Source organism: Balaenoptera ricei, chromosome 13 (assembly GCF_028023285.1).
Source record: "Balaenoptera ricei isolate mBalRic1 chromosome 13, mBalRic1.hap2, whole genome shotgun sequence".
In the NCBI taxonomy this organism is placed as follows: domain Eukaryota; kingdom Metazoa; phylum Chordata; class Mammalia; order Artiodactyla; family Balaenopteridae; genus Balaenoptera; species Balaenoptera ricei.
The window spans coordinates 12,403,395-12,610,670 of record NC_082651.1 but is presented as its reverse complement, the minus strand read 5'-3'; the positions used below and the strand labels follow the sequence as shown (position 1 = coordinate 12,610,670).

The window sequence follows — 207,276 nt, the reverse complement described above, 5'->3', positions numbered from 1 at the left end:
AACAGGAAGAGGATACAATATAGCAACAGCAGTAAAATTAATATGCGTCACACTTAGTGGTTGTTTCATTGAAAGGGCTCCAGAGAGGACAGGTACAGGATCCTTTGTCCACCCTTCTGGAAGACATGTGGCTGGATGCACTTCCTATCTTGGATCAGGAATCACCTGGAATACCTCAGAACCAGGGAGCCCAAGATAGAGGCGTAGCTGGAGATTTTTATGTTTCATGGGTCCCCTTGGCATATTCCTGAGGCATAACCAGCTTCAATAGCAGAGCCCTCTAGGGGGTCTCACTGAGACCACATACAAATCCTCTGTCTCACTGGTTTTTGTTTAGTTTGCTTTGCTTTGTTTTATTTTTTAAATTTATTTTTAATGAAGTATAATTTACAAATTATTAAATAATTATTAAATAATTTTAATAATTATTAAATAATTTTCAAGTATACAGCAAAGTGATTCAGTTATACATATATATGTGTGTGTATATATATATATATTTTTTTTAAATTCTTTTTCAGATTCTTTTCCATTATAGGTCATCACAAGATATTGAGTATAGTTCCTTGTGCTATACAGTAGGTCCTTGTATCTCACTGTTTTCAATAAACAGCACTGATGAGCTGGGACAAGTCTCCCTGAACCTCCTCGAACCCACAAAGCAACATTACTAATCAGTATGCTTCATGCCCTGACCAGGAGCCAGGGCCATGCAGGAACTTTAGCAAAATAGCTCAGGCTAATTCCAGGCCCTCCCAGCACAATGGCTTCCACAGTCATTGCAAAATGGTACAAGTAAAATTTCCATTCAGCACAGTGAACATGATGGTGGAATAAAAGTGTTTCCTTTTGTAGTTTTGGGGACACTTTAGCATGAAAATCCGTTCCATAGGCAAAAAAAACAAAAACAAAAACAAAAAAACAACTTACTGAAAGTAAAATTGTCAGGCTCAGAAAAAGGATGGTGCTGATTAAAGATGCCCCTCCATGGATACAAGGACAGTTGTTGGGCTTTTGTAGTTTGTTGGGGAAAAGTGACATTGTCCATGTTAGAGAAACCATAAGGTGTCCTGGAAAAAGTAAGAGAAGCTCAAATATCTAAGTGTTACAACTTTATAATAATGAGATGGTATATGTATGTTTTCATCATGCTAAAAAACACACCGGAAGTTCCATTGTCTGGCTCTTGTAAGTTGTGTTGGGGCTGAGAGAGCTCTGGTGGACACTGCATTCAGCCAGCACACTGAACTACATACTAGAGGCCGGGTGCCCAGTTCTTGAATTTGTTGGCAGGTGATTATGGAACATGTAAAACACCTCATTCCATGTGCTGAACAGTAGATTGAAGATTATCCAGCTCATGTATCTGCAGTGGGTGTGTGTATGTGTGTGGGAAGAGGGGATTCAGATTGTGTGTGTAAAATGCTCAAATCGCCACGGTCAGCAACGTATGGGAAGTATAAGTGACCCCCGAACAACTCGGGGATTAAAGGCACCGACCACCCCTCTCAGTTGAAAATCCGCATATAACTTTTGACTCCCCCCAAACTTAACTACTAATAGCCTACTGTTGATTGGAAGCCTCACCAATAACATAAACAGTCGATTACCACATAATTTGGATGTTATATATATTAAATACCATATTATATACTATAATAAAATGAAGCTAAAGAAAACATGTTATTAAGAAAGTCTTAGGGAAGAGAAAATACATTTCCAGTACCATACTGTATTCACTGTAAGTTTACATCAAATGTTTACAGGCTGCATTGTCCCTCTGTCAATACCCACATCAATATTAAACAGTCTTATATGATACAAAACACTGTAGATGCTATACATACGACTATATTAGACATCTAACGTGAATAGATAATGTGAAAAAGAAATACATACTTACATACAGGTACCATATTTATTGAGAAAAATCTGAGTGTAAGTGGACCCTCGAAGTTCAAACCTGTGTTGTTTAAGGGTCAACTGTGCTAGTATTGGAGCATGTAAGAGACTGTGTTTGGAGGGGTAAATGACAAACTGGAGGGACCAGTGTCTAGCCCTTGCAGCTTTTGGATACCCTTCACCATGCCAAACATCTGGGATGTGCAAATATCTAGACAGAGTTCCCCGAGGCACTGAGATGGTGCTTAGCAGAGTCTCAAATCAGCATAAAACTCTACTGGAAGTGTGTGTTCAACACCTGAAGATTGGGGGAGATTGAGATGGCGGATGTAGGAATCTCTATTCAGCTGCTAAAGAACATACCAGAAGTACAGAGATCTAGATTTTGTAATTTAATGTGAAACTGAACTAATGCTTGCAAGCAACTCCATTTAGCTTCTGAAACAAAAATACTAATAGTATAAATGTTTTAGGGACTTCCCTGGTGAAGCAGTGGTTAAGAATCTGCCTGCCAATGCGGGGGACATGGGTTCGAGCCCTGGTCTGGGAAGATCCCACATGCCGTGGAGCAACTAAGCCCGTGCGCCACAACTACTGAGCCTGTGCACCACAACTACTGAGCCCGCGTGCCACGACTACTGAAACCTGCGCGCCTAGAGCCTGTGCTTCGCAACAAGAGAAGCCACCGCAATGAGAAGCCAGCGCACCCCAACGAAGAGTAGCCCCTGCTCGCTGCAACTATAGAAAGCCCGCGCGCAGCAACGAAGACCCAGTGCAGCCAAAAATTAAATTAAATTAAAAAAAATATATCCTTTAAATGTTTTGCCTTTGTAGTTCTAGGGGAGTTAAGACGGTACATATAAAGAACTCCACTTTTCTTCCCCAAACCATTCTGGAAATAAGATGTTTCTAGTTCTTATAGTTTGGTGGGGGAGTGGAGATGGTAAATATGAGATTCCATTTGCTGAACAGCTTTCTGAAATTACAGAGGTCTGGTTCTCGAAGGTTCTTGGTAATGGCTGACTATCTGGTGATCTGCCAGGTGGTAGATAATGGAAAATCTGATAGATAATAATTTTTAATTGTCTCTTCGTATTGGGTACTCTGTTAGCTCCTGGCATTCTCTATGCTGTTTGGCTTGTTTGCTTGCCTCTAGAGGTGCAATTCTGTGAAAAATATTGTGGTGTGTGTGTGTTTGCTGGAACTGCTGAGCTGGTGAGTTTCTGAGTCCTGTATTTCCTTTTGACCAATAGCTGAAGTTGTAAAACCTAAGCTTGTAGTTCTTTTGTATGTGTGAAAATTTAGAGAGGGAAAAAAAGCCTTCTCTCTTCCTCACAAAAGCAAGATACAGTAACTCATCTTTTACAATCGCTTGTTTGTCTATAACTTTTTCTGTGTCCTTCTGTCTCTCAATCTGAGGGGACAGATAGATCATAAAAGCTTATTATTATATGTTTCAACTAGCAAAATCTAGTGCAGGCACACAGATCTTTCTGGTTCCTTTGGTAAGGGGAGAAAATGTATACAAAGACTGATGGAAACATTTTAAACTGGTTTTATATATTGATAACAAATGGATCGACACTTTTAAGAGGGTCTTACTTGGTTTGGATAACTGAATGAAGGAGCTGGAGTATGTGATGGTCAGGGAATGATTGTTTCTGGATTTTTTTCGAGTTTCTGATCCTTCTGAGAAATCTAGAGTTTGGAGAACATGGCTTTCTCTCTCTTTTCTCCTCCACAAAATTAGGGAGGTCCCCCAAATATTAATATGAATCAGTTCAAGATGTGAGGGAGAGCTCCATGTGCAACAATAAAGTGTGATTAAGTCTGAAAAGTTATGCCCCTAACTAGCCGCAATCTGCCTGAACAAGTACTACATACAACAAAGGGCACATAACAAAATAGCTGGAGTTAATCCAACTATTACCTCCTCTTAAGGGTCCTAGCTTGCCCGAGAGTAATTGGTCTTCTAGAAGAAACATCAAATGAGCTGCAGTTGAGGACTGCACCATAGATCCAGGCTTTCCAGAATAAACTGACATTGCCAACTGCTGTCAACCTGTACTTAAGGACTGAGGTAGGATTGCAGACACTTTGGTCCAGAAGCAGACAAATGCATGAAAGTGCGCTGCTTAATTCAGGAGCCATACAAACCTACTTTGATTTAATTATGGATAATATTCTATTTCTGATGAGTATATCAAATAGGTTTTTTTTTCTTTATCTCTAGCCATCAGTTTTACTGCTAAACTTGTTCAAACTGTAATGAGACATTTCAAAAATAGTTATCTTGTACCAGCTGACCCCTCAGAATTCAGAAAAAGCAATCCCATAAAAGACTGTAATATAGATTATAAGTTAATAAGTAAAGGAAAACATAATAATGATTCTGTTATGATTAGTGATATATATTGATTACTCTTATCTACAAAACCACTCAGAACAATGGTAACATTGGTTAAATATTATACAAAATGTCTTACCGAGTTCTCTTTTTTCATAATCATAAAATTTTTTTGCATAGTTTCAATTAGAATCTGTTCTTTTTACTGGGTAATAATTGGATAAATCAGTTTATAACCGTGATTATGACCGTCTCATTTAAGTATGACAAGAGTTTTTTTAAGGAACAAGGTTGTTTGTTTTCTTTATTTGGGTGTTGAGAATTCTTTATATATTCTGAATAAAACCCTGTTGCCAGTAATGTGATTTGTAATATTTTCTCCCAGTCTGTGACTTGTCTTCTTTTTTTCTTAATGGTGTTTTTAGCGGAACAAAAAGTGTTAATTTTGATAAAGTCCAATTCACTATTTTTTTTCCTTTTTTGGATTGTACTTTTGGTATCTTATCTAAGAACTTAAAAAAAACAATTTTATTCAGATATATTTCACATTGCATAAAGTATAGCATAAGACTATGCATAAAACATAGCATGAAACTCCGTTTTTAAGTATACAATTCAGCAGTTTTTACTGCACAAGTGAATCACACACTTGTGCAAGAAACACCACTATCTAATTTTAAAGCATTTTCATCACCCCAAAAAGAAACCCTGTACCTACTAGCAGTCACTTCCTGTTTTCCCCACCTCTACTTCTATCCCAACCTCTAGCCCCTGGCAACCACTGATCTACTTTCTGTCTCTATGGATTTGCCTATTCCACACATTTCATATAAATGCAATTACACAGCGTGGCCTTTTGTGACTGGCTTCTTTCATTAGGCATAATATTTTCAAGGTTCATCCATGTTGTAGCATGTATCAGTGCTTCATTCCCTTTGATGGGTGACTAATATTCCATTGTATGCATATACCACATTTTGTTTATCTGTTCACCAGGTGATGGGCATTTGGGTTGCTTCCACTTCTTGACCATTATGAATAATGTTGCCACGAACAGTCATGTAAAAGTGTTTGTGTTAACATATGTTTTCAGTTCTCTTAGTTATCTACTTAGGAGTAGAATTACTGGGTAGTATGGCAACTCTAGGTTTAATTGTTTTGAGGGTCTGTCAAACTGTTTTACCAAGTGGCTGCACCATTTTGCATTCTCACAAGTAGCATAGGAGGGTTCCAATATTTCCACATCCTCATCAACATTTGTTATTATACATCTTTTGGATTATAGCCATTTTAGTGGGTGTGAAGTAGTGTCTCAATGTGGGTTTTTTTTTATTTTTTATTTTTCGCTGCTTTGGGTCTTCATTGCTGCATGTGGGCTTTCTCTAGTTGCGGCGAGCAGGGGCTACTCTTCATTGTGGTGCACGGGCTTCTCACTGCGGTGGCTTCTCTTGTTGTGGAGCACAGGCTCTAGGTGTGTGGACTTCAGTAGTTGCGGCACGCGGGCTCAGTAGTTGTGGCGCACGGGCTTAGTTGCTCTGCGGCATGTGGGATCTTCCCAAACCAGAGCTCGAACGCGTGTCCCCTGCATTGGCAGGCGGATTCTTAACCATTGCACCACCAGGGAAGTCCCTCATTGTGGTTTTGGTTTGCATTTCCCTAATGACTAATGATGTTGATTATCTTTTCATGTGTCTTGTGTCCATTTGTTTATTTTCTTTGGAGAAATGTCTATTCAAATCCTTTGCCCATTTTTTTATTATGTAAGTTTCAGGTGTACAGAATTATAATTCAACGTCTGTATATACTACAAAGTGATCACCAACACAAATCTAATTACAATCCATCACCATACAATTGACCCTCTTCACCCATGTGTCTCACTCCCAAACCCCTTCTTCTCTGGTAACCACTAACCTGATCTCTGTGTCTATTTTTGTTTTATTTTGTTTGTATGTTTGTTTGTTTTTTATATTCCACACATAAGTGAAATCATAGAGTTTGTCTTTGTCTGAATAATTTCACTTAGCATAATACCTTCAAGGTCCATCCATGTTGTTGCAAATAGCAAGAGTTCATTCTGTTTTTAGGGCTGAGTAGTATTCCACTGTGTATATAGACCACATCTTCTTTATTCAGTAATCCATTGATGGACACTTAGGTTGTTTCTGTATCTTGGCTACTGTAAGTAATGCTGCGATGAACATAGGGATGCAGATATTTTTTTGAATTAGTGTTTTCATGTGCTTGTACCCATTTTTTAATTGGGGTGTCTTTTTATATTGAGTTGTGGGAGTTCTTTATATATTCTGGATAACAGAGTTGTCAGATACATGACTTGCAAACATTTCCTCCTATTCTATGGATTGTCTTTGCACTTTCTTAATAGTATCCTTTGAAGCACAAAATCCTTAGGTTTTTAAAAATTCCCATTTATCAATTGGACTTTATCATTTTTTCTTTGGTTGCTTGAGCTTTAGGTGCCATATCTAAGATATCATTGCCTAATCCAAAGTAACAAAAATTTACATCTATCTCTTCTTCTAAGTGTTTCATAGTTTTAGTCTTACATTTAGGTCTTTGACCCATTTTGAGTTAATAGTATGAGGTAGAGATCAAGATTCTTTTCTTCTTTTTTGCATATGAATATTCAATTCTTCCAGCACTAAGTGTCCAGAGACTATCTTTCCTCCATTGAATTGCTTTTGCAACTTTGTAAAACAAAACAAATCAATTGGCCCAACTCCTTAAATGAGGGCTGCACATACTGCCTTCCTTCCAAAGAGTACAGTATGGAAATGGGGGAAAAGTAACTTTAGAGAAACCTTGCAAACATCACCTTAGCTACATGACCAAACTAGCATCAACCCTGGTAAGTCATGTGATTGATATGTACCCTTAATACGATGTGATGAAAATGGCACTTTATCACTACAGTTTTCCTCCTCAAATCCATATCCCCAGTCTAATCATGAGGAAAACATCAGACATATTTCATTTGAGGAATATTCTACAAAATACCTGACCAGTATTGCTCAAAACTGTCAAGGTTATCAAAAATAACAAGAGTACTGGAGATGTAATGTATAACCTGATAAATATAATGAACACGGCTGTATGTTATCTAATGAAAGTTGTCAAGAGAGTAAATCCTAAGAGTTCTCATCACACAGATATTTTTTCCAATTTCTTTAATTTTATATCTATAGGAGATGAGGGATGTTCACTAAACTTATTGCGGTCATCATTTTATGATGTGTGTAAGTCAAGTCATTATGCCATATGCCTTAAATTTACAGTACTGTTTGTCAATTATATCTCAATAAAACTGGAAGAGAAAAATAATAAATAATTCACCATTTCTGTCACCAAAAAAAAAATCTTGTTAAACTAATTTTTTAAATATTTTAGTTGTTTAAATATTTTGTTGTTTGCCAACCAATGTAAATGAGGATGACAAGAGTTAAAAGTTACAATCAACTATCTGACCGTATATTGAGTTAAGAGATATAAGAACTTCTGAAACAGTCCCTTTTCTTTCTTAATTTTTTAAAAAATGTATTTATTTACTTATTTAGTTTTGGCAGCGTTGGGTCTTCCTTGCTGCTCATGGGCTTTCTCTAGTTGCAGCGAGCGGTGGCTACTCTTCATTGCAGTGCGCAGGCTTCTCATTGCGGTGGCTTCTCTTGTTGCGGAGCTTGGGCTCTAGGCGCCCGGGCTTCAGTAGTTGCGGCACGTGGGCTCAGTAGTTGTGGCTCGCAGGCTTTAGAGCGTAGGCTCAGTAGTTGTGCCGCACGGGCTTAGTTGTTCCGTGCCATATGGGATCTTCCTGGACCAGGGATCGAACGCCTATCCCCTGCATTGGCAGGCGGATTCTTAACCACTGCACCACCAGGGAAGTCCCCCTTTTCTTAAAATGAATTTGCTATCTGGCTGGAGAGGTAAGATATATGCTTGAAACAATTAGAGGACAAAAGAAGAGTAAGCCAACTGTCATTGTATTCTGATAAAACCAAGTGCTAACTATTGCACTATTTGAGACCAGGATAGTATAGTGTAGTGAGTAATAGTAGTGTGTGGCACAAACAGTAGGTGTAAAATGAGTTAAAGATAGAAATTAATGTGTGTTGGCCATCATCAAAAAGTCTACAAATAATAAATGCTAGACAGGGTGTAAAGAAAAGGGAACCCTCCTTCACTGTTGGTGGGAATGTAAATTGGTGCAGCCACTATGGAGAACAGTATAGAGGTTCCTTAAAAAACTAAAACTACAGTTAGTATATGATCCTGCAGTCCCACTCCTGGGCATGTATCTGGAAAAAACGAAAACACTAATTCAAAAAAAGATACGTGCACCCCAATGTTCATTGCAGCACTATTTATAATAGCCTGGACATGGAAGCAACCTAAATGTCCATTGACAAATGAAAGGATAAAGAAGATGTGGTGTGTGTGTGGGTGTGTGTGTGTGTGTGTGTGTGTGTGTGTGTGTGTGTATATATATATATATATTTATATATTTATATATATTTATATATAAATAAATATATATATTTATATATATATACAATGGACTATTACTCAACCATAAAAAACAATGCAATAATGCCATTTGCAGCAACATGGATGGCGTAGAGATGATCATACTAAGTGAAGTAAGTCAGACAAAGACAAATATCGTATGATATCACTTATATGTGGAATAAAAAATTATACAAATGAACTTATTTACAAAATAGAAATAGACTCACAGATATAGAAAACAACTTATGGTTACTAAAGAGGGAAGGGGGGGAAGGATAAATGAAGAGTTGGTATTAACAGATGCACATACCTATATATAAAATAGAAAACCAGCAAGGACCTACAGTATAGCACAGGGAACTATACTCAATATTTTGTAATAACCTATAAGGGAAAAGAATCTGAAAAAAAAATATGTATAACTGAATCACTTTGCTATACACCTGAAACTAACACAACATTGTAAATCAACTATACTTCAATTTGAAGAAATACAAAAGAAAAAAAGGAAAAAAAAGAAATTGATGTGAGTGGCAGGAAAGCTACTGCAGGGAGAAAGCAGCATTCAAAAGCAGAGACGTCATTTCTAAGTGTGCGAGGGAGGGAAACACAATGTGTTAGAGGACTTTAGAGAGATTGCCTCACCTGGGGCAGAGGGGCAGAGAGGAGAAATGTGATAGAAACATTGACAGAAATATACATCCAGACAGAGAATTTGATGTTCAAAGAAAGTGGATTAGGGGAGTGGGAGAAGAAAGATCAAATTCATTTTTCGGAAGAATAAAACTGTACACTCTTCGCGGAACATAAAGGAAGAGGGAAAGATTGGGTAGGAAGACCTTTTAGGAAGGTAGGAAATACGAAATATGAGTGCCTGTGGAAACAGTCTAAAAAATGGCCAATGTCCTGTAAAAGGAAAGGTCCCCTGCTTCCTCCTAACCTTCAGAAGTTCTGAACCCAGAGGCCAAGAAGGAAATGAATAAGTAGGACAAAGTGAGTGGAGTAGTACTTAAGGTGCTAATATAAATATTTTATGATCTTTTTTTTTTTTTTGGCCACACCATGCGGCTTATGGGATACTAGTTCCCCGACCAGGGATTGAACCTGTGCCCCCTGCAGTGGAAGCGCAGAGTCCTAACCACTGGACCACCAGGGAAGCCCCTAATATAAATATTTTAAAACCCAAGGGTGATGGCAACGGGAATGATTTGTAAGGGAGAAATCCAAAAGAAATTTCAAAAAGAGGGTTAAATTACAGAGAAGGATGAGAATTTGGTAGGTTCCAAAACAAAGAAGCAAAAAACAAACAAATTCCCCCCCTTCCCCTGGTAAAAAACAAGAAGAGCTTAAGGAACCAAGATGACTTAAGGGACATTAAGTTAAAATTAATGAAATCTAAATAAAGTATGGATTTCAATTACTATTAATGTATTGATATTGGTTGATTAATTTTAACAAATGTACCATATTCAGTATTATAAAACATTAATAATAGAGAAAATTGGGTGTGGGGTATATAGAAATTCTGAACTGTCTTTGCAATTTTTCCGTTAAACAGTTTCAAAAAACAAAGTTTATTTAAAACTATCAATTGGCTCTATTTGTGTGTATCTGTTTCTCAGCTCTGTTCCATGAATCTGTGTGTTTATCCTTTCTCCCTTAGCCCACTCTTTTTCAGCTTTACTGACATATAATTGACAAATACAATTGTAATGTATTTAAAGTGTACAACTTGTTGATTTGATATAAGTATACATTGTGAAAGGATCCTCTCCATTAAGTTAATAAACACGTCCATCACCTCAAAGATTTTCCTTTTTTGTGTATGTGTGGTGAGAACACGCAAGTTGTACTTGACAAATTTCAATTATTCAATACAGTATCATTGGGCTTCCCTGGTGGCGCAGTGGTTAAGAATCCGCCTGCCAATGCAGGGGACACGGGTTCGAGCCCTGGTCTGGGAAGATCCCATGTGCCGCAGAGCAACTAAGCCCGTGCGCCACAACTACTGAGCTTGCGCTCTAGAGCCTGCGTGGCACAACTAATGAGCCCGCATGCCACAACTACTGAAGTCCGTGTGCCTAGAGCCCATGCTCCGCAACAAGAGAAGCCACTGCAGTGAGAAGCTCGCAGGAAGAGCAGCCCCGGCTCGCAGCAATGAAGACTCAACACAGCCGCAAAAAAAAGAAATACAGTATCGTCAACTATAGTCCCCAAGTTACACATTAGGTCCTCAGATCTTTGCCAAACTCTTCTTATTTTCCCCACCCCTGAGCCCCGGGAAACTACTATTCTACGCTCTGTTTCTATGAGTTCAACTTTTTTTCAAGCGTCCTTACATAAGTGATACTGTGCAGCATGGCATTCTGAGTTTGCAGACTCTTATGTGGTGGCTTATGAGAGTACGTAAAATGGGAGCAGCATAGCATTTTTTGATCTAGCCTCAGAAATCAGGCAGGATTACTTCCACTGCATTCTATTGGTTAAAAGCAAGATACCAAAGCTGGCTCAGATTGAAGGGGACATGAATGAGACCCACATTTCAATAACAGTACAGTCATTTTATTTATTTATTTAAAAAATTTTTAATTTTTGGCTGCACCGCAGAAGCATGCAGGATCTTAGTTCCCCGACCAGGGATTGAACCTGTGACCCCTGCAGAGGAAGCGTGGAGTCTTAACCACTGGGCCGCCAGGGAAGTCCCGGTATAGTCATTTTAAAAGCCACCACACTATATTTAAGAGTAGAGGATTAAAAGGCTGATTGGAAACTCTGGATAGACTTGTTGACATTGAGAGTTTCTCGTTTGGGAATTCCTGACAGCAATGCCTTTAGATTTTTTCCTTTGACATAGGCAGATTCTGCAGGGAAGACCCCCGTTCTCCCGACTGAAGGGAAGAGACCAGCTGCTGGATTCTGGGTGAGTATAGGAAGGGACTGAAGTGGAGGTTGGCGTGGATGTGTGCATGCCAACACCCAGTGTGCCACATGTCCCTATTTTCACCTTAGCCTCACCACCTTTCACTGTGCTTAGCGTTCCCCAACCAGAGACTCTCTGTTCATCCTCTCCAGGTTTTTTTCTTGTGGGAGGGACAGTTATTTAACTGTGTTGGCTATGAGTGGGGAAGATTGGACTCTTTTTATTTTTAAATTTATTATTTTATTAATTTATTTTTGGCTGTGTTGGGTCTTTGTTGCTGCGTGCGGGCTTTCTTCTAGTTGCAGTGAGTGGGGGCTACTCTTCCTTGCAGAGTGTAGGCTTCTCACTGCAGTGGCTTCTCTTGTTGTGGAGCATGGGCTCTAGGCGAGTGGGCTTCAGTAGTTGTGGAGCACGGGCTTAGTTGCTCCACGACATGTGGGATCTTCCCGGACCAGGGCTCAAACCCATGTCCCCTGCATTGGCAGGCAGATTCTTAACCACTGGGCAACCAGGGAAGCCCTTTAATCCATTTTGAGTTTATTTTTGTGTATGGTGTTAAGGAGTGTTCTAATTTCATTCTTTTACATGTAGCTGTCCAGTTTTCCCAGCACCACTTATTGAAGAGGCTGTCTTTTCTCCACTGTATATTCTTGCCTCCTTTATCAAAGATAAGGTGACCGTATGTGCGTGGGTTTATCTCTTGGCTTTCTATCTTGTTCCATTGATCTATATTTCTGTTTTTGTGCCAGTACCATACTGTCTTGATTACTGTAGCTTTGTAGTATAGTCTGAAGTCAGGGAACCTGATTCCTCCAGCTCCGTTTTTCTTCCTCAAGTTTGCTTTGCCTATTCGGGGTCCTTTGTGTTTCCATACAAATTGTGAAATTTTTTGTTCTAGTTCTGTGAAAAATGGCACTGGTAGTTTGATAGGGATTACATTGAATCTGTAGATTGCTTTGGGTAGTATAGTCATTTTCACAATATTGATTCTTCCAATCCAAGAACATGGTATATCTCTCCATCTGTTTGTATCATCTTGAATTTCTTTCATCAGTGTCTTATAGTTTTCTGCATACAGGTCTTTTGTCTCCTTAGGTAGATTTATTCCTAGGTATTTTATTCTTTTTGTTGCAATGGTAAATGGGAGTGTTTCTTTAATTTCTCTTTCAGATTTTTCATCACTAGTGTATAGGAATGCAAGAGATTTCTGTGCATTAATTTTGTATCCTGCTACTTTACCAAATTCATTGATTAGCTCTAGTAGTTTTCTGGTAGCATCTTCAGGATTCTCTATGTATAGTATCATGTCATCTGCAAACAGTGACAGTTTTACTTCTTCTTTTCCGATTTGGATTCCTTTTATTTCTTTTTCTTCTCTGACTGCTGTTGTTAAAACTTCCAAAACTATGATGAATAATAGTGGTGAGAGTGGGCAACATTGTCTTGTTCCTGATCTTAGAGGAAATATTTTCAGTTTTTCACCATTGAGAATGATGTAGGCTGTGGGTTTGTCAAATATGACCTTTATTATGTTGAGGTAAGTTCCCTCTATGCCTACTTTCAGCAGGGTTTTTATCATAAATCGGTGTTGAATTGTGTCAAAAGCTTTTCCTGCATCTATTGAGATGATCATAGGTTTTTATCCTTCAGTTTGTTAATATGGTGTATCACATTGATTGATTTGCATATATTGAAGAATCCTTGCATTCCTGGGATAAACCCCACTTGATCATGGTGTATGATCCTCTTAATATGCTGTTGGATTCTGTTTGCTAGTATTTTGTTGAGGATTTTTGCATCTTCGTTCATCAGTGACATTGGCCTGTTTTCTTTTTTTGTGACATCTCTGTCTGGTTTTGGTATTAGTGTGATGGTGGCCTTGTAGAATGAGTTTGGAAGTGTTCCTCCCTCTGCTATATTTTCGAAGAGTTTGAGAAGGGTAGGTCTTAGCTCTTCTCTAAGTGTTTGATAGAATTCGTCTGTGAAGCCATCTGGTCCTGGGCTTTTGTTTGTTGGAAGATTTTTAATCACAGTTTCAATTTCAGTGCTTGTGATTGGTCTGTTTATATTTTCTATTTCTTCCTGGTTCAGTCTCAGAAGGTTCTGCTTTTCTGAGAATTTGTCCATTTCTTCCAGGTTGTCCATTTTATTGGCATATAGTTGCTTGTAGTAATCTCTCATGATCCTTTGTATTTCTGCAGTGTCAGTTGTTACTTATCCTTTTTCATTTCTAATTCTGTTGATTTGAGTCTTTTGCCTTTTTTTCCTGATGAGTCTGGCTAATGTCTTATCAATTTTGTTTATCTTTTCACAGAACCAGTTTTTAGTTTTGTTGATCTTTGCTATTGTGTCCTTCATTTCTTTTTCATTTATTTCTGATCTGATTTTTATGATTTCTTTCCTTCTGCTAACTTTGGGGGTTTTTTTGTTCTTCTGTCTCTAATTGTTTTAGGTGTAAGGTTAGGTTATTTATTTGAGATTTTTCTTGTTTCTTGAGGTAGGATTGTATTGCTATAAACTTCCCTCTTAGAACTGCTTTTGCTGCATCCCATAGGTTTTGGGTCATCATATTTCACTGTCATTTGTTTCTAGGAATTTTTTGATTTCCTCTTTGATTTCCTCAGTGATCTCTTGGTTATTTAGTAGTGTATTGTTTAGCCTCCATGTGTTTGTATTTTTTACAGTTTTTTTTCTGTAATTGATATCTAGTCTCATAGCATTGTGATCTGAAAAGATATTTGATACAATTTCAATTTTCTTACATTTACCAAGGCTTGATTTGTGACCCAAGATATGATCTATCCTGGAGAATGTTCCATGAGCACTTGAGAAGAAAGTGTATTCTGTTGTTTTTGGATGGAATGTCCTATAAATATCAATTAAGTCCATCTTGTTTAATGTGTCATTTAAAGCTTGTGTTTCCTTATTTATTTTCGTTTTGGATGATCTGTGCATTGGTGAAAGTGGGGTGTTAAAATCCCCTACTGTGATTGTGTTACTGTCATTTCCCCTTTTATGGCTGTTAGCATTTGCCTTATGTATTGAGGTGCTCCTATGTTGGGTGCTTAAATATTTACAATTGTTATATCTTCTTTTTGGATTGATCCCTTGATCATTATGTAGTGTCCTTCTTTGTCTCTTGTAATAGTCTTTGTTTTAAAGTCTATTTTTTTCTGATATGAGAATTGCTACTGCAGCTTTCTTTTGATTTCCATTTGAATGGAATATCTTTTTCCATCCCCTCACTTTCAGTCTGTCTGTGTCCCTAGGTCTGAAGTGGGTCTCTTGTAGACGGCATATATATGGGTCTTGTTTTTGTATCCATTCAGCCTGTCTATGTCTGTTGTTTGGAGCATTTAATCCATTTACATTTAAGGTAATTATCGATATGTATGTTCCTATTACCATTTTCTTAATTGTTTTGGGTTTGTTATTGCAGGTCTTTTCCTTCTCTTGTGTTTCCTGCCTAGAGAAGTTCCTTTAGCATTTGTTGTAAAGCTGGTTTGGTGGTGCTGAATTCTTTTAACTTTTGCTTATCTGTAAAGATTTTAACCTCTATCAAATCTGAATGAGATCCTTGCTGGGTAGAGAAATCTTTGTTGTAGGTTTTTCCCCTTCATCACTTTAAATATGTCCTGCCACTCCCTTCTTGCTTGCAGAGTTTCTGCTGAAAGATCAGCTGTTAACCTTATGGGGATTCCCTTGTGTGTTATTTGTTGCATTTCCCTTGCTGCTTTTAATATTGTTTTCTTTGTACTTAATTTTTGATAGTTTGATTACTGTGTCTCAGCATGTTTCTCCTTGGATTTATCCTGTATGGGACTCTCTGCACTTCCTGGACTTGATTGACTATTTCCTTTCCCATATTAGGGAAGTTTTCAACTATAATCTCTTCAAATATTTTCTCAGTCCCTTTCTTTTTCTCTTTTTCTGGGACGCCTATAATTCGAAGGTTGGTGTGTTTAATGTTGTCCCAGAGGTCTCTGAGACTGTCCTCATTTCTTTTCATTCTTTTTTCTTTATTCTGTTCTGTGGTAGTTATTTCCCCTATTTTATCTTTTCAGGTCACTTATCCGTTCTTCTGCCTCAGTTATTCTGCTATTGATTCCTTCTAGAGAATTTTTAATTTCATTTATTGTGTTGTTCATCATTGTTTATTTGCTCTTTAGTTTTTCTAGGTCCTTGTTAAATGTTTCTTGTATTTTCCCCATTCTTTTTCCAAGATTTTGGATCATCTTTACTATCATTACTCTGAATTCTTTTTCAGGTAGACTGCCTATTTCCTCTTCATTTGTTTAGTCTGGTGGGTTTTTACTTTGCTCCTTCATCTGCTGTGTACTTCTCTGTCTTCTCCTTTTTCTTAACTTACTGTGTTTGGGATCTCCTTTTCGCAGGCTGCAGGTTTGTAGTTCCTGTTGTTTTTGGTGACTGTCCCCAGTGGGTAAGGTTGGTTCAGTGGGTTGTGTAGGCTTCCTGGTGGAGGGGACTGGTGCCTGTGTTCTGGTGGGAGGGGCTGGATCTTGTCTTTCTGGTGGTGTGTTTTGCGGTGTCTGTGAACCGCATCCAGTGGTGTGTTTTGGGGTGTCTGTGAACTTATGATTTTAGGCAGCCTCTCTGTTAATGGGTGGGGTTGTGTTCCTGTCTTGCTAGTTGTTTGGCATGGGGTGTCCAGCACTGGAGCTTGCTGGTCATTGAGTGGAGCTGGGTCTTAGCGTTGAGACGGAGATCTCTGGGAGAGCTCTCACCGATTGATATTACGTAGGGCTGGGAGGTCTCTCATGGTCCAGTGTCCTGAACTCGGCTCTCTTGTCTCAGAGTCTCAGGTCTGACACCCGGCCGGAGCACGAAGACCCTTCTGGGAAGTCTGAGGTCTTCTGCCAGTGTTCAGTAGGTGTTCTGTGGAGCTGTTCCACATGTAGATGTGTTTTTGATGTATTTGTGGGGAGGAAGGTGATCTCCACCTCTTACTCTTCTGCCATCTTGAAGGTCCTCCCGGCAGGCGGATTCTTAACTACTGCACCACCAGGGAAGCCCTGGACTCGTTTTTAAATGGACTCTCAACCCAACCTCCTCATCTTAACACTCTGCCATTTCTTTATTCACACTAGGGATACCTGATACCACCAATTCCTAAGACTTTTGTGGTTTTATGGTATAATTTGGCCTGGTTCTTACTCTTCCCCTATTTTTGCTTACTATCCAGTTTTTGTTTATTTTTTTGGCCTTGCCACACGGCTTTCGGGATCTTAGTTCCCCGACCAGGGATTGAACCTGGGCCTTCTGCAGTGGAAGCGTGGAGTCCTAACCACTGGACCGCTGGGGAACTCCTACTATTCAGTTTTCTTAAATGACTTATGTAATTTATCACTCTTTTGCTTTACAGCTTCCAAAACATTTAAGCTATTGTCTCCTTTCCCATGCACCACATCCTCCTGAGTTTATAACTTAGAAGAAAATCCTTTATTGATTTTTAATTAACCCTTGGGGAAGGAGCACTCTGTTTAATCTGTCTTTTTTACCTAGAAGTCCCCTCTTGTTGGTTGTTTCCATTTTTCCTCCTATGATGAAAGCAGTCTAGCAGTCTGGTCTACTTATCTTTACTCTCCTTTCTGTCTCCCAGAGATATTCCCCATCATTTACACGCTCACTCTCTGTGCCTGAGAGTGCTCGTTACTCCCACCTTCACCAATATCTGGCTTCGTTATTCATTCATTCACTCATTAATGTATATATTGCTCATCCTCTATGCACGTGGCTGAGTGGTAGGTGCTTGCCACCATCATGAGTAGGATGGAGCTTGTATTCTAGAGAGAGAGTTAAGAAACACATACTTTTAAAAAAGTAGAGTTACAGTTTGTGAAAAGTTTTCTAAAGGGAGTAAACTGGATCGTAGAGGGGGACTTGGGGTACCAGTTTCGAGATGGTGGTTGGAAAAGTCCTCTCTGAAAAGGTAGCGTTTGTTTATTTATTATTTTCTTTTTAAAAGTATTTACTGTGAGAGATTTTAAACATAGGCAAAAGTGATTCCACTTCCACTAATGAACTCTCATATTTATCACAAAGTATCAACCATTATGAACGTTTTGCCAGTCTAGTTTCATGTATTCCTTCCCCCCCATCTTTTTTGGCTTCAGTTCTTTAAAACAAATCCCAGACACATTATGGTACCCTTAAATTAATCTGCATCTCAAACTGATAGGGATTTTTTTGAACTTAATCACCATTATCACATTTAACAAAATTAATAATTCTTTCACATCATCTGATGCTCAGTACATATTCAAATTTCCCTGGTTGAGTCCAAGATGTCACTTAATAGTTGGCTTGTTCAGGTCAAGAGATCCAAAAAAAAAGTCCTCACATTGCATTTTGGCATGTCTCTTAAGTCCTTTATCTGAGAACAGTGAATTTCTAATACTTTCAATAATTCTCTTTACTACCTGGGATTCTTCTATAAAAAAAACTTTCTCTCACCAGCTCACTGATTATTCTTTTTTAAAAAAATTATTATTGGAGTATAGCTGATTTACAATGTTGTGTTAGTTTCTGCTGCACAGCAAAGTGAATCAATCATATATATACATAGACTCACTCTTTTTTAGATTCTTTTCCCATATAGGTTATCATAGAATATTGGGTAGATTTCCCTGTGCTATACAGTAGGTCCTGATTAGTAATCTATTTAATTTAATTTAATTAATTAATTAATTTATAATTTTTTTTGGCCATGCCATGTGGCTTGTGGGATCTTAGTTCCCCGACCTGGGATTGAACCTGGGCCCTCAGCAGTGAAAGCGCCGAGTCCTAACCACTGGACTGCTAGGGAATTCCCAGTTATCTATTTTATGTATAGTAGTGTGTATATGTCATTCCCAATCTCCCAATTTGTCCCTCCCCCCTCATTGATTATTCTTGAAATGCGGAGATCACAGAGGAAGGACTGGATAAGTGCTGGATACTTTCACTTTAATTATCAAATTTCAGAGAAACAAGTTGGTGCACTAGTAACCTCCACTGTTAATCAAGAAGGTCTTGTTTGTTTGTTTAGCATCATTATGAATGCACATTTTTACATATCTAATGTGTTTTAATCCATTAAGATCATTATTCTTTTTTTTTTTTTTTTTTGCCACACCATGCAACATGCAGGATCTTAGTTCCCCCACCAGGGATCAAACCCGTGCCCCCTGCATTGGAAGTGCAGAGTCGTAACCACTGGACCGCCAGGGAAGTCCCCAAGATCATTATTCTTTATGATACTCAAATTATTCCTTTAGGCAGTGGCACCCCTTGGAGTTGGCTTCTTTGTCCTTTTGAGGTGGTCCATAGATAATTCTTGAATAAGCATCCTGGCTTGCTAGTTCTCTTTCTGCACATACTCCTGGATTTATTTTCTCTACTCCTAAACTTCTTGGGGTATTTGCAAACCAGTCATAAACTTTGTCATCTCCAAGCCTTTTCCTGGGCCGATTTCTTTGCCTAAAATGATTTTTCCTATTTACGCCTCCCAACTGATTTCAAGACTCAGTGCCAAATGTTGGCTACAGTCTGGTGAGACCCTAATCATAGGAGCCACTTAAGCTGTGCCTGATTCTTGACTATAGGATTTGGGAGATAAATGTGCATTGCCACTAGGTTTGTGGTAATATCGTTACACAGCAAGAGATGACTAATACACAACCTTTATGAAATTAGGTCCTGTGTCTTTTTTTTTTTAATATTTATTTACTTATTTATTTAGGCTGCACCAGGTCTTAGTTGGGGCACGCAGGATCTTTTTTTTTTTTTCATTGCGGCATGCATGCAGGATCTAGTTCCTGGACCAGGGATCGAACCCGGGCCCTCTGCATTGGACCAGGGATTGAACCTGGGCCCTCTGCATTGGGAGCATGGACTCTTACCCCCTGGACCACCAGGGAAGTCCCAGGTCCTGTGTCTTTTAGTTTGCTTGTACAGAAGAAACTTTGATATTAGATAGGGGTGCTAGTTAATAATAAAGTTTCATTAAAATGAAAGTTATACTTTGCCACGTTGGGAGACAGTTCTCCATGGGTCTTCCACTTTTCCGCTTGTTGCTTGGGGGGCACTGTCTGCCCTCGTTCCTTTGTGTAGGAAACAGCCTTGGAAGATAGAGATAGCGTCTACTTCTGGAGCAAAGGGCAGGTTTGCTCACAGCCTTAGAAGATGGAGATCGTGTCTCCCTTGGAGCCAAGGGCAGACATTCTTACTACCCATTATTAAAGATTTGGGTTTCCTAAGCTCACTGTTCTTTCCTGTGATGCAACCCAGGGTGCATGTAGATGTCATCCAGCCTTCACATCACTCTGTGGGAATTTGGACTCAGGGAACTGGCACAAAAATGCTGATGCTCTGCTGTAAGTAACAAATTATTCTTCATCTTTGACCCGGCAGTTTTCTGGCTTCTACGAGCATTTATGGTGCTGTGGCAGGCAGAGAAGGTAAAAATCTCAAACCGCTCAGAGTTCTTAAAAAGCTATAGAAATGATGTACAGCACATAGTCACTTGTGGAAATTGGAAAGCCCCCCCCTTTTTTTTCAGCGGTGGGAATATAAATACTGTACAAAGTTACCTCTGAACCTATTAACTAGTCAAGTGAGAATCCAAGCCTTGTAATTCTTCTCTCTCAGTGTATGGTGTCCCTCTTTCTCTACCAACTTCAACTACCCACACTTACCTGGTAAAGTCTCACAATGGCTAAGAATACCTTTATTGGGACTTCCCTGGTGGTGCAGTGGTTAAGAATCCGCCTGCCAATGCAGGGGACACGGGTTCGAGCCCTGGTCCAGGAAGATCCCACATGCCGCGGAGCAACTAAGCCTGTGCACCACAACTACTGAGCCTGTGTGCCACAACTACTGAAGCCCACGTGCCTAGAGCCTGTGCTCTGCAACAAGAGAAGCCACTGCAATGAGAAGCCCCCGCACCTCAACAAAGAGTAGCCCCCGCTCGCCACAACTAGAGAAAGCCCGCACGCAGCATTGAAGACCCATCGTAGCCAAAAATAAATAAATAAATAAATTTATAAAATAATAAAAATAAAAAAGGCTACCTTTATCATGGAGGGATTTTAGAAAGTATTTCCTTAGTTGTTGCTGGTTACATTACCATCCAGGGAATGACTGCTTGGTGCCATTTGTAGCTAATGCCCCCATTCAGTATCATATACTAACATATTCACTGTGCTATGAAAAAGTCCATTACAGTCGCTATTTCAAGTCTTGCTGCCGACTAATTTAGCATTTATAGCCAAGAGATCCAGAGGCTTAAAGTAGTAAAATATTGCTGGATAAAGTCAGAATTGGGAAGCAAGAACTTAATACAAAAGGTACTAAGCAAATTAACCTCAGAGTTACCTCTGTAAAACAGAGAGTTGAATCCAGTTGAGTTTCCACATGGCACCTACTCTCAATTTAACCTCTAATTACAGTTCTCTAAAATTGTTGTGTTTTTCTAGGGCAAAGTAGGTTACTGAGATTTGAAAAGGTAGCATTTACATTGTGGACTCAAAATATTGTAAACCGTCTCTTTGAGAAGGGAAAATTTAAAACTGGAAAAGTAAATTCCCCTTTAAGATGGGACAAGCTTTGATTAAACGAATAAAACCTCTAATTTCCTAGATGTTTAGACTTCCTGTTTGTTCAATGCAGTGCTGTAAATTGCCCCGATGTTGAAACTGTTTTTACAAATACTGGTGAGACATATTTGGGCCAGCCAGGCTAGCCAGAAGTTTGAATAGAGAAAACATTGTGTTTTATACGCTGCGGGATTCATTACCCAAGATCCCAGAAGGTAAGGTTTTGCTCCAATGCATGTGAAACCTGCCTCTTATGACTGCAAATTAGGGTGACCAGTGGTCCCAGCTTGCTTGGGATGTCTGGTTTTAAAATGGAAAGTTCTGTGTTTCAGGGAACCCCAGTCCTGGGAAAACATCATAGGCGGAGGCCACGGAGAGGCATCTTGAGAGAATTTATGGGCAGACAAGGGAACATCCAGGAGGAAGAGCTGTGCGAACCCTTTCAGTAACTCTATTCACAGACTGGACACACTTTGTGGACTGTGTTCTTGAAAACACAGAGCTGGAGGCAAATTTGATGAGTGCTGAGGCTTTAGCCCACGATAGAGAGAATGAAGGCAAGGGGAGGATGAGAAGCACTGCATTGGCCACTGCCAAAAACTCAGCTGACTGCTTGGCAGGCGTGCCCACTCAGCCACAGAGGATGTCTGGCAGGCTGTGCAAAGAAACCATGCTGTAGAACAGTCCACCAGAGGGAAAAGAAAAGCGAATTTATGTCTCTGACTCCTTCCTGCCTTGCTCCTCTTGAACAAAATTTGCCTTGATCTAAATTTGCTCCCTACACTTTTGGGTTTCTATCAGCTTGCACACCCCCTGGGGAGGCATTCCCTCCAAGCCAGTGCCCCAGTGACTGTGACAATGGCCTGATGGCACAGCAAAGCCAGGCCAGAGGGCCTCGTTCTCTGTGGCAAGTGGCTGGTCGTGGGGCTGACAGGGCTGGTGGAACCAGCCTATGGTGTCCCTTTCTCTAGGAGGGCCCACGTATGGTCAGGCCATGGTGGTGGCTGAGGTGGGGCAAGAGGTGGAGGGTGGCCCTCAGAGACTCTGAGAGGCAACTGGGATATGTCCTGATGCTGTTTCTCCCAGAAAGACCAGGTCATGGAGAAACAGGACTTAAAGGGGGAGTGGCTGAGGGGGGACCCTGTAGGAGGAAATAAGTAAAAGATAAAGGCAGAGCATGAGGGATGTGATTGTTAATTTGACCTCACGTGTACCCTCAGGGCAGGGATGTCTGGGGATATTTTGGTCTCAAAGTCTAAGAAAGACTAAGTTCTATCTTGATCCATTTGGGCTGCTATACCATAAACTTATGAACAACAAACATTTATTCTTTACAGTTCTAGAGGCTGGAAAGTCCAAGATCATGGTGCTGGCAGATTCAGTGTTTGCTGAGGTTGTGCTTCCTGGTTCATTGACAGCTGTCTTTTTGCTGTGTCCTCATTTGGTGGAAGGGGCCAGGGAGCTCTGTGAGGTCTCTTTCATAAGGGCACTAATCCCTTTCACGGGGGCTCCACCCTCATGACCTAAGCACCTCCTAAGGCTCCCACCTCCTAGTATCATCACATAGACCATTAGGTTTCAACATAGGAATTTGGGGAGGGGACACAAATATTCAGTCCTTAGCAGGCTCCTTCCTGTTGGAGTAAAGTCTTCTGAAAAGAGGCCATTTGAGCTAAACCCTGAAGGTTGACATTTCAAATAAAGTGATGAGAATGAGCCAAGATACCAAGATACCACGAAGTGCAAGGTGTGTTTGGAGACCCTAAGGAGATAATTTTAGTGAAGACATAAAGTTTCAGGCAACTTTATATTTCTGGATAAAGAATTTGAACTTTATTTCTCAGGGAATAGGACTCCTATCAATCCTTTTAACATAGCGACACCACGCAATGGAAGATTAGAGCTCAAGAGAGTTATACATTTTGCACAAGTGTGATATTGTACAGTTGAATCCACAGACAGGGAGGGAGGGGTAAAGCTGGGGTGCTTAACCTGGATCTATGAATTCCTAGGGGAAGTCTCTGTGAAGCTCAGATTATTACACGCAACGTTTTTATGAGGACCTCTGTACCTTTCATCAACTTTTCAAAAGGTCCGGACCCCCAAAAGGTTAAAGTGCACTGGTAAAGAGAGAAAATCAGTAGAGTCCCCACCGTCCCCCAAGCCTGGAGGCACGTACCTCCCATTTGGGGGTCAGGAGGCGAGAGCGAAGTTGGCCAGAAAACCTTCTAATTCATAGTTAGGAGGCAGTTCAGGCTCGTACTGACATGATCTGGACGCCAGGAAGATCCTATCCCAGTATAGGCTGAAGGTATAAATAAATACCCAGCAAATTCTTCCTCGCGCTTCCTTCGTGCAACTGCGGAGGCGCTAGGACCGCGGGAACGCCGCTCGCTCCCGGCGAAGCCCCGCCTCGGCGCGAGGCAGGACGGGAAAGTCAACATGGACGCGTCCATTTGAACATCTCGCCTGAGTGGTTCTCCCGCACGCTTGCTTGTTAGCAGTCGTGTCCGCAGCTGCTGCCCAGTCTTCCTCCGGAACAGGGGAGGGAGAGGGAATGAGAAGCTGCAGCGGCCGAGGAGTCACCGTGACCGTCCCCGCCGCCACCCTCGGGCCCCCTCGGCCCCCGCGCCTCCGGGGAGCAGCCGGGGCTCGCCGCGCCTGACGCGTCCCGAGTCACACAGGTATGGGCCCGGCCCCGCAGCGCCTGGTGGTTCATCGCCTGTCCGCTAGCCCTCTCACCCGCCCCAAGGCCTACCCGCGCGCGGTGACCCGGAGGGCTGGGAGCCCGGGGCGGGCCCTGAGCGGGCCGCAGAGCCAAGGGGACCCCAGCTGGCGGGCTGGGCTTTACGGGCTGCACCTTCCTGCTCCACTCTGCGCCGGCTTCCTTCCTGCACTAAGCGCGGTGTCCCGTGTGGGCCTCAGCTTCTAGATCAGCCCCTTGCCGCTCTGATACGATGTTCTGAGACCCAGGCTCTTAGACTTGTTTGTTTCACCTGACCCTAAAGAGGCCGGGGAAGCTCTGCCTTTTTGCGGCGTCTCAACTCAGGGTGTCTTCTGTGTGCATTTGGATTTACTCTTGAAGCAACTGTGTGGTTACCTCTGGCGGGGTAGTTTTTGTTCCTAGTAAGCAATGCTGATATCTTGTTTTATAGCATATCAATTTAATACAGTACTTTCATCTGTAGCTCTTTATGTTGTCCCCTAATAAGTAAAAGCACATAAAAATTTGGGGTATTGCAAAAGCGTTAAATGTGTCACCTTAATTAGTACAAAAAGATATTGTACTGTGAAAATAACTATAATTAATACTTTTGTAATTTTCTCTCAAAGTTTTAATAGAATAGCATTTCAAAATTGCACAGCTGAAGTCGGATGAACTCGCAAGTTTTTTAATGTTGGTTATCCTGTTGACTAGAATATAGGAAGACCAGCTGAATTTTATTTTTTTCTTGTAAGCTTTATAAGGTACTGTTTTAGTTATATCTCAAGTTCAGGTCTTCTCAATTCTGAATTTTAGCGGGAGGAAAATAAAAATGTTTTGATTGTGGCATATGGTTATGTCAGGAATAGCATTTAATTCATAGCAAAATAACTTTGACCCTAGAGGAGCTGCATAGGAACTACAGGGGCTTTGAGATATTGCAGGAAAAAAAACCCTACTGATGCCAAAAAGACCTCAGATAAGAAATGTAAGTCAAATTTAGTTAAACTTTTAATTGTGAGTGCCGTTTCAAACCCTTTAAAGTTGTCTATGGTGCTGTGGTCAAATGTTGGTTTTGATCTGTGTTTGAGGATCGTAGCTTAAATGTGATGCCACCAAATCCATTTTTAATGTAGGTGTTTTCTTGGAGAGAGAACTGGCATCCACCTTATGTGCCACATTATACAGTGAATTTTACTAGCTGTCAACTACTGTATGTAGAAATGTTTTGGAAGTGAAGGGGCATAGTTCCACCCACAGCTGAGCCACATCTTTATAGTGATAAGCTGTACTGTAATAGGTTGTGTTAATTAAGAGCTAGCACTCATAAATTTGCTGCAAGTGTGGCTGTCCCATGGCCAGCGTCCTTCATGCCTTGGTTTCCTGTGTTTGGACCCCAGATTGGAATTGATTGTAGTCATATGTTTAGGTGGACTGGGGTGTCAAAACTACTGGTGACATTTGACAGTTTATTAGGTCTTTTGTGGATTGGTCAGCTGAAACAAGTAGTTCAACTTGTGATGAATTAGAAGTGATATGTGTTTTTTTTGGTGGGTTTTTTTTTTTTGTTTCATTCCAATATGCCAGTGGTCCTTGAGGTGTGCTTTTCAAATGAGTTTCCAACAGCTGAACAGAAATGACCTTAAATGTTGGGAAGCCGGGCAGTCATGGGACTATAAAGTACAACTTGTCTAAATACTTCATATGTGAAGTGTGGAAAAACTAGCATATAGTAGTAGGAAACATAGGATAGGTGTTGTGGGATGTAAGTGCTTGTCTCAACCCAGTGGTTTCCTTCAGTGGTAACCGTCTGTTGGTCAGTTTCCAACTAAAATGTGGTGATAACTAATCACCTGAGAGTCAGATCTGGCATGACCTTTGATGTTATAATTACTTGTACACCTACAGTGTAATAGGATTGACACTCATCCAAGGATTAATGACTCTTCTGTAAACTTTTATGATATTTTATTCTGGTTTTAACTCTAGAAGCTGACCAGAGTGTGTTTGAATTCATACAGAAATAATGTTGATATTTGGAACCCATGTCGAACTTCTATGAAGAAAGGGCAACAATGATTGCAGCCGGGGATTTGCAGGAATTTGTTCCTTTTGGTCGAGACCACTGCAAGCACCACCCTAATGCTTTGAACCTTCAGCTTCGCCAGCTGCAGCCAGCGTCGGAGTTATGGTCTTCTGATGGTGCTGCTGGCCTGGTGGGATCCCTTCAGGAGGTTACGATCCACGAGAAACAGAAGGTTCCGTTAAGTTTCCCATTGTATTTTTGAAACATAGAATGTTGTGATCTACCTGTAATTTAAGGCTACCTGCAACTGAGAAATGAGTATAATGCTACTTCTAGGGTAGTGGTTAAGATTTGGTAATTTCAGTCGAGACTAAAATAATGACTTCATTGTATTATGGTGTCATAACCGTTTATTTAGACATATAACTCATGGTTTTATAATAAGTACTATGATTATGGTCCATTCTAAACCTCTTTCTCTTCCCTTAGTATGTGGGGACCAGATTTCATGTTGTTTGATTATTAGATGGTAGAGTTAGAAATGGTCCCTGCTGCAAAAAGACTTACATATTTCTTGAGGACAAGAAAAATGCCACATAAGTAGATAGAGTACTAGTTCTTAAATAGGAGAATGAGATGTTAGCGTGTGTCAGAAAATCAGTCTTTCCCACTTTATTCCACTTTCATTCCATTTGGGATACCAAAATCTCAGGGAGAGGAAGTCTATGTAGTTAGAAATCTGAACCTTTCTCTCTCCCATTTATTTTGATGAGTGGGACAAGGGAAGGAAGGTGAATGTATATTTAGTAGTGAAGCAGGGAAATCTACCCTGTGAATAAACTCCAGCAGTGATTCCCAAGTGCACCTTCCTGCCCCCTCTCCATCATTTCCCCATGCACCTAATATACCATTTTAGTTTCCCTAGCATGTTGGTTTCATTTTTGGATCTATAGATATGGTATAATTTTTGTTTGTTTATATTTTGGGCAAATAATATAGTAGTATAATATAAAACATCCTGTAAGGTATATAATACACATATGCACACACCCCACTTTGTTAATCAGTGGCACTAAGCTGCTAAGAATTGGGCTTAGATTGAGTCTTTCTCCCCAGGCAAAGAGAGAGTAGGAGACTTGTGTCTGAATGATTATTGATTTAATTAATAAATCCTGCTCCATACTTTGGAAAAAAGTGCTTGAATATGTCCTGCATGTGTTAATTTTTAAGGAGAGCTGGCAGTTAAGGAAAGGCGTAAGTGAAATTGGAGAAGAAGTAGATTACGATGAGGAACTCTATGTGGCTGGAAATATGGTTATCTGGAGCAAAGGAAGTAAAAGCCAGGCATTGGCTGTTTATAAAGCGTTTACAGTTGACAGTCCTGTTCAACAGGTGAGTTGATTTGAATTTTAGCGTTTGATTGACTACTTAACACTTAAAAAAGTTTTTGTCCTAAAATTTAACAGAAATAATAAAAACTGTGTAATGGTCCCAGCAGCTGGGTGTCCATTTTAAAAATTTCATTTGTTTTCTGTATCATCACTTTTTTTTACACCATCCTTTGTCAATTTAATGATAGCCTTTAAACACTGTTCTTGAGTAATTCAATTTGTTATTCTCAATAAAAATTTCTAAGACATTGAGGGTACAAAGAATACTGTAACACATGATGATTATAACTGATTGCAGAGTATTCAATAAATAAAAATCTGGTTCCTAGTGATAATCAGAAAGAGAAAGAAAAAAACTAACTTGTTATCATTGCAGTTGGCAATTACACCTAACTCTATTATGAAAATCGGTAATTAAAGGGAAGGAATTAAGCATTTGCCCTGCCTTTCTAGGAAGACGTGCAGTTCATCTCGAGTTAATGAAGGAACACCCTTATTTATGGACGAATGCCAGCTAATAAATATAGAAAGAAGGGTAGAGTTAAAAAATCACCACTTTGTAACCTCCAATGTAGTAATGGATTCAGAAAAGGATTGTTAATGGATATTAACACTCTTGGGTGAAAGGATATTACCATGGCACTAAGGTATTACCCTGTGAATTACTTGCTAAAATGGACTGGACATCAGGTGCTAGAAGAAAATTACATTATTTTTCCTCAGGTGGGATGACGGTTTTGTGGTTATATAGGAGTACATCTTTAGTTTTAGGAAATGCACGATGAAGTGTTTAGGGGTAAAGTGTCATGATGTGTGCAATTTTCAAATAGCCCCCGCCCCCTGCAATTCCACATGTACTCAAATACCCTTAAACAAGTATGGCAAAATTCAGGTGAGACAGATGTTCACTGTACTGTTTCATCTTTTCTTACTGAAAGTTTTTAGAATATCAAGTTGGGGGAGAAATGAAAACATTTATGTTGGTTGCATTAATTGTTAGGTTACTGACAGGAGGTTTTAGAAGCTTTTTACTCATGTGAAGTTCCCCATTTGTAGACACTGAAATCGTACCTCGACACTGCTTATTTTTTTTTTTTTTCCATGAACTATTTCCTGATGAGTGTTGTATTCTTCTAACAATTTATTAGGAAGGGTAAACTGAATTATTCCCAAATTTGAGAGCATGTGTGAAAGCATTTCCATCCAGGAGAGTTGAAGCCAGTGCTCTTCTTGATGATAATTTCCCCCTCATGTAGCATTGTGAATGTATTTAATACCACTGAAAAATGGTTAAAATGGTAAATTTTATGTTATGTATATTTTAGCACAATTAAAAAGACACATAAAAATGCCATTAAAATTTCAATAAGTGATTGTCAAGCATACCAGTTGAAGTTTAACGGTTTTTCCTAGTTTGTATATATATTTTTAAGATGGGCCCTTAAGAAAAGGAAATGTTTTTCTAAATATTCTTTCTGGCGAGTCAAAGAATGATAAGATTAGGTAAATCTGGAGATTATAAAATAGCTTGGCAATTTTCAACTCTTCTGATAATCTTTAGCTTTGTATAGGATATAGGGTTTAATACAGGTTGAACCACTATTTGAATTCACTTTTGCTGCAAAGCTTCTATCTAGTAGGTTTCTTGATTTTGTTTTCCCTTTTCTTTTATTTGCAAGCATAGTTTATCTTTCCTTAAGATAGTTATCATTAATCAGTCTAATTTTATCTTATTTTTCTTCGTTCCCATGGTATATGTGTTGAGCTGATGAGGAGGGACCGTTACATAGGTGACACTATTATTTAGATACCCTTAGTTAATAGGTTATTATTTAGATGTAATTTTCTTAGGTAAGCATTTTGTTTTGATTTTAGGCATTGTGGTGTGACTTCATTATATCACAGGATAAGTCTGAAAAGGACTACAGTAAGTTTCTTTTTGAAATTTTATTTGATCTTATGATGATTCCAAATGTTTATCTCATTTTTTTTTCATTCAAAATAAGTAAGCCAGTAATAATGGTGGATTAGCGCAAGCATTTTTATATTTTGCATTAAAGAATTTGTGCTGTTGGGAATTGCAATTTATTTATTTTTTTAAAATTTATTTATTTATTTATTTTTGGCTGTGTTGGGTCTCCGTTGTTGCATGTGGGCTTTCTCTAGTTGTGGTGAGCAGGGGCTATTCTTCGTTGCGGTGCGTGGGCTTCTCATTGCGGTGGCTTCTCTTGTTGCGGAGCATGGGCTGTAGGCGCTTGGGCTTCAGTAGTTGTGGTGCACGGGCTCAGTAGTTATGGCTCTCGGGCTCTAGAGCGTAGGCTCAGTAGTTGTGCTGCACAGGCTTAGTTGCTCTGTGGCTTGTGCGATCTTCCCGGACCAGGGCTTGAACCCGTGCCCCCTGCATTGGCAGGCGGATTCTTAACCACTGTGCCACCAGGGAAGTCCCGGGAATTGCAATTTATGATTATTGGGATTTTTTTTTTGAAAACAATGCATATATCTTGTTGTACTCTCTCTTTTCAGGTAGTGATGAAGTAGAAAAATGCATATGTATATTGCAAAGCTCATGTGTTAACATGCATAGCATAGAAGGAAAGGATTACATAGCTTCTTTACCTTTTCAGGTAAACTTGAGTGTTTCAATGTTTTTGTGTTTTATTGGAGAATATTCTTGAATTAATTGGTTTCAGAAGTATTGCTACTCTCATGTCTTGTAATCAAAAATGTTATTTTTACTGAAATAAAATTGTAGTGGCTTACCATTTCCATCCTTTGTCTTAAAAATAAATTATTTAGTGAAGTGAATTATGAAGTCTTTTCTGAGAGGTTTCTTTTCAGTTTAAGTGACATATAAGAAATCATTTTGGTTTTATTCAAGCACTTGAGCAATATTAATCTTTCTCCTATTTCTCATTATCTTTTTCATGCCCTAATGCTGTTGTTACACTTTAATTACATTGTCATTTTGGTACTGATATTAGCTACTGGCAGGAATTTCAGGTCGAACTTCTCTTCCTTAGATTTGATTTTGTCTTAGATTTACTTGTTGGAATTACTTAAAAAAAATTATAGTTAATGATTGTTACTTTGCAAAACCCTTGTTAAATTGGAAGAAAATCTAATGTTCTGTAATGTTTCGTAAAAACATGTTATAAAGAATAGTTTCTTTTACTTCTGTTTTTTTCCTCACCCTTTTACCCAATAGGTTGCAAATGTTTGGCCCACGAAGTATGGCTTGTTGTTCGAACGAAGCAGCTCTTCACATGAGCTTCCTCCAGGCCCACCCAGGTATGCAGGTCAGAATATGATTCCTTGGGCTTTTTTTGGTTGGTTCTAAGGTAAAATTGTTTACCCAAAAGTTTGGGATGATGATAATTTCCATGCTGTCAGCACAGATAGATGCCTTTTTCTCTCATCTCAGCATTGTACCCTTATGAGTTCTACTTCTCACTTGGCGCTTAATTATCTACAGCTTTTTTCCCCAAGTAGTAAAATTGAGCAAACACGTGGCTTAAAGGTAACAAAACTCAATTCTTAGCTCTGCCATTTTTTCCATGATGTTACTTTGGGCAAATCATTAGCTTTGGCTTTAGTTTCCTTATCTGTTACAGGAAGAATACTGTCATTTATTTCTTAGGATTTATGCAGTGATTTAACAAGCTAATGTATATAATCTCTGACATAGGGCTTCATATGTCTTAGGTGCATAATAAATTATAGTGTGTTTACTTTGTCTCCCTAATCAGCTGTGAGCTCGTTGAAGGGCAGGAACATAAAGTACCTGTCACAGTGTGGTGTAAGTAGTAGACACTGAGTTTTAAGAAAATTGCTTATAGATTTTAATCTCTTTCTGTGTTTAAATAGAAGGTCTATTTTTTCCTCTTTTTTCAGTCACTCCTTAAGAAAATGCAGCCATTTTATTTACTTGAAGTGTTTCTTCTTTTTTTTTTTTTTTTTAAATACTCTCCTTTGTAAATAGGTCTAGAAGACTAAATTTCTTTCCTAGCTGTTGGAGACACACTGCCACTAAGAGAGGTTTTAAAAAAAAAATGACTACCTTATGCCCATTACTCTGTTTGTTCTGTAAGGTGTTGACTGCTGCTCACAGATACTCCCTGGGCTACACTGAGTTTGGTGTGTGTGTGTGTGCAAATTTACCCTGCATAAGAGGAGAGATTTCTAGGAATAAAATAGAAGATACTGTGAAAAACAGTAGGTCAGAAGTTTTTAGAGGGTTGCTTTTTGAGATGGTAGGTTTCTAGTTGCAAGTGTAATCTGCAGAAGACATTTCTTTGCAAGGAAAGTACAGAATTTGTGCACAAATGGAGTCATCTTGTGTTGGTGATTGTTTATTTGTTCTTTACTAGAGAACCTTTACCCACTATGTTCAGCATGCTGCATCCACTAGATGAAATTACACCTCTTGTTTGTAAATCTGGAAGTAAGTGTATTTTTATAAATTCTTTTATGTAGGCTCTCTTTTGAGTTTGGGGCTGGGGAGGAAATAAAGGAGCTTATGAAAATTAGATTTGTTTTATAAAAAGAATATAATTTAAGCATTTAAAAATAACTCTAATGAAAATAATTCATATTAATTAATTCATTGAATACCCTGGTATTAACTGTTTTAACAGCTATTCTTTTAGTAAAAATAGAGCCTATACATCAACCAGAAATACTGATATATTTTCTAACTTACCTGTAGATGACTCTGGACTTTGTTCCTTAGTAATTAGTAAGTAAATGAACAACACTCAGATAAACTAAAATCGTTTCCTTTTTTTGGAAAAAAGAAATGTAGAGCCTTAGACCTTTACTTTGGAAATTTTTAATATTTCATTTTCCCTGCTCATAATAACATAATTTGCTGGGACTCAGACTTTTAATAGTTCCTAGAGGTATTTCTAGATGCTTGTTTTAAAATTTTAAATGTGACCAAACATAGGCTATTATGAATAATGAGGACTTGAAGGCTAAAAAAATATATTTATATTCTTTGACCAATTTTACTTTAAGGACTTTATCCCAAGTATATATTCTGAAATACCACTGAGGTTTTTATCTTCTATATCAGGGCTTGGCAAACTACAGCCTGGGGGCTAAATCCAGTTTATTTTTCTAAGGCTTAAGAGCCAAGAGTGGCTTTTACCTTTTTAAAAGGTTGTAGAAAACAAAAATAATTATGCTACAGAGTCAGTATGTCTGCAAAGCCTAAACTATTTACTCTTCGGCCTTTTACAGAAAAAGTTTATTGATAATTCTATATTATACTGCTAACAACTACAAACAACCTAAAAAAACATGTCAGTGTGTGATTGAATGGTATGCAGCCATTATTGATCATGTTTTTGAATAATATTTAATGACCTCAGGAATTGCTTATTCATAATGTTAAGTAAGGTACAAAACTAACTGCAATATCATCCTAATTTTGTAAAAACATAAAAAAATATGTCTGTATAGGAAAAAAAAAAACTCAGAGGAGTGCTCCCAAATATATTAGTAGAGGTTATTTTGAGTGAAATTATGAATGATTTTTATTTCTTTCTTTATAAAGTACTCCTTTTATAAAATAATTCTTTTAAAAATTTTCAATATTTTAACTGAGAGGGAAGCATTTAGGAAACAGTCAAATAAGGATATAGAAACCAGTTTATGGTACTGTAGATGTAAAAGCTGGACTCACTAGGAAAAAACTTATTTTGCATGTGTACCCAGTAAAGCAGAAACAGTAGTGTACTGTTCAGCACTGTTTGAGTAGTTATAGTAGAGAACAGATTTCTTAGAGAAGAAAAGAACTAGTAAGGAAGTCAAACTTGGCTGAATGGTTGAGTGCAATTTAAGAATAAATCAGTTTTTAAAGGAGTCATGGACCTTTTACCTGTGGCTGATGAATTTAATGGTTTAGTCAGCACAAATCTTCAACATTTAGTTGCATGTGTGTGAGATCAAAACTCGTAACGTTCTCATCTTTAATATATTTTAAAGGAATTGATGCCCAAAGTAAATTTATTAAAAATTGAGGGGTAATTACGTAATATATTAATAGATTTTTGTGCCTTAATTGCCTTGATTTCTCTTTATCTTTAGGAATTGCAAGAAGTCACTTCATAAACAACAGTCTTGTAAAAGTCCATTGTTCTATACCTGATCATTTCTGTTCTGTCTTTAAGGTCTTTTTGGTTCATCACGGGTACAATATGTTGTAGATCATGCAATGAAAATTGTTTTTCTCAACACTGATCCCTCCGTTGTAATGACCTATGACACCGTTCAAGGTTTGCATTCTGTGTGGGCTCTCCGGAGAGTCAAAACAGAGGTAAGGGTAAAGGCAGATCACTTCTTAATAGAAAAGGATAGTTAATACTAAAAACTTTGCAGATTTTTAGAAGAATCACTTGTGAAATAGGTTGAGTGCCTTAGGTAAAAAGATATATCTTTAATAACTGGCCACTACCCTGCATTCTCACAAGGAAATTGCCCTTTTAATCTAATTATTTTCTGCCCCCTCCCCCTTTTCATTTTGACTTAAGGAAGAGAATGTTGTTTTAAAGTTCTCTGAACAGGGGGGCACCCCACAGAACGTGGCCACCAGCAGCTCGCTCACAGCACACCTCAGAAGCCTCTCCAAGGGAGACTCCCCCGTGGCTTCCCCCTTCCAGAACTACTCCTCCATCCACAGCCAGAGTCGCTCAACCTCCTCACCCAGCCTACACTCCCGCTCACCTTCCATTTCCAACATGGCAGCTCTCAGGTGGGAATTAAGTGTGGAAGCATTTCCTTGTTTTAAACAAGACATCCCAAGAAAAAGATACCTTCTTTTAAAACTTTCTCTTGTGATTTGAAGGATTTAAAATTTCTGTTGACAGCTCCTGAGTATCTTTTAGAGAAAACAGCACTATTCCAGTTGTGCTATTTTTACTAAGACTTCCGGGCCTCCTGGGTCACTTTTTCACTGAGTCATACTTAGAAGCTGCCGGTGCTTGTTGTAAGAGTGCCGCATTTTTACCACTAAGTGGCAGCAGTTTGGTGAATATTAATTACAGAAATTTTTTGGTGCTGTTTTCTTTTGTCTTAGTTTGCATTAGCTTTTCTTTTGTTTTTGTTAATATCTGTCTGGTGCAATAGGGACATAGTTTTGTTGGTGTGTATATGTTTGAACGTATAGGAACATAGTTTAAACTTTTTTGAATGATATTGATATAAATTGATTTTCTGAGGCAGAAAATGAACTGATTTTCAGTTAAAAAAAAGAATTCTAATAGGAATTCTAAATCTTTAGAATATAATAAAGCATGTTGACAAACCGTTTAAGTAGCTACTCCTTTTTAAAAAAATTGTATTTCTGACTGGGTTTATGTTATGAATACTCTCCGTACATAGAATTTGGAAAGCTTTATTAGAAAGTGTGTTATATCAGCCTGCGTTATTAATTGTGGTGCACTCTCTTCTCTTTATTTTGCAGTCGTGCTCATTCTCCAGCCTTAGGAGTGCACTCTTTTTCAGGGGTGCAAAGGTTCAACCTTTCAAGCCATAATCAATCTCCGAAGAGACACAGTATTTCTCATTCTCCAAATAGTAATTCTAACGGCTCCTTTCTTGCACCAGAAACAGAGCCAATTGTTCCTGAACTTTGTATGGACCACTTATGGACAGAAACGATTACTAATATAAGGTTTGGAGTATATATTTTTATATTCAAAGAAAAATGATACTAAAAGTTTTAGAAAATACTTGGTATTTTGTGTAAAGCTTCCTTTGAGTATAAGCAGTTATTAATATTTCTAAAATACATAGAGATATGTATTAAAGGCTACCTCAGTTTCAGTAGAGGATGTTAGTGATATTAAGGTGATCATAAAAATATTCTTTTGTCATTTGCTCTTTCTTCCTTAACTTAGTAATCTCTCAGATTTGAGGTGTTTGATGTTTTAGGGAGAGACAACTAATTTCTGTAGATTAGGAAACTTGGGAATTTATAGCATTTTTCTTAAGTTTTGTCTTTATGTTAATTGAGTATCAGGTGTTTTTCTGGGAAACACAACTCAGACCTCTGTTCCATGTGACCTTCCTCCTTTTATGTTCTCTTTAATCATTCACTCGGTCAATGCCGGTGTGTGTGCTAGTGGCTGTGGTTTATCAGCAAATAAGTTGCTGTCCCTGTCCTCAGAAAGAGACAGCTGGAGGATGGTGGCACTGCTCATCTGCTGGTAGGGCTTTGGAAAGATGACTAGGTATTTCCTGGGTGGGTAAGCGGGGCAGTACACAGTAGTTAGAGGGGATCAGAAGAAAAGTTCAGAAGGTGAATGTGTGGTTTGTTCAGGGAATTAAAAATACTCTCAATTTGTTTGTGCAGGAGGAGGGGAAAGGGCTGCAAAAGAGGAGGTGGAGAGAGATGACCCTTTGGGCTGTTCTGTTTGATGAGAGCTGTAAGAAGGTGCTTTATATGTGGGTCATAAACTCAGGGGAAGAGCAGTCACCTATCAGTGGTGATTGAGGCAAGACAGGTGGATTGGAGTTTACGGAGTGTGTAGAGGTTGGGTTCCTGGAGGGCCTGTGGATGAGCTTGCAGTTGCAGGGGTTCTGGTAACCCTCTGGAATCACAGATAGTAATCATGGGTATGTGTGGTGTATAGGCCTTTTCTTTAGGAGAGGGTAACATTCATTAGATTCTCAGAGTCTGTGACCTCCGAATAATTAAAACCAGGCTGTGTAGAATCAGAAGAGGGCTAGTGACTAAAGTCTTGGAAACTTAAGATTTGGCGGGGGTGAAAAGAGATAAAGCTGCTGCAGAGAGACAGAGCAAGAGAGGTCATGTGGGGGAAGCAGCAGGACATGTCATGGAACACAAGAAAAGTGTCTTTTGAGAAGAAGGTGCCAATGTTGCCAGGTGCTGGTGAAGTGTGGCACTCTTAGGTGAGCTCAGAGAGGCAATACCTGGATGGCAAGGTCACTGGTGACCTTGGCCAGAGCACCTGGGGGTGGGGGTCTAGGGTGGAGTGGAATGGGGTGGAAAAAGTAAATGGGGACCGAGGAGGTGAACATAGATATACAGACTGTCCAAGGAGTTTGCCTTTGAATGGGAATGAGGATACAAAACTAGCTGAGGGTGTCTCAGGGTCAAGGGAGAATTTTGTTTTTCCTGAACTATGTTAGAGACAATTAGTCTTCATTTTTGCCCTTAAATACCTAAGTGTGTTTCTCTAAAAAGTAAGGGCATTTCCTTACCTAACCATGCTACCATTTTTACATCCAGCCAAATTAACAGTAAGTCCTTTATATAATCTAATATTTAGTCCATCTTTGTATTTAAAGACTCATTTTAATATGAGAGAGTAGGCTATGTAAAGACTATATACCCAGAACAGGGAAAGCACTGAAAATACAGCTGGCTCTACGGCCTTAAGCTATCCACATCCGAGTAGAAAGACAAGCGCATGTTCTTAGGCTGGCAGGTCAGGGATAGGCAGTTGGAGGAAAGGAAAGATGTGAGTACAGTGTTGAAGTATGTTCTATTTTTATATGTATAAAATAAAAATTCCTTATAAAATAAAAATTTTATATATAGAATAAAAATTCCCTGTATTTAAAAATCATTTGTCTTTAAATACCGTATTGCTAAGTTGGATATATTGCAGATCCTTATTGTATAGAGTTACAAAGAAATTTTTGAGAATAGAGAATTTTTGAGTATGGGTTAAAAAAAAAGGGCTGAAGTGGAGTCTAATCTGAGAGAGAGTGGGGATAGATTGGAGAGGTCATGTTATAAAATGTCTGACCCCTTAGACCCTGTAAGAGGTCTAAGATCTCTTCAAGTTTGCATTACTTTAGCAGTAGGCAGCGTGCATAATGTGGAATTAAAAAGTCTGTGGGTAGTGATTACATTTATTGTAATTTTTCCCCAAAAAAGCTGTGTAGTGGACTCAGAGTCAAAGAGCTGAAAGGAATCTTAGAGATCACGAAGTTCAATTCTTAGAAGTGCTTTTGTGTCTTCAAGGTTATTGCTTGGCCCAAGTAGTATTTCCTGTAGAATATTTTCAAAGACTTTTAGTAATTACTGTGGTAGATTTTTAAGTGAGTGCCAACAGTTTATTAATAAATCTATTACAGGGAGAAAAATTCACAGGCCTCAAAAGTCTTTATTACATCTGACCTATGTGGGCAAAAGTTCTTGTGCTTTTTAGTAGAGTCCCAGCTCCAGTTACGGTAAGTGCGTTTATGTATCTCACTGATTTGGTATAAATAAACTTAGGACTATTTTTTCTTTTCCTTTTTCTCTCTCTCTCTTTTTTTTTTTTTGGCTTAAGTAGCTTTATTGAAATAATTTACATACCATAAAATTAACATGTTTTAAGTGTATCGTTTAATGATTTTTAGTAAATTTACAGTTATGCAGCATCACCACAATCCAGCTTTAAAAATTTCTATCACTTTAAAAAGATCTCTTGTGCTTGACTTGCATTCAGTCTCTGTTCCCATTCCCAACCTCAGGCAACCAGTATATAGGCTTTCTGCCTCTGCAGATTTGCCTTTTCTGGATATGTTATGTAAATAGAATCATACAATATATAGTTTTTTTGTGTCCACCTTCTTTCACTTAGCATGATTCTTAGGGCCTACCATGTTGTAACATGTATAAATATTTTATTCCTCTTGCTGTGTAGTATTGTATAAATATACCACATTTTGTTTATCTAGTCATTAGTTGATGGGCATTTGGTTTGTTTCCACTTTTTTGACCGTTGTGAATTATGGCACTATGTACATTGGAGCCAAAGCCTTTGTGTGGACATACATGATTTCATGTAGATAGATAGGTAGATAACTAGGAGTGGATCAAATGATAAATTCATTATAAACTTTTAAAGAAATTGCTAAATTTGTCTTCCAAATAAGCTGTACCATTTTACATTCCCACCAGTAATGTCTGACTGTTCCAATTTCTTCATCCTTGACAAGATTTTTTTTTTTTAATTTTTGAATTTTATTTAATTTATTTTTTTATACAGCAGGTTATTATTAGTCATCAATTTTATACACATCAGTGTACACATGTCAATCCCATTCACCCAGTTCATCACAACACCACCCCCACCCCCCTGCGGCTTTCCCCCCTTGGTGTCCATACGTTTGTTCTCTACATCTGTGTCTCAACTTCTGCCCTGCAAACTGGTTCATCTGTACCATTTTTCTAGGTTCCACATACATGCGTTAATATACGATATTTGTTTTTCTCTTTCTTACTTACTTCACTCTGTATGACAGTCTCTAGATCCATCCCTGTCTCAACAAATGACCCAATTTCGTTACTTTTTATGGCTGAGTAATATTCCATTGTATATATGTACCATGACTTCTTTATTCATTCGTCTGTCGATGGGCATTTAGGTTGCTTCCATGACCTGGCTATTGTAAATAGTGCTGCAATGAACATTGGGGTGCATGTGTCTTTTTGAATTATAGTTTTCTCTGGGTATATGCCCAGTAGTGGGATTGCTGGATCATATGGTAATTCTGTTTTTAGTTTTTTAAGGAACCCCCATACTGTTCTCCATAGTGGCTGTATCAATTTACAATCCCACCAACAGTGCAAGAGGGTTCCCTTTTCTCCACACCCTCTCCAGCATTTGTTTGTAGATTTTCTGATGATGCCCATTCTAAGTGGTGTGAGGTGTTACCTCATTGTAGTTTTGATTTGCATTTCTCTAGTAATTAGTGATGTTGAGCAGCTTTTCATGTGCTTCTTGGCCATTTTTATCTCTTCTTTGGAGAAATGTCTATTTAGGTCTTCTGCCCATTTTTGGATTGGGGTGTTTGTTTTTTTGATATTGAGCTGCATGAGCTGTTTATATATTTTGGAGATTAACCCTTTGTCCGTTGATTCGTTTGCAGATATTTTCTCCCATTCTGAGGGTTGTCTTTTCGTCTTGTTTATGGTTTCCTTTGCTGTGCAAAAGCTTTGAAGTTTCATTAGGTCCCATTTGTTTATTTTTGTTTTTATTTCCATTACTCTAGGAGGTGGATCAAAAAAGATCTTGCTGTGGTTTATGTCAGAGTGTTCTTCCTATGTTTTCCTCTAAGAGTTTTATAGTGTCCGGTCTTACACTTAGGTCTCGAATCCATTTTGAGTTTATTTTTGTGTATGGTGTTAGGGAGTGTTCTAATTTCATTCTTTTACATGTAGCTGTCCAGTTTTCCCAGCACCACTTATTGAAGAGACTGTCTTTTCTCCATTGTATATCCTTGCCTCCTTTGTCATAGATTAGTTGACCATAGGTGCGTGAGTTTATCTCTGGGCTTTCTATCCTGTTCCATGATCTATATTTCTGTTTTTGTGCCAGTACCATATTGTCTTGATTACTGTAGCTTTGTAGTATAGTCTGAAGTCAGGGAGTCTGAGTCCTCCCGCTCTGTTTTTCTCCCTCAAGACTGCTTTGGCTATTCGGGGTCTTTTGTGTCTCCATACAAATTTTAAGATTTTTTTTTTCTAGTTCCATAAAAAATGCCACTGGTAATTTGATAGGGATTGCATTGAATCTGTAGATTGCTTTAGGTAGTATAGTCATTTTCACACTATTGTTTCTTCCCATCCAAGAACATGGTATACCTCTCCATCTGTTGGTATCATCTTTAATTTCTTTGATCAGTGTCTTATAGTTTTCTGCGTACAGGTCTTTTGTCTCCCTAGGTAGGTTTATTCCTAGGTATTTTATTGTTTTTGTTGCAGTGGTAAATGGGAGTGTTTCCTTACTTTCTCTTTCAGATTTTTCATCATTAGTGTATAGGAATGCAAGAGATTTCTGTGCATTAATTTTGTATCCTGCAACTTTACCAAATTCATTGATTAGCTCTAGTAGTTGTCTGGTGGCATTTTTAGGATTCTCTATGTATAGTGTCATGTCATCTGCAAACAGTGCCAGTTTTACTTCTTCTTTTCCAATTTGTATTCCTTTCATTTCTTTTTCTTCTCTGATTGCCATGGCTAGGACTTCCAAAACTATGTTGAATAATAGTGGTGAGAGTGGACATCCTTGTCTCGTTCCTGATCTTACAGGAAATGCTTTCAGTTTTTCACCATTGAGAATGATGTTTGCTGTGGGTTTGTCGTATATGGCCTTTATTATGTTGAGGTAGGTTCCCTCTGTGCCCACTTTCTGGAGAGTTTTTATCATAAATCGGTGTTGAATTTGGTCAAAAGCTTTTTCTGCATCTATTGAGATGATCATATGGTTTTTATTCTTCAATTTGTTAATATGGTGTATCACATTGATTGATTTGTGTATATTGAAGAATCCTTGCATCACTGGGATAAATCCCACTTGATCATGGTGTATGATCCTTTTAATGTGTTGTTGGACTCTGTTTGCTAGTATTTTGTTGAGGATTTTTGCATCTATATTCATCAGTGATATTGGTCTGTAATTTTCTTTTTTTGTGGTATCTTTGTCTGGTTTTGGTATCAGGGTGATGGTGGCCTCATAGAATGAGTTTGGGAGTGTTCCTTGCTCTGCAATTCTTTGGAAAATTTTGAGAAGAATGTGTGTTAGCTCTTCTCTAAGTGTTTGATAGAATCACCTGTGAAGCCATCTGGTCCTGGACTTTTGTTTGTTGGAAGATTTTTAATCACAGTTTCAATTTCATTACTTGTGATTGGTCTGTTCATATGTTCTATTTCTTCCTGGTTTAGTCTTGGAAGGTTATACCTTTCTAAGAATTTGTCCATTTCTTCCAGGTTGTCCATTTTATTGGCACAGAGTTGCTTGTAGTAGTCTGTTAGGATGCTTTGTGTTTCTGCGGTGTCTGTTGTAACTTCTCCTTTTTCATTTCTAATTGTATTGATTTGAGTCCTCTCCCTCTTTTTCTTGATAAGTCTGGCTTATGGATTTTCAATTTTGTTTATCTTCTCAAAGATCCAGCTTTTAGTTTTATTGATCTTTGCTATTGTTTTCTTTGTTTCTATTTCATTTATTTCTGCTCTGATCTTTATGATTTCTTTCCTTCTGCTAACTTTGGGTTTTGTTTGTTCTTCTTTCTCTAGTTCCTTTAGGTGTAAGTTTAGATTGTTTATTTGAGATTTTTCTTGTTTCTTGAGGTAGGCTTGTATAGCTAATAAACTTCCCTCTTAGAAGTGCTTTTGCTGCATATCATAGGTTTTGGATCGTCGTGTTTTCATTGTCATTTGTCTCTAGTTATTTTTTGATTTCCTCTTTGATTTCTTCAGTGATCTCTTGGTTATTTAGTAACGTATTGTTTAGCCTCCATGTGTTTGTGTTTTTTACGTTTTTTTTCCCTGTAATTCATTTCTAATCTCATAGCGTGGTGGTCAGAAAAGATGCTTGATATGATTTCAGTTTTCTTAAATTTACTGAGGCTTGATTTGTGACCCAAGATGTGATCTATCCTGGAGAATGTTCCATGCGCACTTGAGAAGAAAGTGTAATCTGCTGTTTTTGGATGGAATGTCCTATAAATATCAATTAAATCTATCTGGTCTATTGTGTCATTTAAAGCTTCTGTTTCCTTATTTATTTTCATTTTGGATGATCTGTCCATTGCTGTAAGTGAGGTGTTAAAGTCCCCTACTATTATTGTGTTACTGTCGATTTCCTCTTTTATAGCTGTTAGCAGTTGCCTTATGTATTGAGGTGCTCCTTTGTTGGGTGCATATATATTTATAATTGTTGTATCTTCTTCTTGGATTGATCCCTTGATCATTATGTAGTGTCCTTCCTTGTCTCTTGTAACATTCTTTATTTTAAAGTCTGTTTTATCTGATATGAGTATTGCTACTCCAGCTTTCTTTTGATTTCCATTTGCATGGAATATCTTTTTCCATCCCCTCACTTTCAGTCTGTATGTGTCCCTAGGTCTGAAGTGGGTCTCTTGTAGACAGCATGTATATGGGTCTTGTTTTTGTATCCATTCAGCCAGCCTGTGTCTTTTGGTTGGAGCATTTAATCCATTCACGTTTAAGGTAATTATCGATATGTATGTTCCTATGACCATTTTCTTAATTGTTTTGGGTTTGTTTTTGTAGGTCCTATTCTTCTCTTGTGTTTCCTGCCTAGAGAAGTTCCTTTAGCATTTGTTGTAGAGCTGGTTTGGTGGTGCTGCATTCTCTTAGCTTTTGCTTGTCTGTAAAGCTTTTGATTTCTCCATCGAATCTGAATGAGATCCTTGCTGGGTAGAGTAATCTTGGTTGTAGGTTCTTCCCTTTCACCACTTTTAGTATATCATGCCACTCCCTTCTGGCTTGTAGAGTTTCTGCTGAGAAATCAGCTGTTAACCTTATGGGAATTCCCTTGTGTGTTATTTGTCATTTTTCCCTTGATGCTTTCAATAATTTTTCTTTGTCTTTAATTTTTGCCAATTTGATTACTATGTGTGTTGGTGTGTTTCTTCTTGGGTTTATCCTGTATGGGACTCGCTGCGCCTCCTGGACTTGGGTGGCTATTTCCTTTCCCATGTTTGGGAAGTTTTCGACTATAATCTCTTCAAATATTTTCTCTGGTCCTTTCTCTCTGTCTTCTCCTTCTGGGACCCCTATAATGCGAATGTTGTTGTGTTTAGTATTGTCCCAGAGGTCTCTTTGGCTTTCATCATTTCTTTTCATTGTTTTTTATTTTGTTCCGCATCAGTGAATTCCACCATTCTGTCTTCCAGGTCACTTATCCATTCTTCTGCCTCAGTTATTCTGCTATTGATTCCTTCTAGTGTAGTTTTCATTTCAGTTATTGTATTGTTCATCTCTGTTTGTTTGTCCTTTAATTCTTCTAGGTCTTTGTTAAACATTTCTTACATCTTCTCGATCTTTGCCTCCATTCTTTTTCCGAGGTCCTGGATCATCTTCACTATCATTATTCTGAATTCTTTTTCTGGAAGGTTGCCTATCTCCACTTCATTTAGTTGTTTTTCTGGGATTTTATCTTGTTCCTTCATCTGGTACATAGCCCTCTGCCTTTTCATCTTGTCTGTCTTTCTTTGAATGTGGGGTTTGTTCCACAGGCTGCAGGATTGTAGTTCTTGCTTCTGCTGTCTGCCCTCTGGTGGATGAGGCTGTCTAAGAGGCTTGTGTAAGTTTCCTGATGGGAGTGATTGGTGGTGGTTAGAGCTGACTGTTGCTCTGGTGGGCAGAGCTCAGTAAAGCTTTAATCCACTTGACTGCTGATGGGTGGGGCTGGGTTCCCTCCCTGTTGGTTGTTTGGCCTGAGGCAAACCAACACTGGAGCCTACCTGGGCTCTTTGGTGGGGCTAATGGCAGACTCTGGGAGGGCTTACGCCAAGGAGTACTTCCCAGAACTTCTGCTGCCAGTGTCCTTGTCCCCATGGTGAGCCCCAGCTATCCCCCGCCTCTGCAGGAGACCCTCCAACACTAGCAGGTAGGTCTGGTTCAGTCTCCCCTGGGGTCACTGCTCCTTCCCCTGGGTCCCGATGCACACACTACTTTGTGTGTGCCCTCCAAGAGTGGAATCTCTGTTTCCCCCAGTCCTGTCGAAGTCCTGCAATCGAATCCCACTAGGCTTCAAAGTTTGATTCTCTAGGAATTCCTCCTCCCGTTGCCGGACGCCCAGGTTGGGAAACTTGATGTGGGGCTCAGAACCTTCACTCCAGTGGGTGGACTTCTGTGGTATAAGTGTTCGCCAGTCTGTGAGTCACCCACCCAGCAGTTATGGGACTTGATTTTACTGATTGCGCCCCTCCTACCGTCTCATTGTGGCTTCTCCTTTGTCTTTGGATGTGGGGTATCTTTTTTGGTGAGTTCCAGTGTCTTCCTGTTGATGATTGTCCAGCAGCTAGTTGTGATTCTGGTATTCTCACAAGAGGGAGTGAGAGCACGCCTTCTACTCCGCCATCTTGGTTCCTTTCGACAAGATTTGATATTGTCGTTTTCTTTGATTGTAGCCATTCTGGTGCGTGTGAAGTGGTTTTTTAAAATTTTATTTATTTATTTACTTTTTGGGTGCGTTGGGTGTTCGTTGCTGCGCGTGGGCTTTCTCTAGTTGCGGTGAGCAGGGGGGCTACTCTTCTTGCGGTGCGCGGGCTTCTCACTGTGGTGGCTTCTCTTGTTGCAGAGCACGGGCTCTAGGCGCGCAGGCTTCAGTAGCTGTGGAGAGCAGGCTTCAGTAGTTGTGGCACGCGGGCTCTAGAGCGCAGACTCAGCTGTTGTGGCGCACAGGCTTAGTTGCTCCATGGCATGTGGGATCTTCCTGGACCAGGGATCGAACCTGTGTCCCCTGCATTGGCAGGCGGATTCTTAACCTCTGTGCCACCAGAGAAGCCCCTGAAGTGGTTTTAATTTGCATTTCCCTAATGACTTATGATGTTGAGCATCTTCTCATGTGCTTATTAGCCATTCATGTATCTTCTTAGGTAAAATGTGTATTTATATATTTACCAATTTATTGACCTTTAATTTTGAAATTATTATAGATCACAGGATGTTGTAAAGTATTAGAGGTCCTGTGTAGCCTGCACTTTTTCCCCCAGAGGTAACATCTTACATATCTATAGTGCATTGTTAAAAGAAGGAAATTGACATCAGTACGATTAATGGGCCTCATTCAAACTTCATCAGTTTTACGTGTACTCATTTGTGTGTGTATATGATTCCATGAAATTTTATCACGTGTAGATTTGTGCAAACACCCCAATCAAGGTTGAGAACTTCTTTATCACCTCACAGATCTTCCTCATGCTACCCACTTTAGAGTCACATACACCACACCCATCTACCACAGTCCCCAATCCCTGGCAACCACTAATCTGTTCTCCATCTCTATAATTTTGTCATTTGAAAATGTTTTATAAGTGGAATCATACAGTAAGTAACCTTTTGAAATTGGCTTTTTACAGTTAGTATAATACCCTTGAGATCAGTAGAGGTTGTTGCATATATCAATAGTGTATTTCTTTTTTAATTTGAATATTTAGATGTGTAAAGTTTCAAGAGAGTAATGATAAAACCCAGCTCATCTTTGGCTCCGTCACCAACATACACGCAAAGGATGCAGCTCCAGTGGAGGTAAATGCAGGCACATTTCTTGAGAAGTTGAAAATCATTGTGCTTTAAAATTTGCACAGATTGGAAAATAAAATTTTTGCCTTTTTTTTTTTTTTTTTTTAGAAGATAGACACTATGCTGGTCCTGGAAGGCAGTGGAAACCTGGTGCTGTACACAGGAGTGGTTCGGGTAAGTAATAAATAGCATTTCATGCTTTTAGTAGGACTACTTCCTTAATTATTATTTTTTAATGTTACTTTAGTTTGATATTTAAAATGTGTTACCTCCTGTCTATAGAATTTGGCAGAAGATTCTTGTAAGAGTTGACAATGAAGTCTTCAATTTAGGTTGGGCCTTATTTGGAGGTCTAGGACTCACTGTCATTAGATGGATTGGCACTATGAAAACAGGGCAGTTGGGGAAACTTTAATGAATATAGATAATTTAAAAAAAAAGAAAAAAGTTAATTGAAGTTTTATAAAGAATATAGTTTTGAAATTGATTTATGGGTAGCTTTCTTAAGTCTCAAAATTTTAGTAAAGTTTCACTGTATTAAATGTATAATATATATGTTGTCTGTGTCTTTTTAAACAGTTGTGAACTTTACGTACGGAATAATGTAAATTTTACAAATTTAAATTATGAAATTTAAATACACATAGTTTGAAGGATAATGAAGTGAACATTCATATAACCACTACCCAGGTTAAGAAATAGGATGTTGCCATATATTTACAGTCTCTTGGATTTTCTTTTCTCATTGTATCCTCATCCCCCAGAGATCCTTACTTGGAATAAATCAGTCCCTTGTTTTTATTACTAGTTTTTGCAGTTATCTATGTATCACTGACGAGTAAATTGTTTAGTTTTCCTTGTTTTTGAATTTTCATATAAAGAAAACATACCACATACTCTTCTCTGACTTATTTTGCTCAACATTATATTATTTTTAGATTTATTTGTGTTGACGTGTAGCTGTTGTTGACGCACGCACTGTTACCTAGTTTTCCATTGTATGATTATACGAGAACTTTACCAGCCACTAGGGTTGTTTTGCTGTTTCCTCTAATAAACAATGCTTAAAAAGTTTTTAAAAAATATATATCTCCTAGCCTTTAGAATATATGCATATTCAACTTAGCCACATGGTGACACATTGTTTTCCAAAGTGTAGGTTGCATCAAGGAGAGCTCTCGAAGTTTCTTTACAATCTTGCTAACCCAAGGTACTGTTAGCTTTTTGTTTTTGTTTTTCCCAGATTGGTGCCTCATTACAGCCAGGTGATAATGGAAGTCCAGGCTTCCACTTGGCCTTTGTTCACAGGGCCGAGGGGTGGGGTGCAGTATTTTCCTATCGTGTTTGTCTGGAGTAGGTTGGTCATTGTCTAAAAGTTTTCTAGCTATTCCTTTCCTGATTGGGTCTTTTTTCCTGTCTGCTCCCGTAATGAGATTGTGGTCTGCCTCAACTTCCACATTACCTAGAGGGCAGTTTGAGAACCGAATGGTGTTACAGATCATTGTTCTCAGATCTTTTACTGTGTCATTGTTGGTCAGTTTCACACATGGGTCACTCATTGTTGGTCAGTTTCACAAAAACTTTATATATACTAGTTCTGTCATTTTTGTTTTTTAATCCTAAGGATTTTATTTGGGCAACTTCTGTAATTTTATTAGCTTTCGGGTAGTATATTGACATAAATATGTATATTGTCAAAATTCCACTTTAGTTCTGAGTATCTCCTTTTAGTCTTATCAAGAGTTTTCAGCCTGTGTGGGTGTGAATTTCTGTTGTGTTTTTCCTGAGAACCCTGTGGGTAGCTAAAAGGAAGGAGTGGTTAGCATGGATTGTTGGCTCATTCTTTTAAGTTCAATGTAGAGTTGATGTAAATTTTTTTTGAGGAAGAGGTATTTGAAAGTTTATGACAGAAGACAGATTGTGAGCTAGAGAGTACGGTTTGAATTAGGTTGGATTTAATTTCTTGAGTATCGCTTCAGCCTAAATTTTTTGGCTCCCAAGAAGTAATTGATGTCTTTCTCTCTGCCAGGAAAATACTTAACAAGATCGATGCTTATAGCCTCTGAAAGCTTAGTGTCTCTGCTGCCTTTACCACCAATGAGGTAGAAAAATGCATAGTATACGTGAATTTTGTATAGTGTCTGACTATATTAACATTCCGCCTGTTTCCTGCCCCCAGAAAAGTCCTTAGTTATGAAAAGAAGGAATCAGACTAAGAATTTATGCCAGACTAAGAATTTATGTAGTTGATAGGTAGAGTTTGATACATTATTAAAATTTTAATTCTCTTTGTTTTTTAGTTGTGTTTGGTGATCATAGACTTTGAAATATCTAAAGAAATATATGCTTACATGCCTTAACGTTTCATTTAAGAACATGATACAGTAGGGAATTCCCTGGTGGTCCAGTAGTTAGGACTCTGAGCTTCCACTGCAGGGTTCAATCCCTGGTCGGGGAACTAAGATCCTATAAGCCGTGTGGCGTGGCCAAAACAACAACAACAACAACAAAAACATTAAAGCTAATTTTTTTCCACATTTTTTTATTGCTTAAAGGTGGGAAAGGTTTTTATTCCTGGGCTGCCAGCTCCCTCCCTGACAATGTCGAACACGATGCCTCGGCCCAGCACCCCGCTTGACAGCGTTAGTACTCCTAACCCTCTGAGTAAGCTGCTTGGATCCCTGGATGAGGTAAGACAGGGAGTAGGTGTTGTCAAAAATTAATAGTGTTTTAAAGAAGTTTGGTCAAATATTAGTTCTTTCCATGGTTAACTTTTTTCTGTTTTAACGGTGACAGAATTGGAAGTTTGGCTAATGCTTGTAGAATGTGTATATTTTGAAACACAAATGATTCAGTAAACATACATTGACTTCCCTTCTGATGTGTAAGGTACTTTTTGAAGGTGCTGCAGTGAGGAAAGTGATGCATTCTTTTTCATCTAGGGATCTCACAATTTACTTGGGTGGAACAGATGTACTGTCTGTTTTAAGAGATTATAATTTAAGATAGGTAGACTATTAAGACTTAAGAGGAACAGAGAGTACCATAGGAGATTCACTGATAGGAAGATACATTCTGATGGGATGATGTGGTGGAATCAAAGGCTCCTCTTCCAGAGACGTGTCTACCTTGGTTTGGACCTGGAGGGTAAGTAGGATGTCTGTAGATGGAAGGGGGCTTTGGGGTAAGTGGAATTGCATGGGTGTGCATGTGGAGGCAGGACAGTGCAGAACATTTTAACTCATAGTTGTATCTCCATCTCCCAGCATACAAGTGAAGACTCAGCAAGTCTGTGGAATGAATGAATGCTTATAAAAGTACACGTAGTCTCTTGGGTGAGGCAGGGCAGGGGGTGGGATAATAATAACCTGTTTTCTAGTGTTATCTATGTACTAGGCACTGTTCTGAGTGTTTTATATGTATTAACTCATTTAATCCCTTAAAACAACTTTATTAGGAAAATATTAATCCTTGTTTTACAAATGGGCACATAGAGAGGTACAAGGAGGTTACTGGTCTAACAACATACAGCTAATAAGTGGTAGAGCTAGGATTTACACTGTCTTCCTAACATGCTCTTGAAAAAGAAAGGATGAAAAGGTTTTTATTCCAAATGCAGTCTCCAGGGTATTATAGGTTTTTGAGCATGGAGTTAAGAATGTTAGGGTTTGTGTTTTAGATAGGTTTATCTTGGGATTGCAGATAGACCAATTAGATCCCAAGTGCTGTAAGACTCTGGGGCTACCTCCTTCCGATTCCTTTCTTCCTCTCCTGATCTTGGTCCCTCAAGTCCAGGTAGTCTCCACAGCTTTGTAGTGCTGTCCATCAGATGTGCTATTTTTATCGACTTTTTCTAGTTGCTTTTGGTGAGGACCTTGGTCTGCTACAAGGTACTTAGTCATGTTTAGAGCAGAATGGTTTTAAATCATTATGTACAATTGCTAGGCCATATGCAAAAAAGATACATAGTTTCTTTAACCTTAATTTCTCAAAACATGCTTCACATGGGTTGTATTTATGACTTTTTCCAGGCTGTTCTGTTGTCCCCAGTTCCAGAACTAAGGGATTCTTCAAAGCTTCATGATTCTCTCTATAATGAGGATTGTACTTTCCAACAGCTTGGAACTTACATTCATTCTATAAGAGACCCTGTCCATAACAGGGTAACGCTAGTAAGTATGCATATTTATTTTTAAAAGGTTAGGCAACTTTCCAAGAATTGTGACTGTTATTTAAAGTTTGCAGAACGCAGAATTTTGTGAAAAATGGAAACAAATGTTTCTTGTGATTTTTAAAATCTCTTGTTATGTGTCATTTTTTTGCCCTATTTTACTTTAAAGAAGCTCCGCCCAACTTTTCTGAAGTTCATGTATTATGAAAAAATGTATTGAAAACAAAGCTTGTTCAATCAGTTGAATTTTATACGGGCATGGTTTTTGCCTTTCTATTAAAAGTGAGCCTCTTTTTCTTGGTGATGGTGACTCAAGTGTCTATATGAAAATTAGACACTTTATTAAAGACAAGAATTTTTGTAAATGTTTTACAAATAAGTACATTGATTGTTTCTAAAACTTCGAAGTATTCAGTTCTGTTTGAAAAATATTGCTTGTTTTTCATTTATTTTATTGCATTTTTGTTTGACAGTCTTGTAAAGCATCAGCTATTTTTAAGACATTCAGAGACTTAGAATGCACAGATTCTATTTACTCGCTCTTATTTGTTTCCATTCTTTTCCCTAGGAACTGAGTAATGGCTCCATGGTTAGGATCACTATTCCTGAAATTGCCACCTCTGAATTAGGTACGATTAAGAATCAAACCTCACTTTTGTGTGTTCTTAGTTTGATTTAAAAGATTTGGAGTAATTGCTGATTTACATGAATAATTGGGGTTTTAAAATTTTTTGCTGTTTTTGAAGCCATGAGATGGAGTTTTTTACTGTGCTGAGAAGCTATAAAAAAGAGCTGGGGGGCATTTTGTGCTGTCTGCTCCATGTGTGCTCTAAGGCTGGGGGAACCCGTGAAGTGTGTGCTAGTTCTGCTTCTGTGAGATTTCTTATGAAAAAGAAGCCATGCAGTGAGATTACAGCGTATGGACATGCCTCTTGCAAGAAAATCTCAAAAACAAGGAAGCCCAAGCAACTAAAATAGTTTTCGGCATATTGATGGTTTTTAATCCAAAAATATATCTCTCAATTGTTAGATAAATTGAAAATTAACATAATTGCCTTTAACTGAATAAAACTTAACATTATAGTAAAAATACACTCAGGAGTATTTTGATAAAATTGGAGTCTGCTTGAAGTATTACTGAAATGCAATTTGGAAAGTACTAGGTGAAGAATATTTTGAACATAGAATAGTAAAGAAAACTGTGGAATTGAAAAGATTTGCCAACAAATGTAAATTAAGAAAAGAAAGCTTGTATGATATAAGAAAATTCAGGACATCTATTAGTTTCAAAGTCTAACTGCCAGAGCAGAGCGTTGGCAGATTGTGTGAATTCTGGAATTTGGTAAGTGGGCTAGAATGACTTTTGCGTTTTAGGAAGTATCTTTCATTGGTGTAGTAAATGATATTCTGAGTTCGTATGGAGATGCCTTGCTTTTCTGAAAGGTATTTAGCCAGTGATCTCAAGAAGTATAAGCCTAACCAAAGTACATAAAAACAAATAACAGGTTAATTAAAAAAAAAAAAAATCTTACTCTCTCACGAGCAAATAGATGTCACATAGTTCATGCACGTAAGTTTTTGTACTTTACTTATAAAGCTTTCCTCAGCCCCTCAGGCAGTATCTGGTTTACACTTATTTTGGATTCAATCATGACAAACTTGACTATTAGGTTTTCTGACATTGGTTTCATTTGATTCCAACCTTTGCTGTGTATGCACACACATAGCAAATTGATGAGAAAAAGCATATGCTGCTGAGGATGGGCCCCGGTGACAGTGCCAGTGGGAAGGGAAGAAAAGAATCCTCTAAAGAGATTATGGGAGGATACGAAAGCATTGCAGTTTGGGGCCATTTCCTACTAAAAGCAGACCCAGGCCTCTTTATAGCAGTAGCCCTTGCCACCCTGAGGGGGTCGCTGTATGACAGTGTAGCACTGTAAGTGATAGTCATACTAATGATATTGAGTCATTAAGAAAGTTATAGTTTACATGGTATTGATTGATCAGAGAGCATGTAAAACATTTTAGAAACAATGCTGTCAGAAATAATGAAAAGTTATAAAGCTTTGGTTAACCAGAATGTTCAATCATTCAGAACATATTTTAATGCTAGGTAAGCATTGCTATTTGAGGAGGTATATATTGATTATTACATATTTACTGAAGTATTGAAGCAATATTTTATATGAATTTATTAATGTGGAAATTGTGTGTTTTTGTTAGAATGGCCTTTAACTTATTGTCCAAACTAGGACATTTTTGAGAGTGAAATGGGGAACAGTTAATAACTGTCAGGGCCATGGATGTCAATCAGTTCTGTCTTAGGTAATCTCAGCTCTTTGGTTACTCTATTTCTGATCCAAAATTAATGATCAGAAAGCTGCCCTGAGACCTCTCGCAAGCCCTGTTAAATTCAGTGTCAGTTGATTGGCTAGGTCAGATTTGCATCCCATTGGCTCTTTAATGGCAGTTCTTTTTTCATAGTACTTGGCCTTTATATAGTAGTAATTAAAAAATGTTCTTAGTAAAAGGGGAAAATAAATGCATGCATAAGAAGCATACTAAAATTAATCTTTGCTTTCAATAGTACAAACTTGTTTGCAAGCAATTAAATTTATCCTGCCAAAAGAAGTAGCTGTTCAGATGCTTGTCAAGTGGTACAGTGTCCACAGTGCTCCGGGAGGACCCAGTTATCACTCAGAGTGGAACTTATTTGTGACTTGTCTCATGAACATGATGGGTTATAACACAGACCGCTTAGCATGGACAAGGAATGTAAGTACAGATAATGGTTTTTCCTCCTGAGATATTCTGTTATCTAAAATGTTGTTATATAAAATGTAATGTTTGCATAATTTTTTTTTAACATCTTTATTGGAGTATAATTGCTTTACAATGGTGTGTTAGTTTCTGCTTTATAACAAAGTGAATCAGTTATACATATATCCCCATAGCTCTTCCCTCTTGCGTCTCCCTCCCTCCCACCTTCCCTATCCCACCCCTCTAGGTGGTCACAAAGCACTGAGCTGATCTCCCTGTGTTATGCAGCTGCTTCTCACTAGCTATCTGTTTTACATTTGGTAGTGTATATATGTCCATGCCACTCTCTCATTTTGTCCCAGCTTACCCTTCCCCCTCCCCATATCCTCAAGTCCATTCTCTAGTCGGTCTGTGTGTTTATTCCCGTCTTGCCCCTAGGTTCTTCATGACCATTGTTTTTTTTTAGATTCCATATATATGTGTTAGCATATGGTATTTGTTTTTCTGACTTACTTCACTCTGTATGACAGACTCTAGGTCCATCCACCTCACTACAAATAACTCAATTTTGTTTCTTTTTATGGCTGAGTAATATTCCATTGTGTGTGTGTGCCATATCTTCTTTATCCATTCATCTGTCGATGGACACTTAGGTTGCTTCTATGTCCTAGCTATTGTAAATAGAGCTGCAATGAACATTGTGGTACATGACTCTTTCTGAATTATGGTTTTCTCAGGGTATATGCCCAGTAGTGGGATTGCTGGGTCATATGGTAGTTCTATTTTTAGTTTTTTAAGGAACCTCCATACTGTTCTCCATAGTGGCTGTATCAATTTACATTCCCACCAACAGTGCAAGAGGATTCCCTTTTCTCCACACCGTCTCCAGCATTTATTGTTTGTAGATTTTTTTGGTGATGGCCATTCTGACCGGTGTGAGATGATATCTCATTGTAGTTTTGATTTGCATTTCTCTAGTAATTAGTGATGTTGAGCATTCTTTCATGTGTTTGTTGGCAATCTGTATATCTTCTTTGGAGAAATGTCTATTTAGGTCTTCTGCCCATTTTTGGATTGGGTTGTTCGTTTTTTTGATATTGAGCTGCATGAGCTGCTTGTAAATTTTGGAGATTAATCCTCTGTCAGTTGCTTCATTTGCAAATATTTTCTCCCATTCTGAAGGTTGTCTTTTTGTCTTGTTTATGGTTTCCTTTGCTGTGCAAAAGCTTTTAAGTTTCATTAGGTCCCATTTGTTTGTTTTTATTTCCATTTCTCTAGGAGGTGGGTCAAAAAGGATCTTGCTGTGATTTATGTCATGGAGTGTTCTGCCTATGTTTTCCTCTAAGAGTTTTATAGTGTCCGGTCTTACATTTAGGTCTTGAATCCATTTTGAGTTTATTTTTGTGTATGGTGTTAGGGAGTGTTCTAATTTCATTCTTTTACATGCAACTGTCCAGTTTTCCTAGCGCCACATATTGAAGAGGCTGTCTTTTCTCCACTGTATATTCTTGCCTCCTTTATCAAAGATAAGGTGACCACATGTGCGTGGGTTTATCTCTGGGCTTTCTATCCTGTTCCATTGATCTATATTTCTGTTTTTGTGCCAGTACCATACTGTCTTGATTACTGTAGCTTTGTAATATCGTCTGAAGTCAGGGAGCCTGATTACTCCAGCTCTGTTTTTCTTTCTCAAGATTGCTTTGGCTATTCGTGGTCTTTTGTGTTTCCATACAAATTGTGAGATTTTTTGTTCTAGTTCTGTGAAAAATGCCAGTGGTAGTTTGATAGGGATTGCATTGAATCTGTAGATTGCTTTGGGTAGTAGAGTCATTTTCACACTATTGATTCTTCCAATCCAAGAACATGGTATATCTCTCCATCTATTTGTATCATCTTTAATTTCTTTCATCAGTGTCTTATAATTTTCTGCATACAGGTCTTTTGTCTCCTTTGGTAGGTTTATTCCGTGATATTTTATTCTTTTTGTTGCAGTGGTAAATGGGAGTGTTTTCTTAATTTCACTTTCAGATTTTTCATCATTAGTGTATAGGAATGCAAGAGATTTCTGTGCATTAATTTTGTATCCTGCTACTTTACCAAATTCATTGATTAGCTCTAGTAGTTTTCTGGTAGCATCTTTAGGATTCTCTATGTATAGTATCATGTCATCTGCAAACAGTGACAGCTTTACTTCTTCTTTCCAGTTTGGATTCCTTTTTTTTTCCTTCTCTGCTTGCCATGTCTAAAACTTCCAAAACTATGTTGAATAATAGTGGTGAGAGTGGGCAACCTTGTCTTGTTCCTGATCTTAGTGGAAATGGTTTCAGTTTTTCACCATTGAGGATGATGTTGGCTGTGGGTTTGTCAAATATGGCCTTTATTATGTTGAGGTAAGTTCCCTCTATGCCTCCTTTCTGGAGGGATTTTGTTATAAGTGGGTGTTGAATTTTGTCTAAAGCTTTCTCTGCATCTATTGAGATGATCATATGGTTTTTCTCCTTCAATTTGTTAATGTGGTGTATCACATTGATTGATTTGCGTATATTGAAGAATCCTTGCATTCCTGGGATAAAACCCACTTGATCATGGTGTATGATCCTCTTAACGTGCTGCTGGATTCTGTTTGCTAGTATCTTGTTGAGGATTTTTGCATCTATATTCATCAGTGATACTGGCCTGTAGTTTTCTTTCTTTGTAACATCTTTGTCTGGTTTTGGTATCAGTGTGATGGTGGCCTTGTAGAATGAGTTTGGGAGTGTTCCTCCCTCTGTTATATTTTGGAAGAGTTTGAGAAGGATAGGTGTTAGCTCTTCTCTAACTGTTCGATAGAATTCGCCTGTGAAGCCATCTGGTCCTGGGCTTTTGTTTGTTGGAAGATTTTTAATCACAGTTTCAATTTCATTACTTGTGATTGGTCTGTTCATATTTTCTATTTCTTCCTGGTTCAGTCTTGAAAGGTTGTGCATTTCTAAGAATTTGTCCATTTCTTCCAGGTTGTCCATTTTATTGGCATATAGTTGCTTGTAGTAATCGCTCATGATCCTTTGTATTCCTGCAGTGTCAGTAGTTACTTCTCCTTTTTCATTTCTAATTCTATTGATTTGAGTCTTCTCTCTTTTTTTCTAGATGAGTCTGGCTAATGGTTTATCAATTTTATCTTCTCAAAGAACCAGCTTTTAGTTTTATTGATCTTTGCTATTGTTTCCTTCATTCCTTTTTTATTTATTTCTGATCTGATCTTTATGATTTCTTTCCTTCTGCTAACTTTGGGGGTTTTTTTGTTCTTGTTTCTCTAATTGCTTTAGGTGTAAGGTTAGGTTGTTTATTTGAGATGTTTCTTGTTTCTTAAGGTAGGATTGTATTGCTGTAAACCTCCCTCTTAGAACTGCTTTTGCTGCATCCCATAGGTTTTGGGTCATCGTGTGTTCATTGTCATTTGTTTCTAGGTATTTTTTGATTTCCTCTTTGATTTCTTCAGTTACCTCTTGGTCAATAAGTAGTGCATTGTTTAACCTCCATGTGTTTGTATTTTTTACAGATTTTTTCCCTGTAATTGATATCTAGTCTCATAGCATTGTGGTCGGAAAAGATACTTGATACGATTTTAATTTTCTTAAAGATACCAAAGCTTGATTTGTGACCCAAGATATGATCTATCCTGGAGAATGTTCCATGAGCACTTGAGAAGAAAGTGTATTCTGTTGTTTTTGGATGGAATGTCCTATAAATATCAATTAAGTCCATCTTGTTTAATGTATCATTTAAAGCTTTTGTTTCCTTATTTATTTTCATTTTGGATGATCTGTCCATTGGTGAAAGTGGGGTGTTAAAGTCCCCTACTATGATTGTGTTACTGTCATTTCCCCTTTTATGGCTGTTAGCATTGGCCTTATGTATTGAGGTGCTCCTATGTTGGGTGCATAAATATTTACAGTTGTTATATCTTCTTCTTGGATTGATCCCTTGATCATTATGTAGTGTCCTTCTTTGTCTCTTGTATAGTCTTTGTTTTAAAGTCTATTTTGTCTGATATGAGAATTGCTACTCCAGCTTTCTTTTGATTTCCATTTAAATGGAATATCTTTTTCCGTCCCCTAACTTTCAGTCTGTATGTGTCCCTAGGTCTGAAGTGGGTCTGTTGTAGACAGCATATATATGGGTCTTGTTTTTGTATCCATTCAGCCAGTCTGTGTCTTCTGTTTGGAGCATTTAATCCATTTACATTTAAGGTAATTATTGATATGTATGTTCCTATTACCATTTTCTTAATTGTTTTGGGTTTGTTATTGCAGGTCTTTTCCTTCTCTTGTGTTTCCTGCCTAGAGAAGTTCCTTTAGCATTTGTTGCAGAGCTGGTTTGGTGGTGCTGAATTCTCTTAGCTTCTGCTTGTCTGTAAAGGTTTTAATTTCTCCGTCAAATCTGAATGACATCCTTTCTGGGTAAAGTAATCTTGGTTGTAGGTTTTTCCCCTTCATCACTTTAAATATGTCCTGCCACTCCCTTCTTGCTTGCAGAGTTTCTGCTGAACGATCAACTGTTAACCTTATGGGGATTCCCTTGTATGTTATTTGTTGTTTTTCCCTTGCTGCTTTTATTATTTTTTGTTTGTATTTAATTTTTGATAGTTTGATTAATGTATGTCTTGGCACGTTTCTCCTTGGATTTATCCTGTATGGTACTCTCTGTGCTTCCTGGACTTGATTAACTACTTCCTTTCCCATATTAGGGAAGTTTTCAACTATAATCTCTTCAAATATTTTCTCAGTCCCTTTCTTTTTCTCTTCTTATTCTGGGACCCCTGTAATTCTAATGTTGGTGCGTTTAATGTTCTCCCAGAGGTCTCTGAGCCTGTCCTCAATTCTTTTCATTTTTTTTTCTTTATCCTGCTCTGCTGTAGTTATTTCCACTATTTTATCTTCCAGGTCACTTATCCGTTCTTCTGCCTCAGTTATTCTGCTGTTGATACCCTCTAGAGAATTTTTAATTTCATTTATTGTGTTGTTCATCACTGTTTGTTTGCTCTTTAGTTCTTCTAGGTCCTTGTTAAACATTTCTTGTATTTTCTCCATTCTATTTCCAAGATTTTGGATCATCTTTACTATCATTATTCTGAATTCTTTTTCAGGTAGACTGCCTATTTCCTCTTCATTTGTTACGTCTGGTGGGTTTTTACCTTGCTCCTTCATCTGCTGTGTGTTTCTCTGTCTTCTCATTTTGGTTAACTTACTGTGTTTGGGGTCTCCTTTCCAGAGGCTGCAGGTTCGTAGTTCCCGTTGTTTTTGGTGTCTGCCCCCAGTGGCTACGGTTGGTTCAGTGGGTTGTGTAGGCTTCCTGGTGGAGGGGAGTAGTGCCTGTGTTCTGGTGGATGAGGCTGGATCTTGTCTTTCTGATGGGCAGGTCCATGTCTGGTGGTGTGTTTCGGGGTGTCTGTGACCTTATTATGATTTTAGGCAGCCTCTCTGCTAATGGGTGGGTTTGTGTTCCTGTCTTGCTAGCTGTTTGGCATAGGGTGTACAGCATTGTAGCTTGCTGGTCGTTGAGTGAAGCTGGGTCTTGGCATTGAGATGGAGATCTCTGGGAGATTTTCGCCGTTTGATATTACATGGAGCTGGGAGGTCTTTTGTGGGCCAACGTCCTGAACTTGGCTCTCCCACTTCAGAGGCACAGCCCTGATGCCTGGCTGGAGCACCAAGAGCCTGTCATCCACATGGCTCAGAATAAAAGGGAGAAAAAGAAGAAAGAAAGAAAGAAAGAAGAAGATAAAATAAAATAAAATAATTAAAATAAAAAATAAAAAATAATTATTAAAAAATTTTTTTAAATGTAATAAAAAATAAAGAAAGGAAGAAAGAAGAGAGCAACCAAACCAAAAAACAAATCCACCAATGATGTTTGCATAATTGGTTGTGCAGAATTCAGAGTATACAACATACCAGTTTACTAATGGGCATACCTCATTCAACAAAATGGAATAATGCTAAGGCTTATTGTATCTATACATTTTAAGTCAAATATCATTACTATTTAATAACATTTTACTAGTAATTAGAATTATTGCATTTTCATAATATGGTAAAGCACTTTGGCTATTATTTCTCATTTCATCTTTGTAAAATGGCTATAAGTTATGCTCGGATTAGTAGTAATAGTCTTGATTTTATTGATGAAGAAACTGAATTACGAAGAAATCACAGACTAGAGATTTGCTCAAAACTGGGCCTGCATTGTATCTTCTGACTCATGACAATGTTCTTTTCTGAAGCTCAGACTGTCTTTTCACACACAATTGCTTGGTCTGTGAGGAGGAAGGTTTGGTTTGAAGGAGGTTTAAAGTGCTTTAGCCTAAGTATCTAGTCTGCTAATGATACAAAGCTGCATTCCTCATCTCCCTCCCTAGAAACTTTCTTCCAGGCCCTTAATAGGTTATTTATAAAATCAGGGTAGCGTCTTCAGTATTGGTGATTTCCTTTTGCCTCTGGAGATCACTCCCAGGGCAACCTTGCCTGGGTCACTCTGAAGAAATCACTGTAGAACACACTTACCTTTCTCCAGGTAACTCGGCTGTACTTGTCTATACATTTTAGTTTCCTACCAGCAAATCCATTAAAAAAAATCATTTGTTTTTCTTTATTATGAAAGTATACATGCTTACTGAGGAGAATTTGGAAAATGGAGGAATTAAGAGGAAAATAATACTACTCAGAGACAACCACTCTAAACATTTTGCTGTTGCTTTATAGATAAATATGATATCAATGAAAATTTCCCATATCATTAAAAATTCTTCAAAAAACCTCCTTCATTTTATAGGCTACCATGTGGTTTTATCGTGATTAATAGCTAATAACTGAACATTGTTGAACCAGTTTTTTTCTTATGAGTAATTTGCAAACATTCTTTTATACGTAAATCTGTACATCTCTAGTCATTTCCCAAGAATTGAACCCTAAAAGAGGGATTACTAGGTCAAGTAATGTTCAAAAAGGGTTGTGCAGTCAACATTTTCACCAGCATCATTTAAAGGTGCCCATTTCACCACATTGATTATTTGAGTGGGGTGAACCTTTGCCAACTCAGAACTATTATGTCATTTCTGTGTAAGTAAATGGGAATGACTTTAAAATTCTCATTGGTCATTTATAGTTTTTATTTTTTGACTTGCATTTCATGGCTTACCTGTTTCATTCTCCTCTCCACCTAGCAGCAAAAGTAATCCTGTCCAATAAAATCAGATCAAGCCACTCCTCTGCTCAGAACCCTCCAGTGCCTTCCCATCCTACTCAGTAAAAGCCAAAGGCCTGCAAGACACCACGTGACCCAGCTTCTCTTACGTCTGGTTTTACTGCTTACTCATCCCTGCCTTGCTCACATTGTCCCCACCACACTGGTTTCCATTGTTTCCCCTGAACACACCAAGCATGTTCCTGCCTCAGGGTCTTTGCACTTGCTGTTACCCCTGGAGAAAATGACTTCCCTCAGACAAGACAAGCTGAGGCCTTTTCCAGATGTCACCTCAGTGCAACCTGCCCTGTCCATTCTGTGTAGAATTGTACCTACGCTCCATGCCCCCCTTATTATCCCCTTTACCTTTTTTTTCTCTTAGCACTAATTAAATGTAATATGCTGTATATTTTATTTATTTTGTTTGTGTGTCTCTTCTCCTCCCACAGGAAGGTAAATTCTGTGTGGGCAGGGATTTTTGTTTGGTTTTGTTCACTACTCTATCTCTAGGACCTACAGTAGTGCCTGGCATAGATGGGTGCTTAGTGAACATTTGTTGAATGAATGCCCTTTTCCACCTGAATGAAGTATTATTTTTAACATTTTGTGTCTGTTGCATCATATGAAAGAATCGCCCTCTGCAATTTCCTTGGGAAAAATTTTCCTGGGAAAATAGGGACAATTTTCTTATTCCAAACAATTGCATGAATGCTACTACATTCCAGATTTTTCCATTTTTTATTAAATATGAAAAAATTGTGCATTATAGAAACCAAGGATTTCTACAATATGAATAAGTCCATCCACTTCAGCTTCTTGTAGTTTTTGTATGTTACTGTCCTGTGGAACTTGTTGAGGAATACAGATCACTGGGCCCCATTCTCTAGCAGAGAGCCAGTGCCCCCTCGTGTTTCCACGTTGTGGTTAGGACTGAGCACCCACAGTTTTTTTCTTTTGTAAAGAGGAACATGATTCTTTGATTTACTTATTGCATGATAGCCCTAAAGGAAGGAACGAGGAAATCAGCTCTGACGTTTATTTGTAGGACTGCATAGTTAAACCCTGCTGTCTTTTGTCCTCACTGTCAAAGCTCAGGATGAAATGGTCCTCAGTGGCAAATGGTTTTTATTTTGCTTTGTCCAGATATATCTCTTTTTTATTTTCATTTAAGTGATAGGGTGGAGGGTAGAGTACCGAATTTCTGCCAATGACTAGCTCTGTGATTTTGGCATTTCTTTGGGCCTTCCTTAATTTACTAATTAGTTAAATGAGAGGACTGGGCCAGATGTTTCTTTCTGGTTCTTACATTCTGTGAGTGGTTGCATCTAGGGTTAACTGTTCTGTCCTTTGGGATACTCATATTTTCATTAGATAGATATTGAGTCCCTGATGTAGGCCAGGCATGAAGCCAGGCTTTTCAGATACGCATTAGGGAAGACAGATAGTTCCTCTCATGGAATTGACTGTCCTAGGGGAAGGCAGATAAATGAATATTTTATATCCAGGTTATGATAGATCAAGGTCAGGGATCCACAGAATTATATAACAGGATTGGCTAACCTGTGACATATTAAAATAATGAAAATAAGACAGAGCCATATATGTCACAAAGAGGTATCTGTATCAGACAATCTCCACTGTCCTTTCCCATAACTCCAGGTCTTAATGAATCTGATAACCATAGCTGGGACATTCTTTCTGACTGTGGGACTTAGAGTATGTGTGTGTGTGTGCGTGTGCACACACGTACGCTATATTTGGTTGAAGTTTTAGGTAAGATAGCTATCATTTCATCTGTTGCTTTGATTTTGCTCTTGTTATTTTTGTTTTTTGATAATATTGTGTGTAAGTTGGGCTGTGTTTTATTTAAATGCTTCACAAGAAAACCTGTTCTCTTGATCAGTTTTAAAAATTACTTTATTCAGTTTAAAAAAGTACTTTATGCGGTTTTATATTTAAACATTCAGTTTTAAAAATTATTGCTATCTATGTTTAGTTTTTATATAGAAATCAACTTTCAGATGAATGAGATTAATTGATAAATATGTAAGTTTTTATAGCGTAGGAAAATAGCTATTGCTATTTATAGGGTTATGGTTGATTAGTTGGTAGTTCAGTGTCTGTGTAAAGTAGCAGGTGGCAAAGGTTATGCCAGAGGGAATTGAATAAGACTGAACTTTTAGAAAATTGCTTTTATGTAACTGCATTAGGATAGGCTAACTATTATAACAGAAAGCTCTCAAAAGATATAATGGCTCACACACAATAAAAATGTGTATCTTGTTCATATAACAGTATTTAGCAGGTTATTAGGGACCCAGGCTGATGGAGCATCTGTCTTCTTCAATGTGAGGCTTCAAAGGTAGCCTTAGAGTTGACGCTAGATACAAGGGAAAGAGCCTAGGGGAGCATGAATGGGAGGTTTTCATGAACTGGGCCTGGCAGTGGTGACATCTACTTTCATTCATAATCACACTGTCAGAGGGCCACACCTGACTGTGAGTGGGCAGGGGTACGTAGCCTGGCTGTGGGTCCAGGAGAAAGAGGAGAACACAGATTTTGGAGAGTAGCTACCCCTCTCTGCCATAGAATTGTTAGACTGTCACTGTAGACAGACTCTAAATAAATGTCTGCTAAGTTCTGACATTTGGCTAACACTGGGTTGATTCTTTGAGACTTGGCGTGTTTTGGGTATAGCTAATGGTCCTTGTTCTTTCTACCAGTGGAGTGAAGATCTGTGTCATCAGAGAAGTAGGGGAGGAAAGGAAGCTACCGTTGCAGTACCTGTGAGCCCAGGCACTGGACTAGGTGCTTTACATAGATGATTTCATTTAATCTTCACAATGACCCTAGAAGAAAGGTTTTCATACCATGTTTTTCCAGATGAGAAAATGAGTTTTGGTGATATTCCTCAGTTTCCATAATTGGTAGAACTGATTTCAGAATCATTTAAGTTGATCAGTTGTCAGTGATAAATTTACATGATTTTGTCTTCTCTTTTGGGTTTATCTTCCAGTTTGACTTTGAAGGATCACTTTCCCCAGTCATTGCACCCAAAAAAGCAAGACCTTCTGAGACGGGATCTGATGATGTAAGCATTGTTTTTTCTTGCTAATAAAAATTAATCTGTGAGTATTATACTGGTCCCCCACATTTGTAGTGTTCCTGTTGATTTGCGTGTATTTCTAACACCTTTTACTTATTTTAATACTGAATGACAGCTATTTTGAAGGGCAAGACCTGTTACATTTTCTGTGGCTATTTATTCACTTTTGTCTTTAATGATCATCTAAAAATTACTAAACATACATAATGCTGTGTGATTTAAATTTGGGTTTATAGATGTTTTACTGCCAATTGATCACCTAAAGTGACAGCATTTGCCTTTTCAGGCAGTGTTTCTTTAATTTAGGTTTTCAAACGTATCAGATTCCATGGGTGTATTCTTGTTGTTTCAAAACATTCTTTTAAAACTGAGGTTTAATTTACATAAATGAAATGCTCAGATCTTAAATATGCAGTTTGATCAATTTTGACAACTGCACACTCGTGTAACCCACACTCCTCTGAAGAACAAAACATTTCCATCATTCCATAAAGCTCTCTTGTGCCATTTTAAATCATTTTTTTCTTCTCAAAGCGTCCACTGATTTGAATTCTGTCATATGTTAGCTTTGCCAGCTCTAGAACTTCATATAAATGAAGGAATATAGTATGTAATCTTTGGCGTAAGGTTTCTTTCATTCAGCATAATGCTTTTGAGATTCATCCATGTTGTTGCAGATATCAGTAGTTTGTGCCTTTTTATTGGTGGGTAGTATGAATATACCATAGTTTGTTTATTCATTCTTCCGCTGATGGATATCTAGCCCATTTCCGTTATTTGACTGTTACGTGTAAAGCTGCTGCCAGCGTTCAGTAATAAGTCTTTGTGGACACATATTTTCATTTCTCTTGGCTAAATACCTAGCAGTGAACTTGTTGGGTCATTGCTGGTTCTCAGACTGGTTATACCATGTTAACACTGACGAGTAATATATGAGTTGGCCAGTATTTGCTGTTAGTCTTTTTCCTTTTAACCATTTGGATGTGTGGAAAGCAGTTTCTCTAAGAGGTTTTAATTTGCCTTTCCCTAATGACTAATGATGTTAGACACTGTTTCATATGCTTATTAGCTACTTACATATGTTTGTGTGAAGTTTCTGTTCAGGTGTTTTACGTATTTTTAAATTGGATTTAAAAAAATATTTATTAAGCTGTAGAAGTTCTTTATATATTTTAGATATGACATTCTTTGTCATATGTGTATTTTTGGAATATTTTCTCCCAGTATGTGGCTTAACAGTGTCTTTTGGTGAGCAGAATTTTTTATTTTGGTTGTCTAACTTATAAATTTTTTACTTTTATGGTTGGTTCTATATCTGTTCCAAGAGTTTTTAAGTTAGAATAACACACTGTATTAAGCCTGACAAAAGCACCAGTAAATTCCAAGTTGTGACAAAACCATAGACCACATTGTCTCAACACAATACAATAAATCACAAGTAGAAACTAAAACACACTTAATACTTGTAAAGTGTAGCACAGTTTGAATATAAAATTCAGTTGACTATTAGGCACATTACTAGCGTCGTCATCTTATAAACATTGAAAGATACATATACCAGCTGGTTACAAGTAGACGTCTCCTCTTACTAAAACCCAAATCAATGTAGTGGTCCTTATACCTGCCTGTCTACACTTCCCACCTTTCCTTCTTTACTTTTGGCTCATAAGACATTGCCTAAGATAATCTTAAATTTTTCTCTCTCAATCTCTACCTAGGTAGTAGGATTTTTCTTCCAAAGTCTCTTCCCTAAAAGGGTGTGACTACATTTTTTCAAGTGGTTTTTAAAGGTGGCTTGTCTTAATATTTACTGCTGGCACCTGGAAACTGCTTCACTATTTTAAGTGTTGGTTCTAATTTTTCAGCATTGTGATTTTTCATATTATTAACAACTTAATGTGAAAATGGAACTTGAATTGTTTTAAGTGAATTTGATTTTCTTTTTTAATAATGACATTACAAGGAGGGATTATTTAAAAAGTTAATATCCTTTTTATTCTTCTCAGGACTGGGAATATTTACTAAATTCAGACTACCACCAGAATGTTGAGTCTCATCTTTTGAATAGATCTTTATGTTTGAGTCCTTTGGAAGTTTCACAGATGAAGGATGAGGATTTGTCACAGAATCTCAGTTTGGACTCTTCTACACTTCTTTTCACTCACATACCTGCAATTTTTTTTGTTCTTCACCTGGTCTATGAGGAGCTTAAGTTGAACACTCTAATGGGAGAAGGAATTCGTTCACTTGTTGAACTTCTCGTTCAGTTGGCAAGGTAAATGTTGTTTGTAGATTAGAAACTTCAAGAGGTCGTTAGCTGACTTGATCTTAGCCATGAATATCATATAGGAAGCTTGTGAATAAATTTCTGAAATCTACCGTCTCAACAAACCACAGCATTTTCTATAAACCACAGAATTGTTTGGAGGTATCCACTATGTAAGGGCCTGTGGGTCATGCTGGGGTTGCTGGTCTTTGTCCTAAGATGAGGGGGAAGACACCAGAGTGTGTTACACGGTGAGGATGACCTGCTCAGCTTTCATTTTGACACGATGACTGTGGTGAAAGGTCTGTAATGACACCTGCTGTTTTCGTAGTAATGCCTATGTTCAGATAGTGTTTACAGCGAACAAAATCGTAATTTACATGTAGGAATTGTCAAAGTAGGTATTACAATCCCTGTTTCAGCGATGAGGAAACTTGCTCAAGTTTGTTTCTAAGAACAGGTGTCGTCTGCTAGTTGTGGGCTGTCTTTGCTGTTCTTTTGTTGTCTCAGTCTGTGGTCTTCCCCGTCTTTCAGGCTCTCGTAGTGGATCCATAATAAGATTGTTCTGATAATATTTTTAAAAGCCTTTCTAGCACCTTGTGTTTGGCACTGAACTGGGAAGGTCATACTTAGGTGTTATTTGAGCCTTTGTGACCCTTGGTGATAAAGAAAGTTAACTTTGAATCAAAATGCCAACCTCTGCCTTAAGGTTGTAGTATGTTTTCTAATTTCTGTTATCTTCCTTGAGATACTGAAATTCTTTTCTGAGACATGGCAGTTTTAATTGATGGTCAGTTTCTCTTAATGACAAATCATTACTATGATGAAAATACTTTTGTAATGAAATGATTTTCAAACCCTAATCATGGCTCTCTGAAACAGGTAACATTTGTAAAATGTTTTACATTTTGTAAAGTATTTCTCACACATATTATCTTATTTAATCTTAAAAACTTGAGAGTGAGTTAACTGGTGTTTCTCCATTTTCTAGAAGAAAAAATACTGAGATTCATAGAGTTGACTTGCTGACGATCACACAGCTAATAAATTAAAACAGGAGAAAATGGACCACAGTGTTTTCACAGTAGTTTTATCCACAAAATTGATCTAGCAAAAGGAGTTTGGGTTCCATTTGTCATTCTGGGCACTTTAAAGTCCAGAAATAGAATACAGAGGCTCTAGATCTGGTTGTCTTCTTTCTCATAAGTAAATTTTTTTAATTGAAAAGTTCAACTGATGAGTCCTTCTAACTCTTGGGAGGAAAATGCTATAATACCTTCCTTGTTATTTCTTTTTTATATGTTCTTATTGTTTTAGGGACTTAAAATTGGAGGCTTATGTAGATCATTACTATAGAGATTACCCAACACTTGTCAGAACTACTGGACAAGTGTGTACAATTGATCAAGGTAAGTGTGCTGTTCAAGGTTTTCTGAACAATGTAGTGACATTTGCTTGTATTTTTCTTGGTGAATAGCAGAGGATATATTTCTTACCATTAGCCTCTAAATCAGGGGCAGTGTCTTTCCACTAGGCAGATTTTAGTTTGTAGTGTTTGATCTCTGACTTGTAGTAAGCCATAATTTCTTCAGTGTAGGGGGAAAATGTTACTCGTCCCTAAGTTTCTGCCCTGCAAAAGCTTCGAGCTTCCGGTGCCAAGGGTGCTTTGCTGCCCTGCGCTGCCCAATTAGTAGCCACCTGCCATGTGCTATTTAAGTTAATTATGTTACAAATGCAGTTCCTCAGTTGCACCGGCCACGTTTCAAGTGCTCAGTAGCCACATGGGGCTAGTGGTTGCCATATTGGACAGTACAGATACAGAACATTTCCATAACCACCGTACTGTCTTAGACCCTGAGTTAAAGCGACTCAGGATTGGGGCCCAGTTGTTAAAACAGAGCACAATCCTGGGTGTCTTGTCTGTTTTCTCATCTTTAGGGTTAGGGCAGAAATTTTTGGTTAGATTCTTTATATGCCTTGAACACAAGGATTTTCTACATTTCCTTCCAAGATTGGATAAAATATTAGTCAATTAAATTCCACATATTATAATATGGTCAGTTACTTACTGTGGCAGAAAACATGAAGCATTTTGGAGACTATGGAAAAAGGTTATTCTGATTGTTTTCAAATGATAGGTATTGTTGATTATTTTTCCTTTAGAATAAAATAGTATTGTATTAATGTATCTTTATAAAATTTATCTGATTTTAAAGGACAAACAGGATTTATGCATCATCCATCATTTTTTACTTCTGAGCCACCAAGTATTTATCAGTGGGTGAGTTCTTGTCTGAAGGGTGAAGGAATGCCACCCTATCCTTACCTCCCCGTCATCTGTGAAAGAAGCAGACTTGTAGTCTTGGTATGTATTCAAAGTGTTGCTGAACTTGTTTGTTTTTTTTCTTTTTCTCTTTGAGTATAATTTTTTAAATTATCATACAGTTAAATTAACTTTTTTTTTTCATTTTGTGTATAGCTCTGAGGATTTCAACAAATGTAGAGTTCATGTAATCACCACCATAATTAGGATTCAGAACAGTTCCATCACCCCCCTCAGAAAATTCCCTCATGCTTTTGAGATTCATCCAAGTGTTGCTGTATCAGCAGTTCGTTGCACTTAATTGCTGAGTGCCAGCTATACATTGTGTGGATATATCACATTGGTTTATCCATTCATCCATTGAAGATATTTGGGTTGACTCTAGTTGTTAGCAATTATGAATACAATTGCTGTAAACATTCATGTCCAGGTTTTTTGTATGAACAAAAGTTTTCATTTCTCTAGGGTAGGTACCCAGAGGTGTGATTGATGGCCATATAGTAGGTATATATTTAAGATTAATATATTTATATTTAGGAAACTGTAAACTGTTTTTCAGAGTATATGTACCATTTTACATTTCCACCATCAATGTGTGAGAGTTCTAATTTCCCTGTATCCTGCTCAGTGTTTGGTATTGTCATGATTTGTAATTTTTGTCATTCTGATAGATGTGTAGTGATATCTCATTGTGGTTTTAATTTGCATTTTCTTAATGGCTAGTGATATTTTGAGTATTCCTAGATATGAGGTTTTGTCAGATATATGGATTTCAAGTATTCTCTCCTGTAGTTTGTCATGTTCCGTTGTTCTCTTAATGTTTCCTTTGTGAAGCAAAAATGTTTAATTTTGATGAAGCCAGTTTATCCAGTTTTTTCTTTTATGGATCGTGCTTTTGGTGTCATGTCTATAAATTCATTGTTTAGGTCACAAGGATTTTCTCCAGTTTTCTTCTAGAAGTTTTACAGTTTTATGTTTTACATTTAGATCTATGATCCATTTTGTTAATTTTTATAAGATGTGAGGTTTACGTTGAGATTTTTATTCCATTTGGATGGTCAGTTCTTTTAACAGCATTTGTTGAAAGCACTATTCTTTCTCTTTTGCACTTTTGTTACAAATCAGTTGACCACATTCTTGTGGGTCTGTTTCTAGACTTTTTATTCTGGTCCATTGATCTATGTTGTGGTCTACACACTCTTGATTACTGTAGCTTTATAGTAAGTCTTAAAATTGGTTAGTATGACTTTTCCTTCCATTACTTTTCTTTTTCAAAATTGTTTTAGCTATTTAAATTCCTTTGCCTTTTCATTTAAACTTTATAATCAGCTTGTCCATAGCTACAAAAAATCCTACTTGAATTTTTAAAAATAAAATAATTTTTATTTTTAAAAATTAATTCATTTTGTTAATACATAGTTAATCCAAGATCAGACCTTCAAATAGAACCAGAGGGTGTTGGCAAAGGTGAGTTCCTTCACAGTCCTTTCTCTTGGTCCCCCTACTGGAGTAGCCTGCCTACAGGTCTTTTGTGGACCTTTCTGGAGATGGAGTCTTCCCAGCCTTAGAGGAGAACCAGATCTTTTGTCTCCTCTCCCAAATGTCACTGGAGTATATGAATGTCCTTGCTCCCCACCCATCTTTTCCTTTACTCTGCATTCTGTTTTGCTTCATGTTGAGAAAGGCTTCAGAACCCCCTGTGGCTCTGAAATTGATACGCAGAATGGTAATTCTGCTTTTTTTTAAAAAAATGCTGATAAAATATACATAATATTTATTATTTTAACTATTTTTAAGTGTACAATTCAGTGGCGTTAAATACATTCACAGTGTATTAAGAGCAGCTTAATTCCAGAACTTTTTCATTCCTTGCTGCTTGTGTGGAAACATTCAGGTGAAATCACCAAATATATTGGTCCTGTCCAACTCTGCTGAAATGGGTTAGACTCAGTGTTATATCTACCCAAAAAGGAGTTAGAGAAATATGGATAAGCCAGAGTTGTTCAGCCTCCAACTTAAATAACAGTAGTCAATTTGTAGATATTCATATTATATCTTTGTTAGATATGATGTCAGCTAGCTTTAGGAATATATCATTTGCAGTGCTTGTATTGGTTTAGAATGTAGGACTTGAAGATCCTCCAGCATTGTGCTGAAATTTTAATAAGATCATGCTGCTACTTTGTTTCAGAAAAAAAAAAAAAAAGCTGCAGGGTAGATCTTAGTGGTAGTAGCAAGTATTCAAACGAGAACTTTGAAGGCTGAAGCAAAGAAGAGTTAGGCCTAGAGGGTTAGAGAGTTAGGGTGTACCTCACCAAAAATGACCCAAATGTCAATCAGTGTATAAGTAGATAAACAAAGGTTGGTGAATCTGTATGATGGAATACTCGTCAGCAGTAAAAAGAAACAAACTACTGATACATGCAGTAACGTGGATGAATCTCAAAAGAGTGCTGAGTTAAAGAAGTAGGGCAAAGACTACATGTTCTATGACTCCATTTGCATGACATTGTAGAGTAGGCAGAATTTAGGGAGAGAAAAAAGATGCGTTGTTTCCACTGCTCGGTGTAGGGGAGGGAGTGGATTGACTCCAAGGGGCACCAGGGAACTTTTTGGTGTGATGCAGGCATTCTGTATCATGACTGTGGTAGTGGTTATACGATTGTATAACATTTGTCAAAACACAGAGCTGTACATTTCAAGTGGGTGAATTTTCCTATATGTAATTATGCCCCGATAGTTTAAAAAATAATGTTAACTTTCTCCTTATGCAGAGTATTGCACTCTACATACTTGGTGATGAAAGTTCTGTTTCTGATGAATCCTCACAGTATTTATCCAGAATAAGTATAGGTAAGTCAGTCTAATGTTAAGCTTCCCCAAACAAATTTTTATAGATGTTGATATCAGAGTTGAAATAAAAAAAATTAAAAATCTTCTAAGTGTACTTTAGAGGCCATGTCTTGCTTCATTTTAGAGGTGACATAATTGCACCGTTTTAGTCTGGAGTCCACATCTGGCTTTTAGAGACCAAGTTTGCTTAAAATCTAACAAATTTTACATTTTCAGTGTGCCTAAAAAGGACTGTTTTAGCCCCAGGGAAATGATTATACTTTCCAGCCTGCCAGAGTACTGCTTATTATTTTTTAGCAGTTGTTTATTAATGAATTTTTATTTGCAAATGTTTTCTACATGTTATGTGTTTTCTTTACCAGGATAACTATCAAAATAAAGTTTCGTTTTGTTTTAGCCCCACAGAAGTCACAAGCAGAACAAGAGGAGAACAGGTGACTTTTATTCAGATTGTGCTTTTACACAGTCTGTTTAATAACTTCATGTTTAATAACTTCATGTTTGTTCTTTTATAGGTTTAGTTTCAGGCATTCTACATCAGTTTCTAGTCTAGCTGAGAGATTAGTCGTCTGGATGACTAATGTAGGTAAGGTGGTCTTTGTTACTTTTCACGTGTCTTTGAAATCCTTTCCCTGGACTCTCCTTCCTAAGTAGGCCCGGCGTCCTCAGAGCTCACTAGAGCTGGAAGGCGTGAGAAGGGAGGGCCTCTCGCTCTACAGAAGGATCCCACAGGATCGAGATCATGGCCCGTCAAGCCACCCTTCCTTTCCCTGACAGTCTCACAGCTTCCCTATACTAATATCTGGGCTATCAGAAATGAGTATTTCTGGCAAATCTAAAAGTAATGTGTAAATATTTCAGGGTATGCTTTTGAATGATACAGGCCAGGGATTTTATGCACCAAGAGGCAGATTCACCTGGGACAAGGGAAAGGAAGGAAAAGAGTTTATTCTCTCTTCCTAAGCCTGTGCCTTTAGGTTTTAAGCTGAGTAAAATACTAAAATTTCCTATAAAAATGAACTAAAATTTTTTAAAAAATTACTGATATGAAAATGTAAAAAATGAGAATGTTATAGAGTAGTATGTTAGAAAGTAATGCTTTAATGAATATTACAGGATGTTTCTGAATTCTTATTTAAAGAATGTTCTAAATGACTTAGTTTTCCACTGTTCTTTTTTGCATGCTTCCTTGACAATTCCAATAATTGTCATATAGTATTACAGATGAGATACTTATGCTGAAAAATATGAGTTCTATTCATTTGTATATTACATAGTATTTAATAAAAGTGTTATTCTCAAATAAGGTAACATTTTTACCTCAATAATTAATCAACTTTCTATATTAATAAATAATGTATAATATTATAAAATTTAGAAAATTATTACAGAAGAAATTAATTAACCTGAGGATTTGAAGTTTTTTTTAAATGAAATACGGTATACATACGAGAGTGTATAAAATGTATTTAGAGAATAATAATAAAATGAACGTTGATGTCCTGGTGACCCACCATTAGAAATAAAACGTGGCCAGTGTGGTAGAAAGCCCTGTGGCTCTGCTCCTGCATGACATCCTTTTTTCATACACCCATCGCTAGAGGTAAAGTACCTGTACAGTACCCTGCCTAAATTTTGTATTACCTTCTATCAATTTTTTTTGAGTTTTATCACTTCATATATCGCTTAGTGTTGTATGTTTTTTAACTTTATGTAAATAGATATAAATATAAACATGTTTTTTTACTATCTTATTTTCTTCACTCAATATTATTATTTAAAGATTCATCCATGTTGACTCATGTAGCAGAAGATCATTCATTTTCACTGCTGTATGATCTACTGCTTGACTATATCACAACTTATTTATCCATTCTATTGATGGTAGCAATTGGGCTCTTTCCTCCCTTCCCTTTTTTGCCATAATGAAACATTACTAATGAATATTTTAATGCTTATGTCCTGGTGCCATGTGCACAACTTTCTGTATGTCTGTTGATGGGGGTGGACCTAACTCTACAGGCTGAATGTTTTCCAAAGTGGTTGGACCCGTATACACCACCACTGGCTGTGGAAGAGAATTACTGTTGCTCTACATGGTTACCAACGCTTGGTATCGATTGACTTTAATATGTGTCTGTCAAATGAGTGTGAAATTTTATTTTCTAGTGGTTTTCATTTGCATTTCCCTGATCACTCATTGGGTAGAGCATCTTTTCATATGTTTATCGACCATTTGTGTTTCCTCTCAGGGAAATGTCTTTTTGTCCTTTGTGTTTTTCCTATTGGATTGTTTGTCTTTTTCTTAAAGTTTTTAGGAATTTTTTGTTTAAAACAAAACTTTTATACTAATCCCTGAGGTCAAGACACTGGTCTGGTAGTAAGATGAATAAAATCAGTTTCTTGCTTATTTGTTAGGATAGAGTTTACTAACTTCACTCAGAGAATAATTGGGACAGTGGTAAGTCTAAGTGAAAAATTTTCTCCCTCGCTTTCACCACAAGGTTTCGCTTTAAGAGACTTGGAAACTCTTCCCTTTGGAGTTGCTCTTCCCATCAGAGATGCGATTTATCACTGTCGGGAGCAGCCCGCTTCAGACTGGCCAGAAGCTGTTTGCCTCTTGATTGGGCGTCAGGATCTTTCCAAGCAGGCCTGTGAAGGAAACTTGCCCAAAGGGAAATCTGTGAGTATCAGTATGGAAAGTCCATATTCAGATTTAGCCTCAATAAAATCAGAGTAGAAATGTTCTCCATTTTCCTTGAAGTCTTTTTGCAAGTGTATATATCAGATTATCTTTTATATTAGATGCTAGATACGGTTTAAAATTGGACAAATCTTATTAATTGTAAATCGAACATGGGAACAGATTTTGTGAGTGCTCTGTTTTGCCTGGACCTTTCTGTGCCTTGAGTCGGGACAAGTGCCGAGTCAGTAGAGCCACTACCATGACTGATTCCCTACTTGTCCCATGTTAGTAATTAACTACTTTGTAATTATTATGTGGAAATAGGGAGAGCACATAATGTCCTGAATTTGAATAAATTATAACTATTTTCTCCTTCATACCTTTTTGATGTGTTACATTTCTTAAATTTAACCTTTTACATAGGTGTAAATATATCTTTAATCACATAAAACTGAAGCCCCGGGAAAAAGATTTTTTTGCAGGGGGGCACTAAAGTTGTTTAGAAGCTGTCTTAATGTTATCCCTCCTCAAACAGTGCCCTCCATCAATGTTCAAATCTGTTTTTTTAAGAATGGGTTCTAAGACCCTACAAATAGAAAGTGAAATATATCGTTATCCTCCTTTTTTAAAAAAATCAGCCTCTTTTAAAACTTAAAAATGGAACTTTTAAAACTTCTTCTAGAACTCCAGTTAACTTAAAAAAAAAAAATGGTAGCACTGCATTTACTCTAAGGATCAAGGAGGATTCAGGGATGGTTATTCCACCCCTGGTGACTTTGGTCCTTTATGTCTCTGAGAAAACAGTGCAGATTTGGCTCATCTCTTATTAACCTTTGAACCAACACATAATAATCAATACACTGTAACTGTTCATAATCCACATTAGATCTTAGGCTATTAACGCTTCTTCAGGGACTGTTACCAAAATTTATTCCCAACATCAGAGTTTTATAATGAATCTGTGACAGAAGCAGTTTCCATGGGGGATCCCATCTCCAGCAGGGTTGTACCAGCACATCTGTCTTTTAATCTGCACTGAAATAACAACTCTTAGTTGAATTAGCATTTGTCTTGTTTTAAACAGAAAACCAAATTTTTTTTGCTAATAATATGGTTATCTTTACCTTGACCAAGATAAGTCTTTAGCATTTAGACCTCTTTTCTTACTGTGAATGAGAACATCATTAGCACTAAAGCCAAATGGTATTGATAATTATTCATCTATATTTATAAGTCATTTTAAGTAATTCTGGCTAAATTCAATTTGTTCAGTTATTTGAGGTTACATTTTATAACTCGTCTCAAATTTATCAGCTATTTGGGTCTATATCTTACTGCTAACTCACCTATTAGAATGTAGTTTCTTTTAAAATTAGGTATTTCATAGGAATTATAATAAATTTTTATCAACTAAAGTCAGACTGATTATCTAGTCATATCTACCTTTATTCTTTTTTCAGGCTAATGTCGCTTCCACATTAAATGTTGCAAAACTTCAGCATTTCACCTAGGAGTTAATCTTTTGTGAAAGGAGTTGAAACTCTGAGAGAAAATGAGATTTCTGCTATTAACATCTATCTTAAAGTCTGACTGAATTATTTGGACTGGGAAGGCTCACAGTAAAGTACATGCTGAGCTTATGAGGACAGAATGATAAGCAAGGAATTAACTCTCCTCACTTGTTTTGCTTCATTTAATCCCTTTCTTTTAAGAAATATAGTTGGAACATACTTAGGAAAAAAAAAAGTGAAAACCAACCATGATTTATTCTATTTAAAGTACGGAAGTGAGAAAGTGTTGTCTGACCTCCTCCAGCCCTTGGTTTATATCCTTCCAGGTTGTTTTCTTCTGCTTCTATTAACTAAAGACAGTATTTAAATTGGTGTTGGTTCTTTAGTGCGTGGGGTTAATATTCTGTTTGCAGTAATTTGTGTCCTTTTCGGAATATTTAGGATATAGTTAGATTTTTACAATTTATTTAGAATATATCTTTCAATGGAATCAGCCTTCCGACTGTTGTCGTAAGTTGAAAGCTTTCCCCTTGGCTCAGTAAAGAATGTTTCCAAGTGGGCAATATAATTATACTTAAAAAAAAAAAAGATTTTGGGGCTTCCCTGGTGGCGCAGTGGTTGAGAATCTGCCTGCCAATGCAGGGGACATGGGTTCAAGCCCTGGTCTGGGAAGATCCCACATGCTGCGGAGCAACTAGGCCCGTGAGCCACAACTACTGAGCCTGTGCGTCTGGAGCCTGTGCTCCGCGACAAGAGAGGCTGTGATAGTGAGAGGCCCGCGCACCGCGCTGAAGAGTGGCCCCCGCTTGCCGCAACTAGAGAAAGCCCTCGCACAGAAACGAAGACCCAACACAGCCAAAAATAAATAAATAAATAAATAAAAATTAATCAATTAAAAAAAACAAAGATTTTTAGGTTAGAGTCCCAGTATGTATTGGGAACCCAATCCAGCCCTGCTTTGGAATATATTTTTTCTCTGCACTGATGTAAACTTGGTACCTCATCCTGTGTATCCTCATGTTCAGTAAGTGTGTGTTGGCTGGTTTTTAAATTAGTTTTACAACCTAGTCTGTTACTCAGGTGCTCTCATCAGATGTTCCTTCAGGAACAGAAACTGAGGAGGAAGATGATGGCATGAATGACATGAATCAGGAGGTGATGTCGCTAATATGGAGTGAAGACTTAAGGGTGCAGGATGTGCGAAGGCTTCTTCAGAGTGCGCATCCTGTCCGCGTCAATGTGGTGCAGTACCCAGAACTCAGTGACCACGAGTTCATTGAGGAAAAGGAGAACAGGTAAAGGAAAACATTAACTGCTGTAATTTAAGTAAAAATTTAAATAAAAAATTAAGTACTGCCTCATTTTGTTCAACTGTAAGAATAGGCATGACTGTAGCATTCACACCTCACAGAGTTTCTCTGGGAATCAAGTGGGTCATTTCTACACGGTGCTTAGAACACTGCCCGGTACATAGTAAAGCTCAATGCAGCTAGCGATTATTATCAGAGTTCATTGATTCTATGATGCTGATTTTTTTTTTTTGTACCTTTTACTGTTTCTGAAATCAGATTATGTCTTTCAGTCTGTAGGTGTTTGTAGGTGTTATGGTTTAAATGGCAGTGTTTTTTCTTTTTTAGTACCTCCTGAAATAGTGCTGCATCTTAAAATCAGTGGCATCTTAAATGGAAGGGGGGGATATACTGTTTTTGTTTTCACTATTATAATTTTGTGGATTATGTATAATGTTTCTGCTAAACATGTTATGGAATGTAGTCTGCTGGCCTGATTCTAAATTTGCCTGATTTTAAATTAATGTGGGGCAGTGTTCCCAAAGAATCTTAGGACAGCAAAATTTTCCTCACCAATGAACTAGAAAAGCAGCTATATATATTTACAGTTAGGGAGAGAGGGTGCTTGTGAATAACTTTGTCTGCAGAGAGAATTTCAGCCTCTAGTTAGCCTCAGAAGGAGGAGGGATATTTCTGTGTCTTCAGATATAACTTGTGTTAAGTGTTTCCTGGTTATGAATGCCCCTACTTCCACAGTTTCTGTTTGATGCCATTTATTTTAACGTAGAAACAAATTAAAAAGTAGTATATTAGTTTCAAAGTATAGCCTGTAGAAGCCATTTTAACCTTGAACATAGTTGACATATAGTACTATTAGTCCTATAAGTCCTCACCATCAAGTAAATGAAACTCCTTCTGTGTTCCCTGGAGACACCATGAAATCCACTGACCTCCAAAATAGGGACTTCCTTTTTTTACCTTGTGTGCAGGCCATGGAGGTGGCACTTGGGCTGTATTCACAAAAAGGATGAGAGGAGGATCCCAGCTAAACTGATAACAGCACAATGAGGAAACCCAACAAATACAATATTTTCCTCCGAGAGGGTTAGCATCGTTTAGAGTAGAATTATAGGTTTTACTTTTTGAATACTTAAGGAGAGTTGGCTTGGTTTATAGAACAGCTGGTTTTAATTCAAAGCAAATATGAAACAGAAGAAAGAAATGTGTCTCCCCTTTAGAGTTTCTGATGGGAGTAAGAGTATTACAATGAGAACAACCGTGTTTAGATGACTCACTCACGACTTTGTATGGATTTACTTTGATGTGGCTTCATCTTGCACAGCACTGCTGCTTTTGAAATACTTGCCTACAGATTACATTCCAGTTTTTTTTGTTTAAAATTTTTTCACATGTTGGTTTTAATTTTAATTATAGATTGCTCCAGTTGTGTCAGCGAACTATGGCTCTTCCAGTAGGACGGGGAATGTTTACCTTGTTTTCATACCATCCTGTTCCAACGGAGCCATTGCCTATCCCTAAGTTGAATTTGACTGGTATGTTAAATTCTGGGCTCAATGAGAAAGGAAAATGGGTATATGTTTAGTGGAGTTCTTTAGAATCATTGTAGTTAAAACCAAAGAAATGCTCTATCCCCCGTGATTTTAAATATTGTTAATAGCTACTGTAGTGATTATTGTTAATAGCTACTGTAATGGTTATCAAAGCTCAAATAGCAAATCAAATTAAACATTGAGGGAAGTAGAATATAGCCCATTACTAAATTTTGTTTTTAATGAGGCCATTTCAAGATATAAAAAGGCACTTGGGGAGGTTTAGAAAGATACTATTGAATGGTGAGATTATTGAACTTTAAATAATCTTAAAGTCAATATGTAAAAATATTTAGTCTTAAAATATCTTGTTATGTCTTAGTATGAATAGATGATGCTTGTACAAAAACAAGAAAATATACTAAGCAAAAAGAAAAAATGGTCACTCATAGTAGTCCCAACTTGTTAAGAGTTCACTAGTGTTAAATAACACTTTGGTTTATTTGTTTCCCAATTTTATTTCTCCATTTTATAATTTTATATTTGTTTATCAGAAAATTTAAACCTGTTTTAGAAATTGTTTTAAAAAATTTACTGTATAGTGAGTGAGCATCCTTTTATATCTAGCATATTTATGTGTACAATTACGTATATGTACTTTATACACATTTTTAATCAACAACTTCATTTTTATTTGCTCCAGAATATTTCGCTTAATGGAATATAGTTTATATAAACCACCTGGTATTTTTGGAAATTATTGTTTTTTGCCATTACAAAGGTATTGTTGGGTTATATTTATCTTATTTATTTAGGATAATTGCTTAGATAGAACTCCTAGGGCAGCAAGATTTTAAGACTGATGTAACATTTTGTCAAATTTCCTTTCTGGTTGGTTACATGAGTTTTTACTTCTGCCAGATATAAGGGTACTTATTTCCCAGCGTTACTGATTATAATGGGTTTTATAGTGCACGTCCACCTGATCTGATTTGAATGTATACTAAATGTGACAGTTGTATACAGTTGAAATTGTTATTGAAAATCCCTTAAAGTATATAGTATATGTGACCCGTACAAAACGTATGTATGATACATACAGTAGTGTATAGGATATAGTATATGCAAATACCATTCCACCATATTTTGTTACATAATTAAAAAACCCAGGGTCCCACTGAGATTTGTAAAGAGCTTGTGTTTTTAGCAGCATGCAGAAAATGAGATCGGCTAGTGAAGAACACATTCCCGTATCCTATATCACACCTTTTCTGGAGCCATAATCTCACTGACAGACAAGCAAACAGAGTTACCTTCAGTATTTTAATTGTTCTCTCTCTTAGAGATAAAACAGCGATGGCAGAATCAGAACAATTAGTGAATCTTGATGGAGGGTGCTGTGTATAGGTGTTCATTTTATTAGTCTTTTAACTGAGTGTTTTCATATAAAAGGTTTGGGTTAAAAAGAAAATCTCATGCAAAATTGGCAAATGTTAAAATGTATTAAATCTGGGCGGTAACGCTTGGGTGGATGTTAAAAAAGTAAATGCATGAATCATTGTCTATTTTTTTTCTGAATGCGTTGAAATTTGCATGATTTAAAATGTATTTATGACATTGATGCAAAGTTTTATTCTTTTAGTCATTCTGGTAGGACGCCCTCCCAGACCAGCACCCCCCCCTCCAAAAAAAAGATGATCTTGTTTTAATAATAAATTCATTTAGGAAAAAAATGTTCACTTGAAATAGTTCCTTAACTGACACTGGTTTGGCCTGTTGTGCTTTTGTATGTAATTATTCTTATTGAAGAAAATTTGCTTTACCCTTTGCCTTTTATTTTCTCTTGTGTATAAATATTATGTCTTATGCATATGTTGAATTGTTGTTTTAGAAATTTTACTTGCTTTTTCATTATTAATCTCTCTGCCCTTTTTGAGAAAGTAAAAGTATAACTCATGAACTTGTCACCAGTGTGGTGCTATCACAGACCAGCATTTGAGTTAGCTCTTAGGTACAAAAAGCAAGTGGTAAATACAAATATATTTTATTTTATGCTTGTGTCTGTGTATGTGTGTGTATGTGTATATAGACTACAAACAAGACACTGTGCATCTAATTAAAATTTACATAACTTTCAGAACTCCTTTAAAACCATATTTTCAAACCTCTAGCAAACTGTATAACTTTATGCAATACAGTAAGTCCCCTACATATGAACGAGTTCAGCTCCGAGAACACGTTCATAAGTCCAATTTGTTCGTAAGTCCAACAGAGTTAGCCTAGGTACCCAACTAACACAATTGGCTACACTGTACCAGCTACATCACCGCTGCTTTTATGCTTGCTTCTGGACATCCTGGGCTTGAAATAAAGATAATGTACTACTGTACTCTACACAGTACCGTACAGTAAAGTACACAGAAGCACAACCACTTGTAGAGGATGCACACATGTGACAGCGTACACCAGACGCGTGAACTAACTTACGTGATTGGACACGCAAACGCACATTTGCATCTTTGAAAGTTAGCAATTTGAAGGTTCGTATGTAAGGGATTTACTGTATTTAGAATATTTATTTTAAATATTCATCCATGACTTGAGCTAATACAGAATATTAAAAATATAGAGATAATTCAGTATTTGCAGGTACACCGTGTAGTCAAAACACTCAAGAAAAGGCATTCAAAGAGAACATAGCATCATGAACATTTGATTTATACTGTTCTTAAATAAGTTGACCACAAATTTAAATTTAGTGAATACTCTTTTATGGTTCACTGGGTAACTCAAGTGTATAAAATGTTTTTTATATAGGTATCTTTGAATGCAGTTTGGCATTTTTACCAATAGCTTGTAGTTAGATTTCTATATCATATAGAGAGATGTATAGATAAGAGATGGAGCAAATTTATAAAGCTCCTTGTCTTTTTTAAAAATATCATTTTTCCGTAACGTCCAGAGAAAAAGATGGGATGGCACATTTGAAATTAACATCATTGTTGTCAATCACATGTTGGAATTATTATTCATGTAGTTTGTGATGTTAATTTTCATTTTATTTTTCAGTGAGCTTCCTGCTGTTTGAAAGAAAGATTTCAAAGCAGTGGGTATCCTAATCAGATCTGTACACAGTTAAATTGGTATCAGTTATCTTATTATAGTCCCATATATTTTAGCAGAAAGGACAGTGAATTATTTTATACAGTTAAGGTTTTTCCACCTTGCATCAAGTTTGACTCACATGTATAAAACTTTAAGTATGCGTAGTAACCTAACATCATTCCAGGTATTATGGGGTTAAGGGTATTGAATGTAGAAAAGTGATCTCTGTTCTCAGAGAATCTAAATGTAACAATTTTGGTTTCTGAATTTTTGTTCTCTCAGTTTTAAATTTTGTTTGCCTGAATAGGGCGGGCACCCCCTCGGAACACAACGGTAGACCTGAACAGTGGCAACATCGATGTGCCTCCCAACATGACCAGCTGGGCCAGCTTCCATAACGGCGTGGCTGCCGGCCTGAAGATAGCCCCTGCCTCCCAGATCGACTCAGCCTGGATTGTCTACAATAAGCCCAAGCACGCCGAGTTAGCCAATGAGTATGCTGGCTTCCTCATGGCCCTGGGTCTGAACGGGCACCTTACCAAGCTGGCTACTCTCAACATCCATGACTACCTGACCAAGGTGAGAACTCGTGCTGCCAGCTGCTGGCATTGTGCCTCCCCTGGGCTATTACAGCAGCTCCTAGTTGTTCTGTTTGCTCTTCTTCAATCTTGTACCTCTAAGTGCATTCTTCTCATAGCAGGCAGAGAAATCTTTCTAAAGTGTAAATCGGAATATATCCCTTCCCTGGTCAAACTGTTCAGTGATCTTCCATTGCTCTTAATGTACATTCTAGGAGCCTGTGTGATCCTACTCACTTGCCCAGCCTTACTTTGTGCTTCTCTTTTCCTTACTCCCTATGCTCCAGCCATAGAGACTGATTGTATTAGCTCCTTGGCAGACCAAACTCTTTCTCTTGGCATAAACTTTTCCACTTCTATGCCAAAGAAGTTCACCCATACGAAGTACACAATTCAGTGGTTTTGATTATATTCACGGAGTTGTGCATCCATTACCACTGTTAATTTTAGAACATCTTCATCACCCCATGAAGGAACCCCCTACCTCGTAGCAGTCGCTCTCTGTTCCCCTTTCCCTCCAGCCCCTGGCAAACTGCTAATCTACTTGCTGTCTCTATGGATTTGCCTACTATGGACATTTCATATAAATGGAACCAAACAATATATGGTCTTTTATGACTGGCTTCTTTTGCTTACTGTAATGTTTTCAAGGTTTGTCTATGTTGTACCATGTATTAGCACTTCATTCCTTTTCATTGCTGAATAGATATTCATTGTATGGATATACCGTATTTTATTTTTCCATTCATCAGTTGATGGATACTTGAGTTATTACTACTTTTTGACTATTATGAATAATGCTACTATGAACATTTATATACACATTTTTGTGTGGATGAATGTTTTCATTTCTCTTGGGTATATTCCTAGGAGTGGAATTGCTGTGTCATATGGTATCTCTTTGTTTTAAAGTTTGAAGAACTACCAAATTGTTTTCCAGAGTGGCTGCACCATTTTGTAATCCCACCAGCAATACATAAGGGTTCCAATTTCTCTGCACTCTTGCCAACACTTGTTATTATCTGTCTTTTTAATTATAGTCATCCTAGTAGGTGTGAAGTAATATCTCAGTGTGATTTTGATTTGCATTTATTTCCCTGATGGCTAATGATATTGAACATCTTTACATGTGCTCATTGGTCATTTGTATGTCATCTTTGGAGAAATGTCTATTCACATCCTTTGATTATTTTCTAATTGGCTGTCTTTGTTGTTGAGTTGTAAGAGTTCCTTATGTAATCTGAATACCAGTCCGTTAACAGATACATGATTTGCAGAAATTTTCTGCCATTGTGTTGTCTTTTGACTTTCTGATGGTGTCTTTGAAGCACAAAAGTTTTAAATTTTGATGAAGTCCAGTTCATCTACTTTTTCTTTAGTTACTGTGCATTTGATGTCATATCTAAGAAGTTACTGCCTAGCCCAAGATCACTTGGATTTATATCTATTACATAGATTTACACCTATGTTTTCTTCTAAGAGTTCTTTTTTTGCTTTTAGTTACATCTTACTTGAAGTTAATTTTTATGTATGATGTCAGGAAGGGGTCCAATTTCATTCTTTTGCAAGTGGCTGTATAGTTATCACAGCATCATTTTTTGAAAAAACTTCTTTTCCCATTGAATTGTCTTGGCACCCTTGTAGTCAATTGAATATCAATGTGAGGGTTTTTTAAAAATCATCTCAGCGTCATTTACATGTTTTTCCATCACCTGTCATCATTCTCTCTCACTTTCTAAATTTGAGTGCCCTCCCTTCTTGCCACTTTGCCTGGCTAATTTGTACTCATTCTATTGTAAATTTTACTTTTTAAAGATTCTAAATAATTCTCCAGTCCCTTCTAATCTAAAGTAGGCTCTGTTAAAATACTCTTTCATAATCTTTATACTTTTTCATTTGATGAGTTTTCAATAATATATATATTTTTAGTTTAACACTTTCCCTTCCCCAAGGGCACTAACTTCATCAGTACAAGGACCCTGCCTGTTTAGTTTGCTTGTGTATTCTCGGAGCTTCTCACCGTGCCTGTCACAGTACTGGCAGGCAGTATTTTATTTAAAACTACATATTTGTTTTGGTAGTGACTTAAGTCTCATTCTGTTTTCTGTCTTAGGGTCATGAGATGACAAGCATTGGACTGCTCCTTGGTGTTTCTGCTGCTAAGCTAGGCACCATGGATATGTCGATTACACGGCTTCTTAGCATCCACATTCCCGCTCTCCTGCCGCCAACGTCCACAGAGCTTGATGTTCCTCACAACGTCCAAGTGGCTGCAGTGGTTGGCATCGGCCTTGTTTATCAAGGGACAGCTCATAGGCATACCGCAGAAGTCTTGTTGGCTGAAATAGGTATGGCATTAATAGTGCTGTGGTTTCGTAAGTGTATTTTTACCATTCCACAGGAACCAAAGTAAAAATGAAAGTAATAGTAAGATTATAAAAGTTAAGGAAAAAATAGTAGCTTTTGTGAGCATAGAATGAGCTATACTAATAAAGAAAACAACTACAAAGTAATGTTTTCCAAGGCTGCTGTTACTATGCAGGTTATTGGTCTGCATACTTCTTGGCCAGCCCATTATTGAGCTCCAGCGGTCCCATTTAACAAGGTAGCCTAAGGTCTTAAGCACATGTGAGCATGTTGCTTATCCTGCTCTGTCTTTGCCAGGCAATGTCTAGCAATGGTGTACACTTAAAATTCAGAGTTGATTGTTTTGATCCCTAAGAGCACAATGTTTATTCTGTTGGACAACAACACTTCTAACAGAATGGAAGTGATTGACTCCGGCTTTCCTCTATATGCTGGTGGGTATGTTCATGATAAAAGGCATTTTTTATGTTTTCTCCTAAGTCTACATCTTTTGGAAACGTGTCTTACGTGTTGTCATCTTTTTCAGAGAAATGGAAATGCTATTAGCATTATTGGTGCGTTCAGTAATTTAGATACATACTTGCATGTCTTGTTCTATCCTATTCAGGATCTTTCTACATATATTTCAGGATAGCCACAAAATTTGCCCAGGCATCTCTGCTTCAGGCTGTAGATCTGTGGGTCTGCTGCTCAGACTCTGCTCCAAATGCCTTATTCTGGGACCCAGGCTTCTTTTATGGTGATGACAGAAGGGCAAGAGGGAGAACCAAATAATGGAAGTGCATTTCAGGCCTTTGCTTACATTGTGCCAGCCAGGATCCTAGTTCAAAGCCAGTCGCACATTCAGGTACAGAGGAAACTCTGTCAGGAGTGTGGATGTGTATATAACTGGCACTGTAGGGCAGTGAAGAATTGGAGTCAACAATGTAGTCAACTACAGTGATGAAATAAATTATTCACAGAACTAAAATTTTCCTGTCAGCAAAATATGTAATAGCATAAGTGATTGGTCTGAGAAACACTTATTCAGAAGATACTCAGGATTGGCTTTTAAAGCCTGTTCATCTGCAAGGTGTAATTAACATTCTTTGGCTATATCATAATGATATCTAATGGTGCCAACATTATACATATCTCACAGCCATAGTACACCTCTTTCATATTGTATACAGAAGATTTCATCTGGATTCATATGCATATGCTCTTTTGTATAATTACAGTCAGAATGTACATACTGTTTTTGTACTGCCCTTTTCATATATCATTGTCATAAATGGCTTTTAAAATTAATTTTATATTGTGGAATAGCTCATTGAGTTGGTTTTCTATAAATTTCCTAGTCATTGTCTTATTTTCAGGACTTTTAGGTGGTTTTTAATTCTTTGCTAATTAAGCAATAAACATTACACTGATTACTTGTTTATAATTTTTCTTTCTTTTTAAAAAAATTTTTTTCCTGGGGATGAAATTCCAGGAATGTGAACTTTTTTTTGGTGGAAGGGGTCTTTTATATATAATACATTTTGCTGCCCTAAAAGGGGTGGAGTTAGAATTAGGGGGTACTTTTTAAAGTATGAATTTTGCATCCAGTCAAACTTAGAGCATCAATACAGAGAAATTCTATCATAGTAAGGCTCAGTATTATATAGATTCAAAATAAATGTCTGGATGCATAATATTTAGCATTCTTAAAAACTTAAAGGAAGTGTCCTTCCTGTTCCTTATCAGTATTTGAACATGTTTTCACCACATCTAATGAATAGATTTGAAGCTAACAAAATAAGAACAAAAGGAAAGAATTACAAATTGAAGCTTTTTTGAGCATCCCTCCCCTTTAAAAAATTTTTCCCCCTTTTTAGTAATTTTTTTTTTTTTTTATTATAAAACTCAAGGTTTGACAGTATTTTAAAGTGATTGCTTTCAAATTGGCAAATTAGAAGAACCATGTTTGGGGTTTATTTTGTGGTAAACTGATAGTTGTGGACACCATTTGTGATAACATCAGATCTTTCTGAGTGGGGTTATATTGAATATATAGTTCTTATGCAACTTACTAGAAAGTTAACTCTAAAACTTTTACGAGTTAGGATTTTAAGAGGCCAGTTTGAACTGTGTTACTTTCTGTTTTATAGGACGACCCCCTGGTCCTGAAATGGAATACTGCACGGACAGAGAGTCTTACTCTTTGGCTGCTGGCTTGGCTCTGGGCATGGTTTGCTTGGGGGTAAGCAGAGTCTGTGCCTGCAGATGCTTCAGTTACAAATTCTGCTTCTTGAGACAAGTAGCCTTTGACACTTTACTCTGAATACCACTCTGCCTTACTGTGACTTAACTTACTGTGATTCTCAGCTCTTTCTTCTTTCTGGATATTTTTCAAAATGCCAGATTTGGGAACGGAGGGAAATTGTAGTGAAGAATGGGGCTTTAAGGTTTCTTCCCCCCTGGCTTAGATATAAGTGTTTATGAATGAACTAAGGGAATGAAGTTTCTCGAAAAGTGTTCAAGACATAAGATGAAGAAATGACAGTTCACTCAGTAAGAAAACAGAAAAAAGTGAAAATGGGTGTATGATGGGGAGCCTTAAGAGTCTGTAGGACTAGAGATAAACCAGAACTCTCTTCTGGTGCCCTGGTGTTCACTAGGTATCCCAGAACGTTGCCACAATAGCAGCTGCTTCGTGACAGAATGCAGTATCATTCTGACTCCCCGTCTTTAACCCCATCCAGTAGACGTAGTGTAGGGTTACCAGAAACATTAAATGACTATGTCAGCTGGAATGTGGGTCCTTTGAAGAACCACCAATACAGTATTATACTGAAACTGAATTATATAAAGAAAGTCGACCGTCGTTTAGGCTTTTGACTCTTCACGTTTGACACATGAACTAAAGAGGCAGATAAAACAATGGAAAAGCATCATACTGGGAATTGGGACGTGAATTCTGGTCCTGACCAGTGAGTCCTGACATCATTTAACTACAGTATTTTCTAGTAGTTAAGCAGCTCGATAGACTGGAACCAGACTGCCTTGTTTTATATCCACTGCTGCTCCTTACTAGCTATGTAACCTTGGGCGTAATCTCTTTGTGCCTCCCTTTCCTCACCTGTAAAATAGTAGCTATTTGATCGAATTGTCATATTAAGTAAGTTAATCCATGTTAAACATGCAGAATCATGCCTGGAAGAGCGTTAAGCGTTCAGTAAGTTATTATTATGGTTATTATTGCTGGAATAGTTCATAGGTACAATGATGAAAGGATTCAGGTGTTCATAGTTCAGGTTTCATTTACCTACCTAATATTTTCTTTAACTGTTAAATGCAGTTAATGCAGTTAACTGTATTTTGAAGCCTTTATGTATTTTATGAAATGAAAGTATTAACTTGCCCGTGTATGTATTATAATTTTTAATGTGAATTATTAATAGACTGAGTATTAACTCATGAGATTTTAATTGATAAAAAACCCAGAAGACTGGCTTTGAAGTTAGTTTATTGTTTTCTTTGTTATGGGTATGTGTTATGGATCTTATTCTGTAAAATTTCCTTTCACTTGTCTGTTACTTCGTTTACAGCACGGCAGTAATTTGATAGGCATGTCTGATCTCAATGTGCCCGAGCAGCTTTATCAGTACATGGTTGGAGGCCATAGGCGCTTTCAAGCAGGGATGCACAGGGAGAAACATAAATCTCCAAGTTATCAAATCAAAGTAAGTCCAAATCAAGCAACAGATCAAACTTCTGGAAGCTAAGAAGTTAATTTGAAAATAGTAGTTTTCATACCAACATTTGTAAATATGTTAATTTTAAGCATAGGCTAGTATTCAGAAGAATTTTATAATAATTCAAAGCTCGTTTACACAAACTTTTCTTTTGATAGGAAGGAGATACCATAAATGTGGATGTAACTTGTCCAGGTGCCACTCTCGCTTTGGCCATGATCTACTTAAAAACCAACAACAGGTACCGCATCTCCCCACCCCATCCCTTGCCATGACCATGTGACTTCCTTTCTGACCTCAGTAGTAAAACTAAATTATCTTACTGTGTTTACCTCTCCTGTGCTAGATCAGCCTGATTTTAGTGCTCTTAGATACTACAAGTTATATAGAGTTTTATCTAGAAATAATACATTTGGTTATTTTAATGATATTTGATAATACAGTTGCCAGTTTCTATTCACTTTTATTTTATAGTTGATGTCACTGACAATCAAACAATGTCTAAATTCCTTTTCATTAATTTTGCTTGTTGTTATGAGGCCTGGGTAAATCAGAAGTACTTAGCATTATTATATTCCTGGTTACCATTCATGAAAATGGTTTCTGCTTAGTTCGAGAGCTTTCTTTTTTTTTTTTTTTTTTTTTTTTTTTTTTTTTTTATAAATTTATTTATTTTATTTATTTATTTTTGGCTGTGTTGGGTCTTCGTTGCTGTGTGCGGGCTTTCTCTAGTTGCGGCGAGCGGGGGCTACTCTTCATTGCGGTGCGCAGGCTTCTCATTGTGGTGGCTTCTCTTGTTGTGGAGCACGGGCTCTAGGCGCATGGGCTTCAGTAGTTGTGGCACTTGGGCTCAGTAGTTGTGGCTCACGGGCTCTAGAGCGCAGGCTCAGTAGCTGTGGCGCACGAGCTTAGTTGCTCTGCGGCATGTGGGATCTTCCCGGACCAGGGCTCGAACCCGTGTCCCCTGCATTGGCAGGCGGATTCTTAACCACTGCGCCACCAGGGAAGCCCTCGAGAGCTTTCTTAATAGCTATTCCTTCTGCCTCCCCAAGCCCTAGTGCTGACACTTGAAAGTAGATGTTTGGTGTTTATTCTTTTACATTTTGTATAGAAGAGTAAGTTGGGTTTTAAGTCTTTTAATTAAAAAACATTTTAAGATTAAAGAAATGTTTCAATGTTGTAAATTCCTTTTTTAGACAAAGTGAAAATTAACAAAGTGGTTAAAAACAGGTTTATTCATCTACTTTTTGGATGAAAGTATATGACATTGATTTCTTGGCACTGGAGATGTTTCATTTAACAAAAGAAAGCTAAAAATATCTGCCCTTAGGAAACTTATAGTAAGACATACATACATACTAAATATTACGTTGGAGGAGGTGAAGTACTATGGGAAAAAATAGGACAGTGGTTGGAGTGGAAAGAAAATTCTTGAAATCTGTCTTGTGATCTTGATGATCTTATTCTCTACTTGAGCAATAACGCTTACTGGTATCCACCACCAACAGATCCATTGCAGATTGGCTCCGAGCTCCCGACACCATGTATTTGCTGGACTTCGTGAAGCCAGAATTTCTCTTACTTAGGGTATGGTACTTGGCAATTTTTAATTTTTGTTAACATGAGGTGTCTATAAAATGTCTCCACAAGGGAGCTTTACTGTTAATCCATCATGTATATATATAATTGGTAGTGTTCTTTTGAAATTTCCCAAATATAACTGTAGGAATTGCCAGGAAAGGCAACCACCTTGCTATATAATACTTGGAGTGACATTTTAACGTTTCACATTATTATTCAAAACTTCCTAATAAGTAACAAGACACTGGGGCTTCATTACTACTTTATTTTACATTCTTTCATTATTATTAAGAATGCAATAATACTATTAAGGGTATAATTAGTTACAGTAACTGTTTGACATAAATTCGATTAAGATTTTCCCTTTTCTACAATGTTTATGCTTTTAGCATATGAAAGGCTTTAAATTATGTAGACAGATCTATGTATGATTCTTTTTGTTATGATTTTTCTTCCATGGAGCAAGTTTTAAAAACTTCTCTCCAAATGATCAAGTCAATTTGAGATTTTTTGAGATAAATGTAAATCTTCAGTTTATTTTAATGAGTGGCTTAGGTTGATACTATATACTTTGTTTTTCAAAATTTTCATCAGTTGGGAACTAATTCTTAAATGTTCTATTAACAGTATTATCATTGTTACAAAATCTATGAACTTTGCCTGCTGTAATTAATTTTTCTGTATTGCATTTTTTAAGACGCTTGCTCGATGCCTGATTTTGTGGGATGATATTTTACCAAATTCCAAGTGGGTTGATAGCAACGTTCCTCAAGTACGTATGTATAATAAATATTATTATATCTTTAATCACATAAAATTATGATTTCCTGTGGGATTTTCTAAAACCCTATAAAATACTTTTTCTTTTGAAGGCAATAGTGATGGTTATGATTACTATATTTCTTGAGAACATAAGAACTTTCATTTAAGATTGTATGCTGAGCACAGACCACAGCCTTCCTTTTTCGGTTACAGAGCACTAGAAATGGTGATTTTTAAAAATTAAATGTATCAAAGAACTCTAAAAAAGTATTTTTGACATTTTTATCCTAAATAAGGATACATTTATCTAAAATACTGTTGTACTTTGTGACAGTTTTTTATCTTGTATGTAAGAAGTTGTTTTAATTACTTTATGGCATATTTACGCAATAAGCCAAATAGTTAAAAATAAGCAGACTCTTTTGTAAAAACTCCAAATCAGATATTGTAAGTATTGTAACTAAATATTGCCCTTTAATTAATTGTCCATGTCCTCACTACCTTTTTTGTTTGTTTGTTTGTTTAATTATTTATTTATTTATTTGGCTGTGTTGGGTCTTCATTTCTGTGCGAGGGCTTTCTCTAGTTGCGGCAAGTGGGGGCCACTCTTCATCGCGGTGCGTGGGCCTCTCACTATCGTGGCCTCTCTTGTTGCGGAGCACAGGCTCCAGATGCACAGGCTCAGTAATTGTGGCTCACGGGCCCAGTTGCTCCACAGCATGTGGGATCCTCCCAGACCAGGGCTCGAACCCGTGTCCCCTGCATTGGCAGGCAGACTCTCAACCACTGCGCCACCAGGGAAGCCCCCTCAGTACCTTTTTATTTAGAAAATAAATCTGTTTATCCTTCAGAATGCTAGAGTGCTCCCTCCAATGTTTTAATAAGAAAATTTCAAAATAAAGGCTGAAAGAACTTTATACAAACACCCATACAACCAATTATATTTTACAATTAATATTTTACTGTATAAACTTGTTTAATCACATATCTATCCATTTATCTCTTCCTCTATCCAGCCCATTATTTTTTGATGAATTTCAAAGTTAGTTACAGATAGTCATACACTTTTCCCTAAGTACTTCAGCATGTGTATTATTAACTAGAATTCAGTATTTACCTCTTTAGTTTTCCTTTTAAGGTAAAATTTGTATATAATGAACTGCACAAATTTTAATTATACTATTTGATACGATTCAACTAATGCATAAGTTCATGGAAACAAACCTTTATCCAAATGGTCAGAAGTTCCCTTCCCACTCAGTCTGTGCACTCACTCCCCACCCCCAAGACAACCAATTTTCTGATTTTTTTCTCCAAAATATATTAGTTTGCCCGATATAGAACTTTATATTAATGGAATCACAATGTATACCCTTTTGTATAAGACTTCTTTCACTCAGCATGATTTTGAGACACCATTGAGCATATCAGTAGTTCAACCTTTTTATTGTTAAGTAGTATCCCATTGTATGAATATACCACAGTTTCTTTTTTCATTCTCTTTTTTGTTGGATGCCTGGACTCGTTCCAGGTTTTGGTACCGTAAATATTCGTATGCAAATATACATGTGGATTTATGTTTTAGTTTCTCTTGAGTAAATACTTAGGATTGGAATTACTGAGGCATAGAGTAGCGGTATGTTTAGTTTTTTAAGGACTGGTAAACGTTTTTCCGAAGACGTTGCACCATTTAACTCTTGGACCAACAGTGTACGAGAATGCTGGCCGTTGCCTGTCCTGCAGCTGCTGCACATCCTGCCAGTATTTGGTGCTGTTAGTCTTTTTAATTTTAGCTCTGCTGGTCAGTATGTAATGATACCTTATTGTAGTTTCAGTTTGCATGTTGAGAACATTCTCATTTGCTTATTGCTTCTTCATATATCTTTTTTTAATGAAATGTCTATTTATATCTTTTGCCCATTAAAACAATTTTTGTATTGTTTATCTTTTTATTACTGAGATGTTAGAATTTTTTATATATTCTGGAAACCTATCCTTTGTCAGATAAATGTTTTGCAAATGTCCCTTCTAATCTGACTTGCCCATTCATTTTCTTAGTACTGTTTTTGATGAGTAGAAAATTTTTAAAATGTGATAATGTCTAATTTATCAACTTTTAATTTTATGGTTGTTTTTTGTGTCCTCTGGAAAAAATATTTGCCTAGCCTGAAGATTTATTTTTTTCTAAAAGCCCTGATGTTTTACCTTTTATGTATAATTACGTAATTCATCTCAAAGTAATTTTGTTTACGAGGATAAGGGTTAAGGTTTTCATTTAAAAAAATACAGATATTTAGTTGTGCCAACACTGTTTGTTGAAAACACCTTCTCCTTATTGTATTCCCGTGCCTCCTTTGTCAAAAATTAGATGACTGGTCTTTTTTTTTTTTTTTAACATCTTTATTGGAGTATAACTGCTTTACAGTGGTGTGTTAGTTTCTGCTTTATAACAAAGTGAATCAGTTATACATATACATATATCCCCATATCTCCTCCCTCTTGCGTCTCCCTCCCACCCTCCCTATCCCACCCCTCTAGGTGGTCACAGAGCACCGAGCTGATCTCCCTGTGCTATGTGGCTGCTTCCCACTAGCTATCTATTTTACATTTGGTAGTGTATATATAAGATGACTGGTCTTTTATTCTTTTTCTGTCTTTTCTACAGATTGCATAGTTTCTATTGATTTATCTTTCTGTTCATTCACTCTTACTTCAGGCATTTTATTTTCCTTTTAAGTACATGAAGTGAATTTTAAAATTACATTTACTGTACTTTTTAGTTGTTTTTTCTTTTTTTTTAATAATTTCTACTTTTTTTGATGAGATTTTCTGTGTTTTCACTAATTATGGGCATACTGTCCTTCTAGTTAGAAGAGCTGCTTTAAAATCCTTCTCTTCTAATGCCAACAGTGTGGTCATTTCAGGATTGTTTTCCATGGTCTTTTCTCCTGAGAATATGTTGCATTTCTTGTTCTTATGTTAAGTAATTTTGATTTGTATCTGGGACATTGTGCATGTTGTTTTTTGAAGACTCTAGTTTCTGTTGTATTCCTCTAAAGAGTGTTGATACATATGTACAGACATACATATCTCTGTGTGTGTATTTGTGTACACACACACACACACACACACATATACACACACACACAAATACATTTTGTTTTAAAGCAGGCAGTTAATTTACTTGTAATCAAATGTCAAACCCTGTCTCTTGTCTGCCGGTTCTAATTTTAGTTCAGTTCTTTTATCCTCTGGAGGCTGAGTCTGCCCTGATCACACATGGTTCATGGGTCAGGCAGACATTTAACTCCCAGCACATTTAGATGTCAGAGATATCAGTTTCTTTTGGAAAGTAAATGTACATTGTAGGATGAAAACATACTTTTTCTTCATTCAGCATATGTTTGTTGAACCTTTGCAAATGCAAGTCACCATACTAAATTCTATGGTGCATTTAAGATGCATCTGACATGTAGACTGCCTTCGAGAAAACTTTATTTTACTAAATTTATTAAATTTGGTTTACAAAGTGAAGTTAAACATGTACACAAGTAACTGTATTCTCAAATGGAAGGTGAAAATTCTTGTCAGTTCTTTTTTTAAACTTTTGTGGAAACGTAGTCTTTGGACTTCTTTTAAAAAAAATATTTATTTATTTGGCTGTGCTGGGTCTTAGTCGTGGAACGTGGGATCTTTGTTGCAGCATGTGGAATCTTTAGTTGTGGCATGTGGTCTCTTACTTGCGGTATGCAGGCTCTTAGTTGTGGCATGTGGGATCTAGTTCCCTGACCAGGGATTGAACCGGGGACCCCTGCATTTGGAGCATGGAGTCTTAACCACTGGACCACCAGGGAAGTCTCTTGGACTTTTAATACAAAGTTATCTCTCTGATATTTATTTTACTTCAGACTTAATAATTTTAAATTTGGTCTTTATTACATCAGGGATACACAATAGGACATATAATAAATTCACAGTTCTGTTGGTTGATATTGCCTGTCACTCTCCACTTTCTCCTAGTTTTCGCCCACTCATCTCATTGATTCTGTAGCAGGGTCCCTTGTAGGGAGCAATTTAGCATCAAAGGTGGGATTAAAAAGGTCACTTTGTAAACTGCTTATTTGTTTGAATTTAAGGCATGTGTCAAATACAATAACTAGCATCTTCATAGGACTTTTTCCTTCATAAAAAGCTTTCCTCTACAGCCTAATGTTTTTCTTTTTTGCAGTGTTGTGCTATAAATTGTTCAAGTATCGCCCCCATTGTATGGGTGGGAATGATGTACTATTTTTTTTTTTTTAAATTATTTATTTTATTTATTTATTTATTTTGGCTGCGGTGGGTCTTTGTTGCTGCGCACAGGCTTTCTCTAGTTGTGGCGAGCGGGGGCTACTCTTCATTGCGGTGCGCGGGCTTCTCATTGCGGTGGCTTCTCTTGTTGCAGAGCATGGGCTCTAGGCATGCGGGCTTCCGTAGTTGTGGCTCATGGGCTCTAGAACACAGGCTCAGTAGTTGTGGCGCACGGGCTTAGTTGCTCTGTGGCATGTGGGATCTTCCCGGACCAGGGCTCGAACCCGTGTCCCCTGCGTTGGCAGGCGGATTCTTAGCCACTGCGCCACCAGGGAAGCCCCTGATGTACTACTTTTGATTATCTGTTTGTGTATGTGTTAGACCATGAACTTCTCAAGGCCAGCTACCGTGTCTTTTCCATCTTTCATTCCTAGCGACTCGCACACAGTAGCTAGAGTTCAGTATATCACTGTTACGTTGAAAGAGGACAGACTGGTCCAAAACCATCCAACTAGTAAGAGGTGGGGCAAAACTGAAACTAGCTGTTAGGACTTCAGAGCTTGAGATTTCTGTATTAGACTCTGTACAAGACAGGGCAGTTTGGTGGTATTTTCTTGTTCATTTCCTGTGTGCCTCAACCTGCCTTTAAGTGATTACATGTTTCCCTTTCATTACTTCTTATATTTCTTGCTATTTTTTAAACTTTAGGAGACCATGGAAAAGGTTACAAGGACTGGGTTGAAGTGTGCTCCCCACCCCCACAGTTGTGTACTTATTTAAAACGGGATTATTTTATGACATAATTGGACTGCATGCTTTCTTCTTTTATATATATATTTATTAAAAAAATTTTTTTTGGCTGCGTTGGGTCTTCATTGCTGTGCATGGGCTTTCTGTAGTTGCGGCAAGCAGGGGGCTACTCTTTTTTTTTTAAACATCTTTATTGGAGTATAACTGCTTTACAATGGTGTGTTAGTTTCTGCTGTATAACAAAGTGAATCAGCTATACATGTACATATATCCCCATATCTCCTCCCTCTTGCGTCTCCCTCCCACCCTCCCTATCCCACCCCTCTCATTGCGGTGCGCAGACTTCTCATTGCGGTGGCTTCTCTTGTGGCGGAGCACGGGTCTAGGCTCACAGGCTTCAGTAGTTGTGGCACGCAGGCTCAGTAGTTGTGGCTTGTGGGCTCTAGAGCGCAGGCTCAGTAGTTGTGGCTCACGGGCTTAGTTGCTCCGTGGCATGTGGGATCTTCCCGGACCAGGGCTTGAACCCGTGTCCACTGCATTAGCAGGCGGATTCTTAACCACTGCGCCACCAGGGAAGTCCCCCCACAGTTATTTATAACCCAAGTTTTTAGCAATGTTTTAAAGTGGTTATGATCAAATGTGGTCTTGTGATAGCAATGGTACAGATCTATAATAATGATAATAATGGAGCTACCACTTGCAAAACATATGTGCCAAGCATTAATTTTAAGAGCTTTGTGTCGGTTAAGTCCTCTAATTCTCACAGACGCCTAGAAGGTAGGAAGTTTATTTTTGCTCATTTTTACAGATATGGTCCCAGGGCTAGTGTGTGGCCCTGCTGGGATTAGAACCTAGGCCTTCAAGCTCCAGGCTACATGCTCTTTTGAATACAAAAAGGAGCTTATAAATGTCTGCTGTCAAAATAGAAATATTCCATTCCTGTACGATATTGCTAATTTATATGAATGGTATAATCAGGTTATCCATGAATATATTAATTACTCACTTTGGAGTTACATCAGTTTTTCAGAATGTCGCTCAATTTCTGAGTAAATACATCCAAAATTAAAAATAAAGACAAGAGGAAGGAAGAAAGATGGAAGTAGTTATCAGCCTATATTACACAGCCAACATAGTTGCTTACCTCATTGAGATTATCAAGGAGAAAAGGTATTTCAAGTTTTTTGATCTGGTGATATTCAGTACATAGGAAGATTGTATCATAAGCGACTTCTGAATACTTATTGATTTATTATGGAAAACATCCTGAAATATTACTCCCCTGAACAGTCTTCTAAGAAGAACTATAGGAATAAATCTTCAGAGTTTTACATCTATGTACTTGCATTCATAAATTTAGAGAATATATAGCTTTATCTTTTTTATTTGTATTTAAGTGAAGAGAATCAAATCAGTTCTTGGTTGTTAAAGTTAGATATTGTCTATTTTTAAAAAAAATAAATTCTTGTTCACTACTTATACTAAAAGGAAAGGGATGTGTTTCTAAACAATAGTTACAGATTAACATTTTGACAGTTTAGTTTAGCTTGTGTAATTAATCTGGTGACTAACCTCACCTTTGGTAGGTAGGTAGGCTTAATACTAGAAACATTCACGAGTAAGAAATATATGTCTCTGGTTAGGATTCTCTGCAACTGCTTTTTTCCACTTTCCCTGCTGCTTCCCCTCACTTCTGCCCCAGCTCTGCTCTGTGGCCATCATCTTGGCATTTCAGTTCACTTGCATGAAACATTATTACTCTGTTGTTGATTCAGAATATACTTAAGTCCTCCAGTTTGTATTCGTTCAGTACTGTTCAGTTATTTGGCCCATTTTAGATTTGAAATTGGATTGCATTCAATGTGATTAAAATATAGGCCTTTGAATGAGATGGTTTGGTAAAGCTTATTTTGTATAAATATGGCCATAAGCAATATGTTACTCTTCAAATTATTAACTTGTAACTTGAATGTTAATGTCCAAGTGTTCTTGCTTTCTCCCTTGACAGATTATAAGAGAAAATAGTATCTCTCTCAGTGAAATCGAATTGCCGTGTTCAGAGGATTTGAATTTGGAAACTTTGTCGTAAGTCCTAAAACATGTAATACAAATCAGCTACTCTAGCATCTGTCAGATAAATGAATTGGAATATACTGTGTAGGAGCAATACTGTCCTTGATTTGAGTAATTCTGAATCCCCCATGTTTCTAACCATTATTTACCAGATGTTCACAAGTTTGTTTTTCGTTTGGCTCTCTGAAGTATAGAGTTCTTACCCTCAAAAAACGGTGTCTGAGTTTTAACTTGTACATATTCCTCTTTTATCCTTTCCATTAAAAAAAATTGGCAGTGATTGTTAAAAATTATCTCTTTTGCTGCATATGAAACAGTGCAGACAAGAGACCAACTTTATCAGCAAGAGCCGCATGGTGCTTCCACTGAAGAAAACCGGACGGAAATCTGTCCAGTTGATTGAGTAGAGGCACAGTTGAGCATTCCCAGAAGAATATAAACTATTGATAATTTAGAGAACAGGAATTGCTTTCTATATTGCATTCTATTGCATTCTATATAATAATGAATTTTAAAGCAAGACAAGGACAGTATTTAAATTTCTTGTGATCTGTTTTCAGGCAGGCACATGTCTACATAATTGCAGGAGCTTGTTTGTCTCTGGGTTTTCGATTTGCTGGCTCAGAAAACTTATCAGCATTTAACTGTTTGGTAAGAAATATCTTCGTTTACTTTGTTCTGTTTTTTACAGAGTCTTAGTATGCTTCTTTTAACCTTAAATTTTTTCTTTTGTTTTTCCAGCATAAATTTGCAAAAGATTTTATGACTTATTTGTCTGCACCTAATGCTTCTGTAGTAAGTCTTTTTATGATGATTCTTCTTGGGAATAAAATTAAACTTGAAGAAAATTCACTGTTAATTCGATTACTTATGTGTTGCCAAATATATGCACAGTTTTTGAATTTAGAATGGGAGATTTGAAGCTTTGGCTTATCTTTGTATTTTAGTTCTTGGATATTAGGTGAGAATGTGACTATGCTTGAAGGTATCTAATTCTTGTGACAAGAAAATAAATAAGAAAAGCCATAACCTTCATAGATTGTCATACCTTGTGCCATGCTCAGTACTGAATCATGGTAACTGCTTGTTGAAAAAATTAGTACTTAGTAAAAATGCAGTTGCTTTTGAGGATTGCTGCTCTGATGATAGTAAGACTGCAAGATTTTATTTCCTGGTTAAAAAAACAACAACACATTTAATCAACATTATTTATATTAGAAAATTGGAAACATCAAAAAATCTAAAAGTAGTCAAAAAATGGACTGTGGTGTATCTACACTGTTATCTAGAGGAGCTATCAAAATCATGTTCTGTAAGATTTTTTTATGAGTGACGATTGCTCATAATAAAATACATTAAAAAGCTTACAAATACTGTGTATAGTAATATCTCAGTTTCATTAAAAGCAAAATAGATACAGGGAAAGATTTGGAGAAAAAGCCAAAATGTTTACAGCTGTTAGTATTCCAAGTGATTGTTATTTCCTTTTGATACTTTATTTTCTGAATTTTCGACATGGAACTTAAATTTCATAATCAGGGAAAATATTTGTTTTGTCAGAGTTTTGAAAGTTGTGAACATTTGTAGTCTAATGCTGGCCGCTTTAGTTTTGATAATAAAGAAAAGGTAGCACAGCGGTTATAGTATGTCATCTTCTGCGTCTCCAGACAGGTCCTTACAACCTGGAGACTTGCCTGAGTGTGGTGCTGCTGTCTCTCGCCATGGTGATGGCTGGCTCGGGGAACCTGAAGGTTTTGCAGCTTTGTCGCTTCTTGCACATGAAAACAGGTGGTGAAATGAACTATGGTTTCCACTTAGCCCATCACATGGCCCTTGGACTTCTGTTTTTGGGAGGAGGAAGGTAAATGAATATATATATTTTTTCCTCAGTGAAAAGATCTCATGAGCAAGATCTCACAGAGTGACTTATTTTGATTTTGAAGATGCATGAAAATTTTCAATTCTGACTAGGTACTAGCTTATCTCAGGGCATTATTACATTTAAAAAGGGCTTTTTCATAGTATAACCACCAATTGATGCCCCACTTAGTAGAGTTACCATCCTCTCTCTAACACACTTGGCATCACTGCATTTCTCAGAAGAGTCTGTACTCAGTACTTCATTGCATCACCTCTTGTTCCCACTCATTAATGATTTTACTCTTCTACTAAATTGCTTTCTCATAATGGTCATGAACACTTTCAGTCACCAAATCCTATGAGATTGCCTTAGTTTTCAACTTTCTTGCTCTCTTTCCAGCATCTATCATTCCTGACCACCTCATCCCTTTATAAGACTTCCTTGGCTTTTAATGATCTGTTTTGAATAAAAATACATACACAGAGAAGTGTGCAAATCGTAGGAGCATGACTCAGTGAGCTACCTACGGTATGAAAATCTGTTTGATTTTATGTAGATCAAGATGTAACCGAGACAACCCATCTCCCACCCTGCTCTGTCCCTCCCAATTCACTGTTACTTTACTTCTGCCCAAAGATGACCGCTACGTAGCTTCCTAACACTGTTGACTGGTTTTGCCTGTTTTGGAAATTCAGATGAAAGCATACGCTGTGAATCCTTTTGCTCTTTCTTTTGCTCAGCATTATGTTTGAGACTCATCCATGTTGCGTGCAGCATCGGTTTATTCATGTTTCAGTGAAAACTGTGTGTTTCAAGGAATAGTTGTTTATCCATTCACTGTAAATTTTTAATGGTAGCTTTTGCCTGTTTTATTTAGTCTAGCATTCTAAGGAAATGCTTATGCTTTACAGAAAGGAAAACAATGTTTGAGATACCCAGTAAAGAAACCTTGTATGTTTAGAAGAAAGGTTCGTATTTCTATAAATAGGTATATATAAAACTGGAGAAGGTAGCATACTTTACACTTGACTTTTTCAGTATCTATAATCTCTAGAATTGCACTCATGGTCCTCACTAGTATTCTCTTTTAGGTTAAAACTTTGCTTACTAATTCAAGTTTTAAAATTTAATATTTGTGAAAAGTCACTCCTGCTTTAAATAGTAGATGGTGTGGAAGTGGCTTAAGGACTGACCGTAAAGTCAAGTGTTCACAGCGTTGACGCATTTGTATTGATCAAGGGTTAGCTTCATCAGTGTGCCTTGCCACACTACCCGAATTTCCTGATTCTCGAGAATGCCGTAAAAGTTTGCACAGTATGATTAACAGCGTCTGTCCCTCCCGAATTTGTTTTGCAGGTACTCTTTGAGCACATCAAACTCTTCCATTGCCGCTCTCCTCTGTGCCCTTTACCCGCACTTCCCAGCTCACAGCACTGACAACCGGTGAGTCTAGTGATTTTCCTCACGTGATCTTTCTTAAGTTCTCTAAGGGGGTAAGTTGATTGTGTTTTGGCTCCATGGACTTGTTTCCAAATTAGCTTTATTCTGTTCTTCAACTTAGTTATCTCCCTGGGTAAATCTTTTAAAAAGTTTTTCTCACAAAATATTAAGCCAGAAGAGAACTTTGGGCATCTGATGACTGACCAGTCTTCTCCCATTCTCCAGTCAATAGAACTGCTCTAAACCCAGAAGTAGGCCAGACAGGGTTATCTTTAGGGAAAAACTCATCATGCAAAAGAGAGCAGCTAAGAGAAGATGAATATGTTTTGGCAGAATTGTTTAGTTCCAAGAGAGGAATTTGTCTGATTTAGTGGCAATGTCTATATGAATTCTGTTTTTTCTCTCTTTTACATGAATGCTGTGAAGTTTTGTACAGTTGACAAAGAAGGGACAGAAAAGCAAAATGCAACAAAGAATTAGACAATTTAGAAGTGGAAGTGAGCAGTAGAACCTCAGACATGTAGAAGCAGTCTGATAATACAAAAGCTCTGCATATGTTAAAGTTTTCGATATGTTTAAAAAAAAGGGAATTCCTTGGCAGTCTAGTGGTTAGAACTTGATGCTTTCACTGCTGGGGCTTGGGTTCAATCCCTGGTTGGGGAACTAAGATCCTGCAAGCTGCGCAGCATGGCAAAAGAAAAAAGAAAAAAAAATTCTTTCCTTTATGGCCAAATAATATCCCATTATATGGATAGACCCCATTTTGTTAATCCGCCAGCCCCTGGCTCGAGCATTATGGGGAGCCGGGAGCCCAAAACGGCCGAATCTGCAGCCCCTCGGGGCCTCTTCGCCCTTGGAAAAAGCCTCTCGGCAGGTCCTGGCCATGGTCCTGGAAGATGTCGTGGCTGCCCACGTGGTCCCCCTGGTGCCCCAGGAGGAGATCTCCAGCCCACGGCCCCGCAGCAACCGTCAGGATTCTGTCCACAGCCAGCCACCTGCCTTGCCACCCAGACAGGCCACGTGGTCCCCACAGGCCAGGCCTTCCTTCCCACTGCACTTATGCCAAGAGCCCTTGAGCCGTGTCCGTCGGCCCTCTTCCACCCTGAGGCGGCAATCAAGGACAACACCTGGCCCAGAGGAGGGCCCTTCACAAAAGGTAGACCAGGCCCCCCAGCCCACTCGGGTGGTGATGCTAGAGGACATTGCCAGCTCCAGACCCCCAGCTGTGGGCTTTGCCAGTGAGACTCCCAGCTTCATCGTCCCAGCAAGAAGAGCTGGGTTCACCAGCCAAAGCCTCTGCCCAGGGACCTGCAACCCCCATTCCAGCCATCTGCCCTGTCTGCAAACCCTCCGGAGAGCCCACCACCAGCCCCAGATCCTCTTCTGGAGCCCTCATCGACCCCACCGCCATCCGGCCTTTTACGCCTCTGCCTCAGTCCCTGGGGCTGGGCCCCGCCTTCCATTCCGTTCACTCCAAGCAGGAGGGCTTTGCTGACATCTTCCTCACGCCCAGCAAAGACCCCCTCCCCCATCACCCCCCATGAAGTTGGAGTTGAAGATTGTCATGTCAGAGGCCGAGCAGTCCGGGGCTGCTGAGGGCACTGCATCTATCGGTCCCCGGCCCGCTATCTGCCAGTGGCGGGCTCAAGACCAGAATTCCCCCAGCACCTCTCCCTAAGCCCTCTCTGGGCCGATGCCACTCCTGCCCTGGTCAGGGCCCCCTGGCCCACCGCACCCAAGCCAGCCACGGCCTCGGCGGCGCACTGTGGGTGGCGGAGAGATGGCCTGAGCCCCACCACCCCCTTGGCCCTGTCTCTGGAAAGAGGTCTTCCCTCTTGGAGGAGGGGGAGATCTCCTCCCCTCATCACATCTTGCTCGTCTATTGCGTCCACTTTTTCCTTCTTTGAACCTGCAGAACCCAAGTTGAGCTCAAGAGGAAGGAGCCAAGGGCCTCAGAAGACCAGGTGCTTTCAGACCCCAAGACCAAGACCATGGGAAAGGCTTGCAGAAAGAACCACCAACACTTCCGTTTCCCTATGAGTTTCAGGCCTAGCCAATCTCTGTTTGTGGAGGAAGGGAAGAAAATAGCTCCTTATATCCCAGTGACATCCAAGGTGCTCCATGAGCTGAACTGAAGGCACCCCCAGTGGTCTGCCCAGAGGAGGATCAAGAGAGGGAGCACTCATTGCAGCAGTAACTAAGCCGTCGTTTAAAACTGCAGCGTAATGTCGAGACCGTAATGACAGACGGGTAGCTGTTTTATAAAAGTAGCCTGATCTGAAGTCCTACTTTAGTGATAGGTGGTGCATGAGTAGATTTATAGGAGTGGGTAGATTTGGGTGGGAAGAGGGGGGGGTATTGATATAACTAAAATTAAAGAAAAGTAAATTTGAAGTCTCGTTTTATCCTTCTTTTATGGGATCTTAAAATGTAATAACTTTATATGTGTTTAAATTCTAAAATATAAATTTTAAAGTTAAAAAAAACTTTTTTTGAAAACTCAGAAAAGCACACACACAGCAAGAAAAATGTTACCCATTAATGTCACCCATTAATTTTTGGTGTACTGTGTTCTGGGTGTGTGTATGTATTTGTGTATAGGGATGTATATGTAGAAGAGCTTTGCTGTCTGAGGAAAACTGTCATCCTTTCTTTCCCCCTTTTCCCTACCAAGTCTTAAGAAAAAAAAAGAAAGCAGGAAGTAGGTCCCATAGAAGGTAAAAGGAGATGCCTGTGTTGAGCAGAAAAGGATTTGAAAACTAACATTATAAGTGATCAACTTATTACTAAATATTTTCATGTTTAGATAATTTTTACTTCCCTATAAAACCTCTTAACTGTGAAGACTCAAAGAATTCTTGGGTCAAGGGTCACGTGTCTCTAATTTTTTAAAGAGAATTTCTCCATTACTTTTTTTTTAAACATCTTTTCTCCATTACTTTTTAATTGAACCTCATCATCTTCCTTTAGGATTGCTGTCCTGAGAAGGTATCACTTGGCTCTGACTTGGTTTAACTCATAGACCACAGCAGATTGTAGAGCTCATGTGCCATCACCTGTTTTTTTACCACCTTTCTGTGTTTTCTCTGAGCAGGTATCACCTCCAGGCTCTCCGGCACCTGTATGTGCTGGCTGCAGAACCGAGACTTCTCGTGCCCGTGGATGTGGACACAAACACGCCCTGCTATGCCCTCTTAGAAGTGACCTATAAGGTAACTCTCTCCCCCTGTTGTTGATGTGTAATTTTATTGCCACTCATCCATCTTTGCAAATCAAAATATTTTGAAAGTGTTGTCCTTTAAAAGATGACAATGGTGAGTTGAACTCTTGTAAGAATTGAAGCTTCCAAAGTTCTTGTACGTTCTGCCAGTCCGTTCAGGCTCATTTGTAGTCTATGGGTGTAATATTTTAGAGACCATCAGCTGCTCTTTTATCTTTAGAGCTTGTAGTTTGAAAACGTCCGTGTTAACTTTACACAGCTGATAGTGGTGTTCTAAAGAACGAATTCTATTAGAATGATTCTTAGATTTGTTAGCAGAGTGCTTTAAAGCCCAAGGTTGTGTATGTGATGAGAGATCTTTGATTTAGATGTACAGGTAGATTACAAGTCATATATCCTTCCTTCAGAAAATTGTTAGGTACCTTCTGTATATCAAAACTGTGCTAGGCTCTGGGGTACAAAGTTGAGAAGACATAGTCATTTTCCTTAAGGAACTTCTGTCACTGGGAGTCAGGCACGGATGCAGTAAGAATAGCGTGTGATAATTGGAGGTTTGTGTGCGATGCAGGGGGAGCGGAGACGTGCTCCCATCCAGCGTCTCTGGGGGTTGGAAGGCCGTCATAGTAGACACGGTGTCTGGGCTGAGATTTGCCAGCCAAGCCGGGCACGCTCCCAGCAGAGGAGACAACATGCAGAAATCCAGAGGGCTCTCAGGTGCAGAGCTTCAGTACTGCTGGCAGGTGAAGTGCAGGGCTCGGAGTGCTGGAAGGTGGTGCTAGCTCTGCAAAGGATTGTAGACAGTAGCCCTTCCAGACTTGAGTATCAGAGAGGATTTTGCGCCGTTTGACAATCTGTCTACAAACTGCAGGGAAGGGGAAGTGTAGAGTGATGTCTCTTTTTGTGCTTTTCCCTGACTATATAGTGAACTGTGACTCTTCTTTTACATTTGTAAAGGGCACTCAGTGGTATGAGCAAACCAAAGAAGAACTGATGGCTCCTACCCTTCTTCCAGAACTCCACCTTTTAAAGCAGGTAAGTAGGATGTGAATAGGGAGATTTATCCAAGGGGTAAATTCAACCAGAACAGCAGAGCATTTAAAGATAGCTAAATAAAAGCCTGTGCTTTCTCAGTGTTGTATAAGAAATAGGAAAGCAGCACAGGAGGAGTACTCCTGAGGAATAGAGAAGGTCTTTACTGGGGCCTCTTTACTGATGGCCGAGATGGCCTGAGAACATGATTCACTTACATGTTCGTCTGGAAATGGGGCTTGTTAACCTCTCAGTGCCTCTTTCTAGCCCATTTTATTTTTATTTCCTCTGAGAAGCATGGGTTTCATTTTATCAAACTAGCACTTTCCCAGCATTGGATTGACTGTTTACATTTATCTTGGCAGATTAAAGTTAAAGGCCCACGATACTGGGAACTGCTCATAGATTTAAGCAAGGGAACCCAACACTTGAAGTAAGTATATAGAATTTCTCAGGTGTGTCTGTGAAGGGAATAGAAATATATGGGAAGGTATAAATTATAGATTATTATGTAGAATGCTCCTTGTCACCCTTTAATGTCATCCAAGACAATATGTAGTGTTGAATAAAGTGGTCTGTATCTTTTTTTTTTTTTTTTTTAAATCTTGAATCAGATGCGTATGTTTTATTTATTTATTTATTTATTTATTTTGGCTGTGTTGGGTCTTCGTTTCTGTGCGAGGGCTTTCTCTAGTTGTGGCAAGCGGGGGCCACTCTTCATCGCGATGCGCGGGCCTCTCACTATCGCGGCCTCTCTTGTTGCGGAGCACAGGCTCCAGACGCGCAGGCTCAGTAGTTGTGGCTCACGGGCCTAGTTGCTCTGCGGCCTGTGGGATCTTCCCAGGCCAGGGCTCGAACCCGTGTCCCCTGCATTAGCAGGCAGATTCTCAACCACTGCGCCACCAGGGAAGCCTGAAAGTGGTCTGTATCTTTGAAACAGTTTGTATTAGAAAGTAAAATTTTAAATTTAGAAGTCAAATCCTATTTATATTAATTCATTGAGAAACTTGAAGTGACTTAAATTGGGACAGTAATGGAATTGTCTTTTGGAGCAATAATGAAAGATTTAGTTTAAGAAAATGAGGCTGATTTATATATGTCTACAGAGGGAACTTTGTAACAGTTGGTGTTTGTCAGACCACATCTTCTGTTGCATCTCTTTACCATTCTCTTGTTATATTGCTCTCATAAAATTGAGGTTATGGTAGATTGCTTTTGGTTGGAAATAGTCATATGCAAGTAATTACTTTGAAGAACAGAAAGTGTTAATAATTTTACACTTCAGTTAGTGTGTAAATTAAGTCTTTAAATTCCTAGAAAGTTTAACAAGCTTGTAACAGTTTTTAAAGTATAGTCCTCATTTCTGTTTCTCCCAGACTATCTATATAGTAGCTGTTTTCTGTATTGTTCTGTCTTAGATTTGCAGCATCCTTTTCTTTTTGCTATAAACCAATCAATAGATATTTAAGGGAATATGAAGACATGTTAGATAAAATACCTCCTTTGAAGTCCACACTTGAGCAGATAGTCAGAATGACTTCTTATTTACCAGGTCCCGTGAATCTAGATGGCAGAGAAAAGCAGAACCTGATTATGACTTTCTTGTAGGGACTGATTGAGTTTAGACACAGTAAATAATCATATACCTTAGTGGAAAGTGGTGAAGACTTCACCTCATGTGAAGTCTTGTTTAAGACTTCACTTGTTTCCCAATACTATTATTGGGAAACACTACGTTTCCAGCCAACAACTGCCAGTAATACCTCATATTAAATTAATTCTTGTTTTCTTTCAGGTCAATTCTTTCTAAGGACGGGGTTTTATATGTTAAGCTCAGAGCGGGTCAGCTCTCTTACAAGGAAGATCCAATGGGGTGGCAAAGTTTGTTGGCCCAGACTGTTGCTAACAGGAACTCTGAAGCTCGGGCTTTCAAGGTAGTAATTGGTAAAAACTGAGGGATATTCTCATCTCAAGAAAAAAATATTTATAACTGTGTGTGATGACGGATGTTACCTAGATTTATTGTGGTGATCATTTCTCAATATATACATATATTGAATCATTATGTTGTATACCTGAAACTAATAAACTGTTATATGTCAATTATATCTCAATTTAAAAAACCCCCCAAAATGGAATGATGAAAGGGAATAAGTTCAAATCTCACTAGTCCACCCAAAGCATGTACTTCTATTATGACATTTATGGTACCGTTTAGGTAGATCTGCTCTCTCTCATCATTGCAGATTATAAAGGATGAATGACCTTGGGCCTGTTGGCTGTTTTCTGTGACAATCATTATAAAATATGGGCCACCTGCCAGGACTCTAAGGATGATTTACATTTAGTGGCAGGGACAGTCAGAATATATCTTAACACTAAAGAAAATTTAGCTTAATAATTAATCCTCAAATCCATTAAGATTTACTTAAGACATGGCCCAAATAAAAGATTTTTGCAAGGTAGCACTTATTAGTTCTTATGACTGAGCCTTTATAATAGTTTCCAGAGAATAAATACATACAGTTGACATCAGTGAATTTTGTTTGTCAGTATTCAATAGGTTCTCTATGAAATACATTTTTTTTAAAGATTATTTTGGTGTGGACCATTTTTTTTTTTAAAGTCTTTATTGAATTTGTTACAATATTGTTTCTGTTTTATGTTTTGGTTTCTTGGCCAGGAGGCATGTGGGATCTTAGTTCCCTGACCAGGGATTGAACCCACACCCCCTGCATTGGAAGGCGAAGTCTTAGTCACTGGACTGCCAGGGAAGTCCCTATGAAATACTTTTGAAGGATTTTTGGGCAAAGTTTAACTTGAATTAGCACTGTTGCTTTGATTTATAAAATAGGGCCCATCTCAAAGATCCTAATCCAATTTATAAAGAAAATAGATAAGTTTAGACTTGAGTTTGAATGGGGTAAATTTATAAAAATTAAAAGACATCTCCATTTCCTGCCTGCTGGGAGTTCAGTAGTAAACTATAACTCTCGGTGGAAAATGGTAATACCTTCATATTCCATTTTCAGTCTTGAAACTTGAGTGATAGTCCTCCTCACCCTTCCTTCCAATTTTTTTATTGTGGTAAAATACGCATAACATAAAATACACTGGCTTAACCCTTTTAAGTGTATAGTTCATTGGTACTAAGTACATTCATAATGTTGTGGTGCCACTACCACCATCCATCTCCATGACTCTTTTCATCTAGCAAAACTGAAACTGTGTCCCCATTAAACACTAACTCCCCATTCCCCCTCTGCCCAGCCCCTGGCAGCCACCATTCTGCTTTCTCTCTCTATGACTTTGATGACTCTAATGACCTATGACAGCATTTGTCTTTTTGTGAGTGGCTTATTAGAGTGATAATCTTTTTTCCTTACCTTTTCAGTAACAATTCTAGTTTCTAGTTTGGCTTTCAGTTCGTTAAGGAAGGAGGGGGAAAGCCTTTTTTGGGTGAGTTGTGTAAGAAGCACCTGTTTTGATAAATCAGTAGCTCACGGTAGCTTGTGTAAAAACTTTCTTAAAACTTCTCAGCAGAACAGGTTGACGAAGCTCTAGCAAGTTTTACCTTGGGTTTTGTGGGAGCATTGTGTGAAAAAAATAAGGTAGGTTACAGGTGCATGCATTACAGTTTGAGTAGTAATGAAAAAAATCTTTATTATCTCACTTATGCTTGTTTGTTTGTTTATTTTTTAGCCTGAAACGATTTCAGCATTCACTTCTGATCCAGCACTTCTGTCGTTTGCTGAATATTTCTGCAAACCAACTGTGAACATGGGTCAGGTATATATTATGTGGTTTGCTAGACTTTGTTGTTTCTATCTGTGGACCACCAAAAAAACCTAAAATATCCATATCTAGCTTTGATATTGGTAACATACCTCAGGCACATTGGATGATTTTTGTTTGGCAAGTATAGATTTTTCATAGTCTAAAAGTATTAAATTCAGTAACTTCCTACCTTGATAGAAGAAAACAACTTAAAATTCCTAAGACGTTAGTTTTGATAGGTGATACTTTATATCCATTCTTGTACTAATTCATGTTTTCAATGTTTGCTACCCTTGTTTTTACATAATTTTATTAATTTTGTTTTCTGTTTGTTTTGTAACCTTTCTTTTTGTTGGTCATAAAACCGTTCTCTTAAGGATTCAAAGGGTACTTGCTAGTAGATCTTTGATTTAATCCATCATTTCAGATGGCAAGGACAGGATGTAGGAATTAGATGATCCAGGATTGATGGCCTATTGCCTGCAAGTGTGTATAGCCTTGGGAAAATTTTTCAACCTCTTTGAGATGTAGTTTCCTTATTTCTAAAAGTGGGATTATAATAGAACCTACCTTACATTGTTGCTTTGAAAGTTAAGTGATATAACCTTCCTGCCACTTACTTACTGAATTTTCACTGTATGTTGGGCACTCTGCTCAGTACTCTTTGTAATTTTTTCCTTTAATTCTGACCCAGAGGGTAGGTACTTTATTGTTGTGGGTTTACAGATGGGGATACTGCCACTGAGAGATGTCACATGCCCAAGATCACACAGCCAGTGAGGGCTGGGGCCTACACTCAAGACCGCAGGTCTCTGGTGAAAGCCCGTGCCTGCCCTTAACCCCGGCTGGGCTTGCTCTGCAGGCTTCGCCTAACCTGTTCTGCTCAGTGTTTCTACTGCATCTTGGTGGATGCTGGGTGCCCTTTCTGGATCCTGTTTTTGCCAGCCCAACCCAAGACATAGCTCTGTGATGTCCTGTCTGCTCATTTTACCCAGCTTGGTTCACTCCTCTCATCCGCAGCACTTATAGCCTTAACTGTCCCATGGGACTTAATTTTGGTTATATTTTATTGGTGTTTAATATTGCATGCACTTTGATTTTATAAAGACCTAGCTGTTTTGCCCTTTTATATCATTCACTGCAGAACTTAAGAACGGGCCATAGTAGTTGCTATACAGTTGTTTTTTGAATTGATTTTGGAATATACATTGATGTGCTACAAAAAGGTTCTAACTTTCCACAGAAACAGGAAATTCTGGATCTCTTTTCTTCAGTACTCTATGAATGTGTGACCCAGGAGACCCCGGAGATGTTACCTGCATACATAGCAATGGATCAGGTATGGTTCAAAAAACCTATTCCAATTCTGATGAGATTTATCCTGTACTTCACGTAACATACGAACAGTGAGGTAAGATTCTATGTCCATCTCTTTAGTTTCTCATCTGCTTTTAGAATTTTAAAAAAGGAATCCCTATCAAAGTTGAAAGCTCTGTATAGCTTAGAGTTTATGATGACAAGTGGGGTTACTCCAGGGGTTCCCAACTCGCCTCTTCCTCTGACGAGTAGAGGAAGAGCACGCTCCCTGCCTTTCTCCCCTAGCATCCTCATGTCTCTTGCCTTCCTCCTGAGAAAGCCTCTTCGTGGAAAAGATTATGCAAGTGAGCAGTAAGTGAACAAACGGTGCCCTGTTGATAGCAGTAGTGTGCAGTTACACCTGCGTAATTAAGCTTGCAGAGGTTACAGCATCAGCATGTGGGGATTTAGGGAGCTGGAGTTCATTTTTAAATTTCTTTCGTGTTATTGTTGTTTTAAAAGAGCCTAAAAGGGGTAATGCAGAAGATAATGCTCAACAGCTTTCCTAAAGGATCGGACTAATTTATTCACTTTAGGTTATTAGTAATAAATATGGCTTTTTTAATAGTGTCATATCTTTCAGACTCAAATTTGCAGTTAAACTAAGTCAGTAGTTTTCTAACTTGGCTAAAATTTATCTGGGAAATCTTAACAATTCAGATCCTCAAGTCCCATTCCATAGCTACTGAATCAGAATTTCTGAGATGAAGTCCAGGATCTGTAGTTTTAAACAGCCCTTCGAGTGACTATGATATAATGAGTTCACAGATGAGAATTTGGGACTGAGTGTCTAAAGTCAAAGGAAGTAATCTCTAATGGAAAAATAATCTCTACTGAAAAACTGAGTGGGAAGACCCAGGAGATAATTCCCAAAAACCTGTGTTAAGTAACAATCTTAATTAAAAGGCCAGTTCCAGTGTAACCGAGTAGGCCTAGAATGCCATTATTGTCAGGTATCCACCTTTTTGGTTGATAAGTATGAATATATGATGTCCACACTGGTACTGCTTCTTACAGAGTCTCTCTCTATACAATAGCCAGGTAATGAGTTGTATTTTTTAGTTGCTGGCTGAGAGTGTGTTCTCTTTTTATGCTCTGAACCTTCACCCCTCGCAGTTGTGGGTGTGTATCTAGAGAAGAACATCCCTTCTGGTTGCAGCGTGGTGACTTTGCACATGGGTCCCAAGAAGAGCATTATCAATAATACTTCTTTTGCCTTCTTTTTTTTTTTTGTTTTTAAATAAATTTATTTATTTATTTTTGGCTGTGTTGGGTCTTCGTTTCTATGCGAGGGCTTCCTCCAGTTGCGGCAAGCGGGGCCCACTCTTCATCGTGGTGCGCGGGCCTCTCACCATCGCGGCCTCTCTTGTGGCAGAGCACAGGCTCCAGACGTGCAGGCTCAGTAATTGTGGCTCACGGGCCTAGTTGCTCTGCGGCATGTGGGATCTTCCCAGACCAGGGCTTGAACCCGTGTCCCCTGCATTGGCAGGCGGACTCTCAACCACTGCGCCACCAGGGAAGCCCTCTTTTGCCTTCTGACCCCTGGAATCCCTGGCCTGATCCTGGCCATGTCACTGTACCCAACCTGGGTTTCCCAGAGGTGACTGGCTGTAGACCTATTGGTCTTCATTTTTCAGAGCCATTGAGCCAAGAATGAGCTCATTTGCCTATGCTGTTTTTTCACCTGAAAGCTGTTCATGTTCATTTTGAAGAGAGTGGGCCATGTATGTAAACCCAGTAGGGGGCTCCTCTGTGGGGCAGACTGCAGCAAAACACAGAATGGGTTCCCCTCTGCCCTTTATTGATCTTATGAGGCACATTTAAAAAATACTCTAGTATACAACTCTGAGGAAGTGACAGCATCTTTACTCTTTCCTTAAGTGGATTGCTGTTTCTCTTTCCTCTGCAAGGCTGTAAGAAGACTGGGAAGGAGAGAGATGTCCGAGACATCTGAACTTTGGCAGATAAAGTTGGTGTTAGAGTTTTTCAGCTCCAGAAGCCATCAGGAGCGGCTGCAGAACCACCCCAAGCGAGGGCTCTTTATGAACTCGGAATTCCTCCCTGTTGTCAAATGCACTATTGATAATACTCTGGACCAGTGGCTGCAAGGTAATAACAGCATTGCGCCCTTTGTGTTTTTAAGCTACACTGGGACTCAGGTGTTTCTGTTTTAACCTTTTTTTCATTGGAAAGCAAGATGAGTCTGAGTACAATCCCGAATGGCTATAGATGTAATGTTTCCAGTTAGGTGAATTACACTGATTATCTGCTCTAACTTCTTTAACAAATATATTTAACTGCTTTATAAGCCACGGGGAGAATATATATATAGCATTTTAAATACCACTTGACACTTAGGAACTTGTTTTATTTTTTCTAACATCAGATCATGTTTCTTTCCAGTGCCTCTCTCTTCTGTTTCTTAGGGGTGTGGCCTGTCACCTACCTGAGGCCCTTTTTTCTGCCTCTACCCTGTGTACACTGAAAACTTGATGTGGACTTAGAGTGAATGCTTCTTTTACCAGTTCTGTGAATCAGTCAGTGAGGACCTGGGGCATATGTAACTGGCTTTCTGTCAGTGGAAGCATTGCCTTGTGATTGCAGGGAGATTGTGAAGTTACTCCTCACCGTGTAGAAGTAATCATGGGAGGCAGGTGATGGGGCCTTTTGATATATGGAAAGCTGTTTGATGTGTGTTATATGCCTGAAATTGATTTTTAATAGTTAACCCCTTGATCTTTTTATTCTTTTCAGTTCTAATGCTTCCAGTATGTATCTGACAGCAACTTTCTTTGAGTAAATACTAACTCTAGTGATATCAGTAGGAACAGTTCCTAATTCTGTAAAGTTGTTAGTAAACGGTAGAACCCTGGAATTCGAATATAATTATGTTTAAAGCTATCTGCGTGTTCCACTACACCTGGCTGAGGCTCCGCTGCCTGCCCTGCCCCAGCCCCTGGGTGACTGATTCTCCCAGGTCCCAGCTGCTCTTGCTTTTTCTGTATTTTAGTTAGACAAGAGATGGGAGTGAGGGGGAGGTGGAGGAAGGGGGAAGAACGTTAGTTTGAGCCTGTCTTCACCCGGCTTTAGAGCCGGGGTGGGCTCTGCCCAGGCACTGGAGGTGCAGGGGAGGAGGAAGAGGGAGACCCACTAGAAGGGGGGAGCCTGCCGGGGCCCCTCCCCAGAGGAGGGAGGTGAGGGGTGGAGGCGGGTGGGGCAGTGGTTTTTGGCAAACATGAGGGGGACCCTTGCCTCCCTATTTCCCATCTGCACTCTTCTCTCCCCCCAAATGAATAGGCTATTTGTTTCTTTAAAAAAAAATTCCGAAAAAATTTAACTGTAAACCAAATTGTGAGTGATATATATGGAAAACAGCAATTTCAAACTCCCAGTGTTTATGTTAAACACCTGCATGTGCTCTGTTATTTCTTCTTGGGATTTGAAAGCTCGTGCAGTTTCACAATTTCTAAAAATATGATAATCATTTTGTTCTCATGTTTGGGAAAAAATACATGTTATTTTATAGGTGTTGATGTTCTTTTTTTATTCAATTTAGTGTTTGATCACCCATAGCAGACCCTTGCTATTGATAAGAAATAAGTTCTTAAACCTTTGCAGATTCTCTGATTTGCATGTTTCATATAATGTGATGAAGCTTTGGCAGTGACTAGAGCGTTCTCTAAAACAGTGCCCTGAATTGCTTTCCCCTCACTGCTCTTTAGGGCATTTGGTGGGTTACAGCATTGTAAGTAACCTTCACCAGGTGACTTGCCACTCTGATTGCCAAAAATGTGTATTTATTTTTTTATTTAAAAAGAGCTATCACTTTAAAAAAACTCTTAAGTATGTGGTCTCCCCTCACAGATACTACTAGCTTTGGGGCGGAGAACAATAAATTAAATGACGATGCCGAGGCCGTGTGGCAGCACTGGAAAATGTCATTCGTATTTGTGTCTCAGTGAAATCACAGATGCATATGTGGACTTTTAAGGTGGCTCACTAGTAACCCAAACTATAGCCATGAAGTCTGAAAATGGAGCAGATTGATCATATTGTGTACATGTTTTGTGATTTATCTCCTCAACTGGATTTTAATCTTGAGCAAAGAAAATGGGTTTAAAGTTGAAGAACTTAAAAAGTTTTATTTACTTTTATATTGTATTATGGAAAATTTAAAGCGTAATGCAAAGTAAACATAATAGTATAATAAATCCCATTACCCAGCTTCAACAGTATCAACATTCTGCCATTCTTATATCATCTGTACATTCACCCATTGACATGCTCAGTTATTTTCCAGATTGTGCCCTTTTACATTCCTGCCAGCAGTGGGATGCAGTGCAGATTTGGGCATTGTTAGTCTGTAGTTTTAGACAGTCTACTGAGTATGTAGTGGTGTCTCACTGTAGTTTTAATTTGCATTTCCGTGATAACTCATCATGTTAATTATTTTTGCATGTGTTCGTTATTCATATATACCCTTTGCAAAGTGTCTTTTCAAACCTTTACCCATTTTTAAAATTGGCTGTCTTGAGTATTGAGTTGTAGGAGTTTTTAACATATTCTGGCTGCAAGCTCTGTCAGATATGTTCTGCAGATATATTCTCCTACTTTATGCCTGGTATGAGGTAGGAGTTTTCTTTTTTCTTAACTTTAAATATGGATATCTAGTTGTTCCAGGACCATTTGTGCAAAAGACTTTTCCTTCTCATTGAATTGCTCTGGAGCCTTTGTTGAAAATCAGTGGACTGTATAAGTGTGAGTCTGTTTCTGGACTCAATTCTGTACGATTGATCTGTATGTCTGTCTTTATGCCAGTACTACACTTTCCTAAGTACTGTAGGTTTAGAGTAAATTTTGAAATTTTGTAGTGTAAGTCTTCCTGCTAAAGTGGGAAATTTATAGTGCTAAACGCTTACAGTAGGAAAGTCTCAAATCACTAATCTAAGTTCTTCGAGAAATTAGAAAAAGAAAAGCAAAATAAACCCAAAGCAAGGATATAAGAGCTGAAATCAATGAAATTGGAAGCAGAAAAAGTGTAGAGAAAATCGGTGAAACAAAAAGCCAGTAGGCATGAGAAAGTCATTGACGAGGACCTGTGAGCGACTGCGTTCTCTCCTTCCTCTCTTGAGAAGCTGCCGCAGCAGGGTCTCTTCTGGCCTCCTTCATCACCCCTCCTGCTGCCACCCCCAGATGTTCCCACTCCCACCAGACTAACATCCTCGTGTCAGGTTCAGTGGACTCCTGGTAGTCTTCCTGTCGCTCCGTCTCGTTCTTATGGAAACAGACCTCCCTTGACCTTTGTGATGGCACACTTTCCTACTTTCCCAATTCTTTTTTTTTTAAAAAGCCCTCCAACCATTCTTTCTTAGTTTCACCACTATTTCACTGTCATTCCTTCGTTACCTTTCTGGGAGTCATCCTTGCCCCTTCCTCTCCCTCCCTCTCCTCTCTTCTGCGGTAGCCAATCCATTACCATATCCTTTCAGTCCTAACTCTTAAATATCTCCTAACTCTGTCCACATTTTGCTGCTTCTATCCTAGAACAAACCGTGATTATTTCTTGCCTGGACGACTGTTGTAGCCTCCTGCAAGTCTTCCTGCTTTTCATTCTCATCTCCCTCTCACTGTCTCTAGTCAACTGACAACGGTCTTTCAAAGAGTAAACAGATCCAACACTTCTGCTTAAAACCTTGCAAAGGCTGCTGATTCAGTTGTGAAAAAAATCTGTACCATGTGGCCAGCAGGCCCCGCATGACCAGCAGGGCCTCTGTCTCCCTCTACAGCCTCTTTCTATACCACTTGCTCCTCACAAACTCCACTCAGGCACCCTGGTCCCTTCCAGTTCCCCGAAAGCATGGAGTTCTTTCTCACCACGGGACTGTTGAATGTGCTGCTTCCCCTCCCGAGAACCTTTTTCCTCTCATTCTTTGCCTGCCCACCTCATACTCATTCTTGCAGCCTCCATTTAAATGCCCCTTCCACACAGGCCTTCCAAGACCACACTGCCTCAGGCAGCTTTCCTGCCATCTTTATTTCTCTCTTTCTCTCTCTCAACCTTTTTCTCTGTATCAAAATGCCTTTGTCTGCAAGTAACAGAAGGCCTGACTCAGCCTGGCTTCAACAATAGGACACCTATAAACTTATATAATTGGAAGTCCACAGTTACGGCAGGCTGTCGCTCCAGTGGCTCCAGCTCCATTTCTCTGAGGCTCCGTCAGTGACACTCTGTGCCATGGCTTTATCCTCAGAGTACTTCTTTCTGATGGCAATGAACTGACTGTAACAGTTCCTTGCCTCCAACTCAGAGGAAGAATAGAGTTGCTTCCAGGAGCTTTGCCATAAGAATGAGGAATTTGTTTCCCAGAAGCCTCTAGCAAACATGTTCTCAGGCATCTCCTTGTGTCTCTGGCTTGCACTGGAACTCGTGCACATTCCTCGATCAATCCCCGGGGCAGAGTGTCTCTCTGAATGGCTTAGGTCTGCCTGTCCTTGAACCAGTCACTGTGTCGGGGGAGTGGGGTTGCCCTGACTGTCCCAGACCAGTGGTTCTCACGGTGTGGTCTCTGGAGCAGCAACAGTGGGATCACTTGGGAACCTGTTAGAAATGCAGTTTTTCTGGCCCCATCCAAGAAATTGTGGGGACCCACCCATCTGTGTTTTAATCAGTCCTCTAGGTGATTCTGATGCCTGTTAAAGTTTGAGAACCTCCGGCCAAGACAAATCAGGATCCAGTCCTGGAGCTGCAGTCAGTCCCCTCAAATGTGACAGTGGAGGGAAGGGTGGTAGAATGGGTGTTTGGGGAGACGACCATGGTGACCACTGAACCCTCATGGCACTCATCATAATTTATGATTAGCATTTGTTTACATCGTTAGGTATGTAGTATCTCCGTCCCCCGCAGCACTCTAAACTCTGCAGTGACGGGCACTCTGTCTGGTTTACCACAGTAGTCTTAATGCCCAGCACAGGACCTGGGTGGTATATGGTAAGTGCTCAATGAGCTCTTGATGAGAAAATAATAAAAAGAAGGCGGTCCTTGTGCCTCTCAGTTCTGTAATCGATTGGTTCTGTTCCATGTCTGCTTCTCTCACAGCTGGGGGTGACGGGTGTGTGCACGCCTACCTCAACGGGCAGCCCTGCGAGGAGTCGCAGCCGAGCCTGCTGGCCTGTTTCCTCGTCTACCACTCAGTGCCAGCCCCGCGGCACCTGCCGTCTATAGGACTAGAAGGTAATTGCACGTCTACATCCTCTTTTCAGTACCTGTATTACCCGCTGATGGGTTTAGTTTCTTGTTAGGAGGTGTTTCTAAACTGAGTTATTTTCTCCGATTAGGTTTTTGGCTTCATTCATGTTTGGGTGTTATTGCTGAGAATTTTTTCTGTAAGAAAAAAAAAAACACAAACCCAAACTATCTGAATTTTACACATGCATAATCCTTTATTTACTTTCAGAAGAGCATGGATTCTTCACAGGGCCTCAGATACCAGTATATACTAATAAACTAAATGTTCGTATTCTTTTACTCTGTTAATTGATTTTTATTAAAGTTATTTTTCTGTATTTTTTGGGTTTTCAGTTTGGATTTTTTTTAAACATATAATATTAATTTCTAATATTATAAAGCTTTGAAATGAACAGGTGCCTAATTTTGTATGTATTGACATATGAATGTTTTCATAATAGTTTAAAATCTTAGCATCTGACTGTATTTTTCAGAATATGGAATCAGATACAAAATTTGTCCATTTAATCATTTAAATTTAAAATTTAATGATATTACTGATTTATAGCTGCTTTGAAAACCTCAGATAAAAATGCACTGTTTAGAGACTTCTGTTGCAGTTATGGCCACAGTGGAATTGCTCGCATTAGACTGACTCTCCTACAAAAGCAAATATAAAAGTGGACAAACTACATAAAGTTTAAAGGAATTGGTGGCAACCATAGTGGCCAGACTTGATTGAGAGACAAGAATTCCTGAGAGAAAAGACTCATTTGAGGAGCTCCATATTTACTCTGGCTTTCTCCCAGAGGCATTTGTCAATTCATTACAAGAAGGAGAGTCCCAGCAAAAAGCAGCAGTGCTACTGGGCAGAGGAGCCAGAGGTTGGATTAATGATTGCCCAGGACTAGAACTTGAGGAGCAAAATCCAAGATAGGAGGGGACAAGAGGAATAATAACTCAAAAACCTGGATGCACTCTTCCCTTGAGGCATTTGCCAAATCTTAACCTGCACATGTGCAGGATAAAACTTCAAGAAATCTAGCAGAAACCAGGAGGCTAAAAATGTGGGCAACGATTTCAACAACAGCATAGTGCCAAGGAGACAAAGGGCGGTACTCAAGGCCTGCCAAGGCAGAGTGGCTCTAGTAAGCATCCCAGCCATTCACATGAAGCAGTAGCAGGGCCAAGCCCTAGCAGGAAGGGTAAAACTGAAACAGACCAGACCTAAAATTAGCCTGGAGCAGAATTGAGGAGATCTGCTTGCATGCTACCTCCCTGGTAGAAGAAAAATTAACCTGTATAGGAGGAAGAAAATATGTCTTAAACTTCTACAGTTTTTAATTCATAGTATCAGTGTTGAATCAAAATTAAAAGCCATAATAGGAATAAAAGGTAGAAGAAACAGACTTGTATGTGATCCAGATATTGGAGTTATCAGACTTCCATAACTCCAGTATCTGGAGTTATTATGACTAATAACTGACTAATATTTCCAAGAAAATAGAGGAAAAGATAAAGAATTTCACCAGAAATCTGGAATCAGAGTTAAATGGAAATTCTAAAACTGAAAAATATAACTAAAATTAAGAATTCAGTATATAGGGAATTCACTGGCAGTTCAGTTCTTAGGATTCCATGCTTTCACTGCCCGGGGCCCAGGTTTGATCCCTGGTCCGGAAACTAAGATCCCGTAAGCTGTGTGGGTGCAGCAAAAAAAAAAAAAAAAAGAGAGGAAAAAAAAAGAAAAAAGAATTCAGTGTGTAGATTAATTAGCATTTTAGACACAGCAGATAAATGAACTGGAAGACAAGTGTGTAGAAAATAAACAGATTGAAGCACAGAGAGAAAAATGAATGGAAAATTCAGAAAAGAGAGTAAGAGACATGTGGAACGCAGTGAAGAAGTCAAACATGCATGTAGTTGAGATCCCAGAATATGAGGAGAGAGAAAATGAGATAGAAGCCGTATTTAAAGAGACAGAGGCTAAGAACTTTGAAAAATGGATGATGGACATCAACCTACAGTGACCCCTGAGCAAGATAAATACAAAGAAAACCACACCTAGTTGCATAATAGTCAAGCTGCTAAAAATAAAAGAGGAAAAAATTTTAAAGCATAGGCTTCCTTTTTCATCCAGGATGGAGTAACAGAGATCTGATTTACTATCCTGCCTGAAACAAGAAAACAAAACAACACAAAATAAACAAGCTGAAAAAACAACAAAGAAAACTGGACACTGCATACTAAACAATGGCTTTTGAGACATATATCAGGCAATGAAGAAGAGTGATCCCAGAGAGATGAGAAACAAATGAGATAAGCCCTGCGATTGCCCCAGCTAACAGCCTTGAGAGTTTCCAGACTGTGAAGGAGGGAGAGGGAACCCAGGAAGAGGCTGGAAGACTCCTTCAGTTGAGGTGATGGAGCTGAGAATACAGGGAGCCAAAGGAGCTAGAGCTTACATGATAGAGTGCCAGACAGGAGAGAGCTACACAGAGAGAATGCCAGATGTCTGCAGAGGGTCCCCCTCAAATATCAGAAGAGTCCTTACTAATCAGCACATGCATATGAAGAAGTTTCCCAAGGCTGAGGGAAGAACTGTCTTACTGGATTAGAGAGAACCAGTTTGCACAGCTTCAGGAACAGTGTCTGTTCCCACAACTTCACAATTTAAGGGGCTGTACTCAGTGTGGTCTTGCCTCAACAATGGGAAATATTTAGCCCTAGACTAAAAAGACTAAACAAATATTTAGCCCTAGACTTAAAATATTTTAGCCCACCTTAAAAATCTTAAAAGCATGACACAAAAGGATCAAACTGCTTTTCAAGTAATATAACTATATTCTGAAAGCTCAAGAATACAGAAATACGAAAATATCCAGCACCCAAGGTAGAATTCATGATGTCTGGCATACAAAGAAACAGGAAAATAACAGCCTATAATGAAGGAGGTGAGAAATCAATTACAACTGACCTGGAATTGACATGGATGTTAGTTAGCAGACAAGGACATTAAGACAGTTATTATAACTCCATTCCTTATAACCTTATTCTGTATTTCAAAACATTAAGAGATATGGAAATATAAAAAGAATCTAACTGAACTTTTAGAGATGAAAACTATAATTCTGAGAAAAACACACTGAATGGGATTAATAACAGGTTAGACATTGCAGAATTAAAAAAAAAATAGTGAGTTTGAAGACATAGCATTAGAAACTATCCAAAATGAAATGCAAAAAGAAAAAAAGAATTAAAAAAAAAAAAGGAACAGAACATTAAAAATGGAGTAAGCTCTGGGACTTAAAGGACCCAATTTACATGAGATTGGAGTCCCTGAAGAAGAGAAAAATGGGGGAGAGGGACAGAAAAAAATACTTGAAGAAATAATGGCTGGAAAATTTACAAGTTTAATGAAAACTGAAGTCCACAGATGCAAGAAGTTCAATGAATCCCAAGCCTGAGAAACATGAAGAAAGTTGCACCAAGGCACATAATAACCAAATTGCCCAAAACTAATGATAAAAAGTCTTAAAAGCAGCCAGAGGAAAAAGATATGTTACAGAGAAACAAAAATAAGAGTGATAGCATATTTTTCATAGGAAACAATGCAAGTGATAAATTAGTGGAGTAACATCTGTAAAGGACTCAGAGGAAAAACACTATCTAGTTAGAATTTTATACCCAGCAAAAATATCTTTCAAAAAAAGAAAAAAGACCATGAAATAAAGCCTTTTTCAGACACACAAAAGCTGAAAGAATTCATCAACAGCAGACCCACACTACTGGAAATGTTACAGTAAGTCCTTGAGGCAGAAGGAAAATAATGTCAGATTGAAATATGGATCTACACAAAGGAATGAAGAGCATTGGAAATGGTAACTACATGGATATATACATAAGGTTTGTTTCTTTTAAAAATACTTTTTAAAGATAATTGACTTATAAAAATAATAGCAATGTACTATGGGGTTTGTAAAATCTGAAAAGCAAAATGTATAACAATAATAGCTCAGAGGCTGGGCAGGGAGAAATGGAATTACAGCCATAAGGCTCTTATACTACCTGTGAAGAGGTATAATCTTACTTGAAGGTAATCTGTGATAGAGATGATACTATAAATCATAATGCAACCACTAAGATAAGAAAACAGAGTTAGAGCTAATAAGCAATAAAGGAGCTATAGTGGAATCATAAAAAGTACTCAGTCCAAGAGAGAGGAAAAGAGGAAAAGGGGGAACAGAGAACAGACAGAGAAAATAGAAAACAAATAGCAAGATGATACATTTAAACCTAACCATAGTGATAGTCGCATTAAGTCTAAATGGTCTGGGGACTTCCCTGGTGGTCCAGTGGTTAGGACTCTGTGCTTCCACTGCAGGGGGTGAGGGTTCAACACTTGGTCAGGGAACTAAGATCCCTCATGCCACGTGTTGTGGCCAAAAACAAAAAGTCTAAATGGTCTGTTAGAGTCCACAGTGTATCAGAACACTGGAGATGTTTTCCGTAGCTCATATGTATTTGCTCTCTGTCTTTGAGTCTTAGCAAGGTTTTGGGAACACTGTGTATAACAATTAAATAGGAAATTTGTCTTAATTCCTGTTGAGGTTTATTAAACACATTTAATTCACAGATTACTGGCAGAGTCAATAAAAGGAAACACTAAAGAGAAATAGTTGCTTTCTTCATATTCTGTGCAGCATGACAACTCTTTCTTGTGTTAGTTATGCTTTTATCAGAAAGCCACTCGATTCATATCATGAGACTCTTCTCTGTCCATCTTCATGGGATCATATGACCCACCTGTACACTCTGCTGTCAGCATGTCTACTAGGATGCTTGTGGCTTAGAGACTCATCGGGATCATGTATGTGTATATGTTGGGGCTGAGGAAAGGGAACTGTGGACAGTGGCATGTGGTGGGGATGGAGGGAAAGAGGAAGATGATGCTTAATAGAATTTGCAGGTAATACACTTCCTGCGTCCCTTTAGAGCAGTGGTTCTTGACCTTGGCTGCACATCAGAATCCCCTGGGCAGCTTTCAAAGCTCCAGATGCCCAGGCTGTACTCTACATAAATTACATCAGCCTCTCTTGGACCAAGGTTGGGAACCATTGCTTGTTAGAGGAAGAGGCGTTAGATTAACTTCTCTGTTACTCATTTTGAGCCTATGTCTTTTTTTTTTTAGGTAAATTATTAAGTGCATGGATTATGGTAATTGAGGATAGATGGGTGCATTTATTAATTATATTTAAGTAATATATGTATTTAAACAGTATTACTAGTTTCACATATGGTTACAGGTCAGTTTCTAAGTACAGAATGGATAAATTAAAATTTTATATCAAATCATACCCTATAGTGCATTACGGAAATTCATAGTTTAAATATTATCTTTCAGTAATTGTTTTCATACGGAAGAACGCCAGCTTGAAATGTGACTATGTGTCTGAAGCTTCCTTGAAAGAGGATGTATGGCTGAATTTATTTAGATATGTGACCCCTTCCCTCCAATTCCATTTCTTTAGGGAACACAAGCTTCGCAGAACTCCTCTTCAAATTCAAACAGCTGAAGATGCCAGTGCGAGCTTTGCTGAGATTGGCTCCTTTGCTTCTTGGGAACCCACAGCCAATGCTTATGTGATCATGTCTGGTGGTAAGCCTACCCTGAAACGTGACTTCTGCACAAAAACGTGACCAAACAGCAAAGCTAAAGAAACCTTTATAAGTTTTATAATATAACTGGGGGGATATGAGCTGCACAAACCTCAATGTATTTTAAAATCAAGGGTTTTAAATATCCCAGAGACTCTGTTGCTGTTGGCATTAACATTATAAGAATATAAAAATGAGTGAAATTTTACTTTTGTAAATAAAATTTTTTGGTTTGTTTTCAAAACTCTTGATGATTACTTTAGTTTGGGGTTTCAGAGAGTAGAGCAGTGGGGGCTGAAATGGATATTAGTTTTTGAAATCTTTCAGCTGTGGTGATTCAGGTGAAGTGACTTTATGCTCAGAAATGCAGAGTTTTTAAAGAAGCTCTGTCATATGGTTTTACTTTGTGCAGCAACGAAGGGCTTTTAGCATTTCCTGAGGGCTTTTAGCATCACCATAGTCTCGTCTAAAGTAAGTTCGTACGTCCTGTGACAGTGCCAGGCATCCTCATAGTATGATCGATCATCTTAAACAGGAGGAGGTTTATACCCTAATGAAGAATTGCCCAACGTGAAGCCTGCTCTAAATAGAGAAAATAAGAAATTTCCACTACAGAGAGGTCTTCAGAAATTATATTTTAAAATAAAAGTTCAGGGGCTTCGCTGGTGGCGCAGTGGTTAAGAATCTGCCTGCCAATGCAGGGGACACGAGTTCGAGCCCTGGTCCAGGAAGATCCCACAAGCCCGTGCGCCACAACTACTCAGCCTGCGCTCTAGAGCCCGCGAACTACAACTACTGAGCCCGTGTGCCACAACTACTGAAGCATGCGCACCTACAGCCCGTGCACCACAACAAGAGAAGCCACGGCAATGAGAAGCCTGCGCACCGCAACGAAGAGTAGCCCCCACTCGCCGCAACTAGAGAAAAGCCCGCTCACAGCAACAAAGACCCAACACAGCCAAAAATAAAATAAATGAAATAAAATAAATAAATTTATTTAAAAAAAAAAAAGTTCATTTCCACCCGGGATTTAGAGAACCATACGTCTGTATCAAGTTTCTGGACCAGATGCTGAGGAAAGGGATTCGTATAAAGGTGTCTGCAGCTTCAGGTTTCCAGTCCAGGAAGAAGAAGGCTCCCTGCTGTCCAGATACTGATGTGCCGTCTGCCTCCTAAATGGCCGGTGGGACCGTAAACTGGTCGAAGCTGCAAGGTCCATCCAGTGATTTCACGTTGCCACACCCTGAATTGTGGGGTTTAGCTTTAAAAGTAAAAATGAAAGCAAATACAAATGTTTCCATTGAGAGTTTGACAAAAACCCACGTGGTGTTTGCTCCTGCAGAGGGGGCTTGCGTCCGGAAGGCAGGCATCAGTGGTTCTCTTCAGACCTTCACTGTTCCACCTGTGTGCCCGCCCCGGGACTTGCCCCTGCGTGTGAAGCATAGGCAAGGTGGCTGACTGGGAGGGTGAAATGTGCTTCCTTCACACTTACAAGAGATTTTTCTTCTAATTAAAAGTAAAAGAAAAAAATCAAAATGGTAGATGATGGAAATTCCATTTGAATCAGGGTATAAAGAACTCAGTATTGGGCAGCTGTCGCTGTCTTCACTCTCAATTGTTTATAACTTCTAAGCTTTTCTCTGATTGAAGAATGACTTGAGTTATTTGCACACGTATGAACTCTCGTGTACGAAGGAGAACAGTCATTGGAATGTTGTCAACAAAAGCAAAAATCAGGCTTTCTAAGGGAGAGAGCAGGATGGAAGATTGCAGATGGGCTGGAAACAGCACTGCCTTTATATGTTGGGCCTCCCGAGGAGCGCAGATGATGTCTGGACAGTCTGCTCCCGAGCAGACACGTTAGGATCGTCAGAGAAGTCAACGCCACCTCTTTGTGGGCTCTCAAAAAGTCTTGAGAGTATGGCTCTCACCATCCAGAACGGTTTCGCCTCTTCACAGCCATGGCAGAGAAGAGCTGGAGAAACGCATCCAGCTCTGAGTGTTTTGGCCCAGAAGTGGCCCATGTCACTTCTGGCTACAGCCTGTTGGCACGAAATAAGTTGCTCCACCTTGTAAGTGTTCTTTCACAAAGGGGAGAACTAGACACTGGTGAGTACTGGTAATGTCTGTCACAGTGTGATTCCTCACTTGTCCATCCATCTTCTCTGCTCACGCAGATGGAAATGCATGTCGTTGCCTCCATAGATGGACATGATTAAAGGAACAGTACAGTCACACACACACTCAGGTTATTACTGTTTCCCCGACGGATGCTGGCATCTGTGCTCCTCGCTCGAGTGTCTTCCAAAGGAGTGAAGGCATGAACTTGTGGGAAGCTCTGAGGCATAGACGCCAGGCCTTAGCAGCAGGACACCATTGGTGTAAGCCTCACAGAACTTCTCCTTGGTGCTGCGTAATCTTACTTGAATAAGGCCACTTTCTCACCCTTTGTCTAGAAACCAGCTGACTTCACAGCATACGGAGAGGGGCATGTCCCAGCTTAGGGGATCTCCTGACATCCTAGAGGAGGCAGGAGGGAGGGGGGCTCGCATCTCTCAGCCTGGTGGTCAGTGTGCAAACGCGCTTGGTGGGAGGCCGGCGAGCCTGCTGGGCTGTAGACAGGCCCGAGCGTGGGAGCCGGCATTGGACTGGAAGCCAGAGCCTGTGGGAGCCGAGGCAGGAATTGTCAGAGGAATGGACTTGTGACGATTCCAAGGGAAGCACGTGCCAAAGCCCAGTCTGAGCGACGGGAGGAGGCCAGGCCGGGAGAGGATGTTGGGAACTGGGTGAAACTGAAGGCCGTGGACCAATCTGAGACCAAAGCAGGAAGACTTTGTTGCCTCCTTCATACAGGGTTGGGGACCTCTCTTCTGGGTTCCCCATCCTCATACTGACCAAATTTTGGGGAAAATGCCTCACTGTATGAAGATCTCTCCAGTTAAGCAATGGGGGAGGGGACAGGCTTTGGTCACCTCCGTACCCCTGTGTCTGCAGTTTTTAAGCAGCAGTGGAAGGAAGCAGAGGTGAGGTCGGAAAAACACCTCCTCCACGTGGAGGCCTCTGTCAGCACTTACTGTGCCCGGCAGATACCCACGCTGGTTCCAAAGCTTCCCAGGTGACTGTGTTTTCCTGCTTCCAAGGCCAGGTTCCCCCTACTCCAAAATACATTGGTTGCTTCTCATTACAGTCACAAGCTTCCGCAAAGTCTTTTTTGATAAAAGAAGAGCCCCTAAAACCACATCCTTGATTTTTGCCTGTGGATAAGGAAGACTTGCCTGTTCTCCATCCTCTTGCTTTGCTCCATCTTATGTTCTTGAGTGAAAGTGAGGCTGGGATGGAAAGTGGGGGCTGCTCAGAGGGCAGGACTTTCAGGCCCCAGACAAGGAGAGCCCATCGATCAGGCAGCTGCACCAGGAGCTCCCTCAGGTGGCATCTGCTCCTGCCCCTCGTTCTACAGCTGAGACCCGGAGGCTCAGGGAGGGGTGGCTGGCCCAAGTCCGCACCGCTCCCCATCGCAGCCCAGACAAGGCTGGGCGCCCAGACACGCTGTTTCTACCCGAGAACCTGGTCCATTACTGCCTTTCTTCCTGGTCCAGTAGACCCTCAGGAAGAGGCCGATTAAATGTAAGTTACAAGGACGTTGCACCAGGCAGAGTTTATGAACACCTTTAAAAAGCAGACACACTGACTCTTCCTTTCTCTGTGCATCTTTGGAAAAACAAAGGCCTTTGTGTAATTTCTTGGAATTAGATGAATTGAATTAGCCTGTGTGTTGCTTTCTTGGTCATTACAACAACTATCTTAATTAAAAATTTTCTCTTTTAGCTGAAAATATTTCTTCCATGGTACATTAAAACATGAAGTAGGAAATTTAGGAAAAGAATTAATTTTATACTAAGCTCAATAAAAGCAATGAAAATCTGTAAATAAGCACATGTTCTTTCTTAATTTCCACTGCTTTTACTCCAGTACTCAGGTGTGAAGTGTCTCGCCTTGCCTCCGTAGTCAGTGGCGTCATCCTGAGTCTTATGTGCAGGTGCAGGGCCTTGGGACACTGTGGACCGTGTGCTTTCAGAACCCAGACGTGCCAGATCCTGATCTGAGGAGTCACATTACTGGGGGACTCGTCACAGGGACAGTGGTTGGAAGCTAGTTGGTGCCACTTGTTTCTCTTTCACTCGTGTTTATTTGTGTGCATATCTTTCACTTATCAAGAATATTTTAATTCTGCTTACTGTACCATTTCAGAGATTAAGAAGATATTTTGGGTAAATGTGTATAACTCTGGAGTTGAAGGAAGAATCCTTAGCAAATCCACTGTAATTAGCATCCCTGGCTGCAGTCTCCTGCCCCGTAAGATGTAGATGAGAGGAGCTCCAGCCCTCAGGCGATGAAATCTCTGCAGGTCCCCAGAGGAGGGCACAGGTGCCGTCTGGTCACCTCCCTCCACCCCCACTGTGTTGCACTGGTTCACCTGTAGGTCATCCCCTGTGCCCTGTGAGGGGCCTGGCTGTCAACTCGGCGTCTTCACCACCTCCTCCTCTCTCCTTAGCCTCCACCTGTGTTTCCCATATGGGACCAGGTAAGAGTGTGCTGTTGGGAGGTACCAGCGAGAGATGCCCAAGCAAGGCCGGGAGGTGGGAGAGGAGGCGAAGCCGTTATAGGCGGACACGAGGGCAGATGGTGCATACCTGGCAGCAGGGCGTTAATACCAGCTCTGCCCGGGGGCGCCGCCCTGGAGTTTCTGGAGGTTTGTTGGGGCTTCTTCATCCTCTGCTCCAAAAACCCCTCCATCTGCTTCCCTTTATCAACACCCTTTCTGCTTGGGTTCCTGAGCAGACCCTGTGATGCTGTGTGGGATGTAATGACCCAGATGTGAACACAGCCCGTCCCGAGTCCCCGCCACTTGTTCTCCCCTGGGCTTTGCTTATGGACTTTCCAGCCCCTTGGTTATCTCCCCTGAGCTCCCAGTGCTGTTCACTTGCCTTTTCCATTATCAGACACTCAGCTGTTCTCTGAAAGCCCCAGATTTCTCTGCAATCCTGTAATCCTTGCACCAGCTCCCCCGAATGGCACCAGCCTCAGCGCTGCAGTAGCAGTGACCCCCCCGAGTGGCCTTGGGTTTCCCCTAACATGCTGAGGGGACTCTCTGACTAAAGGAAGAATGGGCGACCTTTTAGCTGAGTAACTGGAACGCATTGGGGTTGGCCCCATTTGTGTCAGGCTTCCTGGGACGGAGTCACAGGTGTGTGGATGGGGACATAGTGTGGCCCATTGCCCAGTCCTGCTGGTTCTGGGTTTGCCCCTCAGCGGCCACCCTGAGGAGAGAACCCACCCTTAGCCCAGCTGCTTCCATTCCACCTTGGCCTTCTGGGGTAGCACAGACTGGGTGTCACAGACCGAAAAGTACTGTGGTCCTCTGCTGCTGGAAGTTTCGAGGACTCGAAGAAAATGCTAAACCTGCATGGGATGGAGAGCATTGAACAACTGTATTGCTTCCTGAAAGGAGTTGGCATTTTATAAGACTTGACTGTGAGGTTCCTGGGAACCTTACCAGAAATTTCTTGGCAAAATTAGACATTTCCATGGGAAAAAAAAGAGACGAAGAGCTAGATAGTTTCTGTCTGGCAATTGCATTGATTACCCGGTAATACTGTATAGCAGCTGCCCAGTAGTAAAACTTCCTACCTAAAGGGGCTATACATATAGAGAGCTGTAAACCTGAACATCACTGAGCAAATCAAGCTGCAGTGGACCAGCCCAGGCCCTGGGATGGCCGTTAATGCTGGACAGGTGGTGCCACCAGGACCCACCACCCCGACCCCAAGTGACCTTCTCGGTCTCTGAAGGGTTTTGAGCCTTAATTTTCCTTCCCTTGGTGTAAAAATCACAGTTCCTACTCTCAGTTGGGCATGTCTGTTGGTGTACCCCTCGCAGCTCTGATGATTTAAGGATAAGCTCTTACAAACCACACAGCTGGGTTTTGCTTTGTGATTCAATCTGAAGATCTTTTTCTTTTAGTAGTGAGTTCAGATTTATTAATAATGTGATCTAAGGTGTGTCTAGTTTTTATATTTCTATATTTATACCTCACTTCTTATATTTACTGTGTATCTTTATTTGGTCTGTTTTCTCTGCTCTCAAAATTTGTTGTATTCATGACTTTGGCATTTAGAATGGCTCGTGTTTTTGTGACTGCATTTAACACTAATACCTTCATAGGATTCCTTGAATCCCTCTTTTCCTTACCTCAGCTTCCACTGTCTTGTTTCCAGCTTTGATGGCACCCTGGCACCTCCCCACCTCTCCCCGAGGCAGCATTCATGAGCCCCTCCCCTGCTCTCTCCCTTCTCTGAGTTTGAAGGTTGGGTTATTTCTGTAATGTCAGAGTGAACGATAGCATACGATTCCCCCCTTCTGTTCCCACTCTGTGTCAGCCTTAGGTCGGCCCACTGATGTTCTCCATGCCTTCCCTCAGTCCTTCAGCTGAAATGTCCCATCTCTTCACTGGATAAGGCTGCTCTCCAGCAGATTAGATGCTGTTTGTCCTCCTCTCTCCTCATGTGTTTCTCTCCTTCCTGTCTCCGCCTCTTTTCCTCACTACCTTCTAGTCGTTTCTTTGGGCTCTTCTCAGTTTCCTCCTCCTCGGTGGTCCAGGCCTCTTCCTGACTTTCTGTCCCTTCTCCCTCTGCCCATCCTCAGTCTCTGTGGAGGCTCCTGCTCTGGTCTCTTGTCTCCCTTGGGTGCCCCCCTCCATGTTACTGCTAGACCCTTTCAGAGTACTCAGGGGTCAGGGCCTTTGTCAGCTGACACCCACTGGAAGGCTGGGGCCCATCGTGCCACTGGCTGGTTTCGACACCCCAGGTTCGGGCTGCCATGGTCCGCGGGCCTGAGGAGAGCTGGAGGCCCAGTGCTGTCCCTCTACGGCTGCCTGGAGGCCCCGTGGTGGGGGAGGGAGAGGGGGGCAGGAGCTACAAGAAAAGAGAGAAAGTGAGATCAGAGTGGAAGGCAGACCCCCCAGCGAGGAAGCTGTCAGCACCACAGCACAAGGTGCGTGTAGGACAGGGGCCCCGGGAAAATCAGCTGTCACCCTCAGCGCTCTTAGGAGTGACCAGATCCAGGAGAGGCCCCGGATGTTTTTCTTTCTTTCTTTCTTTTTTTTTTTTTATTGTAGTAAAAACACTATTTTCTTTCGAATTTTGAGACTCCTGCTATGTACAGTAGGAATATGTAGTCCTGACATATTCTTGGTCCTCAAATAAAAACCTGGGGGATGAATGAAACTTCATACCAAATTCGGTTTATCTCAGAACACACTTGCCCTGCTTTTCTCTCTCCTTTTCTTTCTCCTGGGGTCAGAATGGGCCCCTGCAGTGAGGCAAAGGGTGGGGGGCTCAGCTCACAGGATTGTCCTAGTACAGCCGTCTGCCCAAGCAAAGGGTTCCTTACGCATTTCACAGAAGATCTCCCTCCACTGCAAGTAAATCCACACATAAAAATGAAATTTAAGCCAAGGAAAACAAATGCTAAAGCGTGTGATGCTAGTCAGGTGATCCGTCTGTGCATGTGTCGTTTGTCACGGGCTTCCTCACAGCTCTGCATGTGTACTTGTTTCCTTTATTTTCCAGCGAGCCTATTTGTTCAGAGACTAGGGAGCCCTAGGGGCTCCTTGCGTCCACGTGAGGCTAGACCCTGACGCGTCCTGCAGGGGCCCCGCTCAGGGTAGCTTGCAGCAAGTGTGAGCAAAGCGCACAAAACCTGTGATGACGTGTTGGAGTGAATCGTTCTCTTTTCTCCCAAGAGCCACCATGGTAATGGCTCCTTTTCCAGAAAGGATGACCTCAGTGTTTTTCATGTATTTATATTTAAAAATGCAACTCAGATCAAAACCCTGCAGAGGTTTTCATTCATTACTTAGATCAGCATTTCCAAGAGTTTTCCTAAAAAAGAAGAAAAAAAAGAAATTGATATACAAATTGGGACCTTGTATAGCATAGTAAATGATTCCATAATTGAATCCATTTGGAGAATTTCTGTATAAACACAGTAATTACTTTCTGTACCGTGGGAGTTCTCAGAGCCCTTACTAGGCTAACCGTGCATTAAGGGATGCAGTGGCACTTCCTCGTGACCACCAGCCCTGGAGGTGGCTACAGGGCACGGGGTGGGGTTGTCCCCACCAGGAGGCCCAGTACTCACCTGGACCACCTGCAGCCCCTGCTCCATTCCTTGGGAACCTAGGGGGCGCACTGGCGCGCTCGACTCCAGACCCAGTGATGTGGGTTCTGGGCCTGGATCTGAAAGGGAAGCACAGCAGGGCGAGCGCCTGGAGGAGGGGCCCAGCCCCTCCACCTCTGGGGTGCGTTCCCCGGCCCTCATCCCCGACAGACCTCCTCACACAAATCCGGGGTGACCCAGGCTTGGTGCCCCATCGCATGGAAGAATTCCACCTTCACCTTGAGGAACTCCTTGTAGCGGTCTGGCCAGTGCTCCCTGCCCAGCAGGAACTGGAAGATGCTCCGCTTGGACGTGGGGTTGTCCTCCTCCATGTCGGAGGCGATGTAGCTGCCACCAGAAAAGAGGGCTCGCTGGTCCCGGCCCCCACAAGGGCTCTCAGGCGAGGCAGTGGAGAGAGGCTGCTGAGGTCATCCTGGAGGAGCACCCGGGCCCACAGAGGGCAGGACCGTCCTCAGCACCAAGGCTGCTGGGCCCATGCTGTGCCCGGCCCAGGTCAAGGTTCTGGCTGTCGCCATTTCCCTGGGACTTTCCCTCAGTCTCTGGGCAGCAAATGGTGTTTCCTGGCTACGTTCGTTGTCCCAGGACCTTCCTCATTGCCTTCCCCTCCTCTGACCATGTGACCCCTTGAGGGCCTTGAACCACCACTCGGGGCCCTCGGGCATTGCTAACAGGGCCAGGAAGAAGTGGATCCTGTTGTAGAGGTGACCAGGCAGCCCGACACGCCCGAAGTACTCCACCACCATGGAGAGCAGGTACTGCGTGGAGACAGAGGGTGGGGGAGGGGTGGCCAGGGGTCGATGGCAGGGCCAGTGTCCTGAGTGGGCCACGCGTCCCGCCCCCATCCAGAGGCCAGGTGGGAAAGCCACCCAGGGTGGGCCTTGCTAAGGGTCTCATGGCCCTTTGACATGCGGAGATGAGCTGACGGGAGGCCAGGGAGGAGATGCCCAAGGGCCGGGGCACCGGCAGTGTGTCCTTTCTTCCTTTCTGGCACCAAGGGCGGGTCTCTCCAGGGCTTCTGCTCAGGCAGACACCTTGTCCTCCGTCCCCACCCCCAGGGACCCCTTGGTCCCTCATAATTGTAGTGCTGTGAGTACCTTGTCAGACACTTTCAGGAAAATATCAGCTTCCAAGAAGCTCTGGATAACAGGGTCCTCTGTAAAGGAAGGGAGACGCGATGAGGGCCTTGGAGCAGCCCTTCTGGGAGCAGCGAGCCTGGGGTTGTGGGACATTTCACAGGGAGGAGGAGAACTGGAAACTTCTCCCAGTTCCTCGGTTTCAGGAAGTAGAGTCAGCTCTCTTCCCCCAGGAAGGCTCAGAGCCTTAACAGTGACAAAGCTGTTCCTTCCATTGACCCAGGGAGAGTGAGTCTCAGCTGTGGGGCAGGGATTTTGCTATTGTTATTTAATCTTCAACACATGGGTGGGTATGTGTGTTTCATAAAGAGATATGAACTGGTTCTCAAAGTTTAGCATAACTTTCCTCTAGCCAAAGCTTGGCTGTGGCCTTGGGCCTCTGGGCACTACATCCCTGTCACTTCATCATACTGTGACTGTGCAACGCTTTCCTGCCCCACCTGATAACTGAGCATCCTATGTGGGCAGTGGAGAGTTCATACCCCCCTGGGCGGGGGTGGGGGGGCACTGGGCATTCTACCCTCCTTCTCCTGGACCCCTTCACTTCCTGCTGATAATGACCTGGCCTCCCCTGGCCCCAGCAGGCTCATCTGGGATTAGAGTTGTCCCTGGAGGTGCCATTTTCCAGTGATGGCCTGAGAATGCCAGGTCCTCCTTGTCCTTCACACCTTGCCCCGGACAATGACACTTACCCAGACAGGAGGATGGAGGGGTCATGGATCATTTCGCCTTCCCTGAGCCTTGTCCAGGCCGCCTGGCTCCCAGAAGGGCATTGCTTTCTGTGATGATGAAAATATTCTGTAGCTTGCTGTCCAGTACGGTAGCCATTAGCCGTGTGTGGCTACTGAGCTTATGAAATGTGGCTGGTGAGAACCAGGAACTGAATTTCAGAAGTTTATTTTAACTCACGTAGAATTAAATTTGAAGAACTGCATGTGGCTAGTGTGTGCTGCATTGGGCAGTGTCAGCTCCGTGTCCATCCCCCAACCTGCCACACTCGGTCCTGCCTCTGGTCCTGACATCACCTTCTCTGCAGACCTTCCCTGAATATCTGTGTCACAAAGCTCTCCTACTCTTGCTCACAGCCCATCTCTAGGTGTCATTGCCTTTTCCTTCTCTGCATTTGTCACTGGCTGAGAGCAACTTATTTCTGTAATTTTTTTTGGTCTCCTCCCACTTTGAGCATAAAGGCAGCGAGATCTAGTTTGTCCTTTCATCACTAATCTCTAAAATCTTAACTGGAGGGAATAAACGTGGGCAGGGGATTCCTCCCTTGATTTGTCCTAAAATGTCTTGATAATTGAAGACTCAACCGTGAGTCCTTTTTTCCCTTCGCCCTCCAAGAACTTGTCTCAGATGAAAACCCATCAGCACCGCAGTAGAACTGTGGAAACAGAGTGATCTGCTTCTGTGCCACCTGGATACCTCACAGCTCTGAGCCCCAGGGGGAGGTTTGGCCATGATCCTGGAGCCTCTGGGATCCTCGGTGTGGAAGGGACCTGACACTCCACCGGCTCAGAGCACAGACCCAGCAGCCGGTAGAAGTCCTCCTGGTCTTCTGGACGATAACTGGATCTTCTCTTGTTCATCCTGAGTTTCGTTCCCTCAACATGATTGACGGTCCACATGTTCCTCCTCTGCCCACACTTCTTCCAGGACTTCAGCTCGGAGACAGCTTCCGAGGAGGTGGGATTGGAGGCCAGGGGGCTGCTCTCCTGGGCAGCTGCAGGAACAAGACTCTGTGTGAGCACAGACCTGACCCACCTGGGAGGTCCTGAGTCTTCCCTCGCAGCTCACCCTGAAGATTGAACCCTGCCTCCTGAAGACAAGACAACAAGTGGTTACTCAGCAGTAACTGATGTTCTGTTCAGGGCCAAGGAAGCTGAGGACACCACACCTCCCTTGACATCCATCAGTCTCTTCCTCTTCTGGCCTCTCATCCTCCGGGTTCTCTGCTCAGAGACAGCCTCTGGAGAGGCAGAACTGGAGGCCAGAGGGCTCCCATCCTGAGCAGCTGCCAGGAGAGAGGAAGGACCCCGTGTGATCAGGGGAGGGACCCCCCTGGGAAACACTGCGCTCTTCGCTTCTCACTCACCTTGAGTATGTTGCATGTGACATCTGAAGGATAAGAATGGCCATCACCCCCTTTGCACTTTGTCCATAAAGGAGGGTAGGAACTGAATTAATATTTACCTTTCTTTGCCAGGGAAAAACTGCTCTCCTCTGCCTCTTTCCATGGATCTTTCTGCCTGGGGGGCACCTCTGTGGAGACAAATGTGAAACTCTGGTCATCGATGTCTTTAATAACTACAAAGGTGAACAAGAGAGTGACCTCCTGTCTCACCCTGGACACCCTTTCCCCTGCCCTCTGCAGACCCACACTCATGAGAGTCCAGGGAAGAAGAAGTGATGCTGGAGCCATGATGATCTATCACTTTCATTCATTCAGAGAGCAGGGATAAGTGTGAATGACCACACACACCTGGCTTCCCTTCCATGCGCTGCCTTTGCCTCTGACTCTTTTTTGCCGGGTCCTGTGGGCTTGCAGCAGTCTCTGAGGCAGCCGATGTGGAGCTCAGAGGGATATCCTGTCTTTTCTGGATACAAAAAAATGGAAAGAAACCAACTTGATTCTGACCAGGCCATTTCTTTCCACTGAACCTGCTTCTTGTGAGACCTAATAATAATTAAAATGGCAATAACATTAGCTAACAATAATTGCTTAGTAAACTTCAGATATTGATTAGTGCATTGGGATTACCTCATTCAATCCTTACAAGGAGGTGTGAGGTAAGGTGTGTAACTTGCCTGTTTACAGATGAGGAAATGCTGACCTAATTTGCCTAGGATTTGTTCCTTGACCGTGGCTAGAGCTCTTTGGACTTGGGATTAGAACTCGTGTCTGAGCGGTGCTCAGGGGAAGAAGGCTAGTGGCAGCCACAGTTGAGCCTCAGTCACATTTCCATTAGGGTTGAGCTGGCCTACCTTACACGCTTATGTCATCGGCTCTGCCTAAATATCCCTGTGAACCACTATAAAGTTACAGCAATCCAACCTGGCAAAAATCTGACCAGAGTAGCCCAGGCCTGTCCGAAATGGCCCTGGAAGCTGATTGAGGCAGTTCCCCCTCAAGAAGGCCAGTGCCGCCTGCTGCCTCCGAAGGCAGTGTTCCTCCTGGGTGACAAAGTGTCCACATGCTCCCGGGGCTCTTGAGGTCGAGTTCTCTGTAGAGTCGCTTTACTGTCTCTCCTCCTTCCCCCATATTCATTTCGTTCTCCTTTTGCCCACATCCCCTCCTGTTCTCTTTTCTCCCCAAACTCGAGACCTATTTGTATTCCTACTGCGTCCCAGTCACTCATCTGGAGGTTCACAGGTGATCCCTTCCCCATCCCCTGCGACAGCTTGGAGGAACATAGTTCAGGATCCAAGACTCACCTTAGTACAGAAGAGAGTGACGCCCACCCCAAGTAAGCACCTGGAAGCTCCCTCAAGATCTAGGCCCTCACCTTTTCCCAGAATGCAGCCTCACAACAGCGTGAGAAGAGCACTGACTGTAGCCAAGTGTTCGGGATCAAATGGCTTCCGAGATTCCGGAGCCCTTGCCATGAGTCACTGATGACATCACACCATTCCACCAGGACCTGCTCTTTGGTTTATAAAAGGCTCTCAAGGAAAAGACTGTGGGCCTCAAGGAGGAAGGAGTTAGTGTCCCAGCCTGAACACTGGGATCACTTCCTCTTACCCCAGTATTACCTCTGAACCTCATCTTGTGTTTCATCTAACCAATTAATGATTCCAAATGAAAGTGATTCATCCATATATCAAAAAATTGAGAAAATACAAAATTACAAGTTGATTAATATTCATAGTAAAGTTATTAATGTACTTTATTTGATTTTTATTTATTTATTAAACATCTTTATTGGAGTATAATTGCTTTACAATGGTGTGTTAGTTTCTGCTTTATAACAAAGTGAATCAGCTATACATATATATATATCCCCATATCTCCTCCCTCTTGCGTCTCCTTCCCAGTGTAGTTTATTTTTACTCCCTTCTGATTGGTGTTTAACTATAATCATATTGAGATTTTAAAAATTAACTTTTTCATTTTGAGATAATTGTAGATTCATAAACGCAGTTGTAAGTAATGACACATCCTATATACCTTTCACCAAATTTCCTTCAGTGATACAAACTTGCATATCTATACCACAGTATCACAATAGGAAATTGGCATTGATAAAACCCATTGACCTTATTCAGATTTCCCCAGTTTTATATGCAATCACTTATGTGTGTATTTAGTTCTGTGCAATTTTATCACATGTGTACACTCATGTACACCACCACAAAGGTATAGAACAGTTCTATTATAAGGATCCTTCATGCTACTTTTTTATTGTATCTCCACCCACAACCCCTGGCAACCACTATTCTCTTCTTCATCTATATAATTTTGTTATTTCAAAAATACATAAACGGAAACAGATAGTGTATTATCTTCTGATCTGGCTTTTATTTTTAATTTGCATAATTCCCTTGAGAACTATTTAATTTGTTGCATAAATCAATAGTTTATTCCTTTTTATTGCTTAGTAGGAATCCATGGTTCTATGGTCAAGTGCATATTTAGTTTTGTAAGAATCTGCCATACTCTTCTAGAGTGGCCCTATCATTTTACATCCCCACCAGGAATGTATCAGTGATCCACTTTCTCCACATCATTGTCAGCATTTGGGTTATCACTTTTTATTTTAACCATATCTCGTTGTGGTTTTAATCGGCACTTCTCTAATGATATTCCATGATGATATTGATTTCATGTGTTTATTTGCTGTCTGTATATCCTCTTTGGTGAAATCTCTGTTCATGTTTTTTTTCTAATTGAACTACTTCTTTACTGTTGAGTTTTGAGAGCTTTTTACGTATATCCCAGATACAAGTCCTTTGTAAGATATGTGGTTTGCAAATATTTTCTCCCAGTCTATAGCTTATCTTTTAACATCCTCTTTTTTTTAACCATTTTTTTCTTCTGGTTTTATTGAAATGAAATTGAGGTACAACACTGTATAAGTTTATGGTGTACAGTATAACTACTTGACATATGTATATATTGCAAAATGGTCACCACAGTCTAAGTTTAGTTAACATTTATCACCTCATATAGTTACAAAAAATTTTTTTTCCCTGTAATAAGAACTTTTAGGACTTACTTTCTTAGCACCTCTCAAGTACACCATACAGCAGTGTTAATTATATAGTCACCATGCTGTACATCACATCCTCAGGACTTATTTCTTTTATAATTGGAAGTTTATACCTTTCGACCACCTTCAACCATTTCACCTGCCCCCCAGTCCCTGCTTCTGGTAACCATCCATCATCTGTTCTTTACTTCTATCAGTTTTTTAAAAATTTTATTGAAATATAGTTGATTTACAATGTTGTGTTAACCTCTGCTGTACAGCAAAGTGATTCAGTTATACATATATATATATATATATATATATATATATATATATATATATCTCATACATATTCTTTTTCATATTCTTTTCCATTATGGTATATCATAGGATATTGAATATAGTTCCCTGTGCTATACAGTAGGACCTTGTTGTTTATCCATTCTATATATAATAGTTTGCATCTGCTAATCTCAACCTCCCAATCCATCCGTTCCCCACCCCCCTTCCCCCTTGGCAACCACAAGTCTGTTCTCTATGTCTGTGAGTCTGTTTCTGTTTTGTAGATAGGTTCATTTGTGTCATATTTTAGATTCCACATATAAGTGATATCATATGGTATTTGTCTCTTTCTGACATACTTTGCTTAGTATGATAATCTCTAGGTCCATCCATGTTGCTGCAAATGGCATTATTTCATTCTTTTTTGTGGCTGAGTAATATTCCATTGTATATATGAACCACATCCATTCATCTGTTGATGGACATTTAGGTTGCTTCCATGTCTTGGCTATTGTGAATAGTGCTGCTGTGAACATAGGGGTGCATGTATCTTTTTGAATTAGTTTTATTCGGATATACACCCAGGAGTGGGATAGTGGGATTGCTGGATCATATGGTAACTCTATTTTCAGTTTTTTGAGGAAACTCCATACTGTTTTCCATAGTGGCTGCATCAGTTTACATTCCCACCATCAGTGTAGGAGGGTTCTCTTTTCTCCACATCCTCTCCAGCATTTGTTATTTGTAGACTTTTTTTTTTTTTTTTTTTTTTGGGCTGTGCCGCATGGCATGTGGGATCTTAGTTCCTTGATCAGGGATCAAACCTGTGCCTCCTGTAGTGGAAGCACTGAGTCCTAACCACTGGACCACCAGGGAATTCCTATTTGTAGACTTTTTAATGATGGCCATTCTGACTGGTGTGAGGTGGTACTTCATTGTAGTTTTGATTTGCATTTCTCTAATTAACAATGGTGAACAGCTTTTCATGTGCCTATTGGCCATCTGTATGTCTTCTTTGGAGAAAGGACTATTTAGGTCTTCAGCCCATTTTTTGATTGGGTTGTTTTAAACTGCTTTATTGATGTATGTTACATAATAGTCACTCATTTTAAACATACAATTCAATGAATTTTAGTGTATTTACACGGAGTTCAACAGTGATCACCACAGTCTAATTTTGGAACATGTCCATCCCCCCAAAAGATCCCTCCTGCTCATTTGCAGTCACTCCCCATTCTCACCTCCAGCTCTAGGCAACCACTACTCTAATGCGTGTCTGTTTTTTTTTTTTTTAACTGGGGATTGGTAGAGAAATCAGTTTGAAAAAAATATTTCATTGCTAAAAGCCATTTGAAATTTACTCATTTTAAACTCTTTATTGATAAATGAGAAAACAGTGGCCCTGAAAGCACCAGGGTCTAGCCCAAGACCACACACAAGCACTACATGGCAGAGGCCAGATCCCTTGAAAAGCATTCTTCCCACTGGGAACCTGGGTGCCAAGTTTTGGGGTGGAGTGACCGCAGGTTCTGCCATGGTTCCCTCTGACTGGTGCCCCATGAGAAGTGCCCTGTGGGGTCTGGAGCTGAGGGCATCTTCTCCCTCTGAGACACTATTCCTGACTCTGGTTGGGTCTGTGGTCTCCACCCCTAATTCCAGCCCATTGAGGGGTTATCCTTGAAGCCAGGGCTGCCCTTCAGCTTGGTGGCTAGATTCCTGCTTCCTCCATTCTTCAGATTTCACACCAGATAAGTTTTCTCCTAGTGAGATGTGACTCTTGGAGGGCAATTTTTTTGTTTTGTTTTGTTTTGTTTGCGGGGAGCGGGGAGTGTGGTGAAGGGAAAGGGAGCAGGAGCTTCTTTATGGAGTCTATATTCTGGAAATTTTTATGTCCTAGAAATCTCCAGCATAGATGGGGTGGGGGGAGGCAAGTTTGGCATTGTCACTAGCGTGGACTCCACCACAGATGTCTTCTGGGACCAGTCAGCACCACCACGGTGAAGCCAGAGAGGCCACAGAGCTGGAGGCCTAGAGGGTTCGAGAGGGCATCAGTCATGGGGAGTGGCTGTCACCCACCCCAGTTCCACATGTTGGCTTAGGCAGGGGATTCTTAACTCACGGGAGTCTGGGTCTTATGATGTTTCGAAAGAAGCCAGAAATTATATTTTTTGTAATGTGAAATCTTCCAAATTTTAAACAATGGCAACAAATTAAAAAATTTTGAATGCCATGTGGAGAGCACACAGGACGCATCAGCTTCTGAGCCTGGCCAGGGGCTCTGCTCTTCAGGATTTAGCTCCAAGAACCACTAGCAGGGGATTCCCGGGTGGGTGGGGGGATGGGGGGCTTGACAGAGAGTATTCTCTCTCTTCTTTCGCTTCCTCAGGCCATGTCTATGCAGGACTAAATCGAAGGGGTCATACTTTTCCTTTATTATTGATTTATTTATTTTTGGCTGCGCTGGGTCTTCGTTGCTGCGAGCGGGCTTTCCTCTAGTTGCGGCGAGCGGGGGCTACTCTTCGTTGCGGTGCACGGGCTTCTCATTGCGGTCTCTTCTCTTGTTGCGGAGCACGGGCTCTAGGCGCGCAGGCTTCAGTAGTTGTGGAGAGCAGGCTTCAGTAGTTGTGGCTCACGGGCTCCAGAGTGCAGGCTCAGTAGTTGTGGCGCATGGGCTCAGTTGTTCCACGGTATGTGGGATCCTCCTGGGCCAGGGCTCGAACCCGTGTCCCCTGCATTGGCAGGCGGTTTCTTAACCACTGCGCCACCAGGGAAGCCCCTATGCTTTTCCTTTAAAACATTCCCTCTCTCAACTTGCCTATGACTTGGGTGTTAAGTAGGGTGCTGATGGCCGTGGAGCTTCCTGGGATCATTCTGGAGGCAAGGGGAGGAGAGGTGTGTCCTCCTTGCCTCCCTTCCTGGTGGTGTCAGCTCTCCGAACTTGAAGGGGGAGGGGGAGGAGGCTATCTTGGTCTTTCACTTAAGTGTTCACCTCTGTTTCCACCCTTCCTGTGCTGAGAAGCTCTGCAAAGCTCGTTTCTTTTCCCGTGTGGTGGTAATGGTGGTGATGCTTGTGGTACCAGCCTCTGTATCCCCGTCTTTATGAGACTGCTAGCAGCAAAGTGCAGCTGGGCTCTGTCTCTGGCTGCTGATGCTGGGAAGATGTCTGTGGGTTTCCTCCACTGCCTCGTCCTTGATAGGGCGTGAGCTGTGAACCCAACTGGCTTTCTCTGTGGGCGTTGGTGGTGGTGGTAGGATGTTGGCTGTTCTTTCCACTGCAGGTTTGCGCTGTGAGTCCAGGAGGGGGTCAGGAGGATGATTCTTGCATGGCCTTTTGAAGAACACAGTAGAGACTTTACAGTTTTTTTGTGGAATGGACGCCAACATTCACGTTCGATAGAGGTCGCTGCTGTAGCTGCACGTCGAGAAGTCAACTTTCCTGAGACACACTATCAGGGATTATGAGGGCATCCCCCCATGCTCTCGGCTGACCAGGTCATATTTGATTACTGAAATTAGAGGAGGCCTTTGTTAGGGTTACACCGTCAGCAACAGAGGAAAAACCATGAACTCACAGAGGTACAGCAGAGGATGAATGGAAACATATCCCATGGGACTTGCTGTTTTCCCCAGTGTGGGTCTGGTGCTGCCCCCGCACTGAGAGACAGGTGTCCTAGATTCAAGGCATTATGACTAATCTGAATCACTCTGGACGAGTTAGTTATGCCTGTGATTCTGAGGGTACTGTAATATAATAACCTTGAACATATCTTTGTGAACCACACAGCAATGCATGTACATGTACCATTCTCCCAGTAGGGACTAATGACTTAATGAATTTGAATAAAGATGTAGAACAAGTATAGAAGCTGCAGTTTAGACTAGGAGGGTAATTTCTGTTCCTCAGCCTTAAAGCTGAGTAACCACATCTCACTCTGGAATGCACCCAGGGACCCAGTACAATACTGTAAATTCATCTCTTGCAGTGGGTGGATGGTATAAACCGGTTGCTTTGACAAGATTTGGAGACTGTTTTAAATTGTGAATGGAGATACGTTGGATCCACCGGATGGTACTGAAGTCAAGGAGGAGAACTCCACAGAATGATCCCAAACCCCACAGCCGGCAGTCTCCTCCCTGTGCCGGGCACTCCCTGAGTACTGCCCTCAGATGACCAGAGCTTACGGAAGAGCTTGCCACGTTGACCTGGATTGTGACAGGTTTGGTGGAAACCTCTGTTTATTCTCAAGAATCTTGAATCACCCCTCCTCTCTCCCCGCAGCACTCTCTTGGTGCATCTGGGGCTAACATCTGTTAATGTATGATCCCCAGAGTGTGGGTGGGAGCCAAGTGGAGCAATCCTTTTTGGCCTGTGCATCTCTTGTCTCGCTTCTTCACTTAGCTGGGATGTAGCTGGAGTCCTTGATGAGACAAATCTGCTCTGAGCCTTTTTCTCAAAGAGCCCCTTTTGTACACTGGGTGCTCACCTTCTTCCATTTCGGGGAGAAGAGTAGCTTAGTTACTGTCTTCTCAGCTGGGCAGCTAGAGGAAATACTCAGAGTTCCCAAGTAGAGTTGTCACGGATTTGGCTTTGAGAAAGAGCTTGGAATTGTTCTGTGTATTTTGGGAACATTTAGATAACATTTCCTATTACATCTTTTGAGAAATTTTCTTTGCTCTGAAGTTTACTTTATTTGATATGAATGTAGCCATTCTGTTTTCTTTTGACTGATGTTTACATAGCATATCTTTTTCCATTCTTTTATGGCCAACCTACTTCTATTGTTATATTTGAAGTGAATTTCATGTAGACGGTATATGGTTGGGTCATGTTTTCCAATGCACTCTGCCAATCTCTGCCTTTTAATAGGTGTATTTATTTATTTATTCATTCATTCATTTATTGGCCACACCGTGCAGCATGCAGGATCTTAGTTCCCTGACCAGGGATCGAACCCATGCCCCCTGCAGTGGAAGCACAGAGCCTTAACCACTGGACCGCCAGGGAAGTCCCTCAGAGGTGTATTTAGACTATTTACATTTAACGTCAGGATTCATGTTAGGGCTAAGTCTGCCATTTTCTTTTTTGTTTCCTTTTTGTTCTCTCTTTTGTCTCTCTGTTTCCTTTTTCCTGCCTTCCTGTGAGTTGCTTGAATATATTTTATAATTTCATTTTGGCTTTGTAGTGTTTTTGAGTGTATTTCTTTGTGTCAGTTATTTAGTGGTTGCTCATCTGAGAGTCCAGGATCTCTGTGTGGCTTCCACTGGCACTGCACGTGGTGGGGGCATGCCTCATTGTTGCCAGGCATGGATGAGAATTCTGGGCTCTCACTCAGCCCTGACTGACACCATCCTGGCTGTGGAGGGAAGGGCAGAGCATCTTGTTACAACCAGAAGAGGGTGGAAGTTTAGGTTCTTCACTCAGCCTTCAGTAACAAGTGCGGGTCCCCTTTTTTTCATGGTGTTTGTCTGGAGTATGGTGGTTATTGCCCAGAAGTTTTCTGTCTTGCTAGGTTGCCGTTTTCCTGATCCTTTGGCTAAAAAGAGCAGGCTTTTCTTGGGGGCTTTTTTGTCTGCACCCATTGAAGCCTCTAGTTTGCTGGCTTCTTCAGCCCAGTCTGAGATATAAGAAGCCAAGAAAAAACCTGAAAAACTTACTGCCGTGTTGTTCCTCAGGTCCTGGGGTCCTTATCCAATCTGCTTTTTTCTCTCCACCTTTGAGTCTTCTCATGTTTCATATATAATATCCAGGTGTTATCACTGTTCTTAGCAGGAAGAATAGGGAGAAGTTCATCTACTCCGTCTTGTTTGTAACCAGAGGTCCAGGACAGTAACATTTTTGTTGCGGTTACATTTTGAGTTTCTAGCCTTTATTGTTATTATTAACAAACTCTGTTCAACACAGGAAGTGGTTTCCCTGAAAGCTGCATTCATAAATGCAAATTAGGAAGACAAATGCAAACTGAGAGTGCTTCACGTACACTTCTTTTCCTTTTCATTCGATCATTTTTATACCTAACAATTTTGAAAACGAAGAGGTGACATTAATCACATTCTTCTATCAATCCATGAAATCAGAAGAGACTATAAGATGCCTTTAAAGAAAAGTGAAGCATAGAACACTGCTCAGTAATAAAAGAAAGTTATTCTGTAATAACTCACAGAATTATGAGAGAAAAAAGTCAATCTCAAAGGTTATGTACTGTATGATCCCATTTATATAGCATTATTGAAATTATAGAGATGGAGAAAATATTAGTAGTTGGCAGAGATTAGGGATGAGGGTAGGAAGTGAGAGTAGGAAGTGAGGGTAGGAAGTGAAGTGGCTATTAAAGAGATAACATGAGGAATCCTTGTGCTGGGACTGTTGTGTATGTTGACTCTGCTGGCGGTCACACAAATTCACACATGTGATAAAATTGCATAGAACCACACACACGCACAGACAACTGAGTGAATGTAAAAGCAGTGAAGTATAAATAAGGTGGATGGATTGTATTAATGGCAATTTTGTGGTTGAGGCCAGACGCACCAGAGACCTCAGAACTCCTCTCCTGCTGGGGATATTGTGCTGTAGTTATGCAAGTTGGTACCATGGGAACCTGGCTTAAGGACATACGGGCTCTCTGTATTATTTCTTACAACTCTGTGAATCTACAATAGTTTCAAGGTTTTTAAAGTTTTAAAAAAAAGAAAGCAAGGAATTGTGCTGTTTTGTACTTTCTTCCTCTGCAGACTTCCCTTCTCTTCCCTGGCGCAAGCAAAGAGGAGATGGCCAGCCTAATTTGGTTTCTGCTTAATGGTCTCTTGCGTGCAGAGAGACCCACTTTCCTCACTAGTGTAAGGGCTGGTTGTGTTTTGCGATGAGCTCTTTCAGGTTTTGATGGGGTGGGGTGGAGTTGGGACTGGGAGATTGGCTTCTGCAGGCACAGTTGTTCTTCCCTCTCTGTCCTCAACACCCTCCTGAATAGCTCGGATTATTTCCTCTGTGTAGTCCCGAGGCTACATCCCCTGAGACCGGCTCTGCACAAAGGTGCTCAAGGCCACACACTCTCCAGAGACCTCAGTGCCCCCTCTCCTGCTGGTGGAGAGCAGAAGACATGTGAGTCTTCCATGGAGGCCGGCGTTGCAGGCAGATGTGGCCTCTAGGTCTCTCTTGTGATGCCAAGGGCGAGAGAAGTGCCCCTGAGCTAGACAGTGTTCGTGACTGTTAGGAAGAGATCCAAGATGGATCCCAGATTTGTGAGACACTATGCTATTCCAAGCACTCTCCCATCTGACTTTAATAGAAAATGATTATATTTGTAGAAAATGAGAGGCAAAGAAATGAATGAGCTTATGGGAACTTTGCCATGAGATGCAAAATATCTGCATGGAAAGCAGAGTAGACGTGATTGCTGGGGCACATGCACGGAATTTCTCGGTGTTCAGTGAGTATCAAACTCAAATGTCAATAAGGGCCGGAAGAAAACTTAAATATATGAAGTAAGTGGATAAGTAATAAGAGGAGGTATGGGAAATTGCCAACAAACTAGAGATCTTGGACTCAGTACAAATGTTTTCAAATTCAATTTTTGCATCTTGTAGTGGCCAGCAGCTGCTTGCAGACATGAGAGACAATTCCAGTGAGACTGGTGCCCGTGTACTTGACCGTCCCTGCTGTCTGGACACCTTCAGTGCTAGTTGTGATTGTCTTTTCTATACTATGAGCCCAGGAATTAAGCTTGGTTGTATAACGGAAACACAAATGTCAGTGGCTTAAGCAAGATAGGGTTGTCTGCTTCTAATTACGATGTAGAAAGATATAAACAATTTCCTCCCATGTTGATAAAAGAATTAACTATATAGAATAAAAAGCATACGTTTCATGGGGTTTTCAAAGACTGGTAGATGTAAGGAAGCTGCGATGGGCTGAATTGCAGAGGGACACACCCCCTACAGGTGAGTCGAGAGCCCTGGAGTTCTCTGGGGGCAGGTGAGCACAGACTGAGAAGAAACGTCCTGGGTGTGGGGAAGCTGTTAGGGTCTGAAAGAGTTCCACATGCAAATATCCATCTCCCTGCCCAACAGCTCTCTCCCTTCCCCTGGAATTTTGCTGGGAAAGTGGTACTGGAGACAGAGCTGGTCAGCAGAGAGAATGCAGAGAGCGTACACACTCCTGTGGTGCTTGGGTTGCGAGCCCTGCAGGAGGTGGACCTAAAGATGAGCCCAGACTCTCCCAAACAATGGCCTTCCCCACCATCCAACCACAAGGAAAAGGTGAGTCCCTTAATGGCAGCCGTGCAGGAGGCTGAGGCTGAGCTATGAGAGTTTCCTACAGTAGGTGAAAAGTGGTAGGACAGAAATTCAAGGCAGAAATTGCCAGATTGCATAAAAAAACAAGACCCAACCACACGCTTTTAACACACATGTTAAGTAAAAGGACGGAAAAGGAAAAACATGGCCACGCCCAGAGTCAGTGTGGGAGGGCACTCCCACGGGGGTGTGGCTTATTGACACTGAGGGTCGTGGTGCATGGGGGGGGCACTTGGAGTTGGAGGTAGCATGGCAGGTGGGGGAGGGGAGAGATGATTCTGGGCTGGGGGAGAACGTCTGTGGCCCGTTGAGCCCTCTTTGGGGAATGGCTGCTTGTTCTTCCCCAAAGGAGGCTGAGAAATGCCCACAGCAAGCAGGCTGTCTGAGGACCCCCTAGTCTACCAAGGCCTTTCTCCTTGTCTTTCTGTGACCACTTAGGCCTGGCTGGATGGCCTCCCAGCACAGGGGACAGGCATGGTCTTACTAAGGCCTCCTTTCCTTTTCCCCTCATAGGTCAGAGAGGGAAACAAAACTCAAGTGCTTTGTTTTAGGTAGAAGGGCTTTGAGGGTTAGAGAACGCCTTGGGGAGAGAGTGTGGCTCCAAATATGGTCTTTTGTTCCAGGATGTAATTATACCAACACTCTGGCACTGAATATGGGATCGTGGCCAGCACAGCGCAGTCCCTACCTTCCGGGGCTGTTGGGAGGCCTGGCTGATGCATGAAACCCCTTAGGCCTTAGCCAGGAATCGGGCGCTGATGGTGCCTAGTGGATGTGCTTAGGTTGGCTTAGAGTGCCCCCTACTGGGAGAAGCCCTGAAAAGCAACACAGAGCGTCCGGGTGGCTGTGCAAAAATTCTCCAGGGCAGTGTACTCAACTGCTTCAGAGGACATATATGCTTAGGGGATTTGTACTTTAAAATTACTGTGAAAATATCACCATATTAAATTGTTAATGTACAGGGATTGTATTTATTATCACTGCATGTAGTTCTTGAGGGGCTACCATGATAACATATGGAGAGTATTTTGAAAGTGTAAAGGGTTACATGAGTGTGAAGGATTTATATTGTTTTAATTAGAAATAATGTGCAGTATTTATAGGACAACTTATTAGGAAGCTCAAATGTATTTATGGATGTTGATTAATCTAGAGACCATTTCTCTTTCAGAGAAGTTAAGTAATTTTTATCCTGTTGATAGAGATTGGGTCCATGCTAATGTTCCCTCTTCAGTGAGCTTTTAGGTTAAATGATGTTATGCGCCAATCCTGGATTGCGCTGACTGGGTCATGCAGTCCAGCGTTCCTGTGTAGTGGGTGCAGAAGTTCAGGGGGCCTATGAGTTACAGGGTCGGTGAGCAGGGCCAAAGAAAGGGCCACTGAAAGTCATGGTCATGGCTGGGAGTACTATGGTCAAAAAGGACATCACTCCCTCAAGTACAAAGTTGTTTTCTCTCTGGCTACTGCTAAGCACTGATGGGACAGGAAGACTGAGGTTCTAGTTTATTTGGTCCTTTATTTATTTAAATTAAGAAAATACTTGTTTAAAGAGTTGATGTCAGTTTCCACTGTCTTATTTGTTTCTGTTCTGTTATTCATCACAATAATTTAGTCAAGTGCCTGGGTTTATATGCATGAAATAAATGTAGTTCCTACATGCTGGGTTCTTATAAAAGAAGGAGGAGAATGGGGGGGCATGGGGGAGGAGGAGGAGAAAAACTAGACAGGCACACAGAAACCACCATACAAACAAATCACCGTTCTCAAGATGGCATTTAGCGTGAGTTCCCACCGTGAGTCCATGGAGTGGGGAGTAAAAAGGTGGTAAGCACAGGACATGTTCTGATCAAATGAGGCGGGTGCAGACCTCTGGGGTTGAGTACAAGGGCACTGAGATTCAGTGAGGGTGGGGGGAACGAAGGGAATGTGCAAGGTGAAGGTAGGGGAGACAGCCCAGAACACAGTGGGTCTGCAAGGGCACCGGAGAGGGAGGACTGGGGGTGGGGGGGTGGAGAGCTTTCCTCATCCTCCCTGACCTGGCCATGGGGCTGATCAAATGTTTTCACACGTGGCTCTTGAGAAGACAGGAAAGTGGCCTCTTGGTGGGCCTGGAGGACGGGGGAGAAAGTGATAGCAAACCCCACCTGCCCTTCTCCTGTCTCCCTCCTTCTCCCTGAGGCTCCCTCCTCTAGGGCTGCCTCTGCCCCGGGGCAGGGTCTGTACAGCCTTGCCCGGGGTCCTTGTGGCTGCAGGTGGAGGCTGGTGACTGCAGTGGCTTGATCACTCATCTTTCCGGAGGCCAGAAGCCCCAGGGTCTCGTTGGATTTCAGGATATCAGCCCAACAGGATGATGGTGCCAGCACAGTCCTAACTCAGGACCTGGGCTCAAATCGCCCACCCTCCATCACTCCGGGAAGCCCATTCTGCCCTGGGCTCCTGCCCCTGGGTCACTCCCCCAGGTAGTCACCTAGGAGAGCATGGCTTGCCTCAAAATCTTTGTGAATGGGCTTCAGAGCATGAATATCCTCCGTGGTGACAAAGTTTCATTATTTAAGGTTAGTTTTTATTTGGGAAATAGCCAAACTTTTGTTGGCGTTAAGAGTGCCCCTATCATAAGGTAAGTGATGGAGTAGTTAGTTCATTCCTACTGCCCTGCCTGGAACTCAGAAGGATATGGTCAATCCATATTTGTTGAAATGAACCAAGAAATGAGGCAGTGGCTACAGAGGTGAGGATGCTCATTTGCTCGTGGAACTTTCAAGTAGGATCTTCCAAACTGTTAAGAGAATACTTTATGTTGGTGTGTTGGATTTGGAAAATAGACGATAAAGGAACCACTGAGTTGTAGTTCTGCTTCCAGGCAAGTACCCCAATAACCATTTCCCTCTGTGTGACAGAAAGGTATTTAACCCAGTGACCGGACCTCTCTGTGTTTTGGTTTCCTCACCTCTAAAATAAGAACAATGGAACCTACCTCATAAGGTTGTTATGAGGATCAAAAGAGATACATTTGTCCAAAGCTACCTGGGAAGTGCTATAACGTTGCAAACCACAGTGGAGTGCACGCCCCTCATCTACAAGTCTAAACATGCACGTGGTGAATAGTGCTGCCCTGTAAGTTCCCCTTGTGCGGAAGTGCCCTTCTCCTGGCAGCAAGAGACCCAATGGGCTGCTTCCTTAGACAATAGCTCAGGTGACTGGAGCCCTTCACTAGGGAGTACAGGACTGGAGATCAGTTCCGGTGTGGGACGGTTGGTTGGTGGCATTTCCCAGTTACCCCCTGCCCTGCAGCGTGGGCGGGGCAGCGGTTCTGGCCTGCTCACTGGCAGGTGGCAAAGCCCGGTCCACCCCTAAGGCGATTGCTCTGTAATCCCACCAGTGGCCAGTAGGTGGCACAAGACACCCACCATGGCCACCGGCTTTGCCCCATTCAGCCTTTCTCAGAAGGGAAAAATCTATTTCTAATCCAGCCTGGGCTTTATGGCAATGCTTAATCACATGGAAGGGAACATGCAATAACTACTGGTATTTCTGTAAACACACATGCTTAGAGCAGCTGCCAGTTGGGGATGAGGACCGAGGGAACACTCAGTGAGAGGTCTCCTGAGGACAGTCTATAAAAGGAAAACCCTGTGGGTTTTTAATTTAAGAGCTTCCCAGCTAACCTTTGTGACTCATCGAAAGAAACATTTTGAACCCGGATGGACGGTGACAATACATTGTTTGGATTGTAACCTGGTCCTCCTTCTGCCCCGCCCCCTCCCCCTTCCCCCAAATGGCAGGTTTCAGAAGGGCTAGGCCACAGGACAGCACCTTCTGAACTGATGCCGGCTTATTTTCCTGTTCTTTGATCCTGGCAAGTCGCCTGCTTCTCGGCTTCATACTTTCTCTGGAGGAAAGTTGATTTGAATCTCATTCTGCCGTTAATAAAATTGGCGCCAGATGGATGTGAAGCCGAAGAGGAGACACATCACAGCAAAACAAGAAGTGTAATCTGGTCAACCATGGGGCAGTAAGGATTGGGTGCTTTTAATTTTAACATGTGTGGACACTTTAAAAAATTGTGGTGAAATACACAACATAAAATTTACCATCTTAAGCATTTTAAGTGTATCGTTCAGTGGTATTTAATACATTCATATTGTGTAATCATCACCACCATCCAGTTCCATAGGTTTTCCTCTTGTGAAATGGAAACTGTATCCATTAAACACTTAACTCCTCATTTTTCCCTCCCTGCAAACCCCGGCAACTACCATTCTACTTTCTGTCTATGAATTTGATTAAGTACCTCATATAAATGGAATCACACAGTATTTGTTCTTTTACGTCTGGCTTGTTTCTCTTAGCATAATGTCCTCAAGCTTCATCTATGTTGTAGCAGGTGTCAGAATTTCCTTCCTTTATAAGGGTGAATGCTATTCCATTTTATATATAGACCACATTTTGTTTCTCCCATCCTCTGTTGATGGATACTTGGATTGCTTCCACTTTTTGGCTATTGTGAATAATGCTGCTATGAATGGGGGTATACAAATATCTGTTTGAGACCTGCTTTCAATTCTCGTGGGTAAATACTCAGAAGTGGGATGGCTGGATCATGTGGCTCTATTTTTAATTTTTTGAGGAACTGCTATATTGTTTTCCATAGTGGCTGCACCATTTTACATTCCTACCGACAGTGCACAAGAGTTCCAATTTCTCTACATCCTTGTCAACATGTATTATTTCTTTCTTTTTTTTTTTTTTGAGAGTAGCCATCCTAATGGGTGTGAGGTGGTGTGTGGACGCTAGACGCTAAGTTTGTTTTTGTTTTTTCTAGGACTTTCTCTTGAGTGGGCTAGGCAAGCTGATAGCTTCTTATGACGGTGGTCTTGAGATAAAGAAGTTCTCTCCCCCTGTGCCGTCTCCTCAGAGTATCCAACCACGGAGTCCTTCGTGTACATATACACCCCAGGGACCCACTCGTGAGCAGCTTCGTTTGGCCCAATCTTAGGTCACTGGAATTTCTTGCGGTGTCACCAGGCTAGTGCTGAAGAGGACTCAGCTACAGGTCCTCTGAGGACAGGAGCAAGGCAGGCTGGTTTGCTAACTGCACTGTGTCGCCCTCCTGCCCCCCACACGGGTGGCAGGTCCCAGGAGTCCCTTCCTCATCCAGCCTCTCCCTGGAATAGGACCGGGGGGGTTGGGAAGCTTGAAGTCCTCTGCCTGGCCACCATACTCTCAAGACGTTTGCAATATCCAGTAACATTGCCAGGGACATGGCGCACGCCCATTTATCCGAAGGGAGCAGGAGTCGCCAGAAGTGTCTGCCCACAGCACCCTTCAGTCACCCGCCAAACATTCTCTGGGGGTCAACTCCATATATTGTGGGTTGGCCTCTGATCTCTAGATTCATTCATTTCAAAAACTTTTCTTGCACATCCCCTAGGAGCTACACTGTGGCAGACACAAGTCAGTAAAAGGCAGTCTGCCCTCACAGAGCTGAGAATCACGGAGGGGGAGACCCGCGGGGCGGGTGTAATAAGCTTTTCCGTGAAGGGTCAGGGTGCTTGGTGTGGTGGGCTGGCTGGGTGATGCCCTCGGGCAGGCCTGCACCTGAGCACGTATTTGCTCTGTGAACTTGGCAAAAACGAGGGTGATGATAGCTACTTTGGAGCTGCTGCGAGGTTTGAACGAGCTAATGATGCATGTAGAAGCTTCTGGAACAGAAGCGGAGGTGCTTGTCAGTGTTCTCACTGTTTTTCCTCTGGACGTCTGCTTAGCACAAGGTCGGGGAGAGAGGAGAAAGGTCAGGGTGTGAGAGCGAGAGCTTGGCCCCTCCAGCTGCACCCGGTGGACAGCCCACAGTGACAGCTCCCTGGCAGACAGACGGACGTGCTCCCCGCAGTGGGGAGCGGGAGGCAGCCAGAGAGGAGCCCCAGCCCTGGGACTCTCTGCCATCCCCCCCGACCCCGGTCAGGGATAAGTCCCTGCACAGGAACTGCCACTTTCTGATTACACTGGGGTTTGGACTTCGGAAGGTCTCAGCGTTTCAAGAGAAGGCTGTTCCCAGATTTCTGCTGTGTTCCTGCAGTCAGCCAACAGCCAAGCCGCCCAGAGGCAGGTGAAACTCATTCAAGTGCAGGAGAATTCCAGTTTTATTATTTAAAAAAAAAAAAAATCACATCATTCATCGAGCATTGGAAACTTTAAGACGTTTGTTGGCTGATAATTAATGGGTTGTTTGTGGGTAATGGCTTGTTATTAAATGGAAGCTAATAACTTCTGGAAGGTGGTTCCAGTAATCGTATTGGTTAACAGTTTATAGTTTGAAATATCTAATAACGTTGCCAGGGACATGGTGTATGCACATTTATCCAAAGGGAGCAGGCATCTCCCTTTCTCTGATTTCATCTCATTCTTTCTTCACGACACACCCGTGTCACAGCATGGTGCCCCATTTTACAGATGGGGAGATGGAGGCTGAGGCTAAAGGCACAGGAAGGCTGGGGGGGCGGGTGGCTGGAGCAGACCTGGGGGGTCTCGAGGATGCGCTCATTTTGGTCACGGCTTCCTGCAGCACACGCATCCCTAACCCTGGTTGGTTGGCCTCTGTCTTTGGCGGTAGTTCTGTTGATCTGAAATAAATAGATGGCCGGATATTTCTCCAGCAAAGATGGGTTTATCAGGAATCACCAGAGAACTGCAATTTGGGGTCTGCAACCATGGTGAGCCACATGTAAGTCTCCCTACAGCAAGAGAATGAGGATGCTTTTATAGAGGGGAAGAGGAAGTTGGGAGGGTTATAGTAAACAAAGAGTCCATGGCTTTTCATTGGCTGAGTCCTCACCAGGAAAGAAGAGGCGTTTTTCTTCTTCCCGTTGGGCTGTGCCATGGTCGCAGGGTGTGAGAGCTCCCCCTTCTGGTCTCCTGCCTCTACTTAATTCAGGTATCTCTTTATTCATTTTACAGTTCTGAGATGCACTTGCTGGTGTTTGAGAAGCTCCCTTCCCAGGAGAGGAGCTCAGCTTTGGGGCAGGCAATTTAAAATACAACCTAGTTGTGTCTATGGGTATAGAATGCAGGCAGAGAGCAGTGAATGCAGATCCTTGGCCACTCATGAGCTAACGACCCTGCGCATTTTCCCCTGTAGTTTATATCTTTTGTTAACTAACCAAAGACAGGATATGATTGGCCATTTCTTCTCCTGGAGGGGCCACAGAGCATAGAGAACCCTCCTTCCTCCCAAGGGTGAGGAGCATAGCCCTTGGGAGGAAGAAGGACAGAAGGTAGAGTAGGGGAAGCTCGTTTGACGAGGAGCCCTGCGAAATGCGAAGGTTGTAGATTCTTTGCTGAGTCGGGGCATTAGCTATCCTCCTCTATTTTTGCAAATTCCCTGGGGTTTGGTTGCAAATGGCCCAGCACCTTCTTGTGGCTTGTGAAATCAGGAGTGTGGGCAGAGTTCAGCAGAGACTGAGGGCCACGGCTGGGGTGCCTTACAGTCCTTTCATGCCTGGCCTTTGCAACCTTTAATTTGGGGACTCTTGTGGTATTGTTGGTGTTATTTGGGGTTTTGGCTTCAAGAAAATCTGTGATGCTGTCGTTATTTCACAGAAATTGGTAGCAACGGTTGGCATGTAATGTGGTAGCGTTGGTCGTCCTGTGTTTGCCCAACACCTTCCAGGACAGTGAGGTGGGGGAAGGGAGTGTGGTCAGTTTGCTGACCTGCAGACTCCGACCGTGGGCACTTCACATGCCTGCTCAAGAATCTTCCCAGGCTCAGGGCATGTGTCAATTTGAAAAAATAACATAGATGACCTTCATTGTGTGCCCCCGAAAGAAGCAGCTTCATGGTTTGTTTTCTAGTGAGGAAGAAAGAGAGAAGTTTGGTTCTCTAGAATCTGGCCAGGCTCTATGGGATGACGCATCTCAGTACTTACATCTGCTGTGTTCCTGTCCCTCTGACTTTCACAGACTCGTCTTATTCCTTCGAGCTACAGATGCTCGTGGCGCTTACGCCTCGGGATCCTTCGTGTTTTTTACGGCCAGTTTCTAAAGATCATGCTGGCCTTTCTTTAGTGGTCCAGGAACTCACAGGGTTAATCCTTGGGGTAATGTTCCCCTCTGGGCACCTGGATGACCTGCTCCATCTTCACCTGTGATCACCTGGGGTGCACCCCTCCTCTCTGGGGGCCCCTCTTCTGTGGGGGGACGGAATGCATCCCCTCTGGGGTGGAACGCTTTATGTCTGTCTGCTTTTCCTGGGACACATCAGTGGCCAGCCTGTGGATCCCATTCTGGCTTTCTGAAAGTGTGCCCTGACATAGACCACCTTTTTCTAGCAAGGACGGGACACCAGGGATTCCCCCCCAGCCTCTTGTTCCATGTAACCACAGCTTTCTGCCGGAACAGAGGTGCAGACAGCAAATTTGTTAAAGAACGACAGGGACAGAGTCTATAGACTGATTTTTTGGAGAACGGAGGTGGGGACCTTTAAAAAGTATTGAGATGTAATTTGTGTAAAAGAAAATCAACCCATTTTAAGAGCACCCTTAATGAATGTTGGTAATTATACGTAGTTGTATAACTACCACCACAGTCGAGATACAGAACCCTCCTTCGCCCCAAGAGGTCCCCTTTAACCTCTTTGGAGTCATCCCCACCTTGGCCCCGGCAACCAGTGACCTGTTTTTTATCACTATGGTTTTGCCTTTTCTAGAATTTCAGATAGATGGGATCGAACAGTGTGTAGTCTCGGCATCTGGCTTCTTTCACTCAGCGGACTCTGTCGGAGGCTTGTCATCTCGGGTATCAGTGGTTGTTCCTCTTTTTTGCTGAGTGGCTTTGCATTGTATGGATGCACCACCGTTTGACTTTACTCAACGGACATTCAAGGTGTTTCTGGTTTTGGGTGATGAGGAATAAAGCCGTTGTGACCATTCATGCACAGGTCTTCGTGTGGACTTCTGTTTTCATTTATCTTCGGTCTACTGGGTCGTGGGGTAGATGTATATTCAACTTTGTAAGATACTGCCTAACTGTTTGTCAAGGTGACTGTAGCAATTTGTTTCCCAAATGGGTACTTTTGGTCTGGGACATATAACTGGGTCTTCCTGACATCCACGGGTCTCTACCTGTACAATGATTTTCGAGAAGTTGATTGGCTCCCACATGTAATTAAGGTATGTGGCTTTTGGGCAAAAGATGATTACATATCTCTGGATGGGATGACCCCAGTGTTGAACTCTGAGCGCTGTGCAAAGGTCTGTGTTGTCCCCCCGAGGAAGCCAAACACATCCCGCCACAGTCCGTGCGAGAGTCAGGCCTTCTGAGTGTCCTTCCAGCCCTCATGTGTCAGCTTTGCGTGTGTACCTCAAATGCGAGTTTCAAGTTCACCCTGTGTTGAGATCATGCCTGAGGGCGAGAGGGAAAAATATCTGTGGCTGTCAAATCGGGTGGGAAGTGATTAACCATGGAGATTCTGAGCCTCGAGGAACTCTTTTGTTCCCTGACCTTTATCTCACCTGCGACAGGGGCAGGCCGGGTCAAGTTTAAATCCAAGATGACAAGTGTCTGAGGCTAAGCAAGGTTTCTGCTGAGTGCTTGCTTGGGGTCAATGGCTCTGTATCTCCCACCTGGTGAAAACTGACTCCCAGTGAAAAAAAAGAGCTCTGGGGCTGAACCACTTGGCTCGGCTTTGGGCTAGAGCTCCCTACATGGTTTTCAGAGCCCTTTGGGTGTGTTGAGGGCCTCCTGGTTTGCGCTGCACCTGAGTCACTGCTGTACGTTGGAAGCCCCTTGCTCACAGCGCCCCTGGACCTTCCAAAGTGCAAAATGGTTGCTTCTCTTGAAGTTTGGCCAATTTTTCTTTTAAGACTTAAACAAAAATTTATGGGACTTCCCTGGCGGTCCAGTGGTTAAGACTCTGCGCCTGCACTGCACGGGGCGCGGGTTCCATCCCTGGTCGGGGAACTAAGATCCCGCATGAGGCGCGGGGTGGCCGAAAAATAAATAAATAAATAAATAAACTTATTGGCTCAAGTAACTGAAAAGTCGAAGGGAGATTTGACCCAACCTGATCCAGGGATTTGAGTGGATATTTCCTCCTCTTCATTGCCAGCTCTGTGCCAGCTTTTTTTTTTTTTTTTTTGATCTTAGAAATGTTTTATTATTTTCATTATTGTAGTAAAATATACGTAACTCAAATTTGCCATTTTAACCATTTTTAAGTGTACAGTTCAGTGACATTAAGTACATTCACATTGTTGTGCAGCCATCACCACTATCCAACTCCAGAACTTTTTCTTCTTCCCAAACTGAGATCCTACCCACTAAACAATAACTTGTGTATTTCGTGGCAGGCACGTACCATGTCCGTGGTCCCGTTGTGTCTCGAATCACGTGATTTGCGGCATTTAGACAGTGTCACTTATTCGTCACTAGGTAAAATTTGGCCTCTGAAAAAAAGGCTTTTTCACATTGTCCTAAATTCTCAGGATGCTGCCTCACTTTTTCACCATTTTTGAGACTGTGGTTGCCGTAGAACCCCTAGTTTATTTATGGCTCAATAGTGGGAATCCAAGCATCTTCTGGGGACACACGTGGAGTTTAAGGCCCAGGGTCAAGTTCAGGTGGGGTTCACTCCACCTAAAGCCTTGTTTGGGGGCAGTGGGAGTACCTCTATTTTTCCATTGAGAACAGTGACTAAGCACCAGGAAATGTCACGCCATGAACCTCTGGATTATAGCTCATTTTTGAAAAGGTATGTGGGTGCTGTCCCAATGTTGGAAGGTCCTGGTAGGCACACCCATCGGTCCCATGGCCGGTGGCAGGCCGTCACTGGCACACAGTCCTCCAGCCTCCAGGTGCCAAGTCTTTCCTGGGGTCAGCTTCTCTTGTCACCTCCGCTGGTCTCAAGGTCCTTGCCTGCCCTGGTGTGTGCTTTGATGTGCCCCTGCTTCCCTTAAAACCCGGCTTTCAGAATCTTTCTGAAAGAGAACAGCATACAATATTACCTAATTTGTCTTTAATCCAGTAGTCCTAGGATAATCCCGGAGAGGAAAGTGGTCGCCTGTACACACCCAGGCTTACTCTATAAAGACCATGTTGGGAAACGACAGTATTTTTCTGTTTTAAAATCAGTAGGTTTGGAAGGAGCTGGGAAACTGCGGGGTTTAGTTACAAAATGACTGTAATTGTGGGAGAAGTATTTTCTTTCAATTTTGAAACGCATTAAACAAGATACACAGTTTAGAAATAATTTACAGTTGGAGGAAGGCTCTTTCATCCGAGGCGGGCGGCCGGGGGACGCTTCTCCCGGTTGGAAGGGTGGTCGAGGGGGTGACGGAGGGGGCCCCAGGGGAACCTCATCTTGTTCTCGCCCAACGTCGATGCAGCCAAGTGAAGTGGAAAGTCATAGTGTGGGAAGAGAAAGCCCCAGCTTTTTTCTCTCCTGACAAGCAGGAGGACGCTGGGCTGAGCACAGGTTATCAGGAGGGGAAGCTCACCTTGCTGGCAGACTGTGGGCGCGGCAGGGGGCCACCAAGGGGCATGGGTCACCGAGGGCGCCATGACGGGTGGTCCTGCCCTTTGCCCGCACGGCTCTCATTGGCGTTATGAACGAATGTCTACTGAACGCCACGTGGCGCTGAGCACCAGGGGAGCAGGACACAGAGATGCAGGCCTCACCCTCGCTAGGAGAGAGGGAGAGCCCCTGTCACAGGATGATATACGACTGGTGCCTGGTCAGTGGTCAAGGTCACAGGTCTAGGCCTGGCCAGGGGAGGGGATATCATGGGGGGCTCTGTGGGGCAGGGGTTACAGCAGCTCTTATGGGACGGATGGGGCTTGGACAGTATTGGATGTTTTAGTAGGAATGAGTCAAGCAGAGCAGAGGGGCTGCGTCTCCTAGAGAGGCGAACGGCGTGAACCAGGCACTGGTGTGGCTGGGCGTGGTGTGGGTGTTCAGGGTGTGCGGGAGGGCTGGGACCGGCCCTGATGGAGGCTCCCCGGGGGAGGAGGGATGTGGGCTTGCGGGGGCTGGAGGATGACCAGACTCTGTGAGCCAAGCGTTTGGACAACGGGGTGTCTTGGATGGTTCCGGAAGGTGAATATCAAAGCCTTGTTTTAGACAAACATGCTAGAGGCGCCCAGGCTCATTCGAAGGGCTTTCCCCGCTTTCTCTGCTCCCCCTCTAAGTGAGCAGCTGAGCCTGCCTTTGGATTCCTTCGAAATGCTGTCGGCTTCCATCTGTCCGCCAGCAAACATCTGTGTTCCGTCAACGATCTGAGTATCAGACACATACACAGTTGAGTCTTGAACGACAAGGGGATTGGGGTGCCTCGTGTAACTTTACAGTCTGGGCCTCGGTCTCCTTGGATTCAGCCGGTTGTGTAGGACTGTAGCATGTATTTATTGAAAAAGATCTGTGTATGAGTGAACCCGTGCAGTTCAAATCCTTGTTGTTCAAGGGTTAACTGTACTACAACATGCGGTGTGTGTTTGTGTGCGCGTGTGCCTGCCTGCATGCAAGTACCTCAAATACCAGCTACACGCTCTCCGCTGTCCTGTGTAAGCCTCTAGTCTGGAGTCTCCCCTGAACTCAAGACACATATAGCCTGCTTCACATCTCCACCTGGACCCCTCAGTCATCGCGAACTTGACACACCCCTTAATGAGCTCCCTCCCTGCTCCCTCCCCAGCCTGTTCTTCCTCCAGGCCTCCCTCCCAGCACTCCATTCTCCCAGCTACTCAGGGTGAAAACTCTGAGTCATCTCTGACACTTTTTTCTTTCACACCTGACACCTGATCCATCAGTGATCCTGTTGGCTCCCCCTGTGAAATATATCCAGAATCCATCCACTTCTCCCCACCTGGCACTCAAAGCCACCCTCATGCCCCATCTGGACCACTGCAAGTGATGCCCAGCTGGACTCCCTGCTTCTCCCCACTGCAGGCTGTCCTCAGCCTCCTCTAAAAACGAGTCAGGTCATTTCACTCCTCTGCTCAAAACCATCAAATGGTTGCCCTTTCCCCTCAGCGTAATATTCCAGGTGCTTGCAAAGCTCTCCACGGTCTGGTCTGTGGTACCTCTGTAGCTTCACCTCTGACCCAGATCACCCTGCTCACTTTCTCCTCCTTTACCAGACAGCTCGACATCCCTTAATCAGCGAGCACACACCTACCCCAGGGCCTTTGCACCAGCTGTTTTCTCTACCTGGAACACTTGCCTTCTGAATATCTGCATGGCTAGCTCTTTCAGCCCCTTCAGGTCCCTTACCACAGAGTGGGAGCAACTCTCTATAAAATAATAGCTCTGTCTCCATCATTCTTTTTTTTTTTTTTAATAACCGAGAAATAAGCTTCATATCATGGGGTCTTTATTAAAATACCAAAACACAGGAGAACTTTTAACGAAACATTTCTATTCCAGGGACTTGCCCAAGTATTTAAAATAAATTTCTAGTTCTCCTGAGTTTACAGAAGGATTTCATCTGCTTTTGCGGTAATGAGGATAAGAAACCAGCTGTTATCTAAGAAATTTTGTGAGCATTTGCAATAAAATAACCCTCTATCATTCTTTTATTCCTTAACTAACCCTGCCTGTTTCTGTTTTACTTATCACCACTTGACATTATTCTTGTGAATTGTTTGTCTCCCTGCTCTTAAGGAAATATGTGAGAGCAAAGAACTTTGTCTGTCTTATTTTCTAATTATCACCAGAACTTTGAACAGTTCTGGCATTTGGAAGCTGCTCAGTAAGTGTTTGCTGGATGAATTAATTTGTTAGAGATATTGGGGGGTCTGGACTGGGAAGACATTGTGTACTATTGTGGTAATCTCCACATGGTATGGTAAAGGCATAGACTAGAGGGGGGGCCTCAGGGGTGTAAAGGAAGGAATAAATGGAGAAAGGGTATTTATTTATTCATTTTTCTTTTCCATTATGGTTTATCACAGGATACTGAATATAGTTCCCTGTGCTATACAGTCGGACCCTGTTGTTTATCCATTCTGTATATAATAGTTTGCATCTGCTAACCCCAAACTCCCAATCCATCCCTCCCCGACCCGCTTACCTCCTTGGCAACTGCAAGTCTGTTCTCTGTATCTGTGAGTCTGTTTCTGTTTCGTAGATAAGTTCATTTGTGTCCTATTTTAGATTCCACATATAAGTGATATCATATGGTATTTGCCTTTCTCTTTCTGACTTACTTCACTAAGTATGATCATCTCTAGGTCCATCCATATTGCTGCAAATGGCATTATTTCATTCTTCTTTATGGCTGAGTAATATTCCATTGTATATATGTACCACATCTTCTTTATCCATTCATCTGTCGATGGATACTTAGGTTGCTTCCATGTCTTGGCTATTGTAAATAGCGCTGCTATGAACATTCGGGTGCATGTATCTTTTCGAATTACAGTTTTGTTTGGATATATGCCCAGGAGTAGGATTGAAGGGTCATTTGGTAGCTCTATTTTTAGTTTTTTGAGGAAAAAAACTAAAACTTACAATAAAACTCTGATGTTACAGTTTTATTGTACCATAGAATATTAACCAGTTTTCTATGTAATTTAGTGCAATGAACTGAATGAACTGAATTTGTGTCCCCCGTGAATTCATGTTGAAATCCTAACCCCCAAGATGAGGGTATTAGGATGTGAGGCCTTTAGGAGGTGATTAGGTCATGAAGATGGAGATTTGTGCTCTTATAAAAGAGACCCCAGAGAGCTCCCTCACCCCTTCTGCCATGTGAGACAAAGTGAGAAGACAGCTGTCTATGAATCAGGATGGGGTCCTCACCAGACACTGAATCCACTGGTGTCATCATTTTGGACTTCCCAGCCTCCAGAACTGGAAGAAATAAATTTTTGTTGTTTATAACCTACTTAGTCTATGGTATTTTGTTATAGCAGCTGAACAGACTAAGACACTTAACTTATCTCAGCATTTTCTTTCCAACTGACTATACATCTCTGCTCTTCAAATGCTCTGAGAAGCAGCTTTCCCATCCTGTTGATTCCCTCATTAATGAGTTGAATAGATGTGCTTAGTATATATATGAGGGTATGAGAGCCACATTTCTAATATTTTGAAAATGATGCTTTGATAGAGGAGATAAAAAGTGCTAGTTATATAAACCCAAAGCTACAAAATGTCAATGTTGCAGAATGTGTGTAAAAGACATAAACCACTTTCCCCCCCTATTTCTATGTTTTAGCATATATTTCTCATGGAGGACTGTTCAAAAGGTGGGGAGAGAACATTACTGTCAATTCAAGACCAGCCATTTTCCTCTGCTCACTCACTTCCTGTTTTCTTTTAATAAATTGTCTTTAAAAACATGAAGAATGTACCCTCCTACACCGTTGGTGGGAATGTAAACTGGAGCAACCACTATGGAGAACAGTATGGAGGCTGCTTAAAAAACTAAAAATAGAACTACCATACGACCCAGCAATCCCACTCCTGGGCGTATATCCAGACAAAACTCTAATTTGAAAAGATACATGGACTCCAATATTCATGGCAGCACTGCTTACAACAGCCAAGACATGGAAGCAACCTAAGTGTCCACTGACAGAGGAATGGATAAAGAAGATGTGGTACAGATATACAATGGAATATTACTTAGCCATAGAAAAGAATGAAATAATGCCATCTGTAGCAATGTGGATGGACCTAGAGATGATCATACTAAGTGAAGTAAGTCAGAAAGAGAAAGACATATACGCTATCACTCATATGTGGAATCTAATTTTTAAAAAATGATATAAATGAACATATTTATAAAACAGAAACAGACTCACAAACATAGAAAACAAACATATGGTTACCAAAGGCGAAAGGAGGGGAGGAGGGATAAATTGGGACATTGGGATTGACATATACACACTATTATATATAAAATAGATAATCAACAAGGACATACTGTATAGCACAGGGAACTATATGCAATATCTTGTAATAACCTATAATGGAAAAAGATCTGAAAAAGAATATATATATAACTGAATCACTTTGCTGTACACCTGCAACTAACACAACATTGTAAATCAACTATATGTCAATAAGAAACCAAACAAAAACAAAAAACATGAAGAACGTGACCCAGCTGTGGGTCCTGGCCGGGCCCCACCAAGGCCGTAATTGAGATGGGGGTGCGCTCTGCCAGGACACCTCCTCCACCACCTTCTGGGGTCCCAAACCAGATCTTGCGGTTTGCTTGTGGGGCAGGGGCGCTGGGCTGGGAGTGAGGAGGTGTGAGTCCTTCCATCTTCCATCAGTTAGGAGATGGAAGGTCTTAGCAGAGCTGCCGTGTGCAGCAATGCAGAGGTCAGGTCTTCCCAGTATTCTACACGTCCCTCTTCTCTGGGGTGGGTGCCCCCTGGAGGCGCCCCAGTTCTGCCACAGCTCTAGCTTTGTCTGCAATTCACACCAAGGTTGCAAATAACTTCTCATCACTGTGGGCTTTCGTTTCCCACTAAGGGCCAAAATGGAAAGCTTACCTCCTTTATCTACCTCCTAGAGATGTGGAGACAAATGAGAGAAAGAAAACTTATGTGGAAAAGACTGAAAAATGTTACCCAAAAGTTGGAAATAAGGATAAAGGATGACTCTGTGGCCTTTCAATGTCCTACCAGAAAAACCTGCTTTGTAAGTATCATTACTCCAGATGGGAGAAATCCATGGGGGCTTCAGCTGTGGGATCCTCATCACCGAGACCATCCTTTTATCTTTAGGTGGTGGGAGCAGGAGGATAGGGGGCTATAGCGTTCTAGAATTTTGTCTCCTTTTGCATTTCCTTGGGCCCAAAGTTGAAACAGCGTTCTGTTCTATGAACCTCTGAAAGTGGTTCTTCTTTGTCTAAAACCATTTACCAAACATTAAAAAAAATCACCTGTAAGGAAAATAAAACTGAGGGGACCTGGCTATACTCTCGGTCCTTGAGCTTAAGTTTCTGAGGCTGTCCAGATGGTGGGGGCTCTGGTAGAAGTTGGTTCTCCCAGGGAGGTTTGTTTGAGGAGTGGATCCACTTTCCTGGTGGGGAAGGGCTGCAGCCCAGAGCCGACAGGGCTGGACCGGGTGCGGGGCGGGGGCGGGGTTACTCTGTGAGCTCATGACAGACTCTGTCCAGAGAGCCGTCCGTCCTAAGGTTCAGGCGAATCACGGAACATGCTGTTTTGTGCAGACACCTTCTCTTTCTCAGTGTTGCAACTTTTAAAGGTATTTGTGTTCTGGGTCTCATTTAAAATGCTCCTTTTTACAAGGTGCTTTTGTTAGGAGCAAAATCCAGGATGGTGTGTTTCTAACCTGCTGTGTTGTTTACCTCATGGAAAAATGGGATTGTTTTGCATTATTGACTCAGCTTGGTGGAAAATATTACCTTGGTGGGGATGGAGACGGGGTTACCATTTTAAAAAATGTTTTTTTAATTAAAAAAAATTTTTTTTGGCCATGCCACACGCCACGTGGGATCTTAGTTCCCCAACCAGGGATCGAACCTGCGCCCCCTGCTTTGGAAGGGTGGAGTCTTAACCACTGGACCGGCAGGGAAGTCCCAGGGCTACCATTTTTGAAATAACTACCTAGGTTCACTTGAGCAGGTAGAATGCAGCATCTCCTATTAACCACAAATGGATTTTGAAAACTTACACAGAATGTGATAAATGCAATGGGAATGACTTCTCTCCCCTTCCCCCTTCCTTCCTGGGACCTATATGTATGTATCTACCCTCCCACACCCCAACACACACAAGAGGACATTTTTGAAATACGATGCGATACTACAAAGAGGCTCTTTTAGCAGAAAAGCACAGAGGAACCCTGCTCTGGTGAGTTTAATTTTGCAGTCTGATTGTCTTGTGGTTACTCTACCCCGAAGCTAGACCACAGTGAGGGCCTCCATCTCCCCACCCGACCACACCAAAGTGGGGGAAGGGGCCATGGGGAACAAAAGAAGAGCTTCCCCCCAGCGACCACGAGAGGGTGACCACAGGAGCCTGACTTGGGGTGGGCGATGACTGCTTCCAACGCCCCCGTCCTTGTGGGTGCTGTAAGGGTTGGAACGTATGGCCTGATGTGAAGTAAAGGATGGTCCTGTGCATCCATCTGGACACTGAGTGTGCTTGAATAGCTACCAGCAAAGTAAACCGTTGGAGATGAACTCTTACCCCTCCCAGCCAATTGGTGGCACCGTGCTTGGTGACATGGCTGGCCAGCCAGACATATTTCCACCAAATAGCCCTGCGAAGAGGGAATGTTGCTTTGACCTCGCTGTAGCACACTTCTCCCCCTCCCTGCCCTTCACCACCTATCCATCCCGCTAGTAATCGTCTAAGTTAAATTTTAAAAGTGAGTCCCCTGAGGCCATGTTTTGGAAACTGTGGATTCAGTGAAAAAGGCAGCTCCCTGGGTTTTGATCGTGTTTCTCGCTTGGATTTCAGAAGGAATGAAATAATTCATTATAGGCTGAGAACTGGCTGACGATGTAGGTTCTGTGGTGGGAGGGCCTGGCTTGGATGTCAGGCTGGCGTGGGCTGGGATGCTAGCTGTGCCTGGGGCCCTCAGTTGCTTCCTACGGTAGTTGGAAACCATTCTTTCGTGTCTGGCTCCTGGGGAGGGAGTTCTAGTCTCCAGAGGTCACGATTCCCATGTTGCTGGGCAATGTGATACACTACTTGCGCTAAGACAGTACAGCAGGCCTCGGAGGAAGACCTGGATGGAGCCTTGATGGAGACAAGAAAGTTCTCAACCTTGGCTCCCACAGGGAGGAGCACAGAGCTCCCCAAGGCCTCAGCCAGGAAGACCGTGGGGCGGGACACCCTGGGGGCCCCGGGGCTCTCTGGAAGCTCCGCCCCCTTGGTCCAAATTTGTTACCTACCCAGACTGAGAAGGAGCTCGTGGCGGAGGGTGACTCAGGGGGAACAGCTTGGGGTAGAGGTGCACAACCACTGCCAGGAATGAAAGAGGGCGTGGGAGGGACACACAGGCCCTGATGCCTTGGAGTGGGTTTTGAAATTGGTGGGTGAATTACTTGTTCGTCTTTTGAGGTGTGTCAGCTGACTCAAGTGGTCTTACAAAGCCAGCCCTTCCTCTTTCACTTCAACGGGCTCTTGGATTTTGTGGATGACCAGATCACAGTCTTCTAGGAGAATGCTTCTGAGGTGGACTCAGTAAAAGCCTCGAATAGTATTCGGGGCGGGTGAGATGCGAGGGGTGAGGACTTGCCCTCTGGAAGCGCTCTAACCGCAGCAGCGCGCCCCGACTGCCCATCCTGGTGTCTCCGTGGCATCCTCGAGGCGAAGACCTCCGGGGGAACGTTTGAGCTCTAACTGGAAGCATTTGCCTTTAACTCAGCCCTGAAGGGACTTAGAGAAAATCTAATTTTTTACTCTTTTTTTTCCCCAGAAATTTCAGATATTCTTGAAAACATGGCATCATATACTATATATAATATGCACTTTCCTTGCCATATGAAATATCTCAGACAACACAAAACCAATCCTACACTAAAAACTTCCGTTGACTCTGACACGATGAAAGCACATCTTCTGAAAACCTCAAGCTTTCTCTATAGCCTTCCAGTCCTAATAACTGGAATTCCCTATTCTTGTCATCACTATTTTCTAATTTCCTTCATCATCATGGGCTTTATCATCGGCAATTTTTCTTCATCAAGCTTCAAGTTTACAAAACTTTCCTTTACACTTTAGCGGAGCAATTTGGAAGACATTGTCCACAACGCGAGGAAAAGAATCTAGATCAATACAAACTCAAAGAATGTTAGAGGAGTCTTACGATGCTTTTGATTTTTTTCCCCAATTTTTTCCGATGCTTTTTCATGATATAAGCTTCCTTTGTTTTCATCAGTGCTTTTGTCTTATTCTCACATACTTTGATTTTTTTCCCCAATTTTTTCCGATGCTTTTTCATGATAAGCTTCCTTTGTTTTCATCAGTGCTTTGCCTTATTCTCACATACTTTGATTTTTTATTTTTAAATCAAGCCACCAGATTGATAAGACTGTCCTGAATGCAGAGGTGCTCTTGAAGCAGTTTCATCACTTGCTATTGATAAACTTATCACAACCAAGTTCTTCTATCAGAGGACTGGTAACTTCAGATGCAGTCAGAGCTGTAGTAAATGTTAAAATATCAAAATCCATCCTCTGAGGGTTCTGCTGATATTTGGCATCAAATGCTGCTTCCCTCGCTCTGCAGGCCTCCGCAAATTGCCTGCAGCCTCCTCCAGGCTCCTGGATTCTGCCTGGAGCAATCGGGTAATTAATTCCTAAGACGCTAAGTGGGTGCCTGGAGGCTGAGATTCTGCAATGCGGCCAGGCCTGGGCTGTTCAGGGACCTGGGCCTGGGTGTGTCCTCAGCACCCTCTGCCTCTGCCATCAGGCCTTCCCTGGCATCCTCAGGGTGCCTTGTGCAGGCTCTCGCCTGCTTCTGCCTCCTGGTACTTGTTGGATATTGCTGCTGCAGGCAGCTGGGCTCTCGGGGTCAGCTTGGCCCCTCCCAGAATAACTGGGATAAGAGGACAGCACGACTGTGGGTGTGCACATGCCCTAGCGCATCTCTGTAGACTTCTGTAACGTTTGCATGAGTGAGGACTTATCTATTACTTGAGTATTTAATAAGTACATAAAAAGAAAACAATAGTATAAGAATAAAGGGAGAGAGAGTATGCAGCAGGCCCAGCAGAGGGTCAAGTTGCCCTTGGTGAGTCCCCTTCCAGAGCTGGCCTGTGCGTCTCGGAAGGCCGCTCTACCTTAACTCACTGCTGGAAACACCGGGCTCGTAGCTGCTGAGAATCTGATGCTCATTTAAAAAAAAAAATTTTTTTTTAATTTTTTGGTCTCACCACGTGGCATATGCGGTTTTAGTTCCCTGACCAGGGATCGAACCCACACCCCCTGCATTGGACGCACAGAGTCTTAACCACTGGACCGCCAGGGAAGTCCCCGATGCTCATTTTTTCCTGTGGCTGGTGCTGCCCTGGATCTCTCAGAGCCTGACTGCGGAGCTGGAGGAGGGTTATTATTCCTTAAGGCGTCTCTGCCTCTCCTCCCGGACTCACCCACCTAACCAGGGTGGCCTCTCTGGGAACCCAGGGAAAGTGCTGGACCAGCTCCCATTGGAGAGGCAGTGGGTCTGCACAGCCGGCCTGACATCTTGGACCCATGGGTCTGGGTTAAGAGCTTGTGTCTCAGGGAAGTGCCTGCTCCTTGAGCAATGAGATCTGCCCTCCGTCCTCCTTCACCCAGGCATGTGGAGCCGGGAACCCCCAGCAAGAGAAAGCAGGCTGGTGATGCTCAGGGTGAAGGTGGGACGGTCCTGGGCCACCAAAGGTGGGTGGAGCTGCAGGATGGCCGCTGCTGGCAGGGCTCCAGGCAACTGCCCGGGGAGCCAAGAGCACAGGTGGGGGCCCTGAATGCCCAGCCGAGCGGGCTGAGGGACGCAAGGCATTTCCTGCACACGCTAGTCGCTTCTGCTAAACCTTCCAACCCGCCGACGGCAACTCGTCAGCTTGCAGAGGGCACATTACGGCTGGGTCCCGACTCTGGGAGACGGTGTCTGCCCATCCTCGCCTCCCTTTCTCCCTCTCCTCCATTCTCTCTCGCCAGCCTAAGTTGCTGTGGCATCACAGGAGTTGTAGACACCCTTGATTTTGTGCTTAACAAAGTCTTGAGGGGCTCTGTTGATGTCTTGCCACACCGCTGGTGTTTGGAGGGACGGGACCCTTTGGTGAGCTGCCACTCCAGCCTGGACTTGGCTCTGTGTTGATGCTGGGCATCTGGCCGGTTCCCGTGTCGACGTGACTAGGATGAGGCAGTCTGCTGTCACATTTCAGGGCGGTGGGGTGGCCAAGAGCCTAGGATTTGGAGTCAGCGGGCCTGTGCTCAAATTCTAGCTCTGCCATTTACCTGCTGGGTGAGCGTGGGCACTCAGGCTCCTTGTCGGTAAAAGGGGGGGATAGTAGAAGCCACAGTACGAAGTCGCTGAGCACGGAAGGAGATCACTGCTGCAGGGCTTAGCTCAGTGCCAGACACACAGCACCCGGAGTCATCAGCTGTGACGAGGGTTTAGCGCTTTCAGGGACGGGGTCGGTGTATTTCTGACTCACTCTTCTGGGGCAAAATTCCCTCAGTTTGCCCCCTTCCCTCCCATCCCTAGACATGAACTTTTCCTTGAAAACTTTGAAGGGTGTTTTTTTGTTTTACTATTAGGGAATTGAGTCCGCTGCACCAACAAAGTTCTTTATTAAACCCAGCAAAGACAGATGTCAAGGTGGCTGCTCAGTCATTCTGGGGTCACTTCCCCGCCTCCGCAGGGGCGGGCGTGCAGGGGACCGGGAGTTAGAAGAGCCCTCTGGGGACATCCCTGGCGGTCCAGCGGATAGGACCCTGTGCTTCCACGGCAGGGGGCCCGGGTTCGATCCCTGCTCGGGGAACTAAGATCCCTCGTGGTGTGGCAGAAGAGTCCTCAGGCCACTCAGGCCAGGAGGAGAGGTTCACTTGACCTTGTCAACCCGGGCAGGGGGTGGCAGGAGGCAGGAGGACTGTGTTAGGACCCATGTGACCTGAGCCTGCTGCCACCTCACTTGGTGGGGGTGGGGGGAGGCTTCCCGTTCCCTGGAAAGGTCTTTTCAAGTCTTATGAGTGGAATCAAGACTCTCCACATGGTTCCCCTGTGCTGACTCACCGGTGGTTTTCATTCCCAAAGCCTCCTCTGCGGTGTTTCGGTTCGGGGGGGTGGGCGGGGAGCAGTGTGGGCCCCGCTTCTCCCACGGCTGAGCTGGGCCCGCCTCGCCCTTCACCTGACCTTGCAGGGTAAACTTCTGGCGTGTGGTGTGCTGTTTCCTAGTGGCCGAGAAAAGAAATGGAGAGTGATCTGCTCTTTTGCATCATTTCGAACATTTTTAGTTCAATAAAAACAACCACAGCAGAACCAACTTTCTGCGGAACACACCTTCTAGAAACACCTCGTGCTCTCCTGAACTCGTCGTACCCAGATCCCGTCTCTGGGCGCTGCTCTCACTCAGCTCTGGGACAGGCCTTCCCTGCCCTGTGAATCCTCCCCAATCCGCTGGCCACAGGGCTTCCTACCCCACTGGTCAGGGCGGGTGTTTTACATCTTCCTTTTTTTTTTTTTTAATTGAAGTATAGTTGATTTAGACTGTGTTAGCTTCAGGTGTACAGCAAAGTGATTCAGTTACACATATACACATATTCTTTTGCAGATTCTTTTCCATTATGGCTTATTACAGGATATTGAATATAGTTCCCTGTGCTATACAGTAGGTCCTCGTTTATTTTATATATAGTATTGTGTATATGTTAATCCCAAACTCCTAATTTATTCCTCCCTCCCCATTTTCCCCTTTGGTAACCATAAATTTGTTTTCTATGTCTGTGAGTCTTTTTCTGTTTCTTAAATAAGTTCATTTGTATCATATTTTAGATTCCACGTATAAATGATACCATGTACTATTTGTCTTTGTCTGACTTACTTCACTTACTATGATAATTTCTAGGTCCATCTATGTTGCTACAAATAGCATTATTTCATTCTTTTTCATGGCTGAGTAGTATTCCATTGTATATATGTACCACATTTTCTTTATCCATTCCTCTGCCAATGGACACTTATGTTGCTTCCACGTCTTGGCTATTGTAAATAGTGCTGCTATGAACATTGGGGTGCATTACATCTTCCTTTTTATTAGTTTATAGCAGATTGCCCCAATCAGATGGTGTACACCAAGGGCAGGGATTAAACCGCGAACTTTTCAGAAGATCTCTGTAAAAGCAAATAATACTCACTATAAATGAAAATCATTCAAACAGGAAAATGCAAGGAGGAACGTCCATTTCGGTTGAGATCCAGCCCCAGAGACAAGCACTGGCCATGCTCGTGCTGACACCCCCCTGCTCACCTGTGCCAGGTGATGTTTGCACAGTCATTGCACAGATGGGATCACACTAGCCATCACTGTGTGGGAACTGACCAGCACCACTCTTCTTTATTTCTTTCCTACTTTCCTGTCTTGACTCTGGGCCCACACATCTAGTGTAATATTTTGCGTGAAGTCGGTTTCTAAAGAACCTTGATTGATGGCCTCGACCATCAGTGATTCAACACACATTCCTTGAGAGTCAGAATGACAAGTGGTTAAGAACACAGCCTTGGTAACCAAACTGCCAGGATTTGGAGCCTGACTATATCTGTCTGACCTGGGCAAGTAATATAAACTCTCTCTGACTCAGTTTCTTCATCTCTAAATTGGGGATTAATCATAGTGCTTACACCCTACGTTTACGCTAGTGCTCAGTTGCGTTTTAAACAGTGCCTGGCACGTGGCAAATGTTTGGTGAGAATGACGCCGGTTACCTATTAACGTGTAAGCCCTGGGCATGTGGGGAGCAGAGGCTCCGGCAGCTCTCACTCATGCAAACCCACAGAGCAAGGCTTCTAATCACGGTGGTACTGAGGAAGGGCACTTAGTCCAATCCCAGAGACGCCGGAGAGCATCCTCTGCAAGGGTCCACGTAGGGAATACATTTGTACCACACACACTGGGACACAGGTGGGATGAGACGGTCTGTGGCTGAAGGAGACCAGCTGGGTGGCCTCCTCCAGGCATTCTAGTCTCAGCCTTTGCGGCCCCCACTGGGGAGGCCTGGGGGTGGGCACATTGGGTGGGTAGCTCTGACTGCATAGGCCGCACCCCAGCACCTTGGGCGGTGAGTTCTTTTAGGCCCTGACTTTCCTCTTCTCTTATTCTTGCATCCTTGACTTTAGTCCAGCAACCCCACCGAGCCTTTCCTCTCTCCTCCTGTGCTGTTCATCTTAGTGGCTGGTGATCCTGAGTCCGAGGGCCACCGTGAAAGCAACAAGGAGCTCAGCAGTTTATTTCTGTCCAACAAGGAAAGATCATGATTCCTTTTGTTTTCTGGTCCAGATACAAGAAAGGAGAGATGGGGAGAGGCCAGGCTATATGGTACTTCCATTATACCCAGACAAGGTTTTTAAAAAAAGCCCACACCAGCCAGCCTTCCTGTGAGGCTGCTAAACAAATCACTCTCTTTCGGGGCTCGCCCTTGGTCCTGGACACGATGAGGGGGCGTCTCTTTGCTCTGTTCCTACTGTGAGCCATCGAGGGTGAGTGACGGAGGGCTTCCTGAGGAGGGAGTGAGCCGGGATTCCATCTGGTTTTAAAAGCCCACCGTTTTGGTTAGATGCTCTTGTTCTGTTGGCTCCTAATGGATGGAACCATCACATACATCCATGTTTAAGTGAGCTGCAGTGTAATTCCAAGCAATACATGATCAGTGTGTATATTTAGCAGTGGGACACATGGTTTAAGGTTCTACAAAATTCGCCTTCATAGTATTGCTTCTGGGGTGATAGGGAGGGAGGTTGCATGAAGGGAAGATGGTGGAATTCAACATAAGGAGGTTACCTGAGTGGAGCGGGAGACCTGGGCCAGATATACCTGAGGGAGTAAACAAGGTGGGGCAGCTTCTGAATCCACGGTGAACTGGTCAAATGGCCTCAGCCAAGTCCTTCAACCTCCTTAGCTTCTCCTTCTTCTTCTTGTAAATGAGGAACAGTGAATGGTGTTCCAGATGCTTGTAGGTGTCTCTCCTTGGTCAAGTGCATCTGGAAAACAATGACTTCTCCATCTTTTCTCTTACGAAACTTGTTAGCATATTACAGGCTGTGCAAATACCTGCAGGAAGAGGACTACTCAGGGTGTTCAGTGAGCATTTCCCTCGACTTTTGACCACAAAACCCTCTTTGTGTGGTGATGGTGGTGATGAGAAATATTGGGAAATGCTGGTCCAGGGGTCCTTCCTGCTCTCAAACTCGATGTGAAAATCGTTGCCTGCACAGTGCACATTAGTGGTACGGCCGAGCGTGCCTCTGCTCACACCTGCTTTAGGAAGGAAAGCCTTGGGCAGCATCTTGTAGCTCAGCGCCCCTACCAGCCTCCCGGAGCGTGGCATCCGGAGACGCTCCAATCCCAAACCCAGCACCTGAAGTCCTTCCAGGTCCCTGGTGAGGGCCTGCTTATCATTTCCTCCGTCCCCGAGACTTGCACGCCCAGCGACCCTTGGGCCTCTCCCTCTGCTCCCCACACCCTTGTGTCCTCCCTGCCCAGCTCCCCAGAGCTGTCCTTGCGGGCCCCGCCCTCCTCTGCCCGCCCCCTGGAGCTGTCATTGGCTGACCCCAGTCTCTCCCTGCCCTCCGCCCCGCCCCCTGCTCCGCCCCCCAGCCCTGCTCTGAGCGCCTGCCCTTCCTTCTTCTCCATCCCGCTTCCTCAGCTTGAAGCAGAAACTCTTACCTGAAATCACTAATGTCTACATCTTTAGGCTTATTATTACTTTGCCTTAAAAAAAGTTTTTTCAAAAAAAAAAATCAAAATAACTTGCATTTACATAGGATTTTCACCATTTTATCATCGATACCAAGCCTTTACCATGATCTCATGTAATTGTCTCAAATTTGCAAGTTAGGGTCAGAGATGCAGCCCACAGAGCAGAAGCGCTCTAGGGCGTACGTCACCTGGTCCTGGCGGCGGCAGAAGTCCCGAGGGCCCTTCCTTCAGGCCCCCTGCACCTCGGTGGCCTGGCCGACTCCGTAGACCTGAGCGCCAGGCCAGCTGGAAGGCTACCCCTTCCCGTGGGCTCCCCTGTCTATTGGGGGCCGATTCCCAGGCTGGCCACACGGGGCCACGTCCTCTGTTCCCGAGGCTGGGGAGTGCGGATGTGAATCGTCCCTCCGGGGGGTGCTTGGCCGCCTCGTCGGGAGCCCTGGTGTCGTCAGGATGTCTGGAGTGTGCAGGATTCTGAAACCAAATTCTCTGGCCTGTATTGGAGAAGCAAATTTTATTATCTAAACATTTGCAGGGGGAGTGGAGGAAGCCAGGTGGGAGATGCCCAGGGGCATGTGGGTGATTACGCAGCGTCGCGTGCAGTCACACTTCAGTGCTGCTTCCGTCCTAACCAGGGAACTCGCCCTGGCCAGTCCTGCTGGCTGCCTCCGGGGAGGGGCCCATCCGCCTGGCCTCCTCTCTGTTGCAGCCGGTACAGCCTTGGAAACCGCCCCTCCCCGCCCACCCCACAGCACTCCAGGTGGAACTGCCCCTTGGTCAGAGCTGTCGTGGGACAGGGAAGCTGTGGCCATGGTCACGCTCCACGCTGGGGTCCATGAGTGTCTTCAGCACCTTCATGTATCCTGTGGCTTATACCTGACACCTTTCTTTAAAAAAAAAAAAAAAAAAAATCCCCCAATGTAAACAATTATATAACCTTCTCCTGCATCTCATTACAGCATCAAAAACATCCTGAAAGACACAGAAAACGCTGGATGCTTTAAGTCAGACGTACTGAGACACTTTGTTGTGAGTTTCAGGCGTTGCTGCCCATCCTTTGCTGCCCGGCCTGAGCCCCGTCTGCTTCCTTCTTGGAAACAGGGACAAGAGGCCGGCACCGCAGGTCAAGCCCATCTCTGCAGGGCCAAGGCAGACCAGGGCAGCATTTAACTGAAGTGCCATGTAGAAAATTTTCCTCTTATTCCAAACTTGCACTGTTAACGATGGAACATTTTTTTCTTGTCACTTTTGGTGGAAATTTCAATAGTTTTTTTAAATTCGAAAGACAACATATAGAAAATAATGAAGGGACATAGGAGAAAATAGAAATGAACTCCAATCTCACCATGCAGAGATAGCCACTCTTGACATTTTGTTATATTTCTTTCCAGTTATATGTTTATACACATATATGTATGATTTATTGTAGTTTCGGTATTCATTGTGTATATAATTGTGTGTAACTATAGCTTTCCACTTAACATTAGAGCATAACCACGTTTCCACATTGTTAAATTGCCTTGAAAAACACCATCTTGGACTTGCTGCTGTTTTTTCCATCTTATGGATGTACCATAATTTATTTAACCATTCCCATATTATGGGACAAATACACCAGTGCCAACTTTTTACAACTATATATAAAACTTCGGTGAACATCTCTGCAAATCAATCCAAGTTTGTAAAGAGACATCAAGATTTGACTGTTACTTAAAGAGCCCTAGGCCAAAAAAGGAGGAAGAAAATGCACGAATATTAAGAATTGACCTTGTGTCCCAACCTGTGGAAACAACAACAGTTAAGAGTACGATGCCGGGGAAGGAGCTCTTTTCTAGAACATGCCACACACTTTCTTGGCTTCGTTAAGTCGTCACTAAAATCTTTTATTATTTTCACCTGTAGGGCAACCAGGTTTTAAAGATTTTGTATATCCAGGTAAAAGTCATAAAAGTCACCCAAGTTGTGATAAGCAGTCATGGCCAGTGGGCATGCAGACCCCCGGACAGCAGCTATTTTTGCTCCTGGCTTTTCCTTGTTTCTGGTCACCAGCCAGCATGTCCTAGGCACTCTGGGGCCAGGCTGGATGCTTCCCTCTGAGGAGTGTCAAAGTTGTCACTTTACACATCATTCTAAGTCTGTAGACTGAAAAGGAGGCAGTCTTGAGGGTGTCTAGAGAAGGGGTCTTGGCCTTCTGAAGTGATTTGTCTCTTTCCTTGAGGTTCAGAGGACTTTTTTTCCTGCTAACGGCTGGGTTCGGAGCCTCAGGGGTGAGATAGATTCTGAGTGCTGCAGAAGCGGAACGTTATGACTCTCAAATTCAAGGTTGTTTCTTTTCAATACCCATAAAAAAGATTTGTAGAAATGTCTTAGCTAAAACGATGAGGCGTGCAGCCAGCCGTACACCAGCCAACGCTCGTGATGCTGATGTGAGGTGCCGGAGGGCGCCCAGAGAGGCTGTCCAAAGACGCCCTCCGGGGCAGAAGCCCCCCTGGACCACCCCACCCCACCTTCTCCCCGCGATGCCCGGTGCCGAGGACCACTCTGTGGCAGAGGGTCAAGCATTAGACCCTCCAGATTCTTTTTCTCTAGGGCACTGGCCTCTGCCAGGTGCAGCTGGAAAGTGAGAAACTGTGCGTGTGTGACTGCAGAACAGAGGTCTGCAGCATCTGATGTTCACGGGTGGAACTGGGCCTCCAACCGCCCACCCGGCCCTGCACACGTTACATAACCTCACTCTGCTTCAGCTTCTTCATCCATAAAATGGGCCAAACCTCCCGCCTCTTAAGCTGGTTGGGATCCTATGTTGAAATATAGGAAATGTAGTGAAAAAGCTTAGAAGGTCCTGGCTGAATGTCACATTTCTTGTGCCTCATCCCACAGAACAGTCAACGGAGGAGCGGAGGCAACAAGCTAGGACCAGCCGGGCGTGGGGGAGGTTCGAAAGGCGGGGGGTTCCCAGTTCACGGAGAGACCTCGGGGGGAGATATGTTTCCCTGAGCAGAGTCAGATTTCCTTGCGCCCTGGGCTGATGCTCCCATGACAGGCGTGAGCGGGGCAGCTCCTGCAGGTGAGGGTTTGGACACCCAACCCCTCCTCACCCCGGGGCCCCCAGGCAACCCGTTCATATTCCTGCCCTTCGTGTCTTCTCTGAGTTTCAGCTGCTGCCTTGTCCGCGAGGTCCTGAACACCGTGCTTATGGGTCAGCTTTCAGGGAATGGAGGTGGTCCCCAGGGCCTGGGCAGGCTGGGAAATCGCAGGGGACCCAGGCAGAGGCAGGCGCAGCAGGGCAGGAGGGTGGAGGGTCTAGGGGCCCAAGGCGCTGGGCCAAGGGCAGGTGGAGGTGGGGCTGTCCCCTCATCTGTCCCTGCTGTGACCTCCAGGCTCTTGCCAACCCCGAGAGGGAGACTCTGATGGGTCGGATGGTCCCAGTCCCCCGCCTCCTCCCCGGGGAAGCGCCGCGGAACAGGCCACCTCACAGCCCACCGAGCTTACTGTCCAGCCCAAGGAAGGCAGCCTTTGGCTTGGGACCCAGGCCCAGTTCCCTCCAGGTGCGACCACGTGCCCTGAGCTGTGTGACACAGAGCGTGACAACTTCCACACTGGCCACCTCTTCCCGGAGGGCTCTGGGGCCTGGCTGGCCCGGTGCTCTCATGGGCAGCTGGGCTCGTGGCACATAAACAGCCCAGCTAGCCAGGAAAGGGCCTTGACTTGTGCCTGGCATGTGCCAGACCCTCTGCTCGTGGGAGCTCAGAGTCCCAGACTGGGTTAGAGCTTCCTGACCCGGGTTTCCAGAATGGGGTGCATGTTGTGCTGAATTATTTTTTTAAAGACCAAAAAAAAAAAAAAAAAAAAGCAAAAATCTTTCTCAGGGTGTAAGTCAATCTTCACAGCTATTCCTGGTGCGTAGGAGAGTGAGCTTTCTTAACGTTTTCTTGAAGTTTCTTAAAGGAAATCTCTCACCAGTTCTCTCGGGTGTGGCACTTAGCTGCTGGGAACAGACACGGTTTATCTTGCAGAGAAACTGTTTTGCAAGAGGTTTCCCACAATTATGGTCTGAGGGAGGGTCCTTGCTAGCTTTTCTTAGTCACTTGGGCTTAAGGGAAAGGTGGGTGTTTTTTTTTTGGCTGTTCTTTTTTTCTTTTTCTTTTTTTTTTAAATCTGAAAGCAAGAGCGATCTGGGAGCAGGCCACATGGGTAATTACCCTGAGTTAGGGAGACAAAAGGACTGCTGATCGGCATTTCTGTGCCCCTGCAGGTGGGTGATGGCTTTGGGTGGAATGTCACAAACTACTCAGACTAGGGGGTGAGTCAGAAATCCTTGGGTCACTTGTGGTTTTCTTCATGGTTTTGGTGTGACTATTAACTTGTTTTTACTTAACAAGAAAAACAGGTGTTTGGGTGTCTGTTTGAAATACTGCTGCCCTGCTCTTAGCAGCTTACTGTACTCCCATGGCTACCCCAGGTTGGTTGACACCAAATAGATAAGTGAGAACCAGGGGCTGCTGGCAAACCCTTTAGATGGGGCATCCCTGGGCACCAACACTGAACCTTAAACCCCAGATCCTGTGATGTTCGTGAAGAGGGAAGGGGAGCTTGGAGCAACCAATCATTCTGAGGCAGGAGATAGATGGGCCTCAGGCTGAACTGCTGGAGTTTCTCCCCTGTGGACAGATACTCCGAAATAGCAGGAGCAAGAGAGGAGCTGAGCCCTGCCCAGATGAAAGATAAAAGACCACATATTCCTCATTCTGGAGATCAAGGAGAACTTCCCGACTACACATGCGCACAAAGGCTCCTTGAAGGTCAAAAAGGGAGGGGCTGCCACCCCGTAGTAGGTGATGTCAACCTACCCATAGGCCTCTTCGCTAGAATCCATCTTGGCTAAGAGATGTGCACGCACACAGGGGAGGGCCCTGAGATAAACCAAATACGGACTCAGAACCAGGCAAAGCAAGATAATTGGCCAAAGGAAACCGGAAGAAATGCCCCATAATTGTGATTCAAACTACCACAGAGGCGAGACTCTCTCTCTGAGCCCGCCCGTGTGTCTATCCACACGTACCTTTTTCCCTCCTAATAAACACTTTGCTTGTTTCACTACTTTCTGTCTCTCTGTGGAAATTCATTTCTACACAGCTGACGGGCCAGGGCCTTGTCGCTGGCAACTCGTCCCTGGTGGTCTAGAGGCTAGGACTCAGCGCTCTCACTGCCGCGGCCTGACTTCAGTCTCTGGTGGGAACCGAAACCCTGCTTCAAGCCGCTGCAGGCCGAGGCCACCCGAGCTCAGTCTGAGGAGTTTAAAGTGCTCACTGTCGGGCACTCACAGCCACTCAGGAGCGAATGCCCCCTTCGGAAGTGAGCGTGTGTGCTCTGATCTGGCTTTGATGCTCTACCTGCCGCCTGGATGAGCTAACGGCTCTCACCTTGACCTCTGTTGCTTTTTGGATGGAAGTAATAGTAGCACATTTGTCCAAATGCTGCTTTGGGCTTTCTTTCCAGCTGGCCAGACGCTGTGGCTTTTCCATGCTCACTAATGTCCACACGCATGTGCTCTGTGTCACGGGTACCAGGAGACTCCCCACGAGCCCTCACGCCCTGGCCCGTTCCCTGGCTACAGGAGCCGACAGTTTCCCTCAGGTCCTCAGGCCTGAAAGGATGAGTTTCGGGCTTTCCTGCTGAGACCTTTAGAAATGAGAACATTTGGCTCCTATCAAGTCTGTTCTGTTCACAGGGATGAAGGGGGAGGGAGGCACCAGCTTGGACCCTCTGCCTCGTGACTGGAGGTGGCTGGAATCTGCCAGAAAAACAGACCAGGAGTCTTTTTCACCAGGAGCTAAAGGTGGCCCCAATTGTCCTTTTACCCCCTCCTCATGCCCCTGTCTTATAGCTGTGTCTGTGACCCTTAGACGTGGAGTTCTGCAGGGCTGGGGTTTTAATCTGCAGCTTGGAGCAGGGGGGTTTGGCTGCCAAATTGTCACAGCCCAGTGTGTACCTTCTCACAAAGCCAGGCCCCAAGGTTTGGGGCCCCCTTGAAATCATGGACTTTCCTGTCGATGGCTGGGAGCTCCAAAGATTTGCTGTCTCGCCACGTCCCTGCAGCTGGCAGGAAGAATCAGGGCAGCTGGTGAGTCAGAGACTTGGGGTGTTAGACATGAATGTCATTTCCGAGGGAGATGGCCGGTGCAGCATCGTACGTGCCGGTGGTGCAGCCGGGAGAAACAGCTGCGGCCAGTCGCCTTTGTGCTCTTTCCTGCTGTGTCCCCAGTCCTTGAACATGCCTGGTGTGTAGCAGTTGGATGACTCCGTTCCCTTCTCTTGGGGAGGTAAGAGGCGGTGCAGGGTGGGACGCTAAGTGCTTCACCAGTCACTGTCAAGGCCACCTTTTACCTTCTCTTCCCGTATGTAATTACTGGGGGGACATGGGGTGGTGTAAGCAAGAGGGCTCTTGCCAATGAATGAGCACATCGGCTAGGGCTTCCTGGGCCCTCTTCCTGCCCTTGCCAGGGGTGGAATTCCTGGGGGAAGCGGAGCGGGAGCTGGGCAACGGTGGGGGGAATCTGCCTTGTGGATAAAGTAACGTTCTCTCCAGCTCCTCCTCGCCAGAAGGTAGAACTCCATCAGGATGAAGCCCAGGACCAGCCGGAAGCAGCAAATGAGAGATTCCTTCCAGCTCTGAAATTCCCACACTCAGGGAACAACTGTCCCCACAAAGCCTGTGGTCAAGAGGCCGGGGGGGTGGCTCATCGCCCCCAGCCAAGGAAGCCAGAACGAGCTACTGTGCAAAAGGGTTTTGGAAAGATCTGAGATTTCCCAGGTGCCGGGAACCCCATAGACTTCCAAGCTGTGGATGAGGCTGGTGGGTGAGATGTCTGCCCCGCCGGCCACACTGATCTAGTGCAGAGATGGCTCTGCTAACCTCTGGCCACTCAGGGGGCATTTGTTATGCCAGTGGAGACCATGAAAACCCTGAAACCCAAAGTTGCAGTGTCAGAGATGGACAAGGGTCTTAAAATGCACCGGAGCTACTGCTAAGTTTTTCCTTGATTTGATCAGCATTGATGGAGCATCAATAATACAGAGGGAACTGAAGCAGATTCCAGAGGACGTAGCCATCGCTGGTAACAGATGAGATGAAATGTCCAAACAGTAGCTGCTGTCACACTCCCCGGAGCCCAAAGTTGTTCTTAGGGAAATGGGGAGGAAGTGGTCCTTAGAAACTGCCAGTATTTTAAAAATCCAGGACTTCCCTGGTGGCACAGTGGTTAGGAATCCACCTGCCGATGCATGGGACACGGGTTCGAGCCCTGGTCTGGGAAGATCCCACATGCCGTGGATCAACTAAGCCCGTGAGCCACAACTACTGAGCCTGCGCTCTAGAGCCCACGAGCCACGACTACTGACCCCATGTGCCACAACTAGTGAAGCCGGCGCACCTAGAGCCTGTGCTCCGCAACAAGAGAAGCCACCACAGTGAGAAGCCCACGCACTGCAACAAAGAGTAGCCCTTGCTCGCTGCAACTAGAGGAGCCTGCGTGCAGCAACGAAGACCCAGTGCAGCCAAAAATAAGTAAATAAATAAATTTATTTAAAAACCCAGATCCAATCATGGTTTTTGTTTTTCCATCTGGCAGCAGCTCTGGGAACACAGTTACCCCAACCTACTTGCTTGCCGCGTACCTGCCCAGCCTGATCTTCCCATCTAAGACCAGGCTTGAACACAAAGCGTGGAGGGTTGGTGCCCAGAAGAGGGGCTAGGAGGAGGGGAGCCCCCGCAAAGCAGCCCGGTGCCCCCTCCTCCTCTGTCTTACTGGTTTCCGAGAAAATCAGGGTGTGTCTGGGCGAGCTTTGCTGTGTGCGTTCCATGAACCCTCTCCTCCTGGGGCTGGGCATTGCCGTCCCTTTACTCTCCCACCATGACCAATGACCTCCATCTTCCTCCATAGTCAACGCTCTACCAAGAGGAGTTCTCATTTTGTGCAAAGCGGTGTGGCCAGGGGAGAGATGAGCCAGGCCTGGCCTGTCCTCAGAGAGAAAGGAGTCCAGTGAGTCCCATGCAGGCTCTCCCAGTTCAAGCCAGCGCTCCCTTTCTGAGTGGCTGGGAGGCTTTGAGTTGTAGACACGTGTGAAGCATTCTTTATTATTTGGGCCTCTCTTATGAGCATCGCTGAGGTCAGAGGGAGCTGTGAAAGCAACTTTAACACAAGTGCCTTGGAGAGAATCGTGGAGCAATTGCACCTAAAATCCTTTTATTTTTAAATTTTTGACCACACTGCCTGGCATGTTGGATCTTAGTTCCCTGACCAGGGTTCGAACCCGGGCCCCCTGCAGTGGAAGCGTGGAGTCTTAACCACTGGACCGCTGGGGAAGTCCCCTAAAATCCTTTAATATGCTGTCTAGGTGGGGATTTTTTTCCTCTGTTCTCAAGGTCACCTTGAGGGGAGGAAGCTTCCTCTCCCCTTCCCTGGAGGGTTGGGTTGAACACTTTGTTTTTCTCCACTCACCTTGCTGACCTGCCCCCAGAGAGGAGCTGTGTCACGTCTGACTGGGGAGACTAGTGAGAGCCTGAAACACGTTGGGCCACATTTGCAAGGAATGTGACCACCATGTTGTTTTTGATACCAGTTTCTCTTTCTCGCCCCATCTGAGTCTCACCCACTGGGAAGAACAGCCAGGGCCACTCTGTTTTCTTTCTGGAGGATATGCACAACGGGGGGAGAACTGGTCTCTCTTGACAGCCCATTTCTCTTCTGTCATCTGCGGGACTTAGTGGCCAATACTTAGCAGACCCAACTCTCCCCTTTGGCAGTTCCAAGGGCTTCACCTGGGCAGTGATACTGGGAGTCTCCAGTTTGGTCTCTGGGACCAACCAGGTTCCCTAATCCAGCCTTTTCACGGAGCTATGAACTTTGTGAGTTTTGGGTCATTTACTCTTTATTTTCATCAAGTTTCTTTCATGGAAATTCAGGGAAATTCAAGTTTTCTTGAGCACTGACTACCCACAAATACTCTTAGAAGTGACAACACTCATTAATGAGTTTGCCCTCCATGTCCTTGTTGTAGTGACATCTCATGAGCTACATTGACCCCATTGGCCAGTCTTTGCTCCACGATGTCTGGGGCCTCAGCTGGGGAGGCACATAGGCTAAGACCAGGAATCATCCAAAGGCTTGCCTGTGTTTGTGGCGATTGATGCTGGCCATTAGCTGGGATTTAAGCTGGTGCTATCGGCCAGAACACCTACACATGGCCTGAGTTTTCTCTCAGCATGGTGGCCTCAGAGAGGTCATACTTCTTACAGTAAGTCTCCTACATACGAACAAGTTCCATTCCGAGAGCATGTTCGTAAGTCCAATTTGTTCATAAGTCCAACAAAGTTAGCCTACATACCCAGTTAACACAATCAGCCATATAGTACTGTACTGTAATAGGTTTATAATACTTTTCACACAAATAATAAACCAAACAAACACAAAAAAATGAAGAAGACATTTTAAATCTTACAGTACAGTCCCTTGAAAAGTCCAATAGCTGGCATACCGGGGCTGGCATCGAGTGGACAGGCAATAAGAGTTACTGACCGGAGGAGGGAGAGGAGGTGGGAGATGGTAGAGCTGAAGGATCGTCAGCAATAGGAGGTGGAGGGCAAGCTGCAATTTCAATCACGCCGGACGTGATTGGGCATGCCAACTCACGTTTGCATCTTTGAAGGTTCGCAACTTGAAGGTTCGTATGTAGGGGACTTATTGTACATGAATCTCTGGATTCCAACTACAAGGTGGAAACTGCCTCAGCTTTTATTACCTAGCTTTGGAAACCAGGTGCGACACTTTTGCTACACTCTTGAATGTAAGCAAGTTCCAAGCTTGTCTGGATTAATTAGATCCCACCCCTTGGTGAAGAATGTCAGGTTCTGGGAGAGCAGGTGGGATCAGAGGTGTTCTTGTGACCACCTTTGGAAACAGAGTCTACCACAGAACTATCAGGAGACCCAAATTACAGATGCTTCCTCCTTTGTCTGTCCTGTTCTACAGGTGGACACAAGGTAGAGAACAGCAAAAGCTGGCGGGAGTGTTCTCAGGAACCGTCAGTCATGGAAAGAGTGGTGGGTTTCTCATATATTTGACCAGGAAGTACATGTGGAAGGCAGGGGACTCAGGGACCCTCGCTTTAGAACACTGTTTGCTGGCTACACACCCTGATCTGGACTCCTGAATCTCAGCTCTTGCAATGTGCAGCTAACATTCGCCCCCTTGTCATTTTGGGCTAAAAATACTGTCATGAAGGGGTGGTTTCCATCAAAGTGCTTTGTGCAGAGCCTGCAACTTAGTACATGTTCAATAAACAAGGCTGTGGTTACCATCGCCTGACTTTCTCATAATCTTTACTGAGTGTCCCACACAGGGGACTAATGTGTCCTTTCTCTTCTTCAGACCTATCTGAAGATGGTCTATGTACAAGAAGAAGGTTTCTACCTGGCTACCGCACTAAGAGTTTAAAAAGTCGACCCTCACCCTTTCCAACTCATGTCCCTAAGAGGCAAGGAAGTTTGGGATAATAATTTGGATATTATAGTATTTGTTCAAATAGATAGGAAACTGCCTTATTATAGTATTGAAGTATAGTTGATTTACAATGCTGTAAATCACTGTACAGCAAAGTGATTCAGTTATAGATATATACTATATGTATGTATTTTCAAATCTTTTCCATTATAGTTTATTACAAGATATTGAATATAGTTTCCTGTGCTGTACAGTAGGACCTTGTCGTTTATCTACTCTATATATAGTAGTGTGTATCTGCTAATCCCAAACTCCTAATTTGTCCCTCCCCTCCTTTCCCCTTTAGTAGCCATAAATTTGTTTTCTCTGTCTGCCAGCTTGAATGCCAACATCAAATAAACAGATGGTCCCGGCAATGTTTGCAGCCATTAAAAATCATGTTTTCCAAGAATATGTAATGACAGAGGGAAATATGATCTAATGTTCAGTGAATTGCTTCAGTATTCAAAACTGTGTACCCAGGATGGTCTGGTGAGTCAGCTGTAATAACCATAGGCAGGAGGAGGGGTCAGCCAAACCCTGCTTATTCATTCTTACGGATGGGGAGATGGGGAGGAGGCCCCAGAAGAAGACGCAGAGCCCTGGGGGGGTCAGTTAACACCCGGTTGACAGGGTCAGAGGGGAAGGAGGATCTTGCTGAGCAAGAAGGAGTCAAGGCTGCTGGAAAGGGATTGGGCAGCGCCATAGACAAGCCTCCTCACTGTGGACCATGTTCCCATGAGCCAGTCCGGTTGTGCCATCCCAAACCTGTCCTACCCCTTTGACTGGAGGCCATCGGTTGCTGCCCTCTTTTTTGGCAGGTCCTTTAGGCTCCCCTAAGGTCCTGTCTACATGGTTCTTATTTTTATTTTATTTTTAAAATTTTATTATTATTATTTTTTTGGCCTCTCCGCGAGGCTTGCAGGATCTTAGTTTCCCAACCAGGGATTGAACCCAGGCCCACGGCAGTGAAAGTGCCGAGTCCTAACCACTGGACCTCCAGGGAATTCCCTTATTTTGATTTTAGAGTACTATTTGAAAGGCAACGTGAACGCAGGCTAGTCCCATAACTAGAGGATCAGCTTCAATGAATCTCTGTGGCTTCAAAAATAAATTGCACATGTAGTTTTCAGTTGTCACCACTAATAGTTATAAATAACTTGCTTTGGGAAAGGTTGATCATATCTGTGGGCTTATTATGGTCATATGAATGGAATCTATGAGCACAGATTTGGGTGGCCTTTGCAGACAGTGGTGTTGCTTTATTTATAGCTGTTGGTTTAGATAGAAATGGAAAGAAAAGAAATTGTCTTAAAAAGGTGAGGAAATGGAAAAGAACAAATTCTGGTTCAGAGGGACTGCTTTTGATGTGCCATTGGCCTATCTCAGCAGCCCCTGCAAACCCAGGATCACTTAAGGAGAGAATAAGGAAGAGAGTGAGGGGTTCAGGCTTCAGGAGCCTGCCAACTGGGGGTCTGGTCACCTCAGCGGCTTCTTGGTATTCAGGCAGAGGGCATCCTAACCTTTGCTTCCCTTTCCTGCTTCTTTCCTTAGGTATTATCAGGCATCACTGCATTCACTGGTGCCTGTCTAAATTCCTTCTGAGGGAAAAGTTTTGGACATTCTTGTAAAAAAAAAAAAACAAAAACAAAACAGGAAAAAGATTTAAAAAAAAGCTTGCGTTATTTCACAGGAATACATGCTTACTTTTGAAAATATGCATGTTGACTCTTTGCTATAAATCCTTTTTTTAACAATTTTTTATTCTTAAGTTGTTGTAGATTCCTAGGAATTTGCAAAGATGGTGCAGAGAAGCCCTGTGTGTTCTCCATCAGTTAACCCCACCGGTTACAACTTAAATAATTATGGTACAATATCAAACACAGGAAACTGGCCTTGGCACAGTGTGTGTGTATAGTTTTATGCCGCATTGTTACATGTGTAGATTCCTGAAACCAGCACAGCAATCAAGGTACAGAACTGCTCCATCACCATAAAAATCCCCCTCGTGTTTCCCCTGATAGTCACACCCCTCTCTCCCCACAAACACGAATCTGTTTTCCATGTCTATATTTTGGTTATTTTGAAAATGCTATGTAAATTGAATCATACAGTATGTGACCTTTTGAGACTGCATTTTTTCATTTGGCAGAATTCCCCCGAGTTTCAACCTGCTATTCCTTTTTATCGCTGAGTAGTACTCCATTGTGATGTTAATTTTATGGGTTAACTTGGCTAGGTCATGGTTCCCAGATATTTGGTCAAACATTATTCTATTTGTTTCTGTGAAGATATTTTTAAAGATGAAATTAACATTTAAATCAGTAGAATTTGAATACAGCAGAGGCCCATAATGTGAGTGAGCCTCATCCAATTCATTGAAAGACTTAATAGAAAAAAGATTGACTTCTCCCAAGGAAGAAGGAAACTGCCAACACACTGTCTTCAGATTTGAGCTACAACATCAACTCTTCTCTGGGTCTCCAGCCTGCCAGGCTATTCTGCAGATTCTAGGCTTGACAGTCTCCACAATTATACAAGCCAATTCCTTAAAATCTATCCATCTATCTATCTATCTGTCTGTCTGTCTATCTATCTATCTATCTATCTATCTATCTATCTATCATCTATCTATCTATCTATCTATCTATCTATCTATCTATCTATCTATCTATCTACCTATCTATCTATCTTCTATCTAGCTCTAGAGAATGCTTACTAATACATTCATAGTATGGTTGTACCAGTACATTTAACCATTCACCCATTCATTGAAGGACATTTTGGTTATTTCCAGTTTGGGGCTATTATAAAAGAAATAAGGTAACAATAAAAATTTGTATAAAAGTTTTTGTGTGGACCTAAGTTTTTACTTATCTGGGATAAACACCCAGGACTGCAGTGGCTGTACTATTTTACATTCCCACCAACAGTGGATGAGAGATCCAGTTCCTCCAAATCCTCATCAGCATTTGGTTTTGTCACTATTTTCATTTTAGCAATTCTGATAGGTGTGTAGTGATATCTCATTGTGATCTTAATTTGCATTTCTCTAATGACTAGTGTTGTTGAACATCTTTTTATGTGCTTATTTGCCATTCATGTATCCTCTTCAGTGAAATGCTTTTCATCTCTTTGCCCATTTTCTAGATATGAGTCAGATATATGGTTTTGGAGATAATTTCTCCAAGTCTGTGGTAAGCAAAATCTCAAAAATTCCCCTCCAAGATTCCTGTTCCCTGATTATTCAGTCAAACATTAATCTAGGTACTGCTGTGAAGGGAGTTTTCAGATGCAATTAAAATTAGTAAGTGAGGGACTTCCCTGGTGGTCCAGTGGTTAAGACTCCAAGCTCCCAATGCAGGGGGCCCAGGTTTGATCCCTGGTCGGGGAACTAGATCCTGCATGCATGCTGCAACAAGAGTTCGCGTGCCACAGCTAAGACTTGGTGCAGCCTAAATAAATAAATAAATAAATATTTTAAAAAAGATTAGTAAGTGAGTGATTTTTGAAATAGGGAAATTATGAATTATCTGGCTCAATGTAAGTACATGAGACCTTAAAAGTAGAAGAGGAAGCAAGCAGGGGACAGAGAGAGAGAGAGAGAGAGGGAAAGAAGAAGAAGAAGGAGAAGGAGAAGGAGAAGGAGAAGGAAGAAGAAGAAGAAGAAGAAAGAAGAAGAAGAAGAAGAAAGAGAAGGAGAAGGAGAAGGAGAAGGAGAAGGAGAAGAAGAAGAAGGAAGAAGAAGAAGAAGAAGAAGAAGAAGAAGAAGAAGAAGAAGAAGAAGAAGAAGAAGAAGAAGAAGAAGAAGGAGAAGAAGAAGAAGAAGAAGAAGAAGAAGAAGGAGAAGAAGAAGAAGAAGAAGAAGAAGGAGAAGAAGAAGGAGGAGGAGGAGGAGGAGGAGGAGGGAGGGGGAAGGGGGAGGAGGTCAGAACGATTTGAAGTGTGAGAAGGATTCAACCCACCATTGCTGACTTTGAAGATGGAGGAAGTGGATCACTAGCAAAGGAATGCAGGAGATGTCTAGAAGCTAAGAATGACCCCAGCAAGGTAATGGCACCATTAGTCCTGCAAATGCGTGAAACTGAACTCTGCCACCAACCAGAATGAGTCTGGAAGATTAATCACCTGCGTCTCTAAAGGAACACAGCCCTCCTGCTAAAGGAGACCTAGAGCAGAGAAACCAGCTCAGCCTACCAGACTTCTGACCTACAGAACTGTAAGAGAATGAATGGGTGTTGTTTTAAGCTGTTAAATTTGTGGTAATTTGCTATGGAAGAAATAGAGAACTAATATCCAGTCTGTAGTTTTTCTTTTCATTCTCTTAACAAGATCTTTTGAAGAGCAACAGTTTTTAATTTTGATGAAGTCCACTTTATCTATTGTTTTCTTTCATGAGTTGTGCTTTTGGTGTCAAGTTTAACAACTCTTTACCAAGCTCTAGATATTGAAGATTTCCCCCTACGTAGTCTTACAAATGTTTTATAGTTTACATTTGAAATTTAAATATATGACCTATTTACAGTTAATTTTGTACAAGATTTGAGATGTGGTTGAGGTTCTTTTTTTTTTTTTGCCTTTGGATATCCAGTCACTCCAGCACCATTTGTTGAAAACTCTACCCTTCCTCCATAGAACTGCTTTTACACGTTTGTCAAAAATCAGTTGGCTGTTCTCATGTGGGGCCATGTTTTGGTTTTCTATTCTGCTCCATTGGTCTATGTGTCTATTCTTCTGAAATACCTCACAGTCTTGATTACTATAGTTACATAATGTCTGAAAATTGGGTTGAGTGACTCCTATTTTATTCTTCTCCCTTGAAATTATTTTTCCTATTCTAATTCCTTTGTCTCTTCATACAAATTTTTGAATAATCTTGCTTATATTTACAAATATTTTGCTGAGATTTTGATAGGAATTACTTTAAACCTGTACATCAATTTAGGGAGAATTGACATCTTTACTATGTTGAGTATTACAGTCCATGAACATAGGGTGTCTCTCTATTTGTTTAGGCTTTTTAATTTCTTTCATCAGCAGTTTCTAGATCTTAGCATACAAGTCTTGTACTTATTTTGTTAGATTTATACCTAAATATTTCATTTTTTAAAGGGATTGTAAATGGTATTTTATGTTTAGTTTTGGTTTCCAGGTATTCATGTGAAGATATAGAAATACAATTAATTTTTGTATGTTAATTTTTTACCTTGAGACCTTGATGAACTCCCTTATTAGTTCTAGGAGGTTTTTTTCTTGGTAGATTCCATAGAATTTTCTATGGAGACCATCACGTCATTTGCAAAGAGCAACACTTTACTTCCCTTCTTATCTGTAAGCCTTTTATTTACTTTTCTTGCCTTATTGCCTTAGCTAGAACTTCCAGTACTATGTTGTTAATAGTGGTACGAGCAGACATCCTTATCTTGTTCTTGATCTTAGGTGGAAAGCAGTCAGTCTTTCATCATTAAGTTTGACGCTAGCTACAGTAAGTCCCCTATATACAAACCTTCAAGTTGTGAACTTTTGAAGATACGAACGTGCGTTCACATGTCCAGTCACGTAAGTTAGTTCACTTGTCTGGTGTACATTGTCACATGCATGCATCCTCTACAAGTGGTTATGCTTTTGTGTACTTTAGTGTACAGTACTGTATAGAGTACAATAGTACACTATCTTTATTTCAAGCCCAGGATGTCCGGAAGCAAGTGTAAAAACTGGTGATGTAGCTGGTACTGCTAAGAAGTGCCAAACAATAAAGATGGAAACAAAAGTGAAAATAATTGAGAGACTGGAGCAACAAGAGGAAGAAGAAGTAACTGAAGAACCAAAGAGAGTCACGATGAAGGAAATGACAAGGGGATTCTCTTTATTTGAGGATGCACTGTTAGTTTTTGAGACACAGGACCCAAACCTAGAACGGTACATGAAGATTGCAGCAGCCATTCAGAACGCAATCCAGTGCTACCGTGTCATATATGATGAGAAAAAAAGAGCTACTACCCAGACATCACTGGATCAGTTTTTTCAAGTGGGTAGATAAAATTGAATCCAGCAAGGAACCAGAACCTGTGCCATCGAAGTCGGGCGTGAGTGAAATTGCAGCTTGTCTTCCGCCTCCTATTGCTGACAATCCTTCAGCTCTACCATCTCCCACCTCCTCTCCCTCCTCCAGTCAGTAACTCTTCTTGCCTGTTCACTTGATGCCAGCCCCGGTATGCCAGCTGTTGGACTGTACTACTGTACTTTTCAAGGGACTGTACTCTAAGATTAAAAATGTTTTCTATATTTTTTGTGTTTGTTTTTCATATATGATTTGTGTGAAAAGTATTATAAACTGATTACAGTACAGTACTATATAGCCAATTGTGTTAGTTGGGTACGTAGGCTAAATTTGTTGAACTTATGAACAAACTGGATTTACAAACACGTTCTTGGAGTGGAACTAGTTCGTATGTAAGGGACTTAAAGTATAGTTTTTGATAGATATTGCTTGTCAAGTTGAGGAAATTCTCCTCTATTCCTAGTTTTCTGAGAACTTTTGTCTTGAACAGGTACTGAATTTTGTCAAATGCTCTGTTCTGCATTAATTGATATGATCTTGTAATTTGTCTCCTTTCACCTGTTGATGGTGAACTACATTGATTGATTTTCAAGTATTGAACAACCTTGCATCTCTGACATAAACCCCGCTTATCATGTGGTATTCTTTTTATATACTGCTAAATTTTATTTATTAATATTTTGTTAAGGATTTTAGCATCCATAGTCGTGAGATACATTTATCTTATCTATAATTTTCTTTTTTATACTGTTTTTGGTTTGATATCAAGTAATACTAGGTTCATAAAATAAATTTCTATTTTCTGGAAGAAACTGTGTAAAATTTGTGTTAAAAGAAAAAAAATTCCTTTCAGTGAAATCATCTGGGCCTGGAGATTTCTGTTTAGGAAGTTTTAAAATTATGAGTTAAATTTATTTGTTAGTTATAGGGCTGTTCATAGTATCTCTTTCATCTTGGATAAATTGTGGTGGTTACTAATTTTCAAGGAATTTGTTCATTTCATCTAAATTGTCAAATTTATGCATGTAGTGTAGTTTGTAATATTTCCTTATTATCCATGTGATATGTTATATCTCTTGTTTTATCCCATTTCATTGATGATACTGGTAATTTGTATTTTCTCTTTTTTGCCAGTCTTGCTAGAGGTTTGTCAGTTTTATTGATCTTTTCAAAGAATCAATTTTTTGTTTCATTGATTTTCTCTATTGACTTTCTGTTTTCAATTTTATTGACTTCTGCTTTTTCTGATTTCTGATTTTCTTATTTCTGGTGCACCCCCTCACCCCCCGCAGGAAAGATTTGAACTGTGTCATGGAGGTGAAAGTGAAGAAGTGGTTGGGGGTGAGGAAGATATTCCCGTCCCTACATTTGGAGAGTTGCTGATGGGAGGAGGGGATAGGTGGTAGGGAACAGCCCATGGAATGGAGAAGGGGTTTCCAGACGATCCTGTGCATTTGCTCTCCTTCTGTCTCCAGGCTGCATTGTAGAGTGAATTGGAGGCTGTGAGGAGATCAGACCACCCCAGACGCTTCCCGGACTCTCTTGAAGGGGATCCTGAATCTAGCAGGGCTCTGGGCACTGGAGGACACAATCCCTCTTAAACCTTTAAACCAGTCAGGAAGAAATGGAAGAGGAAGCTGAGACTCTTTTAGCCTCCATGTCTTGGATATGTCCCTCCCACTTTCAGCACCCATCTGGAGAATTCTGGAGACTCCTCATTTGCATTTAAAGGAATGTTTGCATAGGAGGATTCTTTCTGAAAATGTTTGCATTTGGGGACTCAAATCTCCTAACTGGGTCCAAGAGTTCTTTCTTGTTTGTGGAGGTAAGGTGGCCTGGACAGCGCCCAGCCTGACCTCCTTCCCTGAAGTGGGATGTGTCTGCTCTTAAGCCTGCCCAGGTTGTCAAGGGGGCGGGGGCTGGGGGTGAGCACTGCCCACAGCACAGCGGAGCACTCCATTCTACTTAGGAAGACCCAGGCTGCCTTTCACATATAACCACGCGAAGGGAAATCTTCCCAGACCTTTTGGAGTTCACACAGCCCTTATAAAATGACATTTTGATGAGCTGAGCATAAATGAATTGGAAACATTCAGACAATATTTCCCCAGGGTTTAAAAACCAAGGAGAAACGTGCTTGGCAAAGGGTCCAAGGGACTGGGCCAAGAGTTTGAAAAATGATTTGAGATTTGTGATGAACTCAAACTACCACCAATTTCTCTCATCTCTGCTTCTGCAGAGAGCCCTGGAGAGGGGGCCTCAGGCAGGAGGGGAGAGCTCCTTTCTCTCCCAGGGAGGAGAGAGAGCCACTTCGAAACAATTGTCATCTAATGTGGGGCTTTCTATCTGGGCTGAGTTTGCTATCAGATCTGTCCATCCATCCATCCATCCATCCATCCATCCATCCATCCATCCATCCATGCATCCATCCATCATTCCATCCTTCTATCCATCCATCCATCCATCCATCATTCCACCCACCCATCCATCCATCCATCCCTCTATCCATCCATCCAGTGAGCAGTTATTAAGCACTCACTGTGTGCATTGCTCTGGAAAGACAGAAGGTAATGAGCCTCAGCACCTGACCTTTCAGATCTCAGCATCATGGTGGGAGAAGCTTGAAGACAGGCAGGGGCTACAGGAGTCAGGGGAGGAATGGTACCCATTTGAGACTGTCAGGATGATAAGCTTGCCAAAGTTTCCAGTATCACCCTGGTGGGGAGTTAGGATGCCTCCAAGTTGGACTAAGGACCCACAAGATGAGATGCCATTTGGGATGGAAAGTTAAGGAAGGGGTTCACCCTACACTTGAGTCCAAAGCTGTACTAAACCTTCTCCAGGACAGTGGAATCTAGACATGACGGCAGTGGGAGGGTCATCTTTGTTAGGGGAGAGCCCCTCCCTCTAAACGCTGCCCTAGGACCATTGCTCGTTACCCCATGCAGCCTCCACCACAACCCTATGAGGAGATACTCTTGTCCTCCTTTAGAAAAAAGAGGCTTAGGGTGAGGAGTCAGCCCAGGGTCACCTGGCTGGAAAGAGGGGAGCTGGGACCTCAATCTGGGCTCATTGGCGCCTGCCCTAAGTGATGGGGCGCCTCTCTAGCAGGTGAGAGCAGAACCAGGGCACCAGTTGCTACAAAATCCAGGCTCTGCCATCAGGCTGGGGATGTAGTGTTTGACCTTAGCCAGGAAGGGCAATGGCTGAGAACGGCATGTCTGTAAGCTGCAAGGATTTGCCGGCCCATGGAGGTCTCTTGGTGCACCTAAATCCTTGTTGGTGCAGAAGACAGAATCCTGGAAGAGATTTGGAGGCCAGGGGATCTGATTTCTAATTACACTGACCCATCCTGCCCCCAAAGGGAACTTTTCATACATGGACTTTTTTTCTTCTTTCTTAGACACGATTATGTTTTGGGTCTGTGGTATAAACTTAAATACTGGGGAACCTAAGATGAATATTTCAGCCTTTTTTTCCCCCTTGCCTATCCCTTACTCTCGCCATCGTGCCCTGCTGGGCGAAAGGATTCTCTGAGTGACGTCTGCACACTGGCCTGCTTCTAAATATAGAATCACCACGAGTGCAACAGCTACAAATGCAGACCAGAGCAGGGGTGTGGTTCCGGGGATGGAAACACCTGGAAAGCAATGGTGTTTGTGCCCTAATTGTCCAGACTGAAGAATGGCTCTTGGAAAAATTCCAAACAAATCAAAGTACTGTATAGATTTCTCTTGATATGTGCAGTGGTGGCATTACTGGGAAAGTCAGTGTATTTTAAGCCGTGTTAAAAAAAAAAAACGCAACACAATGCTTACATGTAATACGGGGTTCAGTCCAGGCTCAGATAATAATGAATGGATTCTCACCTACACAGATGTCAAGAATGACGTTCGAAAATCACGGGGGATGTGGCGTGATTCTTTGTTGTGAAAGACTCTCCCGGAGTTCCTGATTTGTATCTGACAAATGCTGTCAGAGTCCCTCCCCCATCATGGTGACAACAGAAAAGGCCCCATCGACTTCCTAAATGTCCCTAAGGAGGCCTTGCCTCCCTTGATGAAACCCACTAGCGTGAATGAGACATTTTGGAACGTATTCTCAGGTGGGCTACAGATGCCACAGCCTCTGTTTGGTAAAGGGATGCTTCTCTCTTTTCACCTGAGAACACAGGACTGTTTTAGAAATCTAGAAACTTCTGAGGCCCATCCAAAATCAGCCCCTTTGAAACACAACATGTTACAATGGTTTTCCTGGACAGGTGATGTTTTTCTTCGTGTACTGCTCGAAATGAGAAAATGACGGTCACATTCCCAAACAACAACCAACAAAAACACCTTGTAAAACAAACTGGTGCTTTAGAAGGCCAGCTGCTCTTAGCGCCCAAACTTATACAAGTGTTGCCAGTTTCTAAATATGGGGGTGGTGAAAAATCATATGTTTCACCAGCCCCAATCGCCATGGGGATAAAGGCAAAATTCTGTCTTCAGCATCCTTGGCGTGTCCTCTGATGTCAACAAGCTCCTCAGGCACAGCGTCTGGGTGAAGATGCAACAGCATGAAAAAGTGCTTGGGCTCTTTTGGGGGCAGCAGTTCTGGGGATTCTGAGGCACCTCCAAGCACAGGTGCGATCTGAGTATGAAGGGATCAGGGGACCCTGTCCTTGGCCAGGCTGGGACAACCACTCGTCCCTGGTGTCCCCAGCAGGGATTGGGGGCAAAGCTGGGAGACCGTCAGTGTGCTCCGTTCTAGACTCTGTTCCATCCCAGTTAAGAATCCAAACCTCTTTGGGAGCTGACCCTTCCTCATCAGGAAGTTTGTCTGCATAATACAAGGTTAGAGCTCCTGCTTCTGTACCTGGCCTGGTGATAGGGCCCAAGAGAACAGGAAAGAAGAGGAAGCTGGTTCCTTGCAGGAAGAACCCCTGAAAGTGACCCACCAGTTCTCCAACCCTCCGTGCACCACAAGCTGTGCTTCTGAGGTGCCCTAATGGTCAGAGCTACACATGGCTGGAGCTGGCGCACTGGGCCCTTCACGGATGCAGGTAGCCCCAGATGCAAGGCCGCTCTCTTCCTGATTCGCAGAGCAGGTTGTAAAGTTTGGATCAAGAGGAACACCAGCTCTCTGTTGGAACCACACCCAATCAATTCTCTCTCAGAGGTGTGACAGCAAGTCTGTAGCCTGAGGGTTGGGTGGTGAAGTTTGGACCTTTGGTCCCTACAACCCTCAATTCTCTTCCTCTTTTAATCCTTATCCCACCACACAGTCCTAGGAGGGAGATGCTATGAAGCCCTTGTTACACACCAGGAAACAAGGCCCAGGAAGGTTAAGTGACTTGTTGGAAACCCGCCAAGCCCCAAGGAAGGGCACCAAGATGCAGCCTGCTTCCAAGCCTGCGATAGAGCTTCGCTTTCTGGAACCTGGCAGAATCAGCCTGTTCTGCTGATGACAAACCTGGAGACCCAGGTTCTGGCACCTGCTGGCCGGGGGAAACCCTTCATGCAGCCGCAGGCCTTCCCTGAATGGTTGCAGCTCTCCACTTCCAGGTGTGGCCGGCTGGCGCTTCCTGCCTGGTGGCCGGGTGGGGCACGTGACCAGTGCTGGCCAATGAGCTGCGAGCCAGTGGTGCTGTTCACTTAAGTGCTGTGTGAGCCCCTCCAACACAGAGGTGGGCAACATTTGGGGTGGAGGTCCCTCTATCTGTGGGGTCCCTGAGGGACCCCAGCGAGCACCTAGTGGTGGGGCTACAGTTGAAAAAAATCAAGACCTTCCCAGCCGTGGGTACCTGTGGGGTTATCTGGTGGAAAAAGCCACAGCCACAGAATTGGGCATCCAGGGAAAGTGTTACTCAGAGAGATGGGAGCAATTCTAGGGAAACGTTGCCTGAGTCGAGAGATTCCCCTCATGTGGCTGGATGCAGCATGGATCTAGGTCATTATCAAGGCTCTGCCGGTGCAGGGACCAATGTGGACTTGAGCGAGGGAGGGGTAACATGTTCAGTCTTCACCACGTCTTCAGTGCATTTTGCAGAATGAGTTAACGTATGGTCCTTGGGCGTGTGGTTTACACCAGGGCTCCTCAAACTCTGCTGTGCACATAAATTCTCCGGAATCTTGTCGAAAGGCTGATTCTGCTTCAGCAGATCTGGGGTGGGACCTGAGATTCCACATTTCCTCCGGTCTCTCAGATGGTCCCGATGCTGTTGGTCAGGACTGCACTTTGAGGAGTGAGGGTTTAGACACCAGAGCGCCTTCTAAGAGCAGTGAGTGTGGGTGAGATGATGGGCTCAGACCCACCTATGCAGGCCCCGGTGGTCCCTGGAGAACCACCTGGTGGCTCGGGGTCCCTGGGGTGTTCTCATGATGCTAATAGCTGGTGAGAGACTATACTGCTGGGCCTGCACAAACAGGTTTCAGAGTAGGCTGGGTTTTATTTTGGTCTCTGAAATTTTGCCAATTTGGCCACAGAATAGATTGTCAGCTCCAAAATAAGTTTCATTTTCTGGCATATCGAAATAATTAGAAGTAAGAGATCTTTTCCTGCTCTTTTTGAATCAAGAAGATAATGAGGCCCAGTGAACCAAAGCCAAGGCACTGAGGTAGGTGGAATCCTAAGATGGCTCCCAAGATCCCTGCCTCTGTGCACACACAAACCTTCTCCCAGCTATTCAATCAAACACTAACCTAGGTGCTGCTGTGAAGGGATTCTGAAGATGTAATTAAGGTCCCCAGTCAGTTGAATTTAGGGAAATAAGATTACCCTGGGTGAGCCTGGCCTAATCAGGCAAGGTCTTAGAAGAGAGATTTGAAGTGTGAGAGGGACTTGAGAAGGAGATTTCCTTTGCAGGTTTTGAAGATGGAGGAGGGTGTGTGTCAGGGAATGCACTTGGCCTCTTGGAGCTGAAAGTGACCCCTGGCTGACAGCCAGCAAAGAAACAGAGATGTCAGTCCTACAACTCAGTCATCCAACCACCTGAATGAGCTTGCAGGTTGAATCTTCCCTAGAACATCCAGAAAAGAATGCACCCATCTGACGCTTTGATTTCAGTCTTGCAAGATCCTAGGCAGAGAACCCTTCCACGCTAGCCATGGACGTCTCACCTAAGGAGCTGTAAGATGACAAATGAGTGTTATTTTAAGCTGTTAGGTTTGGGATAATTTGATATCCCAAACGATCTGAAATAGGAAACCAATACGGCCACAAGAGGAGATCTTTATGACCTTAAGAACTTTATGGTGGCCCCGTGCACATGGAAAAGCCGTGTTCATTTATTTATATGGACCTTATGGGTCAGAATTGTCACAGATCAAGTGACTGGAATCTGAAAGGCATCGTTTTTCTACCTTAAAGCTAATTTTGTATGTAAAATTTGGTTTATTCTTTTTTTCTTGTAGGAAAAAACGTTAAGACCATATATAAAGGGAAGAACTGTTATTTCCTTAAAGTGATTTGCCCGGTAAAGACAATTGCAGTAGTTTAAGTACAGTATTTATGTTTTTCTGTTCAGTCCAGTAGGGAAAATATGGTTTGAAAAGGTTTGGTAACCACTTACGCTCACAAAGGGAGATGGGGGCGGGGAGTGGAGGCGGGGGACCGAAGCTAGGTCAGAATGTTGTCATACATTCTGTTGACTTTTTCTGGTTAAATGTTATTCAGGTTTGTAAAGGAGATCTCAGTTGCTTTCTTAGTCAGTCAGGGCTGCCATAACAAAATACCATAGACGGGTGGCTTAGACAACACACATTTATTTCTCATGCTTCTGGAGACTGAGAAGTCAAGATCAAGGTACCAGCAGATTCCGTGCCTGGTGGGGACTCTCTTCCTTGTTTGCAGATGGCTGCCTTCCTGTTATGGCTTCCTGTGGCCTTTCCTTGGTAGGTGCTAGTGGGGAGGGGAGGGTTGATGGGGAAGGGAGGGGGAGAGAGAGAGAAAGGAGAAGAAGAAGAAGGAGGTGAAGAAGAAGGAGAAGAAAGAGAAGAAGAGGGAGAGGAAGGAGAAGGAGAGGAAGAAGAATGGGAAGAAGGAGAAGGGGAAAGGGAAGAAGAAGATGAAGAAAGAGGAGGAGAAAAAGGAGGAGGAGGGGGAGGGGAAGAGTGAGAGGAAAATGGAGGAAGAGGAGAAGAGCGGTCAGCGGAGGGGGAGAGGGGGAGGGAGACAAAGAGCCAGAGCTCTCCTGTCTCTTCCACTTCTTATAAAGGATCATCACGAGAGCACCGCCTGACGACCTGATCTAAACTTAATCACCTCCCAAAGACCCCCACCTCCAAAAGCCATCACATTGGGGGTTGGAACTTTGACATCTTAAATTTGGGGGGCGGGTCACAGACATTCAGTCTATAACAGTTGTTTGGATAAGAGGTATACAATAGTCAGTTTGATTACCCAGATGTGTTGGGGTAGCATTTTCCATGGGAGCTACCAAGAAAGACTCCTTGGAGGCACATCTTATTCCTCTGGGCCCCTAACTGCAGTCAACAGGGAACTCTGACTTGGTTGGTATCAGACTTTAAAGATTCTGAAGAGATTTCAAAGATGGGACTTTTCATGGATGATCTTACAAACTCTGCAGACTCAACACAGTTTCCAAATAGCGCGACATCATTTATTATTATTACTATTTCATAATTGCCACGATGATTTGTGTTTTCATGGGGGTACAGATGGCTGATTTGGGGGAGAGTCCATGTTTTTTATTCTTTAATTCTAAGTTCAAGTTTTTCAACAGAAGCGCCTTGCTCTGGGGGAGCACTGCATCCCCCTCTGCTATCCTTCCTCCATCTCAGCTCTCTTGACTATCAGAGGAGGTAATGGCTGGACCTATGTTTGGGGTGTTGTGAGGGGTCATTTAGGTAAAACCCATGTTGAGTGCTTGACTCCGGTGTCATTGAGGGATCTATCTAGACCCATCTCATCAGCAGAAGGTTGGGGTAAGTTGGGGAAGGGGTGATGTGGCCCGATTTGAGGTGTAGCAAGCTCTGTCTGTGGTGGAGTGCAGGAGCATTACCCATAGAAAGGACCACAGAGGCTGGAGAGCACCAGGTTGGCTTCAGGGAAGGGGACCTGGGAGGCAGAGGTGAGGGACCAGGTGGTAGATTCGACGTGGGTGGTGCAGAGGACAGAGGAGGCGGGCAAGACCGCAAGGCTCACAGCCAGGACACGTGGGCAGATGGAGGGAGGAGCAGGGGGAGGGTACAGCAGAGAGGGGAGGCGTGGCTTAGGCTCCAGACTTGATGTACTAGATGCTCCTAAGTACCGTTAACTGGAGAGATTTAGATTCTGTTGAGAAAATTGTCCAGAGCTAAGGAGGGAGGCAGGGATGGGCTATGGAGAGCCACTGATAACTACACTTTTTAACATCCATGTTTTTATTAACCTTCCCCCACCCCGACCATCCCCTTCTGTGTTAATCTCCTGTGGCTGCAGTAACAGATGACCACAAACTGGCTGGCTTGTGACAGCAGACATGTGTTCTCTCACAGTTCTGGAGGCCAGATGTCTGAAATCAAGGTGTCAGCAGGGCCCTGCTCTCTCTGAAGGATCCAGGGGAGGACCCTTCCTTGTCCCTCTAGCTGTTGGTGATGGCCGGCTATCCTTGGTGTCCTTTGGTTTGTAGATGCATCTCCAGCCTCTGCCTCTGTCTTCACGTGCTGTTTTTCACTGTGTGTCTCTCCTCTTCTTATAAGGACATTGGTCATATTGGATCTAGCGCTCACCCTAATTCAGTATGACCTTATCTTACCTAAATATACCCACAAAGATCCAAATTCCAAATCAGGACACATTCTGAGGTTCCAAGTGGACATGAATTTTGGGGGAGACAACTTCCTTACAGCTTGCATTTCAATATCCACGTGAGTAAAATGTGGATACTAATTTCAGGAACACTATTGCAAATTACACGGTAGTATGAAAATTTTCATATGTAGCACCAGACTAGTGCAAAGCTGGGATTGCCCGTTTATGTGATGTATGAGTAATGAAGCTGGCTCTGGTACTCGTATTTTTCTCCACCCAAGACCAGATCCAGAACCCAGTGTCTTTCCAGCTCCCCGCAAAGAAGCCAGTCATATGAAAATATCATGCATCACAAAACTCTACTGAAAGTTTCCAGGGAAGGTGCAACTCACAGTCACCAACTGGCGCATCGGGGCTGGTCCCTGCAGGGTTATTTTTCTGACTCCTTCCTGCCCAGCCTGGCTCAGTGGCTCCTCCCCTCCTCCAGGAGATCCTTGCTCCCCTTCCACTGTGTGGAGTTGTGGCAGGAAACAGCTGCCCAGCCAGGGGCCAAGTCCCCAGCACCCCTGGCATCTAGATGGGACCCCTTGACCAGTCCTTGCCAGTGAAACCAGAGTGGACATGATGTGCATCGCTTCTTGATCCAAGGGGTTGTCCACTGGGTGGAAGCCACCACAAATTGAAGGATCCTGGATCCCTGAATTGCCGTATGGAAGGCTGCCTGCTGACCATTCATGGCCTGTGAGCAAGAAAGAAGCTTCCAGGGGAAGTCTCTGAGCTCAGAGGCTTATCAGCCACAGCACTAACCCTCACGCCATCCCCAATGCAGCTGCCAAGTCTTCATCCCTCATTGCCCGGAGGCACTCGGTTCTGCCCCAGCTCCAATCCCAACACATATCCCAGCCCTGAACAGCGTTCAGTAGAACATGTGGTGGCCCAGGGAGCGGGGCCCCCTCCTTAGAGGGTGGTCGGGATTATAAACAACCCAGAACTGTTCTGGAGAAAGTTAAACTTAGGCAAATATGATGTTTCAGGATTACCTGGGGATGGAGTGGGGCAGGGGGACAGCCTTGAGGGGCTGAAGGATGCTCTGCATCACCCAGCAGACGCCTAAGTCCTGCTCCTCCCTATACCTTCCAGACAGCACCCCTTCTGCCGCTTAGAAAATGCCAGCATCACTTTTATCCCTAATGTGACTCATTCCATTCTATGAGAGAGCATGTGCTGAGGGGTCTTGTTTTTTGGAGAACTTAATTTTTTTTTCACCTGCTCACCTGAAAAATTCGGTCCTAAGTACAAGACCATGGTACCACTGACGCGACCAAGATTTCCACCCCATCTCATCTGAGTAAAGGACATGCCTCTTTTTGGCACTGCAGCATCACTAACGCACGTGAGGGTACTTGTTTCCCCACTTAGCTGTGAGTTTTAAAGCTCTCTCTTTTTTAAAAAAATTAATTAATTAATTAATTTTTGGCTGCATTGGGTCTTCGTTGCTGCGTGCGGGCTTTCTCTAGTTGCGGCGAGCGGGGGCTACTTTTCGTTGCAGTGCGCAGGTTTCTTGTTGCAGTGGCTTCTCTTGTTGTGGAGCACAGGCTCTAGGCTTGTGGGTTTCAGTAGTTGCAGCACATGGGCTCAGTAGTTGTGGCTCGCGGGCTCTAGAGCGCAGGCTCAGTAGTTGTGGTGCATGGGCTTATTTGCTCCGCGGCATGTGGGATCTTCCCGGACCAGGGCTCGAACCCGTGTCCCCTGCATTGGCAGGCGGATTCTTAACCAGTGTACCACCAGGGAAGCCCAAGCTGTGATTTTTAAAATGATGATGCAAGCCTGTGGTTTTTGATCCTCATGTCCGTTGAACTTGATGTCCTCTTAACTGTGGCCACTTTTGAACAGAATAGTGCTTTAGTATATTTTATAAGGCATCAGTTATTTTGGCAATTTCATTCACTGATTCATTTATTCAAGTATTTAATGAGCAAATATTTTGTACCAGGAACTGTTAGAGGCCCAAGGATCTAACAGGAAACAACTCCCAAGTTTTTTTTTTTCACTTTGAATTAAGTTGTAATTAAGTTTACACTATTTCTTCTTACGTTCAGGTTTGCATTCTGCAGCTGTGTTTGATGCTGGGAGAAGGTGACTTCTTCAGAACCTGGCAGACAGGGCGTGGAATCGTCTTTCTGCCCCTGAGTTTTCCCTGAGTGGTGAGGGCCATGGGACTGCTGCCTGCCGGTCTGTGTATGCAGGACGCTTAACCAGAGACAAGCAGTCAGTGAATTACTTATTTTGCATGAATCATGCATCACTGTTTTGCATTTTACAAATCAACTCATGTGAGTGCACATTTATCGCACTCTTTTTGGTTTATCAAATACCTAAAAAAAAAAAAAAAAAAAATCGCTCCATTTCCCAAGGCAACATCATCCTGGTCCCTCCACCCCTGAGCTTGCGTCCTCCTTCTTGGGCTCACCAGCCCGCTCCCCCGACTCAGCACCATCACATAACAGAAAAGCGCAAGCTTGGGGCACTTCTAGAGGAGTCCTGACTGCTTAGGAGAAGGCAAGCAGAGGGCGAGATTCGGGGGGAAGGTGGGCAGTGCAGGACCAGCAGTTAAGCCTCCCACAAAGGCCAAAGGCAAAGCTCTATTCGTCTCCATTTAAGCACAGAACCACCTTCATGGATTTTGTTGAGGCCCGTCCTTACTCTTATAGGGCTGAGATGTGGACATTTTCACATTTGCATTTGCTGATTTAAACTTGGAAAAGCGGGGTGAGGCGGTGATGAATTGGGAGATTGGGATGGACATATATACACTAATCTGTATAAAATAGATAACTAATGAGAACCTGCTGTATAGCACAGGGAACTCCACTTCGCTGAACAGTAGAAACTAACACAACATTGTAAAACAACTATATCCCAATTAAAAAAAAAAAAAAAATCGGAAAAGATGGCTATTTTCAAAGCAATCAGAACATGGTTATTCTATTTGTGATTCTCTGCACAGCTGAAAATATTTCTTCCCGTCTGTCTGGGGCTCCATCACTGGACGCCCCCAGTGGGTGGGAAATACTAGCATAAACTTGAACTGGCTTGGCTTAATTTGCTGCACGGGGTGATATCCATCCCCCAAATGCAATTTTGCAAGCATCTGATTCTATGTGTGTAACCAGGGTTACAATCCCTGTTCTATGTCAAAATGTTATGAATGAAAAATAGGGGTAAGCCTTATTGCCACAAAAGTTACTATGCTACCTTTGAATTGGTAGGTCTTTAAAAATTCTTTTAGACTTACATTTTCTGATGATAAAAGTGATATATACCCACCTTCCAAATGTGGAAATCAACAAAGCACTAAGAAAGAGGTCGACATCTCATATGATCCCAGGTAGGATTTGCTTTCTCACCAGTTTTATTTTGGGCATCCTTAATTCACTAAGACATTTCCCACCTTCTCCCTCTATGTCTTTAGATGCCTTTGTCATCTCTCTGAGGGTGCTCTTGTTGAGAGAAGGGCGTTTCCCAGATAGATGAGCTTTGGGACAAAGCTATGACCCAGACCCCAGACCCCCAGGGAAGGCAGACCTTCTTAAAAAAGGACATTCAAGGCAGTTCCCAAGGACGAAAGAAGGGGATGGACAAGGACCTTGGAAGGCACACCTGTAATAATAATTAAGACCTCCACCTGGCAAGCATGGGTCCAAGTGCTTGATGAGAATGAACTGGGTCCCCTGCTGGTGCAGTGATAGCCCATTGCCGATACCACAGGAGGGGTGAGGATGGCTGAGCACCCAGGGGGGCTTCCTGTGTCAGGTTTGGCCAGCTGGGGTGATGCCCAGCCTGTGTACCCTGGCATCAATCACTCTTGTATGGTACCTGAGTGCCTGGCACACAGTAGGGACCTGATAGTTGTTTTATAGCCTAAATATATGGTACTTTAAAATACCAACCAATAATTAATAGTATTGTAGGAAATGATGTTGTTTCTGAAGAGGAAAGTCCCCATGCTCTCCCAGCTCCAGAGGTCTGACTGCAAAATCCCTTCTCTGGGTTCCTCCGTTCATGTCCAGGCGGGATGGCCAACTGTCTGGGTTTCTCTGGGTTTGTCATACCCATATGTGAATCACATACCTGTGTGAGATTTGCCACCCACAGTGTGCTCCCAGGGCCGTGGTGCTCTGGTGGTCAGTGCAGCCAAAGCCCACGTCACCTGCAAGGCCAGGTACCAGGTTCCTGCACCTGGCTCCATGAGCTGGGCTGGGCCCCTGTCCTCAGCTTGCTTCTCAGGTCTCTGAGGGATATTTCTTTCCATGAGTTCCACAAGCTCTTGTTTTATCTTCCTTTGACTTATATTTTAAAACCATTTGAGAACTAAAATACTGCCTGCCACATCAGTAAACAAAGGATGTTGCAGCCATCAAGCCATCACATTACAGCCGCCTGAACTTTGAGCCCTGAGGGAACTCAGGATGAGAAAGCACAGGTTGCTGGCCCCAGATAGCTGAGGTGCATATCAAAGGAATGATTTCAGTGAGCCCAGACTCTTGCATCTTCCCATGCGTAGAAAAGCGCTCAGTTCCTTGACATGAGATATCTGGTTTTCTTTTATTAACAGTAATCTTTCGATGTTCCAACTACATGGTCTTTTGTTGCAAAAACTCCTACATACCCTGGCTTCCCCACCTCCACCATAGACATGGCAACACAACCTCCACCACCATCACCACCATCACCACTAACGCTGTTATCATAACACCCACTACTACTGAGGCAGGAACTAGATGGGCTCGAGGTTAGACATTTACAGCCAGCCTCCTGTTTACACCTCCAGATAGAAATAACAACAGGGAACAGGGTGAATAGCTGAACTCTGTCTCCAGTTGACACTTTAAGATAACAGAAATGGCAGGGGCACAGAGGAGCTGAGTCCTGCCCAGATAAAAGATAAAGAGACCACATATATCTCATTCTCCCAACCACACATGCACAGAAAGGCTCCTTGGGGGTCAGTAAGGGAGGGGGCGTCATCCCATAATAGGTGGTATCAACCTTCTCATGGGCGTCTGTGCTGGAATCCATCTTGGGAAAAAAGTTGCATGTCGGGGAGGGCCCTAGGGCAGGGCAGGTGTGGAAAAAGAAACCAGATAAGTGGGCAAAGGTAAACAAAGACCCGGAAGAACTGCCCTACATAAATGACTTAACTGCCTCGTTACTGCACTCCTCATTTGGGAGGACGCCCACACCCTTTCTCTCCGGCTGTGTGTCTCTGCCTTGCTTCTGTCTTAAGTAAGCAAACTGTTTCTCTGTGTGCTCTCCCACTTGTTGTGTTGGGTCTCTAATATTAAACTTTGTACCTGTGTTTATAGTTTTTGCCTCCTTGAAACATTCTTGATTCCAAAAGGGGCAAGAGCCAGGGAAACTTTTCTTCTAGCCTCTAGTCCCTAGTGGTCTAGTGGCTAGGATTGCTGGTTTTCACCCAGGCTACCCTGGTTCAGTTCCTGGGCAGGGAACTAAGATCCTGCTTCAAGCCACTGCTCACTGCTGTCTCCTTAAGATCACTTCCACAATCACTACAGTTGCCACCGCTGACACTAACACCTCCACCATGATCACCATCACTACTACCACCCCCCAACCCACTTCCCCCACCACCATTACAACCACACCATCATTCCAATGATCACCACCATTGACGCCATCACCACCACCAATTACATCACCTTCACACAATTACACCACCGCAGTCATCATGAGCGCCTCTTTTGCCGTTGCTACCATTAGCATCACCACCACTGGTCACCACCCCCACTCCACAGATGGGCAAGACTTCATAGCAGAGGTTTGCAAATCGCACTCGAGAAACCCTCAGACTCTGATGAACCTCTGAGGGGTGGAGTGGAAGTGGGGACGCAGAGGTCACTAAGCAGATGGGGGTCCAGGCTCACCCTCTTCCGCGTATGGTCCAATCTGAGAAACCCTCATTATTTGCTTTTCCTATTGGAGCTCCTAATCAAATTCCATCAAGTTTCTCAGATCCTAAAAACCGTTTAAGCCACAGCACGCACAGTGCTTCAGTATATACTTTGGCACATTAATGAGTTGCTTCCAAGAAGCGTTTATGAAAAGGCACATGTAAATGCCCAAGGAGGGCACACAATCAAAGGAGAAATATAGTGGGTCTGTTTGTCACTGGGGAGTGGGGTGGCTGTGGGCGGTGATGGGGAGAGGCCTGGACCCTACACTCCTGGGCTGGTACCACGGAAGGCAGCTGGAAGGAAGTAAGAGGGGAGAAGAAAACTTGGAGGCAGCAAAGTCAAGAACTGTTTTTGTTTCTGATGTGTATTCAGGATGCGATAGGTTAATCTAAGCTTGCAACAGCTGGGAGGCTGGGCAGTTTCCTGCAGGACTCGGCGTGATGACAGGCTTTCCCTTCCAGCCCTGCCGCCCACCGCCTGGCCACTCTGCCCCCATGCCAGGGTAGGCGGGATGTTCTGGGGAGGGTTTCTTCCTCTGCGTTCATTCTGAACATCTTATCCTTGGAGTTGAGGGAGTCTTATCTCTTTGGGATGATAAGTGCTGGACAGCTTTATTGGATAATTCTCTCCCTTGAAATTTTACTCTCTGGGGAAAAATACATACTCTCCTTAGATATGAAACACATCATGTTTTATTAAAATCCAGGCTGGAAACAGATCTGAGACTTCCAAGCAGGTCCGGCACTGATGACAAATCCTTCATTAATCTACTCAACAATTGTTTCCTTGCCCTGCTGTGTCAGACACGGTCACACCATGAGGCCAGTGTGAAATCGCCCACGTTCCAGATGCTAGCCGAAGTTTTCTTTCTTTTTCTGCTCTGAGGAGCAACTAGATGGGCATAGGGGTGAGGATGGGGGTGTCGAGGCCGGAGAGGGATGTGTAATGAGGGAACCAGACCCCAAGGTCTACTTCTGGGGTGCGAGCTCACATGCCTACAGGCGGCAGGTGGTGGGTGCAGAGGGTAGCTGTCGGGCGGGGGTGGGGAGCTCTGGGGGACATAGAGCTCGTGACCCCTCTCAAAGGAACGAAGCCACTCCACTCCGGCCAGTTCTCGCCATGGGAAAATGAGAGCCATTGCTGCTCTCATCTCAGACGGTCTGATTCTGCCCGCCCCCGCCCCTGCCTGAAAGAAACTACAATCTGAATTTTTTAAAATGCAAAAATGCCTGATTTTTAAGCGTTGACAACGTATTACTTTTTAAAAATGATAATACCGTGCAGGTCAAATGTACACATTTGGGAATAGTATGTGGCCTCCAGATAGCTGGTGTGCTTTCTCTCTGTGTTTTAACCAATAAAGGACTTCTGGTCTCCAAGTGAATGTACAGGGAAAATGTCAGAATATCTATGTCTAAAGAGGACTCAGCTGGTGAAGATCCATTTTCCCCGACACAGGCAAACCTTTAAGAATCTGTTGGGGAGCAGCCCTGATCTAAGATGCTTCCGGTAGGTCAGGATGCTCTAGGTCCTTTCTCAGGGCAAAAAAGTGTTGTGCTCAGAACCCTGGTCATGGGGTTGAGGGCTGGTATTTTAACTGTCACCAATGCTGATTGCCCCTGCCCCAGTCACCTGTTTATTACCTGTAAAATGAGAGAACCGGGTGGGGTGCAGGGATTTTAAAATGTGTATGTGTGTGTGTTTAACACTCTTATTTAAAACTCGGGGATTCCCTGGCGGTCCAGTAGTTAGGACTTGGTGCTTTCACTGCCAGGGAGCTAAGATCCTGCAAGGTGACAGGTATGGCTGAAACAAGCAAACAAACAAACTCAAAACGCAGCAAATGATGCAGATGCGTTAAGAGCTTCTGCAGAGAAGGCAAGGGGAGGGGCTGCAGACTCAAACTCCCCTCCCGCACCCCAGACCATATATCTCTTCCAGAATCTCCACTCTGAGTCTATGTTCCCTCATGCTCCTCTAAGAGCCAAGTTTTTGGGGACACACATTTGGACGGATGCCTTTAAAGAGGAGGGCTTGGCCAGAGCCACTTCTCACTTAGAGAGGAGAGTGGAAAGTCCAGAACTCAAGGCAAGTCATCTTCAAAGGTAAAACATATTTTCCTCGTGAGTTAGAACTCCCACTTCCACTAAGCAAAGAAATACAGCCTAAAGAAACTTCAGGAACAGGAGACGTGGTCTTGGAGGAGGCATGGGTCCAGGTACCGTTTGGCTATCATTCATTAGTGAAAAATCACAAATTCAGTCCTTAGGACTTTGATGGAAAAAATTAGATGGATTACGTCCTGCTGGCAAACCAGGCCCTGGCAGTGCCAGTTTTGTGCCAGTCCAGCTCCTCCTGCTGTGCATCTGGCCTTCAGAAACGCAGGGACCACAAATGCTGATGTGAAACGTTGAGGATAAGCTTTGGTAGAACCAGCAGAGGGAGACAGCATTTGGAGTGAACTCTGTTCTCAGACAACATTTGTCACAGGTGCCCGGGTTGTTACCAATGAACCTGCACATTTGTGGAATTAAAACTGAGGCTAAGAGCTTCTGATCAGTTGTAATGGCAATGATGATAACGGCTATGTTGGACACTGTAAGTGGATTTCCTCATCGGATCTGCACAATGACGCTCTGAGCAAATACTCTGACAAGTTTCACAGAGGAAGACCCCCGGGATGACAAAGCAACAGAGGTGGGAAGAGGGGGTCGGAGTCCCCACCTTGACCTGTTGCCAGGCCCACGCTCAAAGCCGTTGATGCTCCTACGAAGCCAATTCCTGCTTATCCTACTGGCCTATAGTATTTGCGAGGGGCTCTTGGCACCCTTGTCTGTAGTACCACCGACGGAATCCCTGCTTCCTGGGGGATGAACACAGAGATAAAATGTGACACAGGTGGCCTCCCAGGTGACTGCCAGCCCGCAGTTCCTTGAGGCCTTTCTGCTGGCCCAGGCAGTTCCAGGAGGGTCTGCAGTTCACTCCCCTCAGGGCTAGATCTGCAGAGACTTCTGGTTTGTCCTGTCCGTTCCACCTTCCCTGGCAGATTCTGGGTTGACTCAGAAGCTGAGTGCCAAGGTGGCAACTAACAGTGCCTGGTTGCCCTGAGTTATGGACTGAATGTCTCCCCTCCAAATGCATGCTTCCAAGCCTAAACCCCCTATGCCATGGTATTAGGAGGTGGGCCTTTGGGAGGTGATTAGGTCATGAGGGTGGAGCCCTCATGAACGAGATTAGTGTCCTTGAATGAAGAGACACAAGAGAGATGGTCTTTCTCTCTCTCCACCATGTGAGGCGGTGAGGCTACAGCAAGACAGCGAACCAGGGAGGGGCTCTCACCAGGTCCTGGACCTGCTGTACCTTGATCTTAGATTTCCAGCCTCCAGAAAGGTGAGAAATAACTTTCTGTTGTTTAAGCCGCCCCGTTTATGGGATTCTTGTAGAGCAGCCCAAACAGACTAAGACACCTGGCCTCCATTCTGCAGGAGAGAAATGCAAAGCTGGGT

At 42.1% G+C, this 207,276-nt stretch overlaps 2 protein-coding genes and 1 pseudogene across 5 annotated transcripts; 2 read left to right on the top strand and 1 right to left on the bottom strand.

Moving 5' to 3' along the window:
* The first annotated feature begins 23,721 nt into the window (after positions 1 to 23,721).
* ANAPC1 (anaphase promoting complex subunit 1) lies at positions 23,722 to 125,851 on the top strand. 4 transcript variants are annotated; one of them, XM_059942432.1, is made up of 49 exons: positions 23,722 to 23,970; positions 26,012 to 26,248; positions 27,247 to 27,408; positions 29,283 to 29,334; positions 29,931 to 30,031; positions 30,613 to 30,695; positions 31,775 to 31,848; positions 33,581 to 33,726; positions 33,941 to 34,161; positions 34,873 to 35,082; positions 37,518 to 37,613; positions 45,339 to 45,429; positions 45,532 to 45,597; positions 47,979 to 48,113; positions 49,455 to 49,595; positions 50,163 to 50,223; positions 52,182 to 52,369; positions 62,592 to 62,666; positions 64,688 to 64,956; positions 66,265 to 66,356; positions 67,164 to 67,312; positions 70,045 to 70,123; positions 70,521 to 70,557; positions 70,639 to 70,709; positions 72,628 to 72,806; positions 75,389 to 75,615; positions 77,044 to 77,162; positions 80,572 to 80,843; positions 82,956 to 83,190; positions 85,342 to 85,433; positions 86,782 to 86,916; positions 87,087 to 87,169; positions 88,437 to 88,515; positions 89,207 to 89,281; positions 96,320 to 96,396; positions 96,945 to 97,035; positions 97,126 to 97,179; positions 98,052 to 98,245; positions 99,602 to 99,688; positions 102,780 to 102,897; positions 103,860 to 103,937; positions 104,300 to 104,367; positions 105,730 to 105,868; positions 107,637 to 107,723; positions 108,955 to 109,050; positions 110,978 to 111,176; positions 116,164 to 116,298; positions 121,824 to 121,951; positions 122,652 to 125,851. In XM_059942432.1, exons 2-48 carry the CDS (start codon positions 26,036 to 26,038, stop codon positions 121,937 to 121,939), a joined length of 5,847 nt encoding a protein of 1,948 aa, XP_059798415.1. In that variant the 5' UTR covers positions 23,722 to 23,970; positions 26,012 to 26,035; the 3' UTR covers positions 121,940 to 121,951; positions 122,652 to 125,851. The 4 variants fall into 4 exon arrangements, with proteins under 4 accessions (XP_059798415.1, XP_059798414.1, XP_059798416.1 ...); XM_059942431.1 differs by lacking the exon at positions 122,652 to 125,851 and adding an exon at positions 122,486 to 122,642; XM_059942433.1 differs by lacking the exon at positions 122,652 to 125,851 and having other exon boundaries at positions 75,401 to 75,615; positions 121,824 to 122,194.
* On the top strand, positions 100,149 to 101,820 carry LOC132377263 (proline-rich protein 14-like; annotated as a pseudogene).
* Positions 125,852 to 130,187: 4,336 nt separating the features above from the next.
* LOC132377308 (putative speedy protein E7) lies at positions 130,188 to 156,637 on the bottom strand. Its single transcript, XM_059943485.1, has 8 exons — positions 156,574 to 156,637; positions 133,515 to 133,628; positions 133,219 to 133,335; positions 132,850 to 133,044; positions 131,283 to 131,341; positions 130,858 to 130,943; positions 130,341 to 130,515; positions 130,188 to 130,247 (listed from the first exon to the last, which is right to left on the bottom strand). Exons 1-8 carry the CDS (start codon positions 156,635 to 156,637, stop codon positions 130,188 to 130,190), a joined length of 870 nt encoding a protein of 289 aa, XP_059799468.1.
* Between the last annotated feature and the right edge of the window lie 50,639 nt (positions 156,638 to 207,276).

What these genes read in the sequence shown, in the direction of transcription:
- ANAPC1 (XM_059942432.1), top strand. Translation starts at nt 26,036, where the DNA reads ATGTCGAACTTCTATGAAGAAAGGGCAACAATGATTGCAGCCGGGGAT. An exon ending in TCCATGACTACCTGACCAAG is followed by an intron (nt 80,844 to 82,955) that starts GTGAGAACTCGT and finishes TTTCTGTCTTAG; the next exon opens with GGTCATGAGATGACAAGCAT. An exon ending in TTGAATTTGGAAACTTTGTC is followed by an intron (nt 96,397 to 96,944) that starts GTAAGTCCTAAA and finishes ATCTGTTTTCAG; the next exon opens with GCAGGCACATGTCTACATAA.
- LOC132377308 (XM_059943485.1), bottom strand. Translation starts at nt 156,637, where the DNA reads ATGGCGCCCTCGGTGACCCATGCCCCTTGGTGGCCCCCTGCCGCGCCC. An exon ending in GCCCACAGTCTGCCAGCAAG is followed by an intron (nt 133,629 to 156,573) that starts GTGAGCTTCCCC and finishes TCACCTTTGTAG; the next exon opens with TTATTAAAGACATCGATGAC. An exon ending in ACTGATGGATGTCAAGGGAG is followed by an intron (nt 133,045 to 133,218) that starts GTGTGGTGTCCT and finishes TTGTTCCTGCAG; the next exon opens with CTGCCCAGGAGAGCAGCCCC.